Raw genomic sequence first — 255,171 nt, 5'->3', positions numbered from 1 at the left:
GAATGCTGAGATTACAAGTGTGAGCCACCATACCCAGCCCCTAAAAACATTTTTTATGTGCATTGACATCAGCTTTGATCAGAAGAGCCCCTGCTGCTCTTGGGCTGGGACCCCTTCCTGGACTGAGTCTGCTCACCTTGGATTAGGCCACCTACTGCTTCTCCCCCTTCCTTTTCTCAGGCTCTGCAAGGAAGAGCTCCAGCTTCCTCTTGGCGAAGGAAATTCTGGGCCCCTTTTCTCTCTCCCGAACCTAGGTGGTGGCCATGCCCCTCGAGCTCTGCTTGGCACATGTCTGCCAGTCTCAGGAGGCTCCATGGGAGTGAGGAAGGGCTCGGCAGCCCTGGGCGTCTGGTCTTCCTCTGCCAGCCTCAAGTCCTTGGACTACATGTCCACATCTTTGGCTTCCAGGGACACGGGCCCAGATGAACACTTTTATGACAAGAATTGGAGTTTTTGGTGACAGGGCATCTACTGTATGAACGTCCTCTGGACTCTGACTTCAGTGTGTAGGAAGTCACCGTACAGCTCATGTCACCCAGAGAACAGTCATTGCAGCTCCAGTCGGAATGACTTGGGGGTGTCTTCCAAATCGCCATCGTAAAGATCTAAAAGCTGAGGACAAAAGTGTTTCTCAGTCCATGAGCAGTTCTGCAAGGCGGAATCAAGTCTAACATGCTCACATGCACTGACTCTCCCTCCCGTCACTGATGCTGGTTTTTGCAGGCTCTGCCTTGCAAATGAATTTTTCTTTTTTTTTTGTTGAGACAGACTCTTGCTCTGTCGCCCAAGCTGGAGTGCAGTGGTGCAATCTCGGCTCACTGCAACCTCCACCTCCCAGGTTCAAGCAATTCTCATGCCTCAGCCTCCTGAGTAGCTGAGACTACAGGCGCCCGCTAATTTTTGTATTTTTAGTAGAGACGGGGTTTCACCATATTGGTTAGGCTGGTCTTGAACTACTGACTCAGGTGATCCACCCGACTCAGCCTCCCAAGGTGCTGGGATTACAGGTGTGAGCCACCACACCTGGCCGAATTTTTGTTTGTTTTTTTTTGGTTTTGTTTTTTTTTAAAAAACTGAGTCTCCCACTGTTGCCCAGGCTGGAGTGCAGTGGCGCGATCTCGGCTCACTGCAAGCTCCGCCTCCCAGGTTCATGCCATTCTCCTGCCTCAGCCTCCCAAGTAGCTGGGACTACAGGTGCCCGCCACCACGGCCGGCTAATTTTTTTTATTTTTAGTAGAGACAGGGTTTCACCGTGTTAGCCAGGATAGTCTCGATCTCCTGACCTCATGATCCGCCCCTCTCGGCCTCCCAAAGTGCTGGGATTACAGGCGTGAGCCACCGCACCCAGCCCAACCTTATTATTACTGAAGTCGCCTTGTTACACACAAACATCTACAGTTCCTCCTGGCCACTCGTTCTGGACTTTTCTTTCCTAGCCCAGGTCAAAGTGGGCCTTGGGGAGGACCCTGGAGGAGAAGCCCCCTCCTCTTCACTTCCACCCTCTCTCTTCCACCCCTGGAAGTCAGCTTTCTGACCTCAGAATCCCAGCTGTCTTCTGTCACCTAAGTGACAGATCCAGCGTGCACTTCATGACCATCACTCTGCTCCTCCTGCAGCAGCACCCCACCCGACAGAGCCGACAAGGCTGGAACACCTAGACCGAGGGTGCGTGGCTGTGTCAAAAAGGCCTCCTCTTTGAGGGAGACACGCGGGGAGCAGGTGGGGCGATGAAACAGGATCTGCCGGTCCTTGACAATCTCTGAAGCTGGGAGAATATGACCCCATGCTCTTCTGTTGGAGTCACCGCCTCTGCGCCAACAGCCACCAAACCTCCACCTCCAATAAGCTCCACCCCCATGTCCCCACTGCCCTCTGGACATCTGTTCAGCACCCTCCTCGACCTGGCCAAGGCTCCACGCACGCCCTGGTTTCCCGCTCTGCACAGCCCCAGGTGGGTTCTTCCACCTGTCCAAGGTAAAACCCCGAGGTTGTCCCTGCTCCACGGCACCTCCAGGTGTCTGGTTGCTCAGGCTGAAATGCTTCCCAGCCGGGCGCGGTGGCTCACGCCTGTAATCCCAGCACTTTGGGAGGCCGAGACGGGCGGATCACGAGGTCAGGAGATCGAGACCATCTTGGCTAACACGGTGAAACCCCGTTTCTACTAAAAATACAAAAAATTAGCCGGGCGTGGTGGCGGCTGCCTGTAGTCCCAGCTACTCGGAGAGGCTGAGGCAGGAGAATGGCGTGAACCCGGGAGGCGGAGCTTGCAGTGAGCCGAGATCATGCCACTGCACTCCAGCCTGGGGGACAGAGCGAGACTCCGTCTCAAAAAAAAAAAAAAAAAAAAAAAAGAAAAAAAGAAATGCTTCCCAAGGCCCTGGCTCCTCCTCCTTCCAAACCCCACAGGCAGCTGATTAGCAAACGCTGACTCTAACCTCGAAACCTGTCCAGAATTCAGCCACATCTCCCCACTTCCCTGCCTGGCCCTGGGCCCCACGATTCCATCTCAATCTCTGCCCTAGCTCCCTGCTCTGGCCCCCAGCCCAGCGTCCACTCTCAGACCAGAGCAATGCTTGTGAACTCCGAAAATCTGAGACCGGTCTCAGTTAATTTAGAAATTTATTTTGTCAAGGTTGAGGACGCGCACCCATGACACAGCCTCAGGAGGTCCTGACTGAAGGGGAGAGAGACCCTCTCATATTGTTTTATATTGTTTTATACTCAGTACCTGTTTTAAGAAAAAAACAAGGAAGTGAAATCAAAGACAGGCAGCCCGGCGCCAGGCCCAAAACCAGGCCTGGGCCTGCCTGGCCTAAACCTAGTAGTTAAAAATCAGCTCATGACTTAGAACCCGATGTTACCCATAGATTTCAGGCATCATATGGAAGAACAATGTGAGACTCCCTGCTCTGTTCTGTTTCACTCTGACTACCAGTGCGTGAAACCCCTGTCACATATCCCCTAGATTGCTCGATCAATCACGACCCGTTCAGGTGAAATCTTTAGTGCTGTGAGCCCTTAAAAGGGACAGAAACTGCGCACTTGGGGAGCTCGGATTTTAGGATGGTAGCTTGCGGATGCTCCCAGCTGAATAAAGCCCTTCCTTCTACAACTCGGTGTCTGAGGGGTTTTGTCTGCGGCTTGTCCTGCTACACTGACGACACGCACCCAAGGTGCTCAGAGCCCAGTTTGGTTTTGTATGTTTTAGGGAGACATGAGACATCCATCGACATACGTAAGATGGACATTGGTTCCGTCTGGAAAAGACTCGAAGCAGGGAGGGGGCTTCCAGGTCACAGGTAGGTAAGAGACAAATGGTTGCATTCGAGTTTCTGATGAGCCTTTCCAAAGAGGAGATCAGATATGCATTTATCTCAGTGAGCAGAGGGATGACTTTGAATAGAATGGGAGGCAGGTTTGCCCTAAGCAGTTCCCAGTTTGACTTTTCCCTTCAGCTTGGTGATTTGGGGGCCCCGAGATTTTTTTTTCACATGTTGCTAAACCCCACCACGCAGCACGCCAGAGAGACTGAGCCCTCACCGCACCCCCAACTCCCGCTGCAGCTCAGCCCACCCCCACCCCTCCACCTGGCCATCCCGTCCTTCCATCCAGTCTTTACTCTAGGGTCACCCTTCCCTGAGGCCTTCCTGGAGTCCCCTTCTCGTATTTCAACACACCTCACACACGTATAGGTGCGCACACACGCGCACACACACTGCAGTTGCACACACATGCTGCACAGATGCACACACATGCACACACATGCTGCAGTTGCACACACGTGCACACACACGCTGCACAGTCGCACACATGCTGCAGATGCACACACGTGCACACACGCACAGGCTGCACAGTTGCACACACGTGCACACACGCACACACACGCACACACGCTGCACAGATGCACACACGCTGCACAGATGCACACACACGCACACACGCTGCACACACGCACACACGCTGCACAGATGCACACACATGCACACACACGCTGCAGTTGCACACACGTGCACACACACGCTGCAGTCGCACACATGCTGCAGATGCACACACGTGCACACACGCACACAGGCTGCACAGTTGCACACACGCGCGCACACACGCTGCATTTTTCTCTTTGGTCCTTGCACTCTAACGTGCTCACATCTTCCTCCTTCTATCACGGTTAGGATCAGAGTCACTCCCTCCCAGAAGGACCTGTGCTCCAGGGCCTGGGGCTCGGCTGCTTTGTCTACAGCTGTGTCCCGGAAGCCAAACCCCTGGCTCTGAGCAGGCAGCGGTGCTCAGCAGGCATTTGCTGGATGAGACCACTCACCTAACACCCAAACCAAATGCCTTTCCCACAAAACGTGCCCCTCTGTCTGCAGTGTTCCTTGAGTGCCCCAAAATCACTAAGCTAAAGGGAAAAGTCAAGCTGGGAACCGCTTAGGGCAAACCTGCCTCCCACCATCCACGAAGACTCCTGAGCTGGAAGCCACAAAGCTTCCACTGGAGGCTGAAGAGCTGACGGGTCTAGAACCAGACTCCCTGGGTGAAACCGCCTTTGCAAAATGATAGCAGCGAGGGAAATCTGATGTGGCCGACCCCATCTTGCTTCTAGCCTCACAGCCTGGCCTCTTCACTCATTCCTGGGAGTCGTTCAAACTAACTTTGGGAGAAATCTAGTTTGGAGTTTGAATGGTAATAGTCCTTCCCCAAACTAAACTGCACTTGTAAAACTAATGAAAGGCCACCAGGTTAGGAGGATGAGAGGGCCCTGAATTCTGCTAACGGTCGACTTAGTTAAAACGATTACCAGCCGTTGTTCTGGAGGTCACCAGAATTGCAACTTCCACAATCATTCTTGCAATTAAGCTAAGATTGTCCTTTTGGGATTTCTTTAGGATTTTGCATTTCTGGTAAAAGGATGGCCCCAGCCAGATCAGGACTCAACCAGTCCTGTGGTCCCCGCCCAGGAACCGACTCAGTGCATGAGGCCCATTTTCCACACCCCTACAATTCATCCCCAACCAGGCAGCAGCACCCATACACTAGCCCCAGCCCACCATACTTTCTTTGAAAAACGTGTAACCTCCAAGCCTTTAGTGAGATTGATTTGAGTAATAACTCCGTCTCTGTTGTGGCGTGGCCAGCCTCATGTCAATTTAACTTTTTTTTTTTTTTTTTTTTTTTTGAGACAGAGTCTTGCTCTTGTTTCCCAGGCTGGAGTGCAGTGGAGTGATCTCGGCTCACTGCAACCTCCACCTCTAGGGTTCAAGCGATTCTCCTGCCTCAGCCTCCTAAGTAGCTGGGATTACAGATGTGTGCCACCACGCCCAGGTAATTTTTATATTTTTAGTAGAGAAGGTATTTCACCATGTTGGCCATGCTGGTCTCGAACTCCTGACCTCAGGTGATCCGCCTGCCTCGACTCCCAAAGTGCTGGGATTACAGGCGCAAGCCACCATGTCCAGCCTCCTGAACTCTTTCTTTAGTCCAATGCCATGCACTAAAGTGGATTGATTTTGTCTGTGCAGCCGGTGGGTAGAACCCACTGGGCAGTGACGTGACTCCAAAAAACGGATCTGCCACCAACCCAGCTGTGTGACTTCAGACATCTAAAGTGGCTTCTCCCAGCCTGTTTTCCCATTGGTAAATCTGGACAAAATGGTGAGGAGTCCCCGCTGTGACAGGTGAAGAGGCTTTTCATTTCATTGGCTACCCCGAGGTAAACATTTCACTTCAACATCCAACTTCCCACTTCCACACAAATCACCGCCCATGGGAATCACAAGGCTCAGAGGACACGCAGCTACTGGAAAACTGCATTTTAAATAAGAGCATCACCTGTCACCCAGGACAGTGGAAGTCTGCATGCCACACGCAGTGTCTTTTTTCTTTTTTTTTTTTGAGATGGAGTTTTGCTCTTGTTGCTCAGGCTGGAGTGCAATGGTGCGATCTCAGCTCACTGCAACCTCCACCTCCCAGATTCAAGCGATTCTCCTGCCTCAGCCTCCCGAGTAGCTGGGATTACAGGCATGCGCCACCACGCCCGGCTAATTTTGTTTTGGGTTTGTTGTTGTTGTTGTTTTTAATTTTGTATTTTTAGTGTAGACGGGTTTCTTCACATTGGTCAGGCTGGTCTCGAACTCCTGGCCACAAGTGATCCGCCCACCTCGGCCTCCCAAAGTGCCGCGATTACAGGTGTGAGCCACAGTGCCCGGCCATTTTTTTTTTTTTTTTTTTTTTGAGACAGGGTCTTGCTGTGTTTCCCAGGCTGGTCTCAAACTCCTCCCACATTGCTCCCAGTGTGCTGGGGCTAAAGGCGTGAGCCACCGTGCCAGCCCAGCCTCTTCCTCTTTGAAGGGAGGGTCTTGTTTAAAATGCTTTCAGGGGGCCCTGTGGAGTGGGTTGAATGGTGACCCCCCCAAAATACATATCCACGTCGAAACTCCTGGAACTGTGAATGTGACCTTATTTGGAAATGGAATCTTTGCAGAAATTATTAAGTTAAGGATCTCGAGATCATCCTGCATTTAGGACAGACCCTAAATCCAATGACAGGTGTCCTTATAAGAAAAAGGCAAAAGGAGATTTCAAACACACACACACATACACACACACAAACACACACACGGAAGCAGAGACAGGGGAGAGGCATCCCCCAGCCAAGGAGTGCTCCGGGCTGCCAGGAGCCTCCGGAAGCCGGAAGCCGGAAGCCGGAAGCCGGAAGCAGGGCCTGCAGCAGACCCTCCTTCCGAGCCTGCAGAGGAAAGCGCCCTGTCAGAATTCTGACCTCCACGACCACCAGGGAAAGCAGGAAGCCCTAGAGGGCCATTTCCAGGACTGTGAAAGAATAGATTTCTGGCCGGGCGAGGTGGCTCACGCCTGTAATCCCAGTACTTTGGGGGCCCGAGGCAGGTGGATCACCTGAGGTCAGAAGTTCAAGACCAGCCTGGTCCACATGGTGAAACCCCATCTCTACTAAATATATAAAAATTAGCCAGATGTGGTGGCAGTCGCCTGTAGTCCCAGCTACTTGGGAGGCTGAGGCAGGAGAATTGCTTGAACCCGGGAGGCAGAGGTTGCAGTGAGCCAAGATCACGCCATTGTGCTCCAGCCTGGGCAACAAGAGCAAAAACTTTGCCTCAAAAAAAAAAAAAAAAAAAAAAAAAAAGATTTCTGGGTGCAGTGGTGCGTACCTGTAATCCCAGCTACTCGGCAGGCTGAGGCAGAAGAATCCCTTAAACCCAGAGTTTGAGACCAACCTGGGCAACATAGTGAGACCCCCCACCTCAAAAAAAAAAAGTCATTTTCTGTTGTTTGAAGCCACCAGTTTGTGATAATTTGTTGGCAGCTATAGGAAACTCCTACACTCTGTGAGGTCTAAGAACAAACGGGGCTGGGCGCAGTGGCTCACGCCTTAATCCCAGCACTTTGGAAGGCCGAGGCGGGTGGATCATGTGAAGTCAGGAGTTCGAAACCAGCCTGGCCAACATGATGAAACCCCATCTCTACTAAAAATACAAAAATCAGCCGGGCGTGGTGTCAGGCACCTTAATCCCAGCTCCTTGGGAGGCAGAGGCAGGAGAATCGTTTGAACCCGGGAGGCAGAGGTTGCAGGGAACCAAGGTCAAGCCATTACACTCAAGCCTGGGGGATAAGAGCGAGACTTCTCTCAAAAAAAAAAAAAAAAAAAATGAAGTGGGTGCTGTGAGAAAAATGACATTATTTAGACTGGGCGCGGTGGCTCACACCTGTAATCCCAGCACTTTGGGAGGCCGAGCCGGGCGGGTCACCTGAGGTCGGGGGTTCAAAACCAGCCTGACCATTCCAGCACTTTGGGAGGCCAAGGCGGGCAGATCACGAGGTCAGGAGATCGAGACCACCCTGGCTAACACAGTGAAACCCCGTCTCTATTAAAAATACAAAAAATTAGCCAGGCATGGTGGAGGCTCCCATAGTCCCAGCTACTCAAGAGGCTGAGGCAGGAGAATGGCGTGAACCCGGGAGGCGGAGCTTGCAGTGAGCCGAGATCGCGCCACTGCACTCCAGCCTGGGAGATATCGAGACTATGTCTCAGGGGAAAAAAAAAAAAAAAAAAAAAAAAAAAGACCAGCCTGATCAACATGGTAAAAGCCCGTCTCTACTAAAAATACAAAACTAGCCAGGCGTGGTGGCGGGCGCCTGTAATCCCAGCTACTCAGGAGGCTGAGGCAGGAAAATCGCTTGAACCCAGGAGGTAGAGGTTGCGGTGAGCCGAGATTGTGCCACTGCACTCCAGCATGGGCGACAACAGTGAAACTCCGTCTCAAAAAAAAAAAAAAAAAAAAAAAAAAAAAAAAAGACATTATCTAAGAGACATGTTGTTCCTTCCACTTGAAGTTAGGAGGAGCAAGTGCAACTCACGATGCCAATACTCAGTGGAGAAGGGGAGAGGCATCGGTCCAGACTGGAGGCATCTTTAGTCAAACATTTAAGGACCCACGATAGGCAAAAGACCAGGCTAGACAAAAAATCATCTAGTATTCAATTTGGGTCGCCGCAACTTCAGTCATTTCAAAGTGACATTTCCAAAACGTAGAAATACTCCAACTTGTAGGGAAAACAGATAAAAGATGTGGCGGGTAGTTTGAATGCAACTATGGTCTCATTTTTCCAAAGGTATCATCCTTCAACTTCATAGCTTAGTTTTAGAAGGCAGTTTGGTTTTTTGTTTGTTTTTGAGACGGAGTCACGCTCTGTAGCCCAGGCTGGAGTGCAGTGGCCCAATCTCAGCTCACTGCAACCTCTGCCACCCGGGTTCCAGCAATTCTCCTGCCTCAGCATCCCAAGTAGCTGAGATCACAGGTGTCCACCACCATGACAGCTAATTTTTGTATTTTTAGTAGAGATAGGGTTTCACCATGTGGGCCAGGCTGGTCTCGAACTCCTGACCTCAGATGATCCGCCCCCCCCCCCCCCCCCAGCCTCCCAAAGTGCTGGGATTACAGGCGTGAGCCATTGTGCCGGCCTTTTTTTTCTTATTTACTTAAAAGAGATGGAGGCATCTCACTATATTGCCCAGGTTGGCCTTGAAACCCTGGGCTCAAGGGATCTGCTCACCTCAGCCTCCTAAGTAGCTGGGACTACAGATAGGCACGACTGCCCCGGCAAAACTGACATTTTAAAGTGGAAACATTATGCTGAGTTGGTGGCTCACGCCTGTAATCCCAGCACTTTGGGAGGCTGAGGGGGGCAGATCACCTGAGGTCAGGAGTTTGAGACCAGCCTGGCCAACACGGTGAAACCTCGTCTCTACTAAAAATACAGAAAAAAAAAAAATTAGCCGGTCGTGGTGGCGCACGCCTGTGATTCCAGCTACTTGGGAGGCTGAGGCAGGAGAATCGCTTGAACCCGGGAGGCAGAGGTTGCAGTGAGCTGGTATCACGACACTGCACTCAAGCCTGAGCGACAGAGCAAAACTCCTTCTCAAAAAAATAAAATAAAAATAAAAATAAATAAATAAAATAGAATGGAAATGTTAGGGAGTAGCAAAGCAACTCTGACCAGCCCTCGGTTCCGCCCCTTGTTAGTGTGGGCCCCACCCCTGGCCGGTTTGGCCCCGCCCCGCACCCTTCCTGGCCCCGCCCCCGCGTCCACGCCGGCTCCCAACTTCATAAGCTGTGACGACTAAGAAGTATGAAAAACCCAACAGCAAAACACAAATGGAACACCAGAGGGCGCATTTGTCACCAGGCGTCTTCTGGCGTCTTTTGCTGATTGCACGTACCACTGCCAGATGGCAAAGGATCAGTACAGGTTTCCTCATGAACGCCTTTAACATTTTAGTTTGTAAATGCAATTGTCTGATGCATTAGTAAAATGCTGGATAATAGCAAAACATTAAAAATAATAATAATAATTAAATGCTTGTCAACCAGGCAGTAAGAGGACAAAGATGACAGGCCAGGGCTTTCCCCAGGCAGCCCAAAGCCTCAGGCACGCTGGCGGCCTCCCTCCCTCCCAGAGACTGGACTGACCGGATTCCCGAAGCCACCAGCCCTGTCACCCCGCCCCTGCAGCCACGCCTGGGGGAGCGGCGGCTGGTAGGGCCAGGCGGCTGCGAGGCCAGAAACGCCTCCAAGAGCTCCTACCTGGGGTCCAGAAGGCGGAGTGTAGTCTGGGGAGCAAGCTCCGGAGAGAAGAGCGGGGGAGACTGGGGTCCAGAATGGTCTTTCCACAAACAGGGGTTAGCAAATGTACTCTCCAGACCTGTCGTCACCCTCCACACCGTCAAAGAGCAAAGAGAACAATCTTCCAGGCCCCCACCCCAGGAATGGTGGGTGCGCCAGGATTCAGAACAGATGACCTCTGCCTTGACCTCGAGGCTGTCCTCAGGTTCAGACCAGGGCTTAACTTAATGCCGCATTTCTGCCTTAAAGGAAAAACGTGATTCAGAAGTTCCCACTTAACAATATTTAACAATTCACCGGTGTGTGATGTTCCCCTTCCTGCGTCTACGTGTTCTCATTGTTCAAGTCCCACCTATGAGGGATTGTTGTGGGGTGGGGGGGAGGGGGGAGGGATAGTATTAGGAGATATACCTAATGCTAAATGACGAGTTAATGGGTGCAGCACACCAACATGGCACATGGATACATATGTAACAAACCTGCACGTTGTGCACATGTACCCTAAAACTTAAAGTATAATAATAATAAAATTAAAAAAAAATTCACCAATAGTTTTAGTTCAAAACCAGACATCCTTTCCTTGAAATGTGTTGTGAAAGATTTCTCAGGCTCCTTCTCCCCAGCGTCGTTCCTAAGAGCCTTAGCGTGAGCTGAGACTCAGACCCCTTCGTTCCCGGGCAATACTGAAATGCTCTCGGTTCCCAGGGTGCTGCATCTTTACTCAGCCTCCACCCACCTGCAACGGTGATCTGGTTTAGGCTTTCAGTATCTGAGCACCTTTCCTGGATCAGGCACCAGGGAAAGCAGGAAGCCCTAGAGTGCCGTAGAGGCCCGTTTTCCCAGGATGAACACACACACTTCTTTTTTTTTTTTTTTTTTTTTTTTTTGAGACAGTCTCACTCCATTGCCCAGGCTAAAGTGCAGTGGTATTATCTTGGCTCACTGCAACCTCTGCCTCCCAGATTCAAACGATTCTCCTGCCTCAGCCTCCCAAGTAGCTGGGATTACAGGTGCATGCCACCTTGCCCGGCTAATTTTTTTTTTTTTTTTTTTTTTTTTTTTTTTTGAGATGGAGTTTCGCTCTTGTTGCCCTGGCTGGAGTGTGGTGGCGCGATCTCCGCTCACTGCAACCTCCCCCTCCTGGGTTTAAGCGATTATCTCACCTCAGCCTCCCGAGTAGCTGGGATTCCAGGCACCTGCCACCACGTGTAATGCCCAACCTGGTTTTTACTAACCCTGTTCTTAGACTCTCCCTTTCCTTTAATCACCGAGCCTTGTTTCCACCTGAATTGACTCTCCCTTCGCTAAGAGAGCCAGACAGACTCCATCTTGGCTCTTTCACTGGCAGCCCCTTCCTCAAGGACTTAACTTGTGCAAGCTGACTCCCAGCACGTCCAAGAATGCAATTAACTGATAATTAACTGCAAGCTATACCCGCAGTTCCCAGGAATTCGTCCGATTAGTAACGCCCAAAGCCCCACATCTATCACCTTGTAATAAATAGTCTTAAAGCCCCTGCACCTGGAACTGTTTACTTTCCTGTAACCATTTATCCTTTTTTTTTTTTTGAGATGGAGTCTCGCTCTGTCACCCAGGCTGGAGTGCAGTGGCGCGATCTTGGCTCACTGCAAGCTCCGCCTCCCGGGTTCACGCCATTCTCCTCCCTCAGCCTCTCCAAGTAGCTGGGACCACAGGCGCCCGCCACCACGCCCGGCTGATTTTTTTTTTTTGTATTTTTAGTAGAGACGGGGTTTCACCGTGGTCTCGATATCCTGACCTCGTGATCCGCCCGCCTCGGCCTCCCAAAGTGCTGGGATTACAAGTGTGAGCCACCGCGCCCGGCTATCCTTTTAACTTTTTTGCCTACTTTACTTCTGTAAAATTGTTTTAACTAGACCCCCCCCTCCCCTTTCTAAACCAAAGTAAAATCTAGCCCCTTCTTCAGGGCCGAGAGAACTTCGAGCGTTAGCGGCCTCTTGGCCGCCGGCTAAATAAACAGACTCTTAATTCATCTCAAAGTGTGGCGTTTTCTCTAACTCGCTTAGGTGCAACACACGCACAGCTAATTTTTGTATTTTTAGTAGAGACGGGGTTTCACCATGTTGCCAGACTGGTCTCAAACCCCTGACCTCAGGTGATCTGCCCGCCTCGGCCTCCCAAAGTGCTGGGATTACAGGGTGAGCCACTGGCACCCGGCACACTCTTGAAGGAGTCATATCCTCACTCCCATGGGGGGGGGGACACCCCCATCCTCTGTGTGAGGAGGAGTCCTCACTTCCCTGGGTGGGCCAGACTGCCTCGGGCCTCTCTTGGCACTGGGGGCCTCTTCTTGATGGTGGCAGCCCCTCCAGCGGCCCACACACCTGGCTGGGGGCACCTGGGCACACTCGCACCCAGCATGTCTGCACCCATCTGCACCCAGACCCGGGCTAGGCCAGAGTTTCCTCTGTTCCCAGAAAAGCAGCCCCGAATTCAGCCTGATGTAGCAAATAATTGGTCCGTGGCCTCCGACTATGAGCAGAGCGCATTGTTACTCAAGCTGGGGCCATTGTGAATCCGGGCAAGATCAGTTTGGCCCTGGGGGTGATACTTACATAAAGTCTTTGAGGCTGAGGCTCCAGGGCCGTCGGAGGGCGCAGGGCTGCCACTCTGCACTTACCTCTTGCAGGGGATGCCCATTTTGTTCCCAGAGTGATCACCCAGGAGTTGAGGGTGGCGGGGGTCCTGAGGTCCGGCCTGTATGATGTTGCTGTCTCCACGGCAACCCAGTACGGAAGGGCCCTGCCAGCCCACCCAGGACCTCCCCTGCAGGCCCCACTGCTCCTCCATCCCCCTGCCTGTTCCCTGCCGGCCCTGCCCATAGCCCAGGCCCCCACAAGGCTCCTCAGATTCCTCCTGTCTGCTCTGGGCTCCACTCACCTCCAGCGAGGCCTCTGTGAGGTCGTGATTATGCCACAAAACTTCGGGGAATTCCCCTATGCCCTGGGATGACGTCCAAATCCTTTAACGTGGCCACAGGGCCCACGCTACCCCAGCCACCCAGCAACCCCCTTTTCAGTCCCTATCTGAGAACCTTTCACCCCAAGGCTGCAGCGACTCCCACCTCCTCTCATTCCTGGGAGGCACCAAGCCACCTTTCCTTCCAGCCACCCACAGCTCTTTCTTTTGCCAAAAATGCTCCCTTCACCCTCATCCCTGGCCCTGACTTAACCTTTGGGTTCGACACCTCCTCCAGGGAGCCTCCCTTGACCTCTCAAGTCTTTGTTAGGATCCAGCCAACCCCTCTGCACTACCACAGCAGGCCAGACCAGCCTGTGTAGAAAGTGTCTGTTGATTTCTTTCTTTCTTTTTTTTTTTTTTTGAGACAGAGTCTCACTCTGTCACCCAGGCTGGAGTGCAATGGCGCTATCTCGGCTCACTGCAACCTCCACCTCCCAGGTTCAAGCAATTCTCCTCCCTCAGCCTCCCAAGTAGCTGAGACTACTACATGCGTGCGCCACCACACCTGGCTAATTTTTTGTATTTTAGTAGAGAAGGGATTTCACCATTTCCTCAGGGTGGTCTCAAACTCCTGAGCTCAAATGAGCCACCTGCCTTGGCCTCCCAAAGTGCTAGGATTACAGGCATGAGCTACTGTGCTCAGCCATGTTGGTTGAATTCTACGATGCTTACTATACTGTCATCTTCTGAGCCTAGACATTCTGAACCCTAAGCTCCTAAGCCCCTAGCACAGTGTCTGGCACAGTAACCTTCAAAAACATTTGTGAATGAATAATAAGAGGAATTGGTGAACTGAATCTGCCACAAGTCATGTTAGCTGCTCAGTTTTTTTTTTCTTTTTTCTTTTTCTTGTTTTTGTTTTTTGTTTTTGAGACAGTCTTGCACTGTCGCCCGGGCTGGAGTGCAATGGCTCACTGCAATCTTGGCTCACTGCAAGCTCCACCTCCCAGGTTCAAGTGATTCTCCTGCCTCAGCCCCCTGAGTAGCTGGGATTACAGGAGCCCGCCACCATGCCCAGCTATTTTTATTTTATTTTTAGTAGACACAAGGTTTCACTATGTTGGCCAGGCTGATCTCGAACTCCTGACCTCGGGATCTGCCTGCCTCAGCCTCTCAAAGTGCTAGGATTACAGGCGTGAGCCACCACGCCCGGCCTCACTTTTTTTTTCTTAGTAATGTTTGAAGTCAGGAAGTGTGAGTCTTACTACTTTGTCCTTTTTCAAGACTGGCTTTTCTGGGTTCCTTACATTTTATTTTCTTTCTTTTTTTTCTTTTTTTGAGACAGAGTTTTACTCTGTCACCCAGGCTAAAGTGCAGTGGTGTGATCTCAGCTCACTGCAACCTCCACCTCCTGGGTTTGAGCGATTCCCCTGCCTCAGCCTCCCAAGTAGCTGGGAATACAGGTGCCCGCCACTGTGCCCATCTAATTTTCATATTTTTTAGTAGAGACGGGGTTTCACCATCTTGGCCAGGCTGGTCTCAAACTCCTGACCTCATGATCCACCTGCCTTGGCCTGCCAAAGTGCTGTGATTACAGGCGTGAGCCACCACGCCTGGCCTACATTTTCATATAAACTTTATAACCAGCTTGTCAATTTCTGCACAAAAATGCCAGCTGAATTTTTTTTTTTTTTTTTTTTTGAGACGGAGTCTTGCTCTGTCACCCAGGCTGGAGTGCAGTGGCGCTATCTCAGCTCACTGCAAGCTCTGCCTCCCGGGTTCACACCATTCTCCTGCCTCAGCCTCCCAAGTAGCTGGGACTACAGGAGCCCACCACCACACCCGGCTAATTTTTTGTATTTTTAATAGAGACGGGGTTTCACCATGTTAGCCAGGATGGCCTTGATCTCATGACCTCGTGATCTGCCCACCTCGGCCTCCCAAAGTGCTGGGAAATTGTAATAGGGATTGGGTTGAATCTGTGGATCAGTTTGGGTAGTATTGCTTATCTCCACAACATCAAGCCTTCCAATCCATGAACATGGTATGTCTTTCCATTTTAGGTTGTCTTTAATTTCAACAATGTTTTGTAGTTTTCAATACACAGTATAAAAAGTCTTGCATTCCTTTTGTTAATTTTGTTTATTTATTATTATTATTACTTTTTTTTTTGAGACTCACTGTGTCACCCAGGCTGGACAGTGAGTGATCCTAGCTCACTGCAGCCTTGACCTCCTAAGCTCAAGCAATCCTCCCACCTTGGCCTCCCAAAGTGCTGGAATTACAGGCATGAGCAACCAAGCCTGACCTAATTTTATTTTTAAGTCTTTTATTCTTTTTGGTGCTGTTGCAAATAAAAATGTTTATTTTCAGATCACTCATTGTTAATGTATAAAAATACAATCGATATTTATATATTAACCTTGTATTTTTTTTTTTTTTTTTTTTTTTTTTAGTAGAGACAGGGGTCTCACTATGTTACCCAGGCTGCTCTTGAACTCCTGGGCTCAAGTGATCCTCCCACCTTGGCCTCCCAAAGTGCTGGGATTACAGGTGTGAGTCATCATGTTCAGCCAATCTTGTATCCTAAAATCTTGCTGAACTCATTAGTTCTATAGATTTGTGTGTTTGTAATCCTTGGGATATTTTTATATACAAGATCATGTCATTTACAAATACAGATACTTTTTACATTTTCCTGTACAATCAGGATATCAGGATGTCTTTTCTTTTTCATGACTAACTGCCCGTGGTTAGAACCTCCAGTACAGTGTTAAATAGAAATGACAAAAATGAACATCTTGACTTGTCCTTATTCACTCATTTAATTGTACATTTAATTATAGTACCAAGTGCCTTGAATAGGTTTGAGTGCAGAGATGTAGTAGGAAAAGATGAAATACTTATGGGTAAAATGATACAATGAAATCTCAGAATGCCCCAGAATGACTTGGAGAAAGGAGGAAGGTTGCATTGAGTGTGGATGGGTGGGAATGGCCATGGCCAGTTCGCTGGTTGTTGGGGATGGTGATGGCCACTGAGGTTTCAGGCTTTTCTATCTGCTTTTGTGTACTTTTTTTTTTTTTGAGACAGAGTGTTGCTCTGCTGCCCAGGCTGGAGTGCAGTGGCACGATGTCTGCTCACTGCAACCTCTATCTTCCGGGTTCACGCGATTTTCCTGCCTCAGCCTCCCGAGTAGCTGGGATTACAGGCGCCCGCCACCACACCCGGCTAATTTTGTATTTTTAGTAGAGACAGGGTTTCACCAGGTTGGCCAGGTTGGTCTCGAACTCCCAACCTCAAGTGATTCGCCTGCCTTGGCCTCCCAAAATGCTGGGATTACAGGCATGGGCCACCACGCCCGGCAACAAGAGTTGTTTAAATGGCACTTATTTGTGGAAGAGACCAAGCCAAATATCCCACACATCTGGATTTGTCCGCCTGCTTCCTCAGAGTGTCATTTAGCACGTCCCTTTATCCCCTGTATTTCCTATTAACTCAAATTACCAAGATAGTCTCCTGTTTTGAGACATTTAGGTATTTTCAAATTCCCCTACTGCAGGGTTGTGGAGAACATTCTTGTACCTTTCTCCTGGTGCAAGTGGAAAGACTTTCTCCAGCACATACCAGGAAGTACTCAGGGTAAGTTCTTCCCCTCCATTAGATGTGCCAAATTGCCCTCCAGATTAACTGTATTGATCTGTACCCCCATCGGGTCACATGAGAGACCCCATTTTCAGACCATAGCCAACATTTGGTACTGTCCTCCTTTAATTTCTGCCATTCCTGATGGGTGTAAAATGCATCTTTTTACGCTCACTTTCCCTTTCATGACGTGCAGCGCGGTTGGGCATCTTTTCTTACGTGTGTTGACCTTCCAGGCTAAGGAAGGAGACTGAGACAGCAGAAGCCACAGGATTCAGGAACTGCTTAGAGATGGTACCAATTGGTTTTGTTAAAAGGGAAAGTGTTTGGCCAGGAGCGGCGGCTCACACCTGTAATCCCACCACTTTGGGAGGCCAAGGCAGGCGGATCATGAGGTCAAGAGATGGAGACCATCCTGGCCAACATGGTGAAACCTCTAAAACTTCTACTAAAAATACAAAAATTAGCTCGGCGTGGTGGCACACACCTGTAGTCCCAGCTACTTGGGAGGCTGAGGCAGGAGAATCTCTTGAACCTGGGAGGCGAAGATTGCAGTAAGGTGAGATCACACCACTGCACTCCAGCCTAGTGACAGAGAGAGACTCCATCTTAAAAAAAAAAAAAAAAAAAAAAAAAAAAAAGGAGAGTGTTGCCAGGTGTGGTGGTGTACACCTGGAATCCCAGCTACTCAGGAGACTGAGGCAGGAGGACTGCTTGAGCCCCGAGTTTGAGTCCAGCCTGTGCAACATAATGAGGTCCTGTCTCAAAAAAAACACAAAAAATAAGCAGGGGGTGGAGTACAAAATAGCATACTTTTCTATATCCACCACAAATGGGATTCAAATTTTAAATGTTTTATTGATTTTCATTCTAATGTGTTTTCTGTTATTTTTATTTTTTAGTAGAGATGGGGTTTTACCACATTGCTCAGGCTGGTCTCAATCTCCTAACCTCAAATGATCCACCCACCTCAGCCTCCCAAAATGCTGAGATTACAGGTGTGAACCACTGCGCCCGGCCTGTTTTTTGTTTTTTGAATTTTTTTTTTTTTTTTTTGAGATGGAGTCTCGCTCTGTCGCCCAGGCTGGAGTGCAGTGGTGCAATCTCGGCTCACTGCAAGCTCCACCTCCCGGCTTCACACCATTCTCCTGCCTCAGCCTCCCAAGTAGCTGGGACTATAGGCCCCACCACCACGCCTGGCCAATTTTTTGTATTTTTAGTAGAGAGGGGGTTTCACCGTGTTAGCCAGGATGGTCTCAATCTCCTGACCTCGTGATCCGCCTGCCTCGATCTCCCAGAGTGCTGGGATTACAGGTGTGAGCCACCGCGCCCAGCCTGTTTTTTGAATTTTAACCTGGCATTAAAAAAACAAGAGTGCTTCTTTTTGGACTGCATTTCAAGTTCTAGAACTTTCATTGATCAAGTGTTGGGGCCTAAAACGCTTTCATAAGAAGATGATAGATGTTCCAAGCAAAAACATACACTTGGCAGACGGCGTGTTCAGCTCACTTGTTCTGCGCTAACATAATGGCATCTTTGTTCAGATTTTGATGGTGCTATTAATACACCGTGACTCACTAAAAGCCCCGCTTCCTGGAACGTTCTTCTCAGGGAGGTGATGTGACATTCCCTCCTATGGAAGAAGAATCTATAATCACACTTTCAAAGTCTTGGGCAGATCTTGAAGGCTTAGCAAAGGGAACAAAAGCTTCCTAAATTATACAGAATTATTTAAACAAATTGTCATCCCCACAGGAAGGGGGAAAACATCATTTGTACATACCACTTCTTCACGCAGTACACAAATACGTATCAGGTGTTTGCCACATGCACCAATTTAGCAGTGAACACTCACGCTTTCCCTCCTGGGCTGACAGGCAGCAGAGAGACAGGAAGACTGACCTGAAACAAATGGTCATTTCCTTACAGTTGCATAATGCTACAAAGAAAGGTAGAAGACGCAAGGAGAGTGTATGCAGGGCTTACGTTATGTCAGGAAAATATTTTCTGAGACCAGATAATGGAAGGATTACCTGGGGCCAGATAGTGGAAGAGTGGAAGGATTTAGCCTGGTGTGGGGGGACATGGAGACAAGCAATTGATGGCTTACCGGGTACAGAGTTGTTGTTGGGGAATGAAAAAGTTTTAGAAATAGTAATGATAGTTGTATAATGTTGTGAAGGTAGTTAATGCACTGGATTGTACACTTAAAAATGGTTTACAATGGTCAGTTTTATGTTACAGGCCGGGTGTGGTGGCTCACGCCTGTAACCCCAGCACTTTGGGAGGCCAAGGTGGGCGGGACACGAGGTCAGAAGTTCGAGACCAGCCTGGCCAATATGGCGAAACCCTGTCTCTACTAAAAGTACAAAAATTAGCCGGGCGTGGTGGCAGGTGTCTGTAATCCCAGCTACTTGGGAGGCTGAAGAAGGAGAATCACTTGAACCTGGGAGGCGGAGGTTACAGTGAGCCAAGGATCGCACCACTGCACTCCAGCCTGGTGACAAAGCAAGACTCTGTCTCAAAAAAAAAAAAAAGTTACATATATTTTACCACAATAAAAAAAATACAAAAAAGCTGGGCACAGTGGCTCACACCTGTAATTCCAGCACTTTAGGAGGCTGAGATGGGTGGATCACGAGGTCAGGAGTTTGAGACCACCCTGGCCAACATGGTGAAACCCTATCTCTACTAAAAATACAAAAATTAGCTGGGCAGGGTGGCTGGAGCCTGTAATCCCAGCTACTTGGAAGGCTGAGCCAGGAGAATCGCTTGAACCTGGGAGGCAGAGGTTGCAGTGAGCTGAGATCACGCCATTGCACTCCAGCCTATGCAACAAGAGCAAAACTCTGTCTCAGAAAAAAAAAAAAGAGAGAAAGAGAAATCATTCCAGGCAGAGGAGCTCTGGTGTCTGGTGTGTGAGGTCTTAGAAAGACATGTCAGTTTTTGTTTTTCTTTTTCTTTTTTTTTGAGACAGAGTCTTGCTCTATGCCCAGGCTGGAGTGCAGTGGTGTGATCTCGGCTCACTGCAACCTCCACCTCCCAGGTTCAAGTGATTCTCCTGCCTCAGCCTCCTGAGTAGCTGGGATTACAGACACTTGCCACCATGCCCAGCTAACTTTTGTATTTTAGTAAAGATGGGGTTTCACCATGTTGGTCAGGCTGGTCTTGAACTCCTGACCTCAGGTGATCCACCCACCTCGGCCTCCCAAAGTGCTGGGATTACAGGCGTGAGCCACTGCAGCAGTCTATCAGTTTTGAGTTGCCTAGCACTGAATTCCCCGCCTACATTCTGGGGACTCCCCCACCTCACGAAGCCAGCTGGGAGGAAAAGGCCATGAAAAGACCAGACATCAGTTTTCCCAGCCTCTCTTGCAGCTAGGACACAGGCTAGGCTCAGCCAATCACATTTTGAATGGGGTGTTTGAATGGGGCAGCTGGTGTGGGGAAAAGCCAGGGTCCAGAGACAATCTATTTCAGAAGTGGGTAGGGGAAAATATAGTCTGTCTACCTCTTACTTGCTGTGTGACCACTCTGATCTTCAGTTTCCTCATCTATCAAAAGGAATTGATAAACTATACCTTCTTCATAAGATTCTAGACTCAGATGAGACCTCATCACTGTAATTGTTGCAGCTGACTGGTGGGCACCTGTCGGTTCATAAAACAGTTCCTGACCAGGTGCAGTGGCTCATGCCTGTAATCCCAGCACTTTGGGAGACTGAGGTGGGTGGATTGCTTGAGTCCAGGAGTGCAGGACCAGCCTGGCCAATATGATGAAAGTCAGTCTCTAAAAAAAAAAAAAAATCCAGGCATGATGGTGTGTGCCTGTGGTCCCAACTACTTGCAGGGGCTGAGGCGGGAGGATCGCTTGAGCCTGGGAGGTTGAGGCTGCAATGAGCTGTGATCATACCACTGCACTCCAGCCTAAGTGACAGAGAGAGACTGTCTCAAAAAAAAAAAGTTTCTTCTACTGTGCGTGTGTGTGTGTGTGTGTGTATGTGTAGTAAAATATACATAACAGGGGCTGGACGCGGTGGCTCACGCCTGTAATCCCAGCACTTTGGGAGGCCGAGGCGGGTGGATCATGAGGTCAGGAGTTCAAGACCAGCCTGGCCAAGATGGTGAAATCCCGTCTCTACTAAAAATACAAAAATTACAGCGTGCCTGTAATCCCAGCTATTTGTGAGGCTGAGGTGGGAGAATCGCTTGAACCCAGGGGGGCAGAAGTTGCAGTGAGCCGAGATCGTGCCACTGCACTCCAGCCTGGGTGACAGAGCAACACTCCTTCTCAAAAAAAAAAAAAAAAAATATATATATATATATATACACACACACACACACACAACAGGCGGGGTGCAGTGGCTCATGCCTGTAATCCCAGCACTTTGGGAGGCCGAGGTGGGCGGATCACCTGCCATGCTGGTCAGGAGTTCAAGACCAGCCTGGGCAACATGGAAAAATCCCATCTCTACTAAAAATACAAAAAATTAGCCAGGCGTGGTGGCAGTGCTTGTAATCCCAGCTACTCGGGAGTTTGAGGCAGGAGAATAACTTGAACCCCAGAGGCAGAGGTTGTAGTGAGCCGAGGTCACGCCACTGCACTCTAGCCTGGGTGACAGAGTGAGACTCTGTCTCCAAAAATAAATAAATAAAATAAAATATACATAACATAAAGTTTACCATTTTAACCTTTTTTTTTTTGAGACAGTGTCTGGCTCTGTTGCCCAGGCTGGAGTGCAGTGGCGTGATCTCAGCTCACTGCAAGCTCCGCCTCCCAGGTTCACGCCATTCTCCTGCCTCAGACTCCCATGTAGCTGGGACTACAGGCGCCCGCCACCACGCCCGGCTAATTTTTTTGTACTTTTAGTAGAGACGGGGTTTCACCTTGTTAGCCAGGATGGTCTCGATCTCCTGACCTCGTGATCCGCCGGCCTCGGCCTCCCAAAGTGCTGGGATTACAAGCATGAGCCACCGCGCCCAGCCCATTTTAACCATTTTTAAGTCTGCAGTTCAGTGGTGGAGATATCCACATTATCGTACAAACATCATCACCATCCATCTTCAGAACTTTTTCATCTTCCCAAATGAAGACTGTTCCCATTAAATGCCAACTCTCCCTTCCCTCCTCCCCAAGCTTCTGGCAACCAGCATTCTACTTCCTGTCTCTCTGAATTTGCCTACTCTAGGTACCTGAGATAAGTGGAATCATACAGTGTGTCCTTCTGTGATTGGCTTATTTCACTTAGAACAATGTCTTTTTTTTTTTTTTTTTTTTGAGACAGAGTCTCGCTCTGTCACCCAGGCTGGAGTGCAGTGGCGCGATCTTGGCTCACTGCAACCTCCGCCTCCCAGGTTCACGCCATTCTCCTGCCTCAGCCTCTCCGAGTAGCTGGGACTACAGGCGCCCGCCACCACGCCTGGCTAATTTTTTGTATTTTTAGTAGAGACGGGGTTTCACCGTGGTCTCGATCTCCTGACCTCGTGATCCGCCCGCCTCGGCCTCCCAAAGTGTTGGGATTACAGGCGTGAGCCACTGCGCCCGGCCTGTACAATGTCTTTAAGGTTCATCCACGTTGTAGCATGTGTCAGAATTTTCTTCCTTTTTAAGGCTGAATAACATTCCATTGTACGCATAGACCACATTTTGTTTATCCATTCATCTTGAGTAAATCCCAAGGAGTGGAATCGCTGGTTCATGTGGCAATGCTATGTTTAACATTTTGAGAAACAGCCAGACTGTTTTCCAAAACAGCATCATTTTACATTCCTACTAGCAGTGTACCTATGAGGCTTCCAATGTTCCACATCCTTGCCGACATTTGTTATTATCTATCTCCTTCTATTTTGTATGTTTTGGAAATCTCCAAAATAGTTTATAAAAGAGAAAATTAGCCAGGCATGGTGAAGTGTGCCTGTGGTCCTAGCTACTCGGGAGGCTGAGGCACAAGAATTGCTTGAACCTGGAAGGTGGAGGTTGTGGTGAGCCAAGATGGTGCCACTGCACTCCAGCCTGGGTGACAAAACGAGACTCAGTCTCAAAACAAACAAACAAAAAAAATTAGAAACTGTAAGTGAAAGTGTAAACTATGAAGTGCTTAGGTTAATTTATTTGTTAGCAAAGATTTGTGTGCCTGCCACGTGCCAGACACTGTTATGAGTATTTGGGATACAAACGCAAGCAAAACACACACACATCTGTAGTCTTAAACTCAAGACTGGGCCTATCTGCTCCTCCTGAACCCCTTCCCTGGAAGCACAGCTGAGCCTAGGACATCCATCCCGCTCCCCAGGCCCTACCCAGCCCTCGGGCATTTGGGAGGTGCCAGGGTGCAGGAGTAGAAGTCTGATGTTTGCACCGCAGCCCTGGCCTCCCTTAGCCCAGAGAGCCCTGCGTGTCCTCCACTTCCAGAGCTTGTTTTTCTTATCTATAAAATAAAGTGGGGCCAGGTGCAATGCCTCACACCTGTAATCCCAGAACTTTGGGAGGCTGAGGCAGGAGGACTGCTTGAGTCCAGGTGTTCAAGACCAGCCTGGGTAATATGAGACCGCCCCCCATCCCCCGCCCCATCTCTACAAAAAATACAAAAATTAGTAATTAGCTGGGCATGGTGGCACGTGCCTGTAGTCTTAGCTGCTTGGGAGGCTGATTTGGGAGGATCGCTTGAGCCTGGAAGGTCAAGGCTGCGGTGAGCTGAGCTTGTACCTCTGCACTCCAGCCTGGGCAACAGAGCCAGACCCTGTCTCAAATAATAAAATACAAAATAAAATAAGGCAGGTATGGTGGCTCACACCTGTAATCCAGCACTTTGGGAGGTGGAGGTAGGCAGATCCCTTGAAGTCAAGAGTTCAAGACCAGCCTGGCCAACATGGTGAAACCCCGTCTCCACCAAAAATACAAAAATTAGCTGGGTGTGGTGGCACATGCTTGTAATCCCAGCTTTTTGGGAGGTTGAGGTGGGAGGACTGCTTGAATCTGGGAGGCAGAGGTTGCAGTAAGCCAAGATTGTGCCACTGCACTCCAGCCTAGGCAACAGAGCGAGACTCTGTCTCAAAAACAAAACAAAGCCGGGCGCGGTGGCTCATGCCTGTAATCCCAGCACTTTGGGAGGCCAAGGCGGGTGGATCATGAGGTCAGGAGATCGAGACCATCCTGGCTAACACGGTGAAACCTCGTCTCTACTAAAAATACAAAAAATTAGCTGGGCGTGGTGGTGGGCGCCTGCAGTCCCAGCTACTCAGGAGGTTGAGGCAGGAGAATGGCATGAATCCAGGAGACGGAGCTTGCAGTGAGCCGAGATCGCACCACTGCACTCCAGCCTGGGTGACAGAGTGAGATTCTGTCTCAAATAAATAAATAAATAAAATAAATACAATGAAAGCTGGAATATGGGCCCACCTGGTATGAAGATAAGACAATTTTGGCTGGGGATGATGCCTCATGCCTGTAATCCCAGCACTTTGGGAGGCCGAGGCAGGCGGATCACGAGGTCAGAAGATCGAGACCATCCTGGCTAACATGGTGAAACCCCATCTCTACTAAAAATACAAAAAATTAGCCGGGTGTGGTGGCGGGTACCTGTAGTCCCAGCTACTCAGGAAGCTGAGGCAGTAGAATGGCGTGAACCCGGGAGGCAGAGCTTGCAGTGAGCCGAGATTGCGCCACTGCACTCCAGCCTGGGCGACAGAGCGAGACTCTGTCTCAAAAAAAAAAAAAAAAAGATGAGACAATTTCGTGAAAGGAGAAGGAGAAGTGGACTTAGCCAGCTGCCTCAGTATTACCGGTACTAAGGACATTTTTCAAGGGGTGGGTACAGGCCCCACCGTTTTGAAGAGGCTTCTCATGGCAAACCACATGCTACCGGGCCCATGGCTAATGTTCCAGGAACACACAATAATTTGTATCCCCCCTCAGACAGCTCACATGTCCCTTCCCAAGAGCAAGCATGCCCACTTCTCAAGCCTGGGAGTGTGCCCTTCCTTCAGCCAGGAAAGCCACCTCCACTTCCCTCTTTTTGAATGAGGTCAGCTTTATTTATTTATATATTTCTTTCTTTAGACCATCTGAGCAAGCATATTTATTTAATGTTTTAAATAGAGACAGGGTCTCGCTATGTTGCCCAGGCTGGAGTGCAGTGGCTAGTCACAGGCATGACCTCACTTCTGATCAATCTGGGAGTTTTGAGCTGCTCCATTTCTGACCTGGGTCCATTCACCCCCCTTAGGCAACCTGGTGGTCCCCCACTCCCAGTAGGTCACTATATTGATGCTAAACTTAACATGGACTCTTGACTGCAGTACAGCACTACAGCCCAGAACTCCGGGGCTCAAGAGATCCTCCTACTCAGCCTCCCAAGTGGCTGGAACCACAGGCGTGCTGCACCGCAGTCCCCTTTCTATCAGTCTGGGTATCTTCTTCCCGGAGCTTCTCTGAACTCTGCCCCACCAGCAGAGCAAACCCCACCCTGCTTGCTCCGTGCCTAGCCCTGGGTTGGGGTGTTCCTGGTAGCTGCTGTAGCTTAGTTCTGTCCTGCTGGCCTCCCCAAGTGGTGCCATCATCACTCGTGTGGCCCACTGCACTGTATTGGGCTGGCTTTTAGTATTTTTTTTTTCTTTTTTTGAGATGGAGTCTCGCTCTGTCGCCCAGGCTGGAGTGCAGTGGCGCTATCTCGGCTCACTGCAAGCTCCACCTCCTGGGTTCACGCCATTCTCCTGCTTCAGCCTCCCTAGTAGCTGGGACTACAGGCACCCGCCACCACGCCTGGCTAATTTTTTGTATTCTTTTTTTTAGTAGAGATGGGGTTTCCGTGTGTTAGCCAGGATGGTCTCGATCTCCTGACCTCGTGATCCGCCCCCCTCGGCCTCCCAAAATGCTGAGATTACAGGCGTGAGCCACCGTGCCCAGCCTTTAGTAGGTATTCAATAAAAACCTGATGAATCAGCAGGACGCGGTGGCTCACACCTGTAATTCCAATGCTTTGGGAGGCCGAGGCGGGCATATCATGAGGTCAAGAGATCTAGACCATCCTGGCCAACATGGTGAAACTGTCTCTACTAAAAATACAAAATTAGCTGGGCGTGGTGGTGTGTGCCTGTAGTCCCAGCTACTGGGGAGGCTGAGGCAGGAGAATTGCTTGAACCCAGGAGGTAGAGGTTGCAGTGAGCCAAGATCGCATCACTGCACTCCAGCCTGGCAACAGAGCAAGACTGTCTCAAAAAAAAGGAAAAAAAAAAAAAAAGCAAACATTGATCTTGATGAATCTATGCCTGGTAGGAATCACTAAAAGTTGAAGGGACCAACAGATGGTGAGGACAGGGGTGGTGTAGGCCACTTCCTGAGACGACGAGGCAGGCAGGGGATTCTGCTCCAGAAGAGCCATGCATGTGGTGGAAGTGGCCTGGGTAAAGTGAGCTCTCAGGACAGGAAAGGATCAGCCTTAAGTAGATGAAAGAGTCCTGGCCAGGTGCGTGGCTCACACCTGTAATCCCAGCACTTAAGGTGGCCAAGGCGGGCAGATCACCTGAGTTCAGGAGTTCGAGACCAGCCTGGCCAACATGATGAAACCCTGTCTCTACTAAAAATACAAAATTAGCCGGGCATGGTGGCGGGTGCCTGTAATCTCAGCTACTAGGGAGGCTGAGGCAGGAGAATCGCTTTAACGTGGGAGGTGGAGTTTGCAGTGAGCCTAGATCACGCCATTGCACTCCAGCCTGGGCAACAAAATGAGACTCTGTAAACAAAATAATTAGCTAGGCATAGTGGTGGGCACCTGTAATCCCAGCTACTTGGGAGGCTGAGGCAGGAGAATCGCTTGAACCCAGGAGGCGGAGGCTTCAGTGAGCCAAGATCACGCCACTGCACTCCAGCCTGGGCAACGGAGTGAGACTTTGTCTCAAAAAAAAAAAAAAAAAGAGAAAGAAAAAACATTTATATATACACACCCACAGCTGGCACCACCTGGTCATTTTCCAACACTTCCATTGCCCTCAGAAGTTCCTTCTTGCCTCTCTGCAGTCACTCCCCGCTGTGACTCCTGGCCCCAGGCAACTACTGCTTTTCTTTCATTCTTTTATCTTTATAGAGACAGGGTCTTGCTCTGTGTCCCAGGCTGGGGTGCAGTGGAATGATCATGGCTCACTGCAGCCTTGAACACCTGAGCTCATGCAATCCTCCCACCTCAGCCTCCCAAATAGCTGGACTACAAGCATGTGCCACCATACCCAGCTATTTTTTTTGAGATGGTGTATCCTCCTGTTGCCCAGTCTGGAGTGCAGTAGCACAATCAGCTCACTGCAACCTATGCCTCCCGGGTTCAAGTAATTCCCCTGCCTCAGCCTCCCGAGTAGCAGAGATTACAGGTGACTGCCGCCATGCCCAGCTATAATTTTTGTATTTTTAGTAGAGATGGGGTTTTGCTATGTTGGCCAGGTTGGTCTGGAACTCCTGACCCTCAGGTGATCCACCCACCTCAGCCTCCCAAAGTGCCGGGATTACAAGCATGAGCCACCACACCTGGCCTTATTTTTTTTTCAGAAGGACAGGGTCTCACTTTGTTGCCTAGACAGTCTTGAACTCCTGGGCTCAAGCCATCCTGCCTTTGCCTCCGTGATTCACCATGCCTGGCTCAACTGATTCTTATATATTGATCTATCCTACGCTAAAATTACTTCTAGTATAATTCTGGTAGATTCCTTATGAGTTTCCTATCTAGACAACCATGTCATCTATGAAGTCTTTCTCTTGTCCAGTTTGCATGTCTTTTCAGCCCTCACCACCCTCCCTGGCAGGATGGAACCTGATTATGGAAGGTTTGAAACAGCAGCAAATTTTGAAGCAATAGGGTAAGAATTGTGGTCCTGCAGCAGTGCAAGGGCATTTTCAGCATGACATTCATGTGTCATCTAGCTCATCTTCTCACTCACTGGGCTGGGGATCCATCTTCTTGGTGGTGCAGTCTCCAGCACAGGGGTTGCTGGGAGATAGGTCCAGATGCACAGGTAAGTACCCATCTATTTGCCATAAACGCTTTCCCAGTAACTCCAGGAGGATGAGTTCATTTGGGAGATCATTTATAGAGGTCCTACACTGACTGATTCCCTCAAGTGCCTTTTGTTTTTAATTGAAAGAAATCTTAACATTTAATATTCTCTTGCTAGATCTGGGAAAACACAAAATTGACTTTTTACCCTTTTTGCCATTCACTTCCTAGTTCGACACTGTAAACCTTTCTTCTAGCTACTAACCTTTCAGTATGCAACAAAACTTAGCAGAATAAAATGGGGCTTTGGAGTTAAATTTAAATTTAACCACTACTAAGACCTCAATTTACGTAATTCCTCCTCTATATTGTTGAAGGGGATTAAGAACTTCTCAGAGGATTTAAAGGATTAAATGTGATTGCCATTTACCAAGCATTCAATACCTGCTTAGCACGAGACTGAGACCAAGGCCTCTCCCTGCCTGTGCGCTGCCCCCTTAGTCACTGTCACATATCGAAGTCCCCAGCATTTCCTATCATTTTTATATATGGCGTTAGGCTCAGAATGCAAATCCTATACGCTATCTAACCAAGTTTTCTCCCTAGAACCACCAAATTTCAGAAGTGAAGTTTTATTTAGCCATTACCACCCCCAGTCCCCAGAGGAAATCTTACCTATTGGGCTGATTTTTTCATTTTGTTTTTTTGAGATGGAGTTTCGCTCTTGCTGCTCAGGCTGGAGTGCAATGGTGCAATCCCAGCCCACCGCAACCTCCGCCTCCCAGGTTCAAGCAATTCTCCTGCCTCAGCCAGGATGGCTTTAAGTAGATTTGGTAAAGAACTTTGGGACACTGTAAGACCAAGGAATTAAGTGACTATATTTAGAACAGAAGACATTCCATGAATAACATCAAAACAATGTGGACACTAAGAGAACACATGTAACTCACAGACGCAGGGAATACACGTTGTCTGCATTCGTTTTCTGTGCCTACTACATGTGCTCCACCCCACACCTGCTGAGTACATGCTGGGAAGATCATGTCAACCCTTGGAGCAGCTAGTGTTTAACCATCTCCTGCTAGTGCCTCATGCTTTACATTTTGGCAGTGTCATCCAGATACTCCCCTTTCCCCCTAAATAAGACGCTGTCACACAATATCTTTTAACTCATCTGTATTTGTTACAACTTTAAGCAGAATGTGACTTGAGCACTACATTTCCATCCACAAGACTGGGTCTGAGTTATTTTTGAACAGCTTTATATGCTTAGGTAGGCTTGTAACTTTGCTCCTCCAAACAATACTTTTCTTTGGAAAACAAGCCCTGTGGAGAGATCCTTCCATCAATTTGCTTCAGTTTAACCTATTTCTAGAGAACTAGTACATGCAGAATTGTCAACTACAGGGGATGAAAAGTTCAAAAAGTAGATCCTACAAGATGTAACAAATACTTTTCTAAACATCAAGGTATATAGCTCAGGAACACTTCGATAACAAGATTTGGTCTACTTAGAATCCGGCTTGACAGCTAAACACTTCAGACCACAAAGTTAACATCATGTTACATACATCTTACAACATACGTTACCCCAATATGTGAAAATAAACCAACGTGAAACTCAAAAAGCATTACTAGCTCTGCTTTAGTGCCTAAGGTATCACAGCATCACTTAGTAGACAGAAATCTTATCTTCCCCTTAAAGTAGTTGTCATGCCACACAGACTTTTTAATATTAACAAAAATAAAGAAAAACATCCTTGAAAATATATTATCAGAGGAATTGTAGAGTACTGAACAGGTAAGTCATCCCTCAGCCAGAGGTTAGTCTACTTCTTCCATGCGTGATGTGTCATCATCTCCTTCCAGGGGCGGCATTTCTTCAGTTACAGCAGCACTGGTATCATCAGCAGTAGGGTCATCTTCATCAATACCTGTTTCCAAAATAAAATCCTCATATTACAAAGATTTCTTAAAGCCAGCTATTAGTGTAATACTCTTGGTTTATACCTGCTTTCAAGACAGTATTACAGAACATGAGTCTCAATTCCATTTCTTAGCTCTTATAAGATCTTACTTATCCCTAAAAAAATGTACTTTAATACCTCCAAGCAGGACAAGGTGCTCCAAGTTTGGATAACTGCAAGTTTACCATTTTCTTCACTGTCATGTGTGTTTTCTTTTTAACATTACACAGTATAAAGCTTACCCAGACCAAGTTTGATCATCCTGTAGATCCTGTTGGCATGTGTCTGGGGATCTTCCAGACTGAAGCCAGAAGACAGGAGTGCAGTTTCATAAAGCAAGATGACCAGATCCTTCACAGACTTGTCGTTCTTATCAGCCTCTGCCTTTTGCCTTAAGGTCTCAATAATGGAATGGTCAGGGTTTATCTCCAGGTGTTTCTTTGCTGCCATGTAACCCATTGTTGAGTTGTCTCTTAGGGCTTGAGCTTTCATGATTCTCTCCATGTTTGCTGTCCAGCCATATGTGCTTGTGACAATACAGCATGGAGATGTCACCAATCGGTTTGACACAACCACCTGTAATCAAAAAGTGATGACTAGGAGCCTAGAAAGATTAAATCCTAACTTTCATTGTGAAATAAAAACTGTAGAACCCAAATTTCAATAGATCCAAAATACTATCTACTATCAAATACAACTTAAATGTCGCATTAGGTATCCAAAGAGCACAGGTTATAATTTCATGTTTTACATACACAACTTTTTTTTTTTTTTTTTTTTTTTTTTTGAGATACAGTCTCGCTCCGCCACCCAGGCTGGAGTGCAGTGGTGCGATCTTGGCTCACTGCAACCTTTGCCTCCCGGGTTCAGGCGATTCTACTGCCTCAGCCTCCCGAGTGGCTAGGATTACAGACCCTGCCACCATGCCTGTTTTTTTTTTTTTTTTGTATTTTTAGTAGAGACTGAGTTTCACCGTGTTAGCCAGGATGGTCTCGATCTCCTGACCTCGTGATCCACTGCCTCAGCCTCCCAAAGTGCTGGGATTACATGCGCGAGCCACCGCTCCCAGCCATACACGACACAGTTTTCTATTTTAAGTTGAAAACATGGGAAAATGGGCTATGTATGACTAAGCTTGAAAGCACCTTAGAAGTATGAATGATCAGGAAATGCTGTATTCACATACCTTTTCAACTTTTTTCTCCAATATGTCTTTCATGATTTTGCAGAGGTTCTCAAACTTTGTTTTTTTCTCTTCCTGTTTCTTTTTCTCTTCTTCATCCTCTGGAAGTTCCAGGCCTTCTTTGGTGACTGACACCAAAGTCTTCCCCTCAAATTCCTTCAGCTGTTGGACACAGTACTCATCAATGGGTTCAATCATATAGATCACTTCTAGGCCATGTTTCCGAAGACGTTCCACAAAGGCTGAGTTAGCTACCTGGTCCTTGGTCTCACCTGAGGTATTACAAAGTTACTTTTAGACCTTTTAACAGTAAGAATGGCTTCATCTAGTTCTGACTTTTCTTGCTAGCCAGATACCTAGGCAGAACCTAAGACAGATAATCACCTAGTTCACGTTATCTTGCCTAGATCAATACCAGTTGTAACAGTGCTACCTGAGTAGAAAACACACCCACAGAGCCCACAAGGTTGTAAGAACGACGTGTATGACTGTAACACAGCGTCCTCCTACCTGTGATGTAATAGATATGTTTCTGGTTTTCCTTCATCCTGGTGCAGTAGTCCTTGAGAGAAACCATCTCATCACCAGAGGCAGATGTGTAGTACCTTAACAGCTCTGAAAGCTTCTTCCGATTTTGAGAGTCTTCGTGTATTCCAAGCTGAAAGAAAGTACGTTCTTTACAAAGACTTTCTGAAGTAAAAAAAAAAAAAAAAACAAAACAAACCTAAAGAGGCCAATTGGAAAACTACTAACGGTCAAATATTTACACCAACCTTTATGTTTTTAGAGAACTGCTCATAGAATTTCTTGTAGTTCTCTTTATCTTCCGCCAGTTCGGTAAAGAGTTCTAAGCATTTTTTGACCAAATTCTTCCTGATAACTTTCAAAATTTTGCTTTGTTGCAACATCTCACGGGAAATGTTTAGGGGGAGATCCTCCGAGTCTACCACCCCTCTAATGAAGTCTGAAAAAAATATAAACCAAATGCACCGAGTCATTCCAAGAACAAAACTGGTACTATGTAAACCCCCAAAATCAAAGATAACCTGGAGATGACAGGATGTATTTTTGAGAGTGTCTCACTCTGTTGCCCAGGCTGGAGGGCAGTGGCACCATCTCCGCTCACTGCAATCTCTGCCTCCCAGGGGCGGGATGGGGGGATTTCAAGCTATTTTCATGCCTCAGCCTGCCACTACATCGGGCTAATTTTTGTAATTTAGTAGAGATGGGGTTTCACCATGTTGGCCAGGCTGGTCTTGAACTCCTGACCTCAAGTCATCTGCCCACCCCGGCCTCCCAAAGTGCTAGAATTATAGGTGTGAGCCACCATGCCCCCCCAGAAAATATTTCTTTAATCCGTGACAGTGATTATTTTTCCCATCTATACTTACTCAGATATTCAGGGATTAGCTCCTCACAGTTATCCATGATGAAAACTCTGCGTACATACAATTTGATGTTGTTCTTTTTCTTTCTGTTTTCAAACAGGTCAAAAGGAGCACGTCGTGGGACAAATAGAAGGGCTCTGAATTCCAACTGTCCTTCAACTGAAAAATGCTGTAATAAAACAGACACACTAAGTACCAATGAACAATGCATTACAGAAGATATTTGGGGTGGGGGGGAAAGATGATACATCTAAAGACAAGCTTGAAGCTCCCATCAGTCAGTCACTCACCTTCACTGCCAAGTGATCTTCCCAGTCATTGGTCAAGCTCTTGTAGAATTCTCCGTATTCCTCATTAGTAATATCGTCGGGATTTCTGGTCCAGATGGGCTTTGTTTTGTTGAGTTCTTCTTGGTCGATGTACTTCTCCTTAATCTTCTTCTTCTTCTTCTTGTCACCATCCTTTTTTTCTTCTTCTTCCTCATCAGAACCAACATCTTCAATTTCAGGTTTGTCTTCCGACTCTTTTTCTTCTTTTTCTTTTTCTTCTTCTTTGTCTTCCTTTTCTTCAGCCTCATCATCGCTGACTTCTTTATCACGTTCCTTCTCCACCTTCAAAAGAAAACATGAAATCACATCACTGCTGCACTCTAGAACTAAGTGACAGCGCTGCGCCACTATTTTCAACCTAAGGCCAAAGCCTAAATTAGCCAACTTGAGAAGCAGCCAGCTTTTCACCAATATTTGATACATCTACTTAATAGCCCGAGGGACCTTTACAGAGTTAGGCAGTAGAGCTTAGGCTTCAGACTAGTTGAACAGATGTAGGGACTAAGGATGTAGTACAGTCACCCCAATCACCTACAGACAGTAATTCACTCTGCAATTATATAGAAACTTACAAAAAGAGTAATGGGATATCCAATAAACTGAGAATGTTTCTTCACAATCTCCTTTATTCTTCGTTCCTCCAAGTACTCAGTTTGGTCTTCTTTCAGGTGTAGGATAACCTTTGTTCCACGACCCATAGGTTCACCTGCAAGAGAAGAAAAATTGACTCAATTTAGTGCTCGATGCCATGCCTAACACCCTTATAACGTGTCTATAAAGCGAGGTTTGCCATTACTACAGATGCAAAGGCGCCCACAGAAGATGTAAGTGCCTTGCCCAAAACAACCACCCCCCAAGTCATGCCATTACACTAAGTGCTCTAGCTTGTTCCTGATCGTTGGGCAAATACAAATTTCTGTAAGCTCCACCGCATCCCCAGGGGTCCAAGGGTTGCAGCACCCCACCCTTCCGCCGCTCACTTAACCAGTGAATGTTCAGGTGCCTACCTGTGTCTGTCCTCACTGTGAATGATCCCCCTGCTGAGGACTCCCAGGCGTACTGCTCGTCATCGTTATGTTTGGTGATCACAGTTACTTTCTCAGCAACCAAATAAGCAGAATAAAAACCAACACCGAACTGGCCAATCATAGAGATATCTGCACCAGCCTGCAAAGCTTCCATGAACGCTTTGGTCCCAGACTTGGCGATAGTACCAAGGTTATTGATCAAGTCAGCCTTGGTCATTCCAATTCCAGTATCCACAATAGTGAGGGTTCGATCTTGTTTGTTCGGTATAAGGTTAATATGCAACTCTTTCCCAGAGTCTAATTTACTGGGATCTGTCAAGCTTTCATACCGGATTTTGTCCAATGCCTATTAACAAAAAATATTAATTTAAGCATAGAGCCCCCAAGAAGTTCATACTGAAACCAAAATCCGACTCAGGGTTAATTTAATGCGACTTACATCTGATGAATTTGAAATGAGCTCTCTCAGAAAGATCTCTTTGTTCGAGTAGAAAGTATTGATGATCAATGACATCAACTGGGCAATTTCTGCCTGAAAGGCGAACGTCTCAACCTCCTCCTCCTCCATCGGTTGGTCTTGGGTCTGGGTTTCCTCAGGCATCTGAAAGGACACCGCGCCGGTTTAAAACCCTCCAGGACGTCTACAGGGGCAACACGAGATTCCATCGCGTCCTCCAAATATTTTTAAAGCCGGATTGGAGACTTGCGAAGTTTCAGTAAACCGAAAATAGAAGGGCGGCTGACAAAGGATGACCTCATTTCGGAGCGCGGTAACTACCACGAGCGTGTGCGCGCTTCCGGGAGGCCGCTACAGGCCCGGGCCCAGTCCCCCGCCGCGGTCCCCAACAGACACCCCGTGTGCCCGCCCGCGCGGGCTGCGGCTCCGCCACGGCGGCCTCCTCCGCCTGCGCCCCCAGCGGGGCTGGGCGGGCGACTCCCGCGGCGGGGCCGCTCTGCTCGCGTGTGGCGCCAGCTCTGGCGCTGCTGCAGAGCCTCGGGGAGCCCGCGGCCGCCCGACCCATTCCTGAAGCGGGGTGCGGAGACCGCAGCGGGCCCGAGGCCTCCGGAATAGGAAGCGCGGCCGCCCGGGAGCGCGGCCCTGGCTGGTTCAGGGTTCCGGTCCGGCCCCCACAGCCTCCGCTCCGCGACAGCCGCCCCCCGTCCCGGTCCCCAATCCACCTCCACAGGCCCCCACAACCGCCCCTCACCTTGGCTAAGTGACCGCACAGGACCGACGGCACAGCAACACCAGGACGCTGAAGCAACTGACGCGCCGCCCCCGCGCCTGCCTTATATAGCGACGGGCCCGCCCAGCGCGCGGCGCTTTTTCCAGAAGCCTCCCGAACCTTCCGGAAGAACCCTCCCCAACCGCCTCCGCGGCCGCGCGCCTGCGCCTGCGCCGTCGCCGCGGCACCACCTCCCGCGGGCGCGCGCAGGCCCTGCTCGTGGTCCTGCCCGGGCAACCTTCCCTCAATCGCCGCCGGGCGCCTCTCGCACGCGGCCCCCCCCTCCGCCTCCGCGCCGGCCTCAATGCGCCTGCGCGGCCTGGAATTCTCGGGAAGGTCCGGGCGCCTTCTGGGGCCGCCCGCGCCCTCCGCCCTGCACCCCTACCTGCCGAGCGCGGGCGGAGGGCACGCCCGGGCGTGGGGGCCTTTGAAGTGAGGTGTAGTTGGTCACCCGGGCTGAGCAGAACGCCGGGCCGGGGCGGGAGGCGCGCCTGGAGGAAGGGTCGTGCGTGGACGGGGAGTGCCCCAGGTCTCACGCGCCCGGGAGACTACCAGAGCCATCGTCCTGCCTGTCGCCGCGCGCGCTGCCAAAGAACCCAGCCGCAGGCGGCGCCAGGATGGCGGGAATCTGCCCCCCGGGGGCTGTTGGCCTCAGGCCGCTACGCGCTGGGGACGCTGTCCCGCGGCCTGCGCGCTTAGGGATTCTCCAGACCCACCGCCGGCTCGGGAGCGCTCCCCACCTTTGGGTTCCCCGAAAGCCATGTGCTTCATACTTCAGGGCTCCTTAGCTTGGGAGTCGGGGACTTAGTGAACAAATTCATGTTTACCCAGCTACACCCGGCATGATTTTGAAAAGCCCATCGTTTTGCCGACCGATGAGATCTCCAAATTAAGTATCTAACACTTTGGTGATTAACTTGCCCTAAAAGACAGATTTGGGCTTTTTTTCGGACAGGCTCTCTCATTGCGCCCAGGCTGGGGTGCCGTGGCGCAATCTCGGCTCACTGCAGCTTCGACCTCCCGGGCTCAGGTGATCCTCCCGCCTCAGCTTTCCCAGTAGCTGGGACCAGCGCGGGCAGAGGACCACAGGCGCGGACACCACACCTGTCTACTTTTTGTATTTATTTGTAGAGTCGGGGTTTCACCATATTGCCCAGGCTGGAAGAGCCAGTTTCTACATGGAAATTTTCGGATATTTTGGCCAAGGCCAGCTGTGGGAACCTTGGAGGCGTTGGTGTTCCTTCGACCTGGCTCCCCTGCCTGGTCCATGTCCTCTTCCTCTTTGTGTCTGGCGCCTCCCATGATTGGGCCTCCTCCTCCTGCCTAGACTCATAGCCAGGCCCCGGGAATAATCTGAAAGCTCCTTGCCGTGTAAACAAACGACGGAACTACCTCCGCTTCCTGGTCTCTAGGGAAACGCAACTTGCTCAGGAGCAGGGGTTTTCAGACTGCGGCCTGGGACCCCCTTAAGAGTGTGTAAAACCAACATAAAGCGTCTTGCCTGGCATTACAAAGCGGGGGAAGTGGAAGGAAACTAGCAGCTACGTGGCGCGGGCCCCAGCGGTGGTTACTGGGTGTGTGCCGGGCCCCGTGGTAGCTGTTGCGCAGCCTGGGGTTGCGCCCCCGGCCCAGGCTTTCTCTACAGCTGCAGCCTGGACTGGCGGGGAGGAATCCGGAAGCAGGAGGAGCGGTGAGCGGGTCGCTGAAGGGGCGCAAGGTCTTCCCTGGCGAGTGCCGCCTCCGCCTGTTTCCTTCCTGTCACCACCAGCCACTGTCCCCACTCTCCTGACTTGTAGGAACTTTTCCTACCGCAGTCTCTGCCATTGCCCAGGGGGAGGGGGATTGAGGTTTCTTAGAGAGGAGCCATCCAGGGCCCTAGCTCTGACGTTCTTTTTTTTTTTTTTTTTTTTTTCAGACAAAGTCTCACTCTTGTCCCCCAGGCTGGAGTGCAATCGCACAATCTCTGCTCACTGCAACCTCTGCCTCCTGGGTTCAAGCGATTCTCCTGCCTCAGCCTCCCGAGTAGCTGGGATTACAGGCACCCACCACCACGCCCGGCTAATTTTTGTATTTTTAGTAAGAGATGGCGTTTCACCATGTAGGCCAGGCTGGTCTCAAACCCCTGACCTCAGGTGATCCGCCCGCCTCGGCCTCCCAAAGCGCTGGGATTACAGGCGTGAGCCACCGTGCCCAGCCAACTCTGACATTCTTTGTCCTTTGTTTTTGGGACCTTCATTTTCCCCCATTTCTCCAGTGAACCTGCTCCAAAGCCCCTCCCTGGGTCTGGGCATCACTGGGAACCACTGTTTCCCGTCAGGCCCCACCTTTAATGTCCCTCTTTCCTTCCACAACTTCCTGTCTTTCCAGCTCTCCCGCCTGGGTTAATAAACAGGACATTTTTGTCCTGTCTCCAGGTGACATTCCACAGTTACCCAGCAGTTGCGACCTCTGCCATGGTTTCTACCATCAACACACCAGCCCCTGGCTGTTCCTTCTGTTTCCTCAGACTCATGCCCCTCTCCCTGGCACATCACGGAGCTCCTGGAGGTGGGTCTTTGCCCCCAGGAAAGCTTGTCCAGCACTCTCACTAATAGAACCCGTGTGCAGATGACTCACGGAAGAGCCGGGCCAGGACTCAGCTCCAGACCTGGATGCTGAGCCTCATGAGCTTCCCCCGCTCTCCAGCCCTCTTTGAGGGCTCATTAGCCAGGTGACTGACTATCTCACCTTAAAGAACCCCAAGCTTCCCCACAACGGATCTGGCACTAAGTCCTGCCACTTCTGCCTCCTAAGTACCTCTTGAACCCAGCCACTTCCCTCCACCTTCATCACCCGCTTCCACACAACCGTCAGCTCACCTGGAAGGCCTCCATAAACACCTAAGCGCTCCCTGCATCTGGTCTGGTCTGTCTCCAAACTGTAGCTAGGGTGAACTTTGAGAACACACACCTGGCCTTATCTATTCCCTCCTCCCCACCCTCCGCAAATCCTAGCTGACTTCCCATCCTTCTAGGAGGAAGACAGAGCTCTTTAGACCTGTGAGGCCCTGCAGGTCGCTGCTGCCTACCCATACAGCGCCAGTTCCCACTGTGCTCCTATTTCTGTGTCTGGCACGCTCCCCGTGACTCACCCCCACGAGGCTGTGCAAATGCTGTTCCCTCTGACTGGAACACCATTCCCTCTGTTCTTCTCTAATTTTTCATGGACCTTCTGCTCACACATTTTCTTAGGAACCCCACCTGCCTCCTACCAGGCCAGGTGTCCTGTCATGGAGAGGTTCTCAGAATGTGGTGCCCTTTCCTTCAGAGTACAGACCACATGTGCTCCTCTGCTTCCTCTAGCCCTCCAACCCCAAGTTCTTCCACTCCTGCTTCACCACCTTTTCCGTCCAGCCTCCTCCTCTTCCTTCCTCAACAACATATTTCTTTTTTTTTTTTGAGACAGAGTCTTGCTCTGTCGCCCAGGCTGGAGTGCCGTGGTGCGATCTCGGCTCATTACAAGCTCCGCTTCCCGGGTTCACGCCATTCTACTTCAGCCTCCCTAGTGTCTGGGACTACAGGCGCTCGTCACCACGCCCGGCTAATTTTTTGTATTCTTTAAGTAGAGAGGGTGTTTCACCGTGTTAGCCAGGATGGTCTTGATCTCCTGACCTTGTGATCCGCCCACCTTGGCCTCCCAAAGTGCTGGGATTAGAGGCGTGAGCCACAGCGCCTGGCCTCAACAACGTATTTCTAATAGATCACCAAGCCCTGCAGATTTAGCATCCTAAATATTTGTTGACCTCGTCCCACAGTGATGTTGCTGTTAGGGCAATCTGACCATTTTCCTCCTCCATTTGAAAGCTTTCAGTGTCCCTCAGTAAAGCTGGAGCATGGATTCTGGATCCAGGTGACTTGGATTCAGATCTTAGTTCAGCCACTGCCTGTGTGACCCAGGACAAGTCACTTACCCTTTCTATGCATCCAGTTCCGTATCTGTAGCATGGACATGAACATGTCTTCTTCATAGAGTGGTTATGAAGCTTAAATGAGCCGCTTCTGGTTTTGGAAATGGCTCAGGTGATAGCCTACCCCATAGCAATTTATGCCCCCTTACATGCTTGCCGGGCAGCAGGCTAGCTACTTTGCATGCAGTTTCTTAATCCTCTCAACTCTGAAGTAGGTGGCTTTGGTCCCACTGTACAGATGAAAACACTGAGGCTCAGGAGAGGTAAGTCCTTTACTCAGGGTCACCCAGAGCAAGGGCCTCCAGGGCAGTTACACCCAGGTCTGGCTCATGATTTTTTTTATCCTGATACACAGTCTCACCCGGGTGCACTGGCTCACACCTGTAATCCCAGCACTTTCGGAGGCTGATGCAGGCCAATCAATTGAGGTCAGAAGTTTGAGACCAGCCTGGCCAACATGGTGAAACCCCATCTCTACGAAAAATACAAAAAAATTTAGCTGGGTGTGGCAGCACACACCTGTAGTCCCAGCTACTCAGGAGGCTGAGGCAGGATAATTGCTTGAACTCAGGAGGCAGAGGCTGCAGTGAGCCGAGATTGCGCCACTGCACTCTAGCCTGCGCAACAGAGCGAGACTGTCTCCAAAAAATAAAAAAAAAGAGATAGTCTCGCTCTGTTGCCCAGGCTGGAGCACAGTGGCACACACATGGTTCACTACACCATCAACCTCCTGGGCTCAAGTGATCCTTCTGCCTCAGCCTCCTGAAGAGCTGGGACCACAGGCATGTGCCACCACACCCAGCTAAATTTTATTTTTTTTTGTAGAGATGAGGTCTTGCCATATTACCCAGGCTGGTCTTGAACTCCTGGACTTAAGCAGTCCTCCCACTGTGGCCTCCCAAAGTGCTGGGATTACAGGTGTGAGCCACCACAACTGCCCTTGGCTCATACATTTTGATACATTTTTTTTTTCCATTTTCATTCAGTTCAAAATATTTTTTAAATTTCCTTTTCTTATTTCTTGACTCATGGGTTATTTATAAATGTTTCACTTAGTTTTCAAACAGTTGGAGATTTTTCAGATTTTTTTTGTTATTGATTTTTTGGTTTTTTTTTTTGAGACAGTCCCGCTCTGTCGCCCAGGCTGGAGTGCAGTGGCGTGCTCTTGGCTCACTACAACCTCCGCCTCCCGGGTTCAAGCAATTCTCGTGCCTCAGTCTCCCAAATAGCTGGGATTACAGGCATGCGTCACCACACCTGGCTAATTTTTTTGTATTTATAGTAGAGATGGGCTTTCACCATGTTCACCAGTCTGGTCTCAAACTCCTGGCCTCAAGTGATCTGCCTGCCTGGGCCTCGCAAAATCCTGGGATTACAGGAGTGAGCCACCATGCTATTATTGATTTCTAATATTTAATTGTGGTCAGAGAACATACTTTGCATGATTTGAATCCTTTTAAACTTATTGAGCCTTGTTTAATGGCCCAGAATATGGTCTATTTTGTTTAAATGTTCTTTTTGAAAAATAATTATGCCAAGAGAAAGATGCCAGTCAGTCATTTATATAAAATTTTAGAAAATGCAAACTATAGTGGCAGAAAGCAGATCACTGGTTGCCTGTAGGAGGTGGGGCAGACGGGCAGGAGGGAAGGATCACAGGGACCAGAGGAAACTTTTGGATGATGAATCTTCATTATTTTGATTGTAGTGATGGTTTCCTAGGTATATACATATGTTGAAATACATCCAATTGTACTTTAAACATGTGCACTTTATTGTTGTTTTTATTTTTTTGAGACAGGGTCTGTCACTCAGGCTGGAGTGCAGTGGCAAAATCTCGGCTCACTGCAACCTCTGCCTCTTCAGTTCAAGTAACTCTCATGCTTCAGCCACCTGAGTAGCTGGGACGCGTATGCCACCATGCCCAGCTAATTTTTGCTTTTTAGTAGAGACATGGTTTCACCAAGTTGCCCAAGCTGGTCTTGAACTCCTGGCCTCATGTGATCTGCCTGCCTCAGCCTCCCAAAGTGCTGGGATTACAGGTGTGAGCCGCCGCGCCCAGCCAAGAGCTGTTTTTAAATAATCAATGTTTAGCAAACCTTGTAGAAAGTTGAAGAAATGTTGAGGATCAAGCTATAGTTATATAGGAAAATTAAGTGGTTCATACTTAGGAAAGAAAAATTGTAAATCAGTGTAGTGTGGGGAAAGTAAATTTAAAAATATATATATACTTTAAAAAAAAAAGGCTGGGTACAGTGGCTCACGCCTGTAATCCCAGCACTTTGGGAGGCCAAGGCAGGCAGATCACAACGTCAAGAGATCGAGACCATCCTGGCCAACATGGTGAAATGCCGTCTCTACTAAAAATACAAAAATTAGCTGGGCATGGTGGCATGTGCCTGTAATCCCAGCTACTCGGGAGGCTGAGGCAGGAGAATCGCTTAAACCTGAGAGCACATCACTGCACTCCAGCCTGATGACAGAGCAAGACTCCATCTCAAAAAAAAAATATATATATATATCAGTCATTTCTTGGAGACACAGTTTCCAAGAAAGATGGCATCAGTTAAAGCACAGGTCTGGAGCCGGATTGTAAATTCTGGTCCTGCCACTCACTGGCTGTGTGACTCTGAGCAAGCTTCTCAGCTTCTCTGTGCTTCGGTCTAAATCTCTCTGCAATAGGGGTGTGACCATAGAAGGGATGTGAAAGGGCCGGGCGCGGTGGCTCACGCCTGTAATTCCAGCATTTTGGGAGGCCGAGGCAAGCGGGTCACCTGAGGTCAGGAGTTAGAGACCAGCCTGGCCAACGTGGTGAAACCCCATCTCTACTAAAAATACAAAGAATTAGCCAGGCATGGTGGCGTGCGCCTGTAATCCCAGCTACTCAGGAAGCTGAGGCAGGAGAATCACTTGAACCTGAGGGGGAGGAGGTTGCAGTGAGCCGAGATTGTGCCACGGCACTCCAGCCTGAGAGACAGAGCAAGACTCTCTCAAAAAAGAAAAAAGAAGGAACGTGGGAGGATCCTGGGAGCAGGTGCTGGCCATTTATGTTTCAGAGTTGACCCTAAAGTGGATTTCCACAGAGCAAACCAGTTTTTCCATTGAGTAACTATAAAATTGGGATACTTCAGTACGAAAACTTCACCAAGCAAGTTTCAACCCATCCTTCAAAGGCCAGCTTGGGGTTGGTCACTTCTTGAATTCACCACATGCTGCCACCCAGAAGCCGGCAAACTCTCCTTCCCCTCCCCTCCCACTGTTGGCAGCACTGAGTGCGGCTGAAAAAAAATGTCTGGCCACGTTGATAAGCCAGAAATGGAGTCTTACCGTTCATTATTTGTCTGTTCACCATTCAGTTCATATCTGTTTACCAAAAGCCCGTGTCCAGGCCTTGGGTCAAAGTGGGAGCAAAATTGGGTCCTCACCATTGTGGTTGAGGCAGGCATAAAGCCCCCACCACCTAAAAATGTGGACTTAGAAACTCTTGAAGAGTGCTGGGATGGTGAGGGGCACCCCATGCACTGAGGAGGGCAGGTGCTGCCTGCGGGGAGGGAGTGTGGGGAAGGGCATGCAGGAGAGGGAGGGAACAGAGTTTGCAGGAGCCCTGAGGGTCTGCGGTGAAATATAGAAGGAATACTAGGAGTTAGCCAGGGAACAGTGAGAAGGCAAGAATTAAAAAGAAAATGGAGGCCGGGCGTGGTGGCTCACGCCTGTAATCCCAGCACTTTGGGAGGCCGAGGCGGGCAGATCACGAGGTCAGGAGATCGAAACCATCCTGGCTAACACGGTGAAACCTTGTCTCTACTGAAAATACAAAAAATTAGCCGGGCGCGGGAGCAGGCGCCTGTAGTCCCAGCTACTTGGGAGGCTGAGGCAGGAGAATGGCGTGAACCCAGGAGGCGGAGCTTGCAGTGAGCTGAGATCGAGCCACTGCACTCTAGCCTGGCAGACAGAGCCAGACTCCATCTCAAAAAAAAAAAAAAAAAAAAAAAAAGAAAATGGAGGCTGGAAAATTCCTTCAGTGCAGTGGGTGGGGGGACACAGAGCCCCTTTTGGGGCAGGGGTTGGCCACTGGAGCTGAAGTCAGAGGTAGGCAGGGGCCAAGGGACTGGAAACGTGGCCTGGAGATCATAGGAGGTGCTGTGGCATCTTCCCAGGAGCTGCAGTCTGACCCGCATCCACTCTGACCATGGGGTGTAGGAAGCACGCTTCCAGTGAGACCTGAGGAGGGCCTGTCCCCGAAGAGTTGGTGGGCGGAGCAGGGGCAAACTTGGGAGAGGTCAGGGGAATGAGTTAACAGGGTGAAGCACAGGAGCCCCAGAGGCTCCTGGATGGGTGAGGCTGTGCTCACCAGGGGAACATAGGGCTCAGGCAGATGATGGCAGGTGACCCTTGCCAGTGGTTCAGTATCACCTTTGTTGGACCAGTGTCTGCTGCGCATCCACATGGATGGGCCTCCAGTGAACAGGATGCTGGGAACATGAGCAGGAATGTGGTAGAAGGGATGTATTGGCAAGGAAGGGATGTATTGGGAAGGAAGGGAATGGGACAGGCATGGATGGGCACAAAGACGGTTCCCAGGATGGCAGTCTCAGTAGGGCCGGAAAGCCTGGGATCTCAGAGGAAGAGAGGCCTAGGGGACAGGAGGCTGTTGCCTGTAAGGGGGTCCAGTCCTGGGGGTGCTTGGGTGTGGGAGCACCTGTGGGAGAGGGGTGGCGGGACTCTTTCTTCCCTATCACCCCTCACCTGCAGGCCTCCCTAGCCTCCCTCCTGCGGAAGCCTCAGTCTGCATCCCCTGGCATCTGCTCTGAGTCAGGCAGGGGACAGGTGTGCGTGAACCCCTCTGAGTAAAGCACAAAGAACTGACAGAGCAGAGGCAGCTCCCTCGGGAGCTTATGTTCTAGTCGGGGAGGGACAGGCCAGAAACATACAAACAAGTGGGATACCTTCTGGCATGCTCCTGTCTCCTAGCAGAACCAGGGGTCCTGGACACGAATTTGAACTCCCTCCCCAAAGTACTGCCATTTTCCCTTGAACTCACCTTCAAATCTTCTGAGTCATCTTTGACTCATCTCTTGCCTTCAGCCCCCACATTCTGACAGCTGACAAGTCTGGCGGATTTTTCCTTTAAAATGTTCTTTCTCTCTGTGCTTAGGGTCCTGCCCTGATCCAGGCCCTCAGGGCCCCACACCATTTCCACTTCCAGCTGGCTCTTGCTGGGTTTATCTGTTCTACATTCCCGTTTTCATCTGCCCACTTCCCAGTGCAGAAAACCCCCGGGCTCCCAGGATGCTGAGCCTGTAGTCCCTCTCTTGGTATTCAAACCCCAGGGCCTGGCTGACACCACCTCTGCCTGCTCACTGCTGGCACATCAACACACACCTTCCTTGGGAGGCCCCATCCTGTGCCCATCTCCATGCCTGACCTTGATGCTCTCAGATCTGGAATGCTGGGCACCCACATGTCACCAAGGCACCTCCAGCCCTGCCCACAACCCAGCTGAGTTCCCCAAGGCAGCCTAATGGGGCACCATGGTCAGCCCTGACCAGGGGACCTGGTGATTTAAGAATATGGCAGATAAATAGATATGGAGAGAGGCAAACAGAACATGAAAGGAGGGTGGGGGTGGGGGGTGCACCAAGAATATGTGGCTGCATTGTTTTCTGGTTTTGTTCCAGCCTCACCTCCACCTCCTCTGAGTTCACAGCAGCTCCATTCTCTCGCCACTCCCTCCAGCCTCCAGGGGCAGCAGATCCTGCTAAGTGCACTCAGGGCTCCTCAGATTCAACATTACAGCATTCCCTTTCATTCACTCAGATTACTGCAGCAGCCCAAGGGTCTACGGTCTGCCCCTGATCATCTCTCCATGCTGGGTTGTTCTCCAAATGCACCTGGAACCTCTTGCGATGCCCTTCTCCAGGCAAACACGTGTCTGCCGAGCTTGGCTTGGAAATCACCTGCTCTGGCCAAATTCACTCTGGGTGCCTCCTTCACAGCTCTTAGTCCCTGGTGTGAATTGAAATTAGACTCTGTCTTTCTCAAGACACGGCACATGGCACGCAGCCATCTATGTGTGCTGAATGGATAACTGAATTGCTTTCCAGCGGGACCAAATGGGAACCCTTCATCCAAAGGCTGTGATTAACCTTTGGCGCCACCTACTGGCCAGCTAATTGGTTGTATATGGGGCCTCCAGTTGGAAACGGCTTTGAAGTTTAGGAATTTCATTTTTTCGTTATTCCCTGTGTATGGGAGAATCAGCAAAGTGAGAATTATGTGACCTCCAGTCTAGATCACCATCATTAATATTTCACCCTGAAAAGTTCATGGCAAAGCTTCTAGACTTTCATGGAGTGGGAATGAAACTGTCTGTGTAAGAGAAGAAAGCAATTTTTTTTTTTCGAGACAGAGTCTTGCTCTGTCGCCCAGGCTGGAGTGCAGTGGCGCGATCTCGGCTCACTGCAACCTCCACCTCCTGGGTTCAAGTGATTCTCTGCCTCAGCCTCCCGAATAGCTGAGATTATAGGCGCCCACCACCACGCCTTGCTAATTTTGTATTTTTAGTAGAGACGGGGTTTCTCCATATTGGCTAGGCTGGTCTTGATCTCCTGACTTCAGATACTCCGCCCACCTCGGCCTCCCAAAGTGCTGGGATTACAGGTATGAGCCACCGCGCCCAGCAAAAGCAATTTTTTTTTTAAAGAAGAAAGAATGGAGGGTTAAAAAAAAAAGCAAAATTTGAAGCAAGCTGAGTCTTAAGGTAGAGAGAGCCAGGGATTGTGGACAGCCCTCCCTGCTCCTCCCCAAAACCTCTCAGGATCTCCCTTGTGACTCTAGGGTGGTGGGCACAAACTCGGGGTGGGTGCAGGCTGGCTCTCCCCTCCACTGCTGCTCCTGTTCTGGTCTTGGCCAATGCAAGAGCAGAGGCCTTTGAGTCTCCCCAAGGGCAACCTCTGGTTCAGCCAGTGGAAGAACAGGCCTAGCTGGTCCGTCCAGTGCCCAGAGGACTTGTTTATCCTCAGATACCCCTTGAAACTAGAGGAGAAATAAGCAGATGTGATGTTCCTGCCTGGTAGGGGAGCTGATAGTTCCTTTGTCTACACTGAGCCAGGGGTCACCTGGCTGTCAGGAATTGCCTGTGTGGCCAATTGACCGGGTAGTGGGTACCCTGATCAGGCCACCTTGTCACGAATGGGTTGTGAGTTTCACTGCAGACTTCCTTATAGACTCTTGGGCTGGGCCTACAGGTCCTCTATAACCTGGTCCTGTCAGCTTCTGCCCTCATCTCCAAACCCTGCAATAAAAGGCCCTCCCACCCCGGCACCTGGCTAGTTGACACCTCTGCTCTCACGCTGTTCCTCTTCCCTGGAAAATGGCCACTCCTTTAGGAGCCAGATCAACATTATCCCTTCCGGATGCCTTCCTTCCTGCCACCTCCAGGGAGAGGGAGTGTTGGCTTCTTTATTCCTCCTTTACTAACCTGGGGGCAAGTCTCTTCTCTTTAAGCCTCGGGTTTGTTTTTCTTTTTTTTTGTTTTTTAAGACAGAGTCTCACTCCCTCTCCCAGGCTGGAGGGCAGTGGCCTGATCTTGGCTCACTACAACCTCCGCCTCCCAGGTTCAAGCTATTCTCCTGCCTCAGCCTCCCGAGTAGCTGGGACTACAGGCGTCTGCCAGCATGCCCGGCTAATTTTTATATTCTTAGTAGAGATGGGGTTTCACCATATTGGCCAGGCTGGTCTCCAACTCCTGACCTTGTGATCTGCCCACCTCGGCCTCCCAAAGTGCTGGGATTACAGGCATAAGCCACTGCGCCTGGCCTTTTTTTGTGTGTGTGTGACAAAGTCTATCTCTGTTGCCAGGCTGGAGTGCAGTGGCATGATCTCAGCTCACCACAACCTCTGACTCACTGGTTCAAGTGATTCTCCTGCCTCAGCCTCCTGAGTAGCTGGGATTACAGGCATGCGCCACTACACTGCGCTAATTTTTATATTTTTAGTAGAGACAGGGTTTCACCATGTTAGCCAGATGGTCTCAATCTCCTGACTTCATGATCTCCCTGCCTTGGTCCCCCAGAGTGCTCTGTCGCCCAGGCTGGAGTGCAATGGCACGATCTTGGCTCACTGTAACCTCCACCTCCTGGGTTCAACTGATACAGTCCTTGAGCCGCTGCGCCTGGCCAAGCTTCAGTTTTGTTGTCTGTAAAATGAGGAGTAGGGATGGGACAGTTGGACCAGGTTCCCTTTCTATCTTAATGTAGTGCTAAATTCTTTCACTAGAGGACAGAAAAGCTAGGGTAGAAGTGGATTATTAAGTAGAACTGAGCAAGAATGAGCTGAAACCTCCACACATTGCAGACGCCCTGTACCTTCTCCACAGTTAGAGCAGCTAAGCATTATGCAAATGTTTTATAAACTGATGCGTCCCAGTCCCAATTAATATGTTGTGGCAAATCATAATGATAAGTTCACACTTCAGGTGGCTAATGGATATATAATAGCCGACTAAAAAAATTTCTAAGCTACTTCATAATGTATTATTCCAAGCAGCACTCCACAGCATACAGCATGCTGCTTATAAATTGAAAACCTTTTCAACAGTTTTGTATTTCACTTAAAAATGCAGGAAAGGGTGGGCACGGTGGCTCAAGCCTGTAATCCCAGCACTTTGGGAGGCCGAGGCATGCAGATCACCTGAGGTCAAGAGTTCGAGAACAGCCTGACCAACATGGAGAAACCCCATCTCTACTAAAAATACAAAATTAGCCAGGTGTGGTGGTGCATGCCTGTAATCCCAGCTACTCGGGAGGCTGAGGCAGGAGAATCACTTGAATCTGGGAGGCAGAGGTTGCGGTGAGCCGAGATCGCACCATTGCACTCCAGCCTGGGCAACAAGAGCGGAACTCCGTCTCAAAAAAAAAAAAAAAGAAAAGAAAAAAAGTGCAGGAGAGAGAACTCCCTAACATTGCATTTCAGTCAACATTCAATCTTGTTTCCCACATTAAAACAGCTAGCTAATTAAATGTGACACGTGTGTTTAGGGCTGGTGAAGAACACTCTGCTTTACGAAGGCCAGTGGCTGATGTTCTTACTGAGTGAGAAGGTGGACACTTCTTGCTTGCTTCTGTTTCCCAAGTGTCAGCCCGTTAGTGCTACTGCCCAGCGGCGGGTTTCCTGATGTCCCTCCGTTCTCACAGGGACCCTGGGTTTCCTGTCATTAGTGGTATCTCTTCTAAATTCTGTTTTAAAATTCCAAAAATAAAATTATAATGTAGGCTGGGCATGGTGATTCACGTCTGTAATCCCAGCACTTTGGGAGGCCAAGTTGGGTGGATAGCTTGAGTCCGGGAGTTCAAGACCAGCCTGGGTGATATAGGGAAATCTCATCTTTACAAAAAATACAAAAATTAGCCAGGCAGTGGTGGCATGCGCCTGTGGTCCCAGCTAATTGGGAGGCTGAGCGGGGAGGATAGCTTGACCCAGGGAGGCAGAGGTTGCAGTGAGCTGAGATTGTGCCACAGCACTCCACCCTGGGTAACAGAGCAAGACTCTGTCTCGAAAAAAAAAAAGAACTATAAATATTCAAAAAAATTATTATGTAAAAATTTTCTCTTTAAAACTGAACAGCTGGTAAATCTCTCAGTGCTTTTTGAGGAAGGATAGCAGTGTTAGGAGGGTCAGGCTCACAGTGAATTCTCTCAGGGCTTGGTTCTATCAGCTATTACTGGGCCACTGCAATCCAGCCTGGGTGACAGAGTGAGACCCTGTTTCAAAAAAACAAAATTTCCAGTCTGGTTTTTTTTTTTTTTGAGATGGAGTTTCACTCTTGTTGCCCAGGCTGGAGTGCAATGGGACGATCTCAGCTGCCCACAACCTCTGCCTCCCGGGTTCAAGTGATTCTCCTGCCTCAGCATCCCGAGTAGTTGGGATTACAGGCATGCACCACCGTGCCCGGCTAATTTTGTATTTTTAGTAGAGACAGGGTTTCTCCATGTTGGTCAGGCTGGTCTCAAACTCCCAACCTCAGGTGATCTGCCCGCCTGGGCCTCCCAAACTGCTGGGATTACAGGCGTGAGCCACCATGCCCAGCTCTGATTTTAATTTGCATTTCTTTGACTAGTAATCCTATATTTTCATTATTTACTGGCCATGAGTTTAAATTCCTGCTCTGCTATCACTCTATGTGACTTTGGAGAGACTACTTGACTTCTGTGTGCCTCAATTTCCTCATCTGTGAAGTTCCTCTCTAAAGAAACTGACCAGCTTCAAAGACGTATAAACTCTGACATGGCGGGACGGGCTCTAATGAAATTCCTGTATCCTTACCCACAAATCACAAAGCTTCTAGTCAGTATTTTAGTACCTCCCATTCCTGTTCAATAAATTACCACGTGCTGGACAGGGCCGGCTGGGGGCTGTGGCTCCAGAGATGCTTGAGGGAAGGTCAGTCACCACCTGTCCATCTGCTCCCAGCATTCAAAATTTGGTTCACTTCTCTCTCCTGCTGCTTTCTCCTCTCTCATTCTTTTGTCCTGTGGCTGCATGAGATACACACATATATAATGTTCACTGCCGTATTAGCAGGGCTCCAGAAGGAACAGAGATGAACGCAAATGTTCCACCCACTGTGTCTAACCAGAGGCCAGAGCGACGTTCTAAGGCACTGAATGTGACTGTTCCTCCAATGCTCAGCCCCTTCCGTGGTTCACTGTGACCTTCGGGTCAAGTCCAAATTCCTCAGCATAGCCTGCCCAGGCCCCTCCAACACTCCCCCGTCATCTCTTGCCAGCACCACCCTCCTAGGGTTCACTCACTCCAAACCCCACTGCCTGCTTCTTCACGCCCCTCCTGCCCACATTCCTCCCCACTTTTGCTTATGCTGTCCTCCGTGAGTGGGTGCTCAAGGCGCAGCTCACAAGCCACCTCTTCTGGGAGCCCAAGGGATTAGATTGTCTTTCTCTTTTCTCCCACAGCACTTTGTCATATATGCACTATAGCCCTGTATTATGATTTTCACATGCACTCCAGGCAGGGAACTGGGACTCTCTTGGACATTGCTTGGGCCTGTAGTGGACCCTCAGTAGATGTCAATGCAGTGGATGGGCAGGCAGGGAACAAACAATAAAGAGAGTGACATTGTTTTAGCCTTCTGTGACTCCCACCACCAGTTGGTTGGATGGCTAGTTAACATTAGCTAGAAATGTTTAGGATAGTAATTTCAAACCTTAGTCCACTTACCAGTAGCCTAAGCAATATGAATGGCTGCAGATCCTCGGAGAGGTGTTGCCCTGCACCTTGGCTCTGTCTGAAGGCCAGTGACACGGTAACAGGGAATGCAGAGACGTGGAAGGGCTGTTTCCAGAGACAGAGTGGAGTGGTGGATCCAGACACCAACTGATGCCAGGGAAACACTTGGGCCTTTTCTTGGTACCAGTTAACAGGTGCCCTGCTGGGAACATAAACACAATCTTCTGGACTTCCAAACTAAACATAACAGGGATAGGGCGGCAGAGGATGAACTTGGACGGGCCCCAAGCAGGCACGCCCTGACTTCCTTAGACTTCCTCTGTGACTGTCAAATGGATTAAAATATGTGATATGTTCTCTTCCTGCAGGAAGGTCAACTTGGGAAATGGACCAGGGTCCCAGTAAGGAGCTGGGCTTCTCTGTGGATGCTGTATGGCCTAATTCCCCCACTCCAGCAGTGCTTCTCTGGGTGGCCAGGTGCTCTTGGACTGGGCTAGAGGGCCTGCAGCAAAAACTAGAACTTAGTTGTTATTATTCCAGGCTCCATTCAGACTTACCCTAATGACTCAACCAACTGCAGGAGAGCTGCACTGAAGGGTCTGAAATTCTGGTTGGGCTTCAAAGTTAGTGGCTAAGGGGAAAATTGAATCCAGGGGAAGTGTCTCCCTTGAAAGCCCCTTAGGAAAGTAAGCTAAATGCATCAATGACACGAGTTCCCTGTAAGTCACAGATTTCCACACTCTGTATGAAGAAGAGGCTCTGCCACACACATGACTTGTGAGTTTCTCATCAAATGGGAATAATAATGTCTACTTCCTATGATTATTCTAGAGACTAAATTTAGATAAAATATGGGGAAATATAGTACATAATAAGCACTCAAGGCCGGGAGTGGTGGCTCATGCCTGTAATCCCAACACCTTGGAGGCCAAGGGGAGTGCATTGCTTAAGCCCAGGAGTTTGAGCGTAGCCTGGGCAACATAGTAAGACCCTCCAAAAAAGAAACAAAAAGAAGTGGAGGGCCAGGTGCAGTGACTCACACTTGTAATCCCAGCACTTTGGGAGGCCAAGGTGGGCAGAGGACCTGAGGTCAGGAGTTTGAGACCAGCCTGGCCAACATGGTAAAACTCCATCCCTACTGAAAATACAAAAAAATTAGCCAGGCATGGTGGCACATGCCTGTAATCCCACCTACTCAGGAGGCTGAGGCACAAGAATCACTTGAACCCAGGAGACAGAGGTTGCAGTGGGCCAAGATGGTGCCAATATACTCCAGCCTGGGCAGCAGAGTGAGACTCAGTCTCAAAAAAAAAAAAAAAACAGAAGTGGGAGTTAAGTTTTTTTTTTTTTTTTTCCCAGACAGGGTCTCAGTTCTAGTGCAGTGGCATGATCATGACTCACTGCAGCCTCAAACTGCTGGGCTTAAGCGAGCCTCCTACCTCTGCTTCTTGAATAGCTGGGAGTACAGCCGCACACTACCATGTCCGGCTAATTTTAAGAAAAATGTTTTGTAGAGGCCAGGTGCATTGGTTCATGCCATAATCCCAGTATTTTGGAAGGCTGAAGCAGATGGATTGCTTGAGTCCAGGAGTTCGAGATAAGCCTGGGCAACATGGCAAAACCCTATCTCAGCTGGGTGTGGTGGCTCACACCTGTAATCCCAGTACGTTGGGAGGCCGAGGTGGGTGGATCACCTGAGGTCAGGAGTTCAAGACCAGTCTGGCCAACATGGTGAAACCCTGTCTCTACTAAAATACAAAAAATTAGGTCGGGCGCGGTGGCTCATGCCTGTAATACCAGCACTTTGGGAGGCCGAGGCGGGCGGATCACAAGGTCAGGAGATCGAGACCACAGTGAAACCCCGTCTCTACTAAAAATACAAAAAATTAGCCAGGCGCGGTGGCGGGCGCCTGTAGTCCCAGCTACTCCGGAGGCTGAGGCAGGAGAATGGCATGAACCTGGGAGGCAGAGCTTGCAGTGAGCCAAGATCATGCCACTGCACTCCAACCTGGGTGACAGAGTGAGACTCCGTCTCAAAAAAAAAAAAAAAAAATTAGCCGGGTGTGGTGGCGGATGCCTGTAATCCCAGATACTTGAGAGGCAGAGGCAGAAGAATTGCTTGAACCTAGGAGGCAAAGGTTGCAGTGAGCCAAGATCGCACCATTGCACTCCAGCCTGGGCAACAAGAGCAAAACTCCATCTCAAAACAAAAACAAAAACAAAAACCCATCTCTACAAAAAAATAAAAAATTAGCCACGTATGGCGGTGTGCACCTGTAGTCTCAGTTAGTTGGGAGGCTGAGGGAGGAGAATTGCTTGAACTCGGGAGGTGGAGATTGCAGTGAGCTGAGTTCGGATTACGGGAGGCAGAGGTTGCAGTGAGTTGAGACTGCACCACTGCACCCCGTCCTGGGTGACAGATTGAAATTCTGTCTCAAAAAAAAGAAATTGTTAATGTGGGTTTGATACTTGGATGAATCTCATCAGCAGCCTTGTTCCAAACAACCTCTTAGGAGCCAATGATACTGATCCTGAATGGAGTTGTTTTTTAAAAAAATTATAGATATATAACAGTTCACATATTTTTTGGGTACATGTGATATATTTTTTTTGAGACAGAGTCTCATTCATTCTGTTGTCCAGGCTGGAGTGCAATGGCACGATCTTGGCTCACTGCAACCTCTTCCTCCTGGATGCAAGCGATTCTCCTGCCTCAGCCTCCCGAGTAGCTGGGATTACAGGCATGTGCCACCACGCCTGGCTAATTTTTTTTGTATTTTTAGTAGAGACGGGGTTTCCCCATGTTGGCCAGGCTGGTCTCAAACTCCTGACCTCAAGTGATCTGCCTACCTCAGCCTCCCAAAGTGCTGGGACTACAGGTGTGAGCCACTACGTCCGGCCTACACGTGATATTTTGATGCATGTATGTAATGTGCAATGATCAAATCAGGGTAATTGGGATATCCATCTCCTCAAACATTTTTCTTTGTGCTGAGAACACTACAGTTCCTGTCTTGTAACTATTTTGAGACATATAAATTATTAACTGATTTCTCTACTGTACTCTTGAATACTAGAACTTATTCCTTCTAACTGTATTTTTATACCCATTAACCAACTTCGACTCATCTTTCCCTCTCCTTTCCCTTTCCAGCCTCTGATAACCATCATTCTACTCTCTACCTCTTTTTTAACTCCCTCATATGAGCGAGAACATGTGGTATTTGTCTTCCTGTACCTGGCTTATTTCACTCAACATAATGACCTCCCATCCATCCATGTTGCTGCAAATGACAAGATTTCATTCTTGGCTTGGTGCAGTGGCTCACACCTGTAATCCCAACACTTTGGGAGGCCAAGGTGGGCAGATCACGAGGTCAGGAAATTGAGACCATACTGGCTAACATGGTGAAACCTCATTTCTACTAAAAAAAAAAAAAAAAATTAGCCGGGGGTGGTGGCACGCCCCTGTAGTCCCAGCTACTCGGGAGGCTGAGGCAGGAGAATCGCTGGAACCCGGGAGGTGGAGGTTGCAGTGAGTGAGATCGTGCCACTTCACTCCAGCCTGGGTGACAGAATGAGAGTCTGTCTCAAAAAAAACAAAAAACAAAAAACAAAAAACCAAACTTCATTCAACAAACACTGATCTAGTTTACAATGTCCAGGGGCTTTGCTAGGGCTGGGGATTCAAAGAACACCCAGTTCCTCATCTTGGGAGCTCACTGTTGGAAAGACAGATGCAAGAACAGGTACTTGTATACCCTGATGTAAAATAGCCTCAGGGAGTTATGGGGGCACAATGAGGACGAGAAAAGGCTTCCCAAAGGCAAATGGCGCCTGAAATGAGTAGTAAGGAACAACCTGGGTCAGGGTGGAAGAAGGCATGCCAGATGGAGGGGACCGTGTGTGCAAAGGCACAAAGATGAGAATCAGCATAGTAGGTGCTAGCGGTGGCTAGAGCACAGCTAGTAGGCATGGAGCTATGCAGGGAGAGGGCTTGCAAGGGAGACAGTGCCTGCATCTGCAAGGTGTGGGCTTGCCTGCCAGTGGGGAGTGTGTTCTCTGTCCACAGGGAAGGTCATTCATTCTGAGACTTGTGTTTTAGGTAGATCTTCATGGCTGTGTTTGGATTTGAGGGTCACAAGTCTGGACACATGGAGACAATTAGAAAGCTGTTGAGGCCGGGCATGGTGGCTAATGCCTGTAATCCCAGCACTTTGGGAGGGTGAGATAGGTAGATCACCTGAGGTCAAGAGTTCCAGACCAGCCTGGCCAACACGGTGAAATCCTGTCTCTACTAAAAATACAAAAATCAGCCGGGTGTGGTGGCATGCACATGCGCCTGTAATCCCAGCTGCTCGGGAGGCTGAGGCAGGAGAATTGCTTGAACCCAGGAGGCTGAGGTTGCAGTGAGCCAAGATGGTGCCACTGCACTCTAGCCTGGGCAACAGAGCGAGACTCCATCTCAAAAAAAAAAAAAAAAAAGCTGTTGAAATGGTTCAGGCAAAGGGCAAAGGAGGGGAGAGTTCCGTGAAAGTAGGTGCCTGCAGTGTGGTTCATTTACGTTTACATTGCGTATTGATAGAGCCTGGCTTTTCCAGTTCTTTGTTCAGAAACAGCTCTCTCAATCAATGGTTCTTGACCACTAAAAGCATCTGTCCACAAAACTATTCATTTACTCCTGGAAGTTTTTCACTATTTTCATAACAATGGATATCAAAATCCATTTTTTGATCAAAGTATTTTGTTAGCTTTTGACTTTCAGTGAGCAGGGAAGAGCCATCATTTAATCAAGAACCTTTTGTTCTGTCAGCTAATATCAAGTAGGGAGCTTCTTTAAAAAGAAATCCTGATTATACAATCATGAATAATCATGATGAAGATGAAAAGAGGGAAGTAGTAATAGAAACCGGTGTGCCTGCCTGAGCTCCCTGTTGAGCTAATTTTTTTTTTTTTTTTTTTTTTTTTGAGACAGAGTCTTGCTCTGTCGCCCAGGCTGGAGTGCAGTGGCACAACTCAGCTCACTGCAACCTCCGCCTCCCAGGTTCAAGTGATTCTCCTCCCTCAGCCTCCCGAGTAGCTGAGATTACAGGCACCTGCCACCACGCCCAGCTGAGTTTTGTATTTTTAGTAAAGATGGGGTTTCCCCATGTTTACTAGCCAGGCTGGTCTTGAACTCCTGACCTCAGGTGATCTACCCACTTCAGCCTCCCAAAGTGCAAGGATTACAGGTGTGAGCCGCTGCGCCCACCCTGTTAAGCTAATGTTTTGAGAGGATGGGCAAAATATAGATGAAGGGAAGTATAATCAGAGATGGATCCTGAAGAATGACACAAGCCTGAAAAATACTGTCAGGAGGACTGTGCTGTAATTTGCCAGAAATTCTAAGGAAAATAAAAAAGGTCTTTAAAGTTATTCTTAGGGCAAGAAGAACAAAGAAAGCATAGATCTACTGCTTAGGGGATGATATAGAGTGATACTGAGAGAAGGCACAAATACTCAAACTTTATAGAGAGAAGAACTGTTGTCAATGACAATAATTTCAGCTAAGCCTATGGCCAGTTCCTCCTGATATCCTGAGCCCTTTAAGGAGGCGAGGGCGGGGAGTCTGGAAGCAGTGGTGCCCCAACCCTGGCCTGCCGCACATCCTAGAGATTTGTCTCACCACTTCCCTCTGTTAGAATCCCTGTTTCCTACATCTCATGCTTGCTTTTTTCTTGGTTTAGCCCGTTTTTTTTTTTTTTTTTTTTTGAGACGTAGTGTTGCTCTATTGCCAGGTTGGAGTGCAGTGGCGTGATCTCGGCTCACTGCAACCTCTGCCTCCCGGGTTCAAGCAATTATCTTGCCTCAGCCTCCCAAGTAGCTGGGACTACAGGTGCACGCCACCATGCCCAGCTAATTTTTGAATTTTTAGTAGAGACGGGGTGTCACCATGTTGGCCAGGATGGTCTTGATCTCTTGACCTCATGATCCGCCTGCCTTGGCCTCCCAAAGTGCTGGGATTATAGGCATGAGCCACCGCTCCTGGCCTAGCCCCCGGTTTTGCAGAAGCACATTTTCCACAAGCGCAGAGGATATGTAGGGGATATGAGTACTAGCAAGGATGCTGGTGGGTGTGACAGCTGGGGTGGCTGTTCTGGAGAGCCACCTAGCAGTTTCAGTCAAATGAAGACTGTGAACCCTCTGTCCCACCAGTCCTGTTCCTGAGCACAGACCCAGGGAAGTTCTGACAAGGATCCATACGAGGGCACATATGAAGATGCTCACTGTAATACTGCCTGTGTCTTTGTGTGTATAAAGGCTTCTGATTTCTGTAATTGTATACCCTATCATGAATGTCTCCATTCTCCTGCCTCAGCCTCCCAAGTACCTGGGACTACAGGTGTCCGCCACCACGCCCGGCTAATTTTTTTCTATTTTTTAGTAGAGACGGGGTTTCACTGTGTTAGCCAGGATGGTCTTGATCTCCTGACCTCATGATCCACCTGCCTTGGCCTCCCAAAGTGCTGGGATTACAGGCATGAGCCACCGCGCCCAGCCAAATTTTTTGTATTTTCAGTAGAAACGGGGTTTTGCCATGTTGGCCAGGCTGGTCTCAATCTCCTTACCTCAGGTGATCCAGCTGCCTCTGCCTCCCAAAGTGCTGGGATTACAGGCATGAGCCACTGCACCTGGCGAAGGCATTCTGTTTTATAAGGGAAGCAGAGCATAAAAGTTTGGAAAATTTGTAGCCTGGAAATGCATTAGAAAAGAAAATCCCATTTTCTGAGGAGAAATTCAAGCTGGCTGCAGAAATTTGCTTAAGTAATGAGGAGCTGAATGTTAATTCCCCAAGACAATGGGAAAAATGTCTCCAGGGCATATCAGAAGTCTTCACGGCAGCGCCTCCCATCACAGGCTTGGAGGCCTAGAAGGAAAAAATGGTTTCATGGGCTGGGCCCAGGGCCCCCTTGCTCTGTGCAGCCTAGGGACTTGGTGCCCTGAGTCCCAGCCACTCCAGCCATGGCTAAAAGGGGCCAAGGAACAGCTCATTGCTTCAGAGGGTGCAAGCCCCAAGCCTTGGCAGTTTCCACATGGTATTGAGCCTGCAGGTCAAGAATTGAGGTTTGGGAACCTCTGCCTAGATTTCCCTTTTCATGTTCCCTAGATACAATGGGGGTACAGGCATTGGGTAAATACACCCCTTCCAAATGGGAGAAACTGGCCCAAAACAAAGCATATCCTTTCACAGCTTCTTGAGAAGGGGCACAAAGGGGGTAAATTGAGACCCTGCGTGTCCCACAATATCTTTATTCTAAACTCATACTTGAGTGATATATTGGTTTAGTTATAAGCAGGAATAAATACTTCCTCAGAATTTTGAAGCCATTTTTCAATTGTTCTCTTACATTCAATAAATTTTTACTGAGAATCTAGTACATGCCTGGCACTGCCTCTAGGCACTTGGGATCCATCAATGAACCACAGAGGCAAAGATACATCAAGATAGCATAAAAGAGCTTTTTTTCCTACTTGTGTTCTGGTTTTCAGTGGTGGTGTTTCCAAGTCAAGCTATTCTGATTACTGATCCCTTTTATATGACATTTCTTCTCTCTAGAAGCTTGTAGGATCTTCTCTATTCCAAGTGTTCTAAAATTTCAAAGTGATGTACCTTGGTATAGATCTATTTTTATCCATTTTGCTGGACACTTGGTGGGCTCATCCCCTCTGTAAACTCATGTTCTTCAGTTCTGGAAATTTTACTTGAAGATTTTGTGGATAATTTCCTCCTACAGTGTTTGGAGTTTGGACCTCTTAGATTCTCTAGGTGGTCTTCTATTATATGCTCTGTCTCTCTCTCTTTTTGAGAGAGTCTCACTCTGTTGCCAGACTGGGGTACAGTGGCATGATCTTGGCTCTCTGCAGCAAGCAATTCTCCTGCCTCAGCCTCCTGAGCAGCTGGGATTACAGGTGCCCGCCACCACACCCAGCTAATTTTTGTTGTATTTTTAGTAGAGATGGGGTTTCACCATGTTGACCAGAATGGTCTCGATCTCTTGACTTTGTGATCTGCCTGCCTCAGCCTCCCAAAGTGCTGGATTACAGGCGTGAGCCACCGTGCCTGGCTCTCCTTTTTTTTTTTTTTTTTTTTAAAGAGACAGGGTCTTGCTCTGTTGCCTAGCCTGGAGTGCAGTGGCATGATCATAGCTCACTGTAATCTTGAACTCCTGGGCTCAAGAGATCCTCCCACCTCAGCTTCCTGAGTAGCTGGGACTGGAGGCACACACCACCACATGCAGCTAAGTTTTAAATTTTTTTGTAGAGATGGAGGTCTCACTATGTTACCCAAGCTGGTCTTGAACTCCTGGCCTCAAGGCATCCTCCTGGCTTTACCTCTCAAAGTGCTGGGATTACAGGCGTGAGCCACTGTGCCCAGCTGATTTCAACTTTCTCTTCCAACCCTTCTAGCATTTTAATTTCTGCTGTTAAGTTTTTAATATTCAAGAGGTTTTTTATTTTCCTAAGTTTTTTACAAGAATGCAGACCATTCTTATTTCATAGATGCAGTATCTATTTAAACTACTAATATTAGCACTTGTTGTAAATTCTCATCTCCTTGTACAGCCTGTTTTCTTCAATATTATTTTTGCTGTTCATTTGTGTCATTTATTTTGTTTGTATTTATTTATTTTTTTGAGATGGAGTCTCACTCTGTTGCCCAGGCTAGAGTGCAGTAGTGCGATCTTGGTTCACTGCGACCTCTGCCTCCTGGGTTCAAGCAATTCTCCTGCCTCAATCTCCCGACTAGCTGGGACTACAGGTGCCTGCCACCACACCTTGCTAATTCTTGTATTTTTAGTAGAGATGGGGTTTCACCATGTTGGCCAGGCTGGTCTCGAACTCCTGACCTCAGGCGATCTGCCCGCCTTGGCCTCCCAAAGTACTGGGATTACAGATGTGAGCCACTGCGCCTGGCTTTATTTATTTATTTATTTTTGGTCTCACTACGTCACCCAGGCTGGAGTGAAGTGCAGAGTGCAATGTTGTGATCTTGGCTCATTGTAACCTCCACCTCCCAGGTTCAAGCAATTCTCCTGCCTCAGCCTCCCGAGTAGCTGGGATTACAGGTGTGCCCCACCATGCCTGGCTAATTTTTGCATTTTTAGTGGAGACAGGGTTTCTCCATGTTGGCCAGACTGGAACTCCTGACCTCAAGTGATCTGCCTGCTTCAGCCTCCCAGAGTGCTGGGATTACAGGCGTGAGCCACCGCACCAGGCCTATTCATTTATTTTTTAATTTTTATTTATTTATTTATTTATTTTGAGACAGAGTCTTGCTCTGTCACCCAGGCTGGAGTACAGTGGCACGATCTCGACTCACTGCAAGCTCTGCCTCCTGGGTTCACACCATTCTCCTGCCTCAGCCTCTGGAGTAGCTGGGACTACAGGCGCCTGCCACCATGCCCGGCTAATTTTTTCTATTTTTAGTTGAGACAAGTTTTCACTATGTTAGCCAGGATGGTCTCGATCTCCTGACCTCCTGATCTGCCCACCTTGGCCTCCCAAAGTGCAGGGATTACAGGCATGAGCCACCGCACCCGGCCCCCATTTATTTTATTTATTTATTTTTTTGCTACAGAGTCTCACTCTGTCAATGCAGAGGCATGATCTCATGTCTCCCAGGCTCAAGAATCTCCTGCCTCAGTCATCCGAGTAGCTGGGACTACAGGTGTGCACTAGCACACCCGGCTAATTTATATATATATATATATTTTTTTTTTTTTCTTTTTTTCTTTTTTTTTTTTGAGATGGAGTCTCGCTCTGTCACCCAGGCTGGAGTGCAGTGGTGCAGTCTCGGCTCACTGCAAGCTCCACCTCCCAGGTTCACGCCATTCTCCTGCCTCAGCCTCCCGAGTAGCTGGGACTACAGGCGCCCACCACCACGCCCGGCTAATTTTTTGTATTTTTTAGTAGAGACGGGGTTTCACTGTGTTAGCCAGGATGGTCTTGATCTCCTGACCTCGTGATCTGCCCGCCTCGGCCTCCCAAAGTGCTGGGATTACAGGCGTGAGCCACCGTGCCCGGCCAATTTTTATATTTTTAGTAGAGATGGGGTTTCACCATGTTGGGCAGGCTGGTCTTGAACTCCTGACCTCAAGTGATCCGCCCATCTCGGCCTCCCAAAGTGCTGAGATTGCTGGGATTACAGGTGTGAGCCACTGTACCTGGCCATGTCATTTATTTTGATCTCTAAGTCACATTTAGAGGCTTTTCTCAGATGTAGATAATCCTTGGATGTTTGCTTATGATAAAGAGTAGAGGACTAAAAAGCCATTTGGAAGATCTGAGCACATGGTTTATAGGATTTTTAGACTTTGAGATTCACTGCAGGGTATTCTACATGGGCAATTTGTTGGGAAACCTCTTAAACCTATATCCTGGGGATTGTCAGATTCTCCAGAAAAGAGTCTTCTAAAATTTCTGCATGGAGAGTAAAGATTTGGGTGCCAGTGTTTTGAAAGCCTAGTGGAGAGAAGGGGGGAGGGACAGCATTAGGAGATATACCTAATGCTAAATGACGAGTTAATGGGTGCAGGAAATCAACATGGCACATGGATACATATGTAACAAACCTGCACATTGTGCACATGTACCCTAAAATCTAAAGTATAATAAAAACAAAAAAAAAAAGAAAGCCTAGTGGAGAGAAAAGGCAGGGGATTATTCCAGCATTCAGTAATCACACACTCACTTAATCCCCATTTTCAAGAGACTATTCATGCCTTAATTTGGCCTAGTTCCCTGTATAGAAATTCTTTGTTTTACGGCCGGGTGCGGTGGCTGACTGCAATCCCAGCACTTTGGGAGGCTGAGGCGGGCGGATCGCCTGAGGTCAGGAGTTTGGGACCAGCCTGGCCAACATGTTGGAACCTCATCTCTACTAGAACTAAAAAAACTGGCCAGGCATGGTGGCTCACGCCTGTAATCCCAGCACTTTGGGAGGCTGAGGCGGGTGGATCACGAGGTCAGGGATTTAGACCATCCTGGCTAACACGGTGAAACCCTGTCTCTACTAAAAATACAACAACAACAAATTAGCTGAGTGTAGTGGCGGGCGCCTGTAGTCCCACCTGCTATTCGGGAGGCTGAGGCAGGAAAATGGCATGAACCCGGGAGGCGGAGCTTGCAGTGAGCCGAGATGGTGCCACTGCACTCCAGCCTGGGCCACAGAGCAAGAAAAAAAAAAAAAAATTAGCTGGGTGTGATGGTGCATGCCTGTAGCCCCAGCTACTCGGGAGGCTGAGGCAAGAGGATCCCTTGAACCCGGGAGGTGGAGTGAGCCAAGATCATACCACTGTATTCCAGCCTGGGTGACAGAGCAAGATTCCATCTCATAAAACAAACAAACAAACAAAACAACTCTATGTTTTACCTTTTCCAAAAAATAAACCTTAGACTTCTGCTAGGATGGGAGAAGGAATCTAGGAATCTAGATTTGCAAGGATTTATGTAAGATAAACTCCAAGAAGTGAGATTGCTGGATTGAAGAGTATGTACATTTTAGATTTTGATTAGTTATTGCCAAATTGTTCTCTATTGAGCTTGTAACAGTTTTACACCAACAGCAGTAATATGCATATTTGTTTCCTAATACGTTGTAAACAGTTATCAAACTTTTTGACTGTGAAAATATTTAGCCAGGTACAGCGGTTCATGCCTGTAATCCCAGTACTGTGGCAGGCTGAAGTGGGAAGATCAGCTGAGCCCAGGAGGTCAAGGCTGCAGTGAGCCATGATTGTGACCCTACACTCCAGCCTGGGTGACAGAGCAAGACCCTGTCTTAAAAGAAAAAAAAAATTTATCTGATTCTAAAAAGATTTTTTTAGAGATGGGGTTCTCCCTATGTTGTCTAGGCTAGCCTAGAACTTCTGGGCTCAAGTGAAGCTCCTGCCTCAGCCTCCTGAGTAGATGGGATACAGGCACCTGCCACTGAGCCCAGCTTAACTGTTATTTTAATTTGTATTTTTCTTAAGTTTAAGACCAAGCATCTTTTTTTTTTTTTCCTGAGATGGAGTCGTGCTCAGTTGCCCAGGCTAGAGTGCAGTGGCGCCATCTCGGCTCACTGCAAGCTCCGCCTCCCAGGTTCAAACCATTCTCCTGCCTCAGCCTCCCAAGTAGTTGAGACTACAGGTGCCTGCCACCATGCCCAGCTAATTTTTTTTGTATTTTTAGTACAGACAGGGTTTCACCGTGTTAGCCAGGATGGTCTCGATCTCCTGACCTTGTGATCCACCGACCTTGGCCTCCCAAAGTGCTGGGATTACAGGTGTGAGCCACTGTGCCCGGCCAAGACTGAGCATCTTTTAATGGTTAAGAGATAGTTGTGTTTCTGTTTTGTTCCTAAGTGTTTGCTCAAATCCTTTGTCCATTAGAATTTTAGCCTTTCTTTTATTGATTTCTACGAGTGCTTTATTCTTTTTCCAGTTTGTTGTTTGTTGATCTTGCTTATCATGGCAGTGGCCACTGCACCAGCCACAGCAGGGAGGTGCAAGCAGTGGTGGCGGGGCAGCTGTGGGAGCAGGAATGGTGGCAGTGGGTCCCCTGTGCTCCCGGTCCCCTGTGCTCCGCGTCCCCAAGGCAGCTGACTGTGCTGCCCCCACCCTTGCATGGTCAGGTGAGACCCGTCCCCAGGCCTGGAGCCTCTGCTGCTCTGGACCCTGGCCCCGTGTCACCACTCTAGCCTACTGCCACTGCGGAGAGGGCGTGGGGAGGAGGTAGAGCTGTGCCTGGGGCAGTGCCATGAACCACAGAGCCAGCAGGAGCCAGAGACAAGCTGGACCCTCCCCAACACTCCCTGCCTTCCACGGAACCCACCACCCTGGCGGCTGCCACAATGGGGCTGGGCGCAGAGAAGCAGTTGGGCATGGGGGGGCAGGCAGAAAGGGGCCCATTGAGGACCTGGAGCCCCTGCCCCAGGCTGCCTGAAAGCTCCATGCAGTGGTGGGAGCCCCACCCTCCCAGGTGTAGGATCTGGGCATCTCTGCACTCTGTGCCCTCAGGGCACAGACTTGGGGGTGTCTGCTTCCGCTGCCTGGCCTCTCCCCACTCCTGGCACCCACTCCGATCTCAGAGTGGCATTAGGGTTGAGCCTGGGCACTGTCCCAGCCTAGCTGGGTGTGCACCCGCTCAGGGCAGCACTAACATGTCAACCTCCCTCTTTGGACTTTTGGTAACGAGGAGCATGGGAGAGATGCCAAGGGGGGTGCTAAGGGCAGCTTGGCACTGGCCTGCAGGCATCCCTCAGCAGGAATAGCCTGGGTGCCATGAAAAGTGGTAGGAAGCAGACCAGCTCCAGGGTGGAAAGGGGTGGGTCCCCAGTGAGGTACCACATTCAGGCCAGGTTGCCAGTCCCATGGATTGGAGTGGGAATTTGTGGTGCCTTTTCCAGGCCCACCCATGGCCGCTCATGGACCAATCAGTGTGCACTTCGTCCCCTCTGAGGCCCATAAAAGCCCAAGACTCAGCCAGAGCAGAGCTGAAGACAGGATGACCAGCTGCAGAGATGAGCTACCCTCCATGCTAGCAGCTAAACACTCCTTGGGATGACCTGCCTAGCAGAGAGGAGTTACCCTCTTTGCTAGGAGCTGAACACCCTGGCTGCAGAAAGGAGCTACCTCCTCCAGGTTTCCTTGGAGCAGTTCTACACTCAATAAAGCTCCTCATCTTGCTCACCCTTCACTTATCTGCATACTTCATTCTTCCTGTCCACAGGACAAAAACTCAGGACCCACTGAATGGCGAGACTAAAAGAACTGTAACACAAACAGGGTTAAAACATGCCCACTGCTCACCACGTTGCAGGTGAAGAGAAGGAGAGAAGAGCTGTGGCCCTTTGGGAATCCCAGACCTGGGAGACCTGGGAGCTCCCTGAGCCAGGGTTGTGAGTCTGTCTTTGGGGCCCTGCAGTTCCTGGTGTCTCCAAGCTTCTGGGCACCACTGCATTCCCCAGTGCCAGCTGGGGAAACTGCTTGCAATGTCCCTGGTCCAGCTGCAGCCTTGCAGAGAGCCATTGCCTGTGCTGGCACCTGCAGCTGCCTGCTCCATGGCAGCAGCTGGCATGTCCGACTGCACAGTAGCTGGACTCCACACTCGTTCACACACCCCTTGCTGCTCCATGCCTGACTTACAGACTCCCTTGGAGGCATAAGATCCAGGCTGGTAGCATGAGCCAAGCACAGCCTGCCAGGCTGAATGGGCAGAATGAACCCAGTGAGCCCAAGCAAAATTCAGACAAGGGTGCCACCAGCCACAGAGGTTCCTAGCCAGAAAAATGATACCCCCTAAGATCCTGCAACACTTATAGTGGTTTATCAGATAAAAAACCACTTTTTAATGTGATCATGATTTCTTTTATGGCTTTCAAATTTTGTGTTGTATTAGAAAGAATTTCCAGGCCGGGCGCGGTGGCTCACGCTTGTAATCCCAGCACTTTGGGAGGCCGAGGCGGGCGGATCACGAGGTCAGGAGATCGAGACCATGGTGAAACCCCGTCTCTACTAAAAATACAAAAAAAATTAGCCAGGCGTGGTGGCGGGCGCCTGTAGTCCCAGCTACTCGGAGGGGCTGAGGCAGGAGAATGGCGTGAACCCGGGAGGCGGAGCTTGCAGTGAGCCGAGATTGTGCCACTGCACTCCAGCCTGGGCGACAGAGCGAGAGTCCGTCTCAAAAAAAAAAAAAAAAAAAAAAAAAAAAGAAAGAATTTCCATACTCTGAGATTAAAAATGTCTCCCCTTCATTACTTCTATTACTTTTTTTTTTTTTTAATTGAGATGGGGTCTATGTTGCCCAGTCTGGTCTTGGACTCCTGGATTCAAGCGATCTGCCCACCTCAGCCTCCCAAAGTGCAGGGATTATAGGTGTGAGCCACCATGCCCGGCCACTTTTTGTTTTTTATATTTTAATCTTTCATCCACTTTCCTAGATGACTATCCAGCAATCCTAATCCTATTTATTGAACATTCATCTTTTACCTACAGATTTTAAATAATATTAATAACATTTTAAAAATCACATACAAAATTCTTAGGTGTATTTGAGTTTGTTTCTGGATTTCTCATTCTGTTCTATACGTGCCTGTGCAACACTACATGTTTTGTTATATATTTTAATATTTGACAGAGCTGATTCCCCTGCTACCCCCTCCCCATACATTCTTTTTAGAATTCCTCTGACTCTTCTTGCTTTTCTTTCCTTTTTTTTTTTTTTTGAGACAAAGTCTCATTCTATCATTCAGGCTGGAGTGCAGTGGTGCAATCTCAGCTCATTGCAACCTCAGCTCACTGCAGCCTCCACCTCCCAGGCTCAAGTGATTCTCCCACCTCAGCCCCCCAAGTAGCTGGGACTATAGGCACCTGCCACCACACCCAGCTAATTTTTGTATTTTTAGTAGAGATGGGGTTTCACCATGTTGCTCATGCTGGTTTCAAACTCCTGAGCTCAAGCGATCCACCCTCCTCGCCTCCCAAAGAGCTGGGATTACAGGTGTGAGCCACTGCGCCCAGCCTCTGTTCTTGCTTTTTTACTTTTTCCACTTGAACTTTGAAGTAATATTGCCTAGTTTCCAAACTTAGTTTGTAATTTAATGAAATCACATAAAATTTGTAGACTAACTTAGGAAGAACTAACACCTTTATGATGTTGAGCTTTTCTACTCAAGAACATGGTGTGCCTTTCCATGTATTTAATTGTTCTTCTGAGTCCTTCAATAGCATTTTAAAAATTTCACCATAAAGATCTAGCACAGTTCTTATTAAGTATATTCTTAGGGGTTTTATCTTATTCATAATTATTGCATATGGAAACTTCTATCATATCGACCAACTAGTTGTGGTTTGTTGTTTGTTTTTTTGAGATGGAGTCTCACTCGTCACCCAGGCTGGAGAGCAGTGGTGCGATCTCAGCTCACTGCAACTTCCACCTCCCAGGTTCAAGCGATTCTCCTGCCTCACCCTCCCAAGTAGCTGGGATTACAAGCACATGCCACCACACCCGGCTAATTTTTGTATTTTCAGTACAGACAGGGTTTCACCATGTTGGCCAGGGTGGTCTCGATCTCCTGACCTCGTGCTCTGCCCGCCTCGGCCTCCTAAAGTGCTGGGATTACAGGCGTGAGCCACCACACCTGGCCGTTTTCCTCTTCTTTATGCATTTTGAAGACTAGAATTCATAGCAGTAATCCATGGAGTGATATTGTGTTTTGAGGGAGTGTCTATATGATCCATAAAGTTGTATGCAAAATTTGGTATGCATAGACATTTGGGTTGGAGAATGAAATTAAAAGCTTTCCTGAAGTTTCCTAAGGGGTATGTTATGCTATAAAAACTTAAGAATCACTTATCACACCAAAAAGATATTAAGCTTTATGTTATTAAATCAAGTTAAAAAGTAATAATTAGACTGGGCGCGGTGGTTCACGCCTGTAATCCCAGCACTTTGGGAGGCCGAGACAGGTGGATCACGAGGTCAGGAGATTGAGCCCATTCTGGCTAACACGGTGAAACCTCGTCTCTACTAAAAATACAAAAAAATAGCTGGGCATGGTGGTGGGCGCCTGTAGGCCCAGTTACTTGGGAGGCTGAGGCAGGAGAATGGCGTGAACCCGGGAGGCGGAGCTTGCAGTGAGCCAAGATCGTACCACTGCATTCCAGCCTGGGGGACAGAGTGAGACTCCATCTCAAAAAAAAAGTAATAACTATAGGTCTACTTAGTTTTATTAGAATACAGACTGGGTGTGGTGGCTCATGCCTGTAATCCTAGCACTTTGGGAGACTGAAGCAGGAGGGTTGCTTGAACCCAGGAGTTTGAGACCAGCCTGGGAAACACAGTGGGACCCCATCTCTACAAAAGATAATTAGCCAGGCATGGTGGCATGCACCTGTAATTCCACCTACTCAGGAGGCTGAGGTGGGAGGATCACTTGAGCTTGGGAGGTTGAGGGTACAGTGAGCCGTGATCATGCCACTGCACTCTATCCTGGGTGATGAAGTGAGACCCTGTCCCCCCCTCCCCCACGAAAAGAATACAGATGATTATGGGAGTCATTTACATTTTTTTTTTTTTTTTGAGACGGAGTCTTGCTCTGTCGCCCAGGCTGGAGTGCAGTGGCGCAATCTCAGCTCACTGCAAGCTCCGCCTCCCGGGTTCACGCCATTCTGCTGCCTCAGCCTCTCCGAGTAGCTGGGACTACAGGCGCCCGCCACCACGCCCGACTAATTTTTTTGTATTTTTAGTAGAGACGGGGTTTCACTGTGGTCTCGATCTCCTGACCTCGTGATCCGCCCGCCTCGGCCTCCCAAAGTGCTGGGATTACAAGCGTGAGCCACCGCGCCCGGCCTGGGAGTCATTTACATTTAAAGACTTTTGTTTGATTACCATATATTTATATAGTACATTACCATTTACAAAGAGATTTTATATATTTTGTCTTTTGAACTTTTGACACACATAAGAAATACGTAATACTCTAACTTTAGGCACAAGAAAATAGATTTAGAGAGGTTACTCTCTAAAAAGTGAAAGTGTTAGTAAGTAGTGAAGTCAGTTCTCAAACTCAGAGTTTAATAAAACCTATTTTGTTATAGGTATATACAAATTTTACCTTTTCAGGCCAGGTGCGATGGCTCACACCTGTAATCCCAGCACTTTGGGAGGCTGAGGTGGGCAGATTACCTGAGGTCAGTAGTTCGAGACCAGCCTGGCCAACATGGTGAAACCCTATCTCTACTAAAAATACAAAAATTAGCGTGGTGGTGGGCGCCTGTAATCCCAGCTACTCAGAAAGCAGAAGCAGCAGGATCACTTGAACCCAGGAGGTGGAAGTTGCAGTGAGCTGAGATTGCACCACTGCACTCCAGCCTGGGCAACAAGAGCCAGATTCAGTCTCAAAAAAAAAAATATCTGCTTTTCAGAAAATGAAATATTATACATACTAATCTGCAACATATATATACATACACACACACACACACACACACACACACACACACACACACACATATAAAGTTGAGACAGGGTCTTGCTCTATGGCCCAGGCTGGAGTGCAATGGTGTGATCATGACTCACTGCAGCTTCAACCTCCTGAGATTAAATGATTGATGCTCCTGCCTCGGCCTCCCAAAGTGCTAGGATACAGGTGTGAGCCACCACACCAGGCCTGTATTTTTCATTTAACATATTTTGGATATGTTTTCATGTCAGTATATGTAAGTTTATGAATTCATTGTTTAACAGCTGTAAAGTATGTCATTTCCATAATTTATTTATTGAATTCTCTATTGATGGGTACTTAGGTTATTGCCAATTTTTCACTATTAAGAACAATGCCTTAGTGAAAATCCTCATACATGTAATCTTTGTACATTTATGAGGGTAAAGTCCTAGAACTTGAGTTGAGTCAAATCACATAACTACAATAAGTATTTTGACAGAAATGATCAAATTGCCCTCCAAATAAATAACGGCAACTTGCATTCTCACTAATGGAAAATCAAAATGCCTGTTTTTTTCTCACCAAGTATGTGAACCCATCCTGTTTCTTAATACTTGTGCCAACACTAACATCTGTGCTAACACTATTATCAATTTTATATTGATAGTTGATATTTTCCAATGTGATAGTAAACAATCGTTTCAATTTGCATTTCTTTAGTTATTAGAAAACAATGAGCACCCTGGAGTGGGGAAATTCTTTCTAGGCATGACAGGAAACTCAGAAGTCATCAACAAAAATCCTAATGAATGCAACTTTTGTGAATTGCTTGCTTATGTCCTTTGCCTATTTTTTTCTACTGGGTTTTCTTTCTAATTGCTCGAAATAAGTTTTTTTATTATTAAGGATGTTAATCCCTTGCCATATGTGTTGTGAATATTTTTTCCAAGGTTGTTGTCTTTTCATATGGTGTCTTGTGCCATGCAAGATATAAAATAAAAATATCCTATGGCTTCTGAATTTTGGGCTATGTTTAGAAAAGCTTTCCTCACTTCAAGATTATAAATATATTTATTCAAGTCATTACTTTTTGGACTCTCATGGTTATTTTTTATATTAAAATCTTTGCTCTATCTGGAGTTTATTTTGGAGTGAGGAGGGAAGTAGGAATCCAATTTTAAAATTATAAATGGTTAGTTGGTTGTTCCAATACCTTTTCTTAAATTAATCCTGCCATCTCTATCATATGTCCATTTTTATTGGGGTCTAATTCTGTACTTATTCCATTTTAGGAAAAGGATCTGTTTAAAGACTTTTTTTTTTTTTTTTGACGGAGTCTCGCTCTGTTGACCAGGCTGGAGTGCAGTGGTGTGATCTTGGCTCAGTGCAAGCTCCACCTCCTGGGCACGACATTCTCCTACCTCAGCCTCCTGAGTAGCTGGGACTACAGGCACCCACAACCATGCCCAGCTAATTTTACTAGAGACGGAGTTTCACCGTGTTAGCCAGGATGGTCTCTATCTCCTGACCTTGTGATCCACCCGCCTCAGCCTCCCAAAGTGTTGGGATTATAGGCGTGAGCCACTGTGCCCAGCTTAAGAGGTTTTATAATACATATTAATATTTGGGAGGCAAGCCCCCCACTCCACTCCTGCCACTACTCTTCTTTTTTTTATTTTATATTTTATATATTTTTTTGAGATGGAGTCTCACTCTGTTGCCCAGGCTGGAGTGCAAGGGTGCGATCTCAGCTCACTGCAACCTCTGCCTCCTGGGTTCAAGCGATTCTCCTGCTTCAGCCTCCCGAGTAGCTGGGATTACAGGTGCCTGCCACCATGCCCAGCTAATTTTTGTATTTTTAGTGCAGCCGGGGTTTCACCACGTTGGCCAGGCTGGTCTCGAACTCCTGACCTCAGGTGATCCACCCGCCTCAGCCTCCCTAAGTGCTGGGATTATAGGCATGAGCCACTGTGCCCAGCCAATACTCTTCTTTTTCATAGTGATTCTTAAATGCTTATTCCAAATGAAACTTAGAATAATTCTGATAAATTGTAGATAAAATTCTGTTGATTTTGATTTGGCCTGAATTCAACTTACACACTGATCCAGACAGAACTGTCATTTTGGCCAGGCACAGTGGCTCATGCCAGTATTTTGGGAGGCCAAGGTGGGTGGATCACTTGAGGTCAGGAGTTCGAGACCAGCCTGACCAACATGGTAAAACCCTGTTTCTACTAAAAATACAAAAAAATTAGCCAAGCGTGGTGGCAGGCCCCTGTAATCCCAGCTACTTGAGAGGGTTAGGCAGAATTGCTTGAACCTGGGAGGGAGTAGTGAGCCAAGATCACAACCACTGCACTCCAGTCTGGGCAACAGAGCGAGACTCGGTCTAAAAAAAGAAAGGCAAAGGAACAAACAAACAAACAAAAAACTCTGTCATTTCTATAAGGTTCAGTCTTGTTACCTAAGAATGAGGTGTTTTAATTATTTTGTTTCTTCAGAATTTAACAGTGCTCTTCAAGTAGTTTCTAAAAACTTTGTGGGTTTTTGTTTTTTTTTTAAGAGATTGCATCTCACTATGTTGTCCAGGCTGGTCTCAAACTCCTAGCCTCATGGGATCTTCCCGCCTTGGTCTCCTACAGTACTAGGATTACAGGCATAAGCCACTATGTCCAGATAGTTTATGAACATTTTCTAAATATATTCAGAGAAACTGTGTGGCTTATCTCAGGGGGCACCATTCACACTGCAGTCAATGAAATTAAAGGCATCCCACTTCCCTGTGAGATGTATACAAGCAACCATGAGTGTGTTTTTTTTTTTTTTTTTTTTTTTTTTTTTTTTTGAGACAGGGTCTCATTCTGCCACCTACGCTGCAGTGCAGGGGTGTGAACATGGCTTACTGCAGCCTCAACCTCCTAGGCTCAGACAATGATCCCACCTCAGCCTCTCGAGCAGCTGGGGCTACAGGTGTGTGCCACCACACCTGGCTAATGTTTAAATTTTTTGAAGAGATGGGGCCTCCCTCTGTTGCCCAGGCTGGTCATGAACTCCTGGCCTCTGCCTCCCAAAATGCTGGGATTACAGGCGGGAGCTACCATGTCCAGCCTATTTATCTTATTTTGTTATTGTGAATGTGACAATTTCTTCCATTATACTTATATTAGTTACCATTTGACAGAGAAAGTAGAGAAAGTTATTGATGTTTGAATGCTAATTTTTTTTTTTTTTTGAGATGGAGTTTCACTTTGTTGCCCAGGCTGGAGCACAATGGCACGATCTGGGCTCACTGCAACCTCTGCCTCCTGGGTTCAAGTGATTCTCCTGCCTCAGCCTCCCACATAGCTGGGATTACAGGTACTCGCCACCATGCCCAGTTAATTTTGGTATTTTTAGTAGAGGTGGGGCTTCACCATGTTGGCCAGGCTGGTCTCGAACTCCTAACCTCAGGTGATCTGCCCACCTTGGCTTCCCAAAGTGCTGGGATTATAGGTGTGAGCCACTGTGCCTGGCCTGAAAGCTACTTTTTAAATCTGCTATATTACATTGTCTATTGGTTCTTTTTTTCTTTTTTATTGATGGGAGTCTAGCTATATCCCCCAGGCTGGAGTGCAGTTGCGCTATCATGATTCACAATGTAAACTTGAACTCCTGGCCTCAAGCAATCCTCCTGCCTCAGCCTCCTGATTAGCTGAAATTATAGGTGTATGCCACCATGCTTGGCTTCTTATTGTTTCTTACAGTTCTTCAGTTGATCCTCTTAGATTTCCAACATCTAATCATATATAAATAATAATTTCATTTAAAACTTTTATGTACTATACTGTCACAATATTAAATAATGTGATCATGAATAGAATTTATGTTATGTCTTTTGACCTTAAGTCCAGTGCTCTTTTTTGAGTATATATTCAATCCACTAAATAGTTATTGAGCACCAACAATCTATAAAGCATTGCTATAGATGAGAAAGACATGGTAAAAAGAAAAATCATTCAATGCCCACATTCATAATCTTTGTTTATTTATTTTTTTGAGATGAAGTCTCACTCTGTTGCCCAGACTGGAGTTCAGTGGTGTGATCACAGCTCACTGAAGCCTCAAACTCCTGGGTTCAAGCGATCCTCCCATCTCAGCCTCCCAAGTAGCTGGGACTATAGCCATGTATCACCATATCTAGTTCATTTTTATTTATTTTTTGTAGAGATGGGGGCTCCTTGTGTTGCCCAGGCTGGTCTCCAACTCCTGGGCTCAAGTGATCTGACTGCCTCAGCCTCCCAAAGTGCTGGGAATACAGGCATGAGCCCCTGTGCCCAACCTCATAATCTTTTCTTATCCCAACAAACAGATCTAGAGCCACAATAAAAACCCAGTTGATAATTCTTGCAATGTTAAAACCTGTCCAGCAAATTCAATATTCTATCCTACTAAACTGAAATGTGACCATACGCAAAAATTATTCTCCAAGGACAGGAATGTTTCGTTTTTGTTATTTTTTAGGAAGAGGGAAGCAGAATGAGCTGGGACTAAGGAAGTGAGTGAACAATGGGCATGCTAAGTAGATATTTACCTGAAAGCCAAATACATAAAATAAACAAGGGGCTGAATCTCCCCCCCTCAGAAAGCTAGAAGCAGAGCTTTCTGAAAGCATGAGTAATGTGACCTAAGGCAGAGTTTAACCTCAGGGGGAAGGTATAAGAAAAGAAAGCATGCATGAGCATGTTTTTAAGTCTGTGAACTGCAATCATGTGTAGCTAACAACCTAGTGAGACGAGACAGCAATGTAATAAATGTCATAATAAAGTTAAGTATTAACATAAGGTGCTAAAAGAGAATCTTTCTCAAACGTGAGTCACTCATTTGGCAAGTGTATATTGAGTACCTATTGAATGTCAGGCCCCCACCTACACACAACATGCCAAACAAAAATAGGTAGGATCCCTCTTATAAGCTTCCGGTCTACTGAGGGAGGTGGCTTTTATTTAAGAAAACATAAATATGTGTGTGTATGATGTATATATTATTAGAAATTGTGCTAAGTGCTATACGGGAAATAATTCCATGAGAAGATAAGGTGACATCACTTACATTTGGGGCCTCAGGGAAAGCCTCTCTGAGAAGGTAGCCTTTAAGTTGAAAAGTGAGGGATGAATAAGCAGAGAGCATACCAGGCAGGAGTGATTTTTGGAGTGAAGTCTTCTGGGATGAGCTGCCTTCTGTTCCCTCTGATGAACAGAGAGGAAAGGGAATCTCACTTATGCAAAGGCATGAAAGCACAGGTGTGACGGGTATGAGGAACTACAAGTTACCATAGCTCAGTAAGGGGACACGTGGACATGGAAACACCAGGAAAAGAGAAAAACAAAACGCAAAAATATGAAGAAGATGGAAGAGGCACAAACTAGAAATCCAATTCAGTATGTGTTGATTATTTACTATGTGCTTAGCAATATCTTAGGGGATTCTTAAAGCGTAAAAAGAATGGCTCCTTCTCTCAATAAACTCGGAGTCTAAATAGGTAGATACTGACTGCATCCTCAACTAGATTCTCTTTTTTTGAGACGGAGTCTCACTCTGTCCCAGGCTGGAGTGCAGTGGTGCAACCACGGCTCACTGCAAGCTCCGCCTCCCGGGTTCACGCCATTCTCCTGCCTCAGCCTCCCGAGTAGCTGGGACTACAGGCACCCACCACCATGCCCGGCTAATTTTGTTTTTGTATTTTTAGTAGAGATGGGGTTTCACTGTGTTAGCCAGGATGGTCTCGATCTCCTGACCTCGTGATCCACCCGCCTAGGCCTCCGAAAGTCCTGGGATTACAGGCGTGAGCCACTGCACCTGGCCGACTAGATTCTTTTAATATCATAAACTGTGTTTTTGTTTTCCCAACCAGTAACTCCTAAAATGAATTCTTAAATTAACAAATGAATCTTACTTCCTGCCACAGGCCCCAACTACTACTTTACAGCAAGTAAATGATTTTTTTTTTTATATTCCATAATTCTGTTTATGTAAAGTATAAAAAATAGACTATACTAACGTACGCCTTTAGGAATTTGGATAGTAGTTAGTTACCCTTACTGGGAGTGGTTAAAGAACTGGGAGCATGAAAGGGTTTTCTGACGTGCTGGTCATGTTCCCTTTCTTGATCTGGTTACTGGGTATACAGACATGTTCTGTGTGAGAAAATTTTTTTTTATTATACTTTAGGTTTTAGGGTACATGTGCACAATGTGCAGGTTTGTTACATATGTATCCATGTGCCATGTTGTTTTGCTGCACCCATTAACTCGTCATTTAGCATTAGGTATATCTCCTAATGCTGTCCCTCCACCCTCCCCCCCTCCTTTTTTTTTTTTTTTTGAGACGGAGTCTCGCTCTGTCACCCAGGCTGGAGTGCAGTGGCGCGATCTCGGCTCACTACAAGCTCCGCCTCCCGGGTTCACGCCATTCTCCTGCCTCAGCCTCTCCGAGTAGCTGGGACTACAGGCGACCGCCACCAGGCCCGGCTAATTTTTTGTATTTTTAGTAGAGACGGGGTTTCACCGTGGTCTCGATCTCCTGACCTCGTGATCCGCCCACCTCGGCCTCCGAAAGTGCTGGGATTACAAGCGTGAGCCACCGCGCCCGGCCTACAAGTAAATGATTTTATGGCTAAAAATCACTCAGTTTTACTGGCTGCTTCTCAAAAGGCCAATAATGCTGATGAGGCTCTTCAGAGAGTGAGAAGTACTTTTTTTTTTTCTTTAATCACCTCTTCATAGCCTCCTCCCAATAAGCACTTCTAATTATATATAAGTAACATGTTAATTTTTTCTTTACATATAGCATACTAGCTCTTTTAAAAATCTCATCTTTCCTGTTTCAGGATCTCAGATAGAAAAAAGTTAGAAACTGTTATTGAGGCTATTAAGCTTGAATGTCCTTGCTCTAATCTTTGCAAAGATAAAACCCACAATGCTCATTAAGCTGCTTGGATAAGCTGTTGTTTTACTTCTTACTGGAGGAGCTTAACAATGAAAAACAAAGCTAGCATGAGTTCTATCTACAAAAAATGATGTCCTAATTTGAGTTCAGTTCTAACATACTCTAATAATTCAATTAGTTCTGGGACTGTCGCAGAATGTCCCAGTCTTATGACAGTTCTCTTATTTTCTTCCTGTATTTTCCCTTTATTACTATGGTTTGGAAACCACATTTCAGTCGTATCCCTAGAGTCTAAGATAATTAAAATAGCACACGTGGAGTTATATTTATTTGAGGGGGTAGGAGACAGCTGTGACTCTTTCAAGGCTGGGACTGGAGACAGTAAGCAATAGGCAGAGGTGTTTTGTTTTATTATATATATACATATATTTTTTGAGACAAGGTCTTGCTCTGTGGCCCAGGCTGGAATGCAGTGTTACGAACACAGCTCACTGCAGCCTCAACTTTCTGGGCTCAAGTGATCCTTCCAACTCAGCCTCCTGAGTAGCTGGGACTACAAGTGTGTGTCGCCACGCTTGGCTAATTTTTTTTTTTTTTTTGAGACGGAGTCTCGCTCTGTCACCCAGGCTGGAGTGCAGTGGCACAATCTCAGCTCACTGCAAGCTCCGCCTCCCAGGTTCACGCCATTCTCCTGCCTCAGCCTCTCTGAGTAGCTGGGACTACAGGCGCCCGCCACCACGCCCAGCTAATTTTTTGTATTTTTAGTAGAGACGGGGTTTCACGGTGGTCTCGATCTCCTGACCTCGTGATCCGCCCGTCTCGGCCTCCCAAAGTGCTGGGATTACAAGCGTGAGCCACTGCGCCCGGCTGGCTAATATTTTTATAGAGACAGGGCCTTGCTATGTTGCCAGGTTGGTTGTGAACTCTTGGGCTCTTGCCTCGGCCTCCCAAAGTGCTGGGATTACAGGTGTGAGCCACCACACCAGCCGTGTTTTGTTTTTAACTGGAGAAAGAAGCAATGCTATTAACAATTAACAACACACTGCCAAACTCTCAAGCAGAAATGACCATTGGTTCCTCTGTGCTGCTCTCTTCTTTGCTCAGCAGGCTTATACTACGTGGGAGGAGGCAGTGCAGTGTGGGAGTTTGCCCAGGAGAAACAGTAATTTGCTGCTGGAGCAGGGTGTCCTAGAGGAGACCAGGAATTTGTTACAAGAACATGGTGGAGAAATTGATCTTGAAAAGAAGAGGCGGCTGGGCACGGTGGCTCACACTTGTAATGCCAGCACTTTGGGAGGCCGAGGCGGGTGGATCACTTGAGGTTGGCAGTTCAAGACCAGCCTGACTAACATGGTGAAACCCCGTTTCTACCCAAAATACAAAAATTAGGATGGGCGTGGTGGCTCACGCCTGTAATCCCAGAACTTTCGGAGGCCGAGGTGGGTGGATCACCTGAGGTCAGGGGTTTGAGACCAGTCTGGCCAACATCATGAAACCCCGTCTCCACTAAAAATACAAAAAATTAGCTGGGCATGGTGGCGGGTGCCTGTAATCCTAGCTACTCAGGAGGCTGAGGCGGGAGATCGCTTGAACCCAGGAGGCAGAGGTTGCAGTAAGCCAAGATTGCACCATTGCACTCCAGCCTGGGCAATAAGAGCAAAACTCCGTCTCGGAAAAAAAAAAAAAATTAGCCAGTGTGATGGTGCATGCCTGTAGTCCCAGCTACTTGGGAAGCTGAGACAGTGAATTGCGTGAACCCAGGAGGCGGAGGTTACAGGGAGCTGAGATCATGCCACTGCATTCCAGCCTGAGCCATGTAGCGACACTCCATCTTAAAAAAAAAAAAAAAGAAAAGAAAAAAGAAAGAAAAGAAGAGAAGAGGTACTTCTTTTAACCCAGAAGAGTAAGAATGGGTTCAGATAGAGATAAGAGAGGTATAAGTTGGAAGGTAAGAAATGAGAAAGGTTTATGCCTTATGATGATTCCCAAGTTTTCTTGGTTCTCAGAGCCCTTAGTGTTTCAGAATTTCTTTATGGAGCTCCCTGGACCAATAGACAAATCTAACAGTTCCATTTATCAGGTACAGTTCAAACAACCTAATAAGTAGTTATGTCTGGATAATTCAGCAGCTGTTTGAAAAATAAATTGAGAACTATAGATAGAGTGGCTCTAGTTTTGATTATTTTTTTTTTTTTTGAGACGGAGTCTCACTCTGTTGCCCAGGCTGGAGTGCAGTGGCGCGATCTCAGCTCACTGCAACCTCTGCCTCCAGGGTTCAAGCAATTCTCCTGTCTCAGCCTCCCGAGATTACCACAGAGGATTACTACAGGCGTGTGCCACCACGCTTGCCCGGCTAGGTTTGATTTTTTTTAACCGCACATATAATTCACCCAACGACTATAATTCAGTGGTTTCTGGTATATTCAGAACTGTGCAATTATCACCTCTAAAAGAAACCCTGGGCTCATTAGCAGTCACGATTCCTTCCCTGTCATTTCCCCATCCCTAGGCTACCACGAATCTACTTTCTGTCTCTATACTACATTCCTTTCTTTTTTTTTTTGAGACAAGAGTCTTGCTCTGTCGCCCAGCCTGAAGTGCAGTGGCTCAATCTCAGCTCACTGCAGCCTCCGCCTCCCGGGTTCAAGCAATTCTCCTGCCTCAGCCTCTTGAGTAGCTAGAATTACAGGTGCACGCCACCACTCCCGGCTAATTTTTGCATTTTTTTTAGTAGAGACGGGGTTTCACCATGTTGGCTAGGCTGGTCTCGAATCCCTGACCATGTGATCTGCCCGCCTTGGCCTCCCAAAGTGCTGGGATTACAGGCGTGAGCCACCATGCCAGACCACTACATTCCTTTCTATCATAGCTGATTAATATTCCATTGTATGGATATACCACATTTTGTTTATCCATTCATTAGTTGATGGGCATTTGGTTTGTTTCCACTTTTTGGCTATTTTGAATAATGCTGCTGTGAACATTCACGTATAAGTTTTTGTGTGATTTTTTTTTTTTTTTTTTTAGAGATGGAGTCTCACTCTGTCGCCCAGGCTGAAGTGCAATGGTGTGGGCTCACTGCAACCTCTGCCTCCTGGGTTCGAGTGGTTCTCCTGCCTCAGCCTCCTAAATAGCTGGGATTACAGGCCCACGCCACCACACCTGGCTAATTTTTGTATTTGTAGTACAGACACAATTTCACCACGTTGGTCAGGCTGGTCTCGAACTCCTGACCTCATGATCCACCGCCTCGGCCTCCCAAAATGCTGGGATTACAGACATGAGCCACCACACCCGGCCGTGTGAATATGTTTTGATTTTTCTTGGGTATATATATATATGATTGGAATTGCTGGGTCCTATGGTAACTGTTGAAACTTTTACGGAACTGCCAGACTATTTTCCAAATTGGCTGTATTACTTTTCCATCCTATCTGCAGTACATGGGGGTTTAAATTTCTCCACATTCTCACCAACACTTGTTATTATTTATCTTTTTGATTATAGCCATCCTAGTGTATATGAAGTGACATCTCCCTGTGGTTTTAATTTGCATTTCCCTGATGGCTAATAATGTGAATCTTTTCACGTGCTCACTGGCCATTTGCGTAACTTTGCAGAAATGTCTATTCAGATCCTTTGTCCATTCTCTTTTTTTGACAGGGTCTTGCTCTGTTGCTCAGGCTGGTGTGCAGTGGTGTGATCGTAGCTCTGGTTTTATAGTTTTAGTTCTTACATTTAGGTCTTTTTTTTTTTTGAGACGGAGTCTCGCTGTCACCCAGGCTGGAGTGCAGTGGCGCGATCTCGGCTCACTGCAGGCTCCACCCCCCGGGGTTCACGCCATTCTCCTGCCTCAGCCTCCCGAGTAGCTGGGACTACAGGCGCCCGCCACCTCGCCTGGCTAATTTTTTATATTTTTAGTAGAGACGGGGTTTCACCGTGTTAACCAGGATGGTCTCGATCTCCTGACCTCGTGATCAGCCCGCCTCAGCCTCCCAAAGTGCTGGGATTACAGGCGTGAGCCACCGTGCCTGGCCACATTTAGGTCTTTAATTCATTTTGAGTTAATTTTTGTTTTTTGAGATAGGGTCTCCCTCTGTTGCCCAGGCTGGAGTGTAGTGGTGCAATCACAGCTCACTGTAGCCTCAACCTCCTGGGCTCAAGTGATCCTCCTGCCTCAGCCTCCTAGGACTGCTAGAATACACCACCACACCAGCCTAATTTTTAAATTTTTTTGTAGAGACAAGGTCTCACCATATTGCCCAGGCTGGTCTTGAACTTCTGGGCTCAAGTGATCCTCCTGCCTCAGCCTCCCAAGGTATTGGGATTACAGGCATAAGCCACCATGCCCAGCCTATCCCGGCTTTAAATACTACCTATCTGCTGATAACTGCAGAATACAGATGGGTAGCTCAGACCTCTTTCCAGACTTGATTATTCAACTGCGTTCTGGACATTCCCTCTGAATGCCTGATATCTCATACCCAATACGTGAAAAACGGAATTCCTGATCTTCCTTTCAAAACATGCTCTTCCTCAGCCTTCCTCATCTCTGTTAATGGCATTTCCATCGTCCAGTTGCTTATGCCTACCTTGGAGTCATTCCTGACTCCTTCATTTCTCCCACAAGCCACATCCCATCTGCTGGGAAATCCTATCGGCTTTACCTTCAGGGTATATGTAGGATTCTGTAGCCTCTTTTCATCTCAGTTGCTACCTACCTCTGGCACCTGTGGCCTGGATTACTACAGTTAGCTTCCTTAGTGACCTTCCTGTTCTACTCTTGCTTCCTTAAATCCATTCTCAAACCAGCAAACAAATAAATTCTTAAACCCTGCAATGGTTTCCCTGCTCACTCTGCTCCAGCCACAATGGCCTTCTTACAGTTCTCTGAACACACTAGGCACACTTCCGCCTTGGGGGCCTCTGCTGTAGTTTTTTCCTGTGCTTGGTCCACTGTTTTCCCAGTTCTTCCCATGGCCCACCTCCTTACTTCTTTCAAGTCTTTACAGAAATGTCACTGTCTCAAAGAGCCTTATTTTGACCAACATATTTGAAACTGCAAATTACCTGACATATTCTCAATCTCTCTTACCCTGACCCACTTCTTTTTCCCAGTGCTGATCCCTACACGATGTACTTAGCTGTGCTCATTACCTTTCTGTTATTGCTTATCCTTTGTTTTCTCCCGACAAGAATATGGAATCTATGAGTGAGGAATTTTTGTTTACTGATGCATCCCAAAAGTTACAACAATGTAGCATATGTAGTCACTCAAAAATTTGAGAATACAGGCTGGCTGTGGTGGCTCATACCTGTAATCAGAACACTTTGTGAGGCTGAGGCAGGAGGATCACTTGAGCCCAGGAGTTCAAGACCAGCCTGGGCAACACAGTGAGGTTCTGTCTTCATAAAAAATTTAAAAATGGCCGGGCACAGTGGCTCACGCCTGTAATCTCAGCACTTTGGGAGGCTGAGACGGGCGGATCACGAGCTCAAGAGATTGAGAGCATCCTGGCCAACATGGTGAAACCCCATCTCTACTAAAAATACAAAAATTAGCTGGGCGTGGTGGCGCATGCCTGTAGTCCCAGCTACTCAGGAGGCTGGGGCAGGAGAATTGCTTGAATCCAGGAGGCGGAGGTTGCAGTGAGTGGAGGTCGTACCACTGCACTCCAGCCTGGCAACAGAGCAAGACTCAGTCTCAAAAAAAAAAAAAAAAAAAAAAAATTTAAAACTTAGCTGGGCATAGTGGTACATTCCTGTAGTCCCAGCTACTCAGGAGGCTGGGACAGGAGGATGGCTTGAGCCTGGAAGGTTGAGGCTGCAATGAGCCAGGCCTGTACCACTGTAATTCCAGTCCAGGCAACATAGTGAGATCCTCTCTCTAAAAAAAGGAGAAAGAAAAAAAATTGAGACAACAGAGAATTTTAACAAGGTTATTCCTATGCTTAAGTGTGCATACAATCTGGCTAAAAGGTAGCATATATGTAAAAAATATAAATATCAATACAAGGGGGCTGGGCGTGGTGGCTCACACCTGTAATCTCAGCACTCTGGGAGGCCGAGGTGGGCAGATCACCTGAGGTCAGGAGTTCGAGACCAACCTGGCCAAATGGCAAAGCCCTGTCTCTACTAAAAATACAAAAAAATTTAGCTGGCATGGTGGTGCGCACCTGTAATCCCAGCTACTCAGGAGGCTGAGGCAGGAGAATTGCTTGAACCCAGGAGGTGGAGGTTGCAGTGAGCTGAGATTGTGCCACTGCACTCCAGCCTGGGTCACATGGCCAGACTCTGTCTCAAAAAAAAAAAAAAAAAAAAAAAAAAAAAGGGGAGCCGGCGGGGGCGAGCAGGCTGGGCGCAGTGGCTCACGCCTGTAATCCCAGTACTTTGGGAGGCCACGGCGGGTAGATCACCTGAGGTCAGGAGTTCAAGATCAGCCTGGTCAACATGGTGAAACCCCGTCTCTACTAAAAACACAAAAATCAGCCGAGCGTGGTGGTGGGCGCCTGTAGTCCCAGCTACTCAGGAGGCTGAGGCAGGAGAATCGCTTGAACCTGGGAGGCAGAGGTTGCAGTGAGCTGAGATCATGCCATTGCACTCCAGCCTAGGCAACAAGAGCAAAACTCCATCTCAAAACAAAACAAAACAATACAAGATAATTAGCACATGCTGATAAGACTCTAATGATATAATGAATATGTACACAAAATTTTGAACACAATTATAGGGAGTTCAAACATTCCCTGAAGCCAACTATGGGTCCTGAGTTGAGAATCTTTGGTTTCAAATACAGTTTTATTACGCAGGGCTTGGTGAGAATGGGATTTAAACTAGTTCTGTTTTTTTTTCTTTTGAGACGGAGTTTCGCTCTTGTTGCCCAGGCTGGAGTGCAATGGTGTTATCTCGGCTCACTGCAACCTCCGCCTCCCAGGTTCAAGCGATTCTTCTGCCTCAGCTTCCCTAGTAGCTGGGATTACAGGCATATGCCACCACGCCTGGCTAATTTTGTATTTTTAGTAGAGACGGGGTTTCTCCAGGTTGGTCAGGCTGGTCTCGAACTCCTGGCCTCAGATGATCCGCCCGCCTCAGCCTCCCAAAGTGCTGGGATTACAGGCATGAGCCACCACACCTAGCCTAAACTAGTTCTTAAAGAATACACCATGAAGGAGAAAGAGGGGCAGTTGGGGGAAGGTCATCTCAAGCAAGGGACATAGCTAAGGATGACAACAGGTTGGGCATGGTGCCTCATGCCTTGAATTTTGGGAGGCAGAGGTGGGTGGATCGCTTGAGCCCAGGAGTTTGGGACCTGCCTGGCCAACATGGTGAAACCGCGTCTCTACTAAAAATACGAAAATTAGCCATGCATGGTGGCGGGCGCCTGTAGTCCCAGCTACTCGGGAGGCTGAGGCAGGAGAGTCGCTTGAACCCAGCAGGTGGAGGTTGCGGTGAGCTGAGATCATGCCACTGCACTCCAGCCTGAGCGACAGAGTGAGACTCTGTCTCCAAAAAAAAAAAAAAAAAAAAAAAAAAAAATACCCGGTTTGGGCCGGGCGTGGTGGCTCACACCTATAATCCCAGCACTTCCGGAGGCCGAGGTAGGTGGATCACCTGAGGTCAGGAGTTCGAGACCAGCCTGGCCAACATGGTTAAAACCCATCTCTACTAAAAAATACAAAAATTAGCCAGGCATGGTGGGAGGTGCCTTAATTCCAGCTATTTGGGAGGCAGAGACAGGAGAATCGTTTGAATCCGGGAGGCAGAGGTTGCAGTGAGTCGAGATTGAGTCATTGCACTCAAGCCTGGGGGACAAGAGTGAGACTTCTCTCAAAAAAAAAAAGGAAAGAAGAAAAAAGAAATGCCGGGTTTGAGGCCAGGCGCGGTGGCTTACGCCTTTAATCCCAGCACTTTGGGAAGCTGAGGCAGGTGGATCATCTGAGGTCAGGAGTTCGAGACCAGCCTGGCCAACGTGGTGAAACCCTGTCTCTACTAAAAATACAAAAATTAGCTGGGTGTGGTGGCATGTGACTGCAATCCCAGCTATTCGGGAGGCTGGGGCAGGAGAATCGCTTGAACCTGGGAGGCGGAGAGCTGAGACTGTGCCATTGCACTCCAGCCTGGGCAACAGAGTGAGACTCCAACTCAAAAAAACAAAAAAAAATTAAAAAAAAATTCCCGGTTTGAAATTGAAAATCAGAAATAAAATTAGGTCAGGCCCATTTATTTATTTATTTCCTGAGATGGAGTCTCGCTCTGTCACTCAGGCTGGAGTGCAGTGGTGCGATCTCGGCTCATTGCAACCTCCACCTCCCGGGTTCAAGCAATTCTCTTGCCTCAGCCTCCCGAGCAGCTGGGATTACAGGCATGTGTCACCATGCCTGGCTAATTTTTGTATTTTTAGTAGAGACGGGATTTCACCACGTTGGCCAGGTGGTCTCAAACTCCTGACCTCGTGATCTGCCCACCTCGGCCTCCCAAAGTGCTGGGATTACAGGTATGAGCCAACACACCCGGCCATTCAGGCCTAGTTATTTAGATTTGGGTGTTACTTATTGAATCTTTGAATATGGGGGAAAAAAGTTATGAGAGAAAAAGAATAAAAATAGAGATTATTCAAAGGCTATGCATGGGGCTGGGCACTGTGGCTCATGCCTGTAATCCCAGAACTTTGGGAGGCCAAGGTGGGCGGATCAACAGGTCAAGAGATCAAGACCATCCTGGCCAACATGGTGAAACCCCATCTCTACTAAAAATACAAAAATTAGCTGGGCATGGTGGTGCACATCTGTAGTCCCAGCTACTCGGGAGGCTGAAGTTGCAGGGAGCCAAGATTGCACCACTGCACTCCAGCCTGGCGACAGTGAGACTCCGTCTAAAAACAAAACAAAACCAAAGGCTATGCATGAGACAAAGTGAATAGTCTATTACTGTGATTATAACAAAATGTTGAATTTATATGCGGTAAAATCTTGGTAGAATGCTTGAATTATATAGGTATTATGGGAAATACAATGTTGTGGTTAATTGAAGAATAATACAAAATTTTGTTTTAACTTTTGCTTGCTGGGTTTTTTTTTCCCCCAAAAAATCATTACACTTTTTTTTCCTCTTGATAATTAGGAAACACATAAATTATTTTTAGATGATTCAAGATGTCACTATCCTTCAAGTTGATTATTGTAAAACACGTGTTTTCAATGTAAAATAACACAGTTATGGAGTTTGGGATATAGCTATGGTAACCACAGAACATACCCTGGTGTTTTAAGATTAGGGAAAGTCGGATAACATCAAAACAATTCTAGGAAAAAATTTTAAGTATTTTTCAGGCTATATTAATTAAGTAGTACTTCAGTGCTTTTTTTTCTTTTTTTTTTCCAACACTACGAAGGCTAAAGATATTATTATCAAATGTATTACTACATCATTGGCACAGTTTCTATTGGTATCTACTTGCTTTTTAACACAGAAGACGTTTATGATTTACACTCCTCCTACTTTAGAAATTCACTCCATTCACTTCTTTTGTGCCCCTCCAGATATAATCTGAACTTCCAGGAATAGTTCTTTCTTGGTGTTACAAATGTTGGCTTCCCCCCTCCCTGGAATTCTATTAGAATGTTTCTGTCACTTTAGAAACTTTCTTATTCTAGTGCAACATGCCAAGAAACCCAGGTATAAAATAGTGATTGTTTAATCTTACTTTGACACGTCTGCCCGTCCTTATAAATCTAGACCCTGTACATTACATGCATACAACTATCCCTATGGCTCTCCTAATAAATAATCTCACAGACCCCACCTGAGGCTTCTGAAAAAAAAACCAATTACCTTAAATTTTATTAAGAGCTCTTCGTAAACTACTGAGCAAGAGAAGTGAATCCTGCATAGATTCAGTCCCCGGTTCCCAAAGCGCTTCCCCGCCCCGTGTCTCTGAACAGCTGGAGAGGGCAAACCTCCGCTAAGAAGCGGAGGCCGCCAGTGCTCATCACACGCAGGAATTAGGATATCTGGCTTGAGAACACCTATGCTGTACCACATTCTTCTCTCCCCCTACTCCGGCTGAAATAAAACATAGCGAAGCGTAAATCTTGAGTCCCTTGGTACCTTCTCAGAAACGGCAGCGAGGAGGCTTCAAAGGGGCTTCCTGACACGGGATCCAGACGGTCGCGCGGGTACTCAGCACTCTGGGCGGGACAGTCCCCATCCCGAAGGGAGGGCCCAGGAGGGGTGGAGCCGTCCCCGCCCGAACACGGGGGCATCCGCACTCCCCGTAGGGTACCCCGCGTGCTGGCCCCGAAGCGGTGGCAGTCGGGGTGGCGCTCTTCCTCCGCTCTTTGGGGTCTCGGCGCCCCTCAGGGCAGGGCGGGAGACCGCTGAGGGGGCACCCTCAAGTTCAGCTCAGGCTCATTACACCAGCCGCGCCGCGGTTCCCCTTGACCGGCTTTCCGTCGGCCCTGGCGGCTGCGGAACGGTCAGCTAGACCCCACCAGCTGGAGCCGGCATCACCTGGGAAGCAGCCAGGCCTCCCGGAGGCCACGCCCGGGGGAGGAGCCTGCGGACGCCCAGCCGGGTGGAGCACGCCAGGTGAGCACGCCTGCGCAGTCGGGCCGTAAACAAGCCCGCCCCTTCCCTTTGGCCCGCCCTCGCAGGGCTGGCCCGCGGGTGGGAGGGGCGAGAAGGAAGAGGCAGGGGGTGGGGGAAGAGGGAGCACCAGGAACAGCGCCTGCGCGGTGGGCGTGATCCGGGCACTTAGGGCAGGATGAACGCTGCTTTCCAAGATGGCGACGGAGGGAGGAGGGAAGGAGATGAACGAGATTAAGACCCAATTCACCACCCGGGAAGGTCTGTACAAGCTGCTGCCGCACTCGGAGTACAGCCGGCCCAACCGGGTGCCCTTCAACTCGCAGGGATCCAACCCTGTCCGCGTCTCCTTCGTAAACCTCAACGACCAGTCTGGCAACGGCGACCGCCTCTGCTTCAATGTGGGCCGGGAGCTGTACTTCTATATCTACAAGGGGGTCCGCAAGGTACCGACCCGGGCGTCACCGGAGCCAGCCAGCGGCGTAGGCAGAGGCCGGGAGCAGGGCGGTGACAGTGGGGCCAGGGTGACCGAGAGGGGTGGCCGTCGCTCTTACTTTTGAGTGGGCCGGTAACTCCACTGGGGTACTCCTGAGGAGAGGGGATTCAGGAGTAAGGAGGGTGGTGGCGGTGGCGTTTCGAAGGGGTGGGGGCAGTGGAAAGGGACCGTGGGGCGCGGGGGTTCTGGCTGGGAGGCTCCCGGGGGAGCCGGCTGCGTCCCCTCCTGCCTGGTCCATCAGACTCTGACATGGCCAGGGAACGGGCCTGCGAGTCCCCAGAAGAGGTGAGGTGGCCGTCTTGTCTGCTTCGATTGCCTCGCTTCCCTGGAGGGTTGGAAGTCTCCCCCTGGGTTAGAGAACAGGGACGCAAGACAGCTTAACAAGATCTCTGTAAGGCGGAACCGGGGCTGGGAAGCGGAGGATTGAGACTAGGTCAGAAAGAACCTGCTCGGCACGCAGGGCTACTCCACCTGCTGCCGCACTGACACTTGCTAGGAGCCTCTCCTGGTGTTAACATTTCTATTTCCAAAAACATCCGCGGGAGGACGGCTGTCACTGTCTCCGCCGTGGGGACCTTCTGAAAGATTGTTAGGGAGAGTCATCTTGTCCCTTGTAGTATGCGAAGGGCTGAGTACTACAGTTGAAATGATGTTTCCAGTGAACTAAGCTGGTTCAGAGGGGTTGTGTGAGAGTGCCCAGATTAATCTTGTCCAACAAGTCAGACTGTGTCCCAAACAGGGAGGGATATGCCTTAAAAACTACTTTAAAGGGACCATCCTTCTTGGCAGGCGAGTTACCAGTAATTCTGTGAAGCATGCAAGCATCCTTTAAAAGTATCTCTTAAAAGCAGCCATTTATTAGAGCTTTCCTTTCATTGGCTATGTAACTATGTTTTCACTGAGAATTGCTTATTTTTGAGATTGTAGTCTTTGACTTGATGTCATGGAAGAGTGAGGAAATTAATGCATCCCACAGCACCTCCAAATAGGACAAGGTGGTAAAAGATTAATTCGTAAATGCATGTTAGCATGAAAATAAATTGTTATATTGAAGAGTGAACATTCTTCGGGATTTAACGTAGCCAGATCTAGTACAGGATTTTCGCTTGTTACAAGAGCTAGGGAAATGACAGTGGTATCTAAATGTAGCAAAGTTGTTTCTTTCATTCAGGGTGAATCTTTTTTATTAGTCTTTATGATAATAAGTGTACCACTGTATTTAGGGTATGCTGTTGGAAGTTATTAAGGGCAAATCGCTTGACCTTTTTTTTTTCCTCGTTTGGAATTGCAAAAGCTCGAAGTAGTCTTCAGTCTAGGGTCTGAAGTTTTACTCCTACTCCCAACTTTGTCACTGACTTGTTGGGTGACCTTGGATAAGTTATTTAACTTCTATTTGCACCTCTTTAAAAAGGGAATGTTACAGTGCACGTTGTAATTAATAATATAATAATCGTAATGAACTTTAAGGCCCTGAAACACTCAGTAGATGTAAAATATAGTTAAAGAAATACTGTCAAATAAGAAGCTGCCGTCTTGACATTGATAATCAGAGTGAAAGGACCAATTTTGTCTCAGGAAATTTAAAATTTTAAGTTATAAAAATTTATATTTATATAAAAATACAATGTGCTTAAAAACTAAATTCACTAGCAATTATTAATGCAGGAATTACTTAAAAAAATTTTTTTTCTTTGAAAGGTTATGACTTCCGAAGCATCCTAATGGCAGACCTTACCTGGATCTGGTAGCCCTGTTTTACATCATAAAGACAGGTTTCTTGCCTGGAAGTATCATTACAGTAGTGTTCTCTTTTAGTGGGACGCTATTCCCTGAAGGGTAAAAGGAGGCAAGGTTTTTAAAACCACACCAAAAAATTATTTTAAACAAGATAAATGTGAAATAGGTAAATTGCCCTTACTTGCATAATTTGAGTGTTTTAACGTTTTTTGGGTAAAATTTCATTTTCATGTGGTAGTATCTTGTAGATACATTTGCATTGTGTTGCAGATGTTTCTACTCTCTTTTAATTGTAACTTAAACATTTTTTTCATGAATGAGTTTGCATTTATTTATTGTTATTTCTGAGTATAAGTGACTTTTTATGACTATTTTCTGATTTAAAATATAGGAAATACATTTTCCTTAATTGGAAAACCAAAGTTTACTTTTTAGAGTTAGTAGTTATAAACCTATTTTTGACAGGTGGCTATTAAACATGTTTTTATTTTTGTTTTTAGTGACAGGATCTCATTCTGTTGCCTAGGCTGGAGTGCGGTGGCATGCTCATCGTTCAGTACAGCCTCAAACTCCTGGGCTCAAATGATCTTCCCACTTCAGCCTTCCTAGTGGCTGGAACTACAGGTGTGCACCACCATGCCTGGCTAATTTAAAAAAAAAAATGTTTTTTAGAGATGGAGGTCTTGCCGTGTTGCCCAGGCTGGTCTTGAACTCCTGGCCTCAAGCGATCCTCCCACCTCAGCCTGCTAAAGTGCTGAGATTATGGATGTGACCCACCACACCCAGTGCACAGTTGGCTGGTTTTGGCTGTTTTTTTTTTTTTTTTTTTTTTTTTTGGTCCTTTGAGGTGTGTAAAATTTTACATAATTATTTGGATTATTCAGAAGATCTAATTTAGATGAGTAAATTCAACTTAAGTCTGTGTGTAAAATGAGTAGAAAATAGGTCTTTTAAAGAACTTAACTCATGAATTACGTGCTACCATTCCTGAGAGGAAACATGGGGTGCTGGGGAAATGGAGTAGGTGAGGAAGTAGTCTAACGTTCATGCTGAGGAGTGCAATCTTGATCCTTTTAAAAGGTTTACAGGTCAGTGTCTGGAGCTAAAAGGAACTTTAGAGTTTGTTATTTCACCCTCCTCAGAGAGAACCAAGGCCAGAGAGGGGATGCAAACCTGTTAGAATTTTTTCTCTTAGTAAGGAAAATGAGGCACAGCTGAGTCTAAACTATCTTAGAAGAGACTGATGCAGCTTTTTGATCACAGGGATATCATATACTCCAAGCACCTCAGAATCTACCCCGGCATTTTGCCATATATTATTTTATTAAATTCTTGAGGTAGATTAAAACATCTTTTCAGAATTGAGGAAGTTTAGAATGGGGTTTCTTGTGTGAGGAGATGTAGTTTGCAAATTTATTTGACTAAAGACGCTATTAACATTGATTTAATACTGACACTAATCATTTCACCAGATTTGAGTGACTACTGTGATAGTAATAATACTAGGCAAGGTGATGTGAGGTATTCAGAGCTAAATAAGACCCTGTCCCTCTCCCCAAAAGACTTTCAACTACTAGCTTTTAAACATCCTTTTTTTTTTTTTTTTTTTTGAGACAGTCTAGCTCTGTTGCCCAGGCTGGAGTGCAGTGGCACAATCTTGGCTCACTGCAACCTCCGCCTCCTGAGTTCAAGCTATTCTCCTACCTCAGCCTCCCAAGCAGCTGGGACTACAGGTGTGTACCACCACGCCCAGCTAATTTTTGTATTTTTGGTAGAGATGGGGTTTCACCATATTGGCCAGGCTGATCTCGAACTCCTGACCTCGTGATCCACCTGCCTCGGCCTTCCAAAGTGCTGGGATTACAGGCGTGAGCCACCGCGCCCGGCCGTAAACATCTTTATTACATACTTTGTTCTCCTTTTTTAAAAAAAGAGATTGTGGTCAGGTGCAGTGGCTCACTCCTGTAATCCCAGCACTTTGGGAGACTGAGGTGGGAGGATCGCTTGACCCCAGGAGTTTGAGACCAGCCTGGATAATGTATCAATACCCTGTGTCCTCAAAAAAATAATAACAAAAAAAAAATCAGCTGGGCATGGTGGTATGTGCCTGTAGTCACAGCTACTTGGGAAGCTGAGGAGGGCTCTTGAGCCCAAGAGTTAAGGTTACAGTGAGCTATGATTGTGCCACTGCACCCCAACCTGGGCAACAGAATGAGACCCTGTCTTTAAAACAACAAAAAAGGGGAGCGGGACTGCGCGCCATGGCTCACGCCTGTAATCTCAGCGCTTTGCGAGGCCAAGGCGGGTAGATCACCTGAGGTCAGGAGTTTGAGACCAGCCTGGCCAACATGGTAAAACCCCGTCTCTACTAAAAATACAAAATTAGCTGGGCGTGGTGGTGCTCGCCTATAGTCCCAGCTACTTGGGAGGCTGAGGTAGGAGAATCACTTGAACCCTGGAGTTGGAGGTTGCAGTGAGCCGAGATCATACCACTGCACTCCAGCCTGGGCGACAGAGCTAGACTCTGTCTCCAAAAAAAAAAAAAAAAAAAAAAAAAAGGTTGTTTTAGGATGTGGGATAAAAGATGCCAAAGGTAAGGTAGCTGGGCTTATTGGACCAATCTTCTCATTTTATGGACATCTTGTTTTACATAAATATGAATGGCCTCCATTCAGATCTCAGCTTAACCATCACTTCCTCAGGAAATTTTTCTTTGAATCCCCATGGTGTATCAGTTTTCCCCTATTACATGTTTTTTGTTTTTGAGACAGAATCTTGCTCTGTTGCCCAGGCTGGAGTGCAGTGGTGTGATCTTGGCTCACTGTAACCTCTGCCGCCCGGGCCCGAGTGATTCTTGTGCCTCAGTCTCCCGAGTAGCTGGGATTACAGGCATGCACCACCATGCCCAGCTCATTTTTGTATTTTAATAAAGACAGGGTTTTGCCATGTTGACCAGTCTGGTGTTGAACTCCTGGCCTCAAGTGATTCACCTGCCTCAGCCTCCCAAAGTGCTGGGATTACAGGCTCTATTACATGTTCTTAGAGCATCCTGTACTTTGCCTTCTAGCACTTTTCTGAATTTGTAATTCTGTGTGATGATCCAACTGTGTGTTCTATAAAACAAAGCTCTCTTAGAATAGGGACCTTATCTTTCCTGCTCTCCATCTTCTCAATGCCCAGTATAGTGTCCAGTTTAGAGTTAGGCCCTTGCTGTTTATTTGTTGAGTGAGTGACTGAGTAAATCCATGTCTATCTATGCCAAACTTGAAAGAGATCTTTAGAAGCTGAAAAACCTATTCCATTTTGGGCCCAAAAGTAACTGGGGTATTTTTTAATAGCTCATATCTTTTAAAAGACATTTAAAAATATTGCTAGTAGGTAAAAAATTTAACCTTCTTAAAATAGGGAAATCGTGTAAGAGACAATGAAGTAATAGTAAACAAATGACACAGATTACTTTTGATCTACTTCTGTCAAACCATGTCACCTACAAGATCCATGTACAACTTTTAAAAACTGTACTCAGGCCAGGAGTAGTGGCTCATACCTATAATCCTAATAACACTTTGGGAGGCCAAGGCGGGAGGATTGCAGGAGTCCAGCCTGAGCAACACAGTGAAACCTTGTGTGGGTTCTAGACCAGCCTGGACAACATAGTGAAACCCTGTCTCTACAAGGGTGGGCGTGGTGTCATGTGCCTCTAGTCCCAGCTACTTGGAAGGCTGAGGTGGAAGGGTCACTTGAACTGGGGAGGTTAAGGCTGCAGTGAGCTGTAATCATGCCACTGCACTCTAGCCTGGGCAACAGAGTGAGAGCCTGTTTCAAAAAAACAAAACAATCAATAATAAACAAAAACTGTACTCAGAATTAACTTGACGTTCAAGCCAAAGAACCTTTCTACCTCCCCACATCTTAAGATTCCAGGCCACAAATGTACTGCCCAGAGAAGTTACTGAAGTGGTAACTACAGGAGGTAGGAAGTAGATTTAGAGGGTTCTAAGATTTTTCCAACTCTAAAGCTTATATGATTCTGTGCTGATTTTTTTTTTTTTTTAAATGAAAAATGGATTCATCATTCTATTGGGGAGATATCTTCATCTCTGGTTCATTGCCTACTTGATTTGGAATTGAGAGGGATGGGGTGTTTGGGAAAGCAAGCTGAAAACATTGTGATTTCTAGGTCTTTATGCTAGAAGAGTTTTTTGTTTGTTTGTTTGTTTGTTTTTGAGACGAAGTCTTGCTCTGTCACCCAGGCTGGAGTGCAGTGGCTTGATCTTGGCTCACTGCAACCTCTGGCACCTGGGTTTTAAGCGATTCTCCTGCCTCAGCCTCTGAAGTAGCTGGGATTACAGGCGCATGCCACCATGCCCAGCTAATTTTTGTATATTTAGTAGAGACAAGGTTTCAGCATCTTGGCCAGGCTGGTCTTGAACTCCTGACCTCATGATCCACCCATCTCGGCCTCTCAAAGTGCTGGGATTACAGGCATGAGCCACCGTTCCTGGCTAGAAGAGCTTTATGTTCATGATGCTGAGATGAAGTTGGGGCCAGAAGAAGAGTCAGTTGATGAAAGCTAAAGTATTTTTAGATCCTGATTAAAGAAGAAGTTAATGGATTGACTTGAGAGAGAATGAGAGTTCTGTTAAGGGAATGCTCATATGGGAAATGTTCTGTCTCTGTCAAAAACTGCAGGACCACCTGTTGGTGACATTGGAGGAATTCCTGCTTTGTGTGGGAGGGTGAACTAGATGCCTTTAAAAAATTTCCCCCCCACAGACTGGTTTTAGATACTTTATTGCTTCAGAGAGGGTCATGTTCACACCCTTCTCCCATTTTGTACTTTTTCACACCTCCTTGGCTCCCCTTTTATAATTTAGAAAGAGGTTTAGAAGTCTATAACTTTTTGTATTAGATTTACTTTGAGAAATCTTGTGCTTAATTTAGTAGGTCACACAGGGTTGCTGAATGACTGGAAACTTGTGTTTCTTTTCCATTAAGGGCTATTTACTGACTTCTGAAATATTGATGATTTATTTGATTTTAGAATGTTGCATACTGAGGGGAAAGCATCTTAATATATCATTTAAAGCAGGAGATACCTTCATACTATACCTGGGTTCTCTTGGCTTTGAAGAGGAGGGTGGTCATGAGATTTTGAAAGATTCCATGGGTGGCCTGTAATCCCAGCACTTTGGGAGGCCAAGGCAGGTGGATCATCTGGGGTTAGGAGTTCAAAACCAGTCTGGCCAACATGGGGAAACCCCATCTCTACTACAAAAATTAGCCAAGTATGGTGGCGCATGCCTGTAATCCGAGCTACTCAGGAGGCAGGAGCATCGCTTGAACCCAGGAGGTGGAGGTTGCAGTGAGCCAAGATCGTGCCAGTGCACTCCAGCCTGGGCAACAAAGCAAGACCTCCCCCAAAAAGGAGGACTTCATGGGTGGATATGAGCAATGGTGAGAAGCACCTGGAATATGTCATGGAAGTCCATGAGATAGTCATGAATGCCATTCTTTCAGCAAATATTCATGGAGTATGCCTACCAGATACAAGGTACTGTTTTAGATGCTGGGTGTAGTCAAAGTCTCTGCCCTCAAGAAATGTGTCACTTATACAATATTTATTATCATTGACTTAATATAGTGACTTAAGGGTAACGTGCTTTGATGGCAAACTTGAGCTTGAGCAAGCATCAAAACATGGTGGATTTTGTCACTGAGTGGTTTGGCTGTATGGCTAAAGAACCTTGTTTTATTTTAGTTTTAGTTTTAGTTTTGGAGACAGAGTCTCACTGTGTTCCCCAGGCTGGAGTGCAATGGCATGATCTTGGTTCACTGCAACCTCTGCCTCCCGGGTTCAAGCCATTCGCAGGCCTCAGCCTCCCGAGTAACTGGGATTACAGGCACCTGCCACCACGCTCCGCTAATTTTTGTGTTTTTAGTAGAGACGGGGTTTCCCCATGTTGGCCGGGCTGGTCTTGAACTCCTGACCTCAGGTGATCCGCCTGGCTGGGCCTCCCAAAGTGCTGGGATTACAGGCGTGGGCTACCACGCCTGGCCAAGAACCTTGTTTTAAAAATAGGAAGATTTTTGTCGTCTGGAATTTAGTATCTTAGAGAATAATTCTGTTTCTCAGTGAGGTTAGTTTGTGTAGTAATATGAAATGTGATCTTGTTTGGTTATTCAGGAGAAGACCTTAAAAATAGAAGTAACCTTAATTGGTAGACATTTCTAATTGGTAGAATTCAGTTTTAATTTTCAGGACACTTGAAATTGACAGCATCAGTGACAAGTTACCTTGGCTCATGCCCATAATCCCAGTATTTTAGGAGGCCGAGGCAGGAGGATTGCTTGAGCCCCAGGAGTTTGAGACCAGCCAGGGCAACATAGTGAGATCTCATCTCTACAAGAAAAAATTAGCTACGTGTGGTGGTGCATGCCTGTGGCCCCAGCTATTCAGGTGGCTTAGGTGGGAGAATTGTTGGAGCCTGGGAGGTTGAGGCTGCAGTGAGCTGAAATTGTGCCACTGGACTCCAGCCTGGGTGGCACTGCTGAGACTCTTGTCTCAAAAAAAAAAAAAAATCATAATCCTCATTCATCAAGCATTTATTGATGACTGGAATATACAAGGCACTGCTGTCTATTGTGGCTGATGTGAAGTGTATTTAACACTCCTGTCTTTAAAGAGTTTGGCTTTGTGTGTGTGTGTGTGTGTGTGTGTGTGTTTGGAACAGGGTCTCACTGTGTCACCTAGGCTGGAGGGCAGTGGCAGAATCATAGCTCACTGCAGCTTCAACCTCCTGGACTCAAGTGATCCTCCCACCTCAGCCTCCTGAGTAATTGGGACTACAGGCATGTGCCACTGCGCCTGGATAATTAAAAAAAATTTTTTGTAGGCCAGGCGCGGTGGCTCACGCCTGTAATCCCAGCACTTTGGGAGGCCGAGGCGGGCGGATCACGAGGTCAGGAGTTTAAGACCGTCCTGGCTAACATGGTGACACCCCGTCTCTACTAAAAATATAAAAAAAATTAGCTGGGTGTGGTGGCGGGTGCCTGTAGTCCCAGCTACTCGGAAGGCTGAGGCAGGAGAATCCTTGAACCTGGGAGGTGGAGCTTGCAGTGAGCCGAGATCATGCCACTGCACTCCAGCCTGGGCGACAGAGTGAGACTCTGTCTCAAAAAAATAAAAAAATAAATAAACACATTTTTTTCTTTTGTAGAGACTGGGTCCTGCTGTGTTGCCTAGGCTGGCCTTGAACTCCTGGGCTCAAGTGATCCTTTTGCCTTGTGCTCCCAAAGTGCTGGGATTACAGATGTGAGCCACTGTTCCCAGCTGATTTTGTATTTATCATTATAATACAAAGTAGAGGGTATGTGCTCTGCATGTGGCATAGCAATATAAGTATCAAGTGGAATTAAGGAGTAAAGGTGAAGTGGAAAAGTATTCTCTGCCTAGTAGAAGAATATTGCATTGGGTTTCAAATAGATGATTTGCCCTAAAATGTTGTGTGCAGATCATATTTTTTATAAATTTTTAAATTTGTTGCCTTGTATTTCTAATTTCAGAAATGCTTTATTTTTATTTCTGATTGAGCTTTAGATGTTGACTACTCTTTTAGCGTTTTTCTCAACTTTTCAGCTTCTCTGCCAGTTGGTAATTTGTAAATTGAGAAATATTTTGTGTCATCAATTCTGTTTTATTTATTTATTTTTTTTGAGACAGAGTCTCACTCTGTCGCCCAGGCTGGAGTGCAGTGGCTCAATCTCGGTACACCGCAACCTCCGCCTCCTGGGTTCAAGCAATTCTCTGCCTCAGACTGCACAGTAGCTGGGACTACAGGCACAAGCCACCACGCCCGGCTAATTTTTGTACTTTTTAGTAGAGATGGGGTTTCACCGTATTGGCCAGGCTGGTCTCTTAACTCCTCACCTTGTGATCTACCCGCTTCGGCTTCCCAAAGTGCTGGGATTACAGGCGTGAGCCACCTCACCCGGACGTCAATTCTATTTTGTAGTAGATTTTTAAAAAGTAGATACATTATTCTAAAAACATGCCAAATCAGTTTGTGTTACACCTTATCTTGCTTTGTATCAATAGGAAAATAGCTTAAATATATAGGTTTTATAAGAAAGAAGCAAGAATCATTCATGAGGAAGGAATTTATAAGGATTTTATATTTACAAAGTAAGAATCAGGCCTGGCATAGGATTACATCACGCCTGTAATCCTAGCACGTTGGGAGGCCGAGGTGGGAGGATTTCTTGAGGCTAGGAGTTGGAAACCAGCCTGGACAACATAGTGAGACCCTATCTCTACAAAAAATTAAAAATTAGCTGAGTGTGGTGGTGTGTGCCTGTAGTCCCAGCTACTCAGGAGGCCAAGGTAAGAGGATTGCTTGAGCCCAGGGTGGGGAGCTCGAGGCTGCAGTGTGATCGAGCCACTGCACTCCAGCCTCAGCGACAGAATGAGACCGTCTCAAAAAAAAGTAAGAATAATTCAGTAGAGGGAATATTTTAACATTCCTAGTTACCGCATTGTAGATTATTGCTCTGCCGTGAAGCTGTTTTTTTCTTTAGTTGACTCACAGCCAGCTTATCCTTTTACTACGCAGTTTTGTTCTGCTACAGTAAAACTTGTACAGGTGCTCATTCTCTTTACTTACTTGGATCTCTGCTTTAGAGCTCTGTCTTGCCTTAATATTTCATTTAATAAATATTTGAGTAGTTTTTGTGTGAAAAGCAGTATGCCAGACCATGGGAAATCAAACAAGTATGAGGTCCGGGCCCTGACCTTAAGAGGAGTATCATCTAACCAAGGACAGACATGATATTCACACACTCATTCTAAAGGGACTTACTGAGTGCCTGCTCTATATTGTTAAGAATCTCTGCCCATCTTGGCCAACATGGTGAAACCCCATCTCTACTAAAAATACAAAAATTAGCTGGGCATGGTGGCGTGTGCCTGTAGTCCCAGCTATTCGGGAGGCTGAGGCAGGAGAATTGCTTGAACCTGGGAGGCGAAGGTTGCAGTGAGCGAGATCGTGCCACTGCCCTCCAGCCTGGGTGACAGAGCGAGACTCCATCTCAAAAAAAAAAAAAAGAATCTCTGCTGTCAAAGAGTTCACAGTCCAGTGGAATAATCAAGGGCTTATTCATTCAACTAACATTTATTGGACCTGTGGATCCAAAGATAAATAAGATCTAGTCCCTGGCCCAGAGTGCCTACAGTCTAGTGGTGAGACGGGCAAGTAAACCAGCAATGATAAGGCAGCTGCTAAAAGGCATTCAAAACCGAACATTGCCTATTAATAGGTGCCGTGTACAGTTGGTGAGAGGATAAATGCATAACTCTAATTTAAAGTTTATAGCCTTTTTATTTTCTCTTCAAAACCATCTGTTGGGGAATTTTTTTTTTTTTTTTTTTTTTTGGTCATTGGAGAGATTGTAGTGTGTCCACCAATACTGAAGGGCTATGGTAGAGCCTGGTGTTAAACCCAAGGCCTCTTACATGAGCTTTTCTGTCAAAAAACAAACTATGACTGGTACTGATGTCATTCCTGAGAGTGGGAAATAGTAGGCTAAAAAGTAATTAGGAGGTTTTGTTTTTGTTTTTGTTGTTTTGAGACAGGGTCTCACTTTGTAGCCCAGGTGGAGTGCAGTGGCTCAATCATAGCTCACTGCAGCCTTGAACTCCTGGGCTGAAGCCATCCTCCCACCTTAGCCTCCCATGTAGCTGGGACTACAGGTGTGCACCACCATGCCTGGCTAATTTTTTTTTTGGTAGAGACGAGGTCTTGCTACGTTGTCTGGGTTGGTCTTGCCTGGGTTCAAATGATCTTCCCTCCTTGGCCTCCCAAAGTGTTGGGATTATAGGCATGAACCACCATGCTGGGCCAGGAAATATTTTATAGAAGAGATATGACATGGGTACTCTTTTCTTTTCCTTTTTCTTTTTTTTTAATGAAACAAGATTTCACTTTGTCATCCAGGCTGGAGTGCAGTGACACAATCATGGCTCACTGCAGCCTCAACCTTCTGGGCCCAAATAATCCTCCTGCCTCAGCCTTCCGAGTAGCTGAGTCTATAGGAGCATGCTACCACCCACACCCACCTGGCTAATTTTTACTTTTTTTGTTTTTGGACACAGGGTCGGTCTCACTCTGTTGCCCAGGCTGGAGTGCACTGGCACGATCTCAACTCACTGCAGCCTCTGCCTCCTGGGATCAAGTGATCTTCCCACTTCAGCCTCCTGAGTATCTGGGACTATAGGCACCATGCCTGGCTAATTTCTGTATTTTTTTATAGAGACAGGGTTTCACCATGTTGCCCAGGCTGGTCTTGAACTCCTGACCTGATATGATCCTCCCACCACAGCCTCCCAAAGTGGTAGGATTATAGGTGTGAGCCACTGCACCCTGGCCCATGAGTACTCTTTTTCTTCCTGTCGGATATAAAGAAATGAGCTGAACATCCCTGGAAGTATTGATAAGAAAGACAGCAAGGTTTAAGAGATCATGTAATAATAGTAATAGCTGACATTATTAATAACATATTAATCATGTTAATAATAGCATGGATTATGGATAATTATGGATATTGTGCTAACAGATTATGCACGATCTCCCTCTCTTTTTTTTTTTTTTTTTGAGACGGAGTCTTGCTCTGTCGCCAGACTGGAGTACAGTGGGGTGATCTCGGCTCACTGCAACCTCCGCCTCCCAGGTTCAAGCAATTCTCCTGCCTCAGACTCCTGAGTAGCTGGGACTATGGGCATGTGCCACCACGCCTGGCCAATTTTTGTATTTTTACTACAGACAGGGTTTCACCATGTTGGTCAGGATGGCCTGGATCTCTTGACCTCGTGATCCACCTGCCTCAGCCTCCCAAAGTGCTGGGATTACAGGCGTGAGCCACTGCACCTGGCCGCACGATCTTGTTAAATCTTTGCAAATAATCTTATAAAGTAGACACTATTAGTATCCTTATTTTACAGGTGAGAAAACTGAGGTTTGTAGCAATTGGATACTTTGCATAGGTTATAAAACTAATAAGCCATTGTCCTGGGGTTTGAACCCAGTTCTGTTCAACCCTAGAACCAGAGTACTTAACAATAAGCTAGGGACTTACATTGTCAGTAAGCACAGGACTAGGAGTCTCATTGGGAGCTGTGGTCCCTGCCCAAATCTCATGTTGAATAGTAATCCCTAGTATTGGAGGTGGGGCCTGGTGGGAGGTGATTAGATCAAGGGGTGGATTTCTCAGGAATGGTTTAGCACCATCTACTTGGTGCTGCCCTCATGCTAGTGAGTACGAGTTCTTTCCAGAACTGGCTGTTTAAAAGTGTGTGTGGCACTTCCTTGTCTCCCTCTTGCACCTTCTTTCTCCATGTGAAGTGCCTGCTCCCCCTTCACCTTCTGCCATGATTGAAAGCTTCTTGAGGCCTCCCTAGAAGCCGAGTAGATGGCAGCACTATGCTTCCTGTAAAGGTTGCAGAACCATGAGCCAGTGAAACCTCTTTCTTTTTTTTTTTTTTGAGATGGAGTCTTGCTCTGTCACCCAGGCTGGAGTGCAGCGGTGTGATCTCGGCTCACTGCAAGCTCTGCCTCCCGGGTTCACGCCATTCTCCTGCCTCAGCCTCTGGAGTAGCTGGGATACAGGCGCCCACCACCATGCCTGGCTAATTTTTTGTATTTTTAGTGGAGACGGGGTTTCACCATGTTAGCCAGGATGGTCTTGATCTCCTAACCTCATGATCTGCCTGCCTCGGCCTCCGAAAGTACTGGGATTACAGGCATGAGCCACCGCGCCCAGCCACCTCTTTCTGTATAAATTACCCAGTCTCAGGTATTTCTTTGTAGCAATGGAAGAACAGCCTAATACATGGCTAGATGAGAATTTGCTAGTACAACCTGTGCCCTCCCTAGAACCTCTTTATACTAACTGCTTCCTCTACTAGGAATGCTCACCTCCCTTATTTTATGCATTGCTGGCTCCTTCTTGCTGTTTAGATCACAGCTGAAATGTCACCATCCATCGAGAACCTACTCTTGACCATCAATTTGTGGTAGCTATTGGTCACCTTCAGTAGCATCACTCTTTTAAATATCCTTTGTCTGGGTACAGGGGCTCATGCCTATAATCCCAGCACTTTGGGATGCTGAAGCAGGAGGATTGCTTGAGGCCCAGAGTTTGAGACCTTGTCTCACTATGTTAAAAATTTTTTTAAATGAGCTAGATGTGGTAGCACGCACCTGTAGTTCCAGGGGAGACTGAGGTGGGAGGATCTCTTGAGCATAGGAGTTTGAGGTTGCAGTGAGCTGTGCTCATGCTATTGCATTCCAGCCTGTGTTACAGAGCAAGACCCTATCTCAAAAAAAGAAAAAAATCTTTCATATACTACTTACTACTGGTTGTGTTAGTTTGTCAGACTATTGTAACAAAATACCATAGACTAGGTAGCCTGTAAAGAACAGAAATTTATTTCTCACAGTTCTGGAGTCTGGGAAGTCAAGATGAAGGTGTTGGCAGATTCATTATCTGGTGAGGGCTCTCTTTCTGGTTGGTGTCTACTCACTGTATCCTCACATGGTGGAAGGGGAAGGCAGCTCCGTGGGACCTCTTTTATAAGGGCCAGTCCCATCCCTGGAAGCCACACCACCAGGATCTAATCACCCAGAAGCCCCCACCTTCTGATATTATCACACTGGTGATGAGGTTTCAACAAATGAATTTTGAGGGGACACAAACATTCAGACCATAGCACTGGTATTGTCATGTTTACTTATGTATGCATTTGTCTGTCTCTTTCACCTTCCTTATTGAACATAAGCTTCCTGAGAGCATGAATAAGCCTTTCTGTCTTATTCATCATTGTATCCCGTTTGGTACCTAGAACAGTGTTTGGCATGTTGCAGGCACTGAAATATTTATTGAATGAATAAATGAATGTATACTTTGTTGCCTTTTTGTTTGTATGCTGTCCTTGATTATTGGTGAGAATGATAACTTCACAGTCTATAAAGCATTTACATAGAGCACCTTAGTTGAGCTTTAGGGGAGGTAAGGTCAGGCAGTCATTTATTGTTATTGTTCCTACTTTATGGAAGAAGAAATGGATTCAAGGACATGGATAATAATTGATAGGATTATTAATAATTGATAGGACAAAGACTTGTGACTTTGTCCAGCTTTTACTCCCTGCATTAACCTGAAGCTGCCATCCCAGCAGTTCTGAGTTTAAAATAGACCAACTCATGTTTGGAGCCTTTTTAGAGGTTGAGATTGCTCCAACAGTGCATATTTTGCCTGTTGTACGACGATCTGTGTGACTTTGAGCAGATTGTTTAACCTCTCAGAGCCTCAGGTTTCATTTTTTGTAAATAGAGATGAGAATATCTGTCCTGCCTACTTCACTGTTTTTTTAGGATTAGTGAGATAATTATATAAACACTCTTTCAGAAATGGTAAGGTACTGTCAAATGTAAGATATTTCTTTTAGTTATACAAGGATATACCAAAGGGCTGCAACTGACTCATTCTACTATCTCTCACATGTGACTTGCTAATTGACTGCTGTTTTCTTTCATCTGGAGCCCTGCAAGGAGAAGGGGGATCTGGGTAAGAATGGGGAAAGGAGAGCAGCCTTAGAGACCAGAGAGAGATTACTGGGAGAGCAGTGTGGGGATTTTCAAAGGTTGAAGAGACTCTGGGGAGAAGGGAAAGCAGATACAGGAGCTCAGCATTTTCCATCCCTTTGTAGATGTGCAGACTATGTCTGCTCTATTAGACAGCATTCACTCATTAGGGCTCCTTAGCCTGACTAGAATTTAGAGGGTAGCCTGAATGGGAAAAATATTTCACTTTTAAAAATTTATTTATTTTTTTTTTACTAACTTCTGACATTTAACATGTTCCTCAGTTATGAATATAGGTGACATCACAATAATAATGGAACCTGTGGCAATTATCAATGAAAATCAGAGACATTTTCTTTTTCTTTTCTTTTTTTTTTTTTTTTTTTTTTTTTTTTGAGAGTGTCTCCCTGTCACCCAGGCTGGAGTGCAGTGGTGTGATGTGGGCTCATTGCAACCTCCACCCCCGGGCTCAAATGATCTTCCCACCTGACTTTCTCAGGTAGATGGGTCTACATGAAGCTTGGCTAATTTTAAAAATTTTTTTTTTTTTTTTTTGTGGAGACAAAGTCTCACTATATTATAGCCTAGGCTGGTGTTGAACGCCTGGGCTCATGCGAACCTCCTGCCTTGGCCTCTCAAAGTGTTGGGATTAGAGGCATGAGGCAGCACTCCTGGCCCACGGATGTTTTCATATCACACTGTGGTTGTTGCATGTGTGTCAAATATCATTTACACCCATCACTGCTTTGAAATTACCATTAGATCTTTTTTTTTTTTTTTTTTGAGATGGGGTCTTGGTCTGTCCTCCAGGCTGGAGTGCAGTGGTGCGATCTCGGCTCATTGCAAGCTCCACCTCCCAGGTTCATGCCATTCTCCTGCCTCAGCCTCCCTAGTATGTGGGACTACAGGCGTCCGCCACCACGCCCGGCTAATTTTTTTGTGTTTTTAGCAGATGGGGTTTCACCGTGTTAGCCAGGATGGTCTCGACCTCCTGACCTCCTGATCTGCCTGCCTTGGCCTCCCAAAGTGTTGGGATTGCAGGCGTGAGCCACCGCGCCCGGCCCCATTAGATCTTGTTATTCGATATATAATTAAGAAATTTTTGAAAATTTATAGTTATTTAGTATAATACAACTGTACTTTAATGTAGTTTTTTTTTTTTTTTTTTTTTTTGAAACAGGGTCTCACTGCATCCTTGACTTCCTGGGCTCAAGTGATCCTTCTGCTCTGGCCTCCCAGAGTACTGCGATTATAGGTCTGAGCCACCATGCCTGGCCATAGATTTCTTTTATAAATTTATGCATTTAAAAACTGTTGGGGCCAGGTGCGGTGGCTCGTGCCTGTAATCCTAGCACTTTGGAAGGCTGAGGTGGGCAGATCATCTGAGGCAGGAATTCGAGGCCAGCCTGACCAACATGGTGAAACCCCTTCTTAAAATACAAAAACTAGCTGGGCTTGGTAGCAGGCGCCTGTAATCCCAGATACTTAGGAGGCTGAGGCAGAAGAATCGCTTGAACCCAGGAGGTGGAGGTTGCAGTGAGCTGAGATTGCACTTTTGCACTCCATCTTGGGCGATAGAGCAAGACTCTGTCTTAAAATAAAAAATAAAATAAAAATTATTGGGGTTGAGGTGGGAGGATTATTTGAGGCCAGGAGTTTGAGGCCAGCCTGGGCAATACTGTGAGACCCCCATCTCTGCAAAAAATTTTAAAAAATTATCGGGCATTGTGGCACATGCGTGTTGTCCCAGCTACTCAAGAGGCTGAGGTGGGAGGATCACTTGAACCCAGGAGGTTGAGGCTGCAGTGAGTCATGGTCACACCACTGCACTCCAGCCTGGGCAACAGAGACCCTGTCTCTAAAACAACAAAAAACTATTGTAAGGCGTCCATGGCACAGAAAGTTTAAGCACCCTGATTTAGGTAAGTCTTCACTTAACTTCTTTAGTATCTCATGTGTGATTGAATATAAGAAGGGTAACTAGTTTCTCATGTCCTGTGAAGTGAAACTTGTAGCTCCATGAAGAGCTCTCTTGTGGTACTTTCACTCAGCAGTTGCTTATCTAGAATTCTAAGCTGGCCATGCGTTTTGCGTCATTTTTCTTCTTCCTGATCATTCTTGCTGCCCTAACTAGAGGGCAGAATGCAAGAACCACTCTACAAGGTGGACTCTGTTCCATTTGGTTCAGATAATAGGTGATGACAGTGTAATATTTGTCTCAATTGCAGCAGGAACTTTAGAGAAGCTTTAATAAGGTGACATTTGAATTCGGATGGTGGGTCAGCTGAAAGGGGAGGGGATTCTAAACTAAGAGAACTAGAAGCTCAAGGTCTAAGGATGTGGCAGCTGATGGCTCCTTCTGGGAGTCTGAGCTGCAGTGTGAGGGCTGAAGCTTGTCCAAGGCGTGGGGAGGGTAGGATTATCTTCCTTAGTGGTGGTCATTTAAATGTTAGCTGTCTCCTAGCCTCTTTTAGAATTCTTAGTATGATTTAAAAAGTGTGTCTTAAAACGTATTTTCTTTTGGTGCTATTTCCAAGGTAATGTACTACATTAGTGTATCGTCCTCCTTTAGGGCTGAAGTCATCAGATTGTATCAGTGCTGTCTCATGGGGTGCCATCGCTTCCCTTCCTTTCTCAAAGCTTTCAGCCCTGCCTCACTGCCACTCTCTCAAGCATTACCCCTGTTCCAGTGCAGTGACCAATCATTATAAATCCCCTCGTATACACACTCGATCCCAATCTTGGCTAAAGTGAATCCTCTGCCTACTGCACATCTGCACGTGTGCCCCGCATGTGGTTGAAGAATAGCACATCTGTGCTGCCTACACTCCCCTAAGATTCAGAACCATCACCTTGGAGGGGTGTATGGCGCTGACAAGCAGTTGCACCACACTGACCCCACCCTTCTAGATGACAGGGTTTTTTTTGTTTGTTTTAAGATGGAGTCTCACTCTATTGCCCAGGCTGGAGTGCAATGGCATGATCTCGGCTCACTGCAACCTCTGCCTCCTGGGTTCAAGCTATTCTCCTGCCTCAGCCTCCTGAGTAGCTAAGATTACAGGCATGTACCACCATGCCTGGCTAATTTTCGTATTTTAAGTAGAGACAGGGTTTCACCATGTTGGTCAGGCTGGTCTCGAACTCCTGACCTTATGATCCGCCCACCTTGGCCTCCCAAAGTGTTGAGATTACAGGCATTAGCCACTGTGCCCAGCCTAGATGACAATTTTACAACTTTGTCCTCAGATCTTCAATAACCTTCTTCCCTATCCTTATTCTTAGTTGATGACTGTACTTCTTATTTCACTTAGAACAATTAAACAGTCAAAAAAGAATTTCTCCAGATTTCTACCCTCACATCTCAGCTTCTGGCATCTGTACCGGATGCCTTCCCTTCTATTGTTAAGGAAGAGCTCTGCCCCTGTCTAAAGTCACCTCCCCGACTCGTTTGCTAAATCCCACCTCATTTTGGCTAATCGCTGTTCTCTGTTTCTTGCAAAAGTGTCACTGTTTCTCTCATTTTAAAACAGTTGTCAGGGGGAGAGACTCTTTCTGACACCCACTCATTTTCTTTCTTTCTTTTTTTTAAGGCAGGGTCTCTCTCAGTCACCCAGACTGGAATGTAGTAGTGTGATCATAGCTCACCGCAACCTTAAACTGGCCTCAAGCGATCCTGCCACCTCACACTCCCAAGTAGCTAGGACTAAAAGGGTGCACCACCACACCCCTGGCTAATTTTTACATTTTTTGTAGAGATGGAGTCTCACTATGTTACCCAGGCTGGTCTTGAACTGCTGGGCTCCAGTGGTCCTGCTTCATCCTCCCAAAGTGCTGGGATGACAGGCATGAGCCACTGCACCCGGCCCACCCACTCATTTCCTATGGGTCATGTGCCTCCAGTTGCTGCTGGCCTATTTCTCAGCTGCTTCTTAGAGCAAAGCACCTCTGGTTGTTTAAATTGTCTCAACCCTCAAAGTGTGATCCACAGACCAGCATCAGCATCATCAGTGGTTACCTGGGAGCCTGTTGGAAGTGCAGAATATTGGCCCCATTTACTGAATTAAATCTGCATTCTAAGAGAATCCTTAAGTGTTTCAGGTACACACTAAAGTTGAAGAGGCACTGGTCTTTACTAGCTTTCTTTGATTGTTTCACTGCCTCTTAAAACTTAATCCAGCTGGGTGCAGTGGCGCACGCCGGTAATCCCAACAATTTGGGAGGCTGAGGTGGGCAGATTGCTTCATCTCAGGAGTTCGAGACCAGCCTGGGCAACATAGACCTCATCTCTATTAAAATTTTTTAAAAAGATCAGCTAGGAGTGGTGACATGTGCCTGTAGTCCCAGCTACTTGGAAGCCTGAGGTGGGAGGATCATTTGAGCTGGGAAGACAGAGGTTGTAGTGAACCGAGATCGAGCCACTGCACTCCAGCCTAGGCAACAGAGGAAGAGCCTGTCTCCAAAAAAATAAAAACCTTGATCCAGTTTTGGGAGGCTGAGGTGGGAGGATCACTTAAGACCAGGAATTTGAGACCAGCCTGGGCAACATTGTGAGACCCTGTCTTTACAATAAATTTAAAAACTAGCCAGGCATGGTGGTACACATCTGTGGTCCTGCTACTTGGGAGACTGAGGCGATAGATTCTCTTAAGCCCAGGAATTCAAGGCTTCAGTGAGCTATGATCATACCACTGCACTCCACCCTGAGTGACGGAGCAAAACCCTGTCTCTAAAAACAGACAAAAAACTTGAATGCACTCAAATTATTTCTTCTTGCTATCTGTCTTAAGTGTACAATTGAATGATTTTTAGTAATTTATTGAGTTGTACAATTATCACTGTAGTCTAGTTTTAGAACAGGAGAGATTGGTTTTAAATTTTAATTTTATATTTCAATTATGCAGAACATTTACATGGTTCCAGCATATAGAACAAGGTTATATTCAGAGAGGTGTGTCTTCTAGTCCTGTCCTCCTTCCCCCTCCTAGCTCCCTTCCTCTAACTATAGATAATATTTTATTTGTTTTTGACTTACTCTTTTGTTGTTACGCGAATAAGACGACATTTGAGCAGAGATGGGAAGGAATTGAGGGAACATACTGTGTATGGTATTTTGCATCTTGTTTTTTTCTGCTTAATGATCTATACTGGAGATCTTTCCATATTAGTAAAAGAGAGCTTCACTCTTTCTTGTCATTGCTTTGTACTCCATGCTGTGGATGTACCATAATTTATTTGACAACATCACTCTTGATTGATTGATGATCCCTTTAAAAAATATGAATAATGCTGCAGTGAATAATCTCATATGTATGATAAATTTCCAGAGGAGGTACTGCTGGTTCAAAGCATAACTGCGCATATATATATATATATATATATATATTTTTTTTTTTTTTTTTTTTTTTTTTGAGATGGAGTCTCACTCCGTCACCCAGACTGGAGTGCAGTGGCATGATCTCGGCTCACTGCAAGCTCCGCCTTCCAGGTTCACGCCATTCTTCTGCCTCAGCCTCCCGAGTAGCTGGGACTACAAGTGCCCACCACTATGCCTGGCTAATTTTTTCTATTTTGTAGTAGAGACAGGGTTTCACCGTGTTAGCCAGGATGGTCTCGATTTCCTGACCTCGTGATCTGCCCACCTTGGCCTCCCAAAGTGCTGGGATTACAGGCCTGATCCACCGCGCCCAGCCAACTGCATTTATATTTTTTATAGATGTTGCCAAATGCCCTTTTTAGAAGTTGTACTGTTTTGTCCTCCCACATAGCTGAGAGTACCTGTTCTCCCACAGCCTCACCAACAGTGTGTTGTTAGACTTTTGTATTTGATCTAACACATGACGTATTGTAATTTTTGTTTTTCTCTTGTGCTGAGTGAGGTTGAGCATCGTTGTATAGATTTAAGAGTGAGATATATTTCTTTTTCTTTGAATGATGTTTCATATCCCTTTCCCATTTTAAAAAATTGGGTTGTTGGATATGGTTTTTTTTTTTGAGGCAGAGTCTCACTCAGTCGGCCTGGCTAGATAGAGTGCAGTGGTGCAATCTTGGCTCACTGCAACCTCCGCCTCCCGGGTTCAAGCAGTCCTCCTGCCTCAGCCTCCCAAGTAGCTGGGATTACAGGTGCTTAGCACCATGCTCGGCTATTTTTTTTTTTTTTTAAGACAGGGTCTTTCTCTGTCACCCAGGCTGGAGTGCAGTGGTGCGATCATGGCTCACTGTAGCTTCAGTCTCCTGGTCTCAAGCAACTCTTTGACCTCAGCCTCCTGAGTAGCTGGGGCTACAGGCTTGAGCCACCATGCCCATTTAATTTTTGTATTTTTTGTATAGACAGGGTTTTGCCATATTGCCCGTGCTGGATTCACTAGTGTGTTTTGGTATTTAGCATACTTAGGAATGTTGTAGTTTACAAGTAAGAGGAAACCCATTCAAACTAGTTTAAATTTTAAAGGGGTGTATTGGTGTATGTCACTGAAAATTCCACAGGTACAGTGGGCTTCAGGCATGGTTTGATTGGGATGTCAGCTCCGTTTTGCTGAGATTCCATTGGTTCTGCTTTCTACCGTGTTTCAGCCCTGTTTAGGTGGCAAAACAGTGGCGGAAATGTTAGGCTTCACATCACTGTACCACATAGACCAAAATGAGAGCTAATATCCAGGATGAGAATGAACAGCTCTTCTAATCAGGCTGTCATAAAAATAAGAAAGTTTATTTTATAGAAGCCTTTACCAAACCTCCTTCTTTGACTCGTTGTTCCAAATTGGATTAACCAGCCCATTCCTGCAGCCAAGGAAATACACACTGGTTAACCCAGTCTTTACTAACCCATACCTTTAGCAAAGAGATTGGATTATCCAACAACTTGATTGCTCTGGAGACTACTTTGGAGTTGGGGTATGAGATAGTAGATAGGAGAATGATCTGTAAGTAGATATTGGATAGGCGAGTAAGAAATGCACTGGCCGGGCTCAGTGGCTCACGCCTGTAATCCCACCACTTTGGGAGGCCGAGGTGAGTGGATCACGAGGTCAGGAGATCGAGACCATCCTGGCTAACACAGTGAAACCCCGTCTCTACTAAAAATACAAAAAATTAGCCGGGTGTGGTGGCGGGCACCTGTAGTCCCAGCTACTCGGGAGGCTGAGGCAGGAGAATGGCATGAACCGGGGAGGCGGAGCTTGCAGTGAGCCGAGATTGCGCCACTGCACTCCAGCCTGGGCGACAGAGCGAGACTCCGTCTCAAAAAAAAAAAAAAAAGCAAACTACACTGAGGTCTTGCACTGGTCTAGGTATTGGGACCCAGATGTAATAGACATAGTTCTTTTCTCGAGACAAGCTCATAGGAGAACCGGTACAGCAGGGAATACAACACACTGGAATTGGCACATTGAGTGCAGCTTTGACTGTATTGTACTGTTTCGTGGTTTAAACCCGTCTTTCCTTTGCCCTCGCTGTTTGACTACTATGATTGAGCTGCCACCTTTTCACACAATATTGGAATTTTTGTTTGAATCTCTATTTACCCTAATGGACTGCGAATTTTGAGGGCAGAAACCATATCTTATTGATCATATCCATCACAGTGCCTGTACGTAGTAGGCACATTATGTTCATTTTTAAGTTGAACAAAATTTGAACAAATTTGTTGAAATTATAGTCCTCCAACAAGGACTCAGTTGAATACATCAGATAATCTTTTTCTTTCTTTCTTTCTTTCTTTCTTTCTTTCTTTCTTTCTTTCTTTCTTTCTTTCTTTCTTTTCCTTCCTTCCTTCCTTCCTTCCTTCCTTCCTTCCTTCCTTCCTTCCTTCCTTTCTTTTTCTTTCTCTCTCTCTCTCTTGCTCGCATGCTCTCTCGCTCTGTTGCCCAGGCTGGAGTGCAGTGTGATCTCAGCTCACTGCAACCTCTGCCTCCTAGGCTCAGGCCAACCTCCCACAGCCTCCCAAACAGCTGTGACTGCAGGTGTGTACCACCATGCCCAGCTAATTTTTGTATTTTTTGTAGAGACAGGGTTTTGTCATGTAGCCCAGGCTGGTCTTGAATTACTGGACTCAAGGTATCTGCCTGCCTCAGCCAAAGTGCTGGGATTACAGGCACGAGCCACCTTACCAGGCCCTTAGATAGTCTTTCAGAATCCCTTTCACAAGCCAAAATTATCTGCTAGTGACTGGAACTCACAGAGGCTTGCTAGCCCTTTTGCATTGATGGAGAGGCTTTTCAAAATTAGTCGCTGCTATGATTTCAATATCTGTTCCCTCTAAAACTCATTTTAGGATTTAATTGACATGGGGCCTTTAAGGGCTGATTAGATCATGAAGACTCTGCCCTTACGAATGGATTAATGCCATTATTGAGGGATTGAGTTAGTTATGAGACTGGGTTTGACATAAAAACAAGTTGGCCAATTTCCTCTCTCTGTGTTGGGCACTTGCTTCTGCTCCTGCCATGGGATGACCTCCACCAGATACCAGCGCCATATTCTTGGAGTACCCAGCCATCAGAACCATGAGCCAAATAAACTTGTTTATAAATTACTCAGTCTGGCCAGGCGCAGTGGCTCACGCCTGTAATCCCAGCACTTTGGGAGGCTGAGGCGGATGGATCACCTGAGGTCAGGAGTTCGAGACCAGCCTGGCCAACATGGCGAAACCCTGTTTCTACCAAAAATACAAAAATTAGCCAGGCATGGTGGCGTGCGCCTGCAATCCCGGCTACCCAGGAGGCTGAGGCAGGAGAATCGCTGGAACCCAGTGGGCAGAGGCTGCAATGAGCCAAGATTGTGCCACTGCACTCCAGGCCTGGGTGACAGACCAAGACTCTGTCTCAAAAAAAAAAAAAAAAAAAAAAAAAAAATTAGTTTGTGGTATTCTGTTAATAGCAGCAGAAAATGGAGTAAGACAGTCACAACCTCAAATCTTATGTTGTTAGAATTCTTTTGGGATAACCCAGAAGGAAGCTTTACATACTGTCTTGATTGCCTGAAACTAGCTTTGTTTGGAAGTTTTGCTTTCCCTATCCTGGTGTCCTGGAGAAAATGCTTGCACTCTCCCTTCCAGAAGCAGGTGGCTTTGCTGCTGTCCCTACTTCTTTCCCATTAATTACAAGAATTGCACTACTCCTTACATTGCCTTTTTCCTCCCTTTGAATATAGAATAGGTGTACACGTAGTTAGCAAGACTGAAGGCGTTATTAGCTCAGCTAATTTAAAAATGATGGGTGTTGTGCTCAGGGCTTTCCTTGATGTGGTAGCAGTCTGACTTTGCCAGGGAGCTCAGAGAGTATCTCATAAGTTGAGCTGGAAAGGCTTCACAGAACCCTGACTGATACACTGGAAGTGCCACATTAGACCAGGCTTTGGTCCGTTTGCTACTCCTGGCATCCCTTTGGAGCCTCTACCCTTAGACTCATGACACCTTTCTCTCTCTTCCTCATGGCCATATACTGACTTCCCAGCCACTTTTGATCATTGAAGACTCCAGTGCCTGACTCACAGCCTTCCTTTCCACTCCAGTTCCTGCCATCATCTTGGGTGGTTTCATCTTCATCACATGACCCATCAAGTACCTTGGCTGCTAGCTTTCTTGGCTTCCATGTCCACCCCACTAATCTCCTCTAGTCCTCCTCTGGCACTCTCTACCACAGTGACATGCGGGATCTTGTCATTAGCTGAAATGGTTTAGCTCCAAAATCACTAATTCAGATAGAAACAGTTAGCCTTCTACTGCAATATGGCCTTGCTTCTCACTGCTCTAATTTCTCTATGATACTGATGACTCAACTTCATGTTGCCAGATCCATTGGACACCGCTTGGCCCACAACTTCCTTGACCTCTCAGCAGCATTTGACACAATTGATCATCTTCTCTTTATTGAAACATCCTTTGTCTTGACATTTTAACCTCAACTTTTTTGTATACATTTCTGACCCGCTCAGTACTTTACCTCCTTTGCTCGTTCTTTCTACTCTACCTAGAATTTAACTATTGGATTTCTTTAATTGCTCAGTCCTCTTCCCTTTTCTTTTCCATTATAAGTTTCTACTATATCAGAAGTTATATTTCCCTTTTGTTCCCAAAATTGTTTCTTGTGCCTTTTCTCCATCACCCAAGGAAAAACTATTTATTGTGATAAATTAATACAGCAGGTATTCCTGTGAAAGCGCAAGTTAGTTTGTTAGGGCAATTAAAGCTTCTACGACATATGCTCCGGCAGAGTTCCGTCTCTGTCACTGGCAGCTTAAGATCTGCCTTCTTGAGAGTGGTTTTTTCCAGTTCCTTTTCCCACTCAGTTGCCTTTTGCTTTCTGGACCACCTGTTTCCAGTCATGGGTGTGGTCATTTTTGGGTGGAACTGTGGCTCTCCCCTCCTCAGCTCCAGAGCTCCTGTGGCACTGTCATTTTTCTGCTGCTGCTTGGGTGGCTGCTGGGTTCAGTCACCAGCTTTAGCTTCACCCCTTCATTCATATTTTAATTTTTTTCTTGAACAGACTTATAAGAGTTTGTCAATTAAAATTTTTTTCAAAGAGTCAGCTAGTATCTGCTTTCTGTTTTGTGAATGTCTGTCATCTTTATTTCCTTTCTTTAGGTTTACTTTGTTCTTTTTCTAGCTTACTGAATTGAAAGTGTGTTCATCCTTTCTTGCTTTTTAATGATGGCTCAAGGCTGTAACATTCCCTCTAAGTGTTGTTTGAGGAGCTTCTAGTATGTTAGGTGTGTGGGTATAATCATTGTGGTATTAAATAATAGTCTTCAGCATGTCAAGACCTAATTTTTTGTTTCTTTTTCTTTTTTTTTGGAGACAGTGTCTCACTCTGTTGCTCAGGCTGGAGTGCAGTGGTTCAATCACAACTGTCTGCAGCCTCGACCTCCCAGGCTCAGGCGATCCTCCCATCTCAGCCCCCCGAGTAGCTGGGACTACAGGCATGCGCCACCATGCCTAGCTAATTTTTAATTTTTTTTTAGTAGAGACAGGGTTTCATCATATTGCCCAGGCTGGTCTCCAACTCCTGGGCTCAAGCAATCTGCCTGCCTCGGCCTCCTGAAGTGCTGGGATTAGAGGCATGAGCCACTGGACCAGGCCTAGTTTGTTATTTCCATTTTTATTTTCTCCTTAATCTTTGAGTTTCTAAGCAAGTGATTTTCTTTCTTTTTTTTTTTTTTTTTAAGACAGGGTCTCACTTGGTCACCCAGGCTGGAGTACAGTGACATCATCACGGCTCACTGCAACCTTCGCCTCTTGGGCTCAAGCGATTCCCCCCTCCCCCACCCCCCTTCTCACCCCCAGATTGGACTATAGGCATGTACCACCACGCCCGGCAGAGACCGGGTTTTGCTGTTGCCCAAGCTGATCTCGAACTCCTGAGCTCAAGCAATCCGCCCATCTCAGCCTCCCCTAAGCAAGCATTTTTAAGTTTCTATGCTGTTTAATTTTTTTTAACTGATTAATTTATTTGCATTGTGTGGTCATGGAATATGTTTTTATGATATTGGTTATTTGAGATGTGGTGAGTCTTTCTTTGTAACCTAGTTAAACCATTCCATGTCTTTTTAAAAGGATGTATATTCTGTTAGGCTGAAGGTGACATATATCTGTGCATGCATGTTTGATGAAGTTTGTAATACTCTTCACATGTCCATATCATTACTATTTTTATGACTGCCCCTCATTTATCAGTTTCTGATGGATGTGTTATAAATATCTCATTGTGATTCTGGACTTGACAGTTTCTCTTTGCCAGTTTTGCTTTATATTAAATTCAGAATTGTTAGTCTGTGCATTGTTCTTTGTGTTGGTATACTATGCTCTTCATTATCTCTATTTGTTTTTGCCCTAATTTTGTTTTGAGGATTGGACAGTCAGTTTATTTTGGTTACTATTTGCATGGAATGTCTTTATATGTCTTACTGTCTTGTCATTCATGAGACTGTCTTTTCCTTTACGTCACTCCCTCCACCTACTTTCACTCTATCACTAATTCCTATTGATTTTCTCTCTGAAGTATATATCTTGACTACATCTGCTTGTTTTCACTGCCCTCCCTCATCTCACCTGGGCACTGTACGGCCTCTGACTGGTCTCCTAGTCCACTGTTGCTCCCTCTAATCTACTCTCTGGAGAGCAGTCAGTGATCTTTAAAAATGTGAATCTGATTGTCACTCCCAGGCTTGAAAATCTTTCAATGGTTCCTGTTGCTTTTAGCATGAAAGACTAAATTCCTAACACAGCGTACAAGCCCTGCATGAACTACCCCTTGCCTACCTTATCAGTCGCTCTTCCCTTCATTGTATCTTTCTGACTTGCTGGCTTCCTTTTAATTCCTCTCACAAACCTTAACCTTTTTTGACATAGATCTTATTATTTATTTATTTATTTATTTGACACAGGGTCTCACTTTGTCTTCCAGGCTGGAGTGCAGTGGTGCAGTCATAGCCCACTGGTAACCTCAAACTCCTTGGGCTTAAGCTATCCTCCTGCCTTAGCCTTCCAAGTAGCTAGGACTGTGGACGTGTGCCGCCACACTCAGCTAATTTTTTCCTTTCTTATTTTTTTAGAGACAAGGTCTCGCCATGTTGCCCAGGCTGGTCTCTAATTCCTGGCCTCAAGCTATCCTCCTGCCTTGGCCTCCCAAAGCACTGGGATAACAGGTGTGAGCCACTGTGCTCAGCCTAGATTCTTCTTAATATGCTGTTTCCTTTGCCTGGAATGTGCTTCTATTCCTCACTGTCTGCCCCTTCATCTGTTTAACTCCTACTCCTTGAAATCTTAGCTCATATGTAATTTTGTCCAAGCCTTTTACCCTGACCTTCAAACTAGATCCGGTCTCCCTGTTACCGTCTACCAGGTCGCCTCTCTAGCGCATGCCACAGTAGTAATTAAATAAGTAGAAATTGAAATGTAATGTCTCTTTACTCCCTACCCACGAAACTAGATTACAGACTATTGAGGGCTGATTTTATCTGATTGATTGCTGAACTCCTGTCTATTCTGCATGCTAGCTTAGTGCCTTTGATGCATTATAGGTACTTCATAAATATTTGAATGAATGGATAAATATAGAAGGGACTTTGTCATTTACTTATTGACAGTGGGCAGACTGCTATGGTAAGCATATTGTATGCAGTAGGTATTTGGTTAAATATTTTCAATGAACAGTTGTTTGCCTGATCTTTCTCATCTGTGTTTGGTGACATGATATATTTAAAGAGCAGCAGGTGATTATTTGTACCCCTCATTTCTCTCTACTGTATTTCTCTCTTTCCCCTATTTCCCATACATCTTCCATATCTTACCATAGCACTGGTAACAAACAGGTACAGGCATGAAAGAAAGACCTGAGAAATCTGACTAGTTTAGGAGCTTTTTTAGAAGGCAAGCCTGTTAATCATTCAAATCACTAAATCAATTTGCTGTGTGGGAATTTTTTCTTAATTGGCAGCAGTAAAAAGGAAAAGTTTTTCCCCCCAAAGATAAAAATAGAGTAGTTTATTGTAGAAAATTGGAAAACTCAAGGAAGAAAAAAACTCCATATCCCACAGCTGTTAATAATTTGGTATTTTTACCTGTCTTTTTTTGGTGTTCAGTTATGTATTTTAAGCATAATTTAGGTCCCTAGTACCGAGTGTTGTGCCTGGCACGGTGTAGGTGCTCAGTAGTTAGAGAATGAACCCAAGCATGTGTTTTTTCCATTTTAAAATGGCTACAGCTTCCCAGTTTGGTATGTACATGATCATTGCTTTTTTTTGATGGTGTTCATAACCTGTTTTAGAGTAGTTGAACTTTATATGAAGGTGTGACTTTTCAAAAATGAGCCCGTTAGATCATTGTAAAAAGTTGTTTGGGTTGAGTATTTTGGAGTCACCTGTGACTTCTTTTTTTCACGGCCTACTTCCAGTCCTTTCAGTAGAGCCTGTTGACTCTGCCTCTAGATATATCCGGAATCTGAACACTTCTGCTTCTACCACTACCACCCTAGTTTAAGGAAGCACCATCTCTCACTTGGATTATTACAGAGGTCTCCAACTGGCTGCCTGCCTCCATCCTTGCCTCTTACAGTGTGTTCTCCTGATGTCAGCCAGAGTGATCGTTTAAACAGTATAGGTCAGATCGTATTCTTCACTGCTTAAAACTTTCTAATGTGTTTCTGTAGCACTTAGAATAAGATCTGAATTGCTTTTGATACAGTGGTTTTCCCCTCCCCAATTCTCCAGTGTGATTTGCTGCTACCTCCTCCTCATTTATTCTGTCCATTGCATTCCGCGAAGAGCAGCTGTACCCCTCCCCGTCCCACCCGCAGAGCCAATGGTAACACGCTCTGCTTAGAATCCTTAGTCCCTCTGCTTAGAATCCCCCTCCCGAGTGGCCATGGGGCTGGCTCTGTCACTTCTTCAGGTCTCTGCCCAAATGTGGTTCTGTTAAAGAAGCTTTCTCTTAGCCCTCCCCAGAAAGGCATTGCCATCACCTTTCCACCTCAGTCCTGCCACTCCCTCTTCCTGACTGATTTTTCTTCATGCTCCTTGTTGACGTTCATTTTGTTGCCTGCTTACTGACTAGTCCCACCTAAAATCTACAAGAGGAGGGCTTTATCTGTCTTTGTTGCTGAGATAGCAGGGTCTAAAACGGTGCCTGAAGCATATAGAATTCAATAAATATTGGTTGAATGGATAGTGGATATTCTTAAGTAACTTTTTTTTTTTTTGAGGCGAAGTCTCACTCTTGTCTCCCAGGCTGGAGTGCAATGGCGCAGTGCTCACTGCAACCTCTGCCTCCCGGGTTCAAGAGATTCTCCTGCCTCAGCCTCCCGAGTAGGTGGGATTACAGGCGCCTGCGACCACGCCTGGCTTATTTTTGTATTTTTAGTAGAGAAAATTTCACCATGTTGGCCAGCCTGGTCTTGAACTCTTGACCTCAGGTGATCCACCCGACTCGGCCTCCCAAAGTGCTGGGATTACAGGAGTGAGCCACCGCGCCCGGCCTTTCTCAAGTAACTTATTGAGAAAGTCTGCACTGGGAATTAGGTATTGTGACGTCTCATAGGCCTATTTTATTTTTTAATAGGTAATACGTTCACATGGTTCAAAATTCAAAGAGCATGCAATGAAGTCTGTCACACTTTGCCCTCCAGCTCCACCCTGTCCCCCTCCTCTGAAGTAACCAGTATTAAGTTCTTGTGTGTATTTCCAGAGATAGCCAATGTTTTAATATACAAAATTACAGATATAGCCTTTCCTCCTTTATAAAAATGCAAACTTTAGCATCTGCACTGTTTTACACCTTGTTTTTGTTTTGTGTACTTCAGAGATTGTTCTTTGTCAATAAAGACATTATTGTGTAGAAGCATCTTTAATGCCTGTACAATATCCCATTGTGTACATGTATCATAATTCTTTTGATGGACATTGATGTTTCTAGTCTTTAGCTCTTACACACTATACTGCAATAAATCACTTTGTATATACATCATTTTGCCTTGTTGCTAGTATATCTGAGGAATAAATTCCTGTGAGGAATTGCTGGGTGAAAAGGATATGTGCGTTTGTAATTTTAGAGACATAGTCAAATCGCCTTCTAAAAATTGTGCCAATTTTTACTTCTGGCATAGTGTATTGTTATTTTGGTCTTTGCTAATTTGACACATGAAAGATGGTATAACACTATAGAGTTTTTTGGTGTTTCTTGTGCTATGAATTAAGCATTGTTTTGTATATTTAAGAACCATCTGTATTTTCTATGAGTTGTTCATGTCCTGAACCCACTTATCTACTAGGATTCTGGTTTTTAAAAAAAAAAAAAAAATTAACTGGTAGGAGTTCTCTTTTATGATTATTTATTTTTAATTTTTAAATGTTTTTAGAGATGGAATCTCACTGTGTTGCCCAGGCTGGTCTGCAATCGTTCCACCTCAGCCACTGAGCAGCTGAGACTATAGGCATGCACCACCATGCCTAGCTTTTTATATAAATTAGCCCTTAATCTGTGATCTGAGGGACAGACATTTTGTTCCATTTGTCAGTTGTCTTCTGATTTTGCTCATGGTAGTTTTTTCCTACATAGAAATTTGCTTTTTTTCCCTTTATTTTTCTTCTTCCTCCTCCTTGGGAAATTTCATTTTTAAAAAAAAATTATTATTTTTTGAGATGGTGTCTAGCTCTGTCACCCAGGCTGGAGTGCAGTGGCGCGATCTCAGCTCACTGCAACCTCCGCCTCCCAGCAATTCTGCCTCAGGCTCCTGAGTAGCTGGGATTACAGGCATGCGCCACCACGCCCGGCTAATTTTTGTATTTTTAGTAGTGACGGTGTTTCACCGTGTTGGTCAAGCTGTTCTCAGGCTGTTCTCAAACTCCTGCCTTGGCCTCCCAAAGTGCTGGGATTACAGGTGCGAGCCACCACGCCCGGCCTCTCTCTCTCTCTCTCTCTCTTTTTTTTTTTTTTTTTTAAGAGACAGGGTCTTGCTCTGTTGCCCAAGCTGGAGTACAGTAGTATAATCATAGCTCATTGTAACCTCAAACTCTTTGGCTCAAGGGATTCTCCCACCTCAGCCTCGTGAGTAGCTGGGACTACAGGCATGAACCACACTGTTGGCCTCTTCTTGTACTTCTGAGGTTTCATTTCTTACATATGATTTCTTTTTGATACTGCTGAGATTTATTCTGGTATAAATTGTGAGGTGAGATTTCACCCCATTTTTCAAAAAAGTTTTAGGATTTCTTGATCTTTTATGTCTTGTTTGGAGAGTAATTTGTCAGCTGTTTTCTGCTAAACTGTGAGTGGTATAGGCCAGTTAGCTATGTCCTGTGTACTTTTCAGTTTAAGGCGTGGTTGCCTTTATCTTCCCAAAGATCTTATCTTTTGTTGACTTAAAAATAACAGTGGAAATACAGCCTATTGGGGAGTACCGTTTTAAAACAAATTTTATAGAATTTTCAGTTGGTAAAGATAGATAAGATTAGTAATAATAGGTAATTAACTATACATTATATTTAAGGAATGTGTTTAGTACATTATATAATGCTAACGAAATAGGGATTTTTCTGTTTTTTATTTATTTTTATTTTTATTTTTTTGGAGGCAGCCTTATTCTGTCACCCAGGCTGGAGTGCAGTGGTACGATCTCAGCTCACTGCAACCTTCATCTCCTGGGTTCAAGTGATTCTTCTGCCTCAGCCTCACAAGCAGTTGGGACTACAGGCTTGTGCCACCATGCCTGGCCAGTTTTTTGTATTTTTAGTAGAGATGGGGTCTCACCATGTTGCCCAGGCTGGTCTCAAACTCCTGAGCTCAGACAATCCACTCACCTTGGCCTCCCAAAGTGCTGGGATTACAGGTGTGTGCCACCGCACCCGGCCTGTTTTTTTCTTTTTTTTTTTTTAAAATATTATTTATTTATTTTTTATTTCAATAGGTTTTTGGGGAACAGGAGGTATTTGGTTACATGGATAAATTCTTCAGTGGTGATTTCCTAGGTTTTGGTGCAGCCATCACCTGAGCGGTGTACACTGTACCCAATGTGTAGTCTTTTATCCCTCATCCCCCTCCCACCCTTCCCCCTGCGTCCCCAAAGTTCATTATATCATTCTTGTGCTTTTGCATCTTCATAGCTGAGCTCCCACTTATAAGTGAGAACATACGATGTTTGGTTTTCCATTCCTGAGTTACTTCACTTAGAATAACTAGCTGGGCTAGGTGGCTCACGCCTGTAATCCCAGCACTTTGGGAGGCTAAGGCGGGCGGATCATGAGGTCAGGAGATCGAGACCATCTTGGCTAACATGCTGAAACCCTGTCTCTACTAAAACTGCAAAAAATTAGCTGGGCGTGGTGGCAGGTGCCTGTAGTCCCAGCTACTCGGGAGGCTGAGGCAGGAGAATGGTGTGAACCCGGGAGGCGGAGCTTGCAGTGAGCTGAGATTGCGCCATTGCATTCCAGCCTGGGTGACAGAGTGAGACTCTGTCTCAAAAAAAGAAAGAAAGAAAGAAAGAATAATGGTCTCCAGCTTCATCCAGGTTGCTTGGAATGCCATTATTATTATTATCATTATTATCATTATTACATTTTCTTTATCCACCTGATTGATGGGCATTTGTGGTAGTTCCATATTTTTGCAATTGTGAATTCTGCTGCTATAAATATGCATGTGCAAGTGTCTTTTTCATATAATGACTTCTTTTCCTCTGGGTAGATACCCTGTGGTGGGATTGCTGGATCAAATGGAAGATCTATTTTTAGTTCTTTAAAGAATCTCCATGCTGTTTTCCATAGTGGTTATACTAGTTTACATTCCCACCAGCCATTTTAAAAGTGTTCGCTTTTCACCACATCCACACCAGCATCTGTTATTTTTTTATTATTAGTTTTTGAGACAGAGTCTTGCTCTGTCACCAAGGCTAGAGTGCAATGGCGCAATCTCGGCTCACTGCAAGCTCCGCCTCCTGGGTTCAAGCCATTCTTCTGTCTCAGCCTCCCAAGTAGCTGGGGCTACAGGCGCCCGCCACCATGCCTGGCTAATTTTTTGTATTTTTAGTAGAGACGGGGTTTCACCATATTAGCCAGGACGGTCTTGATCTCCTGACCTCATGATCCGCCCACCTTAGCCTCCCAAAGTGCTGGGACTACAGGCGTGAGCCACCATGCCCAGCATTTTTTGTTTTTTTAATTATGGCCATTGCTGCAGGAGTAAGGTTGTATCATATTGTGGTTTTGATTTGCATTTCCCTGATAATTAGTGATGTTTAGCATTTTTTCATATGTTTACTGGCAATTTGTGTATTTTCTTTTGAGAATTGTCTATTTATGTCCTTAGCCCACTTTTTGATGGGATTATTATTATTAATTATTTATTTGCTGATTTGTTTTTCTTGTAGATTCTAGATATTAGTCCTTTGTTGGATGCATAGTTTGTGAAGATTTTCTCTGCAACCCTGAGGGTTGTTTACTCTGCTCATTATTTCTTTTGCTGTGCAGAAGTTTTTTCATTTAATTAAGTCCCATCTATTTATCTTTATTTTTGTTGCATTTGCTTTTGGGTTCTTGGTCATGAAATCTTTGCCTAAGCTAATGCCTAGAAGGATTTTTCCGGTATTATTTTCTAGAATTTTTATGGTTTCAGGTTAGATTTAAGTCTTTGATTCATCTTGAGTTGATTTTTGTATAAGGTGAGAGATGAGGATCCAATTTTATTCTTCTACATGTGGCTTACCAATTATCCCAGCACCATTCATTGAATAGAGTGTCTTTTCCCCACTTTATGTTTTTGTTTGCTTTGTCGAAGATCAGTTGGCTGTAAATATTTGGGTTTATTTCTGGATTCTTTGTTATGTTCCGTTGGTCTATATATCTGTTTTTATACCAGTACTATGCTGTTTTGGTGACTATAGCCATGTAGTATAGTGTGAAGCCAGGTAATATGATGTCCCCAGATTTTTTTCTATTTGCTTAGTCTTGCTTTGGTTATGTGGGCTCTTTTTTGTTTCCATATGAATTTTAGGATTGTTTTTCCTAGTTTGGTGAAGAATGATGATGGTGTTTTGATGGGAATTGCATTGAATTTATATATTGCTTTTGGCAGTAAGGTCATTTTCACAATACCAATTTTACGTATCCATGGCATGAGATGTGTTTTCATTTGTTTGTGTCATCTGTGATTTCTTTTAGCAGTGTCTTGTAGTTTTCCTTGTAGAGGTCTTTCACATCAATGGTTAGGTATATTCCTAAGTATTTTATTATTATTTTTTTTGCAGTTATTGTAAAAGGGGTTAAGTTCTTGATTTGATTCTCAGCTTGGTTGCTTTTGGTGTATAGCAGAGCCACTAATTTGTGTACATTGATTTTGTATCCAGAAACTTTACCAAATTCATTTATCAGATCTAGGAGCTTTTGGGATGAGTCTTTAGGGTTTTCTAGGTATATAATTATATATCATCAGCAAACAGCAGCAGTTTGACTTCCTCTTTACTGATTTGGATGCCCTTTATTTCTTTTCTCTTGTCTGATTGCTCTGGCTAGGACTTCCAGAACTAGGTTGAATAAAAGTGAAAGTCAGGGTCGGGAACGGTGGCTCGTGCCTGTAATCTCAGCACTTTGGGAGGCCGAGGTGGGCAGATCACGAGGTCAGGAGATTGAGACCATCCTGGCTGACACGGTGAAACCCTGTCTCTACTAAAAATACAAAAAAATTAGCTGGGCGTGGTGGCACACACCTGTAGTCCCAGCTACCTGGGAGGCTGAGGCAGGAAAATAGCTTGAACCCAGGAAGCAGAGGTTGCAGTGAGCCGAGATCGCGCCACTGTACTCCAGCCTGGGCGACAGAGTGAGACTCTGTCTCAAAAACAAAAAAAAAGTGAAAGTGGGGCCGGGTGCGGTGGCTCACGCCTGTAATCCCAGCACTTTGGGAGGCCAAGGCGGGCAGATCATGAGGTCAAGAAATCGAGACCATCCTGGCTAACATGGTGAAACCCCGTCTCTACTAAAAATACAAAAATTCGTGCCCGGCTGAGGATTTTTACATCTCCGTTCATCAGGGATATTGGTCTGTAGTTTTCTTTCCTTTTTTTTTTGTTATATCCTTTCTGGTTTTGGGTATTAGGGTGATACTGGCTTCATTGAATGATTTAGGGAGGATTCCCTCTTTATCTTTTGTAATAGTTTCAGTAGGATTGGTACCAGTTCTTTTTTTTTTTTTTTTGAAATGGAGTCTTCGCTCTGTCTCCCAGGCTGGAGTGCAGTGGCGCCATCTTGGCTCACTGCAAGCTCTGCCTCCCGGGTTCACGCCATTCTCCTGCCTCAGCCTCCTGAGTAGCTGGGACTACAGGCGCCCGCCATCATGCCTGGCTAATTATTTGTTTTTGTTTTTGTTTTTAGTAGAGATGGGGTCAGGCTGGTCCTGAACTCCCAACCTCGGGTGATCCGCCTGCCTTGGCCTCCCAAAGTGCTGGGATTACAGGCGTGAGCCACCGTGCCCCACCTTGCAGTTACCATTTCTACCATGTGGCTAACTTGCCCGAGATTTGTAATGGTTCACTTTACTCATGACATCAAATCCAAGCTAAGCCTATTAAGTTATCCTATCAGTGCGTCTTCAAAATCTCCGAATCATCATTTCTCCTGATGAGATTCTCCCATTCAGATATTGAACTAGCTGAGCTGAGACCATTGTTTTCACACACTTGTTTGTCCATTTGTCTCGCTCTTTTCTCAGGTGCCTTCCCGCATATTTCTACTTGCCAGTGCCATTGCCCAAGTGTTTTACTTCTTACATTTACAAAAACTGTGAGACTGCAGGAACTTTGAAAAACATCAGTATTTGTCTGTGTTACTAAGCAAAAGGGCCTTGCTGTCCAATGTGCCAGAAGCCTATACTGTGACGCTGGGTTTTTGAGAAAGTTTTCTCAAAACCCAGTGAAGGGAGTCTACTAGCTATGAGAAATACAGCCAGATGAGAATCAAGCCACTGGGTTTTTGAGTATTTTCTCAAAAACCCAGTGTCGTGATATTGGCTTTCTTTTTATTGCAAGTCGACTCACAAGGAGTCAGGAGTTCAGCTCAAATCTGTCTCTCTGTGCTGGCTTTAAGGCAGTAACTTTATTGGAAAAGCTTTAGGGAGTGGATTCTGGGAGTAGCAGGTGTTGATATAAGGAAAGGTGTGGTCTCGAAAGTCTTCAGGCTTCCGCAGTTATCTCTTCATGCCTCCTCATGGGTCCCACGTGCAAATTTGGGGGAAGTTAGTATGAACCATGTGGTAGAAATTTAAGCTTGTTCTACACAAACTCCAGTCACCTATATTGATTCCAACCAATTTTAGCCTGTTATGTTATCTGTCTTACAAGTGGAGGGCGTGTCAGTAAGTTGTTTCTTTTCTTACCTGCAATCCTGCAAACTCGAGAATTTCTGTTAGTCATTGGTGTCTTTAACTATTGGGGGCATGGTTTCACCAGTCCTGAAAGATCCCTGTGCCTTGGCATCCTCATTTTTTATACATGAGTTTGTATCTTTTGTAGGGTGGTGGAGTTTGAGATCTGTATATGTGGGGTTGAATTGTTATGTGGCTGGGTGCAGTGGCTCATGCCTGTAATCCCAGCACTTTGGGAGGCTGAGGTGGGTGGATCACTTGAGGTCAGGAGTTCGAGACTAGCCTGGCTAAGATGGTGAAACCCCGTCTCTACCAAAAATACAAAAATTAGCCAGGTGTGGTGGCATGAGCCTGTAGTCCCAGCTAAACTTGGGAGGCTGAGGCAGGAGAATTGCTTGAACCCTGGAGGCAGAGGTTGCAGTGAGCCAAGATCGTGCCATTGCACTCCAGTCTGGGCTACAGAGTGCGACTCTGTCTCAAAAAAAAAAAAAAAAAAAAAAAAAATCGTTTGGTGTGTGTGTGTATTCCAGAATGGACCATTTTTGTGCACCTCTTCTCCTTCTCTTCTCTCACACCAGTGGTTCTCTTAGGCGTGGTCCCTGCTCAGCAGTATCAGCGTCCCCTCAGAACTTGCGGCAATGAAGATTCTGGGCCCCTGCACTTGAACACTGAATCAGGAACTGTGAGAGCGGGCCCAGCAATCTGTGGTGTAACTAGCATGCCAGGTAATTCCGATGGGCTAGTTTGAGAACCACTGCCTTATAGGACCTAATATCGGTTTACCTCACAGCGAACGAACACTCAGCTCACTGACTATTTAATTTGTAGACTATACTAATCACTGCTGATTTGTTTCTATCTCATCACAGCTCCCATTTACTGAATAGCTACACTGGCCTAGGCACTGAACTAGGTGCTGTCACATGCACTGTCCCTTATGATCTCACAGATACTTTGCAGAAGAGGGAGTGGCGCGTCCCACTTTATATAGAGATGAGAGAGGGGAGTCTCTGAGGGATGTAGTAACTTGCTAAGGCTACACAGCTGATAAGTGGCAGCCGGAGATTTCAGCAAGGCCTGTCAGACTCCAAAGCCTATGTTCTTTCTAGCACCCCACCCTGCTTTTCATGTAAACTCTTGCTCCCAGAGAATGCATGTGCCTGTGTGGCTGTCATGTGGTTTTATAATAAATGGTTGTAATACCTGTATTTCTAGATTTCTGTCATCATATACTTAACCCACCCACTAAGCAGCAACCTTTCAGCTTTAAAAAAAAGACTATTTTCCATTTAATAATATTCATTTATTTACAATGTGTCAGAATTAGGAGGTATGATAAAAGAGGCCTTTAAGATCATATTCTAACCTCTGTATTTTCACAGGTAGAGCCATCATATGTGCTACTTTATTTTTGTCTCAGAAATTAAACTTTCATTGAGGTGTAAATTGGTATACTACACAGTTCTGACCTCTGAACTTCTAACTTTTTTTAAAGTATTTTTTTCTAAAAAAAAAAAAAAAAAAGAAATGGGGTCTCACTATGTTGCCCAGGCCGGTCTTGAACTCCTGGCCCCAAGCACTCCTCCCATCTCAGCCTCCCAAAGTGCTAAGATTACAAACATGAGCCACCACGCCCTGCCTGTATTTATAACTTAAAAAAATTATGCTACATCAAGTCCAGTAAAATCTTAACTGATTGGAAAGAGTAATTTTACTGGCTTAACTTTGCCCTTCCCCACCCCCCCCATTTTCAAATCCCTCCCCTCATATTTGTACATACATTTTCCAACAGGTGGCTAAATATTAACTTTTATTTATTTATTTATTTATTTGGAGACAGAATCTCGCTCTGTCACCCAGGCTGGAGTGCAGTGGCGCGATCTCGGTTCACTGCAAGCTCCGCCTCCCGGGTTCACGCCATTCTCCTGCCTCAGCCTCTCTGAGTAGCTGGGACTACAGGCGCCCATTACCATGCCCCGCTAATTTTTTGTATTTTTAGTAGAGGCGGGGTTTCACCATGGTCTCGATCTCCTGACCTCGTGATCCGCCCGCCTCAGCCTCCCAAAGTGCTGGGATTACAAGCGTGAGCCACCATGCCCGGCCAGCTTTTATTTTTAAAATGCCTCGTAAGGAATCAAATACTTCTTTCCATGCTAACTAACTGCAGTTCTTGGTTTGAATGCATTTTAAAAATGTAAATTGATACTATTAATAATGATAACAGTTACATGGGACGGTGGCTCACGCCTGTAATCCCATCACTTTATGAGGCTGAGGCAGGCGGATCGCTTGAGGTCAGGAATTCAAGACCAGCCTGACCAACATGGTGAAACCCTGTCTCTACTAAAAATACAAAAATTAGCCAGGCGTGGTGGCAGGCGCTTGTAATCCCAGCTAGTTGGGAGGCTGAGGCAGGAGAATCACTTGAACCCAGGAGACGGAGGTTTCAGTCAGCTGAGACTGCACTGCAGCCTGGGCGACATAGCAAGACTGCCTCAAAAACAAAACAATAATAATAATAATAACAGCCAGTACTTACATAGCACTTAGTTTGTTCCAGGTATGATTCTGATCACTTTACATATTTTAACTCCTTTAATCCTCGAACGCTGCCTGTAGCAGGGTCACTGTTTTATTAGCCCCATTTTCCCATTTTGTGGAAGCGGTGGTACATAAAAGCAAATAGCTTGTTTAAGCTCACAGGACAGAACCTGAAGGCATCTTGGCTCCAGAGTCTCTGCTCTTAACCACTCTTTAGAGTGTCTTGCACATTTTCAACTAGAGCTTTCTCTATATAACATATCACTTTACACATTTAAAATAGCATACTATTTATTGCAACTCCTGGGTTCAAGGGATCCTCCTGACTTAGCCTCCGGAGTAGCTGGGATTACTGCTTGGGGTCAAGAATTTTGTAAGAATTTTGTGAGAGCAGGGCAAGTACTCAGGCTTGCTGTGGGCAACAAGAAAAGTGGGGACGTTGTGTTATTTTGGGTCTCTTCATATTTAAAGACAAATCTAGTTGTAGTACTCTACAGGGAGGAGAGATCAGATCTTTCTCTGTCACTTTAGAGATTCTCTTTTGGTTTGTAGCCACAGCTGCTGTCTATGAGACCTGCTGGTATTTGGAGCTTTACCCTTTGTCATAACCATGTGAAGGGCTAGCCTGCATTTCTTAGCTTTCTATATGTACCCTAGTTTAAAATTGCTGCCTGTTTCTGCCATCCTTGTATTTGCATACAGAATTTTGCATACATCCTTGCTGACTAGAGTTTTATTGGTGAGTATTTGGCTGCATGGCAAAGGGATGATTTTCCTGAAGGTGGCCAAAAGCTTTGCAAAGAGCTGTGGATGTGGGCTTTGGCATTAGTTCATCAGGACACATTCAGCTTGAGAACTTTGAATTATCAAGAGGCAAGCAACTCATGTCTTCCTGTACAGTTGCTGTCTCCTGAAGAAGGCTGACAGCATTCAGAACATAACTTATGAACTTTAACCAAATGAGTGTCATTTGGTTTATCCTAAATTTAATGAGTTTGGGAAAGTCTTCTGTAGTTCATGGCACTGTGTTATAAATAATAGAATAGTTTCAGGTTCTGTCTGGTAGTTACTGTCTAATGTAGAAGCAAGAAGACCACAGGTGAGAGGAGAAGGAGACTGAGAAATGAGGGCTTTGGGTTTGATTACCTTAGTGCTTTTCCTAGTTTCCTGGGCGTGGTGCACTTACAGTGAATGAGACCAGAGCTCCGAGTTGAACTGCTGTGTTAATTGGTTGTATGATTTTAGGCAGTTTACTTCTTTGGTCTGAGTTGCAGCATCTTGAGAACAAGTGTGACTTTTTTTTTTTTAAATGACCATTCACCTGAGGTAATTTTTTAAAGTGCCACTCCAGCTTTATTTGTCTATTATCTGATCCCCTGATGTAAGACTTAGATTACCTACATTCATATAAGATTTTTGTATGTTATAAATATATTACAGAATTATATACACTGGGAAATGAGTTGCTTCTGTAGTCTACTTCTTTGGAATAGCTTTATATTTAACTTTTAAGCTAGTAGTTGCAAAATTTTAATTCCATATATTATGTCATATGAGACTGCAGTGCATTATACGAGATGATGAGTGGTAAGCTTAGCATAGAGCATAGCCATAGCACATGTGGAATTGTTGACAAGCTTTAACTTTTGGATTATGGTTGATTTTAGCCTTCAGTGTGGAGCTTTCTATTCAGTTCTAAGTGGGTTGGCCTGCTAACCTACATTTTAAATACAGCACTGTCCCTTATTGAGACAACGAATACACCTCCTTTCCCTTTCAGTGTAATATTTTTATTTCAGGTTTCAAGATTTTAACTTCTAAATGCTAAAAATATTACAGAATACTTGAAAACAAATTTCACTGTGTAACCCTTTTAGCTGTTTCTTCTGGATTAAGGGTAGTGTAGGATTCAGTTTTCCTAGAATCTTTAGAAGACTGTAAAATTGGTGATAAATTCTCAGTTCAGTTCTTATGAAAAAGATGTGGATTCATATTATAAATATACATTAGAGAAAAAATAGGGAGCTAAACTTGGAACAGATTGGATTTCCCAAAGAGGACTCTGGGGAAAGCTATCTTTATTTGCCACTGTAGCAAATTAAGAGCGCACAGTGAACTGTTGTAACACTGAATGCTATTTGAAGAGTAAAACAAAAGAACTAGCCATGGCTTCCTCATCTATTGCCTGAATGGTTGGCTTCTTTAAATAATTTTCCTGGCCTTTCTCTTCTCATTGAGTGATATCACTGATGCCACAGAAAGATGAGTAATAGACTCCTGTGGTCTTAATTGGTGTGAACCTTTATGATTTGGCCTGTTTGAAATATATTATCATCTGTTGATGATATATCATTCCCATTCATGCATTTTCTCAGTGTTACAGTAAGCTTCCTTTTATTGTGAATTTTACTGTTTATCAAGTCACAGATTTTTCTGTGACCCTAATACCAAGCAATGACATGCTTTTAAACTACTAGAATAATTTTGAAATAGTTTTAGTAGTTTTTTTGGTTATTTTTTTCTATTAAAAAATTATGTAAGTAATATATGATTATTGACAAAAAGGCAGAAAATATTATCTAAATATTACCCACTCTTTTAATAGTAAACTTTTAATATTTTGATGAATATCTTTTCAAACTGTTTTCTTTGCAAATATGTACATGTAAATAAATATATGGCCCAACAGAATTAGACTTTTTTTATTCCATATATATATATATATATATGTTTTTTTTTTAATTGAGACATCTCACCATGTTGCCCAGGGTGGTTTCGAACTCCTGGACTCAAGTGATCCACCCCACCTTGGCCTTCCAAAGCGCTGGGATTACAGGCGTGAGCCACTGTGCCCAGCCTATACTTTTAGTATAGAAATTTAGCTATAGAAATTTTAGTTATAGAAATTTTCCAGTTTATACAAAAGTAGAGAAAATAGTATAATGAACTTTCATATACCTGTCTCCCAGCTTCAGCAGTTAATGACATATGACAAGTCTCATTTCATCTATTATCTTATCCCCACTGGATTATTTTAAAGCAAATCCCAAACATCATGTCTTTTCTTCTGTATTAAAAAAATTTTTTTTAATAGAAATTTTTTTTTTTTGCTATGTTGGCCAGGCTGGACTCAAACTCCTGCCTTCAATCAGTCCTCCCAACACAGCCTCCCAAAGTGGGAGGATTACAGGCACAAGCGACTGTCCCTGGCATCCTGTATTCTTTTTTTAAGAGTTTGGGTCTATATTTTCCATGCTGGCCTTGAAAACATAGTGAAAGAAGTTTATATTTGAACACAGGCTGTTCCTTGACAGATGTGTAAATATTCTTTATGGTTGATTTCTTGACTTATGAAGGTCTTTTTCTTGTATTTAATCTAGTTTTAACTTTTTTTTTTCTTTCTGTTTAAAAATTGTTTTGTAGAGACAAGTTCTCACTATGTTGCCCAGGCTGGTCTTGAACTTCTGGACTCAATTTGTCCTCCTTTCTTGGCCCCCTAAAGTGCTGGGATTATAGGCATGAGCCACCATGCCTGGCCCTTTAAAAAATAAACAGGCCGGTGCCGTAGATCGTGCCTATAACCGCAGCACTTTGGGAGGCCAAGGAGGTCGGATCATTTGAGGTCAGGAGTTCAAGACCAGTCTGGCCAACATGGTGAAACCCTGTCTCCACTAAAAATATAAAAATTAGCCAGCCGTGGTGGTGCATACCTGTAATCTCAGCTACTTGGGAGGCTGAGGCAGGATAATCACTTGAGCCCGGGAGGTGGAGGTTGCAGGGAGCCGAGATTGCGCTACTGCACTCCAGCATGGGCAACAGAGCTCTCCATCTCAGAGAAAAAAAAAAAAAGAAAGTTGTGCCCTAAACATTTTTTTTAGGTTATTTGAGGATATTCGACATATATGAGAAATGACTAACAGTACAAGTGCCACATGAGTAGTTGCAGTGATGAACTAATGCTGTTGAACTTCCGATGAAGGCGAGATCAAAGCTTTTCCTCACACTAGTATTTAGAAGATCAGCTCTCTTTTACCCGAATTGATTTGAGGCTGTATTCTTCAGCTCACGCCTGGTTGGATCAGAGATTATTTGAATTGCAGAAGCGAAGTCAAGCATTTTGGCCACTTGTTTTAGTAGCTGATCTCCATTAATGTTTAAGATATGTTTAATGTTCTCTCACTCTAGCTCTTTTGCTTCCTGTTTGAAACACAGCAGTGTACTATGTCCAAAATGCTGTCATTTGATGTACAATTACTGGTACACGTGTTGTTTATTGAAATTTTATACATTACAGATTCAGTAGCTTGTTGTTCTAGCTGACGTTGGGTGATTGAAAAGGGACTAACAGCTAGATATGGTTAAAGGTGAAGTTGTAAGCATTATGAGCCTTGGGCAGATCACCACCTCTTCCCGGGCCTCGGTTTCTCTGTAGGATGAGGAAATGGAAGTTTGTAGGCCCTCTGCACAACTGGGGACTTAGGGCCTTTTTCACTTAGGATGGGAGCTCTTCTACCGATTGTTGCTTATGTTACTCAGCAACTTGAATTGGAAATTTAAAATCATTTATGTGCTCTGCCGAATATAATGAGCCCACGGATCGTCCAAAGGTTAGAACAACAACAGTATAGTAGTTAGGCAGCACACAGGAATTACTCTCTGCTGTATAATGCTCTTTAATTGACCAGTGTTGTCTTAACACTTTTAGAAAGGCATAGAATTCTATCTTTAAAAAAATTTTTTTTCTAAGAATTTGAAATCATCTTTTGCAGAAATGAATGCATCTTGCCTTTTTGTCAGTGTGAGATATTGGTATTCCCTTTGGAATGGGAATATGTATTCCTATACATATTTAACAGAAGGGTTCAATAAAAATAGGTCATTTGAATATGTCAGCATTTTAATGTGATGAGATCTGGTGTTAGTATGTGTGCAAATTGAATTTATCTTGGTGTTTATTCATAGCTTTTCTTTAATGAAGAAATCAGTATTTCATTAGCCTAAGGAAGCCTCACAACAGCCATTTGTGGTGACTTGCCTTGCGACAGGAGATCTAACCTTCCGTGGAGTACATACAACATCAGAGAATGAAGAGCTGGTAAAGATGTTGCAGTGTAGCCGTTTTTAAGTTCATCTTTAAGAAGCTACTCTGAAGGAAGAGAAGTAGATTTTAATAGCTAGCAGTTTCTAAATGACAGGCTGCCTTAGGAAAAAGTGACATGTGAGAACAACAAAAGCTTGTTATTTCAGCACATGCTTGACTGAGGGTGCTAGGCCTCAGATGCTGCCACAGAACGTCCGCCCTCTGCTTGTTCCTGCTTTCCCCTGGCGGCCACCCTCTCCCCACCCGATGCAGAGCTCCAAAGAAGGGGCTTTTGCTGGCCCCTGGGAGAAGCCGTCTGATGAGCAGCAAGCAATTCCAGAAATTGTCACTGTGAAATTTTTACTTAACGCATGTTACGCACTTTGTGACTGTGTGTGTCTTCTCATTTTGGGATGACATGAAGGTGATGTTCCACATGTCTTAAATTTTGCTGTTTGCTGACGTTTGACTCGTTGTCTTGCCTACCTCCCCTCTGTCTAATTCTCTGTGCCGCCTCTCAAAGCCTTGCTGTGGCTAAACGCAGCCCCTTGAATGTGGGTGGCCGGGGCTCATTCCAGGTCAGAGCCCATCAGAAGTGCGCTAGAGACAACGCATCAACGGTTGGTCTTTAGTGAAGGGGATGGGTTTGGAATGCCAAGCAAGTGTGGGCTGTACTATTATGTTTGAGAATGAAGGAGGAATGGAAACTAAGAAAGAGAAGCTACTGTTTTGTTTTGGAAGATTATACTGAAAGGAAAACCTGCTGAAAGTGGGCTTCCACTGCTGGTGTCCTTCTCCAGGAAATTTAGGGCAGAAAGAAACATCTCTATTTTTCCTTATGTCTATTTCTTTGAAGATATTAATGAATGATGAAAATTTTCAAAGCCCATGTGATAAGTAGCAAGTCCTTATGTATTCAGAAGGAAACTAATGTTTCCCGAGTGCCTTTTAAGTGCCAGGGATTCTTCTGGGACTTATTCCATTTTAATAAAATAATGCTGTGAGGCAAATGATTGAAAAAAAGGTAGATCTGGAATCTGGGCCACACTGAGAAAGGCTGGAATATTTGAGTCCCACTTCAACAAGCCTAGGAACGTGGAGTTACATGGTGATAGAACTGTAGAACTAGGTGCCACCTCACATGTCTGTTGCACCACCCCAGCAGTAGAAGGCGGTGCAGTAGAAGGCACACAGGCTGGAATATCGATGGCCAGAGTCTACCACTGGGTTCCTCTGGGCGGCTGATTCTGTTTTCTTGTTTATAAAATGGGAGTGGCAGTTGTACTTACTGCGCAGGTTTGTAACGAGGTTTCAGAAAACTGATGCATGGAGGTGCTTTGTAAACTGTAAAGTGATATACTAATATTTACTGATGGACACTGTTTGCTTTCATGGATGGACACCCAAGAAGGCATTTATTCTTAGCATTTTGGTCAGCAAAAGAATTATCGAGATTGCGCCACTGCGCTCCAGCCTGGGCAACAGAGCGAGACTCCATCTCAAAAAAAAGAAAAAAGAATTATATATTTGCTTTTATATACATTTGGCTGTAGGTCTCTTGGTTTCCATCACTTTACTATTCTTTCCCTCCATATTCAGAATTGTTTCCTTTCTGTGACAAATATTCAGTGATAACCTTCTGTATGCCAGGCCCTCTATTAGATGTTGGAGACAGGGAGGTGAATAACACAGATAAGTTCTTGTCCTTTTTGAAATGAAACACTGAAACTGTACAATTGATTACTGTTTGTTTTTCCTATGGGCGTAAGTGACCCAAGCCTAACTGACTTCTTATGTTTCTGACATACGTATATTTTAAACAAGTGTTAGGCTCTTTACATACTGTTAATGCCAACTGTTCAGATATGTCGGCTGTAACTGTTGAATTGAAGAGACTGTGAGAAACATGGATTGTGTGGGTCTTTCCATAAGATAAACCTGGTTTTGTTGCCCCTTCAAGGGCAGTGGTGGGACTATGGAATCGGCATCTGTGTGGTGCTGTGCAGCTGATTGTTACTTGCGTGTTAAACTGTTCGCCTACACATGAAGTGTGGGCAGTTGAAGATGTTTGAAAATCACTGTGTGGTATTTTTGTCATTAGACCCACCCAGTTATTTCCCATTATGTTGAAGAAAATTTTGGTTAAATAGTTGAGCTTCGTTCAAAAGGTGAATATCAGCTCTGATTGGCCAAGGTCTCTCTTCATCTTCAGTGCCTCCCCCTCAACCCACCCCCACCCTGCTGGTTTCATCAGGATGACAAGCAGATGTGGTCCAGCCCCAGGCCCTGGACTGTGGACTAATCAATCCCTAACAGGCACTAGCAGGTTAAAAGTTCCACCAAGGGCCGGGCGCGGTGGCTTACACCTGTAATCCCGCACTTTGGGAGGCCAAGGTGGGCGGATCATGAGGTCAGGAGATGGAGACCATCCTGGCTAACATGATGAAACCCCGTCTCTACTAAAAATACAAAAAATTAGCTGGGCGTGGTGGCGGGCGCCTGTAGTGCCAGCTACTCGGGAGGCTGAGGCAGGAGAATGGCGTGAACCTGGGAGGCAGAGCTTGCAGTGAGCCAAGATCGCACCACTGCACTCCAGCCTGGGCGATAGAGCGAGACTCCGTCTCAAAAAAAAAAAAAAAAAGAAAAGTTCCACCAAGAAAACTTGTGGAACAGTCTTTGCCTTTGCAATGTGGTTTATTTTGGATCTCAAGTTTTAAGATAGGCCCCTAGTTGTTCCACTTCTTTTCGAGTAGATGATCCTTTATGGCCCTTGGAAGTAATTTCTTGGTCACTTTTGGTCCCTATTTTGGTTGTCTGAGATGTGGTCGAGGAATGATAATAACAATACAATCGTTCTCTTCTGATTTTCAAAATGGCTTATGGCAACCTTTGATGCTACTCACACTGCTCCAGCTAGTTTTGATTAATTCATTCAGGCTGTCAGTGACTAAGCAGCCTCCTGGCTTCTTTCTTATTTTTAAAAGGAGCTGGACTTTCACAATATATGGAATATAGTTAACATATTGCAGCTAATAAGCCTATCACATAGTGATAGGCATCAGTGAAGGGGGCTGGAAGAATGTCACACATAGGCTGGGGTGGGTCAGGAGAACATGACATCTCTGCTTTTGTGAATATGAGGGTAGGGGACGTTTTTCTGGGTGAAAGAAGGAATGGCAGGAAAGGCAAGGTGTCAGAAGCACAGGCAGCAGCCAAGGGTCTTTGGGGTAATGTTTGTGGAGGGGCAGGGGTGATAAGGCCACGTTGGGCAGCCTGTGAGTGCTAAGCTGTAGGCCCTGCAGAGCCATGGCAATGGTGGAGTGGGAGTGACCTAAGGCTTCCCGAAGATGCATCTGGCAGAGTGTAGGGCAAATTGCATGTGATTGGAAATGGGTGGAAGGAGACTGGCACAGAGCTAGAGAGGCTGAGCTAGGCTGGGGAAACCCAGGCTTGGATGAGGGCCCTGAAGCTGTCCTTTGGGCAGGGGTGCCAGGCAGGGGACCCAACAGAGCGCCAAGTATAAAGCTGGTTGGGGTGGGGCTTAAGGATGGGAGGAGTGGACTTAGGAGGTAGAGAGTGCTTTGGGTGTAGGCCAGGTAAGTTTCTGGTCTGCCTGCATTAGGCACTTGGTAGCTGTTAGCTGTGCCAATAAAAGGATCTTTTACTTTTCTGGCAAGACTCTGCAAGACTGGTTCTCTCTTAGGTGATTCTCAGGTGAGGATGCGGAGGGAAGATGTGAAATTTAGGGAAAATAAAACTACCTTTATTACCTACACTGTTTCCACCTGATTCATTTAAAATTATGTCTAAGATTATAATTTGACACACATTTTTCAAAAGAGCTCTGAGATATTTTTCATACCACATCAGATGCTTCTGGGCACTGAGGAGTTTTATTAAGTAAAACTTTACCAGGCCCATGTGATGTGACATGGCTGTTGCCTGTGATGCCACAGGCTTCCCAAAGCCCTACTGAGGCCCACTAAGTTGGTGGGAACCAGGCTGCAAGCTTTTTGCCTTTGGTGGAATAGCCCCTCACAGGTTCAAGTCCTTCCTCCACATTTCTGTCCACTCAGCAGCATTCCCAAGGGAAGAGTGGGCAGGCAGGGCTATGGTGAAGGCACGAACTGGAACTGGAGGTTTATTTTGCAGGCCCTTTGTGATACTGGAAAGAAATTCCTCAAGGGCTCATTAGTGCCATGCTAAACTGACCCAGCTGACTTTGAATTTCAGTAGTATTGTTCCAGAAAAAAATTCCAGCCAGGCATGGTGACTCACATCTGTAATCCCAGCACTTTGGGAGGCTGAGATGTGAGGGTTCTTGGAGCCTAGGAGTTTGATACCAGCCTGGGCAACATGGCAAGACCCTGTCTCTACAGAAAATTAAAAAAAAAAAAAATTAGTTGGGCATGGTGGCACGCACCTGTGTCCCAGCTACTTGAGAGGCTGAGACAGGAGGATCAGTTGAGCCCAGGAGGTTGAGGCTGTAGTGAGCTGTATTTGCATCACTGTACTCCAGTCTGGGCAACAGAGCGAGACCCTGTTTCCAAAAAAAAAAAAAAAAAAAAAAAAAATTCCAGAAATTTTAAGGATGAAAAGTCTAAGGTGTGATGGCTCATGCCTGTAATCCCACCACTTTAGGAGGCCAAGGCAGGCGGATCACTTGATGTCAGTTCGAGACCAGCCTGGTCAACATGGTGAAACCCCGTCTCTACAAAAAATACAAAAATTAGCTGGGCGTGGTGGCGCGTACCTGTAATCCCAGCTACTCGGGAGGCTGAGGCAGGAGAATCACTTGAACCCAGGAGGCAGAGGTCGCAGTGAGCCCAGATCGCACCACTGCACTTCAGCCTGGGTAATAAGAGCGAGACCCTGCCTCAATAATAATAACAGTAATGAAGAAAAAGAAAAAGTCCAAGGAAAAGAGAAGTATTACATTTAAAAATGTTTACTTAGTGATCGAGGCTTCAGTAACTAGTTGTTTCTTTAGTAGGAATTTTAAAACTATCACTTAAAATTTTTCTATTAAGTTGAGAACTTAATAAGTATGATGAGACTGTCAAATTATTTGTAATCAGTAACTCCTTATGCAAACTCATGAGCATAATGATAAAATTTAAACTTTCCTTAAAAAAATTAAGAAACAGTTGTGGTTTAATGTATTCTACAAATACTCAGCCTCTGCGGCAGGCTGGATACTCTGCTGGGGCTGGAGACCAAATACCCGATTCTGAAAATGGATAAGAATGTTTAATAAATCGGTTCTTCTGTAAATTCATGTTTATCTGTCAATCTGCGTGGAAAAAAACTTAGGGTGAAGAACTTAGGTAATTGGTAATAATTAGGATGCAAACCATTTTTTGAAATCTCAAAGTGTGTAGAATCTATCAGAAAGCTGAAAAAAACTAATTTTGTGGAACTATACAGTGGTAACTGTTTAATAAAGTTCTCCTTAAGAGTTTTTATTATAATTTTATTTTAATTGATTATAACAGACATAAAACAATTCTGAAATCATATAAGTGATTAAATATTGAATGTTGTGGAACGAATTAAGTACTTGAGAATTCAGATACGGGAGCAGCACAAAGAATGGTTGGGAAAATCCTTGCTGTGGGCGGTGGGACTTGAACTGACGGGCAAGATTCCTGGGGAGGTGGGCAAAGGAGACTGTCCCTACCAAGAGAGTGACTTAAGCCAAGAAAGAGGGGCTGTCTGCTCTGGCCAGTGCTCATGAGTTGTGTGGAGGGCCAGTGAAGGGTGGAGAGGCAAGATGGTGTAGAGCTGATAAGAGCACAGCCTCGTGACCCTGAACTTCCTTCCAGGTCCCTCATCAGTGTAATGTGGATACATTAGTACCAGCTTTGAGGGGTGACTAGGATTGGATTGAATGATGAGTGTAAAGTTCCTGGTGCAGGCCTGGCACATAGGAAGTGTTGACTAGGCCAGGTGCGGTGGCTCATGCCTGTAATCCCAGCACTTTGGGAGGCTGAGGCGGGTGGATCACTTGAGGTCAGGAGTTTGAGACCAGCATGGCCAGCATGGTGAAACCCTGTCTCTACTGAAAATACAAAAATTAGCCGGGCGTGTTGGTGCATGCCTGTAATCCCAGCTGCTGAGGAGGCTGAGGTACAAGAATTGCTTGAACCCGGAAAGTGGAGGTTACAGTGAGCTGAAGTCATGCCAGTGCACTCTAGCCTTGGCAACAGAGCAAGGCTCTATCTAAAAAAAAGAAAAAAATTAAGAGACATTTCGATTAGAGATAAGATGTGTCTAGAATGAATGAATAATGGTAGCTACCCAAATACTTCTGTGTGCTCTGTGATTTCTGTTATCTGCAGCCTTCACCATTGCCCTGCAGGGGAGGGGCGGGCCTTTGATCTCCTATTAGTGAGAGGAAACTTGCACTTTGCCCAAGGCCACTTGGCTACCAAGAGGGAAGGCAGGATTTGAACTTAGGCTTGCCTGGTCTGGGCTCTTTCTGTCTCTACCAGACTGCCCCTGCCTAGGAAGCCATCTGCCAGGGGCTGATGACACCATGGGAAAGAAGAATAGCTGGCTTGGGTGGTTATTCCTGCTCCTAAAAAGGTGTGTGAGCTCAGAATGCTTGTTGGCAGACACCCCATCCCCCGCCCCCCAGAGGAGGAGGAAATAGGATGGTCACACATCAGTGGAAATTGAGTTAGAACACAGTGATGAATGGAAAGAGGACAGGTGGGTGGGAGATGGTAGTGCTTGGACATGAAGGCAGGCACTGGGAGACCTGGCCTTTCTCTATCTGGGGCGGGGCTCCAAAAAGCTCAGGCCCAAGAGTGGAATCCATAGATTTTTCAGAAATATAATCTTTTTTTTATGGGCACATAACCTAGCAGTCACTTCTGACTTCTTGGTAATTCTTACTTGGTAAAGGTGACATGTTGCCTGGCTGGACTTCTGCTGTTCCCGTTTGGTCAGTGCCACTGGAAAGGGATTGGGGAGGAAGGAGTGACTTTAGGTGAGAGAGATTCTAAGTGTTCCTTGGGGCCAGCCAGGTCTACTTTTGTGTCTCCTAGACAGTGCCACTCACACTAGTGTTGACAGACCAACTTTAAAAAAATTTTACTCTATGTGGATTGATACTTTTGTAAAATAAAAAGAATAGGAAAAGAAACTGAAAAAGACATACAGAATACAAACTCTAACTTTTTATCATTAGATTCAACAGATACAAAATTTGTCAGTTGCCATGAAAGTTTCTAAACTCTTTTTCTCAGTGTCTATACTACAGGCAGTGCATTTGACTGCAGACTAATAAACTAGTCCTGGACTGGTACACTTCAAGAGCAGTGACCTAGGAAGAAAGTTTGTTAAGCAAATTAGTAGAATAAACAGGATATTTTTAGAATATTTACCTGATTTTTTTTTTTTTTTTTTGAGACGGAGTCTCACTCTGTCGCCCAGACTGGAGTGCAGTGGCACGATCTTGGCTCCCTGCAAGCTCCGCCTCCCAGGTTCAAGCGATTCTCCTGTCTCAGCCTCCTGAATAGCTGGGACTACAGGTGCCCACCACCATGCCTGGCTAATTTTTGTATTTTTAGTAGAGATGGGGTTTCATCATATTGGTCAGGCTGGTCTCGAACTCCTGACCTCAGGTGATCCACCCGCCTCAGCCTCCCAAAGTGCTGGGATTACAGGTGTGAGCCACCGTGCCTGCTGGCCCATTTTACCTGATTTAAGAGTAAAAATAATCTCTTCTCATTTAAAATGCTTCCATCTTTTCAGTAAAGTTCCATATTGGGAGGCAGGGATGTAAAAATATACCAATAACTGAAGCCAATGTAGTTGTGAGGGGTCCCTAAGTCTAATCCTAAACTGATGGCAGTACTTGGAAAAATAGGTGCTTTTACTTCTTCTGTTGTTTCTGAGAAACATTATGTATTTTTAAATTTATATTAGACTATTTTCTCTGTTAGTTTCTGGCTAGCCTTTAAATTGATCTGTGTATTTCAGTGCATAATTTTAGGTATATTCTTTCAGGGGAAAGTTCCCTAAGTGGTTGTTGTTGTCGTTTGTCTTGCTATGTCATCTAGCCTGGAGTGCAGTGGTGCAGTCCTAGTTAACTGTCACCTTGAATTCCTGGGCTCAAGCAGTCTTCCCACCTCAGCCTCCTGAATAACTGGGACCACAGGCATGCACCTAGCGGATTTCTTATTTTTCTTAAGTAAACTAAAACAAAAGTCTCAAGAGTTGAATATGCTGATACAGTAATTATGTATAACTTAATTGTTCGTATTTCAAATTGGATTTTTGTTCTCTAGCTGCCAGTTATATCTTATTTTATATTTGTAGGTTTTTTGGTTTTTTTTTTTTTTGTGGATGTCTTCCTCATTCTGAGATGAATGGCATGTGGTGTTCTCTCAGGCCAGGATTCTCTTTCCCTGCCATCCGAGCCGCTCAGAAGCTGCCTTCCTCAGACAGCCTGTCAGTGGCCATTGTCCCGGGCCCCGCCGTTCACTCGCAGCACTCGGCTGAGCTGCCTTCAGCCCGCCTTGCTGCACAGCGGCCGCTCTCCTCCGCTGGCCCCTTTTCTCCTCGCTCCAAAGTCAGGACTCCCTTTTGTTTTGTATCGTGCTTTGTATTACACTTTTCAAGGCTCTTTCATGTATATATTCTCTTATTTCATCCTCCAGACAATCCCATGAGGTTGGTAGAACAGAGATTCTCATCTCCGTTTTAACTGAGGTGAGGCTGGGAGAGTGTCCGCATGGCATGTACCCTCATTCCTTTGCCCTGGGGCTCCCCGAGCTACTTGTTACCACTCAGGTCTAGACTTCTACATGTGCGAGGTTTTGAGTTTGCTCAAAGACGCCTGTAATTTTGAGGTCCTCTTTTCTACTCAGTATTTATATTTGTTATTGGAAAGTCAAACATTAGAATACTTGTTCAATGTCACAGGCCTCTTTGGAAGAAAGAAATCTTCAGCACCTGAGGGGGCGGTCAGTAGAGAACTAGAGCCGGGAGCCCCAGAGGGCCACACAGCGTGAACTGGGTGTCTCGAGGGACAAGTTCTGCTTCAGGGTTAGTTGTCTCCACTGGAGATTATCCGACAAGAGTGGGAGGGGGTGGGTTTCCCTTATTTCACCAATACAAGCCCAGCATATTGGGATGCCACAGGACATTTCTCATGAAGAAAAGAATCCTTCTTGAAAGTGGGTAGGGCATGTTGAAAAATCACTTTTCACCCAAGTGAGAAATCATTTGCTTTTGACTCTCTCTCCCCATCCCCTTAATGGTCAAACAGACCTGGGTTCCAAATCCAGCCCTGCCACTTACTAGGTAGGTATGGTGACGTTGGTCAAGTTATTTAACTTCCCTAAACTTGTTTTCTCATCTGTAAAATCGGTAAAATATTGTCCACTTTGGAGCATCATTGTTAGGATTAAGGACAATGCATGTAAAGTCCTTTGATTATGGCCTCGATAAGTGAATGTTCCCTGAAACCTAATCCAGAAGAGGGATTTTGACCCCGGAAGGGAGCCACCTGTATAGAGTGGGCTCCAGCAGTGGTTCTTAGACTTGAGTGGGCATCAGAATCACCTGGAAGGCTCTTTACAGCTTGCTGGCCCTACTCCCATAGTTTCTGATTCATTTAGTCTGGGGTGAGGTTTGAGATTTTTGCATTTCTAAGTTCCCCACGTGCGCTGCTGCTGCTTCTGGTTTGGGGACTACACTTTGAGAACCACTGGGCTGCAGGTGGGCATGTAGGTGCTGTAGATACATTTGAAAGCTGAGCTTTTTATGTGGTTACTCTGTTAGACACTGCTTGAAATGCATTTTGAAAATACTGAATTTAATATCTCAAGGATATTTCCTGAAGTCCAGGAGTCTTTGTTACATATATGTGAAGGAGAATAAGTTGTGAAAGTAACAGTTATAAACATATTATAGTCTAATAATATCTAATTGGCTAAGGTATGTGAAAGTGCTTTTATAAAATGTTAGATGAATGTTAAGTCACAACTGAAAAAACATTTTAAATAACTTTTTTTTAAAATTAAACATCATAATGGAGTATAAAGTAGCATAACTTAGATTTCTCATCTCAATGTGCTGTTTACTGTATGTATTTTTCTCTTTCTCCTCCAGGCTGCTGACTTGAGTAAACCAATAGATAAAAGGATATACAAAGGAACACAGCCTACTTGTCATGACTTCAACCACCTAACAGCCACAGCAGAAAGTGTCTCTCTCCTAGTGGGCTTTTCCGCAGGCCAAGTCCAGCTTATAGACCCAATCAAAAAAGAAACTAGCAAACTTTTTAATGAGGAAGTAAGTAGCACCCTGTCTTAGCTGTTAAGAATCCCTTTAAGAATTGATACATTCTTACCGAGGGTAGTCGGCCTTATTTTGCACTTCAAGCTAAGCCCATTTTTTATTCGCCCAGCCCTCCTACCTAGTATGCCCAAGTTTAAATGTGGTGGATTAATTTGTTGACCTTACCTGTTCTGCCTTGGGGTGAGTGTTTGTGCATTTTTATGGAGCATGCTCAGGTGTCTATAACAGGTGTTTTAAAACTCTTCTATAATGGAGATAGGGACAGTACTGTAACTCGGTATTTATAATTTAAATAAGAACATGTAGAATTCCAAAGTTGGTTCACATCACCAGAACATTTCATGCAGATCAAAGAACTTGATGACATTTCCTTAGGCTGCTTAAATTGTAGCCAGAGCTTTTGTATGTATGTTTGACAGTCATTTGGCTAAGGAGTACTTCACTTTCTCTTGAAAATAGTTACTGTAAACTCACCTTTGACATAGTTAGAAATCCTGGCACTTAAAATTCGGTCACATGACATAGCTTTTGCCAGTGTTGTAGTATGTACTGGGGTTTCTAGTATCTTCATTTTCATTCTGGAAAGAGCCTGAGATATCTGAGCTGTCTGTTCAGGAACATGTCAGGAGTGTTAAATGTGGCATATAGAAATTGCCAAATAGATTCTATTTTTTAAAGCTGTTGGAGCATCTTTCAGCCTCAAGTATTGCTATTTCATATTTAATATTCTTCCTCCTCTGTTTCAGTATGACTTTTCTACCAAGTGGAAAAGATAAGGTAGGCTTGCTGAGTTAAAGCCCTGGGTTCTAGTCTCTACTTGGGACCTTGTCCCTGAGGCACAAGGGTCAGGCTATGTAGGACCCCCTCCCTTTTGCATTGTTGCATGGTTTTAACATCATTAACTTGGAACAAAAACACATTATAGAGTATGGTTTTTAAGAAATAATTTTGTTTGGGGAAGAAAATTCAAATTGACAAATGGCAGTTGAAATTTGGATTCTTTTGCAGTCATGGTACTTGCTATTCATGCAAATCAGTATCCACCCAGGGTGCTCCTGTTTGACATTGCCAGTGGATTTGATAAGATCTTATGAACCATGCCATCTCTTCTAGTTTCCTCTGAATTGACTGCAAACAAAACGTGCCATCTGGACTGACAGACTATAGAGGAAAAGTATTTAATCCCATTTTCCATTAAAAAAAAGTTAAGCAGAAAATATTTTATTTACCTAGATGTTTTATTAGTATCATCTGTGGAAGTGATTTCTAAGTAGCTGGATGATTATTTTTTTGGTGCTGGGTGGGGGAGCAGCACACAAAATTGGCCTCCTCTGCACTGTTAGCAGACATTGTGAATTTGGAATCATTGTGGGTTTTTATTGTTTAGGTAGGGGAGAGTGTGATTGAGGGGGCAGGGATTGGAGCCATGTAAAGGGCTGTTAGTAAACAAGATCCAGAGGCAGCCCTGGCCGAGGATGGTACAGAATGCCGCTTAGAGAACAAGAAAGTTTTGTGTGTCGTGGCAGGGGGAGGGCAGGGAGTTGGAGACCACACGTCCCCAGAATCTCAGGGCTCTGGGAGCACTCAGGCTGCATCGGCCAGAACTGTCCCTGCCCTGGTGACTGGGAGTTGCAGGCTGGAAGGCAGCTCCTCATTCTTCATGATTTAAGCATGAGTTATCTCATACTCTTTTACATTTTATTTGAGAAATTGCTATTTAGAATGCTAGGACTGTGTGTGGTTTAATGCCAGCTTCGGATTTACAGCTTGAGGCTGAAATTGATTGCCCTTCATAGTAAGGAAATCCTCTGGCCATCTGGATACGCTTTTATCAGATTTTCGTCAGAATGTCTAAGAGCAAGGGTCACCGGAGGTTTGCTCCTTGGAGAGTGCCAGGAATGGTGGTGAAGTAGTCATCATGTTGTGCTTTGCTGTGGTGTGAGATTTACAGGTTTCAAGGCACTTTTACCTATGGCCTCTACGGGGAAGGTGGGGAGTTGTTCCCATTTTACAGATGAGGAAATAGTCAAAGAGCACATAAGTGAGTTGTCCAGATCAGGTTGCAAGTGGATGATAGAGTTGGAACCAGAAATTAATTCCAGAAACTCATTGGTTACAGGCCCCACCATGCATGGTTGCCAGATCAGCTCTTGCCCTTCCGGGAGCTCACAGTTTAGTAAGGATGGACAGAGAGTACTGGGCATGGGTCAGCATAGCAATATGAACAAAATACCGAGGGCTAGCTGCCGCAGGAATTCTTTAGTATGCATCACATAACAAAGTTTTTTAAAATGTTAAGTTCACTGGGGGAGTTCCAAGAAATGCTTTCAGAAAGTGACGTTTGATCAGGGTCTTAAAGGGTACATAGTCATTAGAGGAGGGTAAGGAAGGCCTTCAAAGCTGGAGGAACAACTAGGCATGTGAAAGAACATCCAGTAACAGCTTGGCCACATCACAGTGTGGGACTTGGAGTGTCAGAGTTCGAAGCTGGAAAGATAAATTGGAACCAGCTTGTCTTATAAAAGCCCTTTCATGTCACGTGAAGCAATTTGGAGCTGACACTGGAGGATGTGGGGGAACCTTTGGCCTTTTAATCAAGGGAGTGACAGGATCAAATGTGTTTTTTTAGAACTCTTGTCAGCACTTGTGGAAGGTGGATTGGAATGAAGAAAGACAGAATGAAGGTAGCAAGACCAGTGAGGAGGCTCTAGTAACTGTCCAGGTGAGAGCTAAGGGCTTGAACTAGAGTTGCGGCCATTTGTTTCATTCATTCAGGACCTTGACTACCTACCGCGCATGCCCAGCACTGGGTCTGCAGCAGCAGGCAAAACCTGCCCTCCTGTGACCCTTCTCAGGAGGGAAGAGAGGTGTAATAGCACCACCCCGACACACTGGTGACCACAGATGGTGACACTTTGTGCTGTAAGAGGCAAGAGAGCAGGCCCGAGAAAGGGAGAGAATCACAGAGGTCTACTTTATTTATTCATTTATTTATTTATTCATTTATTTATTTATGAGACAGAGTCTTACTCTGTCACCCAGGCTGGAGTGCAGTGGCGCAATCTTGGCACACTGCAGCCTTCACCTCCCAGGTTCAAGCTATTCTTGTGTCTCACCCACCCAAGTAGCTGGGATTACAGGCCACCTGACTAATTTTTGCATTTTTAGTAGAGACGGGATTTCACCATGTTGGCCAGGCTGGTCTGGAACTCCTGGCTTCAAGTGATCACCCACCTCAGCTTCCCAAAGTGCTGGAATTACAGGCGTGAGCCACCATGCCTGGCCAGCACAGAGGTCTACTTTAAACTGGGAGGCAGAGGACATCTCTCAGAGGAAGTGGTGTGTTTTAAGCTGAGCCTCGTGAGAAGAAGGCCAACCAGGTAAGGAACTGGAGATGGAGCTTTCCTGCCAAAGGAATAGCACGTGAGGGCCCTTGAGCCCAAGGAAACTGAAAGAAGGACAGTTTACCTGGGGAAGGTGGCATGAAGTAAGGGCATGAGATTGGAGGGCCACATCACTTAGGGCCTGATCCAGATTTGCTTCTTAGCCTGAAGTATGGGATTCCTTAGAAGGGAGCAGGTGCACAAGGCAGGCAGATTGGTGTTTTTGAAAGGTAACCTGGCTGCTTTTTGGAGACTGAATTGGAAAGATGTATTAATAAATCAGGTTTCCGGGTGTCTCTTGCTGTGTTGGGTGAGACTGGGAAAGGAGCAGTTGTCAGGGAATGGAGGGGAAGATCAGAGGTTCTGGTCTGTACTTGCTAAGTTTGAGATACCTGTAGATAGTGGGATGTATGGATCTGGAGCACAAAACTAGGGGTCACAATTTGGCAGTTGTCAGCATAGAAATAATAATCACATCCTTGAGATTAGATGAAAGGGTCTTTGGAGAGATGATGGTGAGAACAAAGAATGCCTGGGACTGAGGCCTGATTATACTCCAGGATTCTGGCCATCTCAGCTACTGCTTTCAAAGGGGCACTTAACACACAATTACCATGACATTTACAACTTCACAGCCCAGAATGCTGAGGGCTGGGACACCAGCTCTGCCACTTTCTGCTTGCAGGATGATGTGGGTCTTACCTCTCCTCGGTTGGAAAATGGATGGGAACAGCACCCACCTGAGAGGTTTGTGATGAGGCTCAGATGAGTGAGTTCAGGCAAGATGTTTGTGAAGGGCCTCAGGAGCGAGCCTTGGTGAATGCTCAGCAACGTGGAGGTTGAGAGAAACTCAGGCTTCCTTTCCTGGGAGGGGTGGTGTTGGAAGGAAAGGCCTCCGTGGGAGGTGAGATACCAACCGCTTTGAAATATAAATAATTAATTTTCTAGGACAGGCAGGTAGGAGCATGGCAACCCAGGCAGAGAGTCAACATGTGTGAGGCTGAGGGTTGGCCTGCTGGTCACAATTACAGCAATGTGGCCTTTCAGTATTCCTCACCAGAACACCTCTCAGACCCACCTGTTACCACACGTGCGCACACCTTCACACACCGAATCCCCAGCATCAGTTTGCTCTGGCCTTTGCCTCCTTTCTGGTGCCTGGTACATGAAAATACAATAAATGCTGGGATGGACAGATGAATAAAATGGAATTATAAATTTCAGAAATCCACCTGAGATAAACATAGATGAAAAATTCCCATCTGGGAACAAGTATATTTTAAAAGATGATTTTTCCCCTGTCAATTAAAAATTGTATGCATTTAAAATGCTTGTTGATAGAAAAATTAGAAAATAGAGAGGTACAAAGAAGGTAGGAAAGCATCACCTCTAAACTGTGACGCTCACTGTTGACTTTCACAGTCTGTGATTGTTTTCAATGAGGGGACACCATAGGGCTCACGCCTTCCATTGGAGGTGAAGGCAAACTTCACCAAACTTCACCTCCAAGCCCTGATCAGGTCAGCCCAGTGAGCATGGGCAGGACCTGCCCTCTTCCCGCTCCCCGGGACTGTCCCCAGTCACACTGGAGGTCCTTGCTGGCGCATCTGTTCCAGACCCAAAGAAAGTCGAATGCCCAGTCCTTTCTAGCCCCTCTGAGGAAATCATCCCCAGCTCCCTGGAGTCTCTGCTTTCCCCAGTCTTCCAGAGTAGATTTTGGGTTTCTATTTGCAGCATTCTGTACATATGATGCCCTTGAAAATGTCTAATGGGCCATTATTGAAAGTATCTTGGCGCACGGTTCATCTGACAAGCTCCATATCGTGGAGCGTGTCCTCATCATCAGAGCTGCCCACAGAGGAGAGTCACCGGTCACATTCAGCTCACTGTGGTGAAGCACCCCACAGGGGCAAGGAGTTTAGTTTTTAAACTTTTTTGTGGTTGTGTGTGTGTATGTTTAGTTCATTCTGCCCTGTTCTGAAGTTTGCTTTTTATAACTAATGGTTATATATTTGGGGAGGAAGAGTTACAAAGTGACAGTTCCTATATGGTAATGAATGCAACCTTGTTGTCTTTGTAAAAATCCTGATTTTGGAGTATATTCACAGAATAGTAACTTTAAAGGATTTTCAAGTATGTGTTAATTGTTGGCTGAAATATAAAATGTTAAAGAACTTGGCATTTGGCTTCTTTCGTTACTGATATGATAACCTCTGCTGTTACCCTTCTCTCACAGGCTGTGAGGCTGAGGCAGACACACTGGGTAGGTCCCACGTCTCCTTGTGGCATTTAGATCCAGTCTTACTGAAGGGCATGCTGAAGAGGAGATGGTCCTGACTCCTGGGGTGTGGAGGGACACTGCTGCCAGCCCAGGCTGCGTGGCACATCCTGCCAGCTGCAGGTGCCTCCCAGGCGTGGGGTAAAGCTTAGCAGTGTTCTGTCTATTCTGATACAAAGGAATGGTCTGCACATTTTGTTAGTTTTGTTTCTGTTGCTTTTCTAATCGAAGGAAGGAAATGAGCCCGTAATGATCTACTCCTTAAAGCTTGAACATAGATATAATGACATCCGATCCTCTCTTAACGTGGCTTTGAAATACCCTTTCCTAATACTTCCTGAGCCCTCTTCAAATGCCTTTACATAATCAGAACCTTTAGATGCCATTTTTGCTTGTGGTTGCATTATGGCTTTTCTAGCAGCTGCTGTGGTTTTTGAATTGTTTCAATATTTTTGTTATAAATTAATATCTGCATTTTGAAATGCAGATCCACTCACCCCCAAACTAATTTTTGTTTTTTGCTTATCATATTGATAGTAATGAAAAAAAAGAAAAAGAAAATGAAGTGCCTTAGAAAGTGTCAGTGTGAGTTGCTTTCACAAAATGACACTTTGATGTGGTTATAGACTTATTTTTATTCTTGTTTCATTGTAACTAGTCTAGTGTATTTAGAAAATCTTGTCTGTTGATGGCATTTGGGATGGTAGTGTTTTCGTTGTGTGTGTGATTTTTCTTTGTATTCATATCTTAAGTGGCACGGTCTATTCGGCTTGCAGAGCTGGAACTATGGGGAGGGCCACGCTGAGCGTTTGGTGGAGACATGGAGCCTGCATCTCCACAGAGCACTAGCCCAGAGCAGGTGTCTTGACGTACACAGAAATGTGTCTGTATTTCGTTTTGCTTTTGAGGTTTATTTGTGTTTTGGGTTTTTTGTTTTTGTGAAAGTGTTTATTAAGAATGGGCCTTGGAGCATTTTGGAGTTGGACACTAATGGAGAGCCCTGTGGCCAGGCCAGCTGCTCTGCCAGCACCTCTGTTACTTCCCCTGCCTTCCCTCCGCCTCCTCGCTGAGCACCTGCCCTGCCCATCACTCAGTGTACCCCTGCCCTGGAGGGGCCGCGACTGGGACTGAGGCTCTCCTCCACTGCTTCCCACCAGAGCCTTCCTGCCTCTGCCTGTCTCTGTTCCCCAGCACCTCCTTTCTGGCCCAGGGAGCAGGTCTCTCCCCTGTCCCTCTCTCCAGGACCTCATCTTCCTCCACCAGGCACCTGTCCTGCACCCTCCTCCCCTACGGTGTCCTCTTTGCTCTCAGCACCTTCTCTGCCCCCACCCTGCTTCCCTGTGCTCTCTCCTAAGGACCACCCCCTCCCTGTGCACTCCATCCCTCTAGGGCTCAGCTTCCTCAAGTCTCAGAGGCCTGTCCTCTGAGGCTCTGGCCCCCTGTGGCAGCTCCTTCCTCTTCTGCCTGCTCTCCTCATGGCACTTCTGGGTTGTTTGCTTGGATTTTCCTTCTGCTTTCCTCATTTTTGTCCTGTGCCCTGTGTGGAGGGTTTTTTTGTTTTGTTTTTTTTGAGACGGAGTCTCGCTCTGTCGCCCAGGCTGGAGTGCAGTGGTGCGATCTCGGCTCACTGCAAACCTCTGCCTCCCGGGTTCACGCCATTCTCCTGCCTCACCACCTGAGTAGAGCTGGGACTGCAGGCACCCGCCACCATGCCCAGCTAATTTTTTTGTATTTTTAGTAGAGACGGGGTTTCACCATGTTAGCCAGGATGGTCTCGATCTCCTAACCTCGTGATCTGCCCGCCTTGGCCTCCCAGAGTACTGGGATTACAGGTGTGAGCGACTGTGCCCGGCCTGTACGGAGGTTTTCTTCAGAGTTTCACACACTCTTCCTCCACTGCACCTGCTTCCTTGGAGATATTTATTTATTTATTTCAGAGACAGGGTCTCACTGTATCACCCACGCGGGAGTACAGTGGTGTAATCATAACTCACTGCAGCCTTGACCTGGGATCAAGTGATCCTCCTTGGAGATCTTAGGATGTTACTATTCACAGCCAATTTCTGTGACATTCGTGGTTATATTTATTAGCTGCAGACCTTTCTAGCTGCATACTGGGCAAAACCCAGGGGTCTTTACACACCCCTGATTTCCATCTTGCCCTCCACCCAGCCACATTCTGCCACGCTGCCCATGGTCAGGTTTAAGAACTATTTGTCCATGGCATGGACAGTTGTCATAGCCTCCTAACTGGTTCCTCATCACCCCCACCCCACCTTGCATTCTGCACCTACTGCTGGGGGATTTCATGTTATTCTGCCACTTCCTTTTCTAGAAACTGTCTGTGCCTTCACTGTCTGCAGCAGCATCCCCAGTAGAAATACAGTGCCAGCCACGTGTGCAAGTTTAAATTTTCTAATTACCACATTAAAATAGTAAAAACCAGGTGAAGTTAATTTTAACAAAATATTATATTATATATATATATCCAAAATATTATTTCAGCATATAACCAGTGTAAAAACTATAAATGAGATCATTGACATTCTTTTTTTCATCCACATTTTTAGAACCCTGTGTGTGTTTACACTGACAGCACATTCCACTTGAGACCAGTGCTGCGGGACTGGGGAGTGCAAGCGTCAGGGTCCCAGCCGAAGCCCTTTAGCTTGGGACTTCACAGCCACAGCCTGAGTCCCAGCTCACAACTCCAGACCAAATTCCCCTCCCAGCTCATGTGCTGCAGCCAAGACAGATGCCACACATGGCCTGGATCCCCACCCCCCTGGCGTGCTGCGTTGGCTGGGCTTTTCCTTGGAGCATGGCCCCTGGTGCTTCTGCCACTCCTACCTCCCTGCTCACCCCCGAAACCCCATCCCTCAGAGGGACCAGGTATTTTTCTTTTTTTTTTTTTTTTTGAGATGGAGTCTCGCTCTGTCGCCCAGGCTGGAGTGCAGTGGCGCAATCTCGGTTCACTGCAAGCTCCGCCTCCCGGGTTCACGCCATTCTCCTGCCTCAGCCTCTCCGAGTAGCTGGGACTACAGGCGCCCGCCACCACGCCCGGCTAATTTTTTGTATTTTTTTAGTAGAGACGGGGTTTCACCGTGGTCTCGATCTCCTGACCTCGTGATCCGCCTGCCTCGGCCTCCCAAAGTGCTGGGATTACAAGCGTGAGCCACCGCGCCCGGCCGGGACCAGGTATTTTTCAACATCCTTATCCAGATCAAGGCCCCATTGACATTGGAGAATTCAAGCCCAACAGGGAATTCCATTACTTAACATTGAGCACTGACTAAGATTTTTTTTTTTAACTAGACTTTTTCTGAAACAAAAATATACCTTATAGTGCAGAAACTGGACTGCATAATTTTTATTCTTGTATTTATTTAATTAAATGTTCTAGGTATTTCTTTTTCTTAATTTGAAAGACAGGAGAAAAATGTGTTCTGTTCTCTTCCTGTTTTGTTAATAAATAAATATACTTTATAACAAATAAATAAGTATACTTTATAATAAATAAATAATACTTCCCAAGCCAAATAAGCCAGAGTCATGTAGGTTAAATGATTGTGCTTCCCACGCTGGCCTGGGGTCTGAGACAGGCTGGTGCCCTGTTCCTGAGAATGCTTGGGAGTGACCCTGCAGGCTGGTCGTCAGAGCCAGGTGATGTGTGTCTGTGGAACGGGAGACAGCATGCTCGCTTTGGGATCTGATGGGCCCATCTGTTCCCCTGGCACTGGTTCTGCTGTGTCTCTCCGCCTCGGAGCCCTTGAAGTTGTTCTCTGTGGGGGTACACTTCCCCAAACATCCTCTTAGCCTGATATTTGCTGTCTTTCTGTCCTTCTGTCTTGCTCAGCTGTCCAGCACCAGCAGAGGAAGAGGCCTTTCTTGGCCGTCCTATTCAACATTGAAATCACTAGAGTCCTCTCCTCCCCAGCACGTTCTTTTCTCTCCCTGGTTTATTTTTCTCCACAGCACTTATCATCATCAGATCACATAAATTTCACTTCTCATCCCACTTGAACCTAAATTTCACGAGGGAAAGATGCCTGTTTTAATTTATGTTGTATCAGTGCCTGGCATATGGTATGCACTCAGTACTGGATGGATGGATGGGACTTCGGGCAAGTTTCTTGACCTCTCTAAGCTTCTTTTCTCACTGATAATATGGCAACAATCCCTACCTTGCTGTAGGGAGACAGGCATGACTGCATTTTCTATTTTCTATGTGAGGCAATTTGGTAGTATCTGTAAAAATCATAAATGTATATATCTTTTGGCTCAGTTACTCCACTGGGAGTTTATCCTGTAGGTGCATTACTCACACATGTGAAAATTGCGTGTGTGCAAGGGCATTCATTGCTACATAGATGTCCATCAGTGGGGCACTTCCACAATAAACCACAGTTTATCCAAATAGTTGAATACTCTGCAGCTTTAGAAAAGAATGAGGATGCTGTCTTTGTGCCCATACAGACTGGTGTACAAATACACTTAGAGGCTGCGCATGGTGGCTGACGCCTTTAATCCCAGCACTTTGAGAGGCCAAGGCAGGAGGATTGCTTTGCTCCTGAAGCCAGGAGTTTGAGACCAGCCTGGACAACATAGTGACACCCTGTATTTACAAAAAATATGTATTTTTAATCAGCTGGGTGTGGCGACACTCACCTGTAGCACCAGCTACTCAGGCGGCTGAGGTGGGAGGATTGCTTCAGCCTGGGAGGTCAAGGCTGCAGTGAGTTGTGATTGCACCACTGCACTCCAGCCTGGGTGATGGAACGAGACCCTGTCTCGAAAAAAAAAAAAAAAAAAGATATGGAATGAGAAAGCAGAGGTGAGACAGTGCCTAGTATGCTTCCTTTGGTATGAAAAAGAAGAGTGGATAAATGCGTATTCATATTTACCTTGTACACGCACAAAGACACTTTGGAGAGAGAAATGAGAAGCTAGTACAGGGACTCAGGACAGAGGATCTGGAATGGAGGAGAAGAATGTAAGGCTTTCTACTGTATACTTTTATGTGAATTAATAATGTATTACCCATTCACACAAAAAACGTATCTTGAAAGGTTATTTTAAGGCTTAGAGAGCATGGGTGTAAGCCTCCACCAGTGGCCAGCACCCACAGTAGACACTCAGATTGGAGGTGAGGGCCAGCACCACTGCTGTTGCTGCTCACAGGCATTGATGCCTGCCTGCCACTCATGCTGATACTGCTGAGACACAGGGCGCCCCCAGAGAAGCACACATTTTCCCTGCTGTCAAGCACATGATTGACAGGGAAAACCAATGGGTAAGGCAAGTGAGAAACCCTTAGCACAATACAGGTGGATCCAAGGTGGTTTTTTTTTTTTTTTGGTCTGTAGTTGCTTAAACTGGTGTGCTCAGTCCACCATTGCCAGTGTGTCACAGTAACATTTAATTAGGCCCCCAGAGGGGGATTGAAGTAGATTGGCACAGGACGTTATCTGTAAGTTACATCCATGTGTCTACTTAGGGTAGTCTCAGTGCACCTTTTTTTTTTTTTTTTTTGAGATGGAGTCTGACTTTGTCGCCCAGGCTGGAATGCAATGACGTGATCTTGGCTCACAGCATGCAGCCACCGCCTCCCGGGTTCAAGTAATTCTCCTGCCTCAGCCTCCAGAGCAGCTGGGATTACAGGTGCGCGCTACCATGCCCAGCTAATTTTTGTATTTTTAGTAGATACAGGGTTTCACCATGTTGGCCAGGCTGGTCTCGAACTCCTGACCTAAAGTGATCCACCCTCCTCCGCCTCCCAAAGTGCTGAGATGACAGTTGTGAGCCACCGCGCCTGGCCACAGTGCAACTTCTTAATACGGGAGTGAAGGCTTTTAATGTGTTTTGTCATTGCAGTAACATTTATTTTTAATGGTGCTATAAATGCTGTTCATACCTCACCATTGCAAAGCAATACTGTTGTTACTTGATAATACTAGTTTTTGAGTTCTCATGCAGTTTTTTGTTGTGTTTTTAAGGCCCAAAATAAAATTTACTCCTAACTGTGCTGCTGTTTTTATGTCCTTAAATTTCTCCACACATGGTAAATAGAGTAACAATGAAGTGATCCTAGAGAAATTGGGATGTGATTTGGTTCTGGTGAAATGTAAGGTGCAGGAATTGGGAGCCACTGTACCAAAATCAGGACAGCAGTCTGGCTCCCCAGGCCTGAGTTAGCTGGTGTAGGCCTGCCTGACAAGGCCAGTGATGGAGTGAGCTGCAGACATCCTTAGGCCCTGGATGATCAGGTACAGTCGTGTTTGTGGAATCAAGAGTGCTGGGGTAGTCTGGGCCCAGTGGGCACAGCAAGGTCTGGCAGAGCTGTGATGGGGGAGTGGAGGCCTCTTAACCCACCGTTCACCATCCCATCATCCTTGCACCTCCCTCCACCACCAAAAAAGCCCTGCTCTGGCCATGTAAATTATCTCTCTAACCCCTTGCTGAGAAAATTGCACGAAGGTCTAATGGAAATCCTGCCAGAGCAGCGCTAGGTTTTTAGGTTGTTGGCATTAGTGCAGGTCAGGTGCTGTTTATAGGTAGGTCACCAGACAGGAGGGTAAAGAGGTGGGGGAAGAAAATATCGGCTGTGTCCCCAAGGCTGGCTTGCCACGTGCCTATTAATTTAAGAGAGCCAGCCATGCCATTTTACGGCAGTAAGCAGTGACACCTGCTGCTGAGTAACCTTTGCCCAGTGCATGGTCCCCAGCCTTGGGCCCGCATGCCATGTGGCGTTCAAGCCTCCGTTCTTCCTGCCTGGGGTCATTTGTTAGCAACCTACTTTCTAGGGTCTAATGTTCATGCAGTGAGCTTGCATGGCTCATTAATTTCTTTTCCAGCCGTTCTTTTAAAAATCAAATCGTCTTATTTCTGTAATTCTCTGTAAAGATGTAGCACACATGGTGGGCACATGGCCTCAAAGCCACCCCGGCAGAAGTCGGCATGTTTCTTGGCAGATTCTGCCCCCGTGTGCCCAGTACCCCTCTGAGACTTGAGTTGGGGACTCCCCACCTGTTAGGTGAAGGGGTGGTGTTCAACTTACCTGGGGCTGCTGGGCTCCTAAAGGGACGCTGTTACTGGGGCAATGGTGCTTGGAGAGCATTTGGCAGTAGGAGCTTCTAGGTAGAACTTGGGAGTCGTGGGACTTCTGGATGCATTCTGGTGATGTGATTTTGCGCTCAGACGGTCTAGAAAGGGACCACCCTTGTGGAAGCTGTTGCGCTGGCATCCCCATTGCAGGATGGATTGGCAAGCAGGGAAAGAGACTCGTGCCTTTGGTGGGGCGGGTATTTTTACCCTTCGTTATTTGGGTTTTAAAGGCAAGACTACTGACATATGCCTGTTAAAGAAACACCTCGATCAGGGGTCCAAAGTTAGCATGGAGCAGAGTGATGGTAATGAGACACACTCCCGAATGAATCGTCAGTGTATCTCTCTGAACACCAGCAGAGATGGTTTCAAGGAGATGCTTATGGAGATGCACATGGGGCGGTACATGGGAGTGAGGTGGCCTCGGTGGGCCCAGGCTCTGTTTTGGAGTTGTGTGTGCTGCCAGCCATGGACTGCGGATTTCACTCCCCACCTTTGAGCCGCCAGAACAGAGGGGCAGATGGAGCCAGCCCATGACTTACAGTGACAGTAAATGCAGAGAAACCCGTGAGGGTGAGGCGGAGCTCTCCTGGCTGTGAGGACTCAGAGACTTCACCTGCGGGTCCTCATAGAGGAGATGCCACGTGTGGATGCAGTGACCCCCAGATTCAGACGCTCCTACTGTTCAGGAAGAAAGATCCCAGCAGGGCTGTTCCCTCCGCAGTGAACCCTGTGCCTGACATAGCGTCTGGCACTTAGTGGCCCCTCTGCAAATATTTGTTGGCTGCCTGACTCCCTCAGTGAAAGCCAGTAGCCTAACACCGATTTTAGAAAGTAATTCCAAATTACCCCAAAAGGGCCAAAATGCTCCTTGCTGGCTTGGCTGACTGCAGGATAAAATGTGGAGGGCCTGGATGGACTTGCCCCTTCCCACCGGGAAGCACACAAGTTTTCTTGCTGGAAAAGCAGACCTTTGAGACTTCTCCGTTGTGCTAACTTGTTCTCCTTTGTCTTCACAGAGACTAATAGACAAGTCACGAGTTACCTGTGTCAGATGGGTTCCCGGTTCGGAAAGCCTTTTCCTAGTAGCCCACTCGAGTGGGAACATGTACTTGTATAATGTGGAGCACACTTGTGGCACCACAGCCCCCCACTACCAGCTTCTGAAGCAGGGAGAGAGCTTTGCCGTGCACACATGCAAGAGCAAATCCACGAGGAACCCTCTCCTTAAGTGGACGGTGGGCGAGGGGGCCCTCAACGAGTTTGCTTTCTCCCCAGATGGCAAGTTCTTAGCGTGCGTGAGCCAGGACGGGTTTCTGCGGGTGTTCAACTTTGACTCAGTGGAGCTGCACGGTACGATGAAAAGCTACTTTGGGGGCTTGCTGTGTGTGTGCTGGAGCCCGGATGGCAAGTACATCGTGACAGGTGGCGAGGACGACTTGGTGACAGTCTGGTCCTTTGTAGACTGCCGAGTAATAGCTAGAGGCCACGGGCACAAGTCCTGGGTCAGTGTTGTAGCGTTTGATCCTTATACCACTAGCGTAGAAGAAGGTGACCCTATGGAGTTTAGTGGCAGCGACGAGGACTTCCAAGACCTTCTTCATTTTGGCAGAGATCGAGCAAATAGTACACAGTCCAGGCTCTCCAAACGGAACTCTACAGACAGCCGCCCCGTAAGTGTCACGTATCGGTTTGGTTCCGTGGGCCAGGACACACAGCTCTGTTTATGGGACCTTACAGAAGATATCCTTTTCCCTCACCAACCCCTCTCAAGAGCAAGGACACACACAAATGTCATGAATGCCACGAGTCCTCCTGCTGGAAGCAATGGGAACAGTGTTACAACGCCCGGGAACTCTGTGCCCCCTCCTCTGCCACGGTCCAACAGCCTTCCACATTCAGCAGTCTCAAATGCTGGCAGCAAAAGCAGTGTCATGGACGGGGCCATTGCTTCTGGGGTTAGCAAATTTGCAACACTTTCACTACATGACCGGAAGGAGAGGCACCACGAGAAAGATCACAAGCGAAATCATAGCATGGGACACATTTCTAGCAAGAGCAGTGACAAACTGAATCTAGTTACCAAAAACAAAACGGACCCTGCTAAAACTTTGGGAACGCCCCTGTGTCCTCGAATGGAAGATGTTCCCTTGTTAGAGCCGCTGATATGTAAAAAGATAGCACATGAAAGACTGACTGTACTAATATTTCTTGAAGACTGTATAGTCACTGCTTGTCAGGAGGGATTTATTTGCACATGGGGAAGGCCTGGTAAAGTGGTAAGTTTTAATCCTTAATGTTGCACCAGATCTAGAACTTGAATAGGTAGTGACTTTTTTTTTTTCGTGGGAGGGGTGGGGTGTACAATGAATGTGAATGACACTTCTTATTCTTAATGTAAATCTCAATGCATCAGAGCCATAATTTTGGATACTGCATGCCATGTAATTCTGAATCATTTGATAATTTACCTTAGAGCATTTAAAAAAATATAATCAAACTAATTGCCAGCCAAGTCAGTCATCCTCCTGGGAGTATATAGAGTCCCAAGGTTAGCGCTCCTGTATTAGGCTATTTGAATTTTAGGAAAATCATGACCGTGTGGGGAAACAATGACTTTAAAATGCTGAAATTAAAATTTATGCTTTAGCTGGAATATTTTTTGCTTAACTACTCAATTAGAATATTGTACACCTGATCAATGTGTGTTCAGCACAGATGGCCATGAATTGTCATTTATAGTCCAATTTTTTATCTTAATCATAAAATGTTTAGGAATCTATGAAATTTAACTTTAGGAACAAAACGTTTAGCAGGGTTGATTGATATTATTTTTACATTGTTCTGGCAATCCACAGAAAGAGAAGAGCCTTAATTTTTAAAACCCATTTTAGTCATTTTATGACAATTAAAGTTGTTTAATAAACATCTTTTTTCAAAGAAGCAGTTTGTAGCACTTTGATTGAGGTTCTGTGTACTAAGATACCCACCTCACTCAGAGCCTGACAGTTCGTGGGAACTGCGGGCCGAGGACGCCAACAGCATTGCAGAAGTGCCTCTTGCCACATAAGCGAAGACCTTTTCTGTCAGATGCACTTTGCTTGTGTGTTTTCCCAACAAAGGAAAAGGAGTTTTTTTGTTTTTTGCTGGGGGGGAGGTGCGGTGGGGGAGGGGGATTGGGTCAGAAAGGCACGTGACTCTTCCGCTTTGTTTAAAGCCTGAGACTCCCCGAGCCTTCCTTCCGACTTCTCCCTTACATGGCCCTCATTTGGGCTTCGTCCTCCACCAGAGGAAGCGGAAGTACAGGTTTCCCCTCTCCTTGTTCTTGGATGGCAGCTGTGGTTCCAGGATTACTCTCGGGACGCTGACGCTGGCCATGTGCGTAGGCTTCGTCCTCATGGCTCCCACCCCAGCGCCTCAGCCCGGGGCCTGGTGGCCTGTGGCTTCCTCGGCAGTGGGAGGCTCTGCTGCTCCCCCGGAGACTGCAGTCTTTCACCCTCACTCTACTGCTGCACCAGGAGCTGCTTTTCAAATTCTGGTTTTCACAGTGGGTGAGATGGCCCCTTGAGCTATATATTCCATGTCAAGATGGTGGTTATCTTAGTTGTTAACTCATTTTGGACATTTAGGTTTTTCTGTTTTGCACACCTTTGTAATTAAAAATAGAGACAACGATCACTTACACCAGTTTGCGTAGTGAATATGATTCAGCAAAGCGAAGACCTGGTGGCTTTTCTTTCTCTAGTGTAAAGACCCTGGTAGCTGACGCAGCAGCTCCCTGTGCTCTTAACGCAGCCCTCCCACGAAAGCCGGGCCAGGCTCCCAGGCCTGCTTCCCATCTGCAAACATGTCATGGTGGCGCCATCCACCCTGTGCCCGTCGTGGGCCTTAATGCAGTGGTTTCTGTTCAGTGTGATGGCATGGCCGCATGCTGCCACCTGGGAACCACAGCAGCCTTTAGGTGCATCTCACCTGGCTGTGCCTTTCACATCCCTGAGCACTACTCCTAGGAATATTCGTGTCCTCTCTACCTGTGGAATACAGGCCTTTGTTCCTAGAGGTGAACTGATCTAAGGCAGCCATGACAGCCATCCTTGTGGACAGTTTCCGCTTTGGAGGCCAAATTGGGTCATGTGGAAAGATTAGTGATGAACGCTCCATGTGCAGTTTTGGCACATACATAGTTGTAAACATTCAGTTTCAAATGCTTCCGAGGCATTGAGTATGCAGTTTCAAAATTCAGGAGTTAGTATTTGGCCTAAATAGAGAGTGGCCGATCCCAGGTAAGTAGCATTTATGGTGACATTTCTGGCGACCTTGCAGTTCTGAAGGCGTTGCCCCAGACAGGGAAGCCGTGGGGGTGTGCCCAAGTAACCAACGTGACCGACTGGGGACTCTGATTTCTCCCCCTTCTTTACAATTCTCAGTCGCAGTGGCTGGGATGAAAGAGGGATTGCAGGGGCACACTGACAGGTGACTTAGGAGTCATTTGCTGATAGGAACCAGGGGTGGGAGAGGCCAAGAGGAGGAGGTTATGTTTCCTTTAAAAACAATCTGAAATGTGCTGTCTAGTATGGAGGCCTGTGTGTGTCTTTCTCCCCGCCACCTCCAGTTTTAAACACTATGATATTGTCAGTTTTGGATTTGGGGCTTGATTACAATCTTTTTCTTCCAGTTTTTGCCAAGGAGTGTACTGTCCTTAATGTCTGTCTGGTACCTTGTCTGGGGCCCCTTCATTGTGTCTCCATGCCCTCCCCAAGGCCCCTCTTGCTGGGTTCAGGGCCCAGTGGAGAGCACTGTGCCAGCCTGGGGAGGGGCTGCCTTTGACTGCATGTCGACCCCTGGCTCAGCCCAGGCCCTGCAGGGCGACACCACTCTGTGTCCACTCTGCCCCTCTGACTGCTGCCCCTTTCTTTGACAGCCGGCAGAGCACTTCTGCAGGCAGGAGGACAGGATGCAAGGTGTTCTCCAAGACCAGAACTAACGGTGCCCAACAGCTTGAGAGGAGGGCACTGGAGAGAGGGGCAGGGAAGCGCCCTTGTCCTCGGCTGTGCTTGAGTAATGGCTCCCACAGACCTGGGGAGGGCCCAGGGAAGGGTGGCCGCGGTGGTTCCTGATATCAGGTGTGTAAGGTACAATGCGTGCTGCTAACCCTAAGAGAAATTTGGGGAAAATATTTGTAGTTTTCTCACTAAACTTTGAGCTTCCTCATTGAAATTTTCCAGTTTTTCAGCCTAAACATTATTATGAGCAAGAATATCTTTTCTAACCTAATCTCTGGAATAAAACACAGCATTTGGCAACAAGAGGCTCGTAACTACTCAGTCAGCATGTCTTCCAGCGTGTACCAAACCACAGAGATGAAAAGCTCAGACGAAAGTGGGGTGCACGCTGCGTGGCTGGAGAATCCTGCTCCTGCCCGGCAAGGGGGCGAGCTGGGCCCTGGGCAGTGTCAGACGCCTTCTGAAGGGGTCAGGCCAGGGCCAGGGGAGCTTCTACTCGCCCTACTTGGGTTGGCCTTTCTCACCAGGATTCAAGAAGCCAGATTTGTGCTGTTACTGCGATGGGGCAGGCTTCTAAACACTACCGGCGGCCCTGGAGCCTTTCTCTGAGGCTTTTTTCTTATTCAGAAGGGGAATTAAAAATTCCCCCAGAGGCCTGGAGAAGGGAGTCTTTGGAAAAGCTTGCCTTCTTTTAAAAGCAAATGCATGCGCAGGAGCAGACACTTAACAAACAACTAGTAACCTTGGGGTCGAAATTTGCTTAAATCATGGTAAAGAATCTCATTTCTCTTTTGTGCTGATTGAACCTTCTCGCAGTCTGGAAGTGTTCTCCTGTGAACCCTTAGCTGGGGACTGAGGGTAAATGCCTTAAAAATGGAGGCGTGGAAAATCAGAAAGGAGCCTTCACAATCATTCTTGTCTCAGGCATTCAGGAATTCTGAGGAAGAAATGCAGTGACAGGACGGGATTTTATGGGCAAGGACACCGTCCGGGCGGGGCCCAGGGTTCTCCACTGGCTGACTTCACCCCCAGGGCCCAGCTGGCACATGGCCAGGCAGCCATTTCTCCCCAGTTCCTCCACTTCCTGGGGTTCATTTTAAATATTAAATAAATTGTAAAGTATGAAATGAGTGCTGAAGTTGCCTCTGCACAAGGTCCTCATCACCTCTCACCTGCGAGGGAGACGTTTCCTTTTTTTGTTGAGCGAGCTCAAAGTGTGAGGCGGAGAAAGCCTAGGGGTTGGGGGCGGCTGGAGAAGGGATCCACGGAAACCCAAGCGCCACATCATGCGTGTCTGACTGCCCACGGAAGAACTAGAAGCAGTTCACCAGTGGATTTGCTGGGGAAAGATTCATGGAACACAGCATCTGGCGTCCAGCTTTGTGGGTGAGGGCACGGCAGGGGATCTGGCGGCCCTGCCCTGCCTCCAGCGCCAGTGGGTGGGGGAGGGATTGGCCTCTGACTGTGGGGCTGCACCATGGTGGCAGTCGGTGTGCCCTTGGCTGAGGTTTCGTTCCTTAGCAATGAGAACCTCCACGTGTGTGGGTAGGGGTCGGGTGACCTGGAGACGCCGCCTCCCGTCTGGTCTGGGTGACAGAGGTGAAGGTTTATCGTCTACCACCCTGGCAGCCTGCAGGGCCCCCCCTTGTCTGGAGCACGCCCTTTGCTATGGGCTGATTGGGACTGTCATGTGTTGCTTTAAGTTAACAAGGTGCACATCACAGTGACCCCAAGTGACGTCCCAAAGGGAGGAGACATTAGTGTGGCCGAAGTGAAGTCTGTGGCTTTATATTTAAAAGCACTCATATTCAACTGTTACCTTTGAAACTCAGATCCTAGTTACAAACTATAAGAACGTGCCCCTCCAGTAGAGGGAAACTGTCTCACTGATGTTGATGTTTTTATTTGTTTCCGCATCTGTTACACGAATTTTGTGTCATAAATTGCTATCCCTTCATTTGAAAGTGTAAAAGAAAAATTTCCTGCATTTTTATCATTTCTGTATACTTCAGTTTATTAAAGATTGTTATATTAGGCGACACTGTATAAAATTGTATGGATATTTTGAGTGAAAATCAAAAGTAAAATTCACATGTATTTCCTTTTTTATATTTTCATCCAATTTCTTGACAACTTGAATAAATTTCATAAAGAGCCTTCCTAATATGAAATATTGGTAAATTAAATTCTTAACTGTTGCAATAATTAATGAAGCTTTAATATCAGTATTGTTGTTTTATAATTTTAAGGAAATCATGTTTCTGTTTCACTGCTTTTTTTTTTTAGCTGTTCCCTTGTCACTGTGACAGCTAACAAGACTTACTACATACTTGATATTCTGAAGTACTGTGGGGCTGTCCTCTGTATACTGACATTAAATAAACGTGTGTGAGTGAACTGTAAATGTAGATAATTTTCAGTAGTCATTTTCACATCTAAGCTTTAAAAATCCCAGCGAACCAAAACCAGAAAAGTTTTTAAATGTTGTAAAATTAAGGACCTTGTTAATGTTTATAGAACAGCCAGCCACCGGAATTGCTCCCTCTTACTTAAGCTGACTATGTTTCTCATAGTTGGCAGCGTACTCGACGAAATGTTCTGCGTCTCAGATACTGTTTTATGTGGTCCTCCTCTGTGCCAACTCCAGTCCGGGAGAAGGACTGTTGATTGGCGTTTCGGCTGAGCTGTGTAGAGGCTTCTGTTGAATGAGAATGCTGACATTCTGAAGTTGTCCTGGGCCACGAGCTGGCTTTGGTTACATGGACTCACTATCCCGGACGCTGGACATCCGACATTCTGTCCAGCCACCCAGCCAGCAGCTGGGAGAGTGGAGAAGGTAGCGGCTGGTAGGCTGCTTTTTTTTTTATTTTGCTGTAAGTTCTGGGATGTATGTGCTGAACGTGGAGGTTTGTTACATAGGTATGCATGTGCCACGTGGTTTGTTGCGCCTGTCAACCCGTCATCTGTGTTTTAAGCCGTGCATGTATTAGGTATTTTTCCTTATGCTCTCCCTCCCCTTGCCCCCAGGTAGGCTGCTTTCAGTAGGAGCTCCTTTCCTGGCTAGAGTTCATTGTTTTCCTACTCCCCATCTTGAACAGTGTTTGCTTAAGGCTTTGTGCTGGCGTGAGGTTGTCCTGCTGTAGACACCAGGCCCGTCTTCGGTGCAGAGCGCTTCCTACACAGGGCAGTGGGGGACGTTCCATTTGGGATAAGAACTCATGATTTACATTGTCTTACTATGAAATACCATCCCTCACTCTTGCAGACGATGTAGCTGATCTGAGCAGTGCCCTGGCACCCGCAGGCCTAGCCCCCCTGCCTGAGGTGTGACGAGTGAGGGCGAGCTGGCCTGAGACACAGCCCTTCATCAGGCCCTTGAGCTCCCATTTAATTGTCACTTCCCTGCCGCGTCATGAGACATCCAGGTTCCACTCAGCTGCCTCTCCATGTTGGCAGCTGGCTGAGCCCTGTGCTCTGCCTCCAGCATGTTCGTCGGGTGGGGAACTCCCAGAAGCTTCCTACGGTGCTGTCTCTGGAGTGCTGGGTCGGCAGAGCCTCCAGTGCTGAACTATCTGCACTTTTCGTCTTGAGTCTGGGCTGCCAAAGCGGAGGGAACATTCAGACCTACAGTTCTCAAAAGCGGCCTCTTGGGGCCTACGACTGCCACAAGAGTGCACAGGGCTCTGTTCTTAGCACTGAACAGGCTGTTTTTGTTTGTGTTTTTTGAGACAGTCTTGCTCTGTTGCCCGAACATGGCTCACTGAAGCCTTGACCTCCTGGGCTCAGTGATCCTCCCATCTCAGCCTCTTGAGTAACTGGGACCATAGGCACACACCACCAAACTCAGCTAATTTTTGTGTATTTTTATTTCTGTAGGTACAGGGTCTTGCCATGTTGCCCAGGCTAGCACCGAGTAGATTTTAAGCCCTAAAGACTATTAAGTTGACAGCAAGTTTTGTTTTTTTAAGAAAACCATGACATTTTGGTCTTTTAAAAATAGCTAGTTTGTACCTTCAAAAACATAAAAACAGCCAGTTCTCAGCTGGGCGTGGTGGCTCACGCCTGTAATCCCAGTACTTTGGGAGGCCGAGGCGGGTGGATCACCTGAGCCCAGGAGTTTGAGACCAGCCCAGCCATCATGGCAAAACCCCATCTGTACTAAAAGTACAAAAATGAGCCGGGCGTGGTGGCGGGCGCCTGTAGTCCCAGCCACTCGGGAGGCTGAGGCACCGTGAAAATCACTTAAACCCAGAAGGTGGAGGTTGCAGTGAGTTGAGATGGCGCCACTGCACTCCAGTCTGGGTGACAGAGCGAGACTCTGTCTTAAAGAAAAAGCCATTTCTCCATGTGTGGCTGCCTGTCAGAATTAATGGATTCTGAACCCAGGGGTCTCTGGAGACGAATGGACCATCTAGAGACTCTCAGCTCCCCACCACCCCTTCCAGGGTGAGTGGCCTCCAAAACCAGCCTCCCTTTTTAGCCTGGGGGGGCAGCTAGGGGGCAGCATGAGCAAAATCCTCCTTGAAGTTACGCAAGCTAGAAAGGCTTTATGGAGACTAAGTGGGGTCCCTTCTTCCTGCCCCACACAGCAGAGAGGATTGCAGGGCCAAGTGGGTCCCAGGAGCCGGAGGGCCTCCAGTGACAGCCCGGGCCGGTGCTGGTCTCCATCGGTGAACGGGATCATGATGAAGGCCCACTGACGTGCACACATTCTCTCTGATGCTTTTCTTCCCACCTTCAGATCGCAGCAGAGCCCTTAAATGGTTGTGCCCTTCATTTGCAGGGTCTTTCCCCAGAAGTCCGAAGAGCACAATCCTTTTCTCTGGGTGGCTTTTCTCATTAGATGCCAGGTTGAGTGGCATCTGGGCAAGTGTGGCCCCTCACTGTCACCTGTCAGTGGACAGGTTAAAGCTAGCAGAGGTACGTGGTCCACTGCCCAGATACAACTGAGGTTCCAGGCCAGACTGCATGGCAAGTCTGGGGCAGAGATGGGTCCTGACGTTCCTGAGCTGGGCCCAGGGTCCCCGGCTCTGTGGCTCACGTGCCGCTTGTGTGATGTAGAGACTGGCTTCGCATGCCGTGAATAAGCCATGGCTGCTTTCTCCAGGTTTGCTTTGGTTCCTTTCTGTCGTGGTCTGTGTAGTGAGAATGGTGGGAGTCTTACAGGTGAGCAGTTAAGGAGTGTGTTCAGAGCTGGAAGTTTGGTTCTGAGAGCAGGCCAGCCTGGTCATAGTTCTCATCGTTCCTGCACCGTCTCTAAAAAGGTGTCGCTTTGCAAATAACATTTAACTCGTGTTCCCAGGGTGAGATTCTGCCAGGAGCACCTGCCACAGAGGCCAGCATTGGAGCCTCAGGGTCTACGTGCAGGGCCAAGGCTGGCCTTCTCCCTCTGGGGGATGCCAGTGGAGGTGACCTCCACAGCACCCCGGCCAGCTGGCACCAAGCTCCCGGATGTTGTGGCTGTGTAGAACCCAATTCTGTGTTGTGGCACTTTGTCCACGATCTCAGGAGAGAAGCGCTCGTCTGCCTGCCTGCCTGCCTGCCAGCCCGCCCGCCTGCAATGAAACGGGTCCCAGGGCCTGTGTGCGTGTTACTTTTGTTTGGGTTGGAAAGTGTGACCTTGGGGGTTGAATGACCAGAGAGGGTTTTAACAGTCCCAGGTGGATGAGGGATGAGCTGGCGCCCAGCCCACACTCTTCATCCATATCCCACACACTCATCCACATCCCACAGCTGTTTCCTTGAGGTTCTGTCTTCTCTGACATTCACAGGCCGGGGGTCGTGGGGGTCGGAAGGGGAAGCCCTCCCAGAACCCAGAGCCAGGAGACCATCCCAGGCCTGACAGAGCTTCAGGACATGTCCTTTCCTGACGTGGCCTGTGGCCCTCACAGTCCTGTCTTGCTGTCAGACTCTCCAGTCTGAGCAGCACCTGCAGGGGCAGGAACGTGGCCCTGCTGCTTTATTGTAAATTGTTTTGAACCAAAATGTTTTTCATATATATTCTGGTGCAACAAGGCGTAATTCTCTTAACTTAGTATTATAAATTAGAATCAAACCCAAACCAAGAGCTGGAGTATTTTTTTTATCACTTAATTTTGAACTGAAATCTCTAGCAGGAATAAAACAGTGACTCTGGGGAGAGCCGAGCAGCTGACTAATATTAGAGCCAAGGCTTGCCCCGTTCCTCTCACAGCGTGGGGGCTGATGGGATGCCGTGCAGATTCTCCCTGGGGAACTCCTTTGCCTGATGGCAACTGGTAAAGCCTGGAATTGCCAGCTGTCCTGCTTCTGGTGCACAGCCCAGCAGCTCCCGCACGCTGCTGACAGGTGAAGTGTGGGCGGCCCCTTGCCAGGTCCTCCGTCGGCCGGGCCGGGCCTTGCCCCTTTTCTCCCATGAAAAGGAAGCAGAAGGACAGGGTAAAACGACATTCCCTCCCTGAAGAGCAGGCGGATTGGGGCAGCAGGGTCCCTGTTTGACATGGATGACCATTTGGACAGTGGATCCCCCATGCTTAAACACGCGCCTCCCACTGTGCTCTCGAGAGAAGCTGCAGCCGGGATCCTTCCATCGGGGCCTAGGTGTCTGTTTCTCGTCTTCCTCTTCTACCACCTGATAATCTTTAGACTAAATCACAGGCTGATAGAAACAAGGTGACTTTTTTCATTTAATTTTCTTTTGAATGGTGTTTTTCCCTCCCGTTGCCTCCAGTGTTCATCACGGCAAAGTGAGTGGTGCCATCTCCAGCAAGTGACAGGTGCCAAGATGAAGGGTTCAGTGACTCGCACAAGTCTTCACCTGCATGCAGGGCGCTGAGGCCCCTTCCCTGCCACCCGGAGTGCTTACTGTGTCACACCCCCTGCTTCTGGGCATGCCTGGCACTGATGCCAACACAGGGCCACAGCAGGCCCAGCGCACTCCAGGGCTTGTGCCTGCAGCACTGTCTCCTGGGGCTTGCTGGGTTCACTGCTGGAGAACTGGAGGCCGGGCCCACTGGACCTTCGCTTCTCCTTCCTGTTAACTCCTCTTAGAGACCACTGTTTTCCCCTTTGCTCTGACGGGCAGGCTCCAGGGAGTCCCTGGTCAAGCACCCTGGGGTCCTCTTGGGTTTTTCACCGGTGGCCAACCTGCTTCCTCAGTGCTGCAGCAGAGGGACCCTGAGTTTTGATCATGGGCACATTCTCTGCATGGTGATCCATTCTAAAAGAACTGTTAACCAGGGTTGACATCAAAAGGGCTAAGCCCTGCTAACAGGAACCCCCAGTTCCCTGTTATGCCAGTATGGACTACAGAAGGCGAGAGGAGGACAGGTATGAGGGCGGTTGATTCAAGATCTCTCTGGAAGCTGGGCCCAGTGGAGAGTGGACAGTGGAGGGCATGAGGGTGGTTCTAGTTGGCTCCCAGCTGCCACAACTGGCATCAAGGCGTTAGCCAGCAGAAACTGGAGAATGAGTGTGCATTTGTTTTGTGCTAATGGGACAATAGGAAGCCTGCAGCCCTCGGGTTGGGTCGCTTTCTAGGGACCAGCTGGCGGAAGCAGCGTGTCCCTCAACATCAGGCTCTGGCAGCCTGGTGGCTGCGCCACCTCTGCGTCTCAGCACCCACCCTCCCCTGGGAGTGATGGAAAGCAGCGGAGTCCTCCAGGGCCTCACCCTCAGTGAGAAGAAGTCTAAGGAAGGGTGCTGTCCCTCGGCTGTCACGAGCCACCTGCAGCCACTAAGTATGTAAACTGGGGCCAGTCCAACCTGAAAAGTGCCATAACGTGTCAACCACACAGCACATCTCAAAGGCTTCTTACCAAAAAAGTCATTAGTAATTTTTATATTGCTGAATATGATATGAAACATCTTCAGTTAAAATATTAAAATTGGCCAGGTGCGGTGGCTCACGCCTGTAATCCCAGCACTTTGGGAGGCCGAGGCAGGTGGATCACGAGGTCAGGAGGTCTTCAAGACCATCCTAACACGGTGAAACCCCGTCTCTACTAAAAATACAAAAAATTAGCTGGGCGTGGTGGTGGGCGCCTGTAGTCCCAGGTACTTGGGAGGCTGAGGCAGGAGAATTGCTTGAACCCAGGAGGCGGAGCTTGCAGTGAGCCGAGATCGTGCCACTGCACTCCAGCCTGGGCAACAAAGTGAGACTCCGTCTCAAAAAAAAAAAAAAAATACTAAAATTAATGTCACTTGTTTTTATTATCTTTTCATTTTTTGAGACAGGGTCTTGTTCTGTCCCCCAGGCTGGAGTGCAGTGGATCGCGGCTCATTGCACCCGGCATCTCCTGGGCTCAAGCCATCCTCCTGCCGCACAGCCTCCTAAGTAGCTAGGATGACAGGCGTGCACCACCACACCCGGCTAATTTTGTATTTTTAGTAGAGACTGAGTTTCACCATGTTGGCCAGGCTGGTCTCAAATTCCTGGGCTCAAGTGATCCCCCCACCTCAGCCTCCCACAGGGCTGGCTGTCACTTGTTTTTAAGTAAATTGTTAAACGTGCTCCTAGGAAGCTAAACTTAACACAGGACTGGTAGAGACGCCACCTTCCTGTGGGTGGGGCTGCCTCATACCTGGAGCAGCACTTGCCTCCCCCTGGCACTCTGTGAAAGGGGAGGGAGACTCTGTGGCTGCCAGATCAGGGTGGCCCCTCTCCATCTGTCCCCAGGCTGGGTCACCACCACTTTCTCCCTCTGCCAGGAGTAGATGACTTTTCTGTTGCCAGGGGGAAGGGAGGTGCCTCCTAGTTCTGGAGATTTGTCATTTCTTGGACACCACATAGCTTGTGGAAAGCACTTTCTTAGGGTGCGCGTGGTGATGAAGGCAGAGTGTCCTGTGTGAGAGGCTTCCTTGTTCCAGACTGTCTGCGGCAGAAGTGGGGTCGGGCACCTGCTGCCCAGCTTTCCTCCACAGCCTTGATGCATTTGAGCCAGAATATGGGGCGTTTGCGGGGTCCTCCACAGGTACAAACAGGGTTCTGTCCCTTTTCAGGGGTCCCAGAGGAAAAGCGCTCCTATAGGCTGTGAGCAGGGGCAGCTGCCACATTCCGTTTGCTTCCTGAGCTTGTCCAGGTGAACAGGTTTCAGGTGGAAGGTAAGAAACTGGATGAAATGACTTGAGCGGGCCAGCTTGCTTCCCGCAGCAGGGTGCGGGCGAGGCTGAAGGGCAGTTTCCGATTGTCACCCTCATTTGTGTCCACACAAGTCCACGTGTCAGAAGGTAGCAATGATAGCTTGAGTTAAAGGCTTGTGATTTGTAAACAGCACTCATCAGCCGAAGCCTTCTTCCATGACAGCTTAGGGTAAGTGTATTCCCAGAGCTGAAAATGTGCACCTTCGGGGCTGCACTATCGCCATCTTAATGTTCTTCTTCATAAACGAACGCCACACCTTGATGTGGTGTAACTGCCTCCCAATAGTAAATGCAAAAAAATGGAAGTACTCTTTGCTGTGTAGGAGGTTAAGCCCTCTTAGGTTTACCCAAGGTCACACCTGTATTGCAGAGTCTGGGTGAGATTCCCCCCCTCCACAGTGAGCCTCTCAGCAGGAGCCGCCCCGAAGAGCCAGATGCCCCCACATCCTTCCTGCTGGCCCTGGTGGGTTGGCCCCCACATCCCTTCTCCACACCCAGCCACAGCCTCACGGCAAGACTACTTTGTTCTGGGGCTCCCCCGACCTCGGCCTGGGCCCTGCTGTCTCTACCTGTGGGGCCTACACATGTGGACAGCTACAGCCAGAGGGTGCCACGGTCACAGCACCCAACAAAGCAAGAACCCCCAGCAGAGAATGCCCTTTCAAAGCTGCCACTGAACTCTATCCTTGGACGCAACCCCTGGCTCCGAGGGACTGGGTGTGCGGTCCAGAACTGCGGTGCCCTGGGCTCGACCCTGGCTGAAGGCGCTGAACACCTCCCATGAGGCACCTGCACCTTGGGGTCAGCGAAGCTCCAAAGAACCTGTTCTCAGGTGCCGAGAAACCAGTCTCCCCCAAGGGCAAGGCCAGCCCTGCCCACCCTTCTGTTGGACGGTATTGAGGCCACAGTATTGCACCCAGCAGGGTTCCAATTCTCTAGGAATGGAACGCAGTGATCTGGATAGGAATTAAATAGATGAAGCGGAGGGTTCCGCTGGCTTCCACACCAGAGCACCAGTTTTGACCACGTGGAGCTGCTGGCGGAGGGCGAGCATGGTGGCTGTCGCCCGTCGGTGTTTCGCTGGATTAATGTAGACTGCTTTGTTTGCAGGGCTCATTGTCATCCCCAAGCCAGGCCAGTTCTCCAGGTGGAACTGTAGTGTAGCGACCCCACTGCTTCGCGCACAGCCTCCCGGGACTCGGACTCGAGGGAGTGACGAGGCGGAGCCCCGAGCTGCGCCTGAGCTGTGCCGGCCGGCGGACCTCAGGCGGTGGACGTCGGCGAGGGCCGTGTGGACGGTGACTGGCTCACTGTGCGGCGCTGCGCTCCCGCTGCTCACCCAAAGAAATTGTTTCCATTTTAAATCGGCCTTTGGGGCTGCAGTAAAAAATAAGAAATGGAGTTTTCTTGCTTTTTACTCTAAAATTCAATGTAATTAAATCTCATATATATATAATATATACATATATACATAGTGTAAAATAAAATGTTTCTTGGACAAGAAATCCCCTGAAATTCAGCTGTTACAGTGCTTCAGTTTTTGCACTGATTTTTCTATACTTTAGGTGGTCGGAAGACAACCTTGAATGCACTCATACAGAAAATTGTTACTTTCTGACTTAATGTAATTCAGGAAGACAGATGCTGCAACCACAAATTTTAAAAAATTGTTTGCACTTAAAAATAGTTGAACGCTGGTGGAAAGTTACTTTGCAGATGGGTGTAAAGGACTCATGGCCCTCTGAGGTGCGGCGTGAAGACGCCCTTTTTACCTGTTGACGTTTATTTTAATACTGTTGTTTCCAATGCAATCAACTCTGTATTATATGTATGAATAATGTAATTCTGCAATTGGGGAAAATAGTTACTTCACTAGTAATTTTCATCATTTAAGAGTGATATTTCTAATTCACAAAAAAATTAATATTAAAACTATCTTGAATATACCGCTTGTTTATCGTCTGTTAAATTGGCTTAGTTTGTCCTGTACATTTGGGTTGAATTGGTTGGTATGGAATTGTTTTGTCTTTTTCACCCCATGTTACTCGAAGCCCGCTCATCAGTCACCCTTGAGACGGGCTGTTCAAGAATATGGCTCAGGAGGGCTTGGGCTCTGTGGTCCTCGCAGCCTCAGCTGTCTGTGGCCACTGTGGGCAGCTGCACGTGTGCACAGGGTTCCAGGATCATGTTTCCTTACAGCTCCCAGCCCTTCTTTAGTCACTGAAAGCCTGTGACCACACATAACAGTTTCTACAGTGAGTATGAACGTGGGACATGAACTAGCTAATCAAACTGTTTACCTGAGATTTTTTTTTTTTTTTGAGATGGAGTCTCGCTCTGTCGCTCAGGCTGGAGTGCAGTGGCACGATCTCGGCTCACTGCAAGCTCTGCCTCCCGGGTTCACGCCATTCTCCTGCCTCAGCCTCCCGAGTAGCTGGGACTACAGGCGCCCGCCACCACGCCCGGCTAATTTTTGTATTGTTAGTAGAGACGGGGTTTCACCGTGTTAGCCAGGATGGTCTCCATCTCCTGACCTCGTGATCCACCCACCTCAGCCTCCCAAAGTGCTGGGATTACAGGTGTGAGCCACCGTGCCCGGCCTTACCTGAGATTTGTCTTACTTGGTTGAAACCAGCTCGTGAGCATCTGGGAGTTTAGGGCATCCCACACCTGCTCACCGAGTTACTGGAATCCCAACAGAATGTGCAGCTACCCAGCAGAAGAATGTGTATTTTTAAAAATCCTATACAGCTGGATCCTTTGAAAGGTTTATTTTGTGAGACTTTAAACCATCAAATGTCTGAAAGCTGTTTCTCTAACTCATCACATTAAATTGGGGGCATGTCTTTACTTTCAGGCTTTTGAGGGGAGCTATGCTACGTTTTCCCCATTTGTATGAAAGCAGCCACGGAAAACTTCCCATCAGCTCAGCCCTCGGTTTAGTTTTCTTCAGAGGAGAGATTAGTTACAGCTTGAGTTCTCAGCCTGCCCCACTCGGAGGCCCCAGCAGGGCCTCTGGATCACAGGCCCATGAACTATGGAGTCTTCTAGAAAGGAATAATACAAGACACTAAGACTTGCTGTTCTAAATGAAAAGAATCAGAATGGATAAATTAGACACATGCAGAGTGACCTCTGTATTAAAATAAGATATTAGCACGTTTTACGTACTTTGGTATTTCTATCATCTTAAAAGTGTTGATTGCTAGGTGCTGTCAGTTATACAGGAAGCCAAACCCAGGAGGGCCCAAAACAGCTACAGTGAACCGCGGGTGTATTTGGAAGTCAGAAGGAACTACTTTTGAAAATAAATCTAGAATTATTTTCTGTTTAAGACAGAGTCTCACCTGTCATCCAGGCTGGAATGAAGTGGTGCGATCATAGCTCACTGTAGCCCCAACCTCCTGGGTTCAAGTGATCCTCCCATCTCAGCCTCCCGAGTAGCTGGAATCACACGTGTGTGCCACCACACCTGGGTAATTTTTTGACATTTTGTAGAGATGGGGTCTCCTTGTGTTGCCTAGGCTGGTCTCAAACTCCTGGGCTCAAGCGATCCTCCTGCCTCAGCCTCCCAAGATGCTAGGATTACAGGTGTGAGCCACCACACCCAGCCAAGTCTAGAATTCTTAATCCGGCCATCTTCCTGGTCATCTCCTTATTCTGTCTCCTGTTTGTGGGAAGTGGCAGGTGGAAATTTAATACCAGGACAATAATTATGTAAAGATTTGAGCAGTTTGGTCAGATGACCCAGCTGTGTCCAAAACTTTTGCTGGCCCTGAGATGGCATCACTTGAGACGGTTAGTCCTAGCTCTGCCTCAGCCCAGTCTGTCACCCTTCGCTGGTTCTGGAATGCAGTTTGCATTTGGCCATCACTGCACTAACGCTGTCAGATACGCCCCAGTTTACTCTAGATGCATCTATGCCAGGAATAAATCTTGATTTTTATGGCGCTGTTCCCAAGACTGCTCCATAGCCAACTGGGCCAACATGACTTCCAAAATCTAACTGCCTCGTAACTGTCCCCACCACTGTCACCATGGACTCAAGCATTCAGCAGGCCCTGGGCAGATGGCAGCAAGGCAGTGTCAAAGCTGGTCATGCCCTCACTCAGGTGCCCTGGAAAGACTAGCTTCCCTGGTACAGTTTGGGTTTGCTCTTCTCACTTGTTGCCTTGCACTTACACTTCTGGCGTTGGAGAATGCACGGGGATTAGGCCCAGAAGAAGCCAGGAAGAGGCCGGCCGTGCCAGGGGTGGGTCTAGCTGGACTCTAGCTGCCTCATGGCAGGCTGCCTGCACCGCAGGTGTGGGGACAGCAGAGCAGGAGACGGGAGGTCACGGTCACACTGCTGCCGCCTGTCACACAAAGGCGTGCACATCTGAGTGCCGGATGGAGATGGCTGACGGAGATGGCTGCTTACTGCTTCTCCCCACAAGGCCCGCCCCCGCCAGTGTGGGGTGTGGCTGGGCTCCCCTGTGCTTCTGCGCGGTGTCTTCTTTAAGGTCAGGAGGGTGAGGTGGGTGGATGAGGGTAGGCTCACACAAGAAGGGTGACATTGTGGCCGGGCAGCACGCAGGTGCTCAGCAGAGGGTTGAGGGATGAACGTGTTTGAATGGGGAGGAGGATGGCTGAGGCCTCATCCTTGCTTCCGTTCTGGGTTCTGTGGGGATAATTCAAGCGCTTCAATTGCGTTGCACGGAAGAATGGAAATAATCCAGCCAGCCAGGGTTCACAAGCTTTCCAGTTTGGGGTGGCAGAGGCCCCGCCAGGGCCCCGGCAGCAGGGCAAGGTGGCTTCCTATGGGCTGAGCCAGCCTGGCCCCTCTGCCCTCAGCCCTGGCCCCCAACACAGGGCCCAGACGGACACAGGGAAACACACGCAGCTGAAGCGGCCTAGGGACCCTAGCGCCTCCTGCCAAGAGCAGGCAGGTGCGAGGGCCAAGTGCAGGGGCGGGAAGTCCAAGGGTGGCCGGCACGATTTCCCTTTTCTCCAAATCTGCAGGAAATCATCACCCTCGGAATCTCCACCCTTGGACTTGGAAAGCCAATGTGGGAACCCTGCTGTGCGCCACAGACCCCGCCGCTCCTCCATGGAGGGGGCCTGTGGAGCTGGGCTCTGGTCCCCTGCTCACCTCCAGCCTGGAGGCCCAGCTGCCCTGGGCCCTGGAGTGCCGGGCTTGACACTGCTTCAGAGCGTTTATGCCCGAGTCTAACAAAACCAGGAGGACCTCAAGTGGCGGGCCTTGGGATGGTCCTCCTCTTGCTTTAGGGACTGTTTCTTGCCTCCAGAGGGCCCCCAGCCCCGCTGCCCCCACCACGAGGAGGGTGATAGTCAGGACAGGGCAGCTGGGGTCCTGGGCACCAGCATCTGCAGACCACATTTGCTTTCTCAAAAAGGCCTGAGGAAGAACTGTAAAGACTTTCCCTTCATATTTTATAGACGTAAAGGGAGTAACACGTTTCCCAAGTACACACTCAATCTGTTAACATGCCTGACCTTGAAGCCAGGCCGGGGGACAGGGCATGGCCCTCCCAGCCACCACTCCCCTACCCACAGGTCCCTCTCTTGTGACCTGCGCGCCGCCCCTCCTACAGCCCCCATCTCCCCAGCCTTCTGTTCCCCAGCCCTCCCTGCTGCTGGGCTCTGCCCACGGCCCTGGCTTCCGACTCCCCTGGGACTCCCAGGCCCTCTGTGGAGGCAGAACGGCACCACCCCCTGCTCAGACACCTCCCCTACAGCAAGCGCAGCCCTCAAGGCTGCACCAGGGTCTCAAATGGGTTTAAAAGGAGCCTGGGGAGAGGCCTGCACCGCACCCTTCTCTGAACATTACGGCAAGCCTCACTTCCGGGCTGGAATCTGCCCTTCTTCTTGGGTTCCTTTGCCCCCATGTGGTGCAGAGCGGGCACCCGTGCCCACGGACTCGCTGCCCCACACTCCCAGCCCTTCCTCCTCCTCCGGGCTGCCCTCCCTCCGCACGGCCGGGGGTCCATCTCCTGCGGCCCCGCTGTCGTGTCAAGTGGCCTGGGGCTGGGGCTGGGGCCAGGACCACTGGAGAGCACGTGAAGGAAGGGTGTCACAGATTTGCCTCAACAGGGGAATAAGGAGGCTTAAACACTAGCCTGGGAAATTTAGCTTTTTCCAAAAATACAAGTTTGGGAAGATGACAAAAAAGAAGGAAGACCGAATTACTAAGTTACTTTCCCAGATAAACAAGAGGACTTACTAGGACTTTTCTTGGGCCCAGCAGCCCGGCCAGTGCCACGGTTTCTTTGCAATGTTCCCATCCCATCCCCACGGGGAAACAGGTTTCTCTTTCTAGGACACAAGGTGCCCAACTTATTGTTGGCACTCAGCAAACAGCTCAAAGCACCCACTGGCAGGCCAGGGGCAGGGCTCCATACTCCCCAGAGACAGCTGGGCACCAGGAGCTAAAATGACAACGTGGTCACCTTGAAGCCTGTGCTCAGAAGAGACCCTTCAGGCCTGCCCTGTGCCCCGCACCACCTCACCAGGCTGGTCACTGAGGAGCACACAGGGCTCCAAGAACACGCCTGTGTGTGTTCCTTCCTGAATGGTTCTTCAAATGAAAATTAAGCCAAACCAGGCCAGGCGCAGTGGCTCATGCCTGTAATCCCAGCACTTTGGGAGACCGAGGCGGGAGGATGACCTGAAGTCGGGAGTTTGAGACCAGCCTGACCAACATGGAGAAACCCCATCTCTACTAAAAATACAAAAAAATCAGCCAGGCGTGGTGGTGCATGCCTGTAATCCCAGCTACTTGAGAGGCTTAGGCGGGAGAATCCCTTGAACCCAGGAGGTGGAGGTTGCAGTGAGCCAAGATTGCGCCATTGCACTCCAACCTGGGCAACGAGCAAAGCTCCGTCTCAAAAAAAAAAAATTAAGCCACATCAAAGTCTTCCCAACAAAATCAATTCCCCTCATGTGCCCACAAAAGCCAAAATAAAGGAATGGCTGGTAAGGACACATGTTGGACTCGGAGAATATTAAAATGCAATACTGTAACGACAGCTTATTCTTTAATAAAAGGGGTGTCAGTAGCGTCACTAGTAAGACGTGATGGCGCTCCATGACTGACCAGCAGCGCTGGGAGGGGACATGCAGAATCCACCTTCCAACCACGCCCAACACATCACAGAAATGCCTGCTCATTTGTTTTGATTCATATACAAAGTTACAAAACATTCCCTGCCCCAAATTCTTAACGAAAATGAAAGAAAACCCTAGAATGCGGTGGTTTTACAAATATATTAGCCCAGAACATCCTAGGCAGCTGCACAGGCCGCGGGTGCAGCAGGGCGCAGGGCAGCACCCAGAGCCCCGGCCAGCGCGAAACGGACGCAGGCGCATCCCCAGCCCTCCGTGGCGTCTCAGCAGCAGATCGCCCAGGCCTGGCCCGGTCGGGCTTGGTGTTGCCTCCGGAAGTCCAGACGACCGTGCTGCTCAGTATCTTCCGCCTTTCCGCACTATGGTGGGCAGGCGACACTGCTGAGGAGCAGGCTTAAGGTCCTTCCGCGGATCTGTCTGTCAAAGAAAAATTACAGACACAAAATTCAGTGGCGGCCTGGGCCGGGTCGGAGAGCAGCGCCGTCAGAGAAGCTGGTTCCGCGCTACCTTCTTGCTCGCAGGGACGCACTTCAAGGGTCTCAGCACCGGCACTCTTCCATTTGTTCCGGATCCAAGCACGGACTGCAGCGTGGGGCTGGAGTAAGACGACAGTTTGACCACTCCCGAAAGCTTTAGTTTGGGCAGTTCCATGACATAGGCTGGTCCTTGTCCCTTGGGATGGTCCTCCTCTTGCTTTAGGGACTGTTTCTTGGAACAGAACAGAGGCCAGTTGGACATAAAACGCTTTCTGCTTTATGAAAATTAGGAAAAACGAAGGAGGCTCTTTTGTACTGCTTTTGCCTAATACAATTTCTTGACCATGAGATGTGACTGGGACACATCCACCAGGTCCCAGGCACCCCAAGGGAGTGGCTGCCCACTAGAGTCCCACGGGGGAGGCCAAACGTTCAGGGGGAACCTGAAGAATGCCGACTGCGAGCTGAGGAGTGCGGGTGGCGAAGGGCTCGCAGACAGTGGTGCCCACGCCTGCCTCTTGCTCTAGCTCCAAGGTCTCACACCCTGATCTGCCTGCCGCCTGGTTTTGGGTGGCTTGTGAGCTAAGGATGGTTTTACATTTGGGGTTTTTGGGGTTTTTTGTTTTGTTTTGTTTCATTTTTTGAGACAGGGTGTTTGTTACTCTGTAGTGCAGACTGGAGTGCAGTGGTGCAATCTTGGCTCACTGTAGCCTTAGCTTTCTAGGCTCAGGCGATCCCCCTGCCTCAGCCTCCCAAGTAGCTGGGACCAAAGGCACGCACCACACCCACCTAATTTTTAAAACAGATGGGGTGGTGGGGCAGTGGTCTTGCCTACGTTGCCCAGGCTGGTCTCAAACTCCTGGCCTCAAGTGATCCTACCTTGGCCTCCCTAAACACTGGGTTTACAGGTGTGAGCCACCGCACCCACCCGGTTTTTATATTTTTTAATGATTGAAAAAAAATGTTTCATGGCATGTGAAAATTATGTGAAATTCGAATTTTAGTGTCCCCAGTTCTACTGGAACGCAGCCCCCATGTGGTTCACGTGTTGCTTCTGGCTGCTTTCACACTGCAGCAAAGCGGGGAGTGCAATGAACACCCCATGGCCACGAGGCCTAAAATATTTCCTATTGGGCCCTTAGAGAAAAGCATGCCGACCTCGGATGTGACTGAGGGTGGGGACTTGGGTGAAAGCCGTCCAGGAGTGACATCAAGGGTTTGAAGCAGACCCTCTGTCCAGGAGGGAGCAGAGGCAGAGCAGGGACAGTAGTGAGGAGGCCATCTGTGGTGACTTAGGCAAGGTGAGGAGGATGTAGGAGGCAAGAAGGCGAAGCCCCTGTGGGATGAAGGAAGGGTCCACGGGGGGCCTGGGCAGTTGATGGAGTTGCCTCTCCCGGAGGGAAGGCCATGGGAAGCCACAGGGAAAAAGCACGTTTGGGGAAAGATCAGGAGAAGGGGTTTCAGCAAGTTTGTCTTTTGGACATTCAACTGGAGCTGTCAAATCCGGGGCCAACGGGACACAGGAGCCTGGCTTTCTGGAGAGCAGCCTGACTGCAGCTCTGGGTTCCCCGCTCCCAAGCGGGCAGGGAGCACTCGGTAAAGGCTGGGAGGAGCAAGTGACGTACGGATGACCGAACAGATGAATGATGGAAGGGCACACTGTCACGCTGTTGGGGTGCCAGCCCAAAACTGGGAGACTGGTGCAACCCTGTCACAGGTGACACAGGGCTGCACCGGGCTAGGATGCCACACGGTAGGTGGGAAGGTGAAGGCACTGAGGAGCGAAGCTGGCATTTCTCAACCCAAAATGTGCACAACCTCCGCTGATGGGACAAAGTGCTCATCTGGGGCCAGGCAGAGACAGCGACTTAAACCTGTCACTGGCTGGGTGGGTGACTCGGGCCTAGGACTTGGGGCCTGTCACCGGCTGGGTAGGTGACTTGGGCCAGCATTGCATCTTCTTGGCGCCTCCCTCCAGGGCCGTTCTGAGGGGTGATGTCTGCACAGTGCTTTGGCATAGAACCTGGCACCTGCATGTGGTCATCAGGACAGACACGAAAGTTCATGCAGCGTCCCCTCTCTGGGCCTGCTCACATGGGATATTCGTCATCAGTTCTTAGCTACTGGGGCAGAAAGGGCTTGAGCAACTAGAACTGGGGTCCCTGATGTCCCAACACATGGAACCATCAACTCGCACGCTGTTCACGCCTTGACTGACAATGTGGTATGCCACAGCCTCCACAGGTGGCGTCCTTCTCAGAGAGACACAGGCCACCTGAGGGCTCCAGTCCCGGCTGAGCTAGGCAGTCTCCAGCTCCGATTTCGCTCAGTACCTGCTTTCCGCCCTCCTTGGAAACCTGGCAGCTGTGACTGAGTGGCTCCGGTGCCACAGGGTGTGCCGGAAAGCCAGCTTTTCTGTGGCTGCCCAGAGCCCGCTTCTCTGTTTTCCTACGGGGAAGGAGAAAAGAATGGAGCAGCTCCACTGAGAGCCCGCAGAGCACACGGCCTATTGGCTTCTTTGTCTCCAATTTGTTTACTGTGTGAGTTGTCACTAGCTCTTCTTTTCCGCCTGAGCTGTAATCAGGAGCCTTTTTTTTTTCTTTTCTGTCTCAGCCTGACAGTCTCTGGGCCAGGAACAGAGCTGGCTCCGCAAACCAGAAGCACTGCCTACCCAGGGACTCGCAGTTTGGGATCAAACTGTCACCTCCACAGTTACGCACACAGGAGTGTCCAGAGGTACGGAATTAGATGACCTCAGGGCAGACATGTCTTAGATTCACATTCAGCAGGTACTTCCAGTGCCAGGTGACATCCAAAGTGCTCTAACATCTCAGAATGCATCCTGTTCACACCATTTACAAGGGCCGCACACCAGGCTCTTCTAGAAGGCTTACTACCTGTAGCCTTGGTATCAACCGCAAAGTGGACAGCCAGCCCCTCTTTCTCCTGCCATGGAGCTGCTAACATCCTCATTTTGGGGAGGATACACCAGAACGCAGCACGACGTGGGCCCCAAGAGGCCCTGACCACTCTTCAGGATAGACAGCGTGATTCCCAAGGACCCTCCAGAGGGCAGTCCCTTGCCCCAGCATGTGCCCATGGGTCTCATTTGCCAGGTCCTGCATCTACCCCACCGAACCCACGAGAGTGCCTACCTCTGTTCTTGGAAGTAGGGGTGCTGCAAGGCCTGGTGGGCGGCGATTCTCTCATCGGGATCATAGGCCACCATTGCGTGCAGGAGGGAGAGGCATTGTGGGGACAAATTGGTTGTCAGTAGAGGTATTCCTGATCCCTTTTTAAAAGGAAAATCAAAATTCATAGCTCTCGACCTGTATTAAAAGCCCAATGATAATAAATGGTCATGCTGTCACTGAGTGTGCCGGCGGTCTGCTCTCACAACTAAGGGCCCTGTGTGGTGGGGAACGGTTTATGACTGCAGAGTCTACACCTGTCCCAGCCCACAGAACGTGCACCACCAAGAGGGACCCCTGATGTAAATGATGGGCTCTGTGTAGTAATGAGATATCCATGGTTCATCGACCATAACAAACACACCACTCGAGGCGGGTGCTGACGACAGGGGAGGCTGTGTGCACATGGGGACGGGGCTCTATGGAAACCTAAAAGTGCTCTTTAAAAAATCTATTAAAAAATAGTCTATTATAAAGGGGAGGATCTGTTATGCTATAAATGTAAGAAAACTACCTTTCCTATAAAAGATTAATATCACCTTCCCGCATGAGAAGAATGAAATAAAGTTTAACAAAAAAAGAAGAGTCCAAAATTGTTGCCACCTTCTCCCTCCCTGGGATGTGGGGGCTGCTGGGTGCTACTCGCCCCCTCAGCCCACAGGCCCTCCCTGGGAAGTCCCAACTCCCCAGCCTCAGCTTCATCAGAATGACCCTAAGAGTCCAGCAACACCTCTTCCAGGCGTCGGTCCCGCCAGCAGGGCTGTGGAGGGCTGCAGAAAGCCCTCACCACCTATGCGCTGTGCTTGGGGAACGTTTCCACCCAAAGGCTTCTAAGTCCTGTTTAAATTACTCTGGGAACAGAGCCTGACTCCCCGGCCCTCAGAAAGCCTGTGACAAATCTTTCTGTGATGCTCAAGCAAGAGCTCACCTTTGTGACCCCTTAAAGTGATGGGCTCTGTCTGAGCAGCCACTCACTGGCCCTCAAGTGAACTTGAGACCCTGTTGTCGGCCGAAGGACCTCCTGAGAGGGGTGTGAGGTAGGCACAGGGAGGGGCTTGCCCTGCCGCAGGTCCTAGCAGGGGAGTGAGTCCACGTCCACTCTCAGAGCACAATACTTACTGTTTGAACTTGGTGAGGGTCTTCTGAGCAGGTGTGCCGATGACATCGTGGATTTTTGAGATTTGGTCCAGTTCATTTACTCCAGGGAAGAGGGGCTGCAGACTGGAAGGGCACAAGGGGCACTGCGGTCAGTGTTAGGGCGGAGCCAGCAGACGTCACTTATCAGACCTTGCTGCGATAAACAAACCCCAATTACAACCGCACGAGAGGAGATCGTGGGAAGCATAAACAAACTTTACCTACACCCTTCTGTAAGTTCCTACTGTTCATCTAGCTGCTACCATAAACATCACAAGGTGATATGTGGCAAAATTAACCAGCAAACAACTCCGGGATGTGACCATACCGAAGAACTCCCTCAAACTCCCCTCCCCAATATAAACCCCTCAATCTGTAAGCTTGGGGCTGCTTCCTCTGACTGTTAAGGGGCCGGTGGCAGGTTAATAAAAACTTGCTTGTCTGACTTTGGGTCAATTTTTCCTTTCTCTCGGCTGACCTAACATGCTGGTGCCGAAACCCGGGAAGGGGGATAGACTCTGGCCAGGACTCACTCACTATCAACCAATCTCTCTCTCTTTTTTTCTCTCTCTCTCTCTCTCCCCCCCTCCCTCCCCTATCAACCCTCTCCTGGCCAATCTCCCCTTCCCCGAACCTGCCGAAGACCCAGAGAATCTCCTAGACTCTCCCATTGCTGGTGACTTCATCCACCATCAAAGCCTCCGCGAGGGTGAGTAAAAAGAGACTGTTGCCATTCCCTGGAACTCCTGACCGTCCATCTCTGTTTCCGAAAGACCCGGCGCTGGGCCAAGGGCTTCCTCCAGCCCCCGGATCTCTGGTTCCTCCGTTTCGGGGACGCCTGACACGGCGGTTATCTCCTCTATTCCTGACAATTTCCGCAGGAAAGGGGACGTCACCAGCAGTCTCTTCTTCCTCTACCCTCCTCCCTTCCATTCACTATGGGAGCCTCTCAGTCTATTCCTCCTAAAACTAAACCCCTTGGGTGCCTCCTACACAATCTGTATACTCTTGGCCTCCGTTCAGAAATCTGCCCTAAAAGCCTTATCTTTTACTGTAACACCACGTGGCCTCAATACAAATCAGACCATGGCTCCCAATGGCCTGAAAATGGCACTTTCGATTCCAACGTGCTCAGAGACTTAGACAACTTTTGCCACCGCAGTGGGAAGTGGTCTGAGATTGCTTATGTTCAGGCTTTCTTTACTCTCCATAGTCGTCCCTCCCTCTGCCAGTCCTGCTGTACTTTTCAAATTCTCCTCGCCTGCTCCAAACCCGACTCGCCTCCTGCTCCCCTCATCCCAATAGCCCCAGCAGACGACTTCTCCTGCTTTGATCCCGCCGATTTCTCCCCTCCTCGACAACATCCTAATCCTCCACCGAACAGCATGACCCCCCACCGTATGCCTCCGTTCCTGCTCTACCTCTCTCTCCCCTTCTCTCCAACCGCCCAGCCTCCGACTCTGAGTCCTCCCCATCTCCACCCCTTACTCGTTCTGGGGCCCAACACGCCCAGCAGCCTGCTCCCTTGCTTCTTCTCCGGGAAGTGGCACGGGCCGAAGGGATGGTCCGTGTCCACGTCCCCTTTTCCCTCTCCGATCTCTCCCAAATTGAGAAACGTCTCAGGTCCTTCTCCGATCCCGACACTTATATCAAAGAATTTAAATATCTCACCCAGTCTTATGAACTTACTTGGCATGATCTCTATATTGTCTTCTACCCTCCTTCCGGAAGAAAAGGAAAGAGTGTGGCTTGCAGGCCAGGCCCATGCCGATGACCTCCATCAGCAAGATCCTACTAGGCCAGTAGGGGCAGCTGCAGTTCCCCAAGAAGAGCGTACCTGGGCGTATCAACCCACAGAGCCCGGCCAGGCCTCCTGTAATCATATGATTACTTGCCTCATTGCAGGCCTTAACAAAACTGCCCATAAGGCTGTAAATTTTGAAAAACTCAAAGGAATCTCCCAAAAGGCCAAAGAAAACCCTGCCCAATTCCTTTCTCGCCTTACAGAGACTCTCCAAAAATATACCCGCGTCAATCCCGCCTCCCGGGAAGGAACTGTTGTTCTTAACACCCATTTTATTTCGCAATCTGCCCCCGACATCTGGCGCAAACTTAAAAAGGCTGAAGATGCCCCTCAGACCCCACAACAAGACCTCCTTAACTTGGCTTTCAAAGTCTTTAATAACAGGGAGGAGCAAAATAAATTAGATAAAGCCCAAAGAGATCATGCTAAATACCAGCTTCTAGCAGCGGCTATCTATCAACCCAGCCATATTACCCAAGGGCACAAAAGACCCGATAGCAGTAACCCTCCGGGCCTTGTTTTAAGTGTGGCAAAGAAGGCCAGCGGGCGTGGGTGTGTCCTAACCCTCGAGTGCCAGAGTCCTTGTCCAGTCTGCCAGCAGACAGGCCACTGGAAGTCCGACTGTCCTCTCAGCAAACGGACAGACAAGCCTGCTCCTCAGAGCCACCACCCCTTTAACAAGACAAAAAGTGAAGAATCGCTTGCATTCCCACAGCTCCTCGGCCTAGCCACTGAAGACTGACCGGGCCCAGGGCCTCCGGCCCCATCTGCCATCACTGCATTGGAGCCCAGGGTAACTCTGCGAGTAGCAGGTAAGCCGATCTGTTTTTTAATCGATAGTGGGGCCACCTACTCCGCTTTGCCTGAATTTTCAGGACCCACTCATTCCTCTCAGGTCTCAAGTCGTGGGGGCTGATGGACTCATCTTGTGTCCACGCGCCACCAGACCCCTTACTTGCTCTCTGTTTGATACTGTTTTCTCACACTCTTTCCTTATCATGCCTCGTTGCTCTACCCCCATCCTAGGCCAAATTCAAAGCCAAATTCAAATTTGAATTCAAATTCAAATTCAAATTTTGGCCAAGCTTCTATCACCTTTTTCTCCCTCCCTCAACCGGAGTCCCTCCTACTCCTCTCTGCAAGTCCAGCCCCTGACCCCTCTCCCCAGTAGCCACTTCCCACCTCTCTTGTAAACCCAATAGGGTGGGACACCACCACCCCTTCCCTAGCTGCTCACCATGACCCCATCAAAATCCAGTTAAAAGACCTCTCTAAATTTCCCAACATCCCCAAAAACCCCATCTCCCTAACCCACCAAAAAGGCTTACAGCACATCATAAAAAAGCTCTGTTCACGCCGTCTTCTTAGGCCAACACGTTCTTCATATAACACCCCCATCCTCCCGGTTAAAAAATCAGACGGCTCATACTGACTCCCCCAAGGCCTCCAAGCCATCAATCAGGCCGTCCTTCCTATTCATCCCATAGTCCCTAACTCCTATACACTTCTCTGTCTCATTCCCTCCAACGCCACCCGCTACACTGCTATTGACCTAAAAGATGCCTTTTTTACTATTCCCCTGCACCCTGATTCCCAAAACCTCTTTGCTTTCACCTGGACCAACCTTGACACCCTCCAGTCACAACAACTCACCTGGACTGTCCTCCCTCAAGGCTTCAGATACAGCCCTCATTTCTTTGGACAAGCTTTAGCGCGAGATCTCACCTCCTTAAACCTTTCCCCTAGGCGTCTCCTTCAATACGTGGACAATCTTCTCCTTTGCAGCCCCTCTCTAGAAGACTCTCAAACCCACACAGTCACTCTCTTAAACTTTCTCTCCACCAAAGGGTATAGAGTCTCCCCCTCCAGAGCTCAACTTTCCACCTCCATAGTAACTTACCTAGGAGTTCAACTTTCCCCTGGGACCCGGGCTATGACCCCTGCCCTAGCAGCACTGATAGATAATCTGCCCCCACCCTCCTCCAAAAGTGAAGTCCTTTCCTTCCTAGAACTAGCAGGCTTTTTTAGAATATGGATTCCCAACTTTGCCCTCCTAGCTCACCCACTCTACGAAGCAGCGAAAGGCCCTCTCAATGAGCCTCTAAATCCCTTGCATAACATACTCCCCAACTTCCGCAAACTTCAAATCGCTCGTCACTGCACCAGCTCTGTCCTTACCTGGTATCTCCCAACCTCTCACACTCTATACTGCCAAAAGACGAGGAATAGCCCTCGGTGTCTTAGGGCAACAGAAAGGAGACCCTCCTTCCTTTGCCCCTGTAGCCTACCTCTCTAAACAGTTAGACAACACAGTCAGAGGATGGCCAACCTGTCTTAGAATGCTAGCAGCAGCAGCCACTTTAGCTCTAAGCAGGAAACTAACATTCAGTCAAAATACCACCATCTACAGTCCTCATAAGCTACAGGATCTCCTCTCCTCCCGAGCATTAGGCTCCCTCCTTCCCGGATTCAATTACTCCATGCCCTCTTTACCAAAAATCCCGAATTCAGTCTTGCCAAAAGTGCTCCCTTCAACCCAGCATCCTTACTCCCTGTATCTTCTTCCCCTCCTACTCATTCTTGCGCTGACATCCTAGGTCACCTGCAGCCACACTTTCCTAACATTTCCTCTGAGCCTCTCACCAGCCCCGATGACCAGCTATTTATAGATGGCTCCTCTTCCGGGCCCACTGGCTCCCCCAAAATTGCTGGGTATGCAGTTGTTTCCCTTGACCGAGTAATTGAAGCCAAGCCCCTACCTCCAGGAACCTCCTCTCAAAAAGCAGAACTCATAGCTCTCACCAGAGCCCTAACCCTTTCCAAAGGCAAACGAGTCAACATTTACACAGACTCCAAAGATGCATATCACATTCTTCATTCCCACGCCACCACCTGGCAAGAGGGGGGATTCCTTACTGCCAAAGTGACCCCTATCACTAACCGCCCCCTTATTTACCAACTCCTTCAGGCCGCACATCTCCCAACTGAGGCAGGAGTTATACACTGTCGGGGACATCAAACAGGAACAGATAAAATCTCAAGAAGCAACAGAAAGACCGATGGGGCAGCAAAAGAAGCCTCCCTTTCTTCCGCTCCTGCCTCCCTCCTCCTCATTACCCCTGCAGTCCAACCTCAATACTCCCCCACTGAAAAAGCCTCATTACTACAACAAGGAGGCTTCCTCCAGGGGGACTGGATAGGTAAGGACCAGAAGCTAGACCTTCCCCAGGGCCAAACCGACAAAATCCCGACATCTCTCCACCAATCCTTCCATATTGGTGCATGTCCCCTATATCTCCTCCTCCACCCATATTTCTTCTCCCCTCACCTATTTACCTCACTAAAATGTGTAACTTCAAACTGTCATATATGCTCTGTCACCTCTCAAGGAGCCCTCCATTCCCCATCTATTCCTACACAGCAGCTAAGAGGAACACTCCCAGGGGAAGACTGGCAAATAGACTTCACCCACATGCCTCCCGTCAAAAACACAAGACTCCTTCTCACTCTTAGAGACATCTTCTCTGGGTGGGTAGAGGCATTTCCTACCTCTTCAGAAAAAGCTGCAGTAGTCTCCCAGATCCCTGTAAGAGAAATCATCCCTAGCTTTGGTCTGCCTCGCTCCAATCAATCAGACAATGGCCCTGGCTTCATTTCCCAACTCACCCAACAGCTCTCCCGGTCCCTCGGCATCCAGTGGAACCTCCATATCCCATATCGACCCCAATCATCAGGAAAAGTCGAAACGGCAAATGGAATCTTTAAAACTCAGTTGATCAAACTCACTCTAGAAGTCCAGAGGCCCTGGACTTCCCTCCTACCCATAGCTCTAGCCAGCATCAGAGACAGCCCAAAGGCACCCTCCTTCCTCAGCCCATTTGAATTAATGTATGGATGCCCTTTCCTCTTACAAAACAGGCCTCCTTCTGATTCTCAATTAGGAGAATACCTCCCAGCACTCTCCCTCATCCACCATCTCCTCTGCAAACAGGCAGACCAGGCCCTCCCAACACCACATAAAGGCCTCACCAGACCCTCCTACCAGGAGAACATGTTTTTCTAAAAACCCTTAACCCGGCCAGGCGCGGTGGCTCACGCCTGTAATCCCAGTACAATGGGAGGCCGAGCCGGGTGAATCACAAGGTCAAGAGATTGAGACCATCCTGGCCAACACGGTGAAACCCCTTCTCTACTAAAAATACAAAAATTAGCTGGGCATGGTGGCAGGCACCTGTAGTCCCAGCTACTCGGGAGGCTGAGGCAGGAGAATTGCTTGAACCTGAGAGGCGAAGGTTGCAGTGAGCTGAGATTGTGCCCTGCACTCCAGCCTGGCGACAGGGCAGGACTCTGTCTCAAAACAAAAAACAAAAATCAAACAAAAAAAAACCCTTAACCCAACCAGCCTTAAACCAAAATGGGAAGGCCCTTTCCAGGTCATCTTTACTGTCAGGCCTCTGACCCCAAGCCTGCACGTAAACATCCAGATGGCCTGAAGCAAGTGAAGAATCACAAAAGAAGTGAAAATGGCCAGCCCTGCCTTAACTGATGACATTACCTTGTGAAATTCCTTCTCCTGGCTCAGAAGCTTCCCCACTGAGCACCTTGTGACTCCCTCACCCCTGCCAGCTGGAGAACAACCCCCTTTGACTGTAATTTTCCACTACCTACCCAAATCCTAAAAAACGGCCCCACCCCTATCTCCCTTTGCTGACTCTCTTTTCGGACTCAGCCCGCCTGCACCCAGCTGAAATAAACAGCCTTGTTGCTCACACAAAGCCTGTTTGGTGGTCTCTTCACAGGGACGCGTGTGACATTTGGTGCCGAAACCCGGGACAGGAGGACTCCTTCGGGAGACCAGTCCCCTGTCCTTGCCCTCACTCCATGAGGAGATCCACCTACAACCTCGGGTCCTCAGACCAACCAGCCCAAGGAACATCTCACCAATTTCAAATCAGGTAAGCGGTCTTTTCACTCTCTTCTCCAGCCTCTCTTGCTACCCTTCAGTCTCCCTGTTCTTCCAATTCCAGGTCTTTTTCCTCTCTAGTAGAGACGAAGAAGACACATTTTATCCGTGGACTCAAAACTCCAGCGCCAGTCACAGACTTGGGAATACAGTCTTCTCTTGGTGTTTAATCACTGTGGGGACGCCTGCCTGATTATTCACCCACACTCCATTGGTGTCTGATCACCGCGAGGATGCCTGCCTTGGTCATTCACCCACACTCTCTTGGTGGCAAGTCAACTGCGAGGATGCCTGCTTTGGCTGCTCACCACCCCCCTTCTCCATGTCTCTACCCTCTCTTTTCTCTGGGCTTGCCTGCTTCACTACGGGCAACCTTCCACCGTCCATTCCCCCTTCTCCCTTAGCCTGTATTCTCAAAAACTTAAAACCTCTTCAACTGTTGCCTGACCTAAAACCTAAGTGTCTTATTTTCTTCTCCAACACCACTTGGCCCCTATACAAACTCGATAATGGTTCTAAACAGCCAGAAAATGGCACTTTTGATTTCTCCATTTTACAAGACCTGGATGATTTTTGTCGAAAAATGGGCAAATGGTCTGAGGTGCCTGACGTCCAGGCATTCTTTTTTTTTTTTTGAGACGGAGTCTTGCTCTGTCGCCCAGGCTGGAGTGCAGTGGTGCGATCTCGGCTCACCGCAAGCTCCGCCTCCCGGGTTCACGCCACTCTCCTGCCTCAGCCTCCCGCGTAGCTGGGACTACAGGCGCCTGCCACCACGCCCGGCTAATTTTTTGTATGTTTTAGTAGAGACGGGGTTTCACTGTGTTAGCCAGGATGGTCTCGATCTCCTGACCTTGTGATCCACCTGCCTCGGCCTCCCAAAGTGCTGGGATTACAGGCGTGAGCCACTGCGCCCGGTCCAGGCATTCTTTTACACATCAGTCCCTCCCTAGTCTCTGCTCCCAATGCGACTCATCCCAAATCTTTCTTCTTTCTCTCCTGTCTGTTCCTTCAGTCTCCACTCCAAGCTCTGAGTCCTTTGAATCCTCCTTTTCTACAGACCCATCTGACCTCTCCCCTCCTCCCCAGGCTACTCCTCCTCAGGCTACTCCTCGCCAGGCCGAGCCAGGTCTCAATTCTTCCTCAGCCTCCGCTCCCCCACCCTATAACCCTTTAATCACCTCCCATCCTCACACAGGGTCCAGCTTACAGTTTCATGCGGGCAGACTAGCCCTCCCACACCTGCCCAACAATTTACTCTTAAGGAGGTGGCTGGAGCCGAAGGCTTAGCCAAGGTTAATGCTCCTTTTTCTTTATCTGACCTCTCCCAAATCAGTTAGTGTTTAGGCTCTTTTTCATCAAATAGAAAAACTCAACCCAGTTCATGGCCTGTTTGGCAACAACCCTTAGACGCTTTACCGCCCTAGACCCAGAGGGGCCAGAAGGCCATCTTATTCTCAATAGGCATTTTATTAGCCAATCCTGACATTAGAAAAAGCTCAAAAAATTAGATTCCGGCCCTCAAACCCCACAACAGGACTTAATTAACCTCGCCTTCAAAGCATACAATAATAGAGTAGAGGCAGCCAAGTAGCAATGAATTTCTGAATTGCAATTCCTTGCCTCCACTGTGAGACAAACCCCAGCCACATCTCCAGGACACAAGAACTTCCAAACGCCTGAACCGCAGCAGCCAGGCATTCCTCCAGAACTGCCTCCCCAAGGATCTTACTTCAAGCACCGGAAATCTGACCACTGGGCCAAGAAATGCCCACAGCCCAGAATTCCTCCTAAGCCATGTCCCATCTGTTAGGGACCCCACTGGAAATAGGACTGTCCAACTCGCCCAGCAGCCACTCCCAGAGTCCCTGGAACTCTGGCCCAAGGCTCTCTGACTGACTCCTTCCCAGATCTTCTTGGCTTTAGCAGCTGAAGACTAACGCCGCCCAATTGCCTTGGAAGCCTCCTGGACCATCACAGACGTTTTGGGTGACTCTTACAGTGGAGGGTAAGTCCATCCCCTTCTTAATCAATACGGAGGTTACCCACTCCACATTACCTTCTTTTCCCTTGCCTCCATAATTGTGGGTATTGACGGCCAGGCTTCTAAACCTTTTAAAACTCCCCAACTCTGGTGCCAACTTGGACAACATTCTTTTATGCACTCCTTTTTAGTTATCCTCACCTGCCCAGCTCCCTTATTAGGTCGAGACATTTTAAGTAAATTATCTGCTTCCCTGACTATTCCTAGACTATAGCCACACCTCATTGCTGCCCTTTTCCCCAGTTCAAAGCCTCCTTCACATCTTCCCCTTGTATCTCCCCACCTTAATCCACAAGTATGGGACACCTCTACTCCCTCCCTGGCAACCGATCACACACCCCTTACTATCCCATTAAAACCTAATCACCTTACCCACTCAACGCCAATATCCCATCCCGCAGCAAACATGCTTTCTTTACTATTCCTTTGCACCCTTCATCCCAGCCACTCTTCGCTTTCACTTGGACTGACCCTGACACTCATCAGGCTCAGCAGATTACCTGGGCTGTACTGCCGTAAGGCTTCCCGGACAGCCCCCATTACTTCAGTCAAACCCAAATTTCTTCCTCATCCGTTACCCATCTCGGCATAATTCTTCATGAAAACACACATGCCCTCCCTGCTAATCGTGTCTGGCTAATTAATCTCCCAAACCCCAACCCCTTCTGCAAAACAACAACTCCTTTCCTTCCTGGGCATGGTTAAATACCTTCACCTTTAAATACTTGGTTTTGCCAGCCTAACAAAACCATTATATAAACTCACAAAAGCAAACCTAGCTGACCACCTAGATCTAAATCCTTTCCCCATTCCTCTTTCCTTTCCTTAAAAACAGCCCCGGAAGCTGCTCCCACACTAGCTCTCCCTAACTCATCCCAGCTCTTTTCATTACACACAGCCAAAGTGCAGGGCTGTGCAGTCGAAATTCTTACACAAGAGCTGGGACTGCACCTTGTATTCTTTTGGTCCAAACTACCTGACCTTACTGTTTTAGGCTGGCCATCATGTCTCTGTGCGGCAGCTGCCATCACCCTAATACTTTTAGAGGACCTCAAAATCACAAACTATGCTCAACTCACTCTCTACAGCCCTCATAACTTCCAAAATCTATTTTCTTCCTCACACCTGACGCATATACTTTCTGCTCCCTGGCTCCTTCAGCTATACTCACTCTTTGTTGAGTCTCCCACAATTACCATCGTTCCTGGCCCAGACTTCAATCTGGCCTCCCACATTATTCCAGATATCACACCTGACCCCCATGACTGTATCTCTTTGATCCACCTGACATTCACTCCATTTCCCCATATTTCCTTCTTTCCTATTCCTTACCCTGATCACTTGGTTTATTGATAGCAGTTCCACCAGGCCTAATTGCCACTCACCAGCAAAGGCAGGCTATGCTATAGTATCTTCCACATCTATCATTGAGGCTACTGCTCTGCCCCTCCACTACCTCTCAGCAAGCGGAACTCATTGCTTTAACTCGAGCCCTCACTCTTGCAAAGGAACTACGTGTCAATATTTATACTGACTCTAAACGTGCCTTCCATATCCTGCACCACCATGCTGTTATATGGGCTGAAAGAGGTTTCCTCACTACACAAGGGTCCTCCATCATTAATGCCTCCTTAATAAAAACTCTTCTCAAGGCCACTTTACTTCCAAAGGAAGCTGGAGTCATTCACTGCAAGGGCCATCAAAAGGCGTCAGATCCTATTGCTCAGGGCAACGCTTATGCTGATAAGGTAGCTAAAGAAGCAGCTAGAGTTCCAACTTCTATCCCTCAGGGCAGTTTTTCTCCTTCTCATTGGTCACTCCCACTTATTCCCCCACTGAAACTTCCACCTATCAATTTCTTCCCACACAAGGCAAATAGTTCTTGGACCAAGGAACGTATCTCCTTCCAGCCTCACAGGCCCATTCTATTCTGTTGTCATTTCATAACCTCTTCCATGTAGGTTACAAGCTGCTAGTCTGCCTCTTAAAACCTCTCATTTCCTTTCCATCGTGGAAATCTATCCTCAAGGAAATCACTTCCCAGTGTTCCATCTGCTATTCTACTACTCCTCAGGGATTGTTCAGGCCCCCTCCCTTCCCTACACATCAAGCTCGGGGATTTGCCCCAGCCCAGGACTGGCAAATTGACTTTACTCACATGCCCTGAGTCAGGAAACTAAAAACCTCTCGGTCTAGATAGACACTTTCACTGGATGGGTAGAGGCCTTTCCCACAAGGTCAAAAAAAGGCCACCACAGTCATTTCTTCCCTTCTGTCAGACATAATTCCTTGGTTTGGCCTTCCCACCTCTATACAGTCCAATAACGGACTGGCCTTTATTAGTCAAATCACCCAAGCAGTTTCTCAGGCTCTTGGTATTCAGTGGAACCTTCATACCCCTTACTGTCCTCAATCTTCAGGAAAGGCAGAATGGAACGGACTAATGGTCTTTTAAAAACACACCTCACCGAGCTCAGCCACCAACTTAAAAAGGAGGACTCTGTCAAGGATAGAGCCCAAAAACTCACCAACCAAGCAAGTCATTGTGCTGAACCCCCTTGGGCACTCTCTAATTGGATGTCCTGGGTCCTCCCAATTCTTAGTCCTTTAATACCTGTTTTTCTCCTTCTCTTATTCGGACCTTGTGTCTTCCGTTTAGCTCTCAATTTATACAAAACCACATCCAGACCATCACCAATCATTCTATATGACAAATGCTCCTTCTAAGAACCCCACAATATCACCCCTTACCCCAAAATCTTCCTTCAGCTGAATCTCTCCCACTCCAGGTTCCCACGCCACCCCTAATCCCACTCAAAGCAGCCCTGAGAAACATTGCCCATTATCTCTCCATACCACCCGCCCAAAATTTTTACTGCCCCAACACTTCAATACTATTTTATGTTATTTTTCTTATTAATATAAGAAGACAGGAATGTCAGGCCTCTAAGCCCAAGCCTGCACATATACATCCAGATGGCCTGAAGCAAGTGAAGAATCACAAAAGAAGTGAAAATGGCCGGTCCCTGCCTTAACTGATTGATATTACCTTGTGAAATTCCTTCTTCTGGCTCAGAAGCTTCCCCACTGAGCAACTTGTGACCGCCCCCGCAAGCTTCCCCACTGAGCACCTTGTGACCACCCCCCCCCCCGCCGCCCCTGCCCGCCAGAGAACAACCCCCTTTGACTAATTTTCCACTACCTACCCAAATCCTCTAAAACGGCCCCACCCCATCTCCCTTCGATGACTCTTTTCAGACTCAGCCCGCCTGCACCCAGGTGAAATAAATAGCCTTGTTGCTCACACAAAGCCTGTTTGGTGGTCTCTTCACAGGGACGCGCGTGACACCTACTGCAGCCAAACTCTCAGGACATACCCCCTAGTATCACCTTTCCAGGTTAAAGAGAGCTCCCACCTCCGATCCACCAACCAGCACCTCACCAACTTCTAACTGGTATCCCAGCACACTCCTTGCCTGACTCCGCCTCACATCCATCCCAGAAGAAACTTCACATCAGTAAATCCATCCATCTCAAACAGGGTTAAAGTACTATTACAACTAGTCTCCTTTAATGGAAACACTCTATTACACCCTAATTGCAGGCATTATAATACTTACCCTATTGTTTGCAGTGGGATTATATAGTGTAACTCCTTCCAATTGGAATACCAGCCAAAAAGTCTCCCTCACTTTAGCCTTCTGCCTAATCGTTACCCTTATAACAGGAATCACAATCACTATCAAACATTCCCACATCCTCCCTACATGCCCTGCTTTTGTCTATCCTGCTGCTTCACTCTCTTCCTTCACGCCCTCTCACAAGATATTTCCTGGTTCCACCCACGGAACAACACCCTGGAGGCCTTTTTCAAGTGGATAACCGACCTTTTCTTCCAAGGCTCTCTCTATGGCTTTACTCTGGGTGAAACCGAACTATTTATTTTTCTGCTCACTATCTGCCTTTCTAACCCGTCTTGTAATCAATACCCCAACCCTTCTTTTATAGATTTTGGAATTGTGGGAACAAGATTTTAAACCTGTGCTGGGCGTGGTAGCTCATGCCTGTAATCCCAGCACTTTGGGAGGCTGAGGCGGGCGGATCACTTGAAGTCAGGAGTTCAAGACCAGCCTGACCAACATGGAGAAACCCCATCTCTACTAAAAATACAAAATTAGCCGGGCGTGGTGGTGCATGCCTGTAATCCCAGCTACTTGGGAGGCTGAGGCAGGAGAATCGCTGGAACCCGGGAGGCGGATGCTGTGGTGAGCCAAGATCGCACCATTGCACTCCAGCCTAGGCAACAAGAGCGAAACTCCATTTCAAAAAAATACATAAAAATAAAGATTTTAAACCTGTTTAAATAAATTCAATTCATATTACATGCCACAAATAATATTTTAAAATGCAGCTCTGGTGGTAGGCCTAGCTTCTATCCCAGAAAACAGCAGGATCTTGTGACTAAAGGAGAGAGGAGGAAATGCGGGTGAGCAGGAAACAGCTCCAAGTGGGGAGATGAGTGCCTCAGCCCAGTTCGGTGGCTTGGTGCACCATGGGCCGTCTTGTGTGCTGGTGAGATGCGGGCGGCCTTGTGCTCCTGACATCTGCCCCGTCCAGATGAACTCACAGGACCTGGGCTCATGAGAAGGGACTCTTGGTTGACACTTCTGGCTGCAGTGAAATTGCCATTCAGCTTTCCCAAATGAAAAGTTACCAGTATGAACCATCTGGATCAAAGGAGAGTATGTCCTGAAGTGCATTTCTGCAGCAGTCTGTTGAGCAGGCGGGACCAGACTTTGACCCCTCAGATGCACCCCCAGACCTTAACCTCACTGCCACCTGCCTGGAGGCCCACTGGGAGCAAGAGGTGCAGCCCTCCACCCCTGTGCGCTTCTTCAACTCAACACCATTCACCCTGGAGTGGGACCGTCCCCCATCTCCTCGTCCCTGGGCCATTGCTCCTTCCCAAAGGCTTGGGGGAGTGGGAGGTTTGGAAGCTGGAGCAGGGAGGGGTGGGATTGGGGCTTTCTAGAGTCCAACTGTGCCAGAAGGTGCCTCATCCTCACACCTGTGGCCAGGACACCCTACCTGATATGACTGCACCTCTCAGGGGAGGCCTGGCTTACCCCTCCCCACACCAGCCCCATCAAACACCTCACAGCAAGCCCAAGGAGACAGCTGCCCACACCACCAGGGTGTGCGGGAGGGAGAACAACTGAGGGCTGGTGCTCTTCTCCGGGAAGGGCAGGCAAGGCCAAATATGTACAACAAGTAAAATGAAAGCCTAGTCAATTTTCTGTTAAATTAAAAACAGTAAAACAGAAAGAAAAACCAGAATGACCATGACATCTGGATTGTAAAGGAAGGAGCGCGAGCCTGGCTGCCCCGCCGCTCCGCCGCAGGAACCAGGCAGGAGCCTGGCCTGGTGCTACCTGGCGATCTCGTAGAACACACAGCCGGCGCTCCACAGGTCCATCTTGTACGTGTAGAACCCGTCGGTGAGGAGACACTCCGGGGCCCGGTACCAGCGGGTGGAGATGTATTCTGTGTACGGCTGCTTGGAATAGACACTCCGGCAGGAGCCAAAGTCCCCTAATTTCAGGACATCCTGCTGGAAGGGGAGAGAAGCAAGGACAAGTAACGTCCCATTATGTGGCTATCGTAATACAAACCACTCCAAATATTTATGCACCAGCAGGAAAATTACTAGCATCTAAAGTAGTCTGTAAAATACAAATTACGGGCTTTATGAGCACCTGAAAGTGCCTCCAGCAGATAAGGAAGTGATGTGTCCATTCGGTGGAACAGGTTTACAAATATTCTGGCTATGTTTTACATATATTTCCAAAATGTCTACAGGTTTGGAAAATGGTTAACTTGCGGCGCTTCTACAAATGAGTGACACACTAGTCGTCTGTCCAGTCATGCTGCCAGCTTGCCCAGCAAGGGCTCTTTTAGCCACACAGGGAAACAGCAAATTATACGGTTTAAACACAGGTAGTTTAGTGGCTTGGGAGACGGACCTGAGCTCAAATCCTGCCTCTGCCACATTTCCCTCTAGAAGGTTCGAACGGCCGTCTGAATGGGGTTCATTTTTGTCTGCAGTGTGAAAATGGTGCTATTATTTTCTTCCAGGTGCAGTCAGTTATGTTGATGGCATTTATTAAATAAACCATTTTTTACAACCTGAGAGGGAAAAAAATTACTGTAACAAACAGGCTGTCTAGCTGCATGGACCGAAAGTTCCTCCGGTAGGAGGAGAAAACCTTTCAGGGAAAGATCTTCTGTTCAACTTTTATTCCGATACCTAGCTTTCATGTAAAAGCTCTTACCTTTATTAGTATATTTTCTGGTTTTACATCTCTGTGAAATATTCCATTTCTGCATTCAGTATAAAAGGAAAAATAGAATTACACTTCATTTATTCAAATTCTTTAATCTGAATGTTACACATTTTATTAATTTCAGAGCTGTCGAATCTCCAAGAGCATACCTGTGAATATGATCCAGGGACTTACATAACTGGTACATATAGTGCATAATTTTTTTTTCTGATAATGGGTATCTTCTCCCTGTACAATCAAGGAAATAGACAAATACGGTTACTGATGGTACATATCCTCTTTTTTGAAACAAAAATAATCCATTTTTATTTAACGATGTGTGAAAATCCCCTGTAAAAAATAATCTTAAGTAGCCTTAGGAAATATGTAGTGTACCTACAAAACATACCATTTAAAATTCCACATACTGGCCAGGGGCAGTGGCTCACACCTGTAATCCCAGCACTTTGGGAGGCTGAGGTGGGTGGATCACCAGATCAGGAGTTTGAGACCAGCCTGGCCAACATGGTGAAACCCCGTGTCTACTAAAAATACAAAAATTTGCCGGGTGCGGTGGCGGATGCCTGTAATCCCAGCTACTTGGGAGGCTAAGGCTAAAGAATCACTTGAACCCAGGAGGTGGAGGTTGCAGCAAGCCGAGATGGCACCATTGCACTCCAGGCTGGGCAACAGGAGCAAAACTCCGTCCAAAAAAAAATCTGTATAATGGCATGATCTCATTTAAAATTACATAGCACATACATTTTTAATGGAAAATCCCTTTTTATTTTTCTTTTTGGCAGTTTATAGAGGCTTCTTTTACATCCTCAACTATGTGTTAGTAGCACCATGTAATTTTTAGAATTGTTGTCAAATCTGGGGAAACTGCTAAGTTTCTTTCATATCAGAGCTATAAGATTTCATATTTCAAGTTTTCTATGGAGTGAATGCTCTTTAATCTTTGAATTGACCATATTCAGAGTATTCCTAGAACACATCCCAAATGAGATGGCCAGCAATAATGTAACTATTAATACATGGAAGAGACTGCAAAGCATATAAATGTATCCCAGCCAACCCTTAACAAGAATCCAGACATGTCCACGGCTATTCACGGTTATGCTAAGAGGGGAAAGATGACATAGGAGAGGTTAAAACAGGAGATGGCAGTCTTAACTTTGTGGTTGAAATATCTTATTTTTGCAAATTTAACAAAATCTATAAACATGGTGGAGACACTGCAAGGGCCTGTTTTGGAAGCCCCGGGCGAGTCAGCTCTATCAGCTGCACAGTGACTCCACCGCTGCTCTAGCACACATGGTTTGTCTGAGTTTTGAAACAGGTGAAGCAGGTTTGGGAAATTGCCAGACAATTAAAAACTAAATAAACAATAAACGTTACTGAAGAATGACAGAACTGTTGATAATTTTTTTCCTTTGTAGTGGAAATGCAGTAATTGTACCTATTCATGGGACCCAGAGAGTGTTATTTTGATCCATACATACAATGTGTAAGGATGAAATCGGGGCAATTAGCACGTGTGTCACCTCCAACATTGGCCACAGCTCTGTGAACATTCAGAGCGCATGTGCTATGGTTTCACTGGGAACAGCACTGAGCGATCGTCACACGAGTAGCATGGTCTGACAGCCTCAGCCGGCCTCGGAGGCCTTCCAGGACGCTGTCCTTGAGCCTACGCTGATTATGAAAATGTTAGGAGTCACTCGTCAACCCAGTGTTCCGCTAGGCTTTCCTGTTTATGTGGAGATGTCCACTTTAAAGGGGGATAGATCACAGTTCAAGAAGCAGTTCAACTGCTTTCAGTTTCATGTCTTCTTTCACAGGAGAGGCCGTTTAGCGTGGCTAGCACAGTCCCCTGCAGCTGCCCTGTACTCAGCACTTGGGCTGGCTGTGCCTTGGCGCCCACAGCTTTCTACTGTGTTTGAAGACTTCATACCACATGCCCAGCATCACAGTTTACCCCTGTTCCAGAAGATGTCAATTTTACTTGATTTTAATTTTCATCCAGAGAGAGTGGTGCGCAAAGGGCCTTTGCCATCCCTTCCCCAGGCTCCCACACCACTCTTGCCTTCATGGCACACCCGCAGATTGGCTTGCTCAGGACCTATCCCAAACCCCCATCTAGCATGCCAGGCCTGAATGTCCAAATGACATTCTTTTTTTTTTTTTTGAGATGGGGTCTCGCTCTTTCGCCCAGCCCGGAGTGCAGTGGCGCAATCTCGGCTCACTGCAAGCTCCGCCTCCCGGGTTCACGCTATTCTCCTGCCTCAGCCCCCCGAGTAGCTGGGACTACAGGCGCCCGCCACTGCGCCCGGCTAATTTTTTGTATTTTTAGTAGAGACGGGGTTTCACCGTGTTAACCAGGATGGTCTCGATCTCCTGACCTCATGATCCACCCGCCTTGGCCTCCCAAAGTGCTGGGATTACAGGCGTGAGCCACCGTGCCCGACCCCAAATGACATTCTTCATGCTGCCTTGCAGCTGAGTGTTCCAGATGTGACTTAGGCTCTGCCTAAATGGGAACACTTGGGAAAGATGCTTCTGGCCCAGGTACGGGGGCAGATGAGAGGAGGGAAGGCATCCATTCTGAGGGCATGGATCACGGCTGCCTCCTGATCCTGGCAGAATAGGCATGATTCCAGGCCTGGTAGCTGCAGCAGCTTTATTCTGCAGAGTGTTGTCAGCGGCAGGGCCAGCAGCCTGATCACGGAGAGCAGAGTTGTGAGAAGCAACTTCCTATAGGCCAAGACCAGAGTCTGCTTATTCAGTCCTCCCAACAATTCTGGCAATCTATCCATATCACAGAGTAACCCATCTTGAGTTAATCAGAGAATAGGGGAGGCTGTTATTTGCAACTAAAAGGGAGAACCCACACATCCACCTACAGCACATTTATTCTTTAAACAGCAACTGGAGAATTCCTTCTAAAAAGATGCTACTCAAAGCACAGTCCATGAGCTGATGACGGTTCAGGGACTATTTGTTACTGGTCTAAGAGGAGATGACATAAATTAAGAATAACTGTTTAGGGCTGGGTGCAGTGGCTCACGCCTGTAATCCCAGCACTTTGGGAGGCCGAGGTGGGCGGATCAAGAGGTCAAGAGATCGAGACCATCCTGGGCAACATGGTGAAACCCTGTCTCTACTAAAAACACAAAAATTAGCCGGGCGTGGTGGTGTGTACCTGTAGTCCCAGCTACTTGGGAGCCTGAGGCAGGAGAATTGCTTGAATCCGGGAGGCGGAGGTCGCAGTGAGTAGAGATCACGCCACTGCACTCCAGCCTGCCAATAGAGTGAGACTCCGTCTCAAAAAAAAAAAAAAAAAAAAAAAAAAAAAGAATACCTGTTTAGAACCATTTATAGCAATTTGACATGCTGTGACATCTAAGCACGTGATCACTTTTCTGGTAATTTATTTTTACTATATTTTACAAAAATTCTGGTCTGCAATAGATTAGAAATAAAACAACTGGTCTTCTGTGATCGTTTTGGAAACACTGGTCTAAACACCAATTGAAAACCACCTCTCCCCTTGCTTTACAGCCCAATAATGGCTTCCCATTGAACTTAAGAGTAATGAAAATTCTTACCCTTGCCCTACTAGCCTCACTGATGCCTGCCTACTCCGTTTCCTGCAACTCTCCTGCATGTCCTCCAGCCACATGGGCCTCTTCCCTCACGGTGGCCTCAGGGCCTTTGCACTGGCTGTCCCTCTGAGGATAGTACTCTATCCTCATCACTCTCTAATACATTGGCCTGTTTTATTCACTTATAGCACTTATCCCTGTTTGGAATTCTTGATCATTTTGACTGATATTCTTGATAATTTCTTCGTTTGTTTCCTGTCTCTCCTCATCGAGTGTGAGCTCCATGTGGGTGGGAACTGTGTCTGCTGTGTTCCCCACCATGTCCCTGCCTCTGGAATAGCCCATGGCATGTCACTGTAAATGGGACATCCTCTCCTGCACCGTATCTGCCTGACAGGCTTGTTGGAAGGTTAAAATGAGTTAATTCCTATAAAGTATTAAGAACGGTGCCTGGCCATATGGGTACCATTCATGAACTGTTAGCTATTATCATTATCATTATATTTCATCAATTCTAGGACAGGCTTGTTTTTCAAATTTTACCAACTCTAAAATCAGGATGCATATTTCAATATTTACTACCCTACAAGCACTGTTGGCCATTCTCCTTACATTTTAACATCTCTGAACCTAGGATGATCCGTATTGCTCACAGCATCTCAGAGTTGGTGCACTGAACACACTGCCTGGCCTATGGAATACAATATTTATATAATGAATGGAGGTCTACTGCAAGGTCTGTTTTCTACAATCGCTGTAGACAGCTATTGAAAGAAATAGATTCAATTTCTTCAATTATACAATTCCTCTACTACTGAAAATACATATAAATGTTATCCTAAAAATACATATATTCTAAGGCTGGGCACAGTGGCTCACACCTGTAATCCCAGCACTTTGGGAGGCCGAGAAAGGTGGATCACGAGGTCAAGGAGATTGAGACCATCCTGGCTAACAAGGTGAAACCCTGTCTCTACTAAAAATACAAAACAATTGGCTGGGCGCGGTGGCTCATGCCTGTAATCCTAGCACTTTGGGAGGCCGAGACAGGCAGATCACGAGGTCAAGAGATCAAGGCCATCCTGGCCAACATGGTGAAAACCCGTCAGTACTAAAAATACAAAAAAATAGCTGGGCGTGGTGGCACACGCCTGTAGTCCCAGCTACTCAGGAGGCTGAGGCAGGAGAATCACTTGAACCTGGGAGGCAGAGGTTGCAGTGAGCTGATTGCACCATTGCACTCCAGCCTGGCAACAGAGCGAGACTCCGCCTAAAAAAAAAAAAAAAAATTAGCCAAGTGTGTGTGGTAGCACACGCCTGTAGTCCCAGCTACTTGGGAGGCTGAGGCAGGAGAATCTCTTGAACCTCGGAGGCAGAGGTTGCAGTGAGCTGAGATCACGCCACTGGCAGAGCAAGACTCTGTCTCAAAAAAAAAAAAAAATATATATATATATATATATATTCTAAACAAAGCTTTCTCAAGCGTCTAAACACACAGCAACTTGCCAAAAATTCTCCCTTCTTGTTGACTTTTATTTTTATTTTTTTATTTTCTCTTGAGATGGAGTCTTGCTGCGATGCCCAGGCTGGAGTGCAGTGGCGCGATCTGGGCTCACTGCAACTTCTGCCTCCCAGGTTCAAGCTATTCTCCTGCCTCAGCCTCCCAAGCAGCTGGGACCACAGACACATGCCACCACGCCCGGCTCATTTGTTTTGTATTTTTAGCAGAGACAAGTCTTGCCGTATTGGCCAGGCTGGTCTTGAACTCCTGACCTCAAGTGATCCACCTGCCTCAGCCTCCCAAAGTGCTGGGATTAGAGGCATAAGCCACCACGCCCAGCCTTTTTTATTTATTTATTTTTTGAGACAGAGTCTTGCTCTGTCGCCCAGGCTGGAGTGCAATGGCATGATCTTGGCTCACTGCAAGCTCCACCTCCCGGGTTACGCCATTCTCCTGCCTCAGCCTCCCGAGTAGCTGGGACTACAGGCGCCCGCCACCACGCCCGGCTAATTTTTTTGTATTTTTAGTAGACGGGGTTTCACTGTGTTAGCCAGGATGGTCTCAATCTCCTGACCTCGTGATCCGCCTGCCTCAGCCTCCCAAAGTGCTGAGATTACAGGCGTGAGCCACCACGCCCAGCCCCCGGCCTTTATTTTTATTTTTTGAGACAGAGTCTCGCTCTGTCGCCCAGGCTGGAGTGCAGTGGAACGATATCAGCTCACTGCAACCTCTGTCTCCTAGGTTCAATCGATTCTCCTGCCTCAGTTTCCTGAGTAGCTGGGACTACAGGCATACACCACCATGCCTGGCTAATTTTTTTGTATTTTTTAGTAGAGACAGGGTTTCACCTTGTTAGTCAGGCTGGTCTTGAACTCCTGACCTCAAGTGATCCACCTGCACTGGCCTCCCTCCTAAAGTGCTAGGATTATAGGCATGAACCACTGCACCCAGCTTTATATACATCAACTTTTATGGATATAGAAAAACTTGGCGGCCGGGCGCGGTGGCTCACGCTTGTAATCCCAGCACTTTGGGAGGCCGAGGCGGGCGGATCATGAGGTCAGGAGATCGAGACCACAGTGAAACCCCGTCTCTACTAAAAATACAAAAAAATTAGCCGGGCGTGGTGGCGGGCGCCTGTAGTCCCAGCTACTCGGAGAGGCTGAGGCAGGAGAATGGCGTGAACCCGGGAGGCGGAGCTTGCAGTGAGCCGAGATCGGGCCACTGCACTCCCTCTGGGTGACAGAGCAAGACTCCGTCTCAAAAAAAAAAAAAAAAAAAAAAAGAAAAACTTGGCTACTTATGCTATTTATTTTGTTAGTAATTTACTATCACACACATATTTTAAGTCACATATAAAATACATGAATATTGATATAATGCTTTTTCCACTATCCAACTTCATAAAAACAATTTTATTTGGACTCTTCATAAATATCTTCAACATCAGTGTCTTCTTCATCACAAAAATAGTTTATCAATCTAAAAATTTTCCATAGCACATCATCTTCAGTTTGGCCCAAATTGTAAGATAATACACCATCTAAATCATCTATGATGCTGTCACTAAAATTCTATTCCAAGTCATAAGTAGTCATTCATGTGACAGTAGGACAGTTGTTTTTTATCTGTCCTCTAGGTTTAATGTGATTTGTAAAATGTAACACTTGCTATGTTGCTTTCTTAGTGAGATAAACAAGGTTCATTTGTCCTGACATCTAACACAACCATTAGGTCAGACCCCCAGGAACAATTGGCTCAGTGTGGGCCGGCCTCTCCTTTTCTCCTGTTCCCCTCAGGGAACCTCTATAAGTATCTCAAACCAGCCCTGACTGAGGTCACCTCAGGCAAACATGCTCTCTTAAACAGCGTTTTGTTGTTCAGAAGGAAGGAAATGAATGAGCATCCTGGAAAATGGTAGGAGCTTCCCTCACATGCAGGGGAGTACTTTGGAGGGAAAGCTCTGCCTTAAGAGGCATGGAACAGAATGTCGAGCAACAGCAGATCTGGGGAGCAGAGAGGCCCCCTGAGCCAGCGGGCCTGCACACACATGCCCACGGCGGGGCTGGCTGCAGGCGCTCTGCAGCAGAGCTGCCCCTGCTGCCTCCCGCCACTCTCCCCCGATCACATGGTCACCCAGAGGGTCTGGGGCTTCCTTTCTTGTCTGCAGCCATGTTCTGAGTAGAGGAGCAGTCAGAAAAATGCCTCCTGGTGAGTGAAGTGACACTGTACTGTGTATTATATATAACTACAGCACTATGATGACTAATGATGTTGAGAACAACTAAGCATATATGAATTACAAGCCTTAAAAGAGGATCTTAGGTTAGCTTTCAAATTATTCTACGTACCTCGTATTAGCTCATAAATATTCATGTCCATAAGTTCACATATTAGTGCAAGAGAACCAGATTTTCTGTCACTGAAGAAGAAAGCAGGTTTTTAACATAAATTTTCTGGCCTTAATCAGAAAATATAATCCAATATTTAATTCATTTGTAAACATTTCTAATGAACATAAGGCACTCCCACATCAAACACTACAGTGTAAATGCTGAAACAGTAAAAGTTTTTATTTTAAATCAGTATTTCAGATAAAATTAACTAAAAATACTAGCAAAACCCAACTTTGAACAAAATTCTAGAAGTTGAAAACAGGTATGTCTTGAAAATACATAATTAATGATCAGCAGAAAAAAGAAAAAGGTTGGGGAGTTGGGTAAGCAAAACAATGAAAGAGGCCAGGCGTGGTGGCACACGCCTGTAATCCCAACACTTTGGGAGGCTGAGGTGGTCGATCACTTCAGGTTAGGAGTTTGAGACCAGCCTGGCCAACATGGTGAAACCCCATCTCTACTACAAATACAAAAGCTGGGTGTGTTGGCATGTGCCTGTAGTCCCAGCTGCTCGGGAGGCTGAAGGAGGAGAATAGCTTAAACCCAGGAGGCGGAGGTTGCAGTGAGCCGAGATCGCACCACTGTACTCCAGCCTGGGCAACAGAGTGAGACCCTGTCTCAAAAAAAAAGAAAGAAAGAAAGAAAGAAGAAAGAAAGAAAGAAAGAAAGAAAGAAAGAAAGAAAGAAAGAAAGAAAGAAAAGAAAGAAAGAAAGAAAATTAATTCGTGCTCCATGACTGCAAATTTAATTTTAATTTAGCTAAATTCCTTCCATATAATTGGGATAAATCACAATGGGAGAGTAAAAACCAAAAATCAGTCAGGGGAAAAAGAGAGAAACAAGGCACATCACAAGTGTGTGGTATCAACGCTGACACAGAATGGGGACAGACTGCTGGCTGAGCCACCAACTTCTCCTGAGTTCAAGCAGGCCCTTAAAGGGTTCCCGGAGTCCTAAGCAAGAGCCTGTATCACCCCAGACCCTACTCTGGGTGCCTCCAATATGGCTGGAAGGGGTCTCGGTTGCTACGAGGCCCATGTGAGATTCTAGTACTTTGTAAAGCGTGTGGAAAGTGCATGACGTGCGTGCAGTGTTGAGACTATTACATACAAACTGCAGTCTCTGGACCTGGCCCAAATTGACTTCTAAGAACACTACAGGCCAGGAACCCACACAGTTATAACAAGACATTTCATTTTGAGTTTAAAACTGTTTCATTTTCTGATAAAATCTACCAGACTTTAACTGGCAATGGAGTTTAACTGGAGTTCCTTGGCCAATCTTACAGGCCAGGCTCCCTCCGGAGCCACAGCGAAGCTTCTACACTGAGGTGCACCCTCTCAGAGTGGCAGTGCCATTCCAGCCCACAGCAAAGAAGGTCCCAAAACCCTGTAGCCTGACTCCCTAGTTCAGTGAGGTCTGTAAGCACAGCACAGAGCTGTCAGGAAGAAGGCTTCCCAGGCTCAGGCAGGCACCGAGGGACAAGCTGTGCTCTGCCTTTTTGATTGATAGATAAGCCTTATGGAAACTATTCTATAATTAGAACAGAAATGAAAAATCCCCAGAAATGTTATCAATTACAGTAAGAAAGACTACAGGAGACTGTTCAGAAACGGCAACTGGCAGGGACAGAGTGAGAATGTACAATCCCTGAAATAACACAAACAGTGCTTTCCCATAGGTCAGAATTCACACTCAAGACCTCAGCAGCTTAACTGAGCTCCAGGAGATGAACTGTTTGCATGACGGATGCTTTTATGATGTGGAGTCACCTAAATGAAGGCATTTCCACATTAATTAAGAATCAGATGCTGGCCAGGCACAGTGGCTCATGCCTGTAATCCCAGCATTTTGGGAGACCAAGGTGGGCGGATAACCTGAGGTCAGGAGTTTGAAACCAACCTGGCTGACATGGTGAAACCCCATCTCTACTAAAAATACAAAAATTAGCTGGGCATGGTGGCGGGTGCCTGTGACCCCAGCTACTGGGGAGGCTGAGGCAGGAGGTGGCTTGAACCAGGGAGGCGGAGTTTGTTGTGAGCCGAGATCACGCCACTGCACTCCAGCCTGGGTGACAGCGAGACAGAGACTCCTTCTCAAAAAATAATAATAATAAAAAAGAATCAGATGTACATTTTTCCAAATAAAAATGTGATGTAAGATGAAGTAAAAATGGTTACTCTCTGAGCTACAAAGAAAATATTCAAAATGGCTACCATGGTTTTCTTTCTTAAAAAGAGATTATTTTCATCAAATTTAGATAACTTTTCAAGCGCCAAATATACTTACAAAACCACTTCATGCAACATAAGAATGTTTGGGTGCGGATTCAGGCGCCTCAGTGCTTGGATCTCTCGTAGGTTGTTGACTTGCTCAATACTATCGTGTAGGTAAAAATGGATAGCTCATTCACAGTTTAGGTCAACTTCAAAATTAGAGTTACTTATTATCCAGGATCACAATTTTAAAACTCACAAATATTTCAAGCAAGTTAATCAGGTTTTATTCCTCCCATTAGAAACTGAAGTTAAGCATACCTCATTGCTGCATTAAAAAATCAAGGTTCTTATAGCTAGAACATATGTTAAAATTTTTCCCATCTAAGATCCTGAAAGAATACTTGGTAGTTTATTTTACATATTAACAAACATAAAAATATACATTAAAACATGATTAAATTAATAAGATTAATAATTAAGATTTAGTCTTCAGTTTATAGATACACTATCTGAAAATGAGCATTTCAAAGTTCCAAGAAAAGACCCACCCCTCCTTTTTTTTTTTTTTTTTTTTTTTTTTTTTTTTGAGACAAAGCCTCACTGTCATCCAGGCTGGAGTGCAATCATGTCTCACTGGAGCCTCAACCTTCCAGGCTCAGGTGATCCTCCCACCTTAGCCTCCTGAGTATCTGGGACCACAGGTGCATCCCACTATGCCCTCTCCAACTCCCAGGCTCAAATGATCTGCCCGCCTCAGCCACCCAAAGTACTGTGATTACAAAAGTGAGCCACTGTGCCCGGCCTCTTTCTTATCTTTAATGATGCTGTACTCTTTTTGATTTCTTTTTTCTTTTTTTTTTTTTCTTGAAACAGAGTTTCCCTCTTGTTGCCCAGGCTGGAGTGCCACGGTGTGATCTTGGCTCACTGCAACCTCTGCCTCCCAGGTTCAAGCGATTCTCCTGCCTCAGTCTCCCAAGTAGGTGGGACTACAGGCACCCACCACCATGCCTGGCTAATTTTTGTATTTTTAGTAGAGATGGAGTTCACCATATTGGCCAGGCTGGTCTCAAACTCCTGACCTCAGGTGATCTGCCCACCTTAGCCTCCCAAAGTGTGGGGATTACAGGTGTGAGCTACCACGCCCGGCCCTTTTTTCCATTTCATTCACTTGCTGACAAGCATTCTCTTGGCAGGTGTGCCTTACTGCAGGCTCTTCTTTATGAAGACTGCTCTGCCAATACAAATCATGCCAATACAGTGCAATCAGGCCCAAGGCCTGAGGCTAGCTGTCCCTGCCCTCTGGACAGACCTCTTTTGAGAATGCCACTTCACCACGGTAGGCCCATGGGGTCACACCTAATTGAATAATTCAATTCACCAGAAATTTTCATCTCAGAGGCTCCAAAAGGAACTAATTGTGGGACTATTTTTTCAACTGGCAAATTCTGTTCTATCAATTTTTAACATATATTGGAAAGCTCAACATTTGTTTGGTTATTTGAAGAGTAGTTATACCCAGTAGTAGTACAGGTGTAGTTTTAAATCAATATGGCTGAGGCCGGGTGTGGTCGCTCATGCCTGTAATCCCAGCACTTTGGGAGGCCAAGGCAGGTGGATCACCTGAGGTCAGGAGTTCCAGACCAGCCTGGCCAACATGGTGAAACCCTGTCTCTACTAAAAATACAAAAATCAGCCGGTCGCAGTGGCACGTGCCTGTAATCCCAGCCACTTGGGAGGCTGAGGCAGGAGAATCGCTTGAACCCTGGAGGTGGAGGCTGCAGTAAGCCAAGATTATGACATTACACTCCAGCCTGGGCAACAGAGTGAGACTCCATCTCAAAAAAAAAAAAAAATATATATATATATATATATATATATGTCTGAATATTTTAAGTCACTCTCATGTTAGCCAACAAATAGAAGCCTGATATTTAAGAAGAGCCTGAAAACAGAATAGCCTGAAGAGTCTAAGAATATTTTTGGACTAAAAGTTCTAGCCCCCATTTTCATTTCTATCCTGTATTTCCTCCCTCACATCCAAGTTGATATTCAAAGTGTTAGCAACTCGCACCCCAGGTCCACAACCAATCAGAAAAGACACAGCCCGCCATGCTGGAGCCGGGTCCTCAAAGTGGCCAGAACTAGGGAGTGCTGAACAAGGGGGCCAGGTGAGACTCAGGAAGGTCAGGACAGCAGCTATTTACCAATGAATACAAATCATTCAATATTCTACAATGCACAGAACAGCAAAAAACAATTCCAGGCCAAAATGCCAACAGTGTTGAGATAGAGAAATCCTGCTTCAGGTGGAAAGAGCAAGAAGCTAACAAGCTAGCAGTCGTTCCAATTTTTGAACACCCTATCTGAAAAACTTAGTTTTTAGAACTGGGCAGCCAAACAGCCATGCTATTTACACAAATATCCACTCTTCTCCTCTGTAATAGGAAAACCAGTTATCACACCCCAAAACATATTTTGCTTATTGTAGATAGGATTCTTTCATGTCTTCACAGGCATTCACTGAGAAATAATGAACTAAGACAAACATTTAGAAAGGCACATTTTCCTGGATATTGCTAGATACCAGGATCTAGCAATTGTTCAAATAACAGTGCTTAATAAAATTCAAATCAACTCTGTTCCCTCTTTTAAAATCATGAAAAAAAAAATCTAAAAAAACCTGGAAGTAAACTACTTTTCTTTGCCTTGGAGTTGCATTGAATTTTGTGGTCAGGTGACATTCAGTTTGTTTTTGTTTATTGTTCTGCTGGAAACAAAATACTACAGAACTGAATGTAAGAGGAATGTAGGCAGCCTTTGCTCCGAAAAGAACCAGATAACATTTACCATAAGTGGAATCTACAAATGGAACAAATTATGACCACCAGGACTCAGACTTTTAAAAAAATTTAAAGATTGGCCGGGCGCGGTGGCTCATGCCTGTAATCCCAGCACTTTGGGAGGCTGAGGCGGGCGGATCATGAGGTCAGGAGATCGAGACCATCCTGGCTAACACAGTGAAACCCCGTCTCTACTAAAAAAATACAAAAAATTAGCCGGGCATGCTGGTGGGCGCCTGTAGTCCCAGCTACTCTGGAGGCTTGAGGCAGGAGAATGGCGTAAACCAGGGAGGTGGAGCTTGCGGTGAGCCGAGATCGTGCCACTGCACTCCAGCCTGGACAACAGTGTGAGACTCCATCTCAAAAAAAAAAAAAAAAAAAGAAAAATTATGTAAAGATCAACTATGAAATTTCAACATTTCATTTTATTGGATGAATTTTATGGAAAATAAGTTTATCTAACCAATACAATCTATATGAAGAAAGTCCTCAAAGTGAAGGGGAGGAAGAAATGGTTATATTAATATTAGACAAAATAGACTGCAAAATAAGGATTACTACTACTGATGATTTCATGATGATAAAAAAAGAGTCAACACATTAGGAAGCAATGACAACTGTAAATGTGTATGTGTCAAATAAGAGAATTTCTTTTTTTGAGACAAAATCTTGCTCTGTCATCCAGGCTGGAGTGCAATGGCACAATCTAGACTCACTGCAACCTCTACCTCCCAGGTGCAAGCTATTGTCCTGCCTCAGCCTCCTGAGTAGCTGGGATTACAGGTGCCCACCACCATCCCAGGCTATTTTTGTATTTTTAGTAGAGACGAGGTTTCATCACCTTGACCAGGCTGGTCTCGAACCCCCAACCTCAGGTGATCCACCCGCCTCGGCCTCCCAAAGTGATGAGCCACCACAACCAGCTTTTTTTTTTTTTGAGACAGAGTCTTGCTCTGTTGACCAGGCTAGAGTGCAGCGGTGTGATCTTGGCTCACTGCAATCTCCATCTCCTGGGTTCAAGTGATTCTCCTGCCTCAGCCTCCCAAGTAGTGGGATTATAGGCACCTGCCACCACGCCTGGCTGATTCTTATATTTTCAGTAGAGACAAGGTTTCACCATGTTGGCCAGGCTGGTTTCAAACTCCTGATCTCAAGTGATCCACCTGCCTCAGCCTCCCAAAGTGCTGGGATTACAGGTGTGAGCCACTGTCCCTGGCCTAAATGAGAAAATTTTAATATACACAAAGGAAAAACTGACAATACTAAAGAAAGAGATGAAGATTTTAACACCCTACTCCCATAATTGATTGAACAATCTTTCAAAAAATCAGTAAAGATACAGAAGATCTTAACAGCATTATTAACTACCTGTCCTAATTGACATTTATAGAACAGTATATTCAACAACTGTATATAAAATATTCTTTTCAAATATATATGAAACATTCATCCATATAGATAATGTGCTGACCATAAGGTAAGTCTCAATACATTTCAAAAGACTGCAAACTTTACACAACATGTTCTCAGACCACTATAGATTAAATTAGAAATCAGTATAGTAAGTTACCTAGAAAAGCCTCAAATATTTGGAAATTAAACAGTAAAGAAGAAATCACAAGGGAAATTAGAAAACATTTCAAGCCAAATAAAGCACAACATACAGAAATTTATGAGATGCAGCTAAAACAGGATTTAGAAAGATATTTATGTGTAAACACTAAAGGAAGAAAGGGCTAAAATCAATTATCTAAATGTCCCCCTTGGCCGGGTGCAGGGGCTCACGCCTGTAATCCCAAGATTTTGGGAGGCCGAAGCAGGTAGATCACTTGAGGTCAGGAGTTTCAGACCAGCCTGGCCAACATGGTGAAACCCTGTCTCTACTAAAAATATAATAATCAGCCAGGCATGGTGGCAGATGCCTGTAATCTCAGCTACTTGGGAGGCTGAGGCAGGAGAATCGCTTGAACCTGGGAGGCAAAAGTTGCAGTGAGCCCAAGATTCTGCCTCTGCACTCCAGCCTGGGAAACAGAGCAAGACTCTGTCTCAAAAATAAATAAATAAATAAATGTCCCCCTTAAGAAGGTAGAAAAAGAAGAGTAAATTAAATATCTTAAGTGGAAGAAAAGCAACAGTAAAGAGGAACAGAAATCAATGAAATAGAAAACAAATAGAGAAAATCAACAAAGCCAAAAGATGGCTCTTTAAAAAGAAAGAGCCATCTTTTGGCTTTGTTGATTTTCTCTATTTGAAATTGATAAACTCCCAGTAAGGCTGATGGAGAAAAAAAGACATCAAACACTAATATCACCAACCAGTATCAGGAATGAAAAAGAGGATCACTACAGTTAGATATTTTAAAAATAGGCCAGGAATGGTGGCTCATACCTATAATCCTAGCACTTTGGGAGGCTAAGGCTGGAGGATGGCTTGAGCCCAGGAGTTCAAAGCTGCAGTGAGCTATAATCACGCCACTGCACTCCAGCCCAGGCGACAGAGCAAGACACCAGGAGACACCACTGTCTCCAACAGAATTAAAAAATAATAGGCGGGGCCCAGTGGCTCACGCCTGTAATCCCAGCACTTTGGAAGGCCAAGGCGGGTGGATCACGAGGTCAGGAGTTCGAGACCAGCCTGGCCAACACAGTGAAACCCTGTCTCTACTAAAAATACAAAAATTAGCCAAGCGTGGTGGCAGGGTGCCTGTAATTCCAGCTCCTTGGGAGGCTAAGGCAGGAGAATCAGTTGAACCTGGGAGGCAGAGGTTGCAGCGAGGCGAGATTGTGCCATTGCACTCCAGCCTGGGCAACAAGAGCAAGACTCCATCTCAAAAAAAAAAAAAAAAATTAAATAATAATAATGAGAGTATTACAAATAACTGTATGCCAATAAATATGACAATTTAGGGTAGAGAAACAAATTCCTCAAAAAACACAGTTACCAAATCTGATACAAAATAAAACTGGAAATTGAAACAGCCCTATTTAATAAAATAGCCCTATTTTATTTTTATTAGTTGTTATCAAAAACCTCCCAACAGATGATGAAAGTGTTCTAAAATGGAATTGTGGTGACAGTTGTGCAGCCGTATAAATGTCCTGAAACTCACAATAGCTGAATTTTAAGAAAGGAAAATTATACTTCAGGCTGGGCACAGTGGCTCACGCCTATAATCCAACACTTTGGGAGGCCGAGGCGGGTGGATAACCTGAGGTCAGGAGTTTGAGACCAGCTTGGCCAACATGATGAAACCCCATCTCTATTAAAAATACAAAAATTAGTGGTGGCGGGTGCCTGTAATCCCTGCTACTCAGGAGGCTGAGGCAGGAGAATTGCCTGAACTCAGGAGGCAGAGGTTGCAGCAAGCCAAGACTGCACCACTGCATTCCAGCCTGGATGACAGAGCGAGACTCCATCTCAAAAGAAACAAAAGGAAATCATCCTTCAATAAAGCTTTTAAAAGATCATACGGAAATCCTTCAAAATTATTTGGCACAGTTCTATTTTTTTTTCTTTAATATTCCTTGATACAGATGTGCCTTGAGGTCATTCCTTGTTCCACCACTTCACTGTGATCCCATCTTTTTATCACTACGAATGATGTTATAATAAACATCATTGTGGGGGGGACCTTCCCCACAAGGAAAACTCCTAGACCAGACAATTTCACTGGTGAATTATTTCAAACATTTAAAAAAGAAATACTCTTACACAAACTTTCTCAGCAAAAAAAGGAGGAATGAACACTTCCCAACTTGTTCTGTTAGACCTGAAAACCTTTATACCAAAACCTAACAAAAACTTTTTTTTTTTAAGACAGATTCTCACTCTGTTGCCCAGGCTGGAGTGCACTGGCGCAACCTCCGCTCACTGCAAACTCCGCCTCCGGGGTTCAAGCCATTCTTGTGCCTCAGCCTCCTGAGTAACTGGGATTACAGGCATGCACTACCACGCCCACCTAATTTTTGTAGTTTTGGTAGAAACAAGAGTTTTGCCGTGTTGGCAAGGCTAGTTTCAAACTCCTGGCCTCAAGTGATCCATCCACCTCAGCCTCTCAAAGTGCTGGGAATACAGGTGTGAGCCACTGCACCCAGCCGCAAAACCTAATAAAGACTTTTTTATTTTTCTTTTTTTCTTTTTTGAGACAGGGTCTCACTCTGTGGCCCAGGCTGGAGTGCGGTAGTGTAATCACTGCTTACTGCAGCCTTGACCTCCTGATCTTAAGCCACCCTCCCACCTCAGCCTCCCAAGTGGCTGGGACCACAGGTGCCTGCCACCATGCCCAGCTGTTTTTTATTTGTAGAAACAAGGTCTTGTCTTGTCCAGGCTGGTCTCAAACTCCTGGGCTTAAGCCATCCTCCCACCTCAGCCTCCCAGTGTGCTGGGATTAAAGGTATGAGATACCTCGCCTAACTCCGTAACAAAGACTTTTATATAATAAGAAAAGTATAGGTCAAGCATGGTAGCTCACGCCTGTAATCCTAGCGCTTTGGGAGGCCAAGTCTGGTGAATTGCCTGAGGTCAGGAGTTCAAGACCAGCCTGGCCAACATGGCAAAACCCCATCTCTACTAAAAATACAAAAATTAGCCAGGCATGGTGGCACGCGCCTGTAATCCCAGCTACTTGGGAGGCTGAGGCAGAATTGCTTGAGGCGGAGGTTGTAGTGAGCCAAGATCATGCCACCGCACTCCAGCCTGTGCGGCACAGTGAGACTCCATCACGAAAAAAATAAAAGTATCCCTTATAAGTACAAATACAAAAATACTTGACAAAATACTATCAAATCCAGCAATATGTAAAACTGATCATATGTTATGACTAAGTGGGGAATCCCAGCTATACTGGGAATGCAAGGTTATTATTCAAAAATGAATCAATGTTATCCACCATAGTAAAAGAAAAAGGAAAAAATAATAATGCCAAAAAGTCATTTGACGGAATTCAATACCAATTCAGGACAAAAATTCTCAGCAAGCTATTCATGAAAGGGAACTCTGTCAATTTGATAAAAGACATATACAGCTAACATCATGCTTCTAATGTTGAAATGCTGAACACTTCCCCACTACTTGCATTCAATATTGTACTGGAAATCTGAGCTAGTGGGAAAGGCTAGAAAAAAGTCATGGGCCAGGCACAGTGGCTCACGCCTATAATCCCAGCACTCTGGGAGGCCAAGGTGGGCAGATTGCAAAGTCAGGAGTTCGAGACCAGCCTGGCCAATATGGTTAAACCCTGTCTCCACTTAAAATACAAAAATTAGCCAGGCATGGTGGTGGGCACCTGTAGTCCCAGCTACTTGGGAGGCTGAGGCAGGAGAATCACTTGAACCTGGGAGGCGGAGGTTGCAGTGAGCTGAGATCATGCCACTGCACTCCAGCCTGGACAACAGAGCAAAACTCCGTCTCAAAAAAAAAAAAAAAAAAGTCATCAGCATTAGGAAAGAAGAGTAAAACTGTCTCTATTTGCAGGTGACATATTTCTTTAAGTAAAAAAATCCTAAGAAAGCAACCAAAACATACTAGAACAAAAAAATAATAATAAGTGAATCCTGAGAAATTTCTCAAAATACAAAGTAAATAAAAATTAATTGCATTTCTACATACTTATGGCTAACAATGGGAAATAAATGTTTAAAATTTCTTTTATAATAATGTTATAAAACACAAAACATTTAGATATAAATTTAACAAAAGACATGTAAGATCTTTTCCATGAAACTACAGAACAGCTGAAACCGTCCAGGCAAGGTGGCTCACACCTATAATCTGAGCACTTTGGGAGGCCAAGGTGGGCAGATCACCTGAGGTCAGGAGTTCGAGACCAGCCTGGCCAACATGACAAAACCTTGTCACTACTAAAAATACAAAAATTAGCTGGGCATGGTGACACGTGCCTATAATCCCAGCTACTTGGCAGGCTGAGGCAGGAGAATCTCTAGAACCTGTGAACCCGGAAGGCAGAGGTTGCAGTGAGCTGAGATCATGCCATTACACTCCAGCCTGGGCAACAAGAGCAAAACTCCGTCTCAAAAACAAAAACAAAAACAAAACATAGCTGAAACTAAAGCAAACTGAAATAAATGGAGAGATAGTTATACCATGTTTATGAATTGCAAAGTTCAATATTGCTAAGATATGCATTCTCTCTCAAATTGAACGATAGATTCAATACAATCCTATTCATAATCTCAATAGGTATTTTGTTGTTGTTGTTGTTTTTGAGACGAAGTCTCACTCTGTCCCCCAGTCTGGAGTGCAGTGGCACGATCTCCACTCACTGCAAGCTCCACCTCCCGGGTTCACGCCATTCTCCTGCCTCAGCCTCCCAAGTAGCTGGGACTACAGGCGCCCGCCACTACACCTGGCTAATTTTTTGTATTTTTAGTAGAGATGGGGTTTCACCGTGTTAGCCAGGATGGTCTTGACCTCCTGACCTCATGATCTGCCCATCTTGGCCTCCCAAAGTGCTGGGATTACAGGCGTGAGCCACCGCATCCGACTTATTTATTTATTTTTTTTTGAGACAGGTTCTCACTCTGTCACCCAGGTTGGCGTGCAGCTGCATGATCTTGGCTCACTGAAGCCTCCACCTCCCAGGCTCAAGCAATCCTCCCACCTCAGCCTCCCAAGCAGCTGCAACTACAGGTGTGTGCCACTACACCTGGCTAATTTTTGTATTTTCAGTCGAGACAGGGTTTCACCATGTTGTCCAGGCTGGTCTTGAACTCCTGGGCTCAAGTGATCAGCCCACCTCAGCCTCCTAAAATGCTGGGATTACAGGCGTGAGACACTGTGCCTGGCTGGTTTTATTTTTTAATAGAATTGATGAGCTATATTCCTAGAATCCTCACAGAAAAAAAAAAAATTGAGCTGATTTTAAAACGTATATGGATGTACGGAGGACCTAGAGTAGGCAAAATTGTCTTTAAAAAGATGAAGAGGCTGGGCATGGTAACTCGCGCCTGTAATCCCAGCACTTTGGGAGGACGAGGCAGGCATATCACCTGAGGTCAAGAGTTTGAGACCAGCCTGGCCAACATGGTGAAACCCTGTCCTGACTAAACATACAAAAATTAGCCAGGCGTGGTGGTGGGCGCCTGTAATCCCAGCTACACAGGAGGCTGAGGCAGGAGAATTGCTTGAAACCAGGAGGTGGAGGTTGCAGTGAGCCGAGATTGCACCATTGCACTCCAGCCTGCGTGACAGAATGAGACTGTGTCTCAAAAAAAAAAAAAAGAAAAAAAGAAAAACTTTTAGTATCTGACTTCAAAACTTACTGTTGAGCTACATTAATCAAAACAGTATGGTATTGGGCATAATGACAGTCAAAGAGAGCAATGCAACAGAATAGAGAGTCCAAAACAGACCTATACTTTTACAGTCAATTAGCTTTTGACAAAATAATCTACTGAAGGCAAGGAAAGTCTTTTTTTAACAAATGATGCTGGAACAACTGGATATTCATTTGGGGGAAAAAAGATGATGCTTGATCCCTACTGCTCACCATTCACAAAAATTAATTTAAGATGGATCGGACGGGTGCAGTGGCTCATGCCTGTAATCCTAGCACTTTGGGAGGCTGAGGTGGGTGGATCGCGAGGTCAGGAGCTCGAGACCATCCTGGCTAACACAGTGAAACCCCATCTCTATTAAAAATACAAAAAATTAGCCAGGCGTGGTGGCGGGTGCCTGTGGTCCCAGCTACTCAGGAGGCTGAGGCAGGAGAATGGAGTGAACCCGGGAGGTGGAGCGTGCAGTAAGCAGAGACAGCGCCACCGCAGTCCAGCCTGGGCGAAAGAGCGAGACTCCATCTCAAAAAAAAAAAAAAAAGGCCGGGCGCGGTGGCTCACGCTTGTAATCCCAGCACTTTGGGAGGCCGAGGCGGGCGGATCACAAGGTCACGAGATCGAGACCACGGTGAAACCCCGTCTCTACTAAAAAATACAAAAAAAAAAATTAGCCGGGCGTGGTGGCGGGCGCCTGTAGTCCCAGCTACTCGGAGAGGCTGAGGCAGGAGAATGGCGTGAACCCGGGAGGCGGAGCTTGCAGTGAGACGAGATTGCGCCACTGCACTCCAGCCTGGGTGAAAGAGCAAGACTCTGTCTCAAAAAAAAAAAAAAAAAAAAAAAAAAAGATGGATCACAGACCTAAATGTAAAAAGTTAAAGTGATAAAGTTTTTAGAAGAAAATACAGGAGAATATATTCACAACCTAGAAGTAGGCAAAAATTTCTTCTAAGACAGAAAACAAAAAACAATAACCACAAAAAAACTCCATAAATTGGACTTCACTGACATTAAAAAACTTCAGCACATGAAAAGATGCCATAAAGAAAATGGATAGACAAACCACAGACTTGGAGAAACTACCTGCAAAACATATTTGATAAAAGACTTCTATACAGAATATATAAAGAACTCCTAAATTCAATAAAAAGGCAAACAGCCTAATTTTCTTAATTATTTTTTCTTTTTTTCTCCCTTAGGATGGCTTGTTTCTTAAGGTCTAAATTCTTTTTTTTCTTTTTTTTGAGACAGAGTCTCGCTCTGTCACCCAGGCTGGAGTGCAGTGGCACAATCTCGGCTCACTGCAAGCTCCACCTCCCGGGTTCATGCCATTCTCCTGCCTCAGCCTCCTGAGTAGCTGGGACTACAGGTGCCCGCCACCACACCCGGCTAATTTTTTTGTATTTTTAGTAGAGACAGGGTTTCACTGTGTTAGCCAGGATGGTCTTGATCTCCTGAAGGTCTAAATTCTCTCTTTTTTTTTTTTTTTTTTTTTTTTTTTTTTTTTTTTTTTGAGATGGAGTCTCGCTCTGTCACCCAGGCTGGAGTGCAGTGGCGCGATCTCGGCTCACTGCAAGCTCCGCCTCCCGGGTTCACGTCATTCTCCTGCCTCAGCCTCTCTGAGTAGCTGGGACTACAGGCGCCCGCCACCACGCCCGGCTAATTTTTTGTATTTTTAGTAGAGACGGGGTTTCACCGTGGTCTCAATCTCCTGACCTCGTGATCCGCCCGCCTCGGCCTCCCAAAGTGCTGGGATTACAAGCGTGAGCCACCGCGCCCGGCCCTGAAGGTCTAAATTCTTAAAGGGGCAAAAACTTGGACAGGCAATTCATAAATGAAGATACATGAATGGCCAATAAGTACATGATCAGGTGTTCATCATTAGTCGTCGGGGAAGTAGAAACTAAAACTACCATGAGATAATTCCACACAATCACCAGAATGGCTTAAACTTAAAAGAATAACAACATCAAATGCTGGTGAGAATATGGAGCAACTGGAACTTTCATTCTTTGCCGGTGGAAATATAAAAAGCTATAGGCCGGGCATGGTGGCTCACACCTGTAATCCCAGCACTCTGGGAGGCCAAGGTGGGTGGATGACGAGGTCAGGAGATCGAGATCATCCTGGCAACATGGTGAAACCCCATCTCTACTAAAAATACAAAAAAAAACAAAATTAGCCGGGCATGGTGGTGGGTGCCTGTAGTCCCAGTTACTCAAGAGGCTGAGGCAAGAGAATGGCGTGAACCCAGGAGTCGGAGCTTGCAGTGAGCTGAGATAGCCAGCCTGGGCGACAGAGCGAGACTCTGTCTCAAATAAATAAATAAATAAATAAATAAAATTTTAAAAAAGTTACAATCACTTTGAGAAAAGGCTTGTCAGTTTCTTACAAAGTTAAACATATACCTACCCTTTGACCCAGTGATTCTGTTTCTAGGTAACTGCCTAAGAAAAAATGAAAACATACAAAAAATTAGCCGGGTATGGTGGTGCATGCCTGTAATCCCAGCTACTCTGGAGGCTGAGGCAGAAGAATTGCTTGAACACAGGAGGTGGAGGTTGTGGTGAACTGAGATCATGCCAATGCACTCCAGCCTGGGCAACAAGAGCGAAACTCCGTCTCAAAAAAAAAAAAAAAAAAAGAAAAAATGAAAACATATACGCACAAGTAGAATTTCTATATTTCTTTTGTTGTTTTTTTGAGACAGGGTCTTGCTCTGTCACCTAGGCTGGAGTGCAGTGGTGTGATCATGGCTCATTGCAGCCGCAACTTCCAAGGCTCAAGCAATGCTCCCATCACAGCCTCTCAAGTAGCTAGGACTACAGGAGTGAGCCACTATGCCCTGGTCTTTTTTTTTTGGTAGAGAAAAAAAAGATACTAAAAGTCTTTCTTCATACGACATACAGACCAGGCTATATGTCATCCAGCCTGGTCTCAAACTCCTGGGCTCAAGCAATCCTCACGCCTCAGCCTCCCAAAGTGCTGGGATTACAGAAGCAAGCCACCACACCCAGCCTAAGAAGTCGAATTTCATAAGCAGCTTTATTCATGGTAGCCCAAAACTGGAAACTATCAAAAAGTCCATTAACAGGAAAATGGATAAAGAAATTGTGTTGTAGTCACAGATTGTAATGAATGTTGCTCAGCATTAAAAAGGCATAAACTGGCCAGGGGCAGTAGCTCACACCTATAATCCCAGCACTCTGGGAGACCGAAGCAGGTGGATCACCTGAGGTCAGGGGTTCAAGACCAGCCTGTCCAGTGAAACCACGTCACTACTAAAAACATAACAATTAGCTGGGTGTGGCGGCACAGGTCTGTAGTCCCAGCTACTCGGGAGGCTGAGGCAGGAGAACTGCTTGAACCTGGGAGGCAGAGGTTGCAGTGAGCTGAGATTGTGCCGCTGCACTCCAGCCTGGGCAACAGAGCAAGACTCTGTCTCAAAAAAAAAAAAAAAAAAAAGAGAGAAACTACTGAACAACAGTAATGATGAATCTCAAAGACATGATGCTGAGTTAAAGGAGGTGGACACAAGAGTACATACTAGTGACTGCCTGGGATGGCAGCGGGAAACTGAAAAGGAACAAGGAAGAACTTTCTAGGGTTATAGTAATGTTCTACATCTTGATTACACGAGAATATCCATTTGCCAAAATTGTACAGATAAACAATGTGCACTTCAAGGTATACAAATTTTGACTTTAAAAAACTGTATAACGTTGTAGATTGCATGTTTGTGTCCTCTAAAATTCATACGTTGAAACCCTAAACCCCCAATAGGATGATATGAGGAGGTGGGGCTTTTGAGAGGTAATTAGAGCACATGGCATTAGTGGCTCTAAGAAGAAATGCCAGGAAGACTCTAGAGAACATGCGTCCTCTCTCTCTGCTATCTGCCATTTGAGGACAAAGCAAGAGGGCCACCTGTAAATCCTAAAGCAAGCCCTCGCCAGATACCAGACCTGTCTGCCAGCATCTTAATCTCGCACTTATCACCCTCCAGAACTGTAAGAAATAAATGTGTGCTGTTTAAGCCACACAGAATACACTATAATTTGTTATAGCAGCCCAAACTATATGGAGACATATAATAATGACCAAGTAGAGGAAAGACACTGGGTGGAGGTATAGATTAAATAAAAATAGCAGGGATGTTGATTCTGGCTGCTGGATACCTAGGGCTACTGTTCATTTTGTATATGCTTGAGGTTTTTCACATTATACTCTTTTAAGTAGGAAAAAAAAAAAAAAAAAAAAAAAGGCTTTTAGAGAGACTAATAAATTCCTTGCCTTTGTTTTCATTTATAACCTTACACGGCAGACTTTTTGTTTTTGTAAAAGTAATTTGAGGACTGCTTAGAGGTGTGACTTGAGAAAAACCATGTACCACATCTAGACCTGACGTTGGCATCAGCGTCTGCAGCTGGGAAGAACGGTGGGAAGATCACCAGCTCAGGACCTACACAGACCTGGGCTCAGACTCGGCTCCACGACATGTAGGTTGGGTAGCAACGGGCCAGGTGGGGAACTTGATCTCTCCAAATTTCAATTCTCTAGTCTGAAAGATGTAACAATGCATCTTCCTCCCAGGGCCACAGTGAGGATTCAATGACACATGCATATAATTCACCTAGTACTGTTCATGACACCAGATATGTAGTGAACAACTGCGGTAATCTTAACTATTATTATCTCACATCCATCTCCAAAATAGTCTTCAAGCTCTGCTAACTTGTATTATCTGTTACGGAAAAACTGATTTACATAGCAAGTTTCTTTATTACGGTGTGCCAGCACTGCACTAAGTGCTTCACCTGCATTATTTAATTTGACCCTCACAACAATCTTAGGGGGTAGCTACTGTGGTTATCCCCATTGTATAAAGAAAGAAACACAGGCACAGAGAAATTATCGAATTGTCCAAGATCACATTAACTAAAGTGGAAGAACTACTAGTTCTGACCTTTAGAGTCAGAGCTAGTAACCCTACACTGAACCCCAGGTTTAGCAGACTTGTGCCAATGGCACTGCCTCGGGGCACAAAGGGAGATCCTATAAATACAAAACTAGGGATTTTTTTTTTAAGAGACTCACTCCATTTCTTCTATTTCTATAGGAAAAATATAGACTAAAAGCATAACAAAAGAGAACCGTTTTTTGTTGTTGTTTGAGACAGGGTCTTGCTCTGTCACCCAGGCTGGAGTGCAGTGGCACAATCAGGGCTCACTGCAACCTCAACCTCAACCTCCAGGACTCAAGCGATCCCCCTACTTCACCCTCCTGAGTAGCAAGGACTACAGGCGCCACCACTATGCCCAGCTAATTTTTTTATTTCTTTTTTTGGTAGAGCAAGGGTTTTGCCATGTTGCCCAGGCTGGTCTTGAACTTCCAGGCTCAACTGATCTGCCCACCTTGTCCTCCCAAAGTGCTGGGATTACAGGTGTGAGAGCCACTTGTGCCCAAAGAGAGCCTATTCTTAATTGTGTACTTTTGGCGAGTATTGGTGGAGGAAAATTCTGAGGATATGCCAGAAAAGATACCAAAACGACTCAGTTCTGTTGAGGCCTCAGACAAGTAACTAACTTCCTTATCCCTAAGTCCTTGAGTGACTCAAAAGGCAAACAATGCTCAGGAGTGAAAGTGCCCTCCCTGCGGCACTATTCACAATAGCAAAGACTTGGAACCAAACCAAATGTCCAACAACGATAGACTGGATTAAGAAAATGTGGCACATATACATCATGGAATACTATGCAGCCATAAAACATGATGAGTTCATATCCTTTGTAGGGACATGGATGAAACTGGAAAACATCATTCTCAGTAAACTATCACAAGGACAAAAAACCAAACACCACATGTTCTTACTCATAGGTGAGAATTGAACAATGAGAACTCATGGACACAGGAAGGGGAACATCACACTCCGGCGACTGTTGTGGGTTGGGGGGAGGGGGGAGGGACAGCATTAGGAGATATACCTAATGCTAAATGACGAGTTAATGGGTGCAGCAAACCAACATGGCACATGGATACATATGTAACAAACCTGCACATTGTGCACATGTACCCTAAAACCTAAAGTATAATAATAAAATTAAAAAAAAAAAAAAGAAAGTGCCCTCCCTGCCACAGTACTAATCCATTATGTGTATTTTTTTTACCTTTCTTTAACTTCATATTAACTAAGATTACTGCAAAAGCCATCTGTTTCTATTTGAATTAAAGCAGAGGAAAGGAGCAGAAGTAATACTGGAGGGGGTAGGGGTCAGAGGCTCCAAATACCAACCTCATGCTGCCCAAGTGACTCAGTGTGACTTTCTGCTACTAATGCTTCACATTCCTCACACCACCCACATAACTGTGCAAGGTGACTCTGAGGATTCATTTATACAATGATAAGTAAGCAGAAACGGATTTTTGCGTGTGTGTGGTTACCTAACGGACATGGTTTCCTGGTGGTGAGGCACATCCTAGATCTGCTTTCTGCCAAATCCTTCACACACCAAAAGTGCCTGGTCCAGCGGAATTTTGGCTTCCTTGTCAAGGAAGGCAGAGTGAGACAGGGTCTCACTCTGTCGCCCAGGCTGGAGTTCAGTGGCACAAACACAACTCATTGCAGCATCACCTTCCTGGATTCAAAAGATCCTCCCACTTCAGCCTCCCAAGTAGATGGGACCACAGGCACACACTACCGTGCCCCGCTGATTTTTAAAATTTTTTTGTGGAGACAGAGTTTCTCTTTGTTGCCCGGGCTGGTCTCAAACTCCTGGGCTCAAGCGATTCTCCCACCTAGGCCTTCCAACGTGCTGGGATTACAAGGCATGAGCCACCATGCTGGGCCAACCTGTGGATGTGTTCTAATCAACTGCTTTTGAAGTTAAAGGCAAAGAACATAAATTGTTTCTGAAATACAGCGAATGATTATGCATACAGTAAGGAAGGCCATCATCCACTGCACATTTGCCATGTGCCCCACCTTGTTAGTTTTCTGTTCATTTCTTTGCTTAGTCGTCAAGCACTATGACAAGGAAGCCAAGATTCAGGTGGACCAGGCACTTTTGGTGTGTGAGGAATCTGGCAGATGGCAGACCCAGGATGTACTTCATCACTGGGAAACCATGTCCGTTACGTAACCACACAATCTTCCCAGGGGCTGAGGAGGCATGAGAAGGAACTTCAATAAACTGAGAGTTCTTCACCTGCTAGAGAACTGCTCCTTAGAACATTCTAAACTTATTTGATAGAGGCTGGACCCAGGACTGTAATCCTAGCACTTTGGGAGGCCAAGGCAAGTGGATCGCTTTGAGCTCAGAAGTTCGAGACCAGCCGCAATATGGCGAGATCCTGCCTCTACAAAAATATAAAAATTAGGCTGGGCATGGTGGCTCACACCTGTAATCCCTGCACTTTGGGAGGCCAAGGTGGGCAGATCACTTGAGGTCAGGAATCTGAGACCAGCCTGGCCAACATGGTGAAACCCTATCTCTACTAAAAATACAAAAATTAGCCGAGTGCTGTGACGCACGCCTGTAGTCCCAGATACTCGGGAGGCTGAGGCAGGAGAATTGCTTGAACCTGGGAGGCAGAGGTTGCAGTGAGCCAAGATCATGCCACTGCACTCCAGCCTAGGTGACAATGCGAGATTCTGTCTCAAAAAAAAAAAAATTACAACAATTATCTAGGCATTTGGTGGCTCGCACCTGTAGTCCCTGTTACTCATGAGGCTGAGGCTGAAGAATCACTTGAGCCCTGGAAGCAGAGGTTGTAGTGAGCTGAGATCACACCACTGCACTCTAGCCTGGGCAACAGAGTGAGACCCTGACTCAAAAAAAAAGCATCGCACCCTACTGTTCAAAGTCCTGTACTGGCAGCTTTGGGTCAAAGGCGGCTGTTTAAGGAAGTCTGTTCTTGTTTTGTTTTTTTTTTAACTTTTGTAGAGATGGGGTCTTGCTATGTTGCCCAGGCTGATCTCAAACTCCTGTGCTCAAGCAATCCTCCTGCCTCAGCCTCCCAAGTAGCTGGAATTTCAGGTTGAGCCACAGCACCCAGCTGTCTGCTCTTTAGATACGGGATAATCAGTACACTGTGCATCAAATTCTCTCTTATCAGTGGTTTACAAGTAAAGATGGAGTCAGGGAAAGATAAAGAAACACAGAGAATGCAGAATGCATAGAGAGGAAGAAGTGCTAGAAGAGAAGGAGCAGAACACCTGGTGGCTTCAGTCTTCCTAGTGGTAGCTAAACTGCCATATGCATTGGGCAGTGAAGAACAAGGATTTACCTTAGCAGAATCCGGGTTCACATCTGGCTCTGCCCACCCAGTGATCTAGAAAAAATGTCAAACTACCTCACATCTCTAAGCACCTATCCTCATGTACGAAACAAGGATAACTACCCTATCCAGATGTCATGAGGATGAAATTACTGTTCTTGGCCAGGTGTGGTGGCTCACATCTATAATTCCAGCACTTTGGGAGGCTGAGGCAGAGGGATCATTTGAACCCGGAAGTTCAAGGTCAGCTTGGGCAACACAGTGAGACCCCATCTCTATTTTAAAAGTTAACTAATTAATTAATTTAAAAAATGAAGGCTGGGTGTAGTGACTCAGGCTGAGCGTGATGGCTCAGGTTGGGCGCAGTGGCTCACGCCTGTCACTTATATTATATTAATATAATATTAATATATTAATTTATTCACAGTTAAATTGCAAGGACCTCTAATACATTTAGACTAAGGTTGCATCTATAAAAGTCCAACACACAGCCAGGCACTGTGGCTCATGCCTGTAATCCCAGCCCTTTGAGAGGCTAAGGCAGGCAGATACCTTGAGGTCAGGAGTTCAAGACCAGCACAGGCAACGTGGTGAAACCCTGTCTCTCCAAAAAATACAAAAATTAGCCAGGCGTGTGGTGTGCTCCTGTGGTCCCAGCTACTCAGGAGACTGAGGTGGGAAGATCGCTTAAGCCTGGGAGGTGGAGGCTGCAGTGAGCCGAGATCAAGCCATTGCACTCCAGCCTGGATGACAGAGTGAGACCCTGTCTCAAACAAAACAAAACAAAACACAAAAACAAAATCAATGGGCTAGGCACAGTGGCTCATGCCTGTAATCCCAGCACTTTGGGAGGGCAAGGCGGGGGGATCACTTGAGGCCAAGGAGTTCAAGACCAGCCTAGCCAACATGGTGAAACCTGATCTATACTTAAAAAAAATAATTAGCTGGGCTCGGTGGCACACACCTGCAGTTGCAGCTGCTAGGAGGCTAAGTCACGAGAATCGCTTGAACTGGGGTGGCGGAGGTTGCAGTGAGCCAAGATTGTGCCACTGCACTCCAGCCTGGGAGACAGAGTGAGACTCTGTCTCAAAAAAAAAAAAAAAAAAACCAATGGATATAAAATCAAATGGATCATAAAGAGCTCACTTCTGAGCTCTCCATCCTGTTCCATTGGTTGATATATCATTTTTTTGCTGTTTTTTTAATTAAAAAAAAGAAATCCAACATATATATAACTTTTAGGAACATATAGACTGTTTAAGGTGAGACACACTTTTGAAACTTAAACTTTTTTGTGGTCATTCATCACTGATATTACAGTAAGCCTGGATATGAGTAAACTCCAGTACGATAAACATAACATTAGCATATAACCCTCACTGCCCAAAGAAATCTGGTTGTATCTTACATATTATTAAATTAATAAAGTTCCCCCTAATATTAAGTCGCCGTTATTGATTGAAACCTGGATCTGTGTTTGGTCCCAAGTGCACCTCTGTGGCCTACCTTTCAAAGCGCTGCTTCATTTGTTTACATGCATAGTAGTTTCCATCTCTCAGGCTTTGCATCTTCATAACTTCAGAAAACGTTCCCTCTCCTATTTTGCCAATTGCTTTATAGTCTATAAATAAAAATGATTACAAAAATGTTATTTATGCATACACTTGTATTCACTTCCAGACAGCAAACTTTTAATCTATAAGATAATTTAAACAGCAATATACTGAGAATTGTTTCTCCTATCTTTGTAAGATTTAGTGGTCCCCTCAACTTTAGGGGAAGCTGGAACAAAGCATCATTTCCTCCCAGTTTGTGCCCTCCCTTGTATAGCAGGAACCACCTTACCTGGATCCTGGCCAGTGAGGAGAGGCTCAGCTACCCTACAAGATTCAGAAGGTAGAGGAGCAGCAGAAGTGGGATTCTTCCAGCAGGGGTGGGCATGGTCGTGAGCTTAGGCTCTGGGCTGATGTCATATCGCACCAGTAGCCTCTAAGGACTCTCCTGAAATTCATCTTCCCTGGTCCTATAGAGGGCCCAGCCGATCCGCAACAGTTTCCTACAATTCTTGCACTTCCTAATTTTCTGAAAACTAACGGCAACTTTCCCTGGCTGTGCTGCCACCACATCACCCCAGCCCTGATAATGGTTTTGTAAGCCTCTAGATCACTATGTTAAATGCCTTCCTGCTTGATACCTAGGGTAGTTTCCATTTTCCTGACCAAACCCTGACTGACAACAAATGAGCACCTTGATGTGGGGTACTGCTGTGAACAAAAGTCTAAAATACGTTAGTTTGGCTTATTGGTCAGGTGGCAAAATGCTAGAGAGCCTGGCATATCATGATGAAATATCGCCCACTTAAAGAAATGCCTACACTCACTGCTGCCTTTCATGAACCCAGTGTCTGCTGAACCTGCTGGCCTAAGGAAAGTGGTGGGAAGAGTCAGAATGATGGAGTATGCTAATTACTACTGACTGCCTTAGCAAGCTATTTCAAGACAAAGATAAGTACAGGCAAGAATGGCTATACCACTTTTCAAGCAGAAATGGAGGGAATAAGTAAAATCTAGAGAGCAAAAGTCTCACCAGTTATAAAAGTTTCTACAGCCCAAATAATAGGAGAGTAAGACTGCAAAAACATTGGCAGAGAACAGTCTGTGAGCCTTCGCCATTGAACAAATGGCTCATCTTTGCGGCAGAGATCACAGAAAGGCAGTTACAACCTCCGGGCATTTGTTTCAGAAAGCTTCAAGGAAGCGCCTATAAATTGAGACCCAGAAGCATATGAGCGAGGCCACAAAGAAATAAGGCAGGCTTGGGGCCAGGCACGGTGGCTCACGCCTGTAATCCCTGCACTTTAGGAGGCCGAGGTAGGCAGATCACCCACCTGAGGTCAGGAGTTCCAGACCAGCCTGGCCAACATGCCGAAACCCTGTCTCTACTAAAAATACAAAAAATTAGCCAGGCGTGGTGGCATGCACCTGTAGTCCCGGCCACTCGGGAGGGTAGGGCAGGAGAATCCCTCCAACCCGGGAGGTGCAGGTTGCAGTGAGCCAAGATCACACCACTGTACTCCAGCCTGGGCTACAGAGTGAGATGCCCTCTCAAAAAAATATATATATACGCAGGCTTGAGAACTAGATCTAGAAGAGAACCTTGGGTGTGGAACTGACCAGAAGCAAACAGACCAGAAATCTTTAAACATCACTTAGATTGCTGCAGAAACAAGCCTAGAGTAAAAGAGGCCTTCACTTTAGGCCCCAAACCTGCATCTGCACAAAGCAGATGGGGTCTTGCTATGTTGCCCAGGCTGGCCTCAAACTCCTGGGCTCAAGCCTAAACTTCTACCTTAGCCTCCCAAGTGGCTAGCATGAGCCACCGCACCCAATTCACAGGTTTTCGAAACTGCAGCGCTGAAGGTGGGTATCCTTTTCAGTATTCCTTTCCACATGCACATTTTGAATGCCTTGTCTGAATTCTGATTTGAACAAACCATCGGTAAAAAGGTACTCGTTTTTCAGAAGTGATAATGGTTACGTCAAAACACAAAAAATGTCCTTATCTGTTAGCAAGAAATACAGATTTCCAGGTGAAAATGATATAATAATTGGAATTTACTTTAAAATATCCCTGGCCGGGTGGTGGCTCACACCTGTAATCCCAGCACTTTGGGAGATCCAGGTCGGTGGATCACTTGAGGCCAGGAGTTCGAGACCAGTCTGGACAACATGGTGAAACCACGTCTCTACTAAAAATACAAAAATTAGCTGGGTGTGGTGGTACGTGCCTGTAATCCCAGCTACTTGGGAGGCTGAGGTAGACTTGCTTGAACCCAGAAGGCAGAAGTTGCAGTGAGCCAAGATCGCACCACTGCACTCCAGCTTGGGGGACAAGAGCAAAGCTCTGTCTCAAAAAATAAAATACCCCTGTACATTCCCATTCACTACTGCTGAAATTATAAACTGGCATAGTCTCTTTGGAGGGCAATTTGGCAGCACCTATTAAATCTTTAAGACGTGCACCTTCCGGCCGGGCACAGTGGCTCACGCCTGTAATCCCAGCACTTTGGGAGGCCAAGATGAGGATCACTTGAGCCCAGGAGTTCAAGGCCAAGTTGGGCAACATAGACCCCGCCTCTACAAAAAATAATTAGCCAGACTCAATGGCACACGCCTGTCATCCCAGCTACTCAGGAAGCTGAAGTGGGAGAATCACTTGAGCCCAGGAGTTTGGGGCTGCAGTGAGTAGGGATCGCACTACCATACACTAGCCTGGGCGACAAAGCGAGACCCTGTCTAAAAGAAAAAAAAAATAATTTGCTCAAGTACATATGATAGGAAGATTAATGACTGCACCATTAATCACAGTAAAGCTGATAACCCAAATGGCCGCCATAGGAAACTGGATTAATATGGTTTACCTGTATAATGGAATATACTGTAAATATTTAAAATAATGGGTGGCAGGTGCCTGTAGTCCCAGCTACTTGAGAGGCTGATGCAGGAGAATCACTTCAACCTGGGGGGTGGAGGTTGCAGTAAGCTGAGATTGCGCCACTACACTCCAGCCTGGGCAACAAAGTGAGACTCCGTCTCAAAAATAATAATAATAATAATAATAATAATAATAATAATGTCCTTAAAAACTATACACACACACAGAGTTAATAGTGGCTCTGTCTGAGGTTACAGGTGTCTCATTTTCTAAGTTAGATATTTTCCACAATGTTGTTTTTTGAAATAAGAGCACGATTTTCACTATTTGATTTCAAAATAACAAAAATTAAATACTCCTCCCCCAGAAAAGATGGTGGTGGGGAAAATGGTAAAATGCTGATCACTGCTGAAATTCAGTGATGGATTTATGAGGGTTCAGCGGGCGTGGTGGCTCACGCCTGTCATCCCAGCACTTTGGGAAACTGAAGCAGGCAGATTACTTGAGGTCAGGAGTTCGAGACCAGCCTGGCCACCATGGCGAAAATCCATCTCTACTACAAATACAAAACTTGGCCAGGCGCAATGGCACATGCCTGTAATCCCAGCACTTTGGGAGGCCAAGATAGGCAGATCACGAGGTCAGGAGTTCAAGACCAGGCCAGCTGACCAAGATGATGAAACCCCATCCTACTAAAAATATAAAAATTAGCCAAGCATGGCGGCGCACGCCTGTAGTCCCACCGACTCAGGAGGCTGAGGCAGAAGAATCGCTTGAACCCGAGAGGCGGAGGTTGCAGTGAGCCAAGATTGCGCTACTGCACTCCAGCCTGGGTGACACAGCGAAACTCCGTCTCAAAAAAAAAAAAAAAAAAACTTAGCTGGGCATGGTGGCACATACCTGTAATCCCAGCTACTCAGGAGGTTGAAGCAGGAGAATCACTTGAACCCAGGAGATGGAGGTTGCAGTGAGCTGAGATCATGCCACTGCACTCCAGCCTAGGCAACAGAGCAAGATTCCATCTCAAAAAAAAAGGGATTTATGAGGTTCAGTCTATTTAATTTTCTATACTTCTGGCATGCTTGAAATTTTCTATAATAAAAACAAAACAAAACAAAAAATAAGGCCACGCGTGGTGGCTCACACCTTTTAATCCCAGCACTTTGGGAGGCCGATGTGGGAGGACTGTTTGAGCTCAGGAGTTCGAGTCCAACCTAGGTGTGGTGGTGCAACTGTAAAGGGCAGGAGAGAAGAGGGGAGAGGAGCAAACGGACTTGGTTCTGGACAGACCTAACTTGATTCTGTTACAGCCCCTCTGTAACAAACAACAAGCCAGTAAGTTTTACACATCAGACATTTTCTTCGGGTTTCAAGCAAAAGAGCGATCTTACCTAAACAGAAATGCAAATTGCCCCTCCTGCCCAGGAACGTCAAGTGTCTTTCCGAGGCCAGGGCCCTGGCCCATCTGCCTGGGCCTGGCCAGCAGAGATGGGTGGTCTTCCCTAGGAATTTCACCTGCACATGCACAGGGTCTGTCGGCTATAATCCAAGTTCCTGCTGAATCCCAACTCTCTTTTTTTTTTTATTATTGTGGCAGAATTTTAAACTATTTGGCTTGCCTTTTCTATGTTTTGCTATGTTTTACTTTAACTTATTTTACTTCTTTTTTACTTTTATTCGAGTACTAGGAATGTCAATCATGTGCCAGAGCAGCCACGTTCTGTCGCCACCCTGTTTTAGCCACAACTCACTGGGGCAAGAAAGGCAAACAGCAACCAATAAGGTGGTCAAGCTAAGCAGGCTCCACCCAGTAGGCAGAGAAGTAGACCACTAGCTCTCACAGGAAAATGAACTGATAAGTTTGCAGAGTCAAGCTGTGAACACTGTGACCAAAGCTGAAAAGTCTTGAGACAGTAAGAGGCTAAAGGGGCCATAAATGGGCTGAGAGTAAGCAGGAGTAAAAGATAAGCAAGACAGAGCTACTAAAGCTGAACACAGGCACACCCTCTGACCTAGAAATTCCATTTCTAGGTTAGATACCCAAGTGAAAATATATCCGCCCGACACAAGAATGTTCACGGAAGCACTGTTTTTAATAACCCAAAATGATAAACAACAGTAGACTAGATGTATGTTTAATATTGAGTGTCAACTTGATTGGATTGAAGGATGCCAAGTATTGATCCTGGATGTGTCTGTGAGGGTGTCTGCAAAGGAGGTTAACATTTGAGTCAGTGGGCTAGGAAAGGCAGGCCCATCTTTAATCTGGGTGGCCACCATCTAATCGGCTGCCAGTGCAGCCAGAATATAAAGCAGGCAGAAGAACGTGGAAAGACTAGACTGGCCTAGCCTCCCAGCCTGCATCTTTCTCCCGTGCTGGATGATTCCTGCCCTCGAACATCAGAATCCAAGTTCCTCAGCTTTGGGACTCGGACTGGCTTCCTTGCTCCTCAGCCTGCAAAGAACCTATTGTGGGACTTTGTGATTGTGTGAGTTAACACTCCTTAATAAATTCCCCTTTATATATGTATCTATCCTATTAGTTCTGCCCCTCTAGAGAGCCCTAATACACTAGACAAATAAATGTAGTACATCCACACAACAGTATACTATACAGTACTGAGAATAAACAAAGTACAACTACACACAATATGGCTACATCTCACAAACATCACATTAAGCAAAATAACCTAATTATAAAGAGTTCACACTGTATGATTCCATTTATATAAAGTTCAAAAACATGCAAAACTAAAGACAACCCACAGATAAAAGGAAAATATCTGCAAATCATATATCTAATAAGAAACATATCTAGAATATATGTCTTTTTTTTTTTTTTTTTTTTTTTTTTTTTGAGATAGAGTCTCGCTGTCGCCCAGGCTGGAGTGCAGTGGCGCGATCTCGGCTCACTGCAGGCTCCGCCCTTGGGGTTCACGCCATTCTCCTGCCTCAGCCTCCCGAGTAGCTGGGACTACAGGCGCCTGCCACCTTGCCCGGCTAATTTTTTTTGTATTTTTAGTAGAGACGGGGTTTCACCGTGTTAGCCAGGATGGTCTCAATCTCCTGACCTCGTGATCCACCTGCCTCGGCCTCCCAAAGTGCTGGGATTACAGGTGTGAGCCACCGCGCCCGGCCGAATATATAAGTCTTATAACTCAATAATACAAAGACAATCCAACTAAAAGGTGATCAAAGGATTTGACAGACATTTCTCCAAAGACATAAAAATGACCAATAAGCTAAGAAATGATGCTCAACATCATTAGTCATTAGGGAAAAGCAAGTCAAAACTGTGATGAGATACCACTTCACACTGACTAGAATCAAAAAGATAGATAATAACAAGTGTTGGTGAGGATGTGGAGAAATTCAGACCCTCATACATTGCTGGCAGGAATGGAAAATGGTGCAGACACTATGAAAAACAGTTTGGCCAGTTCTTTGAGATGTTAAACAGAGTTACCATATGACCCAGCAATTCCACTCCTACATATATGCCCAAGAGAAACAAAAACGTATGTCCAAACAAAAACCTGTAAGTGAATGTTCACAGTAGCATTATTCATAATATCTGAAAGGTGGAAAGCACCCAAATGTCCATCAGTAGATGAACAGATAAACAAAATATGGTCTATCCATACAATGGAATATTATTCAGCCACGAAAAGGAATGAAGTACTGACACATGCTACAACATGGATGAACCTTGAGGACATTGTGCTAAGTGAAAGAAATCAGGTACAAAATGCCACATATTATGTGATCCCACTTATATGAAATGTCCAGAATAAGCAAATCCATAGAGACAGAAAATAGATTCGTAACTGCCTAGGGTTGGTGGAATGTGGGATAAATAAGGAGTAACCACTAATGGGTACAGGTTTCTTTTGGAGATGATGAAAATATTTTAACATTAGATTATAGTTATGGTTACACAACTCAGAAAATATACTTAAAACCATTGAACTGTATACTTATTTGAATGAACGTTATAGTATGTGTATTTCAACAACTCCATTAAAACAGACAACTCTGTGGTGCTGGAAATCAGAATAGTGGTTACCCTTGTGGGGTGAAGTGACCAGAATGGGCTGAAGGGGACACCCATGATACCAGTAATACTCTGCTTCTTGATCTGGAAGCAGATTTCATGGGCATGTTCACTTCACCAACTTGTATACTTAAATATAAGTGCAGTTTTGTTTTGTTTTGTTTTGTTTTTTTGAGACAGGGTCTCACTCCATTGCCCAGGCTGGAGTGCAGTGGTGCAACCTCAGCTCACTGCAACCTCCACCTCCCAGGCTCAAGCGATCATCCCACCTAAGCCTTCTGAGTAGCTGGGACTACAGGCACCCGCCACCATGCCCAGCTAATTGTTTTGTATTTTTTCTGGAGACAGGATTTCGCCATGTTGCCCAGGCTGGTCTCAAACTCTTCAGCACAAGTGATCGGCCCATCTTGGCCTCCCAAAGTGCTGGGATTACAGGCACGAGCCACTGTGCTTGGCCAATTTGTGCAGTTTTCTGTATTATGTTATACTCCAGAATAAAATTAGAAAAAAAAAAAAAACAGAGTTAGGAATAAGCAGAGAGTATAAGGAACAGGAATGATACACAGTAAAGAGTATATTCCGGGAAAGACACAAAGACTGAGAAATCTCATTAATGGCAGAATACGCATGTCTACAAATCCCTACTGCTGAGGTGCAAAACAAGCTGCTTTCAATACTATTCTAGTTCCTGAGAGGGCCAATTCCCTCCTGCTCTCGGGTTTTCCTATTCTTAAGCTCCTGTTTTTTATTTTTATTATTTTTATTTTATTTTATTTTTTTTATTTATTTTTTTGAGACGGAGTCTCGCTCTGTCGCCCAGGCTAGAGTGCAGTGGCGCGATCTCGGCTCACTGCAAACTCCGCCTCCCGGGTTCACGCCATTCTCCTGCCTCAGCCTCCCGAGTAGCTAGGACTACAAGCACCCACCACCACGCCAGCTAATTTTTTTAAATTTTTTTAGTAGAGACGGGGTTTCACCATGTTAGCCAGGATGATCTCCATCTCCTGACCTCGTGATCCGCCCGCCTTGGCCTCCCAAAGTGCCGGGATTACAGGTGTGAGCCACTCGCCCGGCCTGTTTTCTATTTTTATTTATTTATTTATTTTTGAGACAGAGTCTCTCTGTGTTGCCCAAGTGATCTTGGCTCACTACAACCTCCATCTCCCAAGTTCAAGAGATTCTCGTGCCTCAGCCTCGCAAGTAGCTGGGATTACAGGAGTGTGCCACCATACCAAGCTATTTTTCATATTTTTAGTAGAGATGGAGTTTCACCATGTTGGCCAGGCTGGTCTTGAATTCCTAACCTCAGGTAATCCACCCGCCTCGGCTTCCCACCCGCCTCACCCTCCCCCAAAGTGCTGGAGATTATAGGCGTCAGCCACAGCACCCAGTCCTCAAGCTCCTTCTTTGTCAACAGTTATAATAATATGTCTCCATACTGTGAGGTGTAAGGAGACTTACTGGTCCTTACAATTGAAACTAAAACAATTCTCTTAATAAAAACTAAAGGATAAAGCACACTTCTTCAACAGTCTTCCTAACAAGGAGACTAGATTCTTTTTCTCCATGGTTAGCACAAGACATCCTCTTTTGGTTTCTCAAAACAGGTCTCCACCCTATTTCCCAGGTGGCTTCCTTGTTCAAAATGAAAACCCGGCTGGGCGCGGTGGCTCACGCTTGTAATCCCAGCACTTTGGGAGGCCGAGGCGGGCGGATCACGAGGTCAGGAGATCGAGACCACGGTGAAACCCCATCTCTACTAAAAATACAAAAAATTAGCCGGGCGTGGTGGCAGGCGCCTGTAGCCCCAGCTACTCGGAGAGGCTGAGGCAGGAGAATGGCATGAACCCGGGAGGCGGAGCTTGCAGTGAGCCGAGATTGCGCCACTGCACTCCAGCCTGGGCAACAGAGCGAGACTCCGTCTCAAAAAAAAAAAAAAAATGAAAACCCTCTGGGAAGAGTTTGAGTATTACTTGGTCCTGGAAACTTAAGAAGCAGGAGATAAAATGCATTACACTTAGAGAAACAAACAAAAAAAAGACCAGGTACGGTGGCTCACGCCTATAATCCCAGCACTTTGGAAGGCCGAGGTGGGCAGCTCATCTGAGGTCAGGAGTTCAAGACCAGCCTGACCAACATGGAGAAACCCCGTCTCTACTAAAAATACAAAATTAGCCGGGTGTGGTGGTGCATGCCTATAATTCCAGCTACTCAGGAAGGCTGAGGCAGGAGAATCGCTTGAACCTGGGAGGAAGAAGTTGCGGTGAGCCGAGATCATGCCACTGTACTCCAGCCTGGGCAACAAGAGCAAAACTCAGTCTAAAAAAAAAAACAAAAGAGAAACAAACGAACAAAAAAAAGTAGTAAAAACGAACAAAAAAGGCTTGGGGAATGGAACATTAACCATTCAATTTGTGTATGAGTAAATCGGTACATTAAAAGTCACAGCCTGAAGGCCGAGCACGGTGGCTCAAGCCTGTAATCCCAGCACTTTGGGAGGCCGAGGCGGGCGGATCACAAGGTCAGGAGATCGAGACCATCCTGGCTAACACGGTGAAACCCCGTCTCTACTAAAAATGTGAAACATTAGCCGGGCGTGGTGGCGGGCGCCTGTAGTCCCAGCTATTCAGGAGGCTGAGGCAGGAGAATGGCGTGAACCCAGGAAGTGGAGCTTGCAGTGAGCCGAGATAGCGCCACTGCACTCTAGCCTGGGCGACAGAGCGAGACTCCGTCTCAAAAAACAAAAAAACAAACAACAAAAACAACAACAACAAATTATGGAGTACATAGCGTATAATACTGAATACATGGTGCTCTGGATTCCAATCTTCCAGGACCGGCCTGGGAAGCCTTCAAGCAGATGTCTTTCTTCCTTCTGTGTGCACCTTGTCCTCCTGTTACAGAACTGCTCATGCTCCACGATGCACCTTCTCCTCATAAAGCCATAAACCCCTTAAAGGAAAAGTCTACAATCTGTTCTCTCTTGTGCCATTACACTTAGAGAAACAAAAACCAACAGGAAAAAAAAAAAAAAGCTTGGGGAATTAAATATTATTTTAGTATTAAAACCATTCAATTTGTATATAAGTGAATCTGTACATTAACAGCCACATTGAGGCTAGGTGTGGTTGCTCATGCCTGTAATCCCAGCACTTTGGGAGGCTGAAGTGGGCAGATCACCTGAGGTCAGGGGTTCCAAACCAGCCTGGCCAACATAATGAAACCCCGTCTCTACTAAAAATACAAAAATTAGCCAGGAGGGTGGTGCGCACCTGCAATCCCAGCTGCTAGCAAGGCTGAGGCATGAGAATCTCTTGAACCTGGGAGGCCGAGGTTGCAGTGAGCAGAGATTGTGCCACTGCACTCCAGCCTGGGCGACAGAGCTAGATTCCATCTCGAAAACAAAAAACAAACGAACAAACAAAAAGCTTCATAAACAAAGATGGTATTCACAGTGTCACAAAAGTAAGAATGCCAGAAACTTAAATATCCAGTATCAAGGAAATGTTCTAAAAAGCTATGAAATAGCCACAGACTGAAATATTATGTAACCATTGATAACGATGCTTTCAAATAATATTTCATGACATGGGAAAATGTTCAGCCATAATTTCATGTTAAGTGAAAAAAAGGATAATGATCATACACACAACACATGCACAGAAAAAGACTGAATATAGCTGGGCACAGTAGCTCACGCCTGTAATCCCAGCACTTTGGGAGGCCGAGGCGGGCAGATCACCTGAGGTCAGGAGTTCGAGACCAGCCTGACCAACGTGGAGAAACCCCGTCTCTACTAAAAATACAAAATTAGCCGGGCATGTTGGTGCATGCCTGTAATCCCAGCTACTCGGGAAGCTGAGGCAGGAGAATTGCTTGAACCTGGGAGGTGGAGGTTGAGGTGAGCCAAGATCATGGCGCCATTGCACTCCAGCCTGGGCAACAAGAGCGCAACTCCACCACAAAAAAAAAAAAAACAAAAGCCGGGCGCGGTGGCTCACGCCTGTAATCCCAGCACTTTGGGAGGCCGAGGCAGGCGAATCATGAGGTCAGGAGATCAAGACCATCCCGGCTAAAACGGTGAAACCCCGTCTCTACTAAAAATACAAAAAATTAGGTGGGTGTGGTGGTGGGCGCCTGTAGTCCCAGCTACTCAGGAGGCTGAGGCAGGAGAATGGCGTGAACTCAGGAGGCAGAGCTTGCAGTGAGCCGAGATCGTGCCACTGCACTCCAGCCTGGGTGACAGAGCGAGACTCCGTCTCAGAAAAAAAAAAGAAAAGAAAAAGAAAAAGACTGAATATAAATATGCAAATTTTTTAATGTATCTATGTTTGAGTGGGACTGAAGGTGATTTAAATTTCCTTCATTATAATTATCTACATTATTCAATGTTCACAATGAATACACATTACTTTAAATGTGTGTAAAGGTGAACATTTCAAGAATTTTAAGAAATCAGTGAAAGTATTGGCTAAGTGCCACGAGAAACATGAACTTAAAATGAACTGTCTAAAACTACAGTATCCTTTTAAAGGAAGACAGTCATAAAGATCACAGGAAGGGGCCAGGCATGGTAGCTCACGCCTGTAATCCCAGCACTCTAGAAGGCTTAGGCAGGCAGATCGCCTGATCCCAGGAGTTTGAGACCAGCCTGGGAAACATGGTGAAATCTTGTCTCTACCAAAAATACAAAAAAATTAGCCAGGCAAGGCCAGGCACGGTGGCTCACGCCTGTAATCCCAGCACTTTGGGAGGCCGAGGCGGGCGGATCACGAGGTCAGGAGATCAAGACCATCCTGGCTAACATGGTGATACCCCGTCTCTACTAAAAATACAAAAAATTAGCCGGGCGTGCTGGCGGGCACCTGTAGTCCCAGCTACTCGGGAGGCTGAGGCAGGAAGATGGCATGAACCCGGGAGGCGGAGCTGAAAGTGAGCCAAGATAGCGCCACTGCACTCCAGCCAGGGTGACAGAGCGAGACTCCGTCTCAAAAAAAAAAAAAAAAAAAAAAAAAAAATTAGTCAGGCGTCGTGATGCATGCCTGTAGCCCCAGCTACTTGGGAGGCTGAGATAGGAGAATCATCTGAGCCCGGGAAGTCAAGGCTGCAGTGAGCCATGATGGTGCCACTGTACTCCAGCCTGAGTGACAGACAGAGAGACCTTGTCTCAAAAAGAAAAAAAAAAAGAAAATCAAAGGAGGGATTGGAGGTCAATCACTGAAAGTCAAGCTGTGGACTAAGGAATTCGGATTTAAGAGAAGAGAGAATTTACACAATAAATTCCAATTTGTGTTTCATCACAGATAAATTAAGCAGACTTGCTTTAAAAAAATAGGTCAACTGGGAACGGTAAAGTGGTTTCAGCACACAAATTCAGTGTGCGCCAATGTCCCAGGCTGGCTCTAAACCATCACAACCAGCAATAAATGGAACTTGCTGCACTGGAGGTGTCTGTTGGTAGATAAAGGGGTCACTTGTTTCCCTCATGGCTCTTCTAGTAGGCAGAAAGCATGGGGTATAAAACAAGGATAAGAGGCAGGGATTAAAAAAGAAACCACCTCTACGAAAAAATACCTGGCAAAAGTTCCTGTTCTCTCCAACAAGATGTGGCATATTTTCACAGGCCTTCAAAATTAAACAAGAAACACTGAAATGAAGATAAAGCACAGTACAAAGCTCTGAAGGGCACAGAGCTATGATACTGTAAATGAACGTCATGCCCCACATTATTGGGATTATAGTAAACAAGCACCAAAACGAAAAGAAAAACAGACTCAAGGACAAAGAGAGGTTAAAATAACAGAGCTGGATGAAAAAGGGAGAACAAGGGAGATAAATGAATACATCTGTATTAAGATTCTATGCACATTTTTTAAACCAAGGCTTGTTTGTTGAAGTGGAATTTAAGCCTTATTTAACAAGTGAAAATGAAGGTCAAATTCACTTTTTGTGAAATGCAAAACTTGTCACGTTCAAGTCCAAACATTTTTATTCATGTGCTGTTTGTAAAGTTCTTAATCAGCGTGGGTGACAGGCATCAGAGCTATGGGGCTTCACCAGTAGAGGGAGGAAAAGAATTGTGGGAGGTTAATTGCTGACTACAACTAGAGTATGCAAGGAAGAAGATTTCAGCTTCTTACTAATTTCCATTCTCTTCGAGAGATTAAGCAGTTCAAACCAAATTACTAAAACAAGGTCAGGAAGCTTCAATGAAGAGGGGCTGTACACAATTAATTATTTGATATAGTGAGGAAAATTATGACCTGAATTACTAAACATTGCGAAAACACAAAAGAACACAAAACTATTCAAATATTCTTAAAATTTTAAAATTGAAATTACACCTATTAACCCAGTAAGTCCACTGCTAATAAACTTGAAGAATTATTCAAAGATCTATGTTCTGGACTGGGCGTGATGGCTCACATCTGTAATCCTAACACTTTGGGAGTGCAAGACGGGAAGATCACTTCAGATCAGGAGCTCATGACCAGCCTAGTCAACACAGCGACACCTGGCCAGGCATGGTGGCTCACGCCTGTAATCCCAGCACTTTGGGAGACCAAGACGGGTCGATCACCTGAGGTCAGGAGTTCAAGACCGGCCTGGCCAACATGGTAAAACTGAGTCTCTACTAAAAATACAAAAATTAGCCAGGCGTGGTGGTGCCTGCCTGTAATCTCAGCTACTTGGGAGGCTGAGGCAGGAGAATCGCTTGAACCCAGAAAGTGGAGAGTACAGTGAGCCAAAATCGCACCACTGCACTCCAGCCTGGGCAACAGACTGAGAGTACGTCTCAAAAAAAAAAAAAAAAAAAAAAGCAAGACCTCATCTATTAAAAAAGAAAAAATCTATGTTCAAACATCTTCATAGATGCATCATCCTACAAGCTACAATACAACATATTTAATGTAATCCCATTTGATTTTGGGTGTGTAAGGAACAACCATATATTTATATGTATATACACACACACCAATATATAAATGTGTGTGTATATACACAAAAATATGCATAGAAAATGTATGAACGTCCACCTAAGAAAATGTTAACCAGGATTTACTGTGGCAAATAGGGGAAGGTCCTGAGGCTAACTCAAAACCTTCTATGGTTTGGACTTATTACAAAGCCAGTATTAAGTTTACCTCATTTTGTTTTTATTTCAAGAGAAACAGTTGCTAGATAATGCATCTATTTATAAAAACAGAAGGTGGCCAGGCACAGTGGCTTACACCTGTAATTCCAACATATTGGAAGGCCGAGACAGGAGGACCACCAGACCCCAGGATTTTGAGACCAGTCTAGGCAACATGGTGAGACCCTCATCTCTAAAAAAATATATATATATAATAAATAAATACAATAAAATGGCTCACACCTGTAATCCCAGCACTTTGGGAGGCTGAGGCAGGGGGATAACAAAGTCAGGATATCAAGACAAGCCTGACCAATATGGTGAAACCCTGCCTCTACTAAAAATACAAAAATTACCCAGGCATGGTGGCGGGCACTTGTGGTCCTATCTACTTGGGAGGCTGAGGAGGGAGAATACCTTGAACCCAGGAGGCAGAGGTTGCAGTGAGCCAAAATCACACCACTGCACTCCAGCCTGGGCAACACAGCGAGACTCTGTCTCAAAAAAATAATAATAAATAGGCTGGGCATGGTGACTCACGCCTATAATCCCAGCACTTTGGGAGGCCGAGGTGGGCAGATCACGAGGTCAGGAGATCAAGACCATCCTGGCTAACATGGTGAAACCCCATCTCTACTAAAGCTACAAAAAATTGGTGGGGCATGGTGGCGGGTGCCTGTAGTCCCAGCTACTCCAGAGGCTGAGGCAGGAGAATGGCGTGAACCCAGGAGGCAGAGCTTGCAGTGAGCTGAGATCGTGCCACTGCACTCCAGCCTGGTCAACAGTGCAAGACTCCGTCTCAAAAATAATAATAACAATAATAAGTAAATAAAATAAAAACAAAAGTTGATGCTCACAGAAGGAGATGAAAAGTATTATTTGAGGTACCTTTTATGATTCCATGAAAATACTAGTGTGAGAGGTGACAGTGTGCTGGCAGCCCTCACAGCCCTTGCTTGCTCTCGGTGCCTCCTCGGCCTCAGCACCCACTCTGGCCGCCCATGAGGAGCCCTTCAGCCCACTGCTGCACTGTGGGAGCCCCTCCCTGGGCTGGCCGAGGCCGGAGCCGGCTCCCTCAGCTTGCTGGGAGGTGTGGCGGGAGAGTCGCCGGCGGAACCGGGGCTGCACGTGGCGCTTGTGGGCCAGCATGAGTTTCGGGTGGGCGTGGGCTCAGCAGGCCCCGCACTTGGAGAGGCCGGCCGGTGCCACTGGCCCCGGGCAGTGAGGGGTTTAGCACCTGGGCCAGCAGCTGCGGAGGGTGCACCGGGTCCCCCAGCACTGCTGGCCCACTGGCACTGCAGTCGAATTCTTTCTGCACCTCAGCTGCCTCCCCACAGGGCAGGACTCAGGACCTGCAGCCTGCCATGCCTGAGCCTCCCAACCCCCGCTGTGGGCTCCTGTGCAGCCCAAGCCTTCCCCGCCCCTGCTCCAGGGCACCCGGTCCCATCGACTGCCCAAGGGCTGAGGGACGCGGGCGCACGGTGCGGGACTGGCGGGCAGTTCCACCTGCGGCCCCGGTGCAGGATCCACTAGGTGAAGCCAGCTGGGCTCCTGAGTCTAGTGGGAACTTGGAGAACCTTTATGTCTAGCTAAGGGATTGTAAATACACCAATCAGCACTCTGTGTCTAGCTCAAGGTTTCTAAATGCACCAATCAGCACTCTGTATCCAGCTAATCTGGTGGGGACTTGGAGCAACTTTATGTCTAGCTAAAGGATTGTAAATAGACCAATCAGCACTCTGTGTCTAGCTCAAAGTTTGTAAACACACCAATCAGCACCCTGTGTCTAGCTCAAGATTTGTAAATGCACCAATCAGTGCTCTGTGTCTAGCTGATCTAGTGGGGACTTGGAGAACTTTTGTGTCTAGCTCAGGGATTGTAAACGCACCAATCAGCATCCTGTCAAAACGGACCAATCAGCTCTCTGTAAAACAGACCATTCAGCTCTCTGTAAAATGGACCAATCAGCAGGATGTGGGTGGGGCCAGATAAGGGGGAAAAAAAACAGGCTGCCCAAGTCAGCAATGGCAACCCACTTGGGTCCCCTTCCACCCTGGAGAAGCTTTGTTCTTTCACTCTTTGCAATAAATCTTGCTGCTGCTCACTCTTTGGGTCCACACTGCCTTTATGACCTGTAACACTCACCGCAAAGGTCTGTAGCTTCTCTCCTGAGGCCAGCAAGACCACAAACCCACTGGGAGGAACGAACAACTCCAGACACGCCACCTTAAGAGCTGTAACACTCCCCGCGAAGGTCTACAGCTTCACTCCTGAAGCCAGCGAGACCACGAACCCACCAGAAGAAACTCTGAACACATCTGAACATCAGAAGGCGCAAACTCCGGACACACTGCCTTTAAGAACTGTAACACTCACTGCGAGGGTCCGAGGTTTCATTCTTGAAGTCAGTGAGACCAAGAACCCACCAATTCCAGACACACTAGCATTTAAGAAAGATAAATTACTTAACTCTTCCCATGGTGGAAAAAAAAAACAGTTTAAACCTCATTGTAATTACAACAGATACTTTTAAAAATTCTCTCTGGGCCGGACGCAGTGGCTCACGCCTGTAATCCCAGCACTTTGGGAAGCTGAGGCAGGCGGATCACCTGAGGTCAGGAGTTCGAGACCAACCTAGCCAACATGGTGAAACCCCATCTCTACTAAAACTACAAAAATTAGCCAGGCGTGGTGGTGTGCACCTATAATCCCAGCTACTCAGGAGGCTGATGCATGAGAATTGCTTGAACCCTGGAGGCAGAGGCTGCAGTGAGCCAAGATCATGCCACTGCACTCTAGCCTGGGCAACAGAGTGAGACTCTACAAAAAAAAAAAAATTCTCTCTGATATAATAGCAAACTGTTACTGTCTTCAGAGTGTAACTTCTCTGGGTTCTTGTTTTATTTTTTTGAAACAGGGTCTTCCTTTGACATCCAGGCTGGAGAGCAGTGGTGTGATCCCAGCTCACTACAGCCTGAAACTCCTGGGTTCAAGCAATGCTTCTGCCTCAGCCTCCCGAGTACCTGAGACCACAGGCATGCACTGCCATGCTTGGCCAATTTTTTGTTTAGTAGAGACAGAGTCTCGTCATGTTGCCCAGGCTGGTCTCAGACTCCTGGATTTAAGCAATCTCTTGCCTCAGCCTCCCAAAGTGCTGGGTTTACAGACATGAGCCACCATGCCTGGCCACTTTTCTCTTTTTATAGGTATGTTTTGAAAAATTCATTAAAAAGTTGAGACAGGACCAGGCACAGTGGCTCATGCCTATAATCCAGGAGTTCAAGACCAGCCTGGGCAATGTAGGGAGACCTCCATCTCTAGTAAACAATTAAAAACAAGACTGGGCGGCTGGGTGCAGTGGCTCAGGCATGTAATCCCAGCACTTTGGGAGGCCAAGGCGGGCAGACTGCCTGAGGTCGGGAGTTCGAGACCAGCCTGGCCAGCATGGTGAAACCCCATCTCTACTAAAAATACAAAAATTAGCTAGGTATGTTGGCAGGCGCCTGTAATCCCAGCTACTTGGGAAGCTGAGGCAGAAGAATCACTTGAACCCGGGAGGTGGAGACTGCAGTGAGCCGAGATCGCGCCACTGGACTCCAGCCTAGGCAACGGGGCAAGACTCCATCTCAAAAAAAAAAAAAAAAAAAATTTAAGCCTGGGCTGGGCAACACAGCAAAACCCCATCTCCGCCAAAAAAAAAAAAAAAAAAAAAAAAAAATTAGCTGGGCGAGGAGGCACATGCCTGTGGTCCTAACTACTCGGCAGGCTGAGGTGGGAGGATTGCCTGAGCCCAGGAGATGGAGGCTGCCGTAAGCTGTGACTACACCACAGCACTCCAGCCTGGGCAACAGACTCTATCTCAAACAAAAAAGAAAAGAAAAGAAAAAAGAAAGTTCAGACAGGAAAAAAGAGTGGTACTTCAACTAGACTAAATAAGGGGGAACTTTTCCAAGTAAGGATCTGACTGATGTTTTCATTCTTTGCCTTTTTATATCCCTGCCTTCCATCCGCTGAAATAGCAAATAATAATTCATTCACAATTTATCATGTACCAGACACTGTGCTATGAGCTTTACGTAGATGATTTCACTGATCTTTGAAACAATGCTATGTGATTGGTATTATCATCCCTGTTTAAAGATGAATGTAGGCTGGGCACACTGGCTCACACCTGTAATCTCAGCACTTTGGAAGGCCAAGGCAGGTGGATCACCTGAGGTCAGGAGTTTCTGACCAGCCTAACCAACATGGTGAAACCCCGTCTCTACTCAAAATACAAAAATTAGCCAGGTGTGGTGGTGCGCCTAAAATCCCAGCTACACAGGAGGCTGAGACAGGAGAATCGCTTGAACCCAGGAGGCAGAGGTTGCAGTGAGCCAAGATTGTGCCACTGCACTCATTCCAGCCTGGCCAACAGAGCGAGACTCCATCTCAAAATAAAAAACTTTTAAGATGACTTCAGCTCCAGCCACCATCTGACTGCATGAGAGACTTCCTGTAAGACCTGCCTAGTTGAATCCAGGCAACCTGAAGAACCACAAGAAAGACTGTTGTTCCTTTAAGCCACAGAATTGAAGTGATCTGTTACACATCAATAGATAACCGGAACAATGAAGAAAAGCAGTATAAGAAAAAAAAGTAACATGCCTGAAGCTGCCATGCCCACCCAGTTCCAAAGCCCACGCTCTTATCAACTGCACTGTGTCACTCTTTGCTCTCTACTGTTGCAAATGATGCCAAATAAAAAGAAGGACAGGAATACTCCACAGAATAACACACCCCTAAACACATGGGCATCACCTAGAAAACAAGTACAAAAATATACCTAGAAAATCCTGAAAGACCCCTATAATAATCTAGCATTCCCAGCCCCGCTCTGACCCCAAGCTATGGATCCAATTTCACCATTACTCATTACTCACTTTTCCTGATCATTCTACTTCTATAACTCTGCCTCTGTGATTTCCAGTTCTGGAATATTCTCTCCATTGTTAACTATTTTTATTTTTATTTTATTTTATTTATTTATTTTTTTTTTTTTTGAGACGGAGTCTCGCTCTTGTCACCCAGGCTGGAGTGCAGTGGCGCAATCTCGGCTCACTGCAAGCTCCGCCTCCTGGGTTCACGCCATTCTCCTGCCTCAGCCTCTCCGAGTAGCTGGGACTACAGGCGCCCGCCACCACGCCCGGCTAATTTTTTTTTTTTTTGTATTTTTTAGTAGAGACGGAGTTTCACCGTGGTCTCGATCTCCTGACCTCGTGATCCGCCCGCCTCGGCCTCCCAAAGTGCTGGGATTACAAGCGTGAGCCACCGCGCCCGGCCTCATTGTTAACTATTTTTAAATCATTTATTTAATGATCAGGATGTAAACCAGGGGGATAAAAGGTTACAATAATTCTTAGAGTGGATTTTAAGGTAGAAGGAAGAAACGGAGAATAAAGATGTCACCACTAAACCAAGTAACCAAAAACTACCAAAATGACCATCTAAAAGAACATACCAAACAATACTAAATATATTTTAAAAACAAAAGTTTACAAGAAGTAAATCATAAATGTACATTTTTTGTGTTTTGTTTTGTTTTGTTTTTTGTATTTTTTGGTTGAGACGGGGGTTTCACGACATTGGCCAGGCTGGTCTCGAACTCCTGACTTCAAGTGATCAGCCAACCTCGGCCTCCCGAAGTGCTGGGATTACAGGCATGAGCCACTGCACCCATCCCATAAATGTAAATTTTATATGTATACACACATATGCTTTTTTTTTTTTTGCCCTGTTGCCCAGGCTGGAGTGCAGTAGTGTGATCTCGGCTCACTGCAACCCCACCTCCCAGATTCAAGCGATTTCCCTGCCTCAGCCTCCCAAGTAGCTGGGATTACAGACAGCTGCCACCACGCCCGACTAATTTTTGTATTTTTAGTAGAGATGGGGCTTCACCACGTTGGCCAGGCTGGTCTCGAACTCCTGACCTCAAGTGATCCACCCACCTCAGCCTCTCAAAGTGCTGGGATTACAGATGTGAGCCACTGCGCCCGGCCCACAAATGTAAATTATATATATATATACACATATATACATATTTTCTTTTTTTTTTTTGAGACAGAGTCTCTTGCTTTGTTGCCCAGGCTGGAGTGCAGTGGCATCATCTCGGCTCACTGCAAGCTCCACCTCCCGGGTTCATGCCATTCTCCTGCCTCAGCCTCCCGAGTAGCTGGGACTACAGGCACCCGCCACCACGCCCAGCTAATTTTTTGTATTTTTAGTACAGCCAGGGTTTCACCATGTTAGCCAGGATGGTTTTGATCTCCTGAACTCATGATCCACCCGCCTCGGCCTCCCAAAGTGCTGGGATTACAGGTGTGAGCCACCATGCCCGGTCCCCACATATACATATTTCCATATAGGTATACACATGTAGTGCTAACATTAGTCTTTTAAAAAGGGAGAAATACACATTTACATATTTATATATATTATATATAGAGAGTAAATTACTGAGAGTGATGCCTCTAGGTAGTGGGGTATGAAAAGTCTAAGAGGAAGGCTGAGCACGGTGGCTCACGTCTGTAATTCTAACACTTTGGGAGGCCGAGGCGGGCGGATCGCTTGACGTCAGGAGTTCGAGACCAGCCTGGCCAACATGTTGAAACCCCGTCTCTACCAAAAAATAAAAGTTAGCTGGGCATAGTGGTGCACACTTGTAATCTCAGCTACTTGGGAGGCTGAGGCGGGAGAATCACTTGAACCCGAGAGGCAGAGGTTGCAGTGAGCCAAGATTGCACCACTGCACTCCAGACTGGGTGACACAGAGCGAGCCTGTCAAAAAAAAACGAAGGTAGATAAATAAATCAAATGATTAAATCTAACTTCAGCAAAACTGCGATGAGCTGACGTCAGGCACTCTGGAAGGGCCACACTGACAGAGACATAATGTTGCCTCTCACATATTCCTGGTAAAAACATTTAAGCTGAAGCTAATCGTGAGGCGACAATCAGACAAATCCAAATTGAGAGATATTCTGCAAAACACCTGGGCTGGATTCTTTAAAAATGTCATTTGGCCTACAGAGGACAGCCAAAAATAAAAATGAAAATATCATTGTCATGAAAGACACAAAAGGCAGGGACACCATATTAAAAGAGACCAAAGACATATGACAACAGAATATAATTTGTGATTCTTGATTGGAGAGTAGAACAAATATAAACAACTATAACAGATGTTATTGGGATAAATGGAAAAACTGAAATATGGACTGTATATTATTGTATCATTGTTAAATTTTCTAAATGTGTTATTTGTAATGTGATGATGCAGCAGAATGTCCTTGTTCTTGGCAGATAACTGCTAAAAGAAGTGGTGAATTAGTAGTAGTCTACAACTAACTCTTGAAAGGTCCAGTGAAAATAAATACGTAAATGGAAGACAGAAAAGACCAGAGGGAAAGCGAGCACACAAAAATAAGGCAAAATGGTGCATCTAAGTGAAGGATGGGTTTATAAATATTCAATGTACTGCTCTTGCAACTTTCCTGTACACCTGAAAATTTTCAAAACAAACAGATGGGAAGAAAAAAAGGAATATAGTACAAAATATGTGCAGTATACATAGTCTGCACTGTAGGTAAAAGTATAGTCTTTTGTAGACCTTGGATTCTAACCACAGCTTTGTAGTGCATTAATGAAAAAGGTAAACATTAAACAACATCCAACAAAAGCAAATAAAAATAAAAATGCCTTGTAAAGGGTGAATGAGATGAATTATTTTAAATGTTATGCAACGCACACCATTGACAATTAGGATACAATGCAAATTTAACATTATAACTACTCCTAACATAGTATTTTCACAGCAAAGGTCTGAATTTTTACTGCACCTCTGGTTCACAACCATAAACAATTACATCTGTACAGTAATAATAATTTAAAAAAACATCCTTCTAGCTGGTTGCACTTGGATTGTCAATAATCCACAAATCCTACTAAAGGAGATTTTTTTACCCGTTACATTTTCTAGAATGACTACCTCATCTCCCAACTTTGAAGTAACAGCTTTTAACTAAAAGCTTGCTTCAAAATTACACTATTAAAAAGTGGTTCCTATGAAACACTACTGCTTGACCCAAAAAATAAAATAAAGCACACAGCCCAGCTTTCCTCTCAATTGGACACTAAACCAGTATCACGAAAAGGCAGGAAGCCACGCTGTAAGCGCTCCCTGCGTTTTCTGCCGAATGTTCAAGAAAAGAGTGTCAGGTTCAAGCCAGCATTTAAAATAAAATAAAATGAATCACACTCAACTCCCTAAACTCCAATGTAAGCAGCACGGACCCGCACCAAAATATACCTGAGCGGGACTCGAGTCAGCTCTCCGAGACCCCTAAGTTCCCAACCTAACCCCAACCCCTCGAGCTTCCCCCAGGGGCACCGGCTTCTTACAGCCCAGGGGGATTCGGGGCCCACAAGCGGAGCCTCCCGGGCCTGCCGAGCCACGGCAGGAGGCGACGACGCCCGGCCCCGCCGGCCCCACAGGCCCCTCAAGCTCCTAAAGCTCCCCCAGTCCCTCCCTCCCCCGCCACTCGCTCTCCAGTCCCTGCCCCCGTCCCCGGCCCCACTCACTCTTCATCTTGGATGCTGAAGCCGGCGACAACCCCTTGCCGACACTGGACGGAAAAGAAAGAGGCAGGAAGGTTGTCCCCCTGCTTTCCACTTCCCTGAGGCGGGGTCCCGCACTAGGATCTCCGTGGTGGTCCCTCCAAGGAGAGCGTTAGGATCCAGCCACCATGTTGTGTCCCTGTCACCCTAGTAACCGTCAGGCCCTTAACGCCACGAGCCGTCGCTCGCGCATGCGCAAGAGGCCCCGCCCGCGTACGCGTGCGCAGTGCAGCCCGTCCCCCCCCCCTCAGCCGGGTTGCTAAGCAACCTCTCCTCCACTTCCATGTGAATACTGTGCAATTCCCCGTCTTCGCGCACAGGCGACCTTGCCCGGCTCGCTTTGCCTGCTAGCCTGGGAACTTAGCGATTTGGAACCCACTACGTGGACGACAGCCTTGAGCTTTAATTGGGCTTGAGAGCTTCTATACGAATTTTTTTTTTTTTTGAGACAGAGTCTCGCTCTGTTGCCCAGGTTGGGGTGCAATGGCGTGATCTCGGCTCACTGCAACCTCCGCCTCCCGGGTTCAAGCGATTCTCCTGCCTCAGCCTCCCGAGTAGCTGGGATTACAGGCGCCCACCACTACACCCGGCTAATGTTTTTGTATTTTTAGTAGAGACGGGGTTTCACCATGTTAGTCAGGCTGGTCTCGAACTCCTAACCTCAGGTTATCCGCCCGCCTCGGCCTCCCGAAGTGCTAGGATTACAGGAGTGAGCCACCGCGCCCGGCTCAGTTTTTCTTTTTAACCCAACAAGCATTTGTTTTTGCCCCAGGAGCTGTCGCAGGCATTGGGGATTTAAAGGAGGACAGTGTAGACGAGGTGACTGAGTTCTCGAAACTAACATTCTAGTGTAAAGATAAATGAATGTACACCGGAATCAACTATGTGCAGACACGATGCCTAAGCAACGCAGTGGCCTAGTTCTCTGGACCCTGACAAAACAGTAAAATAACAACCATATTAGGTATGGGTATAGTATTTTATGAAGCTCATTAGATTATCCTTATAATTATTCCATGAGATCGAAACCCTGTTTTTTCCTCCTTCCATTTTTTTTTCCTTTTACTAAAATACATCGTTTATTTTTAAAACAGATAGGTAGCCTTGCCAAAACAAAGCCTCAGAAAATTGGTTTAAGACTGAATTGGCCAGGTGTGGTGGCTCACACTTGTAATCCCAGCACTTTGGAAGGCCGAGGCAAGAGGATCGCTTGAGCCCAGAAATTCAAGGCCAGCGTGGGCAACATAGAGAAACCCCACTTCTCTACTCAAAAAAAAAAAAAAAAAGTGCCGGGCGCAGTGGCTCACGCCTGTAATCCCAGCACTTTGGGAGGCCGAGGCGGGCAGATCACGAGGTCAGGAAATCGAGACCATCCTGGCTAATACGGTGAAACCCTGTCTCCACTAAAAATACAAAAATTAGCCAGGCGTGGTGATGCGCTCCTGTAATCCCAGCTACTCAGGAGGCTGAGGTGGGAGAATCACTTGAACCTAGGAGGCAGAGGTTGCAGCGAGCAGAGATCACACCACTGCACTCTAGCCTGGGCAACAGCGGGAGACTCCATCTCAAAAAAAAAAAAAAAAAAAAAGCAACTTAGCTTGGCATGTTGGCGCATGCCTGTAGTCCCAGCTACTTGGGAAGCTGAGTAAGGAGAATCACTTGAACCCAGGAGGTAGAGGCTACAGTGAGCCGAGATCGTGCCACTACACTCCAGCCTGGGCGACAGAACAAGACTCCATCTCAAAAAATAATAAATAAATGGTTACAATGGTGAATTTTATGTTGTGTAAATTTTCTCTCAATAAAAAAGTTGAAAAAATAAATAGTGATTATTGCTGGTGTATTATTGTTGGTGGTGCTTATCTTTGTTGGCTTTGAGAAGCCACATCTAATCTCTCCAGACCACTAGGATTTGATCTATCCCTTCTTCTCTTCTTGTGTTCTTTCTTATTTGGGGGCTTGCCCTTATGTCACATTTATCTTTCTATCCCTGTCTCTTGCATGTTAGTTTCTTCTAACCAGGTGGGTTCTAAGTTCCTTGGGCCCCTCATCTGTCTTTTCTCTACCCTGCAGGGCAGAGTGTATTAATAGGTGAACAGGTGAATACATTTAGCAAGTGAGAGCCCCATTGTTTCCCAATTCACCAGGTGCTGATGGATTTTCTGTTTACCTTCATTGTGGACAAGTGGTTCTCAGAAGTGAAATTGTAGAGACCATGTTGGTCCTGATTGGGCAGATGATTTAGAGCAAGGTGCCCCCGTGGGTAGACACAGTCTACGTGCTTACCTATGTGAACAGGGGCAGCTGGACTTGCGGCCTCACCTGCCCCTCTGGCTGAGCATCCTTGTTCCAAGTGTATCTTAGGGTTGGGTGAGGGGATGAACTCCAGATGTTCCATTCGATCAGGGATCTCCACCCCCATTATTTCTAAATCTGTAAGTCTGGAATGGGGGATAATTTGCAGCTCTATCAAAATTCCAGGTGATGCTGCACCAGTGGCCATATTTTGAGAACCACTGGCCTAGAGAATTCCTTATTCTTTCTTTAATTCTGAATGAAATAGGAAATGCTGCTTTGAAAAGAAGGAACAGTTGCTGAAGAGCTTCTCTTCCTGTGGTAAACATGCTCGAACACCAGCGGAGGGGTCCGCCTGCTCAGGCTTCAGCTGGGTGGCCTCAGCATCTGCCTAGCTGGGCCACTGCAGCCCTGAATGGACAGATAAGAAGCACCAGGCTGTGAACTCCTCTAGAGAGAGTCTTCACCCCAAGCCTCTCACCTGCCCAGCTCACCCAGAGCCAGGAGCTCAGCATATATTACATGCTCAGGAGACGCTTGTGAAATGGAACCACCATGTATCTCAGAGCTCCGCTTTTTTTTTTATTTTATTATTTTTTATTTAATTTTTTTTTTTTTGAGACAGTCTCACTCTGTCATGCAGGCTAGAGTACGGTGGCTTGATCTCGGCTCACTGCAACCTCCACCTCCCAGATTCAAGCAATTCTCCTGTCTCAGCCCCCTGAGTAGCTGGGACTACAGGCCCGTGCCACCACACCTGGCTAATTTTTGTATTTTTAGTAGAGATGGGGGTTTCACCATCTTGGCCAGGCTGGTCTTGAACTCCTGACCTTGTGATCCACCTGCCTCAACCTCCCAAAGTGCTGGGATTACAGGCGTGAGCCACCACACCTGGCCAATTTTTATATTTTTTGTATTACTATTATTTTTTGAGACAACGGCTCTCTCCTGTTGCCCAAGCTGGAGGTCAGTGGTGCAAACACGGCTTATTGCAGCCTCGACTTCCCAGGCTCAGGTGATTCTTCCACTTTAGCCTTCTGAGTAGCTGGGACTACAGGCACCTGCCAGCAAGCCCAGCTAATTTTTTGTATTTTTAGTAGATAAGGGGTTTCACCATGTTGCCTCGGCTGGTCTCGAACCCCTGAGCTCAAGCCATCCGCTTGCCTCAGCCTCCTAAAGTGCTGGGATTACAGGTGTGAGCCACTATTTCTGGCCAGGAAACCTTTTCTTACACTGAAAAAATTCTAAATGTATTTCTTTGAGTTCCTTTTTCTCAGAAACCTACACAGACAATTTCACTTCTGAGAACCACTTGTCCACAATGAAGGTAAACAGAAAATCCATCAGCACCTGGTGAATTGGGAAACAATGGGGCTCTCACTTGCTAAATGTATTCACCTGTTCACCTATTAATACACTCTGCCCTGCAGGGTAGAGAAAAGACAGATGAGGGGCCCAAGGAACTTAGAACCCACCTGGTTAGAAGAATTTTACCTATTTTTGCATCCACACTAGACTGGGATCTAATTTCTAGTGCTTGGTTAACTACCATCCTTCATGTTAATTTCAGTGGCTAATGTTTTTGCTCCTCCTTATTTAATATCCTTGTTCAAGCTTAGTTTTCCCTGAGACATGTTTATTATTTTACAAAATCAATCTAATTTCTAATATCTTTAGGTAGATTTGCGTTTCACCCACTTTAACAGTGTTAACACGTTTGAAATGTCTGTCATCCCTAGCTTTTCTGACTTGTTTGCTGGTTTGAACCTTAATTCAGATGCTCAGCAGAAGGAAATAGGTTGTCTGCTAAACATAGCCACATGGCTGAATCCCTTGACACTGGCAAAGAGGGAAAAACTAATGCTAGAATATGGGATGAACTGTCTGAGGAAGTTTTAGAATGATTCAAAAAGCTCAAGTGGTTATAATTAGGTAGTGTTCATACAGTTTTAAAAGCGGAGCTCTGGGGCTGGGCTCGTCTCAAAAAAAAAAAAAAAAAGTTACAAAACTTAACTGGGCATGGTGCATGCCTGTAGTCCCAGCTGCTCAGGAGGCTGAGGTGGGAGGAACATTTGAGACTGGGAGGCAGAGGCTGCAGGAAACCGAGATAGTGCCACTGCACTTCAGCCTGGGCGACAGAGCCAGACCCTTTCTCAAAAAAAAGGAAAGAAAACAAAAGAAGGCTGGGCGCTGCAGATCACACCTGTAGTCCCAGCACTTTGGGAGGCCAAGGAGGGTGGATCACCTGAGGTCGGGAGTGCGACACCAGCCTGACCAACATGGAAAAACCTCGTCTCTACTAAAAATACAAACTTAACTGGGCGTGGCGGCACATGCCTGTAATCCCAGCTACTCAGGAGGCTGAGGCAGGAGAATGGCTTGAACCCGGGAGGTGGAAGTTGCAGTGAGCCGAGATCACGCCATTGCACTCCAGCCTGGGCAACAAAAGTGAAACTCCATCTCAAAAAAAAAAAAAAAAAAAAAGAAAAGAAAAAGGCTCACCGGAACCTCCACCTCCCGGGTTGAAGCCATTCTTTGCCTCAGCCTCCAGAGTAGCTGGGATTACAGGCGCCCACCACCACACCCAGCTAATTTTTGTATTTTTAGTAGAGACGGGGGTTTCACCATATTGGTCAGTCTGAGTCTTGAACTCCTGACCTCATGATCCGCCTGCCTCTGCCTCCCAAAGTGCTGGGATTACAGGCATGAGCCACAGCACCTGGCCTTAAAATTCAGCTCTTAAAATGGTAGGAGAGAGACTCATACCATGTGACTCCTGCCAAGTTATAGTACCACTGTTTTCTTGTTTTTGTAAAGTAGGGATAAAAATATCCACTACAGGCTGGGTGCAGTGGCTCATGTCTGTAATCCCAGCATTCTGGGAGGCCAGGGTGGGCGAATTGCCTGAGGTCAGGAGTTCAACACCAGCCTGGCCAACATGGTGAAACCCTGTCTCTACTAAAAATATAAAAATTAGCTGGGCATGGTGGCCTGTGCCTGTAATCCTAGCTACTTGGGAGGCTGAAGCAGGAGAATCATTCAAACCCAGGAGGCGGAGGTTGCAGTGAGCCGAGATCACACCACTGCACTCCAGCCTGGGCAACAGAGCAAGACTTCGTCTCAAAAAAAAAAATACCCACTACAAAAGGTAGTAGAAGGCCGGGCGCGGTGGCTCACGCCTGTAATCCCAGCACTTTTGGAGGCCGAGGCGGGTGGATCACCTGAGGTCAGGAGTTCAAGACCAGCCTGGCCAAAAAAGTAAAACCCCGTCTCCACTAAAAATACACAAAAAACCTAGCTGGGCATGGTGGCACACATCTGTAATCCCAGCTACTTGAGAGGCTGAGGCAAGCGAATCGCTTGAATCCCAGAGGCAGAGATTGCAGTGAGCCAAGATCGTGCTACGGCATTCGAGCCTGGGCAACAAGAGCAAAACTTGGTCACCAAAAAAAAAAAAAAAAAATAGGTAGTAGAAGATTAAATGAGATGTCCTCTTATCCATAATGAATACTCTACAAATGCTTATTGAGTTTTACTCAAAGTCTAACACAGGGCCTGGCACAGAGCAGGTGCTCAATAAATACTTGTTGGGGCCAGGTGCAGTGGCTCATGCCTGCAATCCCAGCACTTTGGGAAGCCAAGGCTGGAGGATCAACTGAGGTCGAGAGTTTGACACCAGCCTGACCAACATGGAGAAACCCCGTTTCTACTAAACATACAAAATTAGCCAGGCGTAGTGGCACATGCCTGTAATCCCAGCTACTCGGGAGGCTGAGGCAGGAGAATCTCTTGAACCTGGGAGGTGGAGGTTGCAGTGAGCCGAGATTGTGCCATTGCACTCCAGCCTGGGCAACAGGAGGGAAACTCTGTCTCAATAAATAAATAAATACATACATGCATACATACATGCATACATACATACATACTTGTTGGATAATCAAGAAGCACTGCCACCTGCCACTTGTCACCTGCTCTGTCATTCCTTTCCGGTAGGGGCAAGCCTGATTTTAAGTGACTACTGAGGATCCAGGACAACCTTTAACTTGATAAAATTTAATGGGCTGGTGAGAGAGAAGCCTTGCTTGCTTGAGTTTATAGAAGCCATGTGGCCTGTTCTTGGAGACCCAGAGAGGAAAAGGGCTTTGTTTGCCAAGGTTCCTCACTTGCTGGTGGCTCCCCTGGGCTTGGGTCCTAGTTCGTGGCTTCCAGTTCCCTGTCTTCTACTGCTTATTATTATTATTACTATTTTTCTTTTGAGATGGAGTCTTGCTCTGTTGCCCAGGCTGGAGTATAGTGGTGCCATCTCGGCTCACTACAACCTCCACCTCCCGGGTTCAAGCGATTCTCCCGCCTCAACCTCCCAAGTAGCTGGGATTACAGGCGCCCGCCATCACGCCTAGCTAATTTTTGTGTTTTTGTAGAGACAGGGTTTCACCACGTTGGCCAGGCTGGTCTTGAACTCCTGACCAAAGGTGATCTGCCCGCCTCTGCCTCCCAAAGTGCTGGGATTACAGGTGTGAGTCATCACGCCCAGCCTATTATTATTATTAATTTATTTTATTTTTGGGAGAGATGGAGTTTCTCCAAGTTGTCCAGGCTGGTCTCAAACTCTTAGGCTCCAGCGATCTGCTCACCAAGGCCTCTCAACGTGCTGAGATGACAGGTGTGAGCCACTGCGCCTGGCCTTCTACTGCTCTTTCTTACATCTAACAAAGACTTTGGGCCGGGCGCGGTGGCTCACGCCCCAAATCCCGGTACTTTGGGAGGCTGAGTCGAGCAAATCACCTGAGGTAAGGAGTTCAAGATCAGCCTGGCCAACATGGTGACACTCCGACTCTACTAAAAATACAAAAATAAGCTGGGCATGGTGGTGGGCGCTTGTAATCCCAGTTACTTGGGAGGCTGAGGCAGGAGAATTGCTTGAACCTAGGAGGCGGAGGTTGCAGTGAGCCAAGATCACACCATTGCACTCCTGCCTGGGTGGCAAGAGCGAAACTCCTTCTCAAAAACAAAAGAAAAAAGACTTTTGAGACTTTGTCAAAACTTCGCAATAATGTACGTGCTTCCAGGCCAAGGCAGGTGTATCACTTGAGGTCACGACTTCAAGACCAGGCTGGGCAACATGGTGAAACCCCATTTCTACTAAAAAGACAAAATTAGCCGGGCGTGGTGGCGAATGCCTGTAATCCCAGCTACTCAGGAGGCTGAGGCAGGAGAATCACTTGAACCCAGGAGGCAGAGGTTGCAGTGAGCCGAGCCAAGATCGCGCCATTGCACTCCAGCCTGGGAAACAAGAGGGAAACTCCGTCTAAAAAGAAAAAAAAAAAAGGTCTTCAGGGTGGCTTTAGTCCATTATGACTGGCGTCTACACAAAAG

The 255,171-nt window shown here is 46.6% G+C and overlaps 4 protein-coding genes across 23 annotated transcripts; 1 reads left to right on the top strand and 3 right to left on the bottom strand.

Annotated features, from left to right (window-relative positions):
- Positions 1-28,876: 28,876 nt before the first annotated feature.
- LOC100602573 (heat shock protein HSP 90-alpha) lies at positions 28,877-35,020 on the bottom strand. Its single transcript, XM_003276165.4, has 11 exons — positions 34,821-35,020; positions 34,052-34,213; positions 33,592-33,958; positions 33,157-33,290; positions 32,546-32,866; positions 32,259-32,424; positions 31,641-31,831; positions 31,378-31,525; positions 30,871-31,139; positions 29,927-30,260; positions 28,877-29,651 (listed from the first exon to the last, which is right to left on the bottom strand). Exons 2-11 carry the CDS (start codon positions 34,211-34,213, stop codon positions 29,542-29,544), a joined length of 2,202 nt encoding a protein of 733 aa, XP_003276213.2. The 5' UTR covers positions 34,821-35,020; the 3' UTR covers positions 28,877-29,541.
- Positions 35,021-38,943: 3,923 nt separating this feature from the next.
- LOC115832442 lies at positions 38,944-85,597 on the bottom strand. 4 transcript variants are annotated; one of them, XR_004027947.1, is made up of 4 exons: positions 85,028-85,597; positions 50,020-50,230; positions 49,170-49,319; positions 38,944-39,014 (listed from the first exon to the last, which is right to left on the bottom strand). XR_004027947.1 is itself a non-coding variant. In XM_030803485.1 (3 exons), the coding sequence occupies exons 1-3, from the start codon at positions 85,180-85,182 to the stop codon at positions 49,230-49,232; spliced, it is 456 nt and encodes a 151-aa protein (XP_030659345.1). In that variant the 5' UTR covers positions 85,183-85,597; the 3' UTR covers positions 49,136-49,229. The 4 variants fall into 4 exon arrangements, 1 of the variants encoding a protein (XP_030659345.1); XR_004027949.1 differs by having other exon boundaries at positions 50,020-50,227; XR_004027948.1 differs by having other exon boundaries at positions 38,961-39,014; positions 49,145-49,319.
- WDR20 (WD repeat domain 20) lies at positions 85,597-187,075 on the top strand. 13 transcript variants are annotated; one of them, XR_004027946.1, is made up of 6 exons: positions 85,597-85,950; positions 140,956-141,138; positions 154,929-156,188; positions 180,605-180,670; positions 182,481-182,577; positions 186,565-187,075. XR_004027946.1 is itself a non-coding variant. In XM_030803474.1 (6 exons), the coding sequence occupies exons 2-6, from the start codon at positions 141,131-141,133 to the stop codon at positions 169,194-169,196; spliced, it is 1,446 nt and encodes a 481-aa protein (XP_030659334.1). In that variant the 5' UTR covers positions 85,675-85,950; positions 140,956-141,130; the 3' UTR covers positions 169,197-169,978. The 13 variants fall into 13 exon arrangements, 12 of the variants coding, with proteins under 12 accessions (XP_030659332.1, XP_003276216.1, XP_030659338.1 ...); XM_030803474.1 differs by lacking the exons at positions 180,605-180,670; positions 182,481-182,577; positions 186,565-187,075 and adding exons at positions 141,891-141,921; positions 143,774-143,866; positions 169,143-169,978 and having other exon boundaries at positions 85,675-85,950; XM_030803472.1 differs by lacking the exon at positions 186,565-187,075 and having other exon boundaries at positions 182,481-182,899.
- On the bottom strand, positions 172,568-247,701 carry MOK (MOK protein kinase). Of its 5 annotated transcripts, XM_030803481.1 has the most exons (13): positions 247,465-247,692; positions 224,729-224,843; positions 204,887-204,976; positions 202,553-202,623; positions 195,263-195,341; positions 195,102-195,150; positions 194,202-194,380; positions 179,944-180,045; positions 178,789-178,962; positions 177,967-178,081; positions 175,665-175,865; positions 175,467-175,574; positions 172,568-172,692 (listed from the first exon to the last, which is right to left on the bottom strand). In XM_030803481.1, exons 1-12 carry the CDS (start codon positions 247,469-247,471, stop codon positions 175,494-175,496), a joined length of 1,263 nt encoding a protein of 420 aa, XP_030659341.1. In that variant the 5' UTR covers positions 247,472-247,692; the 3' UTR covers positions 172,568-172,692; positions 175,467-175,493. The 5 variants fall into 5 exon arrangements, with proteins under 5 accessions (XP_030659341.1, XP_030659340.1, XP_030659342.1 ...); XM_030803480.1 differs by lacking the exon at positions 172,568-172,692 and having other exon boundaries at positions 175,037-175,574; positions 247,465-247,701; XM_030803482.1 differs by lacking the exon at positions 172,568-172,692 and having other exon boundaries at positions 175,037-175,574; positions 194,202-194,377; positions 247,465-247,701.
- Positions 247,702-255,171: the final 7,470 nt, after the last annotated feature.

This window comes from Nomascus leucogenys, chromosome 22a (genome assembly GCF_006542625.1).
Source record: "Nomascus leucogenys isolate Asia chromosome 22a, Asia_NLE_v1, whole genome shotgun sequence".
NCBI lineage: Eukaryota > Metazoa > Chordata > Mammalia > Primates > Hylobatidae > Nomascus > Nomascus leucogenys.
This window is presented reverse-complemented; position numbering and strand designations above follow the sequence as displayed.

What these genes read in the sequence shown, in the direction of transcription:
- WDR20 (XM_030803477.1), top strand. Translation starts at nt 85,702, where the DNA reads ATGGCGACGGAGGGAGGAGGGAAGGAGATGAACGAGATTAAGACCCAA. An exon ending in TCTACAAGGGGGTCCGCAAG is followed by an intron (nt 85,951 to 140,955) that starts GTACCGACCCGG and finishes TTTCTCCTCCAG; the next exon opens with GCTGCTGACTTGAGTAAACC. An exon ending in GCAAACTTTTTAATGAGGAA is followed by an intron (nt 141,139 to 143,773) that starts GTAAGTAGCACC and finishes GTGTTTTTTTAG; the next exon opens with AACTCTTGTCAGCACTTGTG.
- LOC115832442 (XM_030803485.1), bottom strand. Translation starts at nt 85,182, where the DNA reads ATGCCCCCGTGTTCGGGCGGGGACGGCTCCACCCCTCCTGGGCCCTCC. An exon ending in TCGCTGCCGTTTCTGAGAAG is followed by an intron (nt 50,231 to 85,027) that starts GTACCAAGGGAC and finishes TTATGTTCCCAG; the next exon opens with CAGGGCACCTGTTAACTGGT. An exon ending in TCATATTGCTTAGGCTACTG is followed by an intron (nt 49,320 to 50,019) that starts GTAAGTGGACTA and finishes TATCTCATGCAG; the next exon opens with CCACAGGACAAAAGAATGAG.
- LOC100602573 (XM_003276165.4), bottom strand. Translation starts at nt 34,213, where the DNA reads ATGCCTGAGGAAACCCAGACCCAAGACCAACCGATGGAGGAGGAGGAG. An exon ending in GATATCCCATTACTCTTTTT is followed by an intron (nt 32,867 to 33,156) that starts GTAAGTTTCTAT and finishes TTTCTTTTGAAG; the next exon opens with GTGGAGAAGGAACGTGATAA. An exon ending in AAGATCACTTGGCAGTGAAG is followed by an intron (nt 32,425 to 32,545) that starts GTGAGTGACTGA and finishes GTTTTATTACAG; the next exon opens with CATTTTTCAGTTGAAGGACA.
- MOK (XM_030803480.1), bottom strand. An exon ending in GTGTTCTACGAGATCGCCAG is followed by an intron (nt 180,046 to 194,201) that starts GTAGCACCAGGC and finishes GTGCCCTTCCAG; the next exon opens with TCTGCAGCCCCTCTTCCCTG. An exon ending in CCCTACTTCCAAGAACAGAG is followed by an intron (nt 178,082 to 178,788) that starts GTAGGCACTCTC and finishes CCTTCCCCGTAG; the next exon opens with GAAAACAGAGAAGCGGGCTC.